Genomic DNA, 205,302 nt, shown 5'->3' on the forward strand with positions numbered 1-205,302 from the left:
GGGGGGGGGGGGGGGGGGAAGTGACGGGTGGGACTAAAGATAGGCTGGATATGGGCGGGTACACGCTGTCACGGGGCCCTCGATTAAGGGCTAATCCAGCTGGATCTTGGTTGGATCCAAATGTATATTAAATAACTTAAAATAATATTAAGACAAAAATTAATTATTAAATTATCTGGTAGGCGACAGTGATGGAGTCGGCGAAGATAAGAGACGAGAGATAGGTTGTTAACAACTTTAATCATATTTGTTAGCTAGTGATGGAAATAGATGTAAGTACTCGAAGGTTAGCGATGCATTAAACTGTACAGCATCGGCAAAAAAAAAAAAAGTGACAGATCCAATTCACGAACTCTTATAAAATTGTGCAACAGCGACTCAGCTGTTCGTTCTACTATAATATTACCCAATGCATTGATTCAATCAATGTATAATATTTCCAAGTATTAAATTGTCATATAGATGGAAACACACCCTTCCTTAAAAAGGTGGATTGATTAATTCCAGGTAATTACCTGTTTCCAAAAGTTCGTTGACTGCCTAACTGCAATATCAGCATAAAATTTTAATTTACAAAATAAAATATTATTAGAGATCCATTCAACTACAGATTGTTAGGATTTTTATAAAGATGATCCAATTAATCATATTCAGATATATATTTATTATAAATAAATGTCAATTCCGATAGAAATAAGACCTTTCGATATAATATATTTTATTCTTTTTTATTTATTTAAATTAAATAAAATCATAATCAGACTTTTATATAAAGAAGTACTCTCATCTTCTCACATGAATTCTGATAACGTTCAAATTACAGTTTGACTTTTCGCTTCTGTATATTAATTAAAAAAATTTTCCCTATGACACTCTATAAGCTATTTTATAATTCTGAATATTGATATATATTTAGGAGTGAGGCTACTATGCTATCGGAAGCACGGAGCCTTCCGTGCTTCCAGCTCGTTTTCGATGTTACGACTTTCGAATCGTCGATCAGCTCCGTTAAACTTGATCTAGAGTATTTGAAGTAGCTAGAAAATAAATTTTATGATTTTACGATATCATTTGCCTAGTGAACGAAGGGCCTCAAAATCAACGGCTGAAAATAAAAATCTTATAAAATGTAACAATATGATATTAAAATTTTAAATCAAAATATTGATCTTGTTTTATATAGTATAAAGAATTTTCTATCAAAATTTCACGTGATTTGGATATTTCTACACCGTTAAACTTGCAAACAGCTAACTACGGCCATTGAAATTTGTTGATTTTGAGCGCATTCGATCACTAGGCAAATGATATCGAAAAATAATAAAATTTATTTTCTAGGTACTCCAAATACTCTGGATCAAGTTTAACGGAGTCGATCGACGATTCGAAAGTTGCAACATCGAAAACAAGCTGGAAGCACGGAAGGCTCCGTGCTTCCGATAGCATAGTAGCCTCACTCTATATTTAGTTCTATTATCTTTACATGTAATATAGATCTAAGACAGAGCCTTAACATCAAAATATCGTTTATGTATTTGCTAATGTATCAAAAGTGCGCAAAGATATTATCATTCGATGGCGCGAAGCATTTCCAGGTGCACTCTTGAGATGCTGAAGATTCTTTAGCTTCTGAGGAGCCTGAACCGATTGGCAGTTACAGCTAAACCCTGTGGGTTCCAGAGGATCCTGTGTTGCTCGTGGCCATGGAGAGTACACACACATATATATCCTTACATCTCTGTCATGTGGACGCCTGAGGAATCCAACTCATGCACATGTACCTCTTTTACGCGCCTCATTGTTTGACCCAAATATCGAAACGTACGTAAAATAATAGCATCCGAGAATTATAAGAAGCGGCATCGATTTGTTGTGCTAATATGCTGTGCTGCTTCACTGAATATAATGCTCGATATTACTGCAGCATCGATCACTTGCTGGTCCCTCCGGTGCCCATCGCTTCGCGGAGAAGCACGTGCGCCTGCTCCCGAGTGGTATTTTGTATCCATCCAATCGCACGTGCTGTCACGAGGGACAAGTAGGTCAAGTGGATTTTGTCTGGGCCCGTTTATTCAGTTTGCTCTGCTCCGTTTCGAACCATACCAAGTGAAGTAGCTTTGCGTGATTTCTCGGTGCATTTACTTGGACGACGCAATTTCAAACGAGACCGTTCAATGGTTTATTGCGAGCGGTGAGTGCTCTTCGATGACGAACATTGCAAACCGCCGATCTATGTATGCCTTTCAGTCGCGAAACTCATTTAGAGGTAATTTCGATCGAACGCAATACGAAACCGCTGTTCAAACATAATCGGACACGCTTCAAGGTTACTGAAAGGAATCCCGAAGTAGGCGCAACGCGAGTTTTCACATCTAACCCAAGAAATGAGACAACATGTTAAAATATGACGCAGAGTAAGGAAAAAAAAAAAAGAAGAAGGAAACTATTGTAAACACTCAGCTACCGTTTGATTCGGGGTTAAGGAAAAACTAGTTATTCCAGGGATAGGATTAAGTTTAGGGTTAAGGTGGGGTTAAAGTATTTTTGTATTTGGTTGGAGGTTAGAGTTAAGTCAGGATAGTGAAAAATAGTGTTTGGTTGGAATAAGTGGGATAAGAAGGATAGTGGGTTATTATGAATAAAAAATAGTATTTGGTTGGAGTTTGGTGGGGTTAGGTGGAGTTAGCTAACCCGAAATATCCCATTTGAGGTGGCCCATTTTTAGAAGTGTTTGGGGATAAAATGGGGGTTAAGGGGTTATTCCACCCCTTAACCCCCAACCAAACGGAGGTATTAGAATAATCATCAAATGGACACACAGTAGCAACAGTGGTCACATTTGAGCCCAACAACAACATGGCCCGTTGAAATTTAGCCCATTGTGATGGAATGGCCAAACCAGGCGTAGACAAGGCCCTACCTCAATCAAAATTAAAGGCGTGATTAACTTTTTTTCTCTTTTTTTTTTTGTTAAGACGTGATTAAGTATCCTAATGTTTGTTCGTAATAATAAATTATAATCATCATTTGACTAACCAAATCAGTGGGCGATGGAAGATTATAGCAAGCGCCCAGTGCACCGCAAAGACGTGCACCGCGCCAATAGTTTCCACTTATCATTCAAGGCCAAATTATGCTTTTTCAATATGGAAGTTTAAAATTTCAGATAGTGGAGATTGCATTACAGCAACAACAAAACAAAGCAAATGAGATTATGGTGCATTGATAAAGCCGTACACCAAGTGCAGGCAATAATTCCTTCCCTGGCGAGATGAACAGGCTTGGGTTAATAAGAGGACCATGGCTGCTCCTCCCAACAAACATGCGCTTCACTCTTCGGAAGCCCACGTTCGAGGCATATTTACAAATCATCTGCATGTTACAATCCACTCATCAAAGTAGAGCTTTAGTTTGCTAAATACCTGGTGCGCCTATGAGCAACTAGATCGACGACGTTGGATTCAGATATCTATGTTGAATATCTGTATCTATGTTTATATCTATACCTCTATACATTATTTCTCTTAAAATTACCATATGATAACTTTTTTTTTTCACTATGAGTGTAGACTCTACCCTGAAGCAGCTCAAGTCCTTTCTCTTCTTTTTCTTTAGGCTGATATTTTTGTTCATCAACAAGATGAATTTCATTTCTTATCATCACTTTTTTTTATCGTTGTTTTTTTTTTTTTAATGTTTTCTCTTTTTTTCAATTATTTATCCGTCGTATCGCACGAATTACTATGCTAATATATATTAAAAATGCCATATTCTACGAGCTTATGTTGGCGGAGTGTAATAATTATTTCATATTATTTTAGATAATATTAAAATAGAAAATTATTAGCTTGAATTCAGTCTCACAAATCTTCAAGCGTTTGTTTTTTCTTCCCATCTAACTAAATTCATATCTTGGTTTTATGTAATTTAATACAAGCAACCTCCAAAGCGACATCGACTCTCAACCAATAATTTTTACTTTCGGCGTTTGAAAATGAGTGCGACATGTACAGGCGTATAAATTATAGGTAGTAGGTACGTTTTGAGCCACCCATACCATTACCTCAGGTGTAAAATAAAGGCAATCGGGGTGCACCCCATCCTTAGTAAACGCACGTGCCTCGTGATCTGGACTTCTTTGGACCTATCTTGGGATCTCACTCGCATCCCATTCCCATTCCCATTCCCATCTTCCTACAAAATATCATTTTGTGCACCAGGTGCATCTATACAAACTGGTGTGCACCATTCATTATTCACTCTAAAACTCAGCTCCAACTCAACTTAGACTCCGCTTTGGGTCGTGCGAAAAACACGTCGTGTAAGTGATAACACATACTATAGATCACAAAGTTCGATTAGATACAATTTTTATGATCGTCATAAACCAGAGAGGCATAACACTGTATATTTGTTTTTTCTCAATATCTCTTGGTGAAATAACATTAACTCACTACCCAAGGAACTCTAACTAATTTTTGGCCAAGCAAAATGTAACGACGCATCGGATGAAATAGATCAAGTATGAGATGTAACGGACTGCTGATAATTTGTGGTACACCGATGTGCCAGTGCACCGGGTGTAGGCAGATTTTCTCCACCAGCTGTCAAGTCGCTGGCCAATCCGTTTCGCACCCCGACTCCCGTCTTTCTTGAACGCAGTCAAGCTTAAGTTGTAGGTAAAATGTGCGGCTGTTCGTATACTATCCCGATGTTGCTTTTTAGTCCATTTTGTTTTTTGTTTTGCGTAAATATTTTAAGTTTCCACATTTTCAATTATGTTACAGTTTAGTCGTTGACAATAAAATAAAAGCATAGTTTTATATAAAATACATATCTTGTTGTTTGACTTAATTATAGGAGGGAGAAGTCACTTATTTAAATAAATATTTAGTTAAATTTATTTAATCATGATTGATGTATTATTTAGTAGCGACGGTATTTAGTAGCAAGAGGTTAAGTGCAATATCATTTTAGATAGGCTTGTAATCATTGATTAAAAAAATTATTTTTTTAAGAGGTAGTAATTTGAAGATGATGGTGGGCGAAGTTGGGTAGGAGAAAGAGTGTTTATAAATAATAGAGCCCAATCCATATTCTCTTCTGCACACCAAACATAAAAATATATATATATATATATATATATATATATATATAGTATTATATTATATATATATATTATATATAAATAATATTTTGCGAAGTAATTAGGGGGGAACTTTTCGGGTCCCATTGCATGACAAGTCGAAAATCAGCAAAAAAGATCATTCCTTAAAAAGAGGGAAGATTAACGGCTCTTAACGCGGCGCTTAACGGGGGGATGGAGTCGCCGTTTGGCGGTCTCCCCTTGTTTCAAATTTATTGCGGAGTCGTCTCTTTTCGCCTCCAAAGACGAAATGGTGTGTCGTCGTTTTGTTTTTCTAATTTTTATTAATATAATAAATTTGCCACACAATTTTCCTCCTCAGTAATTCTCCGTCCCCTCTCTCTCTCTCTCCCCCTCCTCGGAGAGATTTGTTAGAAGCCCTAACCCTACCCCGTGGATTCGCCCAAGCGGAAACCCTAGATCATGAAAGGGACGAAGCCACTGAAGCAGCTGAAGCTCGCGGTGCCCGCGCAGGAGACTCCCGTGGACAAATTCCTGTGAGTAAATCGCCAATCGTGATCTCTATATGTGCCCGTTTTTGGAGATTTTGATTAGTTGTCCCGTGATTCGTCTCGTAGATTGCGCTAGGGTTTCGAGGATTTGGATTCGATTTAGTGAATATTAGGGCTTTTTTGGCTTGTAGGACGGCGAGTGGTACATTCCAGGATGGTGATCTGCGGTTGAATCAGAGAGGATTGCGGTTGATCTCTGAGGAAAAGGAAACTCGTGTAAGTTCATCTCGATGCTTCCGTTATTTACGCATATTCGTGCTTGTTTTAATGCTCTCAGTTACAAATTGAGCTAAAAAATTAAGTTTTTTTTACTTGATCTGATCACTGTTTGTTCATTTCTAACTGTTGTAGTAATACTTCTAAGAATGGCATATTTGGATTTACTAAGCAGTTTACTGATTTCTATGACCGAGATGTTTTTACTACATATATGTATACATGTGTACATTGTGAAACTACCATGTTTTCAGTTGTTATGTAAAATTATTGGCTATATTATGATTGAGATTTCTATGTTTGTCAGGTCAGTGTATATAGCTCTAGAATAGTAATTCCGTTTTATTGTCGGGATTGCTGAATTGAGAAAATTGCTAATAGGCAAAAGCCATTGATCTGTATCTCTCTGCAAAAGCTAAATTTTCATATTTGTTAGAAACAGAATTTTCTTCCTTGTTTTTGATTTCGTAACTTAATATTCGATGCTTTTATCAAGCTTAAATTGCTTTTCATGTGTAGCTTCGCTATTTTCTTATTTCAGCGCGAAGTAAGAGTCTTTTTCAATTGGGATATTCATGTACTAACAACAAGCAGGAATTATTGGTTTTACTAATTGCATGCTTGCAGGATTCTTTAATCTTTAGCACTTCCATTTATATCAGTCTTGTTATTGTTTATTTTATTATTTTCTGCTTTGTCGTCATTACTTAGTCCTTCAGCATATCGCCGTGCAGACACCAGATGCGGAGGAGGTGGATATGCAGTTTGCATTGGAGGACCTCGAGACCATAAAAGTTATTGGAAAAGGAAGTGGTGGTGTTGTCCAACTTGTGCGGCATAAATGGATGGGGACCTTATACGCTTTGAAGGTATGATGCTGATGACCATAATGCCTCCTGAAATATTAGTTATCATGAAGAAACACGTTCCGCAAGGATGAAATTGTTCTTTTTCATTTTTCTCATGTTACTATTTCTTTTTCATTTATATCTCTTACTTTTAAAAAGTATTAAGGCTTTTTGTTTTCTTTAGGTAATATTCCTCTTTTTTTACCTTTTTGGTCATTCTACTGATTATGTTACTAGTTACTGAACTGACTGTAAGACATTTCATATTGCAGGGCATCCAGATGAATATTCAAGAGACAGTTCGTAAACAAATAGTGCAAGAGCTGAAAATAAACCAAGCATCGCTGTGCCCACATATAGTTGTTTGCTACCATTCCTTCTACCACAATGGTGTGATTTCTCTTGTTTTGGAGTACATGGATCGGGGATCTCTCGCAGACATAATTAAGCAAGTTAAAACAATTCTTGAGCCATACCTGGCAGTTCTTTGTAAGCAGGCAAGAAATATTCATGCTTATTTCTAGATGTTTTCATGCTTTTGTGTGAGTTTGTTTTGGTGAATGTTTGACCATTTAGTTCTTTTTTCATTTTTGTCCAGGTTTTGGAGGGTTTAGTGTATCTTCATCATGAAAGGCATGTAATCCACAGGGATATCAAACCGTCAAACTTGTTAGTTAACCACAAAGGTGAAGTGAAAATTACTGATTTTGGAGTGAGTGCTGTACTTGCTAGCTCCATGGGTCAGCGAGATACATTCGTGGGAACTTACAATTATATGTCGGTATGTTGTGCACTCCCTTTTTGGCCTTTCTGCGAAAAAAAGAAAATCCAACCTTTTCACTCTTATACAAATGTGCCACTCTTTTGTATTGTTTTGTTTTTTTTTTGTGGGAAAGTCTAGCCAAATTTTCAACTTTTGTAACAGAACTGTGCCTTCATCGCACTATTGCGATGGGCCATCCTGAATGATCAACATATGATCTAAAACATATGCAACCATACGTTAAAACTGCACACCAATAGTTTAGAACTATGCATCATGGTCTTGTATAGTTGTATTGGAAGGCAGTGTGCTCCGTAAGTTGAAAAGTAGGCTAAAGTTGTAAAAGTAGAAACAGTGTTTTGTTTTAAAAAATTCACTTTGTTATCTGGCAGAGAGGCCTCCTCTTTCTTTTGCAGCCTGAATATTCAGTTATTGCTTTCGAAACCGGATGAGCATTTCCCGTCTTAGAATTATAACAGAAACATTAACTGAATAGTATATTGTGGTTTTTTTTTTATTCTTTAGCCTGAGCGAATAAGCGGAAGCTCTTATGATTACAAGAGTGATATATGGAGTTTGGGCTTGGTAATACTGGAATGTGCTATTGGCCGTTTTCCTTATATACCATCTGAAGAGGAAGAAGGTTGGCTGAGCTTTTATGAACTTTTGGAGGCTATCGTGGATCAGCCAGCACCTTGTGCACCGCCAGATCAATTCTCTCCAGAGTTCTGTTCATTCGTATCAGCTTGGTAAGTCCAACAATGTACATGCTGCTATTACCATTGTGCATCCAAGTTGTTATTTACATTTCCTGATGCTGTTAAGTGTTTTTAGTTCATGCAGTAGGGAAGTTAAAATCAACAATATTACTAAGAAGCAAACTCTAGAGCTCCTTTAGACTGATATTCAACCTTGAGATTCCTTAAGGACATGCTCAAAGGTTGTGTGTAATGAAAGAGCATATTTCATCTTGGATAAGTCCCGTTCAGAACAGATTACCATCTAAACTATCGTGACAATGCATACCCTCTTTTGTAGTTGTAGCTTTCTCTTTTTGAAAGCAATGAATGGCCTAGACTCCACTTAATGAGCGACGAAATGTCTGATTTCTATTTCTCGATTTGACGTTTCTTCTAAAGAATTTGTAAATGGTGAATGTACTAGCCTTCTCTTCCCGAGTGCCAAGTTTATATCTGGAACTATCCATTGGTTAATTTTTTAGCAAATACTTTAAAAAGCATGTAACACTGACACATCAATCAAGTACTAACTAATGTCATACCTGAGATACATTTTTGTTTATTGAGTCAAGGGCCGTTCTCATTTCTTTGACACTAGCCAAAGTTAACCATCTCCCTTAATAAATCTTAAGCCCATTTGTTGGGTTGGCATTGTGGGTCATTGCCTCAAGATGAGTCTCATGTTTGAAAAAGCTAAGCTTTTGAACTTCTTACTTAGTTCTGTTCCTTTTTCTTCCATTACTTTGTGGGAAGAAATACATGCTAAATTCAAAGAGATTATAGAGTAAGAAATACTGATTTGAAATCTCTTTTTTTCCCTCTCTCATGCAGCATTCAAAAGGATCCTCAACAGAGACTGTCCTCTTTGGAACTCCTGGTCGGTATTGATATTTTAACTGCATAGTTAATTTCTCCTCGCAGTTAAGAGGTTCCTATGCTTAAATATTGTTTGCCAATTTCAGAATCACCCCTTTATCAAAAAATTCGAGGACAAGGATATCGATCTGGGAATTCTCGTCAGCAGCTTAGATCCTCCTGTGAATGTAGTAGACTGATGCTTAATATCCTTGTGGTTTGATATGCGTGCAATCTCCCAGATTTTGCTGCGTTGGAGCTCTAGAGCAGGCATTTTTCTCAGCTGCATGATGTGAAAAGACCAAATTGCTGCAACAGTCCTCGTATCCTCCCGCAGGGAGATTATAAATACCATGAAAAGTGTCAAAATTTCAGTGATGGCAAACAAGATGAAAATTGGTCCGAAGTATATTGCAAGTTAGGGCAACTCATCGATATTGATCAAAGATAGTGTTGCAAGTGATGGGGGTAATGTTGTATTGCTAGATTTGAGGTGGAGATATTCATTAAAATTAGCTCCGGATGTTACCTGTTGCCGTGATTCAGCAGATAATAGAGGCAGCAAGGTACCAGTTGAGGAATTGGTATTGATAAATCTTGCTTTTTGCTTAAAATGCAGTTCTTTTATGAATTACTTCTTCCAAGTTTCATAAATGCCAATTTCATATGATCATAGTAACTCAAGTCATAACTCTAAATCAAAACGAACAAAGGAGATGCCCATGATACAACACATAAAATTGCCACAATAAGTAAAGTGGAGTCTATTTGAAATTGGCATACTGGTGACTGTCTCCATGACAACAATATATTTCCATCTCAAATTAGATTGCAAACTTTTCCGCCTTTAAATCGAAAAGAAGCCGGAAACAATTCAAAACAAAAGGGGCTGCCCTTCCTTAGAGACAGGAAGAGTAACAATTTCATATTACATAAAAAGGAGAGCTCGCGTATGAAGGGCGGCGAGCTCAAAACAATGAAAATAAATTAAAAGTTCAATCTGGGTTGGATCCCCTGAAAATTTCTGATGAAAGCACAAACCGGCATTAAATTACCGATTAATGCAAAAATGAATGTTAAAAGGCATATTCATAGATAGCCTTCGCCGCGCCATCTTCATCATTGGTAGCTCCAATGACATTCGCCACAGCCTTAGTCTTCTCTGATCCATTCGCAAGAGCAACCCCTAATGATGCTACTTGGAGCATCTCAACATCATTCTCCCCGTCGCCTATAGCCATTACCTGTGAAGGCCGTGAATAATACACACCATGAGAAGAGAAAGACATTATGTTGGAACGTTAACACGTTATGTTATTTAAGCAAACTGGTAAGTTCAAAATTCCAGTGGTTTGATTTCGAAAAGACAAGACAAATTGCGATTAAATTTTCCACAGTTTATGCTATTATCTTCGATCTAAACAAAAAGACGCTTAGGTAGAAAGCTGTATTTATTAGACAAATGATTCCTAAATGTAACTCATGATAGTCTTAGTAAAAAAACTTGATCCTCGACAAGTTGCATGAAACCGAATCCTACCCCAGTGATCAATTGTTTTAACACTATAACTCATCAGCATCAGTCCCTCCCAGTTAAACACATAGGAAAATGATTTGGGGAGAAGAAATGCACAATTATAAAAAAAAAAAACCTCACATTTGGCAACTTCCAACATATGGATTGTATAGCAAAAGATGGAAGAGAACAGAATAGAAGTCATTATGTACCTCTTTTGGAGAAATGCCAAGGTGATCCAGCAACATTTTTACACCACTTCCTTTTGAAGTTCCAGCTGGCACGATTTCAAGCATATCAGGCACTGCTTGGACCACACCAGCGAGCCCGTCGGTTGCTTCTTCCCAATGTGGCCGCAAAGTAGAGGTAATCCCCTCAGGAGTGTCGACAAACAGTAATTTCTGCAAATTGAGTTTTTCATGCATAAGTCACATCTATCAAATTTGATACCTGGAGGGCCTAAACTAGCAGGAACACCTTCACAAGACAAAAAAAAGAAAAAGAAAAAGAAAAAGAAAACAGAAAACTAATCTACGTCAATATACATGCACTAAGGTAAGCTATAGTTTTGTACCTGTATATCATTGGATGCTAAGAGTTGCTCAACTGAAGACAAAACTTCTGCCTGCAAAAATAGACTCCGCTGTAACTTAATTAAAATATAATAATCACCCAAAGGAAACTTTAGAACGAATTTTCATATATTTGTACCTTTGGCTCGTGATATACAGTATGCAACGAATCGATCAACGGGTGATCAAATAATGTGAAACATCGATCCTGACAAAATGCTACCAGAGGAATCTCATGCTCCACAGAATATGAAAATGCCTGCAAGGAAGCTAACGAAATCTCAAGATTCATGTTGTTGAACCACTGCAACTCTTAGATAGCAGTCATACTAGTCCACAAACCAATAGTTAACAAGGAATAGGAAGTTAGTAGACATATTGGAAGGTACTGTTTAGTCATTTTCTTAATTAAGTAGCAACAGTGTTGCAATAAATAGTACTAGAGCAAATGTCCTGATAGCTTGTTATGACATTTTTCTAAAGGAAAGTAAATCTGGTCTACCGTAATACAAGTCCTAGAATCTTCATTAGTTAAAAAAAAACAATTCATGAAATGAATTTCACAAAGAAAAAGGTAAAATAATAATTAAGAATGTGGAAAACAAAGACAAGCAGATTAACTAATACATCAAAAAGAGTAGCTATTTACCTTCCGGCAAACGCCTTTGTCTAAGTTTCTTCTACAAATCTCCCTTCCTCGTCTTCCGTAAACAAGCAAACCCTGATTTCAAGTTCAACAGAGATTAAAAAGACTGAATTCCACCGTCTCTGCAGGGTAAGACTACCAGAAACTTGAAACTGCAATGCAGAAAAATTTTTCATGCTATTACATACAAGTAGCAATGACTGGTTTAGTGATAAATGCTTTCCCATTACTAAATCCCCAACCTTTCTTTGTAGTCAACTAAATCAGATCTCATAAAGATAAAATGTATGCACTAGTAATTTAATATATGTCATTGACTGACTGATTCCACCCCAGCTGCCCACCCCCACCCCGCCACCACCACCCCCCACCCAGGGGGGCGTATGTTTCTATACATTAAGCTTCAGAAGTCTGCTTAAGAAATGTAGGTGGAAGTACCAATATCATGAGAAAGAGCAAAATGAAATTGATATTCAAAGGACCATGACAAAATCAATTTAATCTTATTAAATCTCAAACTCTGTCATTTATATAAGTTAATGGATATACAGAGATACTTGATAAAAATTCTAAATTAGAAAACTAAGGGTACAAAATAGAAAATGAAAAACAACCTGAAGAAATATGCCAGGTGAAAATTCAGAAACCACACCATTTTTTCCAGCTAATCCAACCATCTTCAAGGCACTAATAACAGCGGGACGTGCCTGTTCAAGTATGAAACAGACTGAAACATCAAAATCAAGCTTCTAATACCATAAATAGAACTAAACAATACTAGGAAATATTCCATGGTTTTTTATCAGTTGATTTAGAATGCACTCGAGACATATAAGGAACAAGACAACATGCCCCTTCCATCGCAAATGAGTAGTGCAATAATTAAATTCACGTTGGTATACCTCATTTTGCAAGTTTTCTTCCTTGATAACTTATATGAAGACCCTGGATAGTTAGAGCAACTTCTCATACCTTTCCAGTAGCAATAACGATATTCACTCCTCTCGATATTGCTTCTCTCAAAGCTTCTGCTGTTGTTCTAGTAATTTGACTTTTACTGTTCAAAAGTGTACCTTGTTGAGACAGAAAAGTCAAGTTCAAGAGCACCTAAGAAATTAATGTTAAATCAAAACATCAAGCCAACATTGACTGGAGCTCACCATCCATATCACAAAAGATATGGCTGAATTTTGGTTTATAGAATCTCAAACTTCCTGCTTTCTTCAAATCATCGCGAGCTTGTCCTGTAAAGATTCTTAAACGAAAAGGGGCTTGCTTATAGTATTTCACATCTCAAAGCTAGTTTTGAAATGGAACTAAAAGAAGTAGGATGAAGATAGACAGGTAGTAGAACAATAAGCATCAAGAGCGACCTACCATCTGAACTTTCTGCGTGAAGTTTGCTATCATTCGCAGCATCATGAGCACTCTTAATTAGTCCTTTCCCTTTCCAACCAAGACTTTTCAATACTAGTTCTTCCTCCTTCTCCATTTCTGCCTCAGCCTCATCATTAATCTCATGATCCAAGCCAAGAAGATGCAACAGACCATGAACCTAGAAGATGACGCGAGCAGTTAGAAACCAATAAATTTAGTTTATTTTTGTTGGACAAAATTAATTTCAGACAGATTGCATAAGAAGATCTGATATGACTTTGAAAATCTGATAAATTGAATACTCTGACTTCATGAAATTTATTAGCAAGAACCAAACCATCTAAATGGCATGACTGCAACAAGAAAACCTTAATCACAAAAGACAAACTGGAATTACAAAATTTTCAGTAAAATATTTTCTATCAATTATTTATATGAAGTGTTTGTGTGTGTGCGTGCTGACGTGCATGTGAGAGGCGTAAAAGCATAAAATAATATCTCCCGCATACATTTACGAATGTTGTGATATCTTCTGACAATTAAGTTAATCAACTAAAAGGTCAAGATATTAAGCACCAACCCACCATGAGGATCCGAACTTCGTCGAGAAGCGTGTGACCTCTCTCCTCTGCTTGTCTAGTGGCAGTCTCAACAGAAATCACTATATCACCTAGCATCAGCTGCACAATAAAAAAGTGCCACAGGTAGCAGATGTATAATGAATCCAACAATGCAGAGAACATTCTAATCAAAATATGTATTCTTAGTACTTACAATGGGAAGATCAAGATCGGGTATGTGTTGAGACATGGAGAGCACATCAGTAGCATGGTCCTCGCCTCTCCAATCTTTATTGAGATTCTGAATGAAATTGTCATTGCAAAGCAACACAGATAACTCGACCTTCTCGTATTTACCAACATCACTAATAGAAGTATCCCTTGTTTTATATTCTGAATCCTTGAGGCCATCAAATGCAATTTTCATTGCCATCGGAACATTCAGCTTTAGCATTTCAGCAATGCCCTACGACGACATAAGCCGGTAAAGGTTCAGCTATACGTTAAAAAAAAAAAAAGGCCAGTGACCAACAAGTTTAACACATCCAAGAACATTATCAACCTATTTAAGTAGAGAAAATCATTAAATTTCATCGGAAACCTCAAAAGAAGCGGTTTGCAAGGTCATGGAAATGTAACTTTACCATCAATTTAGAGATTAGCAACTTTTTGTTCTGGACATGCAAAACAGGGCAACCATATTGGTATTTCAGTGCAACTTCTAGTGACATAGAGCAATTAATAAATAACTAGCTCTAGTACAATAGTGAGGTAGTGAAGTTATTGCGCAAAAGTGGAAATGACATAACCACTTGGAGTAAATTTCGAAGATTTTGATTTTATTATCTAATCTTATAGCACTACCAACATCTTTATCAAAAAAATCCATAATTTAACAAAATATTCTGTTAACTGACAGTATGTTCTATAAAAAATGATTCAAATTTAAGTAGTGGAATCAAAAGTATTAAAATTGAGATCCTAATTTCAAAAATACTATAACAGAATAAAAGATTCACACTTCGAAATAAAGGTTTTTATTTCGAATTACCAAGACTTCGGGATCATCAGGGAGCTCTTCTTCGATGGCGATCTGAACATCGAGCTCGAGCTGCTTCTCCTTCGTCGGCTGCTTCTTCGCCGCGGCTTGCCTCCGCCGCACCTTCCGAAACCCCCTGAGGTTCACGAAGAACCCCGCGAAGGGCCTCAAGGAGTGTGAGTACCGCGCCGACACGTGGAAGGCTCTCGCCGGAGGAGAGGGGGCGAAGGCCGAGAGGGTGAGGAGCGGAGAGCGGGGAGGCGACGCGGCGGGCGTGGCGGCGGTGCACCCCCACANTTTTGCTCCTTTAACTTGTGCATATATATATATATATATATATATATATATAGTGTGTGTGTGTGAGAGAGAGAGAGAGAGAGAGAGAGAGAGAGCGATCGCCGGCGGAGGTAGCGGCGATCGCGAGGCGAGGGGGAGAGCTCTCACCATGATCCTCGCCATGGATGGGCGGAGAGAGAGAGAGAGAGAGAGAGAGAGAGAGAGAGAGAGAGAGGAGTTGTGGGACGGCGACGACGCGGGGGTGAAGGGCAATCGATTATTTTTGTAGGCTTTAGAAGCGTTGGGCACAATTTTTGAACCCAATGGGCCATTATTTGGGCTAGATTTGGGCTCTCTCTTGCTCCATCTGGGCTCGCATCGGTTGGGATCCAAATGACCCGATCCCGATTTACATGATGTGGCTCAAAATTCGATTCAATTTTAACCAACCCGAAACTTTATGTAATAATTTTCCATAAGCACATGTTTGACTTTTTGTAGTGGATGGTCGCTTTATTAGTGTATAGTTGACTCACACAGCACCTAAGTATCGAGAATTGTTAAATCGTATACTGTACGAGAGCTCGTTAACAAAAAAGGAGATCGCTTTCAATTGTCCAAGCTAGAGGGTGATTGATAGTACATAGTCTGATGACTATAAAGTTTAGTCCTTGTGGATTTCAATTCACTCTATTGACTTGTATAATTTTATTAGTCCTTAGTATGGCCCTAAGAGACTCAGACCATAAATGCACCATTACATTGGGTATTAGTCATGTGAAATGATTGAATAATACCATATTCACTTTCAAAAGTGAATTGATTGGTTCCCGGGACTAGACCATAGAACTTGCAGGAGAAAAGAAAGAAAGATTCCAATAGAGCTTCAATTATTCATCCTCAGGAGCTTCAACTATTCTTAGAAAAGGCTATTTCAGGAGCTTCCACTACACTAAAAAGTCGATGATGAAAAGGCCCCACAACACTTTCCCCCACGAAAAGTAATACCGCTGACATGGAATCAATTAACTCCAAATTTTCTGCTCTGCTCAAACATTTCCACCTCTGAAGAATCTCATTAAGATCATAATCCGGTTCCCAAACTGCAGTTAAAAAATATATAACAATAATAATAATCACTAGTACTTGATTAAGAACATGTCAACGAACTAACCACAGCATAGAATTGTTATGAGAAACACTTTGCGCAAGCAAAAGATTCCGGATAAGGAAACCGACAACATATAGGAAAATTTATTTGGAAATATTATTCTTTCAAAGTCAAAACCTGGACAACGCAACAGGACAACGAGATAACAATGGTTGCCCATAAACCTTCTCACGAATCCCTTTCATCCGAGGCCATCAACATGACCAAACATTTTAGACTCTCAAACCTCTTCCCTACAACTTGATACTCCGCAAAACAAAAATAAGTACATGGTCTCTCTTCGACCCTAGCAAGCATGAATCTCCGGAACCCGAGCTGGAACCGGTTGGCAAACCCCGGAAATTTTCAAGGCCCCAAAGAGGAATGATAACCTCCTTATAATCAGCGGCTTTGACCGTGACTGAACTCCGGTTGTTGAGACAACCAAATCTTTACAATCCGTGCCTGGATCATAACCTTCGAGGTCAGCTTCAGTTACTAAAACCTCGTCGCTTCTGGTACTGCAGGGACTAGCCGGAAAGAATGTTGCAATCATGTGGCCTGATGAAGTACTACGACATAAGGCAAGACTAGGATCTTTGCTGGAATGTTCGTTATTGCCGTAGCCTTCTAGATCTGCAGGAGTAATCAACACTTCATCCCCCGTAAGCGAACAACAATTTGGTCTTGGACTTAGGATTGCGGGGTACTCCAACTTGTGCCTGCTGTATTCTTGAACAGCCTAATTAACGAATACAGAGGAAATAAGGTCCACAGCAAACAAAATAGAAAGTGAGAATATGTGTCCCCATTGTTAGCTACAGTGGTTTACACATTTTTCGTGGCAAATGTTACATTTGGGAATGCTAGTTAAATGGGCATGTGCAAATACATTGAAAAAATGTTCAAGGGATTTATTTTTATAATTATCAATACAGAAATTCTACTTTTTGTAATTAAAAAGAAAACCCACGTGGCAAAAGTCCAAATAGGGTCCTTTCAATAAATTGATTTTGTTTCTTTCTCCTTTCACTGTGAGGAGAGGGGTGGCGGCTTGGTTTCTTCATCAAAAGTCTGAGCTCATGTTGACCATTTATGAGCGAGAGAAGAAAAATATAACATTTTGTAGCAAAATGCTAAGACACTGAAGACTACCGCCCATACCCGCCATTGAGATGAAGCCAGAAGGACTCGGGGCCTTCTTGAGCGTACATACTCCAGAGCAGTTTCAGGAGTCATGTTCTTGTATTCAATCTGCAGGTTTAATGCGAATGGAATATATCAAAAAACTCGAACAAGGAGAAACTATTTGAAGTGCTTCACATGTGAACTATGATACACTAGCTATAAAAGGTTTAGGAATAAGCAACTTAATATTTAGAAGTGAGGCTACCAGATAGCATAAAACAATTGTTGTGCTGCGTCCTCTTCCAGCTTTACAGTGGACATAGGTAGTCCTCCCACGAGATACGTTTCCTGCAAAAGAGAAAGGAACATTAATATCCATGTACAGCTTCACACAAAGTAAAAAAGAAGTGCCCATCGCACATAATCTGCATGAAATAAAAATAATTCTCCAGCAAAATGGATAAAAACAGAATGCTGATATAGCTAATTCATGCAGTAGAGCAGGACGATAGATAAAATAAGTATACACGAGAAAATATTTAAACACGTGTGAGAAAATATTGTGAGGGAAAAAAAAACGATCATACTGTAGATGAAATCAACAGCTCGGCATATATCCCCAAGTGATGGTGCAAAGAGGTAGTCTCTTGTGGGGATCACAAGATGATCAATACCATAAGCCTGAAAATAAGAACAATATATATGGTGAGAAAAGCACAACTTCAATAGAATAAACAAGACTCCAAGCATTTTTTTGCAAAATTTCGCTAGTTTACATGTAAAAAATGATTGCCGTGATATTTACAGAAGAATAGCTCCATTTATTTCTCAGACAGTTCTCTGCAAAATTTCTCCCATTTTTGGGAATTTAGTATTTGATACATAAAATGCTTATACCTTCTCAAAGCTTTTGACAAATATCAAAAAGCCATAAATTCGACTCACTTTGGCAACAATTTACTAGTAATGAGGCATTTCATAACAGCCCTGGAATGTATAAGGCAAGACCAAACATTAAACTTCCATGGATTGTCTGCCGAGTGCCGAATCTTATCTCGTCGCTATGAAATAATTGCATTTCACATATCCATATCCTTGATGGTACATAGTATATCTTGAAAGGCACAACAATCATAACAGCATGTCAAGAAATGAAACTATGAAAGGTAGAAATAACCTTGTATAAGGATGATGGAACCAAGGTCTCATATGGCTCATTTAGCGTGACGACTCCCCCAACTCCGAGCCGCTTTAGGCGAGGTACATCAGTGGGAAAGGGAACAGCGCCGAGCAATAGAAACTAACGGAACCAAAAGAGCAAGTAGTTAGATGGCATCATCATAGAAAAGCTTTACCTGAACCCTACAGCACAAATAATTAAAATTACATGCTTCACTCTGTTAGCATGAAATCAAGCACAAAATAGGAGATTCATCCCTTCATAGCCTAATTTCATTGACTTGATTACAATTATAGCCAGCACCAAAGATGGGAAGAATTTTCACAACAGAATGGTAAAAAATACAACAAAAATAAAAAATTTCGACACGCTTTTGGTCATCAACATAGTAATAACACATGATATTGTAACATAAGATGGAAATTTAACTCTCTCCATGAATCATGAAACAAATTTAAGACAATAATCACAAAACATCATAGAAATGGTGTTTTTTTACCGAGTAAAGAAAAAGAACAATATAACCCAGGAATTAAACACAGTTAATAGCGATCGAGGAGCGAGCGATACCTGATCCACCTCATCCCACCACCGAAACTCCGCCTGAATCTTGTTGCGGAAAACGTTGTACATAAGCGTCGGATAGAAGAGAATCCGCGCTCCCGCGCCCACCAGCGCCCTCCTCGCCTTCACGGCAACGATCTCGCGCCCATGCGACTCCTCCGATCCCCCTTCCTCCACCACCTCCGTTATCTTCATCCTCGTCTTCACCAACCTCAATCAAGCCCTAAAACCTCCGATTCACCGCCACCTAACCCCGATCAGGGTTCCGGTGCACAACAACAACAAGAGAAAAGCCCTTTCGAAACCCTAATCGATCGAACCAAATGCGGATATCCGGAACGCTTCGCAAAAACTCCCCGCGACATGAACGAGCTCAAATCTTAACAAAACGGAGAGAAAACCACCTCGATCGAGAGCTCTAAGCGAAGGCTTTTCGATTCCGCGATCTGAATCTTACGATTTTGCGGAGGAAGCGCTCTAAGATCGTCGCCGTTCTCCTCGGAAACCCTCCGAAACCTCGGGGACGGGGCGAAACCAACGAGGGACGATGTCGAGTCAGGGGCACGTGCCAAGTGGAAGGTGCGGGCTATTAGTAGGAAATAAAATACGGACTATGAACGGCTCAGATACGATAGTAGGAAGAAGACAAGAGCCACATCCAACCGTCCAAATAAGGCCATGGGTGTTTTATTTGTGCGGGATTAAATAAAGCGCTATTTACCGTTGGATTATTTCCGTGGCTCCTTTTTCCGTGCATTTCCAGCGTGTTACTTTTTCTCCTTTTTTTTTTTTTATTACTTTCCCGAGAAATTTTCTAATAAATATTATTAATTAAGATACCTCGAGGTGACGTGTACTCCACCAAATTAAATTTAAAAAAAATAAAATAAAAACAATAAATTTAAATTTCTCAATATAATGTACTAAGTAGTACGATACATGTATTGTATAAAAAAAAAACTGGATAAATAATCTGAATTAAAACAAACAAAATTGATCTAATAACCTACTAAACTGTAGGATGGATCAGAGCCGTGAATTTAGAGATCCAAGGGTGACAAAACCAGGGAAATGGTCACGGCGTTGCGTAGATAAAACCGGAGGCACGGACGAGAGAACGGTGGGGGCCACCGCGACGCCACATGGCATCACAGCTGACGTTGGATGGCCCATAACCTTCTAGAGGAGGAATCCTACCGTTCAGCAGTTAAGACCATATTACCATTTATATCTTGTCAATAATTTTTTTAAAAAAATATATAATAAAAATATTTTTAAAAAAATTATAATGAAATTGACGAATTTGAGAAGCAATTTGATTAGTTGGAGATTTATCTATGTGACTGCCGTATTTTAGATTTTTTTCTTACATATGCCGGGGTTCAATGATGTGAAGTGTTTTGATGAGATATTATTATTATTAATAATGGTCCTTTTTTGATTCAACGTTTGGAATATTTTGCTAATTTTATATATTTTTTATTAAAAATATTTAAATTATTATCAAAATAACAGTGCAGTACATGTTGTGTATGGATGCACCGGGTCCAGTAAATAATTTCTCGCTTCAGTAAATGAGTGGTACATTTCTCTCCGAAAAGCTTAAGATACTAAAAAACAAAGTGTGTGGGGCCCACTATAAGCCACCAGTCCATCTCGTGGGCGGTGGGCCACAGAGTGTATGGAAAAAAACTTTAATAAAAAGTGTGAAGTGAAACCCACTATTCTTATCTGTCAATTTCTTTTTATTGAAAATTTATAATATCTCATCTAAAATTTAATATTTTTTAAAAATTAGTGTTAAAAAATATTAATAAATTTTTAGTTGATGGTGAAATTAATATGTAACAGCAGATCGAGTGCTCTCTAATGAAACACCTTTTGAGAGATCTCCACTGAAATTATTTTCAATAGATAAAAAAATTAAATGTTACGAAAATTTGTTCATAAACTTGGCCCCACATAAGATGGTCTACTTTTTGCCTGCTTTTGTTTTTTTCTTCTTTTTTTTTCTGAATAAAATTAGGCAGTGTTGGGTGGGGCCCAGTTTAGATAATATTAACTATCTTTCGAATTGCCATGTAACAAATATTTTCTGGAATGCTGATAAATAAGTCCTCCAACCATTCAAGACTTTAACTAGTTATTGGGAGATTGAATCTTTTTAGAAGGTAGGGTTTGGATGTCCACATCTCCGTTTGGTTGGGGGTTGAGGGGTGGAATCGATGATTCCACCTCTTAACCCCTATTTTATTCCCAAACACTTTTAAAAATGAATGGGGTTAGCTAATCCCAGCTAATCCTACCTCAAATGAGTTATTCCGGATTAGCTAATCCCACCTAACCCCACCAAATCCCAACCAAATACTATTTTTTATTCATAATAACTCACTATCCTTCTTATCCCACCTACTCCAACCAAACACTATTTTTTACTATCCTGGACTAACTCCAACTCCCAACCAAACACAATAATACTCTAACCCCACCTTAACCCTAAACTTAATCCTATCCCTGGAATAACTAGTTTTTTCTTAACCCCGAACCAAACGGTATTAGAGTTTGATCCTTCACTTTTTTAACTAAGATTTTTCTATTCTACACCAAACGTGATAAAATTTAGAACAATTTTACTATGAGTTTTCCAGAGCTTCTAAAATTTATTTTGATTAGTTCATACTTGCAGTTCATCAATAAATATATCACTAATGGTCGAAAAAAAGGACTTTGACTGGTCCACTCTTTCAACTAATTTTTTCTTTTCTAAGCCAAACACAGTAAAATTTAGTATAATAATAGTGCAGGTTCTCCCGAGTGCCATATTTAAAAAGTGTGAATGTGTATTTCATTAGTTCATACATAGAGTTTAAAAAAAAAATTCTATATATTCATCAATTTATCAAGAGTTCATAATTATAGTATTTTGGAAATCAAAAGCATTTCCCAATTTAGAATACCTTTTGGGATTAGAAATTTGAAAGTTTTTTTTTTTTTTTGTGAGAGAAAAATAGCTTGCTATCCGCTTCGTTTATTTCATTTAGAAATAAACTTACCTCGAAATGTGAATCAACTATGATTCAAATTTGGATCTCAAATACCACCCACCAATCCCTTTTGCCACCTGCGCTAGGGACGGTCTAACCGACCACTCAAGGTCTAAAAATTTGAAAGTTGAAACCAACCACTCAAAGACTATGTTGTACCCTAAATAATAAAAGCTGTAATTTAGGGCATTAAAAGGTAGAGAACCTGCATACCAAGAAAAAATATGTTAGAGCTTCTTAAAAGGCTCATTTGTTACCTTGTCATTTAGAAAAATGCTATTTGTACGCCCATACAGGGATATATATTATAAAATTTAAAATTTTAGTATTATAAAAAAAAAAATTATATGACATGTGAGAAGATCCTGACCTTTCAAGATTAAAATATAAGTCTTACATATATAAAAAAGATGTACGCATAGCATTGCTTTGACTTTTTTTTTTTTCATCACGAATTTGATCAGTGACAATGATTTCGACCCTGGAGTGGTTAAATGATGACTACGAAGCATACACCTTTTTCATGTATGTGGAAAAATAATGCAAAAGAATATTTGCGAATTGCTTTTTTTCTTGTGTGTGCGCGCACGCATATGCGTCACCAATTCTCAAGCATCAAAATCTTAATCAATTTTATGGCCAAAAGAGCCTAAACTAAGTTATAGCTAATTAAGTAACAAAGAATTAGTTCTCAAATATTATATTAAACATAAAAACAATTGCTGTAAGCATACTCCGGTGAGTAGGAATTTTTGTGCATGCGGATTTATTCTGCTGCTGTTGAATGGTGAAATAGGCCATGAATGCAAGAATTTTTATGCATAAGGTTGCTGAAAACGGCTCAATATAAAAAGCCTAAATCCAACTTAGCAAACATAAAAATTATTCCTCGATGCACAAATTTGTAAAATAGAAAGGCGACAAGTGCAAAGTCCTTAGCCCTAATTATCCAATACATAAGAAGCAATTTGTTTGAGTGAATATGATCATATTCTAACTTTTTAAAGATAAGATAAAAAACACTATCTTGTCAAATTATAAGCGACACTACTTTTTAAGAACTAAAAGTCAATCTCCTAATTTTCAACCAAGTGAAAAACATATATATATATATATATATATATATAGTCCGATTATGGTGCTTGTAAAAGTACTTAGTATTTGGTGCTTGTAAATTCTTTACCGTTAGATCTATGCCTTTGATCATTTTCACCCGTTAGATTATACTATTCAACCAACCATCCACTTAATCCTAGAGGGCCCACATCATCTTAACCGCACATTCTTCAATTGGACTAGGTGAGGTACATATGCATCAACTGATTTAACTGTTGTTTTTTTAAAGATAGGTAGCACGCTACCCGATTCGTTTATTTCATTTAGAAATAAACTTAGCTGAAAATATGAATCAACTAGGATTCGAACTTAGGTCTCGAGTGCCAACCATCAAGTTTTTTGTCACTTTAGGGACGGCCGGTATCATCTGATTTAAGTGTTGAACACTGGAGATGCTATTCATACGATGGAGGCCAAAATTTGCGTTCACACTGCTAAGATTCTCGAATGCTTGTGGGATTACGACAACTTCGTCGGCTCCACTTTTGTCCGCTTGGGGCATGTCTTCAATCCTGGAGCCAAATCCGCTGTACGGTTTGGCTCCCGCCCTTTGTTTCTCCTTTTTGTCCCAGCATTTTATTTCGAATTATTATTATTATTATTATTATTATTGCTTTATTAATTAAAATCCAAGTCAAAAAATCGTCATGGGCGCTGCGCCAAGTCCAGGTCATGCCCGTGTCGAACAATTGTACCCCAACAAAAGGGGCACCCAAGAGTGCCCACCACACCCGCTTTTTTTTGCTTGTTTTTTTTTTTTGGTTTCTGTTTACTTCTTATGTTTTTTTGTGTTTGCTGTAGGATCTATGCAAGACGACAATAGAGTCTTTCTAATGAACACTCAAAACTCATTATTATTCCGACCTGTGATCTCCTGCATTCAATATCATACCACTGCAGAAAAAGGGAGTCAAAATTTGGTGAACTGACACTGGTCACCAAGAACACCAATCTATGAATTCCTCCCCGGTAAATTGCACTAATTAGTCTCCGTTAACTTATGTTCCAGTTTTAGTCCTTATATTAGCAAACTGTTTAGTTAATAAAATTATCATTCTTTATACATTTACAAGTTTGTATCTCTCATAATACATCCCTCGCTCCGTATTATATTTTTCTTTCTCAATTACCTTTACATTCTATTATTTTACTTCTCTATATCCAATAAAATAATATTTCATACTATTTTATTTATGCTTACTATTATATATTAAAAATTCGACGTACTCCTTTTTTCCGATTGTGATCGCACCATAATTTATACTCTTTTTTCTACTTCAAAACTAGATAGTTGAAATAATAATCTTCAAAATAGATGGAGTCACGGAGGGACTCAAAATTTTTTTAAATTTCGAAGATCAAAATGAAGTATGTCTATAAGTAAATTTGACCATTAATGTGGGAAACACTAAAACACACAACAGTAAATACCCCCTTTTTCCATTTCTTTTCCTGATTTTTTAAAATCTACATTTTACTTTCTTACAATTTTAAAAATATTTTCAAAAAATTATGTATTAATGAAGAGGGCGAAATAACTAAATTATTTTTATTTATTTTATAAAAAGATATGTTTTAAAAATATTTCTATCATTTTTTAGAGTATTTTTTATATAAATTATAAAAATTGGACGGTATAATAATGAAATCCTGACTGGAGAGGAGTAAATACATCAACTTAAAATTTTATAAGAGAGTAAAATATAAATTTTTGAAAGTTAGAAAAAAGAATAAAAAAATAAAAATTTATACAGATCTTTTATATTTTACACTTATAATAATAATTATTATTATTATTATTTATTACCAAATACGTGTAGGAGGTGCTCTATTCCACATTGAAAGCTCCAACCGCGCACCCCACCAGTTGACTGCTTGAAACCGAAAGCACATGAAAAAGAAACAATATTATACCTACAACCAACTTATCGTGACACCTTTTTTTTTTTTCTTTTTCTTTTTTTTTTTCCCACTTTCCTTTTGGTAGCTAACTTGGCCCTACGCGTGCCTCAACCCGAGCATATATAAATGCAATAATAAAATAATAAAATAATAAAATAAACTTTAAATTGCTCCTCTAGATTTGGCGTATCTTTATTTTATCATTTTATGATTTAAAAAGTTAACTTAATTATTCTGTAGTGTTTTTTTTTTTTTCACCCAAGAATCAACTGAAAAATAAGATGGTAAAGTAACATTTTTCGTTATCCACAAAATGGTACAAAATAATGCTTTACCGTCCTATATTCTGTATTTTATTTTCTTGTTGTTTTTACAAAATACAATAGATTTTTCGCAAAAATAAAATTATATGATAGTTAAATACAATTTTTTAAGGCACAAGATGATAAAATAAAAATACGTTAAACCTCGGAAGGAGCAAATTAAAATTAGATAAATTTTTATAAACTTAATATGTTTACCCGTCCTCATTTTTTTTTCTTCATACTAATTTTATATAATTTTATGTATAAATTTAAAAACTTTTTCTTATTGTTACGATAGGTTAGTTTGTGATACATTCCCGCTAAATAATATATAATAATATTTATAAATAACATTACGAAAATTACTTTTTTATTTTGTTGCCAAACCCCCAAAATAAATATCATGGGTGGACGAATTGTTAGCAATTTACCATTTCCTCCAACACATATTTGTATAAAAAATTTATTTAAAAAACTAAAAAAAAAAAGACAACAATACTAAATGAGGCCTTAGTTTCTACTTCAAATTGCATGCTTGAAACATGTGACTGACCAAACTAAATTAACCGACCGTCTCTAGAGCTAGTGGCAAAGGGCTTAGTGGTTGATACCGGAAGTCTCAAGTTCGAATTCTAGTTGATTCATATTTTCAGCTAAATTTATTTCTAAATAAAGTAAACAAAACAGGTAGCGTGCTACCTATCTCTCAAAAAAAAAAAAAAATCTAAATTCCATGCTTGAAATATCATTCACCAATTCTATATTTGTAGTAGGATAGGTTGTGATCTGGATAATTACACATGTTGATGACTAAGCTATGACTCATCACCCTTTTTTCTGTCCCATCTGCATTCAATGTGAGAAGGATGCAGATAAGAAAAAGAAAGAAGTGCTTATAATTGATGAAGACCCTTAACAGGATAAGGCAAATTGAATATTAAAATTAGAGCATTTATAAAATGCCCATCAAAGTAAACACTAACTCCACATCAACAATTGGGACAGCACATAAACTATGCACCACTCACAAAAAGAAGGGAAAAAGGAAAAGGAAAAAAAACAAAACAAAAAAAAAAAAGAAGAGCATAGAGCTCGCCTAGTAACTGGTATTGGTCAACAATGCCTATAAAGTGTTTGTAGAATTGCCCCGAACAAAAGTAATGGTACTTGATTAAATTTTGAAAAGGAAAGAAAACAGAAACAAAAATATGGCACTTTTTTGATTCAACTAATTTTGTACTACTTGTTGCGTTGAATGAAATGAAAGAGAAATAGCAATGTAGTGTGTAGAAAACCTAAGCTGATCGGTACTGAGAGCGTTACCTACGACCCTTTTCTCCTTGTTCGTCGTCTCCTTCAGGAAGGATGGTGATGGGGGTTTGGGAGAGCGGGATCCGAGCTTCGCCATGGACGAGGGGGGAGGTCTCCTCCTCCTCCTCCTCTTCCTTGGCATCTCGAGCGCGGTCGAGGTAGGGTTTGAAGCCCACGCGAAAGGAGAGGTAGGCGAAGGCGATCGCTCCCACCACCACCACTCCCGATCTCATCGCGTTTTGACGCGCTCTCCCAAACTCCCTTCGCTCCATCTCCTCTCTCTCTTTCTCTCTCTCTCTCTCTCTCTCTCTACCCGTACTCTTTTCCTAGGGGCCTGCTACGATGCCGACTCTCTTATGGCTCACTTGCACAGGCGTTTACAAAAGTCGGCAAGCTTTATGTCTCGTCGCCGAATTCGAAGGAATTTGCGTTTCGGCACCGAATTCTATTGCCAAACAAACACATTACCCACATGGTAGACCGTATCTTGCACCGTTAGCTAAAAATTTAATTATCAGTGTTTTTTAACTGAATTTATTTCTAAAAAATAAATCAAGTAGATAATATGCTATCTTTTTCTTTAAAATACCGTACAATATTGACCACGAAGGCTTAATTTAGTTTCAGAAATTTGGCTCGAATTTAATAGTGCACGGCCATATGCACAGCAGTGTACACACTGCTCGAACAAAAAAGCAATCTAATTATGTTTTTTCGATTAACAACTTTGAGCTTTGTTTGCTTTGAGATGATCCCAAATTTATACTACAATCCAAGTAATCAATAAAACAGATACAATAGATCTAAGGAGCAAAAACCATTCTGAAGTTCCATTCTAAACCAATAGCAATTAGTAATGAACGACTTCCTAGAAGAAAATATTCCCAAATTTATACTACAATCCAAGTACTGATGAAACCGATCTAATATAAATAAGGAGCAAACCATTATAAAATTCCACTCTAAACCAATAACAATTAGTCAATGAATGCCTTCTTAGAATAAATATTCCTAAGCATATAAAAAAATAAATAAATGTTCGAACAATTTACAAGGCGAAGTAGTAAAGGTGCTCACTTTACTAGCTCGATGTTAGGGGCTTAATCACAATGTTAAAATGCTAGGTGGCTAGAAACTAAAGCTGTGCAGTTAGAAAGAATTGGAAAAATCATGGTGAGCTCTACATCTTCAAGTGTGATGTCCATCACCTCGAATTCTTTCTTCGATAGTTGAGAACCATATCATCCTGTTTCCTCCATACGAAAGTTCGGACCGTGTCCAGACTCAATTCAAGCGGTAGGACCTGCATCAGATGATAATGTAATAATATAATAGTTATAAGAAGATTGGGCAGGATTGCGCAAAGAGGATCAGGTCAGCTTTAAACTGTTTTTTAAGCTTAAAATCATGTTTTACAGTTTAAACATGACAAAAAAAGAGCCATCATGAATTTGAAGGTACAAGATTGCGGGCACACTAGATGTTTGGCTCATAGTAAAAGCCAATCGTCGTGACGTCGGAATGATTCAATGGTTAGATGCTTACCGTACTTTACTGTATAATTCTTTCCTATACTAACTAACAAAACAAAAAAAAAATCAAGGAGAAGAGGGGACAAAAAAAAAAAAGAAAAAGAAGCCTCCTACTTGCCTGGTTATTGCACAAGATCTCTAGCATAGATGGCTTTAGATGTTGCCACGGCTTTGACCCTGAACGTCGGGAGCCATCGCCATTGCATGAAAGTGGCGACAGACCACTGCTCAGTCCCAAGCAAAATCTCCTGTTATAACTGACAGATTCCAATGGTTTGTCAAGAATGATTTTCTGTATCACATAATTAATCACCTGCAGCGCAAAGTCAAAGAATCTCCAGGGTGAAAAACCAACACCACAAAGTCCGAGAATCCTCAAGGTGAAAAAACCAACACCCAGGAAAGGGTTTAGCAAATTGAAACAAGGCGATATCATTAGTTATAGTAAAGGTTGCAGAGAACAAAATAACTCAGTTAATATTGAGCAGTGAGGTTGGTCAAACAGGACAGACAAATTGGCAAACTTTTAAAATTTAGGAGAATATATAAATATGATGATTTAGAATATGGAGGAGAAAATACTCTTTGGAGATTAGGCACATTTTTTATATACTTAAGCACAAACAAACAGCATCGAGTCCTACAGCAGTTTGTGAACCCAAACAGCCAACCAGATATATTAATACTTACTTTGTTGATCCGCAAAATACGATTGGCATATGATTTTGCTTGTGATATACTTGGCAGATCTGAACCTTCACAAGGGCGCAAATAAAAGCCCAACCTATATATATTGACGAAAGGAGCAGCACAAAGTTAGACGACAATTGCAATATAATCTATAAAGCAACTACCACACTGTATCGTATATAAATGAATAATGTCAGCAAAATACTTTCTATTATCCTTATTATACCTAATGGTGGCAGTCCTTTCTAATATTTAAGACAAACTACAAGATAGGTTCATCCATGTTCATCCATGCTTAGTGTAGTAGTCATATACAGGAGGCTGAATAGGGAATTTTAAATATGATAGACAAATGGTTTCACAGTATTTTGCTTTTCTTTCTTCTTATTCCAATTCTTTTTGCACACCGCAATTTAGCAGGATGATAAATGTGCACGCAACCCCTCAACTCCTTTTCTTTTGATCGACACCCCCTCAATTTAAGTTGTTTTCGTCAATCAAGTTGCTGATTTGTTTTAAATTTGATTCTGATTCTGTTAAATTTAACCATTTGCACATTTTTTCAGTGGATGAAATTGCAGGTTTCGTTAGCTACAAATGACTGATAGCAAACAAAACTGTTGACTTTAATAAATCCAAATTTGATTTGGTAAATTAACTAAAATTAAAGCAACGGACAATTGAGTGGTACCAGTCAAAAGAAGAGTAGTCGAGGGGTCTATTCAAAATGGCACATTTTACCTTAAGCAGGAAAGAACTAAAAAGAAAAACTAATTACTTTATATGATCCCTCGGAGGTAATCGGCCGTTCAACACGCAGTCTATACACCACCAAGGAAGATCCTTTTCATCTTCTGTCCCGTCTAAATCTGTAATTTTCTTTCTCCAAGGGACCCCACAAGAACCCTCTGTAACTATCGACGGGGGTGAAACAGTTGAAAAATCAAATGGAGGGAGCACCGTAGTATCGTCGATATTGTCTCTATCATCGAACTCAACTCTTGAATGGAAAACATTTCTATTAGTTACATCCTTCCCAATTGAACCATCATCCTTTGTAGAGGCTTGCAATTCACATCTCAGCCTTTTGTTGGTCAACCAACAGGCCAGTAAACCACGAAGCGTCTCTTGAGCCAAATTAATCTGCAAAGGTTTTAAAGAAATATTGAGGTAAAAATGTGCAGAGCTTACTCAAACTACAGAGAATTTTAAAAATGGGTACCTGAACTTCCAGAATTGATCTTACTACCTAACCTTACAGTTACTCTGACTTCAGAAAACACCGTCAAAATCTGTTAAAACTTAAACACCGTCAATTCTGTCAACTGACAGAATTGTCTGTTACATCACAGAATATTCCATCACTAAGTTTCGAAAACGCAGCTGAGCTCTGATGTATAGGTACTTAAATGAAAACTACTGTCAGATTAGGTAGTTAAACAAAATTTTTAAGTTCAAGTAACTATTCCTTTACATTTTTAATTATAGATGTACTGTAAAACTTTAGCCAGTAGGGAGGTGAATATAATGAATGCAGCAATCTAAGAACAAAATGACGACAACACCCCACCCTCATATCTTCGTTCTCTTCCGATATATTGAAATCTACGGCATATGTTTCAGCATAGAAGCATTGAGGATAATCCAAATGGACAGACAAACATCCAAGCCGAGTGTCCGTAGTAAACCATGAAGGAAAGCTCACCTTGAAAAATAAAAGCAAGTTCGAAAGAAGTCATGGGCCATGGTAATTTATGAGATATAATAGTACAAATTTAATAAATATGATACCATTTCAAATAACTCTTCTTTCTTTTTGTCAAAAGAAACCTGCAAGACAGAAAAGGTCGACAATTCTGAAGTTAGCACTTTATAGGGCTCTTGGATACGTGCGCACGCGTGCACACACATCTCTCTCTCTCTCTCTCTCTCTCTCTCTCTCACTCTGTGTATAAATTAGTTTTTTGAAAAGAATATATGAAAATCAGATTTTGCAGGGCTATACATATACACATGATTTCGCAGGAGTAAACATGTAAATTTCTCTTCATTATTTATATATTTTAGGTTGCTCACTTATAAAATATTCACAGATGAATAGTATCAACCAAATTGAATACCAATTGGAAATCATATATGTTGAAGTCGTCGAACTAATCTGCTTAGTTACTTTTTCCAGCATCAGAGAAATTCGAGTAAGGTAATCAAATAAAAATAAGAATACAACCTTGCCATAATCCTCAATTACAGCTCCACTGGTGATTTCCCACAGCTTTACTGAACCAGTAGAGTCCTGTTAAAGAGATGTTTTAAGGAATAACATCCATTGTCCAGGTAATAGTCAGTAGAACAAAAGGTTAAAACAGTAAAATGATAGAAAATATCCTAATCACCTTAGTCAGGACACGCCGTCTATTATTCAAGATCTCATGTTGTATAATTACTGGAGATCCTGGAATAGTAAAAGATGATTCTTTATGTACAGGGGCCTGTAATAGAAGATGCAGTCATTGATCAAAGAAAACCAATTTCCACACACAAATTTCTTCAGAGGTTAAGTGCTTAGCAAACCACTATTGCCATAATGAGAATGGTCGCAACCGACAAAATTTTAAATTTAAAAAATCCAACAAAAACTACCCACAGAAGTTTAAATATCGAGTGCAAATATAAATGTATGACTCACAGATGCTGTTCCTTCCAATGAAGCTGAAGCCCTTGTAGAGGACAAATTCCCTGCTACGAATGAGCCAGCTTTTCCAAAATCCTTCTGAAGATTATGCCCGTCAGCTGGCCACCCTTGTACAGAAGAATCTGTAGTCGCAACCCATATAGTCTCATCTTGTAAGACCAATTGTAGAATTGAGTGTTCTTTCGTACAAAGGACGAGACTCTCTCTAGTCGACAAATCAGTGAGGCATAACTGAGATATCCAGAATCATGCAGAGATATATTAGGCAGAAAATTGTTTGATTAGCTCTTACATGATAGTAAAACTTTATTACACTTACTGAAAGGTCCCTTCCACCACTATAAACATGCGTGAAATTTGGAGTGCTCGCAAGTGCCCAAACTGAATCTGTGTGGACAGCATAAGAATGTATGCAACGCTGTTGACCGAGATCCCATAAGCTGCATGAGAATAAATAATAAATGCATGAGCTAAAAGCCACAGAAAAACACTGGTTTCAGTAAAACTAATGATGCAATAAGACTGCTACCTTTATCTCAAAAAAATGATGCAATAGGACACCGGATTTTATTATTCTTTTTCATATTCGCCTTTACATGACATTGTTCAAAGAAGAAGAGAAATCGCTTTTTCGAAATCCCATCTTTTCAATTACATTAAGAGCTCCCAAACTTTGAGTGCAATACCTTAAAAATTTATTCAATACAAGTAAAATGCTCGCATAACCATTACATTCTCAAAGGAAGACATGGTAAGCACAAAGGGTAGAATTTATTACCGTATCATGGAATCGGATGAACCTGATAAACAATACCTGCAAATAGGTGTTTAAAAGCAAGTTAGTCTTGTTCGTTTAATGAGAATGCAATTCCCTGATCATTACTGGCAACTACCAACCTTCCAGTGGAATCAAGGAGCAATGTCCTGATGTTATCAGTGTGCCCTCGTAGTTTCATGTTCTTTGAACCAGTTCGTGGATCCCAAACACGTATGACCTACAGATTACAGATAAAAAAATGAGAAAAAAAGATAATATTAAAGGCAAAAGGATGTACTTTAGAACAACATCAGTTGTAACACTTTAAAAGTCAGTGCACACACCTTCTCAGTGCCACCAGAAACAAGTACAGTTCCACTTTCATTCATAGCTAGAGCATATACTGACTCCTTGTGACCTTCGACAGCAACTGGACTATAACAATAATGTGGTTCGGTGTTATATACAGACACGTTACTGCTAGTACTGCTACAGTGCGAACTTGCCAAAGGTTGCCTGTAATTTTCATTTGAGTAATCATCTTCCATTGGCTCTACAGACTTAGCAACTGGGATAACAGCTGCATCAATGTCCCATATAAAGACCTCCCCGCCAAGACCTCCAGAGGCAATAATATTACTCTGATAGTTAAGAACAAAACGATCAAAGAATAAAACACAATAAAAAATAATTAGAGACTATCTTAAAACATTAGAAAGAAAAGAGCGTCAATATAATATTCAAAAGATTACGTTTTTCACAGCTGTTGCAAGGCAATTCACATAGTCGGAATGTTGACGAAGAGTGCTGGTACAAGCGCCATCAGACAAGCTATTCCACGTCTGGAGAAAAGAAGCCAGTTTGTAGTGTTACAACAGTCCATTTTTTGAAAGTTTTTAAATAGTGTATCAAGAGAAGAACCTTAAGAGTTGTGTCTGAGGAACAAGAAACTAGAGTGCTACCGGTCAGAACTGCATCATTGACCTGCATAACGAGTTCAATAATTTTACAAAGAAAAGAAGCACATTACAAAATTTACTAGCAGATGGCATCCAAATTAAATATAAAGTGTAAATCATTTTATGAAAAGTTTGCACATTCACATATAGGACATTTAGGAGTTTTAATGACCAGTAAATGTATATGTCTAAAACAGTCCTTCAAAAGTATGTATTTGCCTGGCTCAGAAATAGCTTCTTTGGTAGAGAAGCAGAAGCAAGCTGTTTGACATTGTAAACATTACAACAGGCTTCTGTCAGAAGAAGAAACAAGATTCTAGGAGCCAAAACATACCTGAAATATAAACTTCTGATTATGGTCTATATGAGAAATAATACAAATGTTTTGACAACATTCTCAGAATAATTAAAATGTCCCAAAACAATACGTACAAATTTAGTCTTCTATGTACAAGTTTGCATATAAGAGGCACCTACCATACTCCATATTTTTTATGCCATTACGATCCAAACACTACGAAACTAAAGGCACTTAATACCAAATTGGATCCCAGCAGAATAAGCAGACGCTTATTATATTATTGCAGTTAGCATAAAAAACCAATATCATTAAGGCTTGTCATGATAAAGTGGCATGAAACTTCAACATGCCAGGATGCCAATCATAAGCAACAAAAAAGGGTAAAAAGTACAAGCACAATGACAACACATCAACGTATATTTTGAACAAAAAATATAAGTGTAGCATGTATAGGGAAAAAAAGGATATACCCAGTCAAGATGCGAGTCAAATGTTGCTGAGAAGGTTGGCCCCTCATCTGTGAGAGCCCATCTTTTTAAGGTCCCATCTCGGCTTCCGGTGAAAAGGTAATCACAGCAATCAGGAGTCGAACTTTGTAAAAGTGCTAGGCAGTTAACGCCTGCACAGTGCTACAAACATAGACAACACTTAAACAAACCATATTATCCATAATCTAGTATTTAAGCTCAAAATCTTGAAGATCATGCAGAATGAAGGTGGAAGTAACCAACATACCTTTGTGTCATCTGCATCATTAAGCACATAGGATAACCGTTTTTCCTTTCGAGGGCGTGTTGAACCAGATGTGGTACTACCACTCCCAACACGCTGCATTGCAAAGGGTACCTGTACAAACAGCAACAGAACAATAATTTCTCGCTCCCTTAATGAAAGTACCATCAATACAACGACTTACGGGATCAAACCAAAAAAAGCAATATGAATGATATATACTATGATGCACTAATAATATATTTCCCTTCTAAACTAATTACCGAAAGCGAAAGCAGGGCATCTATCCTCATCCGCGGTCATAAATTTAAACAAGAAAACTACAACACGTTAAAATATTTGTGTTCAAACTAGATCTCATTTTAAAATTTTCAATTAAGAAATAGCATGAAGCTATTTTAATGTAACAGGAGAGAAAATGATCAAAATCACATGAAAACTAACAGCACAGTAAAAAATACAGCTATCCTCAAACTAATGTGCTAATTACATTCACATAATAAACGATGTACAAATACGGTTAGTCATAAACTAATCATTAAGAAATAATGAAACGAAAGAGTAGAAGATAATTGAACAATGCAAAACTATATACGCCATAAAGAAGCAGGAGATATAATTAATTACTATCGCCGGACTAGATGAAAAGCTCAGATTGCTTATATGATTTACGAGATTTTCTCCATTATATCTCGTGCATTGTCTAAACAAATTACTTATCAAGTGTTCTCGATCGGATTAAAAAGAGACTGGAACAATCCTACTACATACCAAAGCATCAGATTACTCGAGGAAAAGTAGAATTACTTTTGACAACTTAAAAATCGAAAACGTAGACGACGAAGAACACTGCAATGCAAAATTACGGTAAGTTTAGCAATTTACGTAATGTTGGCTACTTCAGAGTATACGATTCGTGACCTTCACCGTGGAGCAAACAGAGCAAGAAAGCAAAGGAGTACGAAGAAGCGGTGTAGGGAGAACGCAAGTGGGAACGCGAGGGTTAGGGTTTTGATGGAGAGAGAGAAAGGAATCGAGATTGAGGAAGCGACGAGGGAGGAGAGAAGAGGAGAGAGAGAGAGAGTGGGACGGCACGATCGACGGGATGAACAACAGTAGAACGTCCAAGCACAGGGGCGTATTTATTGCATGAACCTTGTGTATGCGACAAACAGTGTCCACCGTCCGTTGACTCTTCAATTCAATCTTATACTTCAAATCCAACCGTTGAAACCTATTAACAAAGCGAGATTGGTACATGGATGTACGAAATAAATCAGGTGTTGGTATAGTAATATCTACGCGGGGCGGGGATTGAACTAACTAGGCCGTTTCGGCCCTATTTGGTGTACTGGGCCGTTGAATGTTCGGTGTTGATAAGGCACAGGGCACAGTTTAATTTGGGCCAAATTTGAGAACAATTCTCTACCCTGTACAGGAACGTGCGAAGCACATGCCCTTAGACTCTGGACGACAAAAAAAAAAAGAGAAAAAAAGAAAGAAAGAAAAAACCTCTCCGACCTTTTTTTTTTTGTCCATTGCGCGCTCCCATTTCCCGCTCGATCCCCTTTTCCGCTCTCTCACTCAAAACCCTAAATCCTCCCCCCAAAATTCGTAGGGAACCCCCGAGGAGAAAATGGCGCTAAAGAAGAAGGGCGACGAGGGCTCGGCGGATCCGAAGAAGCGGAGGCGCGTTGGATTCGCCAGTATTGGTAAAAACCAGTTTAGAGGACATTAATCCTTTTTGATCCCTCTAATCCCTCGTTCTCCTTCCTCCGATCGTTTTCTAGTGTGTTGTTTTGTAATTATCTGTATTTTTTTTCATGCTAGTTCATGATTTTTCCTTTTAAGCCACAAATTGCGAAATTTGGAGTTTTATTGTTGCATTTGGATGGCTTTTTTTCGTTCTATAAGGAAAAGTAGTTGCCTTTAAGTGATGTAGTTCGCCTGATTGTTATTTTATTTACCCCTTGACTTTTGCCTTGCAAAGTTATTTCGCTACGGATTTGCTTTTCTCTCGCTTCCTCGTTGTTATGTGCTTTCTTATAGTTTAATCAAATGATTTTTACTTCAACTTCTTTATTTTCCTTTGATTTGTAGATAGTGGAGTCGAGGCGAGCGAGTGCATCAAAGTTTTCCTTGGTATGAGGTTCTCTCCTTGTTGTTACTTATTCTGCAACAGTTTTTCTAACTCTTAGGATTGTGAAGATGTGAAATTTTGAAATAGTGGCATGATTAAATGCAGTCACTTTCTATTTACTATGCTAATATTATCTTGCTCATGGTTATTCTAATTGATATTTTAGAAAGAGTAGAGAGGCGGCTAGTGAGAAAATCAGTTCTCTTAGCTCATTTTTTGCAAATCTTTTTGCATTGTCTAAGTGCTGAGACCCAGCATTGTATTTAATCTCTATCATTTTTCACCTTATAGCTAGCTAAGATTGTTCAACTAATTTGCATTTTGTATTTGGCTCCACTTCAGTAAAGAATCAAGATGAAGTGGGTGCACCAAGCAGCACTTGTATTGATCCTGTTGACCTTAATCAGTTCTTTGGTGAAGATGGCAAGATATATGGTTATAAGAACCTAAAGGTGAGCACAGTTTTGATATTTTACTATTGGAATTGCTCGTGTAGCTTATTACATCTGTAGCTGGTGCCTCCTTTTCTTACTTAATCCCTTGTTATACCAGCTGAGCTGTTCTATTCTATCTATAGATTGAATGTCTGACTGTTCTATTCTATCTATAGATTGAATGTCTGAACAACTGGGTACTCAGGAAGTGGATTCTTGTGGGTAGTTCTTCTGTTGCAATGAGATCACGGATGATGAACTTAGCCTTTGAAAATTGAAACACACGTGGGTGCAGCTGTAGTTAGCTTTACCTGACTCGTGTTGCTTATATATTTGTCCCTGTTTATATTATGGCTTTCCAACATCATGATTTGACCCAACCAAACCTTGCTCTATGCAATCCTGTTCTAAGTGAGCTAAGTACCAAGACTAGTTTACAGAAATGTGAGTACCTGATCAACCTTCTGGATTTCTCATCACACCTCCTAAGAAGATTTATGAGTATAATATAGTAAAAGGTTTTTGGTCATAACATGGTTGAAGGTTGTTGAAATAGTATTGAATAGCTTGTTATGCCAGAAGATGTAGTGTGTAATAACAGTAATTGAGCAATATTCTCCTAAATTTACTGGATAAATTTGGTAGTTCTTGTTCTTGTCTTGTCCTGGGATAGTGTCCCACTTCGCCCAGTTGAAAGCATTAATCCATTATTTGTTGGAAATTGAGAAAATTGGTGTAAGAGATCTTATTCTCCTTTTGGTTGTTACATTTTGGCATCTAGTTTTTTCTTCTTATTTTTAGTTGCAAACTTGGGACTCATTAGCCTTTTATCTATTTTGCCATGGATGATTTGAGCATGACCGCATAAGTTTGTTTGTTTGGCTGATGTGAGTACTACGCTTTGCTGCGATTCAAGTGTAACTGGTTTATTTTATTTTATTTTATTTTATTTTCATGACTAATATGATCTCTATGCCACTTTACCTAATTGATTGACCTTAGAATTTATGTCCTAATAACTTCTTAAAATCTCCTTTGTCTTTCTGTGTTTGCTTATTGTGCTTTTTTACTTTTAACATTTTTATGTGTGAAGACTGGAGATGGATGTGGACATAAAAGTATGCTTTTGTGTTGTTTTCCTATAATAATATGAAACCCTCTGAACATCATTTCGTGTTTGTAGATTATTGCAAGAAATATAGCAAGATGTATCAAATACTGTCTATTGTCGCAAATGTGTAAAACAAAACAAAAGCCTTTCTCTATTCAGCTGTTTCTCTCTCTCTCTCTCTCTCTCTCTCTCTCTCTCTCTCTCTTCAATGTGTTCTCGTACATTGATCATTTATATTGCTGCCTTTTTGTGTAGATCAATGTGTGGTTGAGTATCATATCATTTCATGCTTATGCTGAGATTTCGTTTGAGAGCACAGGTGATGTAAGTATTGTTGACCATATTGCAAGTGTTTGCAGTACCATTCATAGAATCCATTGATCTTATATGTTAAGTTTGTTTTTCTTCAAGTTCAAGTATCCAAATCTACCTAAATGAGCATGGAAAGCTGCTTTTAGCATTTTAGATGCTGATGCATGCTAATAATAATGTGTATCCTGTAGAAACTGCTACTACCGTATGCTTTGTTTATTTTCTTTTATTGAACACTTTAACTGCTATGAGTTCTTATAGGGTGGAAAAGGTATCACTGATTTGAAACCTGCCCTTCAGGTAATCTATGTTTATCTTTGAAGTTGGTTATTTCAGTTATAATACTCTCTTCTCCTAAGTAAATTCTTGTCTGAACAGAACATTTTTGGGGAATCTCTATTAGAGAAAGAAGAATTTCTTCAAACCTTCTCAAGGGAATGCTATTATCTCAGGTAGTGATTTGTTGAACTGCATGGATTATATTGTTGTTTTTCCTTGTCTCATCAGAATCTTACTTTTTTTTCCTTCTTCTTTATATCTGATTTTACTGGTCTCAGAAATATCACATCAAACGGAACAGTCATTTGCACCGATACCTTCAAGGAGGAAGGTCATGCTTCTGACACACACTTGGATGCCGAAAGTCCTACAGTTGAGGTGTTAATTATTCACAAGCCCTGGAATCTGAATTTAGCTATCTCTGTTTTATATATGAGTATCTTTTCCTCACTCTCAATGTATTAAATAATGCATTATGGTTTATCTTTCACCATGTGCTCTTTTTAACCTCCTTGTATAGAATTTAATTGCTCTCGTAACTTTTCCCTTTTCTTTTATAGATTATTCCATCAAATTCTTATTTGATCAAGTTATTGGACAAGCCATAATATTTTCTTCTATCTGAGTTCTTTTTAGTAGTATCTTTCCTTGCATTGTGATACATAAGTGTTAAATGACACTTTTTGTCTCATGTCTCATCATTCCAGATTGTTCGCATGAAACTGCACAATGAGCCTGCCGGTTTGCTTTACAGTCGTCTGGTGCCCCTTGTACTCCTGCTCGTTGATGGTTTTTACAAATATTCTACTGCCTCTTATGCATTAAAATTTTCATTTCTGTACTCTATCCACAATTATGTCATTTGAAGAACAAAATAACACGGTAGTTTGTATGATTAGGTGGAAGCCCTGTTGATGTCACTGATCCAAAGTGGGAAATATTTTTGGTAGTGAAGAAGATACCAGCTTCATCAACCAACTGCATTTACCAATTGCTAGGGTTTGCAACTGTTTATCGCTTCTATCATTACCCTGATAGTTCCCGATTGCGAATCAGCCAGGTTAGCTCTCCAATATGTTACGCTTATGACACAACTGATATTTTGTTTATTATAGTAGCATTATTTTGCGTTGACTTGAGACGAACTTTTGAATTTATCTTCGTGATCATGAGGTCCATTGATAAATGGACTGTAACAAACTTTTGCTTTGTGGTTATTACTGAAACAAATCTAATAAACTTTTCTTAGTACCTTTTCCTGACTCATAATTAAAATAGGAATTTTTGCATATATACCTCTGCAAATATGACACCCCCACCAGAGATTCCTATGCAAAACTGTTTTCACTTTATATAATATGCCCCTGGCAGGTGGATGAATGCAAAAATTACTGTTTTTAGGGTAATGCATGAAAAGCCAACGTTCGAAAGACTATAAATGCATTTTCACATATTTACAGGCTGGTATATATGCAAAAAAACCCAATGAACACATGAATTGATTCTGCTCGAATATTTTGCTCATGTTTCTTATTCTTTTCTTAGATATTGGTGTTACCGCCTTATCAGAATCAGGGCCATGGTCGGCATCTTCTTGAGGCCGTGAATTCTGTTGCGTCATCCGAGAATGTGTACGACATTACAGTCGAAGAGCCATCTGAATATCTTCAATATCTCCGTATATTCATCGACACTCTCCGCCTTCAGAGTTTTGAACCGACCAAACTGGCCGTAAATACTGTCATCTCCTTTCTGAAAGAAGTAAATTTGTCGAAAAGAGCTCAAAAATCAAAGATGGGCCCACCATCAGGCCTTATTGAGATTGCCCGCCAAAAGCTGAAGATCAACAAGAAGCAGTTCCTTAGAAGCTGGGAGGTCCTTGTTTATCTAAACCTCGACCCTCAGAATCCAAGGTGCATGCAGAATTTTAGGACATGCATTGAGGACCGCATTAAAGGGGAGATACTCGATAAGGGTGCTGAGAGTAACGGGAAACGGCTTATTGAAGTGCCTACTGAGTATGACAATGACATTAGTTTTGTCATGGTGTGGTCACAGGATGGGGTAGAAGGGGACAGCTTGGAGGGTGAGGTGGGGGGCGACCGGAAGGCGCAGGAGCAGCAGCTGAACGAGTTGGTTGAAAAGGAAATGGAGGATATTGCTGAGATTGCTAAAAAGGTTTCTTCATTTTGCAAGAGTGATGAGAAACAGATGGGACAATGCTAGAATCCGAAGATTTGCTAAACAAGAAAAGTGGGTTGCTTTTTTTAAAAAAACTTTCCTGCATCCTAATGGTTGATTCTTGGATTGTAAATTGTAACCGTATGAGTAAAAACTGGAGGATGAGAGAATATGCGGCGAAGACATCATGAGAGGGCAGTGGAGAGTTTCAGGTTTTGAAAGAAAATATATTTGTCGTTGAGAGTTGGAGAGTAACCTTGTCATCTTGGTGATGCTAAGAGGCTCTTACAATATTAGGAAAAACGTTTTGGATACTCTCTTTTTATGAAGTTAGTTAGCTACATGGTCTTGAATTGCTATGCCAACTTCAGAATTTTTTTCTTTTTTTCTTTTCTTTTTTTGGCGCTATCGTGTGTTTCTGGTTCATTCGACCCTTTCATTTTTCTGGCGGTTAGCTTGATGCAGCGATGATTCCTGTTTGGAAGTGTATTTTCCATAGATTAAGTTTGTTTTTTTTTTCAAGTAATAATAAGTTTTTTTTGGGTTAAGATGAGTATCAAATTTGAACTTTCATTTTTGTTGATTAGAAGCTTATCTCTATTTTCTTCTAGTTTAGGCCTTAACCATGTTCCTGAATCAAATGTGCAATTCTGCTGGATTAGAAATACCGCAGTTTGAACTTTGACCTCTTTACGAGAATAAAATATGACCAAATGGTTCAAAACGTGATAGCATTAGCTGATATACCTCGGACTATAGATGCCTATTCATTCCATTACCCCTAAATGCTTAAGCAAACACACACCAAAAAAATAAAAAAAGATCATCTTAATCTTAAATTAAATATTTGAACCTAGTATAAAGTTTCCGCTGAATTGACGTATACACGAAAACATATTCACATCAGAATAATATAAACCTTTCTAATTATTTCAATATTTCCAGAGCAAATATGGAGCCAATTGGATTTTTTAAAAAATTCTTAACAAAAATAAAAACAATTGGTAGAACCTTTACGCACTGATGCGTAGATTGGTGTAAATATAGAAACTCTTGCTATTTAGTTCTATTATACAATTTGTTGGTTCGTTGGCATATGTAATATAAACAATTTTAACTAATTCGCATATACATTTTAAGAATCCGCGGACACTCTTCTAAAGACCGAAAGGTTTTTTTTTTTTTTTTTTTTTTTTTTTTTTTTTTTGAGAGATAGATAGCACGCTACCCCGTTTATTTTATTTAGAAATAAATTTAGCTGAATATGTGAATCAACTAGGATTCGAACTTGGATCTCGGATACCAACCATCAAGTTCTTTGTCACTTGCTCTAGGGACGATCGGTAAGACCCAAAGGTTGAAATATCAAAATTCTAGAGAAATTCCGTGAATTCAAAGGGAGGGTTCGAAGAGCAGTTTAGTCAATAAATCCGGACGTACGCGGCAATTCAAATTATTCAGCCAACCAACTTAGAAACAATTTATTATCTTTCATCTTTTTTAACTTCTAGATGAATACAGTGCCTTGTCAATCCTCCTGCATGTGACTGTGATGCAGGGATTTTTTTTTTTTTTTTTGGGAAAACTTCAAAAAAACTCTATTGTGGTTTCACTTTTTCTCACTTTAATACCCTGTGGTTTAAAGTGTACCAAGTTAGTTTTCTGTGGTCGCACTTTCTCACTTTAGTACTCTGTGGTTTAATATTTTATTCGGAAAAAAAAAATCATATGGTACTAACTTGATACAAAAATAAAACAACATAGTACTAATTTGATATAAAAATAAAACCACAGAGTACTAACTTGATACACTTGAAATCACATGGTACTAAAGTAAGAAAGTGCGAAACCACAAGGTACTAATTTGATACACTTTAAACCACATGGTACTAAAATAAAAAAGTGCGAAACCACAATGGGGTTTTTTGAAGTTTTTCTTTTTTTTTTTAGAGTGATAGGTAGCACGCTACCCGTTTCGTTTATTTTATTTAGAAATAAACTTAGCAAGAAATGTGAATCAACTAGGATTCGAACTTGGATCTCAGGTACCAACCATCAAGCCTTTTGCCACTTGCTTTAGAGACTGTCGGTTGATGTAGGGACTCTCACTTCCTGTAATTAGAATTTCAAGAGAATATGCCTGAAATATATTCTACTTGCAACGTAAGCAAAGCCAATTAAGAGGATGATTGGGCGGTGTGGTTTGGAAATTTTTTATTTTTTATTTTTTAAAAAAAATCTCTCTTCTACATATTCTAGAAGATTTTGGCCTGCGTAATCACGAATAAAAAAAAAAAAAAGAGGGTTAATTGCATCACGGGATTCCTACTTTACTTTATTCGGCTTTTAATTTGGTCTCAATCATTTATTTGGTTTAGTCAGATTTCAAATCTTTATTATTTATGTATTTTAATTAAGTTTCTATCATCGCTGTTAACTCTAAAACGAGCCACCATGCCAGTACCAAAACTTTTGCGGCATGGTAGTTTCTAACGTGTGTAACATTTGTAATAATGGAATTTTAATTAAAGGTAAAAATTGGAGATCAATATTGCAATTAATCTTAATAAAAAAATTAACCCTAATAAAAAATAAAAATTTCAGCGCGGGCCGGGCACAGTGGACGCCCGCTGCGCGCAGGTCCGACCAGCGGCGTACAGAGCGGAGCTATGTGGTGGCTGAGGGGGGCCATGCCCCGCCGCCCACCCCAACTTTTCATAATTTACATAAGTCCTTTACATATAAAAAATTTATATAATATATTTTTATTTAATTTTAAAAGTTTGTTGAGTTTATTTTAAAAAAGTTCTTGGCGCTAATATGGTGCTCTTTTAATTCTGAGTTTATTTTTATTTTTTTATTTAGTATTTTCATAACTTCTAATTATTTTAAATAATTTTTTTATTTAATTAAATTAAAGATTATATTAAAGTTAATAGCTCTGTCAACTAATAGTCATCAATTGTCATAATTATATTTAGTAAAAATTAAGAAATTAAATTATTCACTGAATTACTATTTGATTTAGTAAATTTCAAAATTATTTGAGTGAAATAATATAAATAAAATAATTAAAATTTAAGTAAGTATAAATAAAAAAGGGTAATACTTTTTTACACTAATCATCTAGTTAATATATTTTTCTCTCAAAAATTTGACTAGGTAAATTTTGTCTATTTATTTGATTTGCATATATTTTGACCCCTCTCATAATCGAGTGCTAGCTTCGTTCGTGAGTGGACCCTTTTTTTTTTCTTTTCTTTTATTGGTGCGCAAAGCAAAAATAAAAAAATTACAACATATGCAATTCTTTTTAATTCACTAAAAAAAAGACACGTGAGGGGGCCGTTTCAACCTTTGTCTCCATCACTTTCTTCGGCGAGGAAAAAAAAAACACTAGAAAAAAAAGGGAGAGAGAAAAATTAGTTTATTAAAAATTTAGATTGAATTTGCAAAAAAGACTGCTCAGCTTTACAAACGCTCAAAACTTGTGGATTTTGTATGCAAATTGGCCTTTTACCGGTAGGCTATAAAACCTACCTCTAAGGACCTTTTGAAAATGTTAAAGTTTGGGAGGATCAATTATCGTAAACTTTTTTTAGATACCGCTCATTCAAAAACCGCGGGATCGCCGACCCCTGCTTTTAATTTAATTTCTATATATAAAGTTTTTCTTCGTCCCACTTCCCCCGCGTTCAAACACCTTCGCTCGTACGTCATAAAATTAACAAAAAAACCACTCTACACTAATCACAAAAAAGTCTCCGAAAATTCGCCACCCGTTTTTCCTCTCGTGCCCATTATTACCTCAATTTCTATTAAATATTACCTCGTCTTTCGCCCCCTCCTCCTCCTCCTCCTCCTCCGCATACTAAAACCCTAGAAGGGTTCCTCTCCTTCCTCTCTCCTCGTTCGTCGTTGGATTCCTCGGGAACTTAGATCAAGATGGGGATTGAGGACGAATCGCTTTATAAGATCGTTAGAGGAGACTTTGGGTACGTCCTGGAAGACGTTCCCCACCTCGCCGATTACCTCTCCGATCTCCCTGTGAGTTTGATGCTGTGTTTGTTCGATTTTGGATTTGTTTCTTCTCTTTGCTGGTGATTTTTGTGATTTTTTTTGTCTTTTTTTTTTTTTTTTTTTTTTTTTTTTTTGCTCTCAGTTGATAGTTTAATTGCTGTGCAACACCGGATATTTTTTGTAAGTTATGTGGTATAGAGTTGGTAATTGGGAAGGGGGGGGGGAACTGGAATGCTAAGTTAAGATGATGCACAAAATAGAAAAAAAATGAGGAGCGAAGAGAGGAGAAATCGCTGGGGCGTAACATCAAATTGATGATATTGATCTGTGCATGAATATGCTATAATGCTGTGTTGTCGTGATTAAATATGTATCTTTTGGAGATCAATTGCTTCGGATAATTCTTTGTACTTTTTCTATATAGTGAACCATTCTTCTCAAAGCAATTCTAATTTTATAGCTGATCTCAAGTATTGCTACTTGAATAATCAACATGAGGAAAGCTCTTCTTTATTTTCTGTCACCATTTGTGAAGTCAATTGTCGCAGTTTCGCTTAGCAACATAAATGTTTGTTTAGTAACTATTTAAGTTCATTTCTTCATAGTTGTACTTGAAATGGTTTGGTGATCTTTCTTTGCAGACTTATCGGAATCCGCTCGAAGATAATGCATCTTATGCAGCGGTCAGGTGCGCTTGCTGCTTCTATCTGTGATCTCAAATTTTGTTTATCTATGTTAAGTCAGCACGTAATGATGTTTGTTTTGCAGCATGATTTAAGTGTTAAATGCTGAATGACTAATAATTTTCTTCTGACCAGGCAATACCATATTAACGAAGACGACACAATCACCAAGAAGGTTACTTTTCTCTTTATTATGGCGTTTCTCCAACTAGCGATACCTTTTATTTTACAAGTGTCCTTATTGCTGTATCTTTATTTCACAACTGTTTTTCTGGACAGATTGTTGTTCAGAAGAACAGCCCACGGGGGCCGCACTTCAGGCGTGCTGGCCCCGGAAAGAGGGTAAGTTGCTTTGAAACATGTTCCCGCAACTGCTGTATCTCCGTGCCTAACCTAGACTAATGCAAAGCGTTGCATATTATTCAGGTGTATTTTCAATCAGATGAGGTGCGTGCTTGCATCGTAACTTGTGGAGGGCTTTGCCCAGGGCTCAACACGCTAATTCGGGAATTAGTTTGTGGTTTGTCCCACATGTACGGTGTTGATCAAGTACTTGGAATAGAGGTGAGGGATCTATGACTTTTGGTTTCGAACTTTTTATTTACTGGGTTTCAAATTTAACTTTCTGTGCATTGGTTCACTGCAAGTGTATAAGTATGTGCTCTCTTTACTTGATCATAAGGACAAGCATGCTGCTGTTTGTCGTCTTGACCATGTGACTTTAATGTCTTTGCATTATGATTTACAGAGTTCAATTGAGATACTCTGATTTTACCTTTTTTATTTTGTTTGCAATCTGGTTTTGTACCTTTGAATCCGGCAACAAATTAACTGGCACGGGAGAAAGCATACCAAAATTTTGAAGCGAGACAAGAAAAACAGCTCTCTTTTTTTTTTATTATTAGATCACAACATTTGGTGTTTCCGTAGAAAATACATTTTATGACTCAACTGGCAGACAGATTATGGAGTTCGCTGCATGTGTTTACATTTCATATTGGTCATTGCTTTGACTTTTCTGATCTGTTGTGTATATAGGGTGGATACAGGGGATTCTATGCTCGAAATACTATAACCTTGACACCGAAGAGTGTAAATGACATTCACAAGCGTGGTGGCACCATTCTTGGCACATCGAGGGGTGATCATGACCCTATAAAATTAGTAGACAGTATTCAGGATCGTGGGATTAATCAGGTAAGAAGGCACCAAAAACCAAAAAAAAAAAAACCATAATATCTGATTTTGTCACTTGCATATCATGGCTGGCTCTAGCATTCAAAAAATACCTGAGCGTGTGTATGTGTTCTCACTCCAGGTCTACATAATAGGAGGAAATGGAACTCAAAAAGGTGCCTCTGTCATCTTTCAGGTAATTACAGTTGGGAGATGAAAAGTGCTATGCTCTAAGATCGCAGATTGACATGCATAATCATAGCCCAAGATATGTCTAAATGAATTTCATTAAAGTTCAAGGACCATGAGATTCGTCCTATGTGGCCTTCTGCTTCTATTGTGATCCCTAATAGATAACAATTAATTTAACCTCTCTTTAGAAGGATCGCAAAATGATATGATTAGCTTCTAGCTGCTGATACATAAACTGAACCAGGAGATTCTCAACTATAGATTCCTTCTGCTTGCTTTTGTAGTTCTGTTGATCTCTCGAAAAGCTAGTAAGTTATCTGCTCAAGTTTTGTATAAAGTAACTAACTTGGGCACTTGCACCTGAAGGAAATTCGAAGACGTGGTCTCAAAGTTGCTGTTTGTGGAATTCCCAAGTCGATAGATAATGATGTTGCGGTACTTCCTCCTATTCAGTTCTTCTATTCCTATTTCGATAAGTCATGTGTCTGAAATAGTTTAACTTATGTTCAAATTTCTGGTTTTTTTTCTTCTTCTTTTTTGTCATTGGTTCAGGTAATTGACAAGTCCTTTGGTTTTGATACTGCTGTGGAGGAGGCCCAGCGCGCCATTAATGCAGCACATGTGGAAGCAGAGAGTGTCGAGAATGGCATAGGCGTCGTGAAGCTCATGGGTCGCTTTAGTGGTTAGTTTTCCAAATTTTTTTGGGTTGAGATACCTCAAGTTGAGAAACAAATTGTACTTTAGTCTCTGACATTTGAACCCGGTTTAAGCCTTCATGCAGTTTTTCTTTACAGAAATAAATGTTCTAGTATTGTTAGTTTATTCATCCTTTGATTTTTCTATCATGTTCTTGAATTCAACTAATAACTGCTGTTAGCGACATCTTACCTCACTTTTAACAAGCTACACTGATGCAGGTTTCATAGCAATGTATGCTACTCTTGCTAGCCGAGATGTGGTGAGTGTCGAGTATCCTAATGTTGGCTAAGTTGATTATATATTAGCAATTATGTTTTTCCCGAGTTTTTTTTTTCTTTTCTCTTTTTTTTTTTTGAAAGTTTAGCCAAAAAGCTCATTTTCAAGGTGATAACTATAACGACTCGATCTGCTAGCAATAATAACTCGTTGGGTTCAAATCACCGGCCCAAAATACTTAAGCCCAGTTATTATTACTAATGTGTCCGTTACTTATAAATCCATCTGACTCTTCCACATTATCCAATGTAGGACTATTGGGATGTCACAATAACCGTTTCTGTCCCTTTCTTGTAGGACTGCTGCTTGATTCCAGAATCACCTTTTTATCTGGAAGGGAAAGGTGGGCTTCTTGAATTTATAGAAAAGCGGCTTAAAGAGAATGGACACATGGTTCTTGTGGTTGCTGAAGGTGCAGGACAAAAACTAATTGAAGCATCCATGAAATGCATGGACAACAAAGATGCTTCTGAAAACTTGTTGCTTCCTGATGTTGGGATGTGGCTATCTCAGAAGATAAAGGCAGAACAACAAACTCTCTTATAACATTTTTCTTTTTTATTCAAAAAATAATACTTTTCTTTTTTATTTTCTTTGTACAGGATTACTTCAAAAGCAGAAAGATGCTTCTAAATCTCAAATACATAGGTATGCTACTTGGTTTTGGCTTCTTTTTTCATCCAGTTCTTTGTAAATCACCAACTAAAATTTATGATCATCTAATTGTATCAACACAATTTCTAAATTTTTGTTGGCAGATCCGACATACATGATTCGTGCGATTCCTAGTAATGCTTCTGACAATGTCTTGTGCACGCTTCAGGCTCATTGTGCCATTCATGGCACGATGGCAGGATATACTGGTTTCACTGTTGGGCTAATTAACGGCAGAAATAGTTTTATACCATTTCATGTGAGTATAAACTACTTTTCAGTCTTTAGTGATAAATTTGGAGATTATTTCACAGATATCCTATAGCAACTGTGACTTGTTATTTCATTTTCAACCATTTTTAATTCTATGTAGTAGCATAGTTCTGACATTACACAAAAATGGACTCATTTACATCCGACGAACCATCAAAACAACATATTTTTTTTTTGTAACAATACTAAGTAATTCTCAGATAAGAGAGTTCCTTAGACTTTCAGAAAGCTTGGCTATAATGATGGCAAAAGGACTGATGAACCTATCTTATGTAGTTGGGACATAAGGCACTATTCTTGTTTCACTAACATATTAACAAGCTCAGAAACCATTGACTATGGTTTCTTACATTTTAGGATTTCAATGAATTAGTCACAGTGATAAAACACTTAAGTAATAACGCTAAATTTCTTCCCATACTCCTATTATTTAGCTTGATCTTTTGTCTTATATTTGTCTTGTGACCTCAGAGAGTGACTCAATCACGGAACAAGGTATCAATAACTGACCGGATGTGGGGAAGGTTACTTATGTCAACTAACCAACCAATTTTTCTAAGCCCCAGTGACATAGAGGAGTTAAAGGATCCCGAGGAGACCATAATATCTGGTAATTTGATAGCATCAGAATTCTCACCATGATTATACCATTTGAGTTTAATCCCAACTTTTCAATTGTTACATTTTTGTTTTCTTAACCGTCGATTTTTCGTCGTAATCCTACCTATCACAAGCTGTCATGCTAGGTGACTTTTTGAATTTCTTATATGCCAATTCAGTTGGCATTTTCGTCCAAATTAATCTAGAAGTCTAATAACGCATGAATAATTCAGTTGGCATTTTTTCAAATGAAATTTGTTACCTAACATCTGAAATTTGTGTAACAAATTTCAAATGTTAGGGACCAATTATAACACCTGAAAGGTTGTGGACCCCTGGTGCAGTGTAATCTTTCGGCAGCCAACTTTAAATCATACTCATTTTCTTTCTAAGTTTGCAACATGTTATATTTCTTGTATTTAAATTCCTGTTGCTGTATCTGAACATGTAGATGCAGATCCTTTATTATCACCATCATCTCCTGCACCCCGACACTAAGATCCGTCGAGCCAAGGCGGCGAACGCCTGAAGGAGAAACCTAGGTTGGAAATTACTATTGAGAAATCAGACGTTTCTGCCGCCTCATCACCAGGGCTTCAACCTTATCAACGGCCTGGATCATCGTATTGAGCCCTGGGTCTAGGTAGTCTCTTAATCAATAAGCAGGACAAGGGAGTGGAACCAATACAATCTTGTAGGAAGTAAACTTCTTTTTGTCTTCTCTCTTTTTTTAATCTCGCTGAGAAGTTATGAACTTGTGCACGTATTGTGTGTAAAGAATATCTGTGTCCATTCAGTGTGGTGGTTAAGATTTGCCCTAAATGATAGGAATAATGCTAAAGGATAAAGCGGAATACATTTTCTTATCAGACATTTTAATATCTTCGTGCAGTGAGATTTCTTTTTCATAAAACTTGTGTGTTATAAATTAGCTTTTATTGTTGTTTTGTGTTTCTATACTTTTTGTTACGCTAAAAATTTTATGAGGCTTTCCGGAGATGAACACGGAACATGAAATGCTTAGGACACGGTAGCTTGACTGCTCCAAAAAATTAGGATATGGGCAGATATAGACACCCTACCACTAATAAAACATAATATTATTAATATAAATATATTATTATATATAAAATATTAATTTTATTAAAATATTATTATATTTTTTATACGAATAAAAATTGATTAAATATTTATTGATAGTTTATATATTTTACAAAAATATATTTTCTACTGTACATAATTTATCTATATTACTTAAATAAATTTATATGCATTCATTACAAATAAAAATATTAATCATCTTACCATACATGGATAAACAAAACTAATATGTATATATATATAATATTTAGCTACAGGCTACTACCAAGTTGTTTTCGATAACACAGTTTTCGAATAGACGATCGGCTCCATTAGACACGATATACGTTATTGAAAACCAAGTTTTATATTTTTCAACATTATTTGATTAATGATTAAAAAGTCTTAAAATTGATAATTTTAATGTGCCGATGTGATGCGTTTGTAAATTTAACGATATAAAACAATTCAAATCCGTTGAAATTTTTATAAATTTTTTTTCACTATTTAGAGTAACATCAGTACCTCTGATCTTAAATTTAATTTTTTTATTATCGTTTTTTATGAGATTTTTATTTTAAATTGTTCATTTTTAGATTATTTGTTTGATAGATAAATAATGTTGAAAAATTCTAAATTTGGTTTTTAAATACTTTCAATAGTGTAGATCAAGTTCAACAGAGCCGATCGTTGATTTGGAAGCCGCACTGTCGAAAATAATTTGGTAGCACGGAGGACTTTGTACTACTGATAATATAGTAGTTCTCTCTCTCTCTCTCTGTCTATATATATATATATATATANTGCGCTATAAATCTGAGTGGTATGCTTGCGTAGTTGCGTTGGACACGAGTCCGATACAGATACATGCGCGTCGGATACGAACGTGCGAGAATTACATTAGTTCCTATAATACATAAAGATTTTATTAAATTTGCTGGCTCTGTTAGTTACCTATCATTAAGTGCTCCAGCTTTATTCGCTAAAAATTAATTAAAATAATTAAATTTGATAAAACCACCAGTAAAATTCCAGCAAAGTTGCAATTATTTGAACTAAAAAAAATCAATTTGCACAAAGTTACCCATTGAGGGGGGGGTCTATTTCAAAATTGCCTATATAGTTGAGGTGTTGTCTTTGTAATGGGACACTATAAAAAGGAGTGGGGAAAGCGAAGAGAGGCGAAGAGGAGCAGGGGAGAAAGGATGGGGATCCGGTTCGTCGTGCTGGTGAACAAGCAGGGGCAGACGCGTCTGGCGCAGTACTACTGCGACCACATGACCGTCTCCGAGCGCCGCGCCCTCGAGGCCGAGATCGTCCGCAAGTGCCTCGCCCGCACCGACCACCAGGTCCGCTAACTAAACCCTAATCTCCCTCTTCCCCTCATTTCTAGATCCATTCCCCCAAACAATTCAATTCCCTTCCCTCAGATCTATCGCCCCCTCTCTTTCTCCGCTTAAAATCTCTCTCTCTCTCTCTCTATATATATATCTCCTTGTTTCTCAATTTTTATTCCATTTGGAGCATTCCTTTACCAAAATCATGGTTTCTGATGCGGCGCAGTGCTCCTTCGTTGAGCATCGGAACTACAAGATAGTGTACAGGCGCTACGCGTCGCTGTTTTTCCTGGTCGGAGTTGACAACGACGAGGTATGGAACTCTTTGGCCACGTTCGTCGATTATGCCCTGTATGATCTTTCATTTTGCTAGCGTACAGATCTGGTAAACATTTGCTTGGATGGTAAGCATAGAGCCGTGTAGGTGTGTGCAGGCGATCTGTTTGATTAATGATTTTCGTTTTGGTGCGTTTGCTTGTTTGATTAAAGACCATCCTCTATTCTGAGAATAAACTGAAAATCATGCGCAGAATTTATCGGCGTCACGATTGTGCGGATATCATGTTGGAATCTTCTCATTCTCTTTTGTTAAACAAAAAAAAAAAAGAGAAAAGGCCGCAATCTCTACATTATGCTTTTAAAGATCATCAGTCGAAAGAAGGATAAGATCTTGGCTCTTAGCTGCTAAAGTGTTCTAGTTTTCAACATCATCTAAATGGCACAGATAGGAAGCTAATGAGGCCTTTCTAGGTCAGATCACATAAATCTTCTGGCATTGATGTCCTTTGGCAACCCCCCCTATTGAATATTGGGGGCTCGTCCTTGTGCAATTTGAGAATAAACCAGTAGCATGACCTTCTGAAAGATCAACGGGTTTCAGAATAAGCTGGAAGAGACAGACCTTGATTATCAATTTCATACTATGTAGTTATATCCGAGCCTCAATGATAGTTTTGGAGCTTTATTACTAATCCATTATTTTTACATGTGAATTATGTTTGTGCACATCAATCTTATTGACTATGTTATGTTTGTGGTAAGATCATTAGCGTTTGTTGGCTGAGCCTCATTTATGATTAGACATCCTGATAGGTTTCGAAAGTTTGCTTTTGCCGCATTATTTATGTAATTATTAAGTAGTGAGAGTCTAATTTGAAGTTCAACTCACATAATCGCTGTTATCATTTCCTCCACAGAATGAGCTAGCAATCTTGGAATTCATACATCTCTTGGTAGAAACTTTAGATCGCCATTTCGGAAATGTGGTAAGTTTTCCTTTCTTTGTCCTTGTTGTAGAGATGATTAATCCTTTCTTCTTCTTCTTCTTCTTCTTCTTTTTTTCTTTCCTGCCCCTTCTAACTTCTTCATCCTCGAATCATGCTAGTGTGAACTTGATATCATGTTACATCTTGAGAAGGCGCACTTCATCTTGGAAGAGATGGTCATGAACGGCTGCATCGTTGAAACGAATAAATCAAGTATTTTGGCACCAATCCAGCTGATGGACAAAGCTTCTTAGCTCTCTTAGGGATTTTCTCCTGCTGTTCTTTCACATTACATCAGTTTTTGCTTCATGCATGTGTTTCCCTTTCCCTTTCTCTTTCTCCTTTGCGGTTACTTGCGTTGCACTGTGATTGATCTTTGTGGTCATCATTGTTAGTTTCCAGTAGTTATCTGTTATAGATATTGCTGTAAAAATATTGGATTTTTTTTTATATTATTTTGTGAACCTGGCCATAGGCCCCATACTGGAAGGAACCAATAGATTCACCAATGCAAGAAGTAGAAGTACGAGGCCCAAATTTAAGGAAATGTGTGGGGCCTGTGAAAAAAATATTATAAGGGACCCTCCGTAACAGTCTAACCGAATAAACCAAATGTGTGCATTGTATGTGATAAACCAGCGGATTAGGCCTTCTGACCTTGTCTTTGTGTGGAGGCTCCCCATGTAACTTAATTTCTGCTGGGTACTCGAACCCAACCACATATGCGTGTGAGAGACTGTGGGTCAAAAGATGCCACATTCCGTATCAAATGCAGAAACACGTCGTTTGTTCTATCATTAAAGCCATGTTCCATGTAAAGATCAGGAAAAGATTTGTACAAAAACCGCATGGATGATCACGAGACAACAGCAAACATCTGTTGAAACTGCTAATAGAAGGGTTTTAACATTTTATGAAGAAACGTTCAATAGCCATTACACCAACAAAAGATTGACATGAGATCTCAGGAGTCATACACATAACAGAACGAATATTGATAGGTTGAACGAGAAAATGAAAAAACTGCGTTATACGTATAACATACAGAATCAATATAAGCAGCCAGGAATAAAGTGTTGAACGGTGAATAAAGAATAAAAATGAAGATAAACCATCAATAAATCTCATTTGAAATTTCCAAACTGCTGTTTGCCGAGGGTCGACAATTTCTCACTCCCACCAGTCACCGTTGAAGATGAAATGCCAGACATGCCCCATCCGGTTCCCGTGCCCATGGCTCTCCCCATGAATGCAGAAGCAGGAAGCCCTTTTTCCTTCTCATCTGATCCATCACTTAGCCCTCCTACTATCCCTATATCTGTGAGGTCTACCTTCTTGGCTGCATCTCAAAATAAAAGACAAAAAAGGAACCCGACAAAATTAATCAATTCAATCATAAATCGTATCCTAAAACTAAAACCAGGAAAGAAGAATAAGCCTTCGAGTATAAAGAACTTATGATAGTACTGAGCGACTAGAGACTCACGAGCAGTTATATTCAGATCAATCAGCCCACGACTCAAAGAGTCAGCCCATATCCCAGACTTGACCTGGAAAGTATCCTTCTTTGCAGTTGATTTAGATGCTGCTGACGAAGTCTGATCCAACTTGCTACTTGCTGTTTCAGTGCTTGAAGTAAAGGGATCAAAAGTGGATGGTGCTAAAGGTGTTTGGTTCAAATCGCTGAGACTTGGTGCGGAACTATGTAAAGGCTCTGTGGTAGTTGATACTGTTGAGGAAGCGAAGGCACCAAATGGGTCAGATCCCTCAAAACTGTTCAATGGGATTGCCGCAAAGGGATCAAAAGTTTCGGTATTTGCGGGTTCAGAAATGGAAGTCTTTGTCTCAAAGGATAAGTTTGAGTTCGGTGCAGCGCTGAATTCTGTCTTTGAAGGAAATGCAGCGGGAAAGGAAGGCTGACCAGCAAAGAGATCAACATGGCTCTGCAATGTCATTTTGGTAGAGATACGCAATGTTAGCAAAAACAATTAGGGGAACTTATTACAGTTCTATAGAAACACTGACATTAAACAGCAAAAAAAAAATGTTGAAGAAAATTTATTTGGTTGTTTCACTTTTCACATCCAATTTATTCATTTTTCAGTATCACCATAGTATAGGTATGAAACATATTTGGTTCTTAGTTTTCTCACTCCTCTCATGGACTTGGTTTAGTTTTCCGGTCATGCAAGAATATCAATTGGATTTACATGTGATCTCTGAACTTTTGATGAATCACGATTTAGTCCCCAATTTTTTTTTCTTTTTTTTCCCTGAAACTTATGATAGTTCTAGCCTTACCTGAGCATTAGAATCTGCAGATGCTTCTGTATGTGCTGCAGCTGATTGGAAGGTTGCATCAGCAAATAGATCAGCCTCAGGTGCAGAAGCAGAACTGTTTATTTCCGTTGCAGTGGAAATAGGTACATCAATGAAGTCATCCATCAAGCTTGGTCCAAAGAGATCCACCTGATTAGAGCTTGTATTAGCTGATCCTATGTAGATAAGATACTGATCAGAAGCTTATCACAAAATCAGTCAAACTCGTAATACAAATGTGACACCCCAATAATCCCACATCGAATAGTTATGACTAGATGTGGTGGTATATAAGTTTGATTAGGCTAAACATGATAACTGGGTTAAGCATTTTGGACTAGTGGTTTGGGTCCAACGGATTATTATTGCTAGCGGGTCGGGTCGTTACAACAAATAAAGATACAGTTTACTATAGGTTGGTAAAATATCATTACAGTTTTTTCTAGCAAGTAATAGAATATCATTAAATTATGCATATGAAAGTTTAAGACAATGAGTTGATCCTGATTTTCCCAGTAGTGAAATTAAAGGAATAATGCACCAAAATAATACCTTAGGATGACTAATTTAAACAAAAAATGAGCTCCTTGTAGCTGAGCAACTTATAGGTAAAGGAAAGGCAGTTTAGAGAAACAGATAGTGATATACCAAATATAATGATGCAAGTTTTGATTATATACCATAACAAGCCTGTTCTTCTTAAGATTTGTAAGCTGCTAAATGTTTACCGTCAGTAAGATCTCAAGTTATTTAGTTAAAAATATCACAACCAATTTATTGTATGGATGTTAGGTCCCAGAAAGATCACATTCCATCTAAGCATTAAACAGTATTGTTATGCCACTTCACTAATGCAAACGAACCGAAAACAGGTAATTCACACTCTTTTTTTAACCTATCTTCTTTTTTGTTGGTTTTACACAGATACATGGCAAGTTGTTTAACTTGAAATTGTAATAATGTCCAGCATATTACTTGACCGACCAAGCACCAGTTCATAACTGAAAAGCGCTCACCAGCTGTAGATGATCCGCGCGGATCAAAGTCATCAAAATCATCTTCATCAGAAGCAGGCTTGGCACTTGGGATTTTAGGCGGACCAAGACCTGGCTTATTCAACGGCTTTGAGGAATTGGATGGTAAAGGAACTTCATCACTATCATTTAGAGACGCACAAAAATAGCATTAGTATCATAAAGAAAATTAACTTTATTTCGTTTAAAGCACAAAAGATGCAAATAAAGTTACTCAGGCATTGTTTCAACATTTCAACATCATGGCAGGAATAACTAATAATCCAGGTCTAAGATCCACATCAACATTTTGAGACTTATGCAGAGAAGAACCTTTTTCATCTGACATCAATCATACTGTCATTCCACCAAGTTGGCATGCTTATCTCAGAGGTGGCAAAGTTTCCCACTTATTTTTGGCTGACATAATTTCATCTCAAAGAAATTCTAAAATGTAGTCATGGACATAAAAACGATTTATAGTTTACCCTAATCTTTTCTTAATTTCTCAAAAAGATGTCTTTACCACACAGTAACATGGTAGCCATACAAATCAAGGTTACCTGCCGCGGAGTGTCACTCCCTTCTTTATCTTAGTACCTCCAGTTTCATTAGAGATACTTTCATTTGACTTCTGACTGTCTTTACTTCTACGAGTTGACTTGGTTTCCTTAGCACCCTGCTCTACGGTTGTGTAATTGTCTTTGAAGGAGTCAGCTTCTCTTGACCCACTTAAGCTTCCATAACGGTCGCTAGAACTATAGCTGCTGCTGCTGCTTCCATATGAGGCTGAACTTGATTTATATGTGATTCCGGTTGAGGATAGTCCAAAGAACCTGAGTGCAGTGTAATTACAACGTTAAAGAATTGGTATCACTTTTCATTCAGAAATACAACAAAACAGAAAGGATTTTTAACAAAAAAGGAGACAGCCATCATAAAGAATTATAACAAAAGGGTCTTACTTGTCACGGGTTGCAGCAGCTTTCTCTCTGGCTGCTTTAATTTTTTCCTTGTCATTCACAATATTCATAATTGTTTCAACCTTCTTCCTTACATTAATTCCGACATCTTTTCCATTAGGTTCAACATACTCAAATTTTGAGAGTACCTTAACATACACACACACAAAAAAAAAGAAGAATGTTTATCAGCACACAAATCTCATCTGATAAGATAAAAGAAAATTTTTCATATAAGACAAAAGAAAGCATACTGAAATTTCAGAACCATGCTCAAGAATGTCATCAACTGCACGCTCAGATCCATTTGCTATCAAATACTCAACGACAGTCAACGCCTGGGGAAAAATGAATTATCATAAAGATGACAAATGTTGAGCCTTGAAAGGTCTGAAGTTTGGACAGAACGATTAGAAAAGCAGCATAAAAAACAGCTCGTTTATCACCTTGTAGACATGACGCCAATTTGGACCAGTATCAGTTAGTCTTGTCCAGAGGACATTCATTACCATTTGGCACTCAGTGCTGCATTCAAATAAAGTAAAGACAGTTAAAGGGCATTAATTATAGCATATCATTTGCCACAGACAAGCTTGTAACATATAGAGGTTAAGCTTACAATTTTTTGGTGGCCTGAGCAAGCTCTGATAAAGCAGATCCATGGGGACCCCAAGGCTCATCATTTGTCGCATCGAGAACCTGAATTCCATATTGTTGATTAGTATAAGGCGAGCAATTAAATAATCACCAGAAAAAAAAAAAAGAGTGCAAAACTTCATACACGTATCAAGTGATTCAAATTTATCATCCAGTTGTTCGTATTGTAACACTTAACCATCCCCAAATTCATGTTCCAATTTCCCATTAAGAGTTGTTGCCTTGTAGCTAAATTTTGCTAAAGTTGAGCACGAGACAGCCAATGGCTCATAGAAACAGTTTAGATAAAGATTTGATTGCTTAACATCATGGATCCTCCTTAATTACAGTAATTTCATGACCCAATAGATTGTCATGTACTCAATTTTAACTATATTTAAATGGCAACTCGTAATGAGATGACAGGAAAATCAACCTCGGAGTGACCAAGTGTCAATTAGAAACAAAGAATATTAAGTGAAATCAGGATTATCTCATAAGAGTCTAAAATTAAATCAAACATAAACCTGTGAGGATTAAGCAAAACTTTATCTAGCAATGACTCCATTAAGGCAGCTGAAAATGAGTAATCAATATGCTACAACATCATACTTACATGTTACACCTAGTTAGTAGTTACATGTTACAACTAGTTTTACAATAAAACACGGTTTACATACAACTAGAAAAATACATATGTTTTTAATTGCACTCAATTTCTGCTGGGCATCGTGGGGAATGTTCTTCCTACACAAAAAGCATCTAGATGAGAAAGCGGATCTCACAGTTCAAATGTACCGATAGATCAATTTGAACCCCCCCTACCACAGCTAATTAGCCAAATCTGAAGCCACTATTTCCACAACATTTTATGCCATAATAAACAATGTTTTTTCGTTTCTCGCATCGAATCAAATTAAATGATCAAACTCATGAATCGAAAGTTCTCAGCAAATTTGCTCTTCATAGCCACCATGATGGGATCTGATGCTCCAGATCTTCCAAAAACAGATTAAAAATGAGAAATATGAACAACAATAACAATAATAACAACACAACACAAAAAGTAAGATCTAGTTATGAAAAAGTAAGAACACTAACCTTCTGTTCGATCTCCGGGACCTTGAGCACTCTAAGATTGACCTCTCTCTTTCTGAAAACAAAAACGATCACGGATCTCATAGATCTGAGTCGATCGAGAGCGAAATGTAGTCACATCGAAATCAAAATACTCACATATCACGAACAGCTTCGTTGAAAACCTTCATGAAATCCATTGATGGAGCGATCGGGGATGAGATCTCGCCCCTCGGCTCTTCGAATCGGAAGCGACGCGGATGCGAACTACTACTCCCCTAGAGATCGGAATATCCCGTAGAATTTGGGAACGAGAGAGGATAACTAGGGTTAGATCCGAAGAAGCTCACACTGTAATCGTCGCAACAGAGATGAATCAATAGTGATGATGATTGGAGATTAAACTCTGGAAGGCTACGAGACTCTGTCGGGGGTGGTGAGATCAGGTCGTTTCTCTTCGGGGTTAAAAAAATAAATAAATAAAGCATGGAAGACCCTGAACTATATGCAATTTTGAAATGGGGCCTTTGTTTTTTTTTTCGTTTGTCCCTTTTTTTTTTCTTTTTTTTTTTCTCAATTATCCCTTTTTCTTATTTGAATTATTTCACTCTCTGCATTTTAAACTTGACTGAATTAAATATGAATCTGTTGAAGTTTAAAGTTGAATTCAGATTGATTAGAATTGGCTTTGATACAAGTTGAGTTCATTAGTACTAGTTGTTTTATAACAAACTTTATGTCATTTCTTTCCCATTGAAGGCAATCAAAACAAAAAAGACAAATAAAAGCAAAAAAAAATCATAGAAAAATTACTAATTCTACTCCTCACTAAAAATCAAGTCCTTAAGAGCTGTAAAATTCAGTCCATTTTCTGCTCACGTTCCAGATTCGTCTAATAATCAAAAAGGGTCAGATGATTGGTTCCTATAAATTATGTCATTTTTTTCCATTAGATCATTCATTTGCGACCCTAATTAGATCCTTTATTGTTGCCCCTTAGCGGTGATCCCCATCAGAAGTTTCCAGACACCTGTGACCTCTATCTCATGCCCTGAGATATGCCTATCTTGTAAGATGTTGAACATTAAAAATCTACTGAATATTCATCAGACAAGCATATGATCAACAGTCTTTACATCGTTGCCGCACATCACACACTGTTGATTTCCGAACCAACCTCTTTTGTCATTTATGTCATTTTTGGATACTAATATTAGTTTGTTTAGAGTGGGTTTGATTATGGGGCTATATAGGTAATGATTTCAACAACAACACCAGCAACAGCAGCCACAAAAAAAAAAGGGCCAGGCAGGAGCTGGATTTGACACGGCCCGGCCCGGCCCGAAATCCTGGCTAATACCAGGCTCACGATAGAAGTTGGGCTTTTTTGGGCCTAAACCGTCTCGTTTATTTTACAATGTCCAAAGATTATACTGCCTCTCACAATGCAGTTTACATGACCAGTTTTTTTGGCCCTTCTTTATGAAACTAAAATTAGAATTGTTTTCGATCCGAACTGAAATATTCTTTTTTCATAATTATCAACTCAATCAAAACTAAACTGGTTTGAAGAAAAAAAAAACGAATCATCCAGTTCGATTTCAAATTGGGTTAGTACAGTTTTTGTTTTTGTTTTTGTTTTTGTTTTTTTGTTTTTTTGAGGTTAGATGAATTAGATAAACCTTGTCTCATTATATTATTCCCAAAAAATGATTTAAGTTTTACCCACCCAGTTCTCGCAATCCAGACCCTTTCAAACTGACCTCAAATGTCATATCACTAGTACTGATATTGCCGTATTTAATATGCCATTTCAAATTTCTGTAAGATATTATTATATGAAAACTATGCTTAACTGAAAAATCGCATGGATTTGCCTCTAGTATGTTGTATTTGTGCTAAACCCGGATGTGAGCGCATAGTTTCTTTCCTTAATCCAGTTAGGAGTGTAAATTAAATTTCATAATTTCATCTCTCGCATTTGTTTAAGGAGAAAGTTTCTTATGTGACAGTCACACCATATTATTTATAAAAAATCAATCATATCTCTTCTTTTAAAATAAAAATACAAAAATTTTTAAAAATCACGATGAAATGGATAAATTTCATAAATACATTGTGATTGACTAAAAACATTAATTATATCGGTAAATGATAGAACATGTTTTTTTTTTTGTATATGGCTGTTCCTTTCTTAATTTAACCGTACCAATTTTTAAATGATAGTACATGCTTTCTTGAATATAGGTTTAGTTCCGGTCGAGTACGAAAGAAGAATTTTGATGGATTTTTGGGATACCTCAGCCGCATTTCATGATGGGCTATAACGCGTCTAATCCTTGTTCCATCATTGACTTAGGAGTCTTTAATGCATCACCCATCCACTTGGCTACTTGCATGTATGATATATGAATTATCTTATTCTTGTGTGCCTAATCATTTGAGCTTTAGCTATACTAGCTATCACTGTTTTTTTTTAAAAAAAAATTCTATGTAGATCCTTAATTACTTAGTAAGGCTGTAGCTTATACTGCATCCGCCGTGTGATTCTAAAATAAAAAGTGATTAATCAAGAGTACTTTAGTTAGGTCCCAACCCTCTAAGTTTTTTATAATGTATTTCAACTAGATGCAGATTTTGTGCATTGATAGATTTTGTGCATCGATAGTGTGCAGAAAATTTTGCACACTGATGATATTATCGTCCATCTAAAAGATAAAGCTAAAGCAGGACTTACATTTGAGATCAATCTTACATATTTGATAAACAACGATATTGCGCACTTACAAGAGTTTTCTATATATCAATCTTTGCAATAATCTGAATCAACCAGACTAAACCTTCACATGATAGTAATTAATTAGTATTTCAGCTTTTCAGACTCGGATTATATGGTGCATCTACAGCTAGCGTCACTCCAATCCTAATCTAGTCCCGATATCTCTTGTTTTGAAAAACATATAAATCAGAAGTTGTGCGCCTAACTTTGGCCCCATTATTCCTGAAATTTAGTGTAGACTTGTAGCCAGTTGTTTCAATCTTTTCGCCTTAATTCAAGTTTGTTCCTATGTACCAATTGTACTCTATATCAAACATCCTTAACTCTTCACTAGAAACAGATTAGATTGTAAAATACTTCTAAGTAAGTCGAAGTGTACTAACTATATGTAATCCTTTGGATCTTATACGATTTACATATAGTATATATAAGTTTCAAATTAATTTAATCCGTGGGAGTGTTGATTGTCCTTTATAATTAAGGACAAAAAAGTATGTCCCTTCCATCCCGAATTCTTAATCTTCTACTCTTCCCTGGCATTCTCTATCTCATAGTTTGAACCAATCATGTAAGTTGGTTGATACATGGACAATCTTGCACAATATTAGTGAGCATTTATTTATATATATTTTATTTTTAGACGTGATGATTAAAAGAAACGTCGAATTTACAAATCTCACTTATTCACTGTATTTCATTTTATGCGCTAATAGTTTTCGTAGCATGATCACTTAGTAACGACACTGATTAACAGCTAAGATAGTTTTCTTTTTCTATAGTAATTAGCGGGTCAACAAGCGATCTTGTGGAATTAAAAAGTCATAGAACCTCGATAAGATGTACCAAAAGTCAGAGTCAACTCTTACTCCCCATGTGATGATATCTCCCTACACCCGTTGACCGAATTATTTAACTCAGAGACCGAGCTGGCACTATTCCACCTCCTAAGAAGCGCCTCTCCCCAACACAACAGTAAACACCGGCCCCTGGAAGATTATCCACGTGTCGATCTCCAATTGGCCAGCATGGCGAAATGCCGTTCGCGGGAGTACGATTGGTTGGTGACGCCGACGTGGCATCCTCGGTGCATGGTGATGGAGGTGATGACGTAAGCGGGAATGAGAGGTGGATTAGTGAAGCCGCATATATAATTTGCGATGTAGCGTGAGTATTATATATTATCATGAGTTGTCATCGTAGCTATTCTCAGAGTGAGGAGAACGTTAAGAGGGATTGAATGTTTATATTAACTTGTCTGATTGAAGGAACACTTTGTCACTTCGACACCGATGGCGGTGTTCTTGTGGTGTTTTGTTTTCCTGAGCTTTTCGAGCTTCACAGTTCGCGTTCGAGGCCAGTTTGATTCTCTAGGTATTTGGCTTTATGTATACAATGCTCAGATTCTTACTCTCTCGTTTTCATTTTAAAGTTTTCATATGCATTTTTTAAGTTAACTAGATCATAATAATGTGGTGTATTAGATACATTTCTGTTTTTGCACAAATTGCTATACTTTATTGTGGTTGTCGAAGTAAGTTAAGTGAGCTTAATCGCTGATTGATCAAGAGTTTCGGAGGTCATTACTGCATTTTTTAGGATATTTGGCTAGTTGAGTCCATAGTGAGTTTTCTTGTGCTTTTTTGATAGTAATACACATATTCTAATACGAAAAATATGAGTCTATCTAATTAGACATGGATGGTAGTTTTATTTTTTTATTTGTATTTTTATTTTTTTTAGAAACAAGCATGGAATAATTGCTTACAACGAAAAACTATATTTTTATGTTAAACTTGAAGCAGCTAGCGAAGATGTTGCTGGATTTAGGGGTCTTAAACTCAAACACTCTCATTTTGAAGAAATATATGCAAAAATCTCGTAACAACTTATCAGGGCTTATATCTTTTTAACAATTTATGCAATGAGAAGTGCAAATGCAGAGGATTTAAAAAGCTTGCAGTTGCATGTGGCTTAATGCGTAATTTAACTTAACCATTTTTAAATTTTAAAAAACCTCACAAAGTGTTGATTTGCAGGTTTCATCAGTATCGATTGCGGTGTTCCCGAAAACTCTAGCTATGCAGACTCCACCACCACAATACCATATACCTCCGACTTCGGATTCACTGACACTGGAGTGAACCACAACATATCCGCAGAATACCTTACGCCCGGGCTCTCCCGACGTTATTGGAACTTACGAAGTTACCCGACAGGAACCCGAAATTGCTACACCTTGAGATCACTAGTAGTCGGATTGAAGTATCTAATCAGGGCAGGGTTCATGTACGGGAACTACGATGGGCTGAATAAGCTCCCGATATTCGACCTCTATCTCGGGGTTAATTTTTGGAAAACAGTGAATATCTCCGATCCGGGTTCGGGGACGTTGATTGAAGTGATCACGGTCGCGCCGGACGAGTTTATGCAGGTGTGTTTGGTGAATACCGGGGGTGGGATTCCTTTTATATCCGTGCTCGATCTCAGGCCTCTTAAGAACATTCTTTATCCGGCCGTTAATGCTACACAATCTCTGGTTTTGTTCCGGCGACTCAACGTGGGGCCAACGAATGATGTGGCGTTCAGGTTGGTAGGGCATTTCATGCTTTTACATGAACTGAAGCTTGCTTTAATTAATTTGCAAGCAGTTATGAAATTAGAAATTGTGAGTTTTGATTTCTGAAAAACTCCTTCAAACTTATTAGAACTTTAAATCGTAATTGAGTAAGCTAGATTGCATTCTCACATGAACTAAAACTTGCAAAATTTGAATTCGGCATGCTGAATTGGTGGAAAAATGAAAAAAAATCCTTAAACTTTTCACTTTGGATCATTTTCTCATGTATTTTAACTGAAATTGTTTTTATTTGAGTGAAAACATATATATACTTTTCAAGGAGTAGAGGCTAGTTTACCCACTATGGTCTAGCACGGGCAAGCTTATTTTTGCGTGTTTGGTCACATGTTTGGCGCGTTAATTTGTTCGGATACTGTAGTTGTGACTTGTGAGTGTGATTTCGCGTCCATCTATAAGAATTTGAGAATCCACAAACGAGCAGTGCAAGCAAATTTGCTCTGGTCTGCTCAATCCAATCTGTTTGATGTGGTCAGTTTGGACTAGACTTGCACCTGAAACGAATTTACAAAATTTTCGAGCTAAATCACAGATCAAGTAAAGTTACAAATATCTGCTTATATTAAAAAAAAAGAATAAATGCGAACTGGGAGCAGGTACCCGGACGACGCGCACGACCGGATATGGATCCCGTGGAGCAACGCGCCGTTCTGGACGGAGCTGTCGACGAACTCGACGGTGCAGAACATCGCGGACGACCACTTCGAGGCGCCCTCGGCCGTGCTGCAGACGGCCGCCGTGCCCGTCAACTCCTCCGCCCTGGAGCTCTACTGGGACTCCGCCGACGCCGGCGCCACCTCCCCCAACGCCGCCGCCGCCGCCCCCCCGCAGTTCTTCGCCGTCCTGCACTTCTCCGAGCTGCAGCTCCTGCCCGCCAACGCCGCCCGGCAGTTCAACATCTTCCTCAACGGCAAGCTCTGGTACGGCCTGCCCTTCACCCCCGAGTACCTCTACTCCGACGCCGTCTACGGCACCAACCCCACCGCCGGCTACCGCCGGTACAACGTCTCCATCAACGCCACCGCCAATTCCACCCTCCCCCCGCTCCTCAACGCCCTCGAGGTCTTCTACGCCATGCGCGTCGCCGACCTCGCCACCGACGCCGCCGACGGTAATGCAGTATACTCAATTTATCAACTATGAAAATACTGTTATCTCACCAGTGCAGCGAAAGCAAAAGTAAGCAGAAGCGCAAAGAAGTTACTGAAAATATACTAATATGCATTCCTTTTGGGTCGTAGACTTAGCATTTCTCTCTTTCTAATAACACTACTCGGACAACACTGTATCGTACAGTTTAAAGCCAAATAGGCCCTTAGCGAATTGTCGAAGTTTGGAAAGAACAACTGATGTAGGGTTGATTAGATAATATATATACATTCTAGTAAGGTAGAGAGGGAAACAAGAGCTGGTAGGACTTGGGGAAGAAAGCATTTGAGTAGAATCTAAAACATAATTTTTTTTTTTTTTTCCATAATCTTTCATCAGTTGCTGCTATCACGGCGGTCAAGCAAATGTATCAAGTTAAGAGAAACTGGATGGGCGATCCGTGTGCTCCAAAATCTTTTGCATGGGATGGGTTGAATTGTAGTTACGCCATCTCCAGTCCTCCACGGATAACAACTCTGTAAGTTTCCTCAATAGAAAATCGCAAATTATCTGATAAAACCATGTTTTCATAAAATTGACAATACAACACTGTTCTTGACACCCTTAACTGAACTTCTCTTTTTTTCTTTGTTTCTTGGAAGTAATCTAGAATCCAGCGGATTGAATGGAGAAATAGCAACTTCTTTGGCCAGTCTTAAAGCACTTCAGTACCTGTAAGTTTTGCTATCTTTGTTACTCCAATTATTTCTTACTGCAAAAAAAATTTGTCGCAGAACAATTTGACATGAACTTGTAGAGTCTTTATTATTAGTTGATTGACAATTCCCGTTATTACAGGGATTTGTCGCACAACAATTTGACAGGGTCCATACCTGATGCTTTATCGGAGTTACCGTCACTTGTATTCCTGTAAGCATTCTTGTTTTTTTTTGGTGATTTAGAAAGCCTGTAACATATGTTTGTAGATTTAATTTTTCCTGGCTTCTTGCAGAGATTTGACATATAACCAACTAAACGGATCAATTCCCGCAGGCCTACTTAAAAAATCACAAGATGGGTCACTTACGTTAAGGTTTGAATTTTCTTTAGTTTTACTGCTCCTTTTAAATTGCGTTTCGTCAAACTGTGTTTCTTTTTTCTATCTATCGAAGATGTTTCCTTTTTTTTATAGATTTCTCGCTCTTCTCCTTCATCTTTTCAAACTTAGACTAACTGCGCTCGACTAACTCTATGGTCTTTTCAATGCTAGAGTTGGAAATAATTTAAATCTTTGTAACAACGGTGATTCATGTGTGCTCACAAAATCAAAGAAGAGTACACCGACGGCTGTTATCGTGATTGTTCCAATAGTCGTGGTAGTGCTACTGGTGGCAGTGATACTAGTAATGTGCAGAATAAGGAAACAAAGAGGTAACTTTTATTGATGTAAAATCCTTTCTTGTGCATTCTCCTAAACATTGGTATTTGAGTGATCTTAGAAACTGTAGTACATCCATTATTGATCATCTTACGTGTTGATATGCTTTTCTCGAAGGCTTAGCAACAGGCACCTCTGTGAAGCCGCAGAATGAAGAAAATTACTCCAGAAGGGAAAACAATAATGACGACCACTCGTTGCAATTTGAGAACAGGCAGTTCATGTACAAGGAGTTAGAGATAATAACGAATTACTTTGAGCGAGAAATAGGCAGAGGAGGATTCGGGAAGGTCTATGATGGCTTCTTGGAGAATGGTACTCAAGTTGCGGTGAAGATGCGCTCTCAGTCATCTCATCAGGGAGTAAAAGAATTTCTTTGTGAGGTAATCAATTTCAATCAACTTAGCTCAGGTTTTTGGTTCAAAAAAGGATCAAACTGAACTGAATATGTCATGAAACCAAAACAATGGCAAACGAAACCTAATTGAACCAAGATGAAAAATATTGGTATGGTTACACAGGTTGGAGTTCAGCTGTCTTATCGGGCCTTGGTTTAGGTTTACTATGGTTTTCCTCATCGATTTCCTATCTAATGACTGCGATGTTTATAATCTGCAACCATTTAGGTTGCTTCTACATCTTATTATTGTTAATTTATTCCAGAAAAGTTATATTTTGGTTTAGTATGGAGCATATTAACCGTCATCTCTTCTGCTCTGCGTAACTTAGTTGAAGAATTTTGAGATTTCTTTATTTATTGTGTTGGCGCTCTTTATTTATTGTGTTGGCGCAAGATTACTGTTGGTATACACTCTCCTCAAACTCAGATGCTTCTTAATACACACCTGACAGCATTCTGAATTCTATTACAGGCCCAGCACTTAACAAGGGTTCATCACAAGAACCTGGTTTCGCTGATTGGCTACTGTAAGGATGGAGACTACCTGGGACTTGTTTATGAGTACATGGCTGAAGGGACCCTCCAAGAACATCTGAGAGGTTTGTGAATTTTAAATTTGTTAAATATTTTGTGGTTGCGATAAAGCTGATTCAACGAGCTATTGTTGATCATCTTTGACAGGTAGAACTTCTGGAGCTAGACCTTTGACATGGGGACAGCGGCTCCGAATTGCACTTGAATCTGCTCAAGGTTTTGTAGTAACATATAGTCTTTCTTTTATTTTGAAGAGTAGATAAAAAATGTATGGACAACTATAGGGCGTTTCCTGGCAGTTGAAAAGTGAGCATAGCAGTTGAATATAGTAGAATAGCCGTTAAGTTTAATGGAGTCTCCAATTCACCTGGCAGACATATATCAAAGATGAGTGAAAGTTGAACTGTTGAAGGGGTGTCAATAAATAAATTTTTTTAAAAAAGGTTATGGTGGCTATTTCAAAACGGCCTATTATTAAGTTGACGGGTCCTCCATACATTTTTACCTAAGTTTCGTGTCACAGTCTTGTCTCATTATTTACATATATTGGTCTGCAGGGCTGGAGTATTTGCACAAGGGATGCAAGCCTCCACTAATTCACAGAGATGTCAAGACCAATAACATACTCTTAACCGCAAATCTAGAGGCTAAGATAGCTGATTTTGGGCTGTCCCGGGCATTCAACAATGATACAAGCACATCAGAATCCACGCCCACAGCAGTGGTCGGCACCCCAGGATACATAGATCCTGAGTATGTCCCTTACATCCCTCATTTGTTCTTTTTCCTGCTTTTACTTAGATTTGTAGCTTTTTTTTTTTTTTTTTTCTGAAGAAATACTTAGATTGGTAGCATGTATGTCAAATTCTGGATTGATTACAAATGTAACCTCCGTAGTTTGACTTGATTTCAATTTTTGTCCTCCGATTCTAAATTGTAAACAGAAGCACTTCAGTCACTGAAATTTGTTGTGTGTTAAAATTGGGAAGTCTAGGATGAAGCTGAAATAGGAATCAAACATGAAGGACTAAATTTTCAAACTGAAACTCTGAGGACAACATCGATATCAAGTTAAAATTTTGGGGCTTAGTTGTTATAACTGTAAATCCAAGGACGAAATTGAAATCTGGTTCAACATCAAGGACTAGATAGTGCGGCTACTGTATTCAACTTTTCTGTAAGAGTTTTCTATTATCCACATTTTACTTCTGTATGAAGATCAAAAGCATCCTATTATATGTATCTTCAGGTATCATAACACATTCCATCCAAGTGAGAAGACCGATGTATACAGCTTCGGCGTGGTTCTCCTGGAGGTCATAACGGGCCAATCCCCCATTCTGCCCGGATCCGATGGTGTCCACATAGTCCAATGGGTTCGCCAAAGGCTTGCTAGAGGGAACATAGAGGGTGTTGTAGATTCAAGAATGCGAGGAGAATATGATATAAACTCGGTCTGGAAGGTTGCAGACGTGGCATTGAAGTGCACCGCGCAATCCTCGAGCCAGAGGCCGCTGATGCCGGAAGTCGTGATGCAGCTAAAAGAAAGCTTGGAATTGGAAGAAGCTAGCGGCAGGAGCCATAACTTCTACTCAGGAAGCATTAATCCATATTCGAGGAGCGAAAACATCTATACAGAAGTTAGCGATGTTAGCCAGAACAGTGCTTTCGAAGTGGAAAATGTGGTGGAAGTATCAGCAAGTGGTCCGGCGGCACGATGAGATCAATTCACCCTTTTTGTCCTTCCCACTATTCTTCCTTCTGTGTGTAGTTTTTCGTAAGTAAGGTATTCAAAAACGAGAATAACATGTTTGAACTTGATTTCCTGTTGAGCATGCTTAGAGTATAGGTATGGTATGTTATTTTCCGAATTGTAAACATGTCCTGTTTCCTGTATACTCATGATCCCGAGCTATCATGTTTTAAGTGGTCTTTTTCTTTTTACAACTTAATCTTTAACTTACCTTGCTGCATAGGGTCATTCTCTAATGTATCTCTCCTCAGATAAGTGTATTTATGTTACTAAATCACACACTAACTGTGGTTTATGTAAAACTAAAAACAATTTGATCGTCAATAATTTAAATCTCGATTATAAACTCTAAATCGACTTGCAACTAATGTCAAATGACAATTTAAACGTAGTCCCTGAGTTTTCGAATTATGCCCTTAGCATATTGTCCGTTAAGTAAAATAGGCATCACTAATCTTAAATTCTTACCATTCAAATTAAAAATTGAGATAACAAGTGAAGTGGTCTTCTTCAATTACCTCACCTCGCTTGGAACTTGTCGATTAGATTATGTAATACAAATTCGGAAAAGATGTGACAAATAATGCGACCCCAATCCAACCCAAACGGCAAAGCAAGCTTTTCCCTGACATTTTTTTTAAAAAAAAAGGAAAAATCGGTTTCAAATCGCGTGCACGAACTAAACTGCATTCGCTAACCAAAGCCCAAAGGGATAAGATGAACAGGTCGGAGACTCGGAAACTAATGGGAAACTTCAATTTTCTATACAAGCAGGGTTGACCCTGACCCCGGTGTGGGTTGACCATGACCCTAGTCTCCGCACCGCGTTGCGTTTTTGGTTAAGTTCGTAACCAGTCAGATAAACCTCAATTACCCACTCCGTGGTGTTTACGTTATAATTTTATTTTTTTAAAATTTTACTATAAGAATTAATTATCATAACAAAATATTATATTTTATATTTCATTATTTGTAAAACATATTCTAAATTGTAGGATAAACAACTGTAAATATATATAAGCTAAATAACAAAAGAGTGAATGCTCAAAATTTTGTCCAAAAGGTGAGTGGGTGTTAGTATAACTTTCACCTCTTCTTGTAACTTAACACAAACGCCAAGTGCTTTCACACAGAAATTTTTTTTTTTTTAAAAAAAAGGAAAAAAGAAAAAGAAAAGCTGGGAGACTTAGTACTGAACACGGCATTGGCCTTAACATCATCTCTCTATCTCCAAGTCTCCTCCTAATAATTGTAGAGAGCCCAAGGGATATAAGTTGTGGTGATTCTATCTCTTAACACATTCTGGGATCACCTCTTTCCTTTTTTATCTTTTCCCCCTAAAAAAGAATACTTTGGTTATTCTACAGAGATTGTTGGGGCACTAATAATGTGGAGAATTTTTCGAAGGCGTGGAGGTATTTTTTTTTCCTTTTTTTTTTTTTGGCTCATTGATCAACTATTGAATATGCTAGCTATTGTTTTTTAGCCTCAAACATATACTACTACTACATGTATTTTAGGCGTTTGTGGCCAACAAGGAGATAATGAAGGCCTTTTGGTGCAAACTAAGGTTCGGCAGTTCACTTACTCACAGTTGAAAATTATGACCGGCAAATTCAAACATGTAATTGGTGGAGGAGGATTTGGGTCTGTGTATTGTGGTCGGTTAGAAGATCGTAGTCGGGTCGCGGTGAAAATGCGGTCGCAACGATCTTCGCAAGGGCTCAAGCACTTTCTTGCCGAGGTATCCTGTTTGGATCTTCCACAAGTTGCATACAAACTGTTTACAACGCCGTTTTCTAGCAATTTAAGCTTTTAAACAAGGCGAAAATATGCAAAACTCGCATGAACTATGAACTGCGCCATTTATTTTTACTGGTTTAGTTAGTGTACTTTCTATAATTCTCGCAACTATAAATTTATTGAAGTAAGAAACTAGCTTAAATTTCGAAGTCAGAGTGTTGTTGCCTGATTCAAATCACATCAATTAAAATGTTGCCTGATTCATTTCCTAAATGAATGAAGCGGTAGCACGCTATCTTTTCTCAAAAAAAAAAAGAAAAGAAAAGAAAAAAAGTTGGTTTAGTAAAATTTAGATTTTGAAAGGTCGGATAGTAGATTTAAAATGATCCGTAGCTCAAGGAAGCTCAGTTGCTCATATGGTATCAGATCAGAAGGCTTTCGTGTTGTGCGAGTTGTGAATATTACAAGTCTTGTGAATGTTACAATTAGAGCCAAATTCCGACAGTGTATCTATATTTTGGTCCTGTGTGGATCTTTCTAAAATGCTGCACATCGTAGGATTGAAAGAGTACTCTTGTAATGACTAATGTAGCTTTTAGCAGTCCTTGGCGATGACACTCCACTGAAACATTGTGCTGCACTGTTATGGATGCATGTTGCGATGCAGGTTAACATTTTATCGAAAGTGTATCATAGGAACCTCGTGTCGCTAGTCGGTTATTGCATGGATAGAGATTGCCTTGCGCTCGTCTATGAGTACATGGCCCAAGGAAGCCTTCAAGATCGTCTAAGAGGTCGGTGACTCAGTAATAGTGCATTAGTTGATCAACTACATCTACTTCACTGTCATGTAGATGTATGCTATTTGAATTGCTCCTACTTATACTCGTTCATATCGATGTTTCTTTTGGAAAGCAATTCTTTACTTGTTTTTTTTTTTTGTTTATCCCCCTTACTCTTACAGGTGAAAGGGGCATTGTCAACGTATTGACTTGGAGAGTGCGGCTTCAAATTGCACTTGAAGTTGCAAAAGGTTGGTCGACCGTGTAATTTAATCCACCTGCATATCTATGTATCTGTTTCTTTTTATTGGCTTATCTTTCCCTGAGATTTGACATGATGAAGGACTGGAATATCTGCATGCTGGATGCAAGCTTCCGATAGTCCACAGAGGGGTCACAAGCAGCAACATTCTTCTAGATGAAAATCTAGAGGCTAAGTTATCTGATTTTGGCCTGGCCAGAGAGTTCGCAGCTAGTTCAGAGATGCAATCGTCGGTGACGGGCGTTGCTGGTACCATAGGCTACCTTGATCCGGAGTACATCTCTCTTTCTCTTTTTTCTCCTTTTAGTTAATTTCATGTTATGTTTTATTATCTTTGGTTCCTTAATCGCAATTGGTAAATTGGCAAAACCCTGGAGGGTTCTTCCTGTAAAAGGAAGAGTAGTTGTTAACTAGAAAAGCAAAAATATGTCAAACTTTATTAAGTATATTATGTAAACATTTCGCGTGTTTCAGCCAACCACTTCACTCGAATTTCCTTCTGTTTTTTAGTCAGATTAAATGCCAAACGATTCTAGCGCTCCTAAACTCATCAAGGCATTGAAAAGAAGGGGGGGGGTTTAATGGTAGTTACTAAACATTGGCCTAAAGAGAGCTGCTGCTTGAAAATAAGAGGAATGATGATCATTAACCACTGTTAGAGATAAGAGTCCTGCTGGAGCTCAATTCCTGCAGCCGACTAACGTTGTTCTCTTCCTATAACGTTTTAGGTACATGTTTACTGGCGTATTTAGTGATAAGAGTGATGTGTATAGCTTTGGCGTGGTTCTATTGGAGATAATTACGAGTCAACGCCCATATACACCAGGAGAAGATGCTCCGGGAGGTCACATAGTTCGGCTAGTGTCCGAGATGCTCGCTAGGGGCGGTTTTCATGATGTTGTTGATGCCAGGCTGCAAGGGAATTATAACATTGAGTCTGTTTCTAAGGTCATAGATCTTGCGATGCGGTGCACAGAAGAAGCCTCGTCTCGACGACCAACGATGGAACAAGTGGTGGCGCAGCTGAAGGAGAGCTTGGAACTGGAGATATTACCTGGAGAGGGGAGCGACTACCTGTTCAGTGAAGACAACTACGCCAGTCAAAATAGTGACTTTGAACAAACACCAATTATTGCGAGATAAAGAGTTCTCTTCTCTCCACAATCTAAAGTGCGGCTTGAGCAATATACATCCAAATATCCAGATTGAGGTTGGAACATAACAGGGCATATATGTAGCCTTCAATGTACTGTGTAATATGAGATCTCCATATCTACATATGTAGTAAGTATATCCTCCCCTTCTTGTATTACTTCTTGGGTGTCGGTGTATTCTTGTCAGACAACTGCGACAGCATAGAGTTCAGTTTATATATGTTTATTCATTCTGTATGTCTTTATTTGTGCGTGTATGTATATGTGCATCAGTGTTGGACCTGCAGATCTAGAAGTTGAGCTGTTAGATTCTACGTGCCTGATCATTTGTAGCTTTGCTAATCTATGGAGCTGATACATACAACTGTTGAATCAATATATTCGAGTCTTTTCCGTGTGACACTTTCAATTCAAAGTCGTCTCTCTTCTGTGTTAAGATTAGCATTTTTTTTTTTATTGTAAATTATTATTGTGATTCTATGAAGTGCACGGAATAGCAACTGTAGCAGTTGGTTTCTGTATTCTCTTTAAGCTGTTTTCTCTATGTTCATTACAATTTTGGACAGGTCAGTAACACATTTTGTTCTATTAAAGCCCAAGGCTTAAAGTTGAATATTTTGCTGCTTGTTTCACGTTGTGCTCTCACATTCACCGGCGGACTCAACCCTCTTGGCGAATCCACACTGCTGAATTCGCCAGTCTTATTCACATAACTATGTAACAAGGTGATCATGCTACAAAATATGTTGAAGAGAATAATTCTTTACCATTCACAAGTCTTTTTTTTTTTTGTTGAGAAATTGAAAGCATGGTACCGCTTCATCATTTAGATAGTGAACTGGCTAGAAAGTGAGGCAATTAGGCCTCTAGAAAAGATAGAAAAAGGAAGAAAGAGAGGCTTACAAATCCTTCAGAAAGAGAAAAGAGTAGAAGATAGTTACAATATTAAATACCCGGAGGACCCCCGGGTTATGTTGCACAGTATTTATCCGAGAGGTCTCTAGAAGTATGGATTTCTGCTAACATCTGTCTCTGCGAGAGTTTCTCTTCTGAAAACTTTGCCTATTTTGATCGAGCCAGATAACCCATCAGGTAATGGCGATTGTCACCAGCTCCCCCAGCCTTAACGTACCTCTCTTAAGTCGACTCATCTTCCAAAGTGTAAATGTTGAATCACAAGTGTGAATTTCCTTCCTATTAGGCATTAGACACTCCAGCAAAAGTCTGGTAACTTCACAATTAGCAAATAGATGGTCAATTTCACCCTTGTGAAAGCAAAGTGCACATTCTTGCTCTCCAAGCCAATCCCTTTTTCGTAAAGTGTCAACCGTAAGCATCTTTTGTTTTAAAAATAACCGAGCAAAATTTTTGACTTTCAGTTGGGTGCAGATTTTTCATAACGGTGCAAAGCTCCTAACCTTGACTCCATTATGTAGGAAATTATAAAGCGATTTGATGAAAAACTTTTTAGAATGGGCGCATCTCCATTTGACTTCATCCCTTCTGTTATTCAATGTTATGTTAGAGAGCGTCTCTTTTAGTTTCAGTATCAACTCTCTATCAAATGGCGCTATTGGGGTGAAATCAGCCAGTATCACGTCCTACCTCCACCTATTCCCTTCGAAGCAGTCACTCACCCAGCAATTTTGCCATACTGCGTTCCTAAAGATGTGTGGATATAAGGAGCACATTGGAGCCTCTCCAAACCAAAGATCCTTCCAAAAGCTCAGACTTCTACCATCCTCAACTAAATAGGTAATCCCGCATTTGCAGGTATCTTTAGTTCCTAAAATGCTTCTCCATCACTGTGAATGTGGTCTCAAGGACCCTCTTTCTCTTAGCGCTCTCCTCCGGGAGTAATATAGGGCTTTAAAAAGGATAGCCTATTGTTGGCTCGTATTCGAAAAGAGCCTCCATCACTATTTCGACATTAGGGCCACATTCAAGCTTTCCAAATCCTTAATTCCTAGAACACCCTGCTCCGGCAAACTAATTTCACTGCATCAGACATTGTCCTCCCGCAAAAGTTCCTTCTTTCCAGAAAAAGGGTTGCTGGAGGGCCTCTATGCGTTGTAGAACCCATTTAGGCGCTCCAAACACAGAGAAGAAGTACAACGGCAGGTTTGAGAGTACAGAGTTCACCAAAATCAGTCTACCTCGTTGGGATAAGAGTTTAGCTTGCCACCCTTCAATCCTTTTTTCAAGCTTACCTATAACGGACCACCAGTCCTCATTACAAAGGTGTTTGTTCATAAGGAGCAGCCGAAGATAGTGGACCACAAATGTCCCTAATTTACATCCAAGGTCACCAGCCAACCTCTCGTCATTATCGTCTTTCTTACCCATGTAGAATAGCTCTGACTTATTCTTATTTATCTTTAGACCGGAAGCCTATTAAAAAATTTGACATAAAACAAAAGGTTTCTCACCTGCGTTTGCTTTGCCTTACAAAAAAAGATAGTATCATCTGCATACTAGATAATTGCAATCTTACTTCTCTTATTTGGTCCCATTCTTTTTAGAAGGTTGTTTTTGATGACTCTTTTCTTCATTCTCAATAATCCTTTTGCTACCAGCAGAAAAAGGTACTGAGATAGTGGGTTACCTTGTCACAAATTTAGTCCTGATCCACTTAGAGGGTAGTCCATTAACTAGAATCGCCATTTTTGCGTTGGAAATACATTGGTCAATCCACTCGCACTATTTGTAATTCGCTCCAAGCCACCTCATGACCTTCCGAAGGTACTCCAATTCACTCAGTCATAAGCCTTTTCAAAATCAGCTTTAACACCAATACTTCGCACTCCTAATTTCAACAGGCAATATACTAACTTACTGGCTGTCACAAAAGAGTTCGAGATTAAGCGACCTTTAAGAAAGCTGATTGGGATGGAGAAATAATCTCTTGCAAAACAACTTGTAGTCTATTGGCGAGAACCTTAGAGATGATCTTCTTCACTCTATTGATGAGACTAATGGATCTGAAATCATTGGCCAACCTAGCCCCCTCTTTCTTAAGTGCCAAGCACATACAAGTAATCTGTAGGCCCTTTATTCACGATACCGTCATAGAGATCCCAAAAAATCTTGAATAAGTTGTCCTTCGCCACCTTCCAGAATGTTTGATAGAACTTCATATTAAATTCATTTGGACCTGAAGCTTTTTTGCCGCCTAGCTAGAAGGTTGTTATTTTGATCTCCTCTAAGGAAACAGGCGCGGTGAGCTGCTCAAGGTTCAGGATAGCTCTTTTCCCAAAAAGACTGCTCCAGACCCCAATCGACGGACAACTTAGGTCGACTGGTGCAAAAATCTTTTGGAATTTGTTAAAAAAATATTCCTTTTTATCTTTCTCTCTAATTTTTTTTTAACCTTCATCCTCTATCACATCAATCAAGTTTTCACGCCTTCTCCCGTTAGCAATCGCATGAAAAAGTTTTGTATTCCCATCTCTCTTCTTTAACTATTGCTGTCCGGCACGAGCCTTCCACAGTAGCTCTTCATCCCCAATAATAATAGCCAGTTGCTCCTTAAGGTGCTTCCTTTCCTCATGTTGCCGTAGAGACAAGCAGCTTTGTTGTTCTTCTATAGGAGATCCAAATTTAGCATTTTCTCTTCAATGCTCTTTTTTAGCTTTCATGATGCTACTAGAAGTCCGTTGTACACTATTTATTAATCCTCTTATGACAATATCTAATTTTAGCCACAACAGTTTTTTTTTTTTTTTTTTTTTTTTTTTTTGTGAGAGATAGGCAGCACGCTACCCGCTTCGTTTATTTCATTTAGAAATAAACTTAGCTGGAAATGTGAATCAACTAGAATTCGAACTTAGAACCTCGGGTACCAACCACCAAGCCCTTTGCCACTTGCTTTAGTGATGGTCGGTAATTTTAGCCACAGAAGTTAGGATACTAGAACTATTACTAGGTATCTCATTCCACCAAACCGGATCTAAATCTCCGAAGTCTTCGCGCGTCAACCGACGCCCTCAAATCTACACATTCAACTAAAATTCTTACAATATGTTGATAGCAGTATCGGCGAAGGATCCGACATAATTCTCGGCAAGGCTAATTTTTTAGAAAAAGGAAACATTTGGTCCCACTCAGTAGAAATTAGAAAAACGGTCTAGCCTAGCCAACGTTGGGCAACTTTGCATGTTTGACTAAGAAAAAATTGGTTATCTATTGACAAGTTAATAATCTCAAGTTTATTAATGAGATTAGTGAACATGGCCGTTGCCTTAGAACTCCAATTTTTTTCTTTCCTCTCAAACTAATTCTTAGTAAAAATTGGGATCTCCACATATCACCCACCCACCCCTACAAGCTCCGCTGAGCGCGGCCAGCTCCCTATAGAAATCCTTTTTCCCATCCCACGTCGGGGATCCGTAGATGTTTGTTAAATAAAAAGATGTGCCACTCGCAATGTGTTTCACCTTGATCGTTATTGAGTAAATTCTAGCCAAAACTTTGCTATAAGAGAAGGCTCCAGAGTTCCAATAGCTGATCATGCCCCCTAACACACCCACCGACGAAAGAAAATAGCATTTATCAAAGTAAGACCCAGCAAACGAGCGAAGAAAAGAGCGAGAGCAATCATTCACTTTAGTTTCTTGCAAACATAGGAAGCACTTCTTAAATTTGGAGACAATATACTTTACTAAACATATTTTGCTAGGATCATTCAGTCCACTAACATTCCAACTACATATCGGAAACATAGAAAAACAAATAGCGACTACCAGGTACAGCAAGCTATCGGAGCACCACCAGGTACAACAAACGCAAACTAAACAGAAGGTAACAAGAATTCCTTGAAGCTGAATGCGTCTTCAACACTTAGCGTAACCCCACACAGCGCATTATTTTTCTGGATCTTCCTGGTTGCAGGATTCCGCACCACATGCTTCACCTTTTGATTGTCACCTTCCGAGATAGTCTTCTTCCGAGCTTCCACCTTAGCCGAGATAAATAATTCTGATCGGGATGCAAGGCGAGGGCTCGCCCTCCTGGATGGTTGGGTGAAAGAGGACACCTTAGTCCCGACAGAGCCCTTCCGAGCTCTGTCGGGACCCAAGTAACTTTCCTACTAGAGAATCACTAATCATCCACATGCTAAAAGGATTTGGCCTGAGAGCCTCCCCAGTCGCAACTTTTTGCAACCCCGAAAACACAACCCACTTAAAATCGGTGTAGAACACAGTGGCCCAACCCTTAGCCCCATCCTCCTCTAGAAAGCCTCTTGAGGGTTAGCTCCCCTCCTATATGCTTGCACTCTGGGGCCTATAAGGCCCACGTCCAACCCCATGCTATAGGCCCAACGCGGGGTAGCCCATGTTTCATTAATCATAGGATAGGCCACTTCTTCACAGGACTCCAAACGTGTGAGCCGATTATCTTTCTCATCCAATGCTCCCAGGTTGACTGGTGCAATTTCTAATGTCTTCTTGTTTTCCAATGCAAGCGTCAACAACCCGTCATCCGGAGAAGTGGGGAGGGCTTGCACCACAGAATAATCTTCTCCAAAAGTCTTTCGTATTGAGACAGGTCTTTTGAAAACAACTTCATTTGGAGAAACAGCTGTCTCCGAAGCAGGTAATTCTCTCTCCTTCCTAAGTAATTAGTACTAATTAAGAACCGGTCTTGCATAACATAAGCCTGCAGTTTTGATGGTTTGTTCCCGAGCTCAAAGAAGATGACTGCATGGAAGTTTGCGATCACGGCCGTCGCCGTCGCCTTCTCCTTCGTTGCAATTGTTCAAGTTCGCGGCCAACCTAGTACTGAAGGTTCATTATTTAGCTTTTTTAGCCTTAATTGAAGATTGTGATGAGTAGATCGTTCAGAATTTGTTCTTCTTATTATGATTTTTCAGTGAAAATTTAAAAAGGAGCTCCTGGAAGGATACTACTTTTTATGCAGTATTACTTACAGATATTTCACAACAAGTCATCGGATGCATGTCGTATCGCAAGATATAATTTTAATCCAAATCATACAATTAATGAATTAAATAAAAGACATATTTTTGAATTTAAAAAAGATGTAAACATCTAGACTGAAGATGCTTGTTCTCCTTATATGACTGAAGAACAAAATTAAACTGTGTCATGCAAAGAAAGACAAATTGTGATAACCAGTATTTACTTGCTAAGCACAGAACAATTTGCTTTGCAATTAATTTATCTTCTTGCAGGTTTCATAAGCATTGATTGTGGCACTCCTGATGGTTACAATCACACCGACAATACGAACATACAATATGTCTCCGATGATCAATACATAGATTCAGGGGTAAACAAGAGAATTGCACAAAATTACATAAATTCTTCTATACCGATTCAAGACGTAACTGCAAGAAGTTTCCCTAGCGGGTCTCGGAACTGCTACACCTTAAAGCCCGTAACGGCGGATCAAAAATATCTCTTGAGAGCAACTTTCATGTATGGAAACTATGATGGGCAACAAAGTGAGAACCCTAACACTTCCATACAATTCGACCTATATATCGGAGTTGATCTTTGGAAAACAGTGAACATCTCTGATGCATCTGCTGAATACCGAGTTGAGGCTATCACTTTAGCCTTAGCCGATTTCATATCGGTTTGTCTGATAAATACGGGCTCTGGTACTCCATTCATATCTGCATTAGAATTGAGGCCAATTAAACCTGCAATGTACCCTGAAGCTGTGGCGAACCAAAGTATTGTTTTGTATCTTCGGCGCACATATAAGCCATCATCAAATCAGATATTTAGGTGAGTTCCATGACTCTAGCTTACAATTTTCCGGTTCTTGTTGCATATTATATCATCAAAGCTTGTTTGGTATTTAAGATTAGATTAGATTGAATAAAATGAGATAGTGACACTGAGAACAAGAAAAAAAAATAATTATAAGGAATAAGAATTAGTGGCTCGTAGGTGTTGGGATCCTAAAAAGTTGGGATGGAATTATCAGATTTCGTCTAAGAGGCCGTGAGTGTAGATTATTAATTTTTTTTTAAAAATGAGTAAAGCTGTACTTACGAACAACTAACATACATGATGATTTTTAATTGGTGGAGAAGTGAAAATCATGAGGAAGTAAGCATGATTCATAATTTTAAAGCTGAAATTCATCCATTGAGTTGTATAATTTGTAAAACACTGTAAAATTTATTTGTAAGCAAAATATTTTTCTTAAAAATATCTCGTTGCATTCCATCAGATCCACCGCAATCTATTATGACTTGCAATGCATCTGAGTCACTAAATAACCCAGCTTCCCCAGTATTGGTCTCACATTGTATCCTACCTATTGAGCCCTAACTTTGTTGTCTGGCGCCTTCACTCTGTATGGTGCTGAAGAAAAATATTTTATTAAAAGAAAGTAGAAAAAAAAAAATTCTAATGCGGTTTCTTAAGATCTTGTTCAATCAAATTTGAGAGACCAATTGTCATGAAAAGTTTAGGCGTACATGCAGCCGAGAGAACCTGCTTTTGGCGGGCGCAAAATTTATATTTATTTTAAAGCTGACACCGGTTCAAAAGTAAACGGGCCTGGCAGGGCTGGGCCGGGCCGGGCCGGTCAAGCCCCAATATTAAAAATTTCACTTGGTTAATATTTTCTAATAGGGACTCGGCGAGAACAACTGTGATGGTAAAATTTACAAATTTACTTGATATTTTGCTAATGCTATCTTGTGGCAAAAAGTTTTCCGTCTCTTTCTTTCAGATTTAATTGTTGTTATTTTGCGACTGCTTATTATTATTATTATTATTATTATTATTATGACTCATTATATGTTGTTGGCTTGCTATTTTGTTTAATACATATATATTGCGTTCCCCCTCGATAAGAAACCTGTATTCATCCCTGAGTTTTTTTCCGGGCAAGTTTTAGACTTTGATTCACCAAGCATATGCAGAAGCTCACTATTTCCCGTTCCTACTTTTGTTTTGTGAATGTAAAATGATATTAGGGTTTGATCTGGTTCACTGTATCCGGTATAGCTCCAGTCACTGAATACTGCTAAGTTTAACGGATTTCTCTGTCGATGCTAAAATCAGCTCACCACAGTTCAGAAATAGATGAATTGATATATAAGATGATCTTATGTTAGTGCATGTTTGTTTATAATTTGTTGTTGATTGTATGGAACTGGTAGATTTCCCGACGATCCATACGATCGTATATGGGCGTCATACACCGAAATCCCCTCCGACTGGACGACGATCTCTACCAACGCCACGATCCAGGACAACCAGAACGACCGCTTCAACGCCCCGTCTACCGTCCTGCAGACAGCCGTCACCCCTATCAGATCACCCACCATGACTTTCCTGCAGCTGGACAGAGAGAGCGGCCCCACCGCCCCCCAGTACTACGTGGTCTTCTACTTCACTGAGCTCCAGTCACTCAACACTAATGCTGTGAGGGAGTTCAGCATCTATTTCGATGGTTCCTACCAGTGGCACGCCCCCTACAGGCCGGCCTACCTCATTTCCGACTACATATACAGTATATCTCCGTGGTATGGATATGCGCATTATATCTTCTCGCTTAACGCCACTGCAAACTCCACCCTTCCTCCTTTCATCAATGCGTTTGAGGTCTATACGCCCATGTTCCTCTCCAATGCCGTAACCGATGTCAGCGATGGTGCGTTGCGTATCTGGCTATCTGCTGTTTCAGAAACCATGATTGCCGTGATTCTTGCACTCAATCTGTTTGGATTTCCAAAGTTCAGAAAACAGTTGTTCACTTGTTTGGAATTGCTTTTCTAGAATATTTTCATTTGGGGAGAAGTATGTTGCTTCTTAATCTAGAATTCAATCACTGTGTATGCTATATAGGATGCCTTGCAGATAAGAATTTAATATGTTTATGCTCAAGAGTCCTCTCTTTTCTTATTTCTAAAACTCTTGTTTGTTAGATTTGTACGCTAACCCTGCTTCTTCCAGCTGATGCCATTATGGCTGTGAAGGCGCAGTATCAAGTTAAGAGAAATTGGATGGGCGATCCTTGTAATCCAACCGAGTATGCTTGGGATGGTTTGAATTGTAGCTATACTGCAAGCCCTTCGAGGATAACATCTGTGTGAGTATATCCATAAATAGAATCTGTGAACCATCTTTTGTCGAAATTAGCCGAAGGAAAAAAATCATAATTGTGTCAATAATTTTCACAGAAACCTATCCTCGAGTAGATTGGCGGGTCGGATATCTGATTCTTTTTCAATGCTTCAAGCAATGGAGTCCATGTAAGTATAATAATTTATGCTGAATTTAGATTTTTTTTTTTTTTCTCATCTTGCTAAATAACGCGATGGTTTGGTTAAATATTTCGATTTGCTCTTAGGTAGGCCATATTCATATTTCTCAAAATTTCATGCAAATAGTTAATTGTATAGAAAGCAATAGTAGAATTGATAAGTTACAATTTGTTCCCTTCAAATAGTTGCTTTTATCATTGTTGAGTTACCACATATCAGAAGTAATAACTGGTATGAAGTGCGCATTACGGTAAGCAAGTTTGATTCGGACCAAGGACCGAGATATATCTCCAAAGTTGAGTAACAACTCATATAGAGATTTAAATTATGATATGATTTTGAATTTTCTTTTCAGCGATCTATCCAACAACAACTTAACTGGAGGGATACCATATTCTCTAGCAAATATATCGTCCCTCCAGGTCTTGTAAGTATTCGGTACATGCTTATTGTTTAAATTGTTAGCTGAGAAGACTTGATGTTTTAAATCTAGGAGTTTTGTGCAGAAATTTGACAAATAACAATCTCAGTGGACCAGTCCCTGATGCCCTCCTTAAAAAGGCAGATGCCGGATTGCTTATTTTAAGGTTTGTGTCCCTATTTAATTCTTTCTGTATGTTTTAGCTGCCTCTACATCAGTAACTATAATATTCCAATCAATGAAGATGTTCGAGAGCACTTAAATGGAAGTTCCAAGTATTTGGACGGTTGTTCTTGAAAATGGTCACAGTGTATACTCTATTTCTGGAACTATATCTAGGAAGTAAGAAATACTTCAAAAATCTTCTTGTTATAATCCAATTTCGCTATTATATTGTGACCCAAAAGGTACACTTTGTGGTGTTACTGTTCTGCTTTCTCTCAGTACCTACCACTAAAATGTCTTAAAAGTGAGCACGGACAATCTAGTGATCCATTTCAAACACTGTTAATAAGATTTAATTCTTTTTTTTGACACTTCTCATTACAGAAAAATCACATCAGTAACCACAAGATAGTAAAGTTTCAGATTTCTAACTGTGTGGCGGCAATTGGAGTTGCGCTATTCCACAGGGGGTTTATCTGAAGTTCTCTCATATATCTATAGATTCTTCGAACTACTTTTGATGACTTAGCACTGAGTGCTTTTCTAGATAGATAATTAAGAGTCTTTTATGAAACCTTAGTTTCTAACTTCTATAGTAATCAGCTATAAAAGAATCTAAAACAAACTTCTGCTGTGTTTCCGAATTTCATTAAAATTTTGGAAGTTCACCTTTTGTGAGATGGCAGTTAAGATGATAGATTTTCATAAGCAAGACGTGAAAAAAAAATTGCGGTAAAATCTGCTTCACACTAACATAAGGTAAATTAAATTCTTAGCTAACATAAAATCCTAACTTGTGTTTTTTTCTGCACGCTGAAAGATAAATTTCTAAGCAGTATGTTGAGGTTTTTAATACCTTTTGTTGTTTTTGTGACATGAAGAGCTTTGACAAATGTATTCCTAGAGTCCCTTTTCTTTTCAGTCTTTTTGATCTCAGATAATTGCTAATATTACACCACTTCTCCCGGATGCTAGAGTTGACGACTATCTACTCCTCTGCAATGCTTCCACATGTCCATGCAATGGTTCGTCATGTCAGAATACTATTAGTACAGTAAAGAAGATACCAAAACCTGTCATTGTGATTCTTGCCGTCATTCCTGCAATTCTACTGGCTGTTCTGGTACTCACACTCGCAATCACACGTGGGACAATGTGTGGAAAGCTGCCGGGTAATTATTCTTGTCAGCTATCATGGGCCACTAATGTCATTTTATTTTACCATGAGTACTATTACTCGATGGACTAAACATTTGATTCTCCCAATTATCTCTGGCATATCATGATACTACATTTTGTATTAAGATTCGCACCATGATAGCTTTGTGCCGCCATATGTTGAAAATCCTTCTGAAACACCAGGGGAGCCTGAAGAACCTTGGATACCCCGCACTAAACGACGATTCACATACATGGAGTTAAACAATGTAACTAACAATTTTAGTCGAGTAATTGGCAGCGGAGGATTCGGAGTGGTTTACCATGGCTACCTAGAAAATGAAACAGAGAAAAATGTTACTGAGGTCACAGTGAAAGTTTGTCACGAGATTTCATCTCAAGGGACCAAGCAGCTTCATGCTGAGGTAAGTGATTGAGATCTGTTAAGTGTCTTTCTTCTTAATATTAACTGGCTGTTTGTAAAGGGTAGAAAAAAAGGTTAGATGGTGTTTTACTAATGTGAGAGGCAATTAATTTTATGCCATTCAAGTGTGAAAATTGTAGAACTTGCAAATAACGAGTATATGTAGATGACAATGTTATGAAGTCAGAAAACCAATGTTTGAACTCTTAACTTGCTGAGCTTCTTGCAAAAATACTAAAAAGAATATGCTACTTAAATGATTATTAAACATACGAGACAAATTTGCCCTCGTCATGTCTTCTTTGATGTCTTTGCAATCCTTGGTGAGGTCCAATTTTTGCAGATGACTTTGAAAAGCACATATCTATCACTACATTCTAGTTCCTCACCCATCTTTCTTAAACCCGCTTACTGGTGTCACTATGCATTTTTAATCTGATAATGTTTGGAAATTTGCCTGCCAGGCCGAGAGTTTAACGCATGTTTTCCACAAGAATCTGGTTTCTCTGGTTGGTTACTGCATGGATGGAGATAAACTTGGGCTTGTCTATGAGTACATGCCTCAAGGAAGTCTTCACGATCATCTCAGAGGTTAGTCAATAAAAAGAAAAGGTTTAACTTGATCTATATATTATTTTGAACTATATATTATACATACTATATCAAGTCCAGAACTTTGCTCAATTTGGTTTTTACCAAGTGGTTAAATAGCTTGTAATTCAGCTTTCCAGGTCAATTCGTGTTTCACTTTAAAAGATTGTTATTTCTTGTTTCTTAATTCAATTGAGTTTCCCTCTGTTGGGTGGAGCAAATCTTTGTTAGTTCCTTGGGCATTCATGTCAATTATTGGGCTGTGTAGACAGCCCATTGATTGGAGAACTAGAGAATAAGCATCCCCTATTTATCCTTACCTTTTGGCTGCCTATATATAATTTCAAACCTAATTAGATTTTACTGTAAATATCATTGGCATCTTTCAAGCCTTTCCACCTATGTTATTGCATCGAGTACACCTCAAAAGTTGGTAGCACTTCCAAAAGAATTGGCAAAATTTTCCATCCAATGGCTACCTTATCTCATTATAGTAGAAAATGGTCCCAACTTAATCAAAGGAAAGAATGGCTACGACTCGGGCTTACCATAAGAACCATTCCCATGTTCATATTTTGCAAATTGGGAATTCTTTTATAACATAAAAACGGCCGGGTAGTTTCTCAACTAAAACTGACTTGCATTAATTTTTTTTTCTCTTATAGGTACAAGTGGAGTTTTTAGAGCCTTGAATTGGGGGGAGCGACTACGTATTGCGCTTGAAGCTGCTCAAGGTTGGATAATGTTCCTTTTTCTGTCTTTTTGCTAAGCGCTAAGCAATATGATTGCTTCTTTTTTTTTTTTTTTGCCCCTCATTGTCTCAATCTTAGGTCTTGATATGATGTAGGCTTGGACTATATGCACACGGGTTGCCAAATAGTTCACAGAGATGTGAAGACGAGCAACATTCTGTTAGGCCAAAATTTAGAGGCCAAGATAGCCGATTTTGGGTTGGCTAAGATGATTGGCGGTAATGAACATGTTTCACTTATGTCTGTTTGTGGGACCCCTGGCTACATCGATCCAGAGTACCTCTCTCCCTCTCTCTCCTTTGTCCTTCATGCAATAAAAGGTAGTGGTATAGGATATCTTTTCATTAGAAGGAATTGATGTTGGGAAATGAAGAGGTAAAATAATGCAAGTCATGCAAACGGCTTGAGTAGTTCTAAAATGAATTTCTTTCTTCGAGGAGATAAGCGTGCTAACTAGTGAGCTATATATTGCAGGGGGGAAAGAGATTATTCTGTCTATTACTTTGACCTCTCCTCGGCCAATGACTAACCTTTTTTCCTCATGTTTTTCTAGGTCTTTGAGAACACTGCGGCTAACTGAGAAGAGTGATGTATACAGTTTTGGAGTGGTTCTGTTGGAAATAATCACTGGTGAACTTCCCATCTTACAAGGCCAAGGCGAAGAAATTATCCACTTAGTCAAACATGTGTCTCAATTTATCGCTAGAGGGGATATCAAAGAGATTGTGGATTCAGCACTGCGAGGAGAGTACGACCTCAATTCTGTGTGGAAGGTCATGGATATGGCGATGAGGTGCACAGCAGAAGCAGCCGTTGAAAGACCAACAATGACTGAAGTGGTGATGCAGCTAAAGGACAGTTTGATTACCGAGACTACTCATGCAAAAAGCAAAAGCTCTTATGGTGATAGTTCCGAGACGAGCCAGATTAGCATCTCCGGCACCACAACGATGTCAATTGGTCCGTCCTCATGATAAAGCTATCCTCATCTTCATCTCTTTGAGCGTGAATTTTTCTTTTGGATAGATTGCATCACAGGTCCTCAACATTCTGATACGTTTAATTCTGGTCCTCAATGCTCTACTTTTTACAGTTGGTTTCTGACTTTTACATTCCGCTGCAGACTTAATCCTTTCATTAAATTCTACCATGAAAATTGACGAAAACTCTATATAGTATTGATATTATGATATATCTAGGAGTCCGAAGCTATGTGACGACGACGTGCTTGCGTGCTATTTGTATTTCTTTAAACTATGAATCCACACTAGAGCATGTTTAAATCTTGTTAACTATGACTGTGTTCTGCAGTTTGTAATGCTTTGTACCGATGATTGTGTGAGTAAACAAATGAAACTCTTCTTTGGACCGTAGAGTTGTAAAAGAGTGGAATTGATAATTGATTTTCTTTTCTTTTTTTTGGGGGGGTTGGGGGGTTGAAGGGCGAAGGTGAGCTTATATGCAGTTAAATATTAACTGCAGAATGGGAATTTAGATTTGATTTGTAATCAATTAATCTATCTTGAATAAATTGGAGTTCAATTGAATTCAACTCTATTCTATTTTTCGGAAAGAGATAACAGAACATTTTGATGCCTATTTTTCTCATAACATTTAAGAGCAAGGGAGGGTTTTTTTCCTTTTCATTTTTTGTCCGATGATTTGTTGTCTTACTTTTGTTATGAATAAAACTGATAATATGCTATTTTTAAAAAATATAAAAAAATAATATTACAACCGACATGTTGCAGACTTGCAGTAATTGCATAGTTGCATTAGAATCATGCGCAGCTGCAGGACACCGTCAAAGAGCCATGTTGGAAATGTTCCTCAGTTTAGTTAATTTGACTTTTATTAAAATAAGAAAATGACGAGGATGATAAGGATCTTTGCTCATTCAAATTCATGCAACCTTGTGAATATTTTTATTTTCCTTTTCTTTTACATATTTAAGAGGCTTGTTGCACTAAACTAAAATTCTACAGGGAGATTCTGAGTGGAAGATATCTAAAGAACGGGTTTGCGAGCTAGTATTTAATCCTCTGCACTTTATTAAATCATATGTGAGCTAATAAGTTACTTTTAAAAAAGATTGTTTTGATGGTTGGACTTAAAATTTTTGTTGAGTGATTCACATTCGACCATTATTTATAATATCCTCCTCATAATATTTTCTAATCATTTCAATATAATTTTTCTAACTATTGTCCTTATTTACTGCTGGTGTATAAATTTACATACCTAAAAACTTAATCATACGTCATGTAACATGGTCAACTCATCAAAAATCTTAAACCCCAAAGTATTTTCCCTAAAATAGATACTAGTCGATTTCTAGTTATAAATCATTAAAGCCTATTGCAATCGTTACTTGTGTTGTACGGAACAGTACCTACTCTTCTAATAAGTCTTTTCTGTTTCAGTGGCATTTTTTTATTCTCAGTTCTCACTTGTTTAATCCATAATTGAATGTCAATGGTGGACTTAGGTCTGATATTGTAATGATATTATTAATTATGAATTAATGTAATAAAGCATATAAAATGATGTCAACTGATACAAAATTGTCAGGATAGTAGTTAAAAGGAAAAGAAAAAAGAAAAACATCAATTACCTTCCCATGATTAGCATATTTGCACTTGACTATTGTTTGGTTTCTTTCGTTATTCTTAACTATCTAATGGTTATTGCTTCAGTGCATCGTATTAGTGTACTGGCGAAAGAGTGGACCGACTTTTGTAGACGTGAGTGAGGCCGCTTTTTAGCTTTTTTTATATATTTTTAGAGTTTCACTTTCTTTAGTTTTGTCACTCCTTGAGATCCTAACTGTCTCATCCTTTGTAGCCAAATTCATTTACCTAATGAATGAAGTAAATAGCATGCTATCTTTCTCTCAAAAAAAAACTCAGAAATAACGTGCTGAACTTATGACTTTGCCAGTAAATGAAAGATCGTTACTACTTATAACAAGATAGAACTCATGGCACACTTATTGTTAAGTACAACAAATGATGCCATAGTGAAGCGCTTTTATTTCTTATTTTTGAATTTGCCTTACGTAACCCTCCACGAACTAATATATTATATATAATTCAATAATATTCTTTAGAAAAGCAAAAAAATAAAGAGAGTTCTCCTACATTAGCTCCCTAGTGAAGTTCAAATACTCTTAACCCGTAGAGCAGGTATTCCAGTTTCTTTTCAGAAAATAATAATAGTAATAATAACATGATGATGCTGATGAAAGAGACTATGGATGAGGAGACAGATTCAAATGCCATTTATCATGTAAGTCAGCCCAAAATCATGAAAACTACGAGGCTGAGGCTTTGGTTTCTGGAGATTTCTCTCATCTTCGTAAAGATGAAGATACAGAGATCTCTTCTCTTAGGCTTCGTCTTCTTCTCCTTCTTCTTCTTCGCAATGGTTCGAGTTCGTGGCCAAACGACTAATCCAGGTACGCTTACTCTTTTAACTATGATCACGTTGTTCTTAAAATATGATGTTTGCAACTTCTTGTGCAAACATCTATTGGTGTACTTGAATTGTTATTAGAATATGACAAGAAAAAGAGAGAAAAGTTATTCATAGCTCCTTGAATTTTCCTGTACTAAAACACAGAGAAATATAGTTTGCTTCACAAAAGCTACTGCAGCTTCTTATGGTTTTTTCCCCCTTCCTCTTCTTACAGGTTTCATAAGCATAGATTGCGGCATTCCCGACGGTCATAACTACACTGACAACACGAATATATTTTACGTTTCCGATAGCCAATACATCGATACAGGGATAAACAATGGAATCGCATCAAACTATATAAATAACACAATACCGATTCCAGATTTGACTGCAAGAAGCTTTCCTGTCGGCGGTCGAAATTGTTACACCTTAAAGCCGGTAGTGACGAATCGGAAGTATCTTTTGCGAGCAACATTCATGTACGGAAACTACGACTGACTACAAAGTGCGAAGGCTAATGCTTTTATAGCATTCGATCTGTACATAGGTGTCGATCTATGGAAAACAGTGAATATCTCTGATGCAGCTACTGAATATCAAGTTGAGGCTATAACTGTGGCCTCAGCTGATTTCATATCGGTTTGTCTTATAAATTCTAATTCTGGTACTCCATTCATATCTGCGTTGGAACTGCGGCCAATCAAAAGAGCAATGTATCCGGCCGCTGCGGAATCACAATCTATTGTTCTTTTTCTTCGACTAAACTATGGACCGAGAACAAACCAAAAGATCAGGTGAGTTCATCTACCTACCTTTCAGAGGCAGAATAATTTTGCAAGGTTCAGTAGATGAGTTTCAAGACTAAATCTGGTTAAATGGAAAAACGAAAGATCAAATTTTGTTATGTCGAAAGATCAGGGCACATATTCTATCAATAAAAGGGTATTCACATATTTCCCTGTTGTAAGTTTTAAATCTGTTCACATGTGTTCATCCTAATTCCAAAGTATCATGCATCAATTCTCTCCTAACTTCTTTGAAATTTATAAATCTATTCTTCGAATTTGACTTACAGCAGTAAATGACCTGTAGTTGAGAAATCTCTATATAATATAATTTCACTCATAAAATTTTCATATTGCTACGGAGTACAGATCGCACATAGCACGATTGAATAAAACTTATGGTTGCTATCGCGATCTCAAGTTCGAAACGTAATATTTTGCTATCTTCCTCTATTACAAAAAGAAAATAGCTATTTGTACACTCCAATAGAGATATATGATGTACAACCATTTATCTAGGATGAGATAATTCACACTAGTTATATTGATGTGACTGGTAAAATAATTTTCATTTTAAAATGGATGAAATATACATCATACATCTTTCCTGGCGTGTATGTATAGTGGTTTACGACAGAATATTTCATTTTATTATTCTATTTAATAATCTTTTTTTAAATAAATTTTAAAATAGTTAAATAAGTACAACTTTAGGACCCGATTAAAAGTGGATCCAACGGTGGGCAGGTTACCCGGACGATCCGTACGACCGCATCTGGGCGCCGTACACGGCCGCAGCCCCCGCGGCGGAGCAATGGGCGGTGATCTCGACGACGCTGCCGATCAAAAACTACGCCAACGACTCCTTCGAGGCGCCCTCCGCCGTGCTCCAAACGGCCGTCACCCCGGCCGCCGGTAACTCCACCGCCATCACCTTCCTCCGATGGGCCCCCGACAGCGCCGCCGACGAGCACTTCCTCGTGTTCCACTTCTCCGAACTGCAGCTCCCGACGGGGAACGCCTCGCGCCAGTTCGGGATCTACGTCGCCGGCTCCGTCTTCTGGTCCGGGCGCCCCTACACGCCCCCGACGCTCTTGTCCGGGTACGTCTACGACCCCCCCGACGGGCCCACCTACGGTTACCCCTACTACGCCTTCTCGCTCAACGCCACGTGTAACTCCACGCTCCCCCCGCTCGTCAACGCCGCCGAGGTCTACACCCGTTTGCCGCTCACCGCCACCGCCACCGATCTCAGGGACGGTAAATCACTTGCAAGTTTCAACTCAAGCGAGATGTTTCGTCGTCAATCATCTGTTTCTAATGTTTTCAAGCTATTTCGATACGGTTTAGATAAGTAGTAATTTTAGTTAGATCATGTTTTAAATGGAAAAAGACGACCAAGTCAGGTACAGGTGAAATGATAGGAGTTGTGCCAAGACAAATACAGATTCACTCAGACTGGAACTCCATTTCTTGCCTTTTCTTATATCCATGACATGCGCTATGGAGCGTAAGCGGTGGGACGCATTCAAGATGTTCGATCAATTGTTTTTGTGTGTGTATGCGCGTGCAAGTGCGTGCATGCGTCTTCATGAGTTCCTGGCACGCATGTGCGTGTTCATGTCTACATTCCGCACATGACCTTGAATTCATGCGAAGTGAAATCGGACGACAGAAAAGGATGTGTCTTTTTTGAATTTTGACAGAAAAAATATACGAATGAAAACATGTGTTTGATAGAAAGATAAGTTTTAATTCTTTTGGCATCATTTAGCTGTTCCCCTCTCTCCTTTTCTGCCTCAGAGACATTTTCTGCACACCCAATTTAAAATCACCAAACAAATTACATTTTATAGAAAACACGGTTTGGGATTGTGTACTATACTACTATAAGATCTTTGAATGCAAAGTCAAATTGCAAATAACAATGTAAGATTGTATACTCAAAATTCCACTCTGTTCCAATTGTACACTTTTGTTATCAAATTATTATGAATGATTGCATGATTTCTGCAAGCATTTCATTGTTATGGTGAGAACATTTTCTTCAAGTAGATTCTTTTTGTGATTAAGGTCTCTTGAAAATGTGTTTCTGTTTTTTATCTTATTTCCTTTTTGGGTTTCAGTTGATGCCATTATGGCTATCAAGGCACAATATCATGTGAAGAAAAATTGGATGGGCGATCCTTGTAATCCAACTAAGTATGTTTGGGATGGTTTGAGTTGTATCTACACCGCGGATTCTTCGAGGATTACATTCGTGTAAGTCTCCAAAAAGCATAACTTATGCATTATCTTTAGTCGAAATTACAAAAGGAGAAAGCTTGATGGAGTAAAACATTTTGCAGAAACCTATCCTCTAGCGGATTAACTGGTCGCATATACGATAGCTTTTCAACGCTCCAAGCAATTAAGTACCTGTAAGTATGACCGGTAACAAAATATTTTAATTTTCTTTCTTCTTGCTGAATTATGCCGCTTGCTGGGCCCTGATGGTGGAATAATCCTGGACATGTTGATGCAAAACATTGCGATACATTACTGCCTACTAATTGTTGCCACAATTGAACTTTTAATGGTCGCAGAAAAAAAAAAAAAATCTACCGGTAGGAATATTTCACCTCAATGTGTAGTTTGATCATACTGCAGCTGCATTCCTGTCTTTCTTCACGGAGTGTGCTGGAGGAAGTTTTTCTTCTTATGTCAGCGGAAACAACATAATGTAGGCAGAGATAACTAGGTTTAAGTATATCATGTCTTTATTTCTAGTGAGAACCTTCTGTCAAGGAATAATCTTACATTGACTCTACTACAAATAATCACGCCTTCGTTTGTAGAGCATATTCTAACAATTGAGCCCTTATTTTTAACTTGTTTGTAAATATTCCAAAAATTTGCTTGTCAGTCATCTTTATACTGCAAAATCAATTTCCGTGTTAGTACTTAGTAGTGGATTCTTCTAGACTCAACTCTTGTTCTGACAACTGTAACTTCTTTTGCCGTAAGTTTTACTCTTCTAATCATTATTAAATGGCTTCTATCGCAGGGATTTATCTTACAACAACTTAACTGGAGAGATTCCTGATTTCCTGGCAAATTTGTCATCTCTCCAGGTCCTGTAAGTGTTACGTCAAGCTTATCTATTATGCATAAAGAAGAAATGTAGGTCTAAATACTCCTGTGGATTTGTGCAGAAATTTGACAGGAAACAATTTCACCGGACCAGTCCCAGATGCCCTTGTTAAAAAAGCAGATGCCGGGTTGCTTGTTTTAAGGTTTTTTTTTTCCCTCAAGTTAATCAATCTGTTTTCAAAGGAACAACTTTAAAAAGTAGAAATCTCTAATTATTTAGACTTAGGTTCTCTGGTTCTTTTTTGGTTTTCAAGTAATGCAGATACTGTATGCCTGCCAATACATCTGCAGATTTTTACGACTACTGTTATGATCCAAAAACTTTAGGCTTGTCTCAAGAAGTTCAGTAAACGAGATAATCCAGAAAGGTCTAGTTCTAAAATAATAAGCTCTAGCTGGTCTGAAATAAAGTTCAGTTATCTACCATCAGATACCATCTCAAATGATAGTTCTGCACACAGTTTGCCCTGTTCATGTAAGTCTTGCCTGAAGATCAACTTGAGAGTACTAAGCTATACTTGACTCCAAAAGACAGTGTTTCTTGGACAAATTGGTAATATGAAATGCATAGCTGAAGGCTTAATAAGTTTGCATAAAGTCTCTAAGTAAGCTTGCATAAGTATATGATATTGATTTACCTTGGAAGATGACCATGCAGTTTGAGATTGACAAATATTGATTTTGTAAATTGAACAATAGGAAATGCATTTTAGAATAGGAGTGTGAGATTATTATTCTTAAAACAGATGGGTTACAATAGGGATATTACAGATACAAAATAAATTACTATGAGAATAGTTGATCAGAAGCTGTATCTTGCAGAAGTAAGTTGAACTCAGATTCTCACGTAAAAATCATCAATGTTATTTATTGATGATGTCTTTTACATGTGTCACTGATACATTTTGATTAGCAATATCATGAATTTCCTTTTCCTTTTGTCGGAAATCAATGAACTTGAGCAACAATAAGTGTGAGACTTTTATTCCTGTTGAATTCATAACGTATTAGCCCTTTTGAGGCCTTTATGTGGTCGCTAACATTTCACAAATGCCTAATGTTAGAGTGGACAACAAAACAGCCCCGTGCAGTGGTATCTCATGTGGAAATAACAATACAGCCCCATGTGGCGGCATCTCATGCAGAAAAACAAAGATCATCATTGTTGTTCTGTAATTCCTGTGGCCCTACTGGCTGTTGTAGTATTTACTCTGTGGATAATGTGTCGGAAGAAGCAAGGTAACTATGCAAGACATTACTCTGCGGTTTATTTTACTCAAATACTAACCACTTTTAATCATGATATCCCATTCATTATTGAAGGTTTGAATGTGTCTGCGACACAACATGTTGAAGCAGTTCGTCAACAGAAAGTTGATAGCGAAGACCGTCGTGTACACATTAACATCGAGCGTCGGCAATTCACATACTTGCAGTTGGAGAATATGACCAATAAATTTGCACGAGTCATTGGTAGAGGAGGATTTGGAGTTGTCTACCATGGTTATTTAGATGATGGTACTGAGGTTGCAGTAAAGATATGCTCCCTTGTGTCATCGCAAGGGACAAATCAGTTTCTTGCTGAGGTAAAATTACTTTAGATGTTAGATAGCTTTTTCACGAGCATCATATATGTTTAAGCATAGGGTATGATGATGTTTGATGGTCTTGCGCCAGTGTTAGAGTTACTTAGACTATTTATGTGCTATATAAAGATGGCATGTTGTAGATCTAAACTTGCGAGTGGAAAGTATATGAAGATAAAAGTGTTATGATTGTAAAAAGTAATGAGAATTCCAAAACTATCTAGGTGTACTTCACTGTGTAAGATACTTCCAAAATACTAAAGAAAATTGTTCTTCTTCGGACTAACTCATACAATAACTTAACACTTTAATGACTTGTAACTCTTGCCATCCTGCAATAGGGTTCAATATTTGGAATTCTTTCCACTTGATACTGGGTTTTATGCTGTAGGCTAAGAGTTTAACACATGTTTATCACAAGAACCTGGTTTCTCTGGTCGGCTACTGCCAGGATGGAGATAAGCTTGCTCTCATCTATGAGTACTTGCCTCTAGGAAGTCTTCATGATCATCTTAGAGGTTAGTGGAAAACAAACTTTGCTGTTTAGCTAACACCAATAAGAGTGCCGTTTCTCCAATAAATAGGTGCTCAATCTAGTTTTTCAAGCTGCTGATTAGCTGTTATTTAACTTTCCATTTTATCTTGATGTTTTCTTTCACATTGGACTTTTCTTTCCTAAGTGAGTATCGCTTGAAGCCTTTGCGTTTGTTTATTGTTAAATTTCTCATATTATAGAAAATGTAGCACCATGGTATTCTTTTTTGCTATGCTCTTATAGGTAAAGCTGGGGTTGCTAAAGCCTTAAATTGGGAAGTACGACTTCGTATTGCACTCGAAGCTGCACAAGGTTTGGGAAGACTATATAACTTTTGTCACCACTTTTGTCCTTTTGATGCGTGTTCAGCTAATTTCATTCGCTCGTTCCTATCTTTGGCATGATGTAGGCTTGGATTACCTGCACACCGGCTGCAAAATAGTTCATAGAGATGTGAAGAGCAGCAACATTCTTTTAAGTGAAAATCTAGAGGCCAAGATATCTGACTTTGGGCTGTCAAAGGTTTTCGGCGGGAATGGCAACACTTCATTGATGTCGGTTTGTGGAACCCCGGGCTACATGGATCCGGAGTACAGCCTCTCTCTCTCTCTCATCCACTTTCAAGTTTATCCTGTAGGATTACCAAATAAGTGGTTTGGGACATCTGTCATAAAGAGGGAAAATAGTTTTTACGTCCTAGGAAAAATTGGTTCTCGAAGGGACTGCTTTTGACCAAGTACCTAAGTCCTGCTTGTGTAGGTGGAAAAGGGAAAATCGATTCTGTTGAGTCTCTTCTCAGCTTCCTAACCTGCATGTTTCTTATATTTACCTAGGTCATCGAAATCGTTGATGCTAAATGAGAAGAGCGACGTATACAGCTTTGGAGTGGTTCTGTTGGAGATAATCACGGGTGAGCACCCCATTTTACAAGGCCAAGGCAAAGAGAATGTCCACATAGTTAAACGTGTGTCAAAAAGTCTCTCCAAAGGGAATATCAATGAGATTGTTGATGCAAGGCTGCGAGGAGAGTACAGTGCGAACTCTATGTGGAAGGTCGTGGATCTTGCAATGAGGTGCACCACAGAAGCCTCTATTGAGCGACCTACGATGGCGGAAGTGGTGGTGCAGCTGAACGAGAGCTTGGCAATGGAGACGGCTCGTGCGAGGAGCAAGAATGTGCATGGCGAAATTCTCGACGTGAGCCAGGATAGTGCTTTCGGCTTTTCGTCATGCTCTGTTGGGCCATCTGCGAGATAAAGCTAGCCTCATCTCCAAGTTCTCTTCTTTCCTTTCTATAACTTTTAGTATGATTGTGATTGTGTGTGTAACCATACTTGATTTTCCACTCTTAGAAGTCTTGAGTATATCTGGACTATGTTGCCTTGAGAGTGGCTTATGGTTATATAAACTGCTAGGTTCAGGCGTGATTGCGGGAGTAAGACCTGTGTTTTGGAATAAGGCTTCCGTTAGGAATTGCAAGGACTGGGGAGTATGTATTGCGCGGTGTGAAAATTCAGTTTGGAATATATTTTGTTTGTTTCGGTAGAGAACAACACATTGCACAGATCACACTGGTTGAAGTATGTCTCTATATGTTTTCGCCCTAACTCCGGCTAAACAGGTGTGCCGGTTGCACCTAATGCAGTTGATTAAGAGCTTGATGATTTTTATCCAAAATCTCATGTTTGAAGTCTAATTGCTTTAGCCGAGCCGGCCAACATTAATTAGGCCAGAAATTCGATAAGCCATCCCAGAACGCAATTAACTAAATGGGCCAAATTATCATGGACTCTAATTTTGGGCCTGAGTATATTTGGGCCATCTATTTTGGACCTTCCAACATTTTGGGCCTTGATAGGACCCAAATTAGGCCCATGTTTCTCACTCCACAACATTACTAAAACTCTCTTTTTATTCGACTGGGGAGAAAACGATGGTGGGAGAGAATGGAGAGTAGCCATTTAACGGCGGGATAAGCGACACCAAGGTGGCCCCTCTTTTTTTTTCGTTCCTTATCTATCTATTTGTTGTTTTTTTTTTCCAACACATTGCTTTACTCTTTCTTATGCGCTGAGGATCAATCCATTATGGGCTTATTAGTGTTTTTTTTTTTTTTTACCCTTCTTCTTCTCAGTATTTAAAATCGCGTTTCGTATTTTGTATGTAGCGTGCGATTCGACGAATTAACCTAAATTTTGTGAACTGTGTAGGTTTATAAGCTAGTTTGGGTATTAGAACAAGTTCTTTGATGATAATTCATGCAGTAAAAGAATCTTATCGCAACAATACAGGAGTTTGATTTTAACATTACTGATTTTCAGGCTAATACTTTTTCCACTTACAATATGATTTGTCTTATTTGGAGAAAAATAATAGACATCTTCTTGTACTCCTCATTTGGGGCATGAGACTCTGTACCTTCATTTTGGAAAAAAAAAAAAAAAAAAAAAAAAAAAGAGGAGGAAAATTGATTACTAACTGATGGTCCAGGTGACTTTCTCAATATTCGCCAAAATTTCATGTCAAAATCACAATATTCCGGTAGATTTCGGATCTCCCTGTTAAATAATAAAAAAGCAATTGTTTATCTCCAAAAGCAAAAGCACAAACTGTCGGATAACTGTTTTTACATTATATATTCAACACTCCGAATTTTGTGTACTTTTTAATGCAAGTTAAATCTTATGTCATTTCAATGCGAGTTAAGTCGCAATAGCATAGTTTTCTTTAGTTTCTAATGGAGTACTCTTCCATCAATTAGTGTAGTTCAAAATTTGCAAAATTGGTCCATTCTTGTGGCTGTTCAAAATTTCAGTGGTATTGATTATTTAGTGGTACAACCTGTGCCTTGTTTGCTTTGAATAGTTCCTTCTCTTTTTTCTTCTGGGAGTGTTGTTAATTTATTGCTTAAAGTACATTTTAGGTATCAATAGAAGAAATAATATTCTTCTTATTTCTCTTTTTTGGTAGCATGCATAATCGTTCTCGTGTAGCAGGTGTTCTTTACCTTATGAATCTCAGATTGTACTTGCCTACTATCAGAATTCGATGAGTGTTTGTATTGAATACTAGTCTTTTAGTCGATTTGTTGTTATTGACTTTTTCTACGCTCTGGGCCCGATGCTGTGGTTGAGAATCATTGATAATGATGCATAATCAAAAGGAGACAAAGTTTATGGTCTGATATAATACCTATGCTACAGGAAACTGTGGGCGAGGGACGTAATATTGCATGTCCTTATCAATCGTAACAACCCCCTAAAATATTGCCAAATTGTCAATACATAACCATTATTGTGGGGCTGTTAAGGTTTGGCCTTTCTAAGCTCATGCATTGAAAGCTTGAGCTGTGTTCACAGTTATGTATTGTTCATGATAAACTTTCAGATATTATCAAATCTTCTGCGCACTTCAAAAAGCTAAAAACTACACCGCTAGAGTAATGTATAAGCCAAAAAAAACTCGTTCTCATTGTCTTCGTTTTCATCCATAAAGTTGACGCATACAAAGTATTTGAGAGAATTGTCTCTAGATAATATTTGATTTTGGAAAAAGAAGGTAAGATTTTTCGACTTCTTACATCGATGGCATAGGCGTTACCAGACAAATGTGACCCCCTTGTTTTCTGCATGTAAGGGAATAAGAACAGGTGGCTTGTCGTTTTACCATATCTTGAACTTGTCTTGCATTTCAGCTGCTGTGCTTTCTATATAAAAAGGTTTTAAAAAACGAAAAGAAAACTTATGACAGAGGTTTTCATTTACCGAGAATCCTTTGAAATTAAACAAGCAATACTGAAACTAGCACTAAATTTTTTTATTATTAGCAACTTTTCAAAATTTTTCTTGGCTATGTGGGTTGAAGGTAGCGATAGTATAGAGAACGCTTTATATGCCAACTGGTTAAGCTGTTGGTTATGATCAAATGTGTCTTCTCTAATCTTCTATTATTAATTGTGATTTTGACCTCTTTTTGGTCAATCATCTTTATCAGATTGATCTGGATGCTTGACCATATATCGTGTTGCCCTTTTGTTTAGTGCAGGCATGTGCATGTGATATGAGACTTTTACCTAACAAGAGTTCGAAATAATTACAAGTTTGATACTTTTAATTTGTTTTGTGAGTTTTGCTTCAGTAAATTTTAGCATGGGCTGTTGGATTATGATCAAGGGAATAGTAGATAGGTGGTTGGGTCGCTGCAATGAGGATATTGTCACCTTCCTGTTGCCGTAGATGCTGGGGCACTGGATTGGGCAAATGGAGTGGTTAGATGAGGCCCACTGTACTGAAACATTTACTCTCTTTATTGAAAGGTACTGCTACGTTCTACAAAATTTCTTTATGTTTATTTCTATACCTATTCTATTACAAAACATAGTGCTATAATACCTCTCCATGTTGCGGTCCCGGTGCCCATCATGATGACTATTTAACAGATAACTACTTGCTTCTCTTCATTATTTGTATCAGTAATGATTTATAAGCATTACAGCGTAATTATTTTCATTGCAACTACATGCATCACACAGCACGGAAGCACTTCTCGTAGCTAAAATAATACCTGATGTAGAATAGCTGCTCGTAATTGGAGCACATTATGCTTCTTCAAACCATCTCCAATGTGTGCTTGTATTCTGTTTGCTAGAAAAATCACTATTTATTTTTTCCCTCTCCTTAGGAGAGATTCAGGCAAATAAAAAGAAACATATTTTAGTAATCCTCGAATATGGAAGTAGAGTAAATAGTGTTTAAAATGCCCTAGAACTTCTTCTAGTTATCTTTAAAGGCTGGTTTGTAGAACCATCAAGAGGTTTACTTCAGATGTTACTTTCGAAAGCCCCATATACATAAACTGACCACAGAACTGATAAGTAAATATATTCTACATACTCTTCTTGCTAATTAAAGCTAATTAGCTTACAACCACATAATTGTTTCTCTTTGGTTTCTTGCTTTCCAGGTTTCCAACAGGTGGTGGACCCTTAATTAGGCCTTAACACACAAGTGGAGGAGGTAAAATTAATCCTGTGGCCCACCACTTGGAGCGAAATTAATGTGCCTCTAACCTCGGAGCCGATCCGTTTAAACACACGGAAATCAAAACTGTGGTCGCCGGAGAAAAGGGGAGCATCATCGTACTCGCAATGTCGCTTTCTCTCGCGCTTTAATTATTGTTGCTTCCACTGGAAATAAAGAAAGGTTCAAAGCACCCGTGGTTTCAGGTTAAAAGCGATTTATACTTCGATACTTTGCTCCTTTTGTTGGCCGCTTGTTCGACACAGCTAATGTCGTGGTAGTTTGTCGTGCATAACACTGCTTGTTAATGGTTTGTGTGATACTTTTTTTAAAAAACTTAATGATGGGTAATCATCTTTTTATCGATTCGGATCTCGTGACTGTGGCATTCATCTTCAATTTTCGTTAGTTTTTCTTGCTTTTTTATATTTTTCTGTTCTTACTTTCTCCCTCTAGTGGCAGTTGGTATAACCAGAATCATCCTGTATTGAAAGAAGAAAACAATGAAAAGCAGTCGAAGACACCAAATAGCACAAAAGTTGAATCGGAATTCATTTCCTTATTTTTGTAATACTTCAAATTCTACTTTTCATTTTACAATGAAGAACAAGCAGAGATGTTTGGCCCACATTAAAGTAAGAACACTCCTTACTTTAAATCGAGGAAATTCGAGGGAAGGAATCATATCACTGTTCACATGCCTCTACTGTATATATATTATGTTGAGATTGTGCTTTGTAATTGAGCACCATTTGCTATAGTTCTTACTTTTCTTACCCCCCCATTGATGCCTATTCAAAATATTCTTAAACATGTAATGGTGGTAAACACTTTTAAACTATATGTTAAATTTAGTTTGCTGACACTGTTTCTACTTTTCGCAAACTGAAAAATAGAGTTGTTTTTTGTGTAGAAATTTATTTGCTTCCTAGTATAGTTGGTTAGTTGGTTAAGAACTTGATGGTTAGAATCGAGTTGCTTCAAAGACTGTGTATAGGTTTCTTTTAACTGCATTAAGTAATACTTGTCAACAGTTTACAGGATTTGGAGCTTCCATAAATATTCCTTTTTAAGCAACAAAGTGGAAAGCATGAAATTTTTGAAAACCTGAAAATATTTACATTTTTCATTAAATGAACTTATGAAAAAACAATAATTTTTTGACTAAGACTGGTTCTTATGTAAAGATGCTCCAAATTAAGGATCCCACTAACCCTTCCCACGAAAAAACTTGTTATAACACTTGCTATCCGTCCATAGAGAAAGTGGCAAAGTACTTGGTGGTTGGTACCCGAGATCCTAAGTTCAAATCCTAATTGATGCATATTTCTAGCTAAGTTTATTTCTAAATGAAATAAACGGTAGCGTGCTACCTATCTCTCAAAGAAAAAAAAAAAAAAAAAAAAGCGCACTTGCTATTAAATTGCAAATGACTACTTAAACAAAGTGCCAACCCAGGAGACACTTGTTAATTAATTGCAAATCACGACTAAGAAAGTGATTAATTAGTTCCCAGTTTTGTTTCTCCCGCCGCAATGCTTTTCACATGTTTGATTCCCTCCTCGTTCTCTTCTATAAAAAAAAAAAAATGCCGCGAACAATCGATGCGCCGTATCTTCTTTCTTTTTGCTTTTTGGTATTTTAATCTTAAACGCAAGATTAGTGCCCATTAATTAATTAATCAACCCGGGGAAAAGAATTGTTTCATGCGCACCCACAGGTTTCTATAATCTTCTATCACATAATTATTCATTTATTTATTTAGGATCTCTTTGGGGAAAAAAAACCAAGAAATATGAAGAAAATAAAATAAAAGCTTATAGAGCGACAATTAATTAAGACAGAAAAAAATAATAATAATAACACTTAGGAACTTCACCTTCGAATTTAACACTGAAAATATTTACATAGCAAGAACTTGAAACAGTTCGAATCAACAACCAGACGAAATTATTAAGCAATGCTACGAATTTTCACCAAAGTACGTAACTGCACATCTTATTTACAGTGACGATACTCCTACTTTATATAGATCTATCAACATATCTCTCCCCCCAAAAAAACCAAATTATTAAAAAAAAAAAAAAAAAAACCGAAGAAGCAAGCAGCTTCCATCTTCTGATCACTTCTGTAAATTAATCCCAGCATCCATCTTTTTTTTTTCTTTTTTTTTGTCTCTATATATAATTCTGATCATGCACGATCACGAGTAATCAATCACATAACCAAGCAACTTTTCGATCCTAGTATTTTTATTACTTGAGCAGATCGGACACCCAATCGAAATTCGGCGCCGACATCTCCGCCGCCGCCGCCGACTCCTCCTCAACCGAATCCTCAGCGCACCAGCTGTACTGCTGCTCGGGAGCCATTACTATTGTCGACGGCACGCTGCTGCTGCTGCTGCTGCTGCTGCTGCTGCTGGTGTTGGTGCTGGTGCTTTCGAACCCCGCAGCATTACACCGATACTTCCACGAGGAAGGCATCGACTTGCACAGCCTCAGCTCCGCCATCGCCGCCTCCACCCGCGGCGAAGACGAGAAGATTCTCTTCTCCTTCATCGATCTCCGACGGCTTTTGCTGGCGGGGCAGCAGGCGGTGTGNTGCTGATGCTGCTGCTGTTGCTGCTGCTGCTGGGGTAGGAGGCGGAGCTGCTCCGGCGTGTGGGCGAAGAAGCAGACGGGGCGGCGGCAGGCGGTGCCGTCCTTGCAGGGCTGGGTGCGGTAGCGGGCGGGGTGCAGCCAGCACTCGAAGACGCCGTGCGCGAGATCGCAGGCGTCGCCGCGCTCGCAGGCCCCGCGCCGGCGGAACTCCGGGCAGGGCTCGCCCGAGTAAGTGAACCGCCGGGGGTCCCGCCGGGCCGCCTTCTCGCCCGGGTGCGCGAACGGGCACTCCGTCCAGTTGTGCGACCGCCGCCGCCGGCACGCCCGCACCTTGAACTCGTACATCCGGAAACCGTCCGTCGACGCGTACACCTCCCACGAGTCCTCCTCCCACTCCTCCTCCTCCTCCTCCTCCCCCCCCTCCGACGACGACAACGACGACGAGGAGTCGTACGATTCGTCGACGTAGTGCCGCCGCGGACGGACGAGCGAGCGGCGGAGCGCGGCGAGCGCGGCCTCGCCGAGGACGAACGGGGACACGGCGCCGGTGTTGCCGCGGCACGTCACGCCGCTCACCGGGACGCAGTGGCCCATCAGGGCCGTCCGATCCTCTAGCACGTGCCACGGCGGAGTGTGCACCGTCGGATTCCCGTAGTTTACGTCGCTGATCACCATTATTATTGATCTGTATCTCGGCTATAGTTTGGAGTGTATGGTATGGGTTTCGGGATTATGGGGTGGGGGTGGTGAAATGGTATATAAAGGGGAGCCAACCGGAGGTTAAGCTGACTGGAGGTAAACTAACCGGGGTTAAATGAATAAAAGTAAATATTAGATTATAGATAAATATTAAAAAAATAGATATATTATTATATTAGTAAAGTTGGGGGACGCCGCTTGGTTTGTGTGTGAGCCCGCGGGAGCGCGAGGGGTGGTATTTTGGCTTGGATTTTAGCATATTTGGCCTTTTCTACTACTTCTCCTTTACTTTTTCTTTTTCTTTTTTCTTTTTTTTTTCCTCCTTTTCTTTTATTGGTTTGTTACTTGTACTATTCCAATTAATTATGCAAGATGGTTCCTACGCTATTTATTATGTAAATTTAACAACCTCTAAAAAAATAAATATTTTTTAAATAATATTATTATTATTATTATCTCTGAAGTGAATATAAATTTTACACTCAAATCATCCAAAATTATATATTATATATTATTATGCATTATTATTCAGAACTCAAATTAAATTTTTATAGGGTTGAGATTGATATTTTATAATTTATTCTTGAATTTTTAGATATACAGATGGTATCTTTTTTTATTTTTTTAATCTAATATAAAATAAATAAAAGCTAAAAGCTAAAATATATATTTCAAAATGAGAAGTGTATAAAACCCAAACTCTAATATACATGGAGATGCATGGAGATAATAATACAATACATGCAGGGACCTTTTTCTTTTAATTTTGGGGCTTTATTAGTGTGTGTGTGTGTGTGTGTGTGTGTAATCGTATCTTCTGGTTGATTAGGGAGGTGACGAGATCTTTTTGGTGGTTCGTTGACGAGTGGGGTACGTGGGAGCGAAAGAGGATCGTAATGCATGAGAAGCGCCACGTGGGTCGAGGGGTTCGTTCGAGCTGTGCTCCTGCAATATGCCCTTTTTGGACCGTAGCTACTGCTCCAAAGCACAAGCAAACGGGAGAACGTCGCCACGTACGGACACTGCGCCGCGATCGAGGCACCTCGAAGCCTCGTCAGTGCCTCCTCACCGCTTCGAATTAAATGTTTTTCTATCAGCTTAATTTATTTTATTTGAAAATAAATAATTAGAATTCGAACTTGGATCTCGAGTATCAATTATCAAATTTTTTGTCACTTGCTCTAGAAACAGTCTGTTTCACAATATCTTTTTTGTTTTATTAAGTGAGAGGTCTATGATGTACTTAATCAGAATTGTATAAAAAATATCTAATAAAATAATTATAAGAATGATAAATTTTATATTTTAATATATAGGTTGCTTATGATTCATCGAAGGATGCAGAGTTTTTTATTTTTTCCATCTCATTAAATTTTTTAGTACTCGACACGAATATCAAGCATAATTGGCTGAAAAATTTTAATGATTGATATTCACAATTTTAAATTTAAAATCTAACTATTTTATATTTTTAGTTAAATTTATTGAAAAGGTAAAATAAATATCTTGCTATCATTCTTTAAGAAAAAGAGAGAAAAGAAAAAAAAAACTAGGGTGGGATGATGCAAGTTCGGACAAAAGTTTGCAATAAAAAAAAAAAAAGCTTGATTTTTGGTGTAATATCTAATAACTCCTATTAATTACTCTCAAAGTACACTATATAATCGACCCATCGAACAGCAGAGATTATATGCTAAAATTACTAACTGAGTATAAAATGAGCAATTTGATTGCACTGTGTCAAAAATAATAAGATAGAAAAAAAAAAATTTATTTGTACACTTAAAAATTAGTGTGTATCCTATTTCTCACCGATTTAAGAATAAAAATTATTTATTAGTCACATAATATGATTAGTAAAAAAAATTTATCCTTAAATGAGATACATATAAATTTTATTAATTTTTTTTAGATGTATTCCTAGTATATATATATATTGCTCAATAATAAGATAAGATAAAGATGCTCGGAAAGGGCGTTAGGATTAGATATAGCTGCGGAGGTGGCGGCGTGTAATTCTACGCGTCAAAGGAGGGGATAACGGTCCCTATAATTGAAAACTACGCTGTCCCAAATCCGGATCGTACGGCTAAAGAACGGCGACGCATCCAGTTTCCGCTAACCACCTGTCCGTACTATGTGCTAACACCTCCCACTGATTCATCGTAGCCACCTACATTACATTTATTTATTTATTTATTTATTTATTTATTTATTTATTTGTAACCACCACTAATTTTATTGAAGAAAATTTAGTATTAAATATGCAGAAAGAGTATTTTAAGTTTTGGGCAAACTTACGTAAGATTTAGGATCCATTTACTTCTAATTATTTTTGGAGGCTAAATTCGTAAGCGTAAGTATTTAGTTCGACATGGGATCGAACTGCAAATTATTCGAACTTTCACTCATGATTGTATAAAGATCAGCATTTTGATTTCGGTACAATGAAGGGTAAAGTAAAATTTTGAAAAGCACGCACAAATTTCTTATTTTCTAACCCTTTTGCTTTCATTTAAATAGCCTCTTACTGTCTATTTTTTAATGTGCATGTAGTATTTCTCAATTTCTTTTTCTTAGGAATTTATTTTTTTTTTGAGCTAAATATCAGCAACTGCCTTCCTCGAATCAAGGGATTAATGCCCTAATTAAGTTGTAGCCCTTTTATAATTATAAATTAATGGATTGGATCAGACCAACGAATTTGTAGTGTGGATATATGTACGAAGCACCAACCTGAAGCAACAGGGTAATGAACTAATGATTGAATTAAAAATTCTTAAAAAGTTTAGAACCTCGAATCCTGAATTTTAAAGTTTACTGGTAGTTACCGACCGTCCCTAGAGCAAGTGGCAAAAGACTTAGTGGTTGGTACCCGAGACCCAAGCTCGAATCTTAGCTGATACATATTTCCAGCTAAGTTTATTTCTAAATGAAATAAACGAAGCGGGTAGTGTGCTATCTATCTCTAAAAAAAAAAAAAAAAAAAAAAAAAAAAGGTTTACTGGTAGTTTGGCAGTGCTCAACCATACAAATGTAAAGAAATGCCGAAGTCCTCTCTCTATAAAATATATTCCACATAAGACTGAGCATGTCATTTTTGAAAGAAATTTTATAGCATTTTGAGTTTCATAGAATCTGAATTTCAAATCTAATGTTGTTAAATTAAATCTAAAAGGAGCACGTCACAGCTACTAATGGGCTAATGGACGGGCCCAAACAAAAGGAGACCATTACTGTTACAAATGGACTGGGCCAGATTGAGGGTGATAATAGAAAGACTAATGGGCCGGGCTTGACATGTTGGCCCATCAATAACTCTGAATCAATTTATAGAGAGCAAAACATTTCCGAAACCAAAATGTGCGTGAATATATACTAAAGAAACAGCTCTTATTGCCTCGATAATAAGAAACAGTAATTAGCATCAAAGGCACCAGAACATAGCCAGGTAGTATTAGTAAAGGCCGACATAGAACTGCAACAAAGAAGAGAACAGCATAAATAGACATGCCGCGGTAGCCGCAGACGAAGACCCGTAGCTAGCTTTATTTCGAGCCATCTTAGTATAAGGGAAGAGAGCAACTTCGATTAATGGCGGCACTGCATTCACCATCTCAGTTTAGGAGGGAAATACTGCATCACAAAAGTAATTTCATAGATTAAAAAAAAAAAGCCATTAATTTGTATGTAGAGATTGATGTACAATTAACAAAGAGAGTGCAAAGGGACTCTCACCTTGTCAATGAGGGATTGGTAATAAGGCTTCACCTCCTCCACATTGATCCTCACTTTGCTCTTGCTATAGAGGTCATATTTGCTGCTCATTGTCATTACAGCAACAATTTCTTAGTGTTGTTGAAACTAATCTTGTACACGTGCGCCGGCACAGAGAGGGAGAGAGGGGACTTACTTGAAGATCCTAAGCCACTTGAGCATCTCCTTGTCCTCATCATTCATGAGATAGGTGTAAGCTCCGGAATGGTGCAAGGCGTAGAAGGAATGGAACCGCACGATAAAGGACGCTACAGGTGGTAGCGTTGTGCCATTCTCCTTCATCACCTGCTTATCCCAAATTAACGCTGTTAAGGAGCTTAGACGATCAATATTTTTATTTCTAATCAAATATGATTTCAATATTATTGTTAGACATAGATATCGACATACTAGAACACGACATCGCGGGAACTACCGACTACGCGAATGCATGGGGAGAGAGTAGGAATACCAATACGTGACGCTAGGTTATAATTATTATTGTTATTTGATAATTGAGAAGAGTACTAACCAGGTACATGTACTCGTCGTGGCCCCACGACATGGTCACCTTGTCGAGGCCACAGTTCTCAGTATAAATCCCCAACCTTGTACCGTAGACGGGATCGTTGTAATCTGGGTTGCCCTTAAAATACTGTAATCATCAAACGGAAAACGAAACAACTAAATACATACTATTTATTCGGGAATAATACCGTTCCATCATATATCGAAGGGGCAGAGTCGCAAATTGTGAGCGTAAATAATGGCATTTTGATAAGGGGATGAATCATAGGTGAGTCAGATATTGTACCTGATCGTGCACGATGGATTGGTCAAAGGCACAGCCCAAAGGAAACGTATCACCTGCATGTTAAATAGGTTTTCAGAAAATGTCCAAGAAAAGGACAAAGTTACAGCTCCACAAGGATCCAAAATGTCCTTGTAATGTAACTCACCAACGACGCACCACTGCGGCTCACCACCAAAAGAAGGGTGCAGTAACACTTTCCCAAGGTCTGAAAAAGCAAAAATTATTTGTGTCAGATTTAGTTATTTTTTATTACATAAAACATTATAAATTTTATTTGGCCCAGCACAAAAATTTTAGAGCTTTTGCCTGAAAAAAAACTAAAATAAGATTACGCCCTAAGAAATGCAACTTCAGCATGAAGTTTCTGCTTTCGCTGTATATAGTTTAGAGACTTTCAATGTAATATTTCTTAATAGTATTTTACAAAACAACACTACATCCTATTACAAGAGATCTGACAAGTTACGGTAAAGAAGAACTAATTAACTTCAAAAAAAAAAAAAAAAAGTAAAATGGAAGGGGGGAAAAAGGAAAAAAGCTATTACCATGGATAAGAGCAGTGAGGTGGAGCCATTCTTGGCCAGGGTAGTCGCGGCGGATGGCCTCAGCCGATTGAAGAAGATGCTCAATTTGGGGCTCATCCAAATCCGGATCACTCTCGTCAACAAACTCATTGAGAAGCTCAACGCACTCCCATATGCTCATCGCGCCCTTCTGCAGCTTCCCATGCTCTTCCTTCTTCTCTTTAGCCTGTTTAATTATATTGATCAATTAGATTTCAGATCATAAATGTTTGGGTCAAGAATTATTTGTACTATACCAATATGTGGCCATATGTAGATGATAATAACACAAGATAAGATTTTCCTTTAATTCCGTGTATAAAAAAAAATTCCTACGCCATGGACCATCCCATCACACATCCGAGATGACATGCATCTCAAGTATCAGAGTGATGCTCTCGCACAGAATTTTTCTGTGTAGAGAATTAATTGTATCTATATGCTATGTGCACCTCTAAAACATGTCAACAACATGCGCCAATGATACAAAGCCAGAACTTGGGACCCACTCGGAAAAAAATGACGGACCACAAAAAAGAAAAAAAAAAATGAATAAAACCGTGACTTAATAAGCGTTATTATTGTAACCAACATTTACTTTCACAGGGGAGAAGAGGTACAACATGTAACACTCAGACACGTTTCATACACACTGTTAAAGAGGAGGTGATGTTCAGTGTAATGCTACCTCAATTAATTTTGGCTCACTAACTGTTTAATCAAATTTAATATTATCAACCCTTTGTATATAAGATTTCTTATCACACCCGTATGGAATTTGTACTCCTATATACGAATATTGTTTTGTTTGTTGTTTAAGATTATTAAATTTCTCCATCTAATCGTGGCAGCGGACATCCAATTGTAGTTGTGACAGCTAAAATTAAGACTTACAAAAGCATAAGTTTGGTTAATGTGATTGATTCGATAAAATTCCTCCACCCCAGCTCTTCTTTCGCTTTCCTTATTATAGTCCCTGTAACGTAACAATCGGAACAAAACCTTAAGATAGGATTTGTGAAGTGAACAAGTCAATATATATTTGATGGATACAGCGCTACCAATTTTAAAAATTATCATCTTATTTTAGAAATATTAAGCATGATGAATTACTATTAATAATTCATATTAATTTGATCTCATCACAGTTCATAAGTGCTAAACAGCTGTTCCGTACTACACGTGTGACACCCTTCGGATAACAAAAAGTTAAAAACAAAAAATAAAATTCTGCGGTCCCGCAAGGATCCCAGCGATCTCGGAGTTTAGCATAAGCAATTCATTTACTCGGATTTGGAATTTCGCGGGAGTTTACAAAATTTTATTTTATGTTTTAAAAAAATAACTTGGCTATTGAATTTAAAATTTCAAAACATGATTCGATCTGATCTCTCCACGACGAAGAAAAAGAAGATGAAGGAAAAAATAATAATAAATCACCTGAATGAGTGCCCGAACGCATTGCTATCGGGGACGACGAAACCCCCATCGAGATCGAGCGATCCACCACCGATCGATCGCTCCTCCTCCACGTTTTCGCCGTGAACGTTCCTCTCCTCGAGCAGCGGCTCTGTTCCCCAATCAATCACCACCGATCACCACAAAAACGCACCAAAAACTCCCCCAAAACACGTAGATCGAAAGGGAGAACGAGGAGAGGAGTGTAGTATTTTACCCGGTACGATTACCGTCATGGCGACGAGAGCACTCGAGCTCCAAAATTATCAAGGAGAACGAAGGAGGAGGAGGAGGAGGAGGGGTCTACAGCATGCGAAAAAGATGGAGTTTGAGAGAGAGAGAGATGCGGCGATGAGGAGCGAATGGACCGTCCCCACAATTTATATTGCTCTAAAATGTAATTATGGATCGCCACCCGGACGTGGATTCCCGAAAATACCCCTATGGTCCTTTCCTTATTACGAAGCTACCTAGCATGGGTGAACTTTTTTAAATGTTTGAGAAAGTCATCCAGTGGCAGATCCGTAAATAAAACGCTGACGATGGGCGGTTGCGTATGATTAAGGACAACGAACGGAAGGGATTAGGAGGGGAAAGTAATTAATTAAAGAGGCCATGTAGATTACACGTAAGCAAATGATAATAATGCTTCTTTAAAAGAAACGCCCAAAAAAAAAAAAGCTGACGTGGCCGGGCGGGAAAAGAAAAAAAAAAGAAAAAAAAAAGAGAGGTCGGTAACGTGCGGCTCCGAGAGCAAATGTGGCCGGGAAAATCGAACACTTGCGTTTTGGCTCTTTGCTTTGCGCAGGCAAACGGTCAACGCGGGGGTAGGTATTAGTGGTTTGTCACGCAGAAAACGCCTGATACGGACCGCTGCTAACGCAAGTGATAAAAAATTTAATAATTAATATTTTAAATTTTAAATTTAATTAATTTTTAGTTTTAATTAAATTTAATTTTTTAAAACGTAAATAAAAAGGATAGTCTATTGTATTTTTTTCTTTCAAAAAACAATAAATGATTGACCGTTTCTATAGCAAATGGCAAAGGGTTTGGTGGTTGGTATTCGAGACCCAAATTTGAATTCTAGTTGATTTACATTTCTAGCTAAGTTATTTCTTAATAAAATAAACGAAACGGGTAGCGTGCTATTTATCTCTCTCTCAAAAAAAAAAAGAAAAAAGTAAATGGTATTCCTGCATTTAGGGAACGACAATAAATTAAAATTAGAATTTGGTCTCATCTATTAACAAAATAGAAGGGGAGATGAATTTTTTTCAAAAAATCTGTAAAAAATTCGCTCCCCCTCCAACGCTCCGACTCGAATGATATGTAAGAGTAAAAAAATAATAATAATAAGATTAAACTATTTCGAATCAGTTGTGACTCACCAAAAAAAAGGACGGAAGATTGGGGATCCTCTCACTGTAGGATCCGGCCCGTTTGCATTTCTATATATACCTTAAAAGTATATGTAAATTTTATACTTATAGTCTAAGATAAATTCATTTATTTTATTTTTTTAAACTAAAATTTTAAGAAATGTATCAATTTTGGGATCCAATGGTATAAGACACACCTATAAAGAGTGTACATGTAATATTTTTTATTTCCTTTATTACTTTTCTTTGTAGTGTTTGTATTTGGATTTGCGGAAAGGATGTGTTGTGGATGATACGTGCAGTGCTAAAATATAGTCATTTGTTTGTATTGAATATTATACAATTTTTTAAAAATGTCTAGTAAAAGAATATTTATTTTTTATATATTGATTGGTGTTTAATTAGTGTAAAAGAAAAGTGATTTTAAAGACACAACTTTGTTTTGATTTATAAGAAAATAAATTTAAGAAAAAAAGAGAAATGAGGTACTTTCACTTTGTTCAATTAATATTTTAAATTAATATTTATATTTGATTTGTTGAGAAAAAAGATATATATATTTTTTATGGAAGAGCATAACTTGGAACCGATGATTGTACTATTTTGTCACAAAAGATAAACAATATTTAGTAAGGAGATGGTTAGTCAAAGTGCCAAACAGCTAAGTTCGTAAACATTTTTAAATTTTTTCTCTTTCTCTTTTTTTGAGAAAGAAAAGTACGTAAACACAATGATTTATGATTCACAAATGACATAAAATAAGCCATCCTACCTGCACATTTATTTATGAGATATAAAGCTTACAATACATATTATTTATTCAAAAGTAACTTTCCTTGTATTACTTTGATCAATTTTTTTTTGTTTCCAATGCAAAACGCTTAATCCACGTATATATGAGTATATAGATTGTATTTTTTACATAAAATTGCATATTTCCTTATTATATTATACTTATATTAGTTTTGGAATATGGCCTAAAAAATCAAAATAAATATGATAACTTACATACATCTATTTTAAACATATAAATGTGCTCCGTTCACTAACACATCAAATATGTATATACGTAGCACCGCGTTTTTTTTTCTTTTCAAATACATCCATACTTAAACACTTATATATATCAACCAAAGCCGAAACACGCGCTCTGATTTCAAGTTCTTATAGAAACTCAAATCCCTGGCCTTTTTAAATTAACATTTACAATAAACAATTAAAGTATGATTATTCTTCTCATAATGATTATCACTTTAGTGTGAAGCTTTCATGCCCACCGCAGCAGGCCAATACATCCCAACCCACTAAAGAACAGCCCAATAGATACAGAGGCCCAAAAGAGCCCAAGGACAACAAAGAAAAGAAAAAAAAAAAAAGAAAAAAAAGAAAAAAGGAATTGTTGCTGCCCAGGATCGAACTGGAGACCTTCAGTGTGTAAGACTGACGTGATAACCACTACACCACAGCAACATCTTGTGAAGATGACAAGTTCTTTATTTTCTTATGTATTAACTAATTATTAGTTGTACAGTAAATCTGGTAAGACATGTAGGAAATAATAATCATAGGATGAGTGAGGTATAAGATTATTACTGCTCATTTGACACATTAATGAGATCCAAGAGAAAAACTGAGCCAAAACTCTTTGCTTGGCTAGCTATAGAGGACGGGTCACATGTATGTACTAATAATTCCATCATTAAAGCTAAGGAAAAAAAAAAACACTGAAATTTCTAATTCTGCTGCAGTATGGTACATTTTTGAGAAGCTACATGATTATCTAAAATTATATACATTTGTAGGCAAAGTATTGCGAATTATTATTGCAGGAGATTTAAGAAAAATGTTAGTGATGCTTTTAAAATAGCTCGACTTAAACAACATCAAAGCCAAGCATATTTTAGCCCAGATTTAGCTTTAAAAGGAAAATTTATTGCTTCTTCGATGACTCTGTAGATATTTTAGGTTTTTTACACTATACTAGATTCGGCTAATAATACTATTCGATAGCTTATCATACATATTGCATTCTGACTTAAGTTCTCAATGGATCCAACTCGAACCCGACCTGTAATCACATCTATGCCGAATAAATAATAACAATAACAATAATGGGTACATTCCAAAATTGAATAAACAAGGATATCCAGAAGCCAAATAGGCAGAGAGAATGATGGATTGACCTTTTGTGGCAAAGGATTGTTCTTCTAAATCCTTTGTTGGGGCAGCACACATGTGGATGAGGAATTTTTTACCTGCCACAAACAAATAAAGGAGATGATCATTTTGACACCTCATTTTGATAGCTGCCTCTTATTCAGTGGGGGTACAAAGTGGTTCATATGTCACTTTCCTTTAAAAGTTCCCCTTGCAGTGTCCCTCTCATACAGTGGGTGCCTACTGTTCCTTAGGACTTGGGTATTGATTGTGAAATAGCCCATGCCTTAATACCTAAGATAATGTCTCCCATTTCTTTTAATATGATCTCACACTAATAATTTTTCAACATTGATAAGTAATATTAAGCAAATTATCGAACTTTATTCTTTACATCCATTTCAATGTTGCGCGTTACAATTACATACTAATATGACACTATTTTACACGTCAGAGAGTCTATCAAATTTAACCTATTTTAAATTGTCCGGTTCGCTACCTATCAGATCGATCTAATTTTCTACTGTATTAGCTTTTTTTTTTCTGAGTAAATTTGAGAAAGAGGTTGAAGTTATTTGTGTCTAATTTCTAAATGCTAGAGTCAGTAAGTAACTGGAAGAGTGTAGAGTTCACCTGAGAAAATTTCGGGGACTAGATTGAGAGGTAAAACACCAAAATTTTCAATTTTACATGGAAAAATAAAGACAATATAAGAAGTGAACAAGGGGACAAGCAATAAATAGGCCTTTCCATTGAAATGTCAATAATGAGAGTGGTCCAAAGATAAAGCAATCACAAGGAATCCAAGTTAAGTAATAGTCTCCTTACAAGTAATAATATCATTTTGTTTGCTTTTGTTTCTATCTTTGTGTCTTATCTTCTCTGAGTGTGGTGGGAATTAAAGCTTCTTTACCATGAAACGTCGATCGATGTGATGCTTGATCTTTCTATTCCTTTTCTTTTCTTTTCTTTTTCTGAATAAAGCTGTTAGGGAGATGAGTTCATTTATATTTGGATCTTCTTTCATTTAGAGCCGGATCAATCTTGTGTTATGAGAACTTGATTTGATAGCAAGCAATTCAGTGGTAAATTGAACAGCTGCAGAGAAACACCAATCAATTCATCTTTATGTGAGGAATATATTTTCAGAATAGCATGAAAGCAGAAGGGCAGTGCAGGATAAAGCATCAAATAGTTTGCTGCAGAATGTAGGAGTCTGACATTTTTTTCTTTTGGCCCCTTCATTCTCATCAGACAAATAATTGGAGAATGAATGATACATCTTACATTGATTCCTTCTGAAAAAGGGGACCAAAAAAAAAAAAAAAACCATGAAAGAACCTCAAATGGGCACCTCCTCAGATTACATTTATTAATGAACTTAATTAATTAGATATTACAGATCTACCTAACTAATCACACAAAGGGGGAAGGGTGGGGGCCATCTAACATAAAACCAAACACTATATTTTGCTTGTCATCTTCTGCCAGTTTTGCTTAACTGAGATCAGCTATCCTTTATTTATTTACACATAATTATTAAAAAATAATAAGAAAAAAAAAAGAAGAGATCTCTCTTTTATGGCATCATGATTAAAGAAAAGGTTCCATAAGATTGATGAAGGATCATGAACAGTACTGTTATTTTTCAGTTAATCCGAATTACTTAACGAGAAACGAAAACCTTAATGTTTTCAGACATAAGATCTCACACAAAATGTGGGAAAAGAAAGAGGAAAAAAAAGAAAAAAAACTAACAAAAATTGAATATGACATGTGAAGTTCCCTCTTTAAATTTGTGCCTTCATTTGATCCTGGAGAAAACTAATCCATCTAGTTAGCTGATTATAGTAGTTCTCAGAGAGCGAAATCCGTGGCGAGATATTTCGAATTCGACGGCCTCGATGAGGAAATGCTGAGCTCCAAATCTATACAAGATTTCTCCTCAGATAGAAATGGCTTTGTGAATTGGCTATGGCACGCAGAATTGAGGTCGATTCCGATATTCGCTGATGCTTCGGTATCCACTGTCTTTAGAGAGAGTGTAGGAGCATGCAATTCATTGGAGAGAGAAAGGTCCTTCAAGCTCGGAAACTCATAGGGATGAGCTGCAACTTCACAACTTGATACCTGAATCAAAATTTGCGACAAAATAAGCGATTGCTCGATACGGCGAGCGGAGATTATGTAGCGAATATTCATATATAACATATGTCAAATATATATATATATGTTTTACCATGTCGAAGAGGCTCGATCGGCGCTTCTTGTTGTTGAGGCTGTTCTGTCTGAGAAAGAATTTCTGGGCATGGCTAGCAACCTGGGTAGGAGTCCTCGTGGTGACGAAATTACGGGATATTCCCCTCCAATCTCCCTTTCCAAGTTTCTCCAGACCAGCTAGGAATAGCCTGTGCTCTTCTTCACTCCATGGAATTCCTAAGAAACATAAGAAACAACACTACCTACAATCAGAGAGGGGAAAAGAAAAAGAACAAAAAAATGCATGTGCCAAGGAGAAAGTTAGAAGCAGCTGAGAATTCGGCGTAATTGAGAGGTGAATATATTGCTTATTGTCTGATCTGTGATGTGCAAAATTCAAATGAAAGCATAAATAAACATTGAGATTGGTGAAAGAAATAGATGGCATATCAAGGAAAAGGTTTGAAAAGAGAAAGGAAAGACACAAAGAAATGAGCCAAAACAGAGCCTACTGGAGCAGGGAACAAAGTGATGGCTTAAAAATGATGCTCTGCAGGGAGAATTCAGTAAGAATTTTTTGCTGCACAATGTTCTGAGATTTACTACTGTTTTGGAAAAAGAAAAGAAAAGAAAAGAAATGCTTTTTGTCACCTTTTCTCCTGTCCTGTGCTCTTCCAAGGAGGCCATCAGATAGATACCCATAAGAGATCTTCTCAGTGGCTCCCTCAGTAGAAACAAGAGATGATGAGGAAGATGATGAAGGTGAAGCAGAAGATGAAGCAAGATAACAAGAGTTTAAGCACTCAGTGCTGAAGCTCTTCTTTAAAGCAGAAGCTGCATAAACTTGCACCCCAAACAGCTTCAGCCCACCACCACCACCACCACCAAAAGCACTCCTGTGGCTACTGCAAGTCCTCAAGTTGTGGCCATAGTTCCCACAATGGGAGCACTTCCTCCCCATCTTTAACCTCCCCAAACCAAACCCAATAAAAGAAAACACACACCTCTGCTCACTTGCAGAGGATTGATAGTACTAGTGCTGGTCTTTTCATGTTGGATGTGGAATTATATATAAAAACCAACACCCACCCAAGAGGTTTCAATGAAGTTGGATGTGAGGCAGAGGTTTTTCATTTGTGGATGCACTCTTAACTTCCACTGGTGGTGTCACCATATATATAAGACAAATTGATGTACCTGGAAGAGGATGAGTGCTTTTTTTTTTTGTTTGTTTGTTGTATATAATATGTGGGTGGTGTATACATGCAAACTAGCAATATATCCAATGTGAAACACAGCCCATGCAATTATTTTATTTATTGTTTAGCAATATGTTAAGATAGATAAAAAGCTAAGCTATCAAATGGAATTGGTACCCCTTTTTTTTGGGTTTTAAAAGGATAGCACATTATTTGTTTCGTTTTTTTTCAGAAATAAATTTAACTAAAAATATAAAGCAGTCAGGCTTTGAATTTAGAATCTCGAATATTAATCACCGGACTTTTGGTCACTTGAGCTAAGAACGGTCTGTTCATGTGTATAAATATTGAAATTATCTTTTATTAACTCTATTCATGAAGCATGAGATAAGTACCATTTTGTTTCTGAGGATAGCAGATGTATAATCCACTGGAGCATTCAGAGCTCTCTCAAGAGTGGATAGTAGCTTTTTTTTTTATTTTTTTATTTTTTTTATTTTTTTTGGGTGCACGTGGTGTGTACTTGTGCCTACGTTTGGAGGGATAATAGCATTTGTGAAACCAAAATTAATATGGAAAATACCACTTTCTATAGGATCCAAGGCTTTTTATTTTTATTTTTATTTTTTTTAAAAAAATATTGACTATTGGATGCAAGCCATCAATTGTGAACTATTTCTGAAACCAAATTCACAAGCACAGAGAGGTCACAAATATACTGTAGAGATAACTTATCCATCTAAACTAAAATTGTTTGATAAATAATATATTTTTTTTTTGAGAGAGATAGGTAGCACGCTGCCCGCTTCGTCTATTTCATTTAGAAATAAACTTAACTGGAAATATGAATCAACTAGAATTCGAACTTGGGACCCCCGGATACAAACCACCAATTCTTTACCACTTACTCAAGGGACGGTCGGTGTTTGACAAATAATATTTGACTTGTCCTCTTACAATTTTATAGAGCAGTTATTGTAGTACGGTTCAATCTTGTTCATAACTTCATATTCCTATTTTTGTAGCATTGAAGAACAAATAACATCATCAACTCTTTGTTCCTTATTTTCTCAATGCAGATTCAACGAGGAATAACTTAGGGGATCCTACATTCAATTTTTCCCCCTTCGTTTTGAAGTTTATATTGCACTAGCCATTTTTAAATAATTTCTTGACCCACCAGATTCTTGTTATTGCTAAATCATGTGAATGAAATAAAAAGAAGGATTATAAAAAATAAAAAAAATAAAAAAAAGCACCCTTCTACCAAACGCAAGAAGATAAACATTTTAAAGCTCTCATAGGACATGTGGGATAAATTTTTGTCCTTGCTTTGTCTGGGCCTTAATTATTATATATATTAAGGTAAATATATTCATAAGTCAGATTATTTATTAACCAATATGGGCTTTGGTTAATACCTCCCTGGGTTACCATGTATTGCTAAGTAGAGTACTCTTTGGTTAAAATTTTAAAATTTTCTATTTCAAATTTCAAAATTTTTAAAACTTAAATTTTAAAATTTCAAGTTTTAATTCAATTTTTTTATTTAAATTTTAAATTTTAAATATTATAAAATCACTTTAAAAAATTTGCCTTACAATTTTACCAAATCCCAACAGAAAAATTACTTTTCTGCCGAACTGCAATTCTCTGAAAAGTGTGGATTTTTTTTTTCAAGAAAATAGTTTTCTTTGAAATACCTTTTTTTTGGTTTTCTATTCGTTTGATTTTAAGAAAAATAAGGTTTTATGAAAAACTTTTTTTTTTCATATTTTATGGAAAGCTAGTGTTTTTATTTTTCTAAAAAAATCCAAAACAAGGACCATGCTAGTTTTCAATAAAATATGAAAAAAGGTTTCAAAAAATACATGTTTTCCTTTAAACCAAACAGCCTAAAACTTAGAAAAGGAGTTTTTCATTAAAAACAAATTCTTGAAATTTTCTTGCACTTTTTTTTTTGTGAGGAAATTAATTTATTTCGCTGGAAAGTATTTCTCCAAGTGTTAGGTCAAGCAGATCCATAGTACTTTTTAGAGGACTTCGATTGAGCTAATTTTGCTCAAGATATTGTACAAAAATAGCCAACAGGAACTAATTTGAAACTGAGGATTAGCATAACAAAATAAGATATGCTTATGTTCACTAAAATCAATAAATCCATAGTACTTTTTAGAGGACTATGATTGAGCTAATTTTGTTCAAAATATTGTACAGAAGTGGCCAACATGAACTAATTTGAAACTTCGGATTAGCATAACGAAATAAGATATGCTTATGTTCACTAAAATCAATAAATCCATAGTAGTTTTCAGAGGACTCCGATTGTGCTAATTTTGCTCCAGATATTGTACGAAAGTGGTCAACATGAACTAATTTGAAACTTTAGATTAGCATAATAAAATAAGATATGCTTATGTTCACTAAAATCAATAAATCCATAGTAGTTTTTAGAGGACTCCGATTGAGCTAACTTTGCTCAAGATATTCTACAAAAGTGGCCAACATGAACTAATTTGAATCTTCGGATTAGCATAACTAAATAAGATATGCTTATGTTCACTAAAATCAATAAATCCATAGTACTTTTTAGAGGACTTTGATCGAGCTAATTTTGTTCAAGATATTGAACAGAAGTGGCCAACATGAACTAATTTGAAATTTCGGATTAGCATGACGAAATAAGATATGCTTATGTTCACTAAAATCAATAAATCCATAGTAGTTTTTAGAGGACTCCAATCGAGCTAATTTTGTTCAAGGTATTGTAGAGAAGTGGCTAACATGAACTAATTTGAAACTTCGGATTAGCATAACGATATAAGATATGCTTATGTTCACTAAAATCAATAAACAAGAAATTCAATGCCAACTCTGCGTACAAATAAAGTGGTTAGCCTATTAAAAAACACGGCGCATAATCAATCCAAGCAATTGGTCCTTGTCAATCGGTACAGTTGCCGACGAGAGTTACACTCACATCAAGATGCATAAGGATTAAGCGAGCTTATAAATAAGAGTACAGTTTCTAAAGATGGTTAGTTTAAGAAATCAAGCATTGATTAGCTTATCAACCAAAGATATTGATGCTTGCTTCGTAGGTGTTTAAGAGCACTACTTTATGTCACATCTAATTGTTTAGTACATCATGTACTCCCCACTGTAGCTTATTCTCATTAGGCTTCATCTAAACGTTTAAGAGTGGAAGCAAACGCCGTAGGATACAGCTCATTTTTCTCCCCCTCATTGGCCCTGTTTCTTAGTGAAAGGAGAAACACACGTGATACCCACAGTTAGAGCATTCATTGCAAGCAAAATACATCATATAATGGTGAAAAACTTTCATTAGTATGATGTAAAAATTGTATAACTTTTCAGAGTTGAGCTGGAATGCTATCAGTAGCAAACGGACTTCGTTGCCACCCACTTATTTTCGATGATGGAGCCCTCAAATCGACGATCGGCACCGTTGAACATAATCTATATTATTTAAAGTATCTAGAAATTAAATTTCAAATATTTTCGATATCATTGACCTAATGATCAAAGGGTTTCAAAATTTGTAATTTTAATAGTCGATGTGAGGTGTTTTCTCGTTTAACAGTGTAGAGCTATCCAAATCATTTGAATTTTGGTTAGAAAATTCTTTAAACTATTTAGAACAAGATCTACACTCTCGATCTTGATTATAAAATTCCTATCATCACTTTTTAGAGGATATTCATTTTATTTTTACGCCCACTTGATGAACGAGAGAACAATATCGAAAAAACATGAAATTTGATTTCTACATACTTCAAGTGGTATAGATCATTTTCAACAATACCAATTGTCGATTTGGAGGCTCCATCATCGAAAACAAATGGATGGCAACGGAGCCCGTTTGCTACCGATAGTATTCCAGCTCAACTCTACTATCCAGCTCAACTCTAACTTTCCCATGATATGTTAATATGAAGAACTATTATTGCATAGCCGGTACTGTTCACACAACAAAAAAAAAAATGAAGTATGCAAAGAATTCCAATAAAGAAAGTAAACGCAACACATGGTCTTAATATCTGTAAACAAATAGACTACATGCAAATTTTTTAATCACTTAGTCCCAAGTAGCATTGGAAGGGCGCAGATAAGAGTCGAGAAAATTTTTTAGTTGAAACAACAAATGGAAGTGATAGAATAATTGGTAACATCTAGAGCAAGCAAACAGTGATTGAATATTCTATGCTTAGTTGCTTACCCCACACACATAAAAGTACAGGATGATATCATCTCTTGATTTTATCTGCAAAGGTCAGAGATCATGAGAGGATTCAGCACTTACAAGCCTGTTTGGACCAGCAGGAGATTATACAAAATTGATATTTGAACAGAGATATCAAAAAAAGCTTTAACAACTTTTTCTATCAAAAATTCTCTAGCAATTTCTTATTGCAGCTAAATAAAATAGAACAACATCCTACTCCCAGTTCAATAAAACTCTAGATTTTTTGTTTGCCAACTTATCTAATTATATTTAGAAAGGACAAAAACTATTCCTAAAGCTACTAGGCCAGAAGCCACATAGTCGAACATATAATCTACAAGTCACTGTTTTCTTATCTTTCAATAGTTATTATTGGTTTTTCTTTTTTCTCTCCTCCTCTTTTTCCCCCAGGTACGTACCACTAAGATCCGCATATCTCCAAAGGAGCTCAAATTAGAGGAGTCTCAGAAAAGAAGTTACCCTATTAACTGCCTAGAAGTTAAAGGATGCCTGGTGCAAAATAAATATCTCAACTGTCCCAGAGTTAAAGAATTCCGAGTATCAAGATGTCATATTTCCTAACTTACAGCTTAAGATAATAAAAAGCATAACACGACCAAAAAAGGAATGCTTTTGATATAAAGATTTGCAAACATCAATGTTGTATTAGGACCTTGATAACATGAGTAGGGAAAAGAAGAGGTGGGCCACAGAAGATACAAAAATACCATAATTGAAGTTTCCGAGGTTACACATCCAACAACCTATACCACCTATAATTGGAAAAAAAGAAAAGAAAAAGAGGAACAAAAAAAGAAAAAAGTGCTGTTAAAATACATACAAGAGTATTCTGGTGAAAGCAGGAGCCACTAAATCCATAGATTATAAAGCACATACCTTATTCCTAGTATCTCATGTTTCATTATTGTGCACAAAAGTCTACAAGAATTAAATAATATCTGGGCTGCCATAAAGAATTTCAAAGGTTGCTACAGTACTTGGTAACATCCAACCTTATTCTATTATCACCTTAGTAAATGCCATAATACTAAGATTTTTCAAAGATAATAAAGTGTGTCCTAGGATGGTGATTTGGGATTCACAAACCTTGCTAGCATAGTACCACCTAGGGATTCTTAATGACTGTTTAAAATTCAGCATTAATGCAAGGATCAGATCAAATCTCCCACGCTCTGCCCAAATTCAAGCTACGTAAGTAGTACAGCATGAAGTATTTCTAAGCAGCAAGGACTTGAAACCATTGGTAAAGGGGTTTACAATTAAATTATGACAGGAAAAAGGTAACTCATTTAGAAGAGTGGTACGAATAAGTAGATGTGCCATTGCTTTAAGTTATTAAATGCCAAAATAATTAAATTTTATAAAAAACCAAGAGATACAGATCATGAACTCTCATATTGCTACTAGATTATAGATTTCATTTGAATGAAAGTAAAAGATAATTGGTATTATGAGCTCTTCGATTTAAGCTGGCAGTACAGATGCTACGGAAAACTCAGGCATGAAGAGTTCGAGCTAAAAACAATTCAAGAAATATTGAGCAGGTTAAGCTAAAAAGTAACGGTAAATGACTACATATTATGAAACATAAAAGTGGAAACTCCAATAAGCTGATAGATATTGGCAATTTTCACTAATATGAATGAAAAACCGTTATTTTTCTAGATCTCTAACATACGTTCTAGAACAAGCGTGATGTATTTCTGAAAGAAAAAGAAAAAAAAAAAAAAACATTCAACAGCTGGTTGCAGAAGGAACCGAAAACAGACCAAATTTGAATCTCCCACAGCAACATCTAGCTCATACTGCAGAGTCCTGATAAATGTTTTAAGCCCCCCCAAAAAAAAAACATATTAGGAATTCTTAAATTCTAATGAAGCAAAAAACAAAATACAACAATTAAGATGTGTTATTAACTAGAATAAAATTCTACAAAGAACTTTACTGTTATGCAGTGGATGAAGTACAAGATAGGAAACAAGCCACAGCTCACCAGATTGTGGAAAGTCTCGTACAAAGAGTGGAAAAAAAGAAATAGCTGAATTTGCGGGAAAGAAATTAAAGTACAGGTATCATTTGCTATGATGCCAAATTAGTTAATCAACTCTTAAGAATAATAATGCTTTCAAAAAAACACCTTTTTTCCTCTTTAATTGCTTAAAAGGAAAATAAATATAATCTCAAACAATATTAGATTTACAGGTCCTGAGAGCCGGAATATAGAACACAACCAACAGTTAAGATAAACACACTCTTCAAGCTACAAATCTCTACCATTTATTATATATGTTGCCTTAATACTTTGAACAGACCTTATAAACCCCTATGTCCATATTTCATGTACTTAAAGACTTCTTCAATACACGAGGGTACAAGTGCCGCTATCCCCACCGTTCCCTACCTTGAAGCAATTGTTATTTCCAACCAACTTCCTATCTACAAGCTTTCAAATCTATAGTGAATAATCAGCAAAACTAAAATGGGTCGTACTCAACAGTCCATACCGAGGGCTCTGCAAGTGAAAGTAAATACCATCTACAGCAGAATTATTCGTTTAGATAGCAAATGTTATTTTAGTACAATCACCATAAGAAAGCGAGTTGAGGGTCTTTGTTATGTACTTGTGTCAGTGTTTCTTTCCAATTTGCTATTCCAGTATAGCTGTCAAAGTTTTATCAAGTCTAATGCAGAGGGATCATCTAACAAGGAATGAAACGTAGTAATTATAACCCGTCTGCTAAATGCAAAACATGTCATGATATGCTGATGAGTTCTCGGTGCTCTATGACAACATCTCAAATGCAATAAAACATGTGAAACTGATAGCCAAAAAGTATATTCAACTACTACTATCTCATCTGGTAAATTTCAACACACAACAGAGTGCACAAACACACATTATCTAAAGAAAAAGGAAGAATAAAGCAATTTATGTGCGTCGCTGAAGGGAAAAGATTAGAACATTACACATAAAAGGAAGCATAAAGTTTCTCAAAGAAAAGTTTAAATGAAAATAGTTTTCTTGACCAAAAAACAGTGGCAAACTAGACCGCAATAAAAAAGTGGGACCACTAACCGCCTAGCGCAAGGGGTAAAGGACTTGATGATTAATACTCAAAGTCAAAGTTCAAAGCCTCGTTATTTCATATTTTAACAAAACAGATAGCATGCTACCATTCCCTCAAAATAATAATAATAATAATAATAAATAAAAAAGTGGGATCGAATGAAGGATCACAGGAAGTGCAAACCATATAGACAGAATTTAATGAAATTGGATAAACAAAAAGTTCGTTCATATAGATGAGAAGGGCTGTCGATGTGAACAAATTTCATATGGATTTCCCAAATTTATTCTAATTAACATTAATTTTTGTGACTATAGTCCAATGCAATCACAAAATCAGAAACACGACTATGAAATGCTTTCAAGAGGACTGGCAGATTTAGCTGACAAGCAATTAATGTGTTGGATATCAATAAACAAATGATAAGAATACGAAAAGGTAAGGTTCAATTTGTGCATGATACATCAGCTCAGGATTTTTCTCCACAGTACTGCAACAGTTACAAATATCTCCACAGTACTGCAACAGTTGCAAATAGGTATGTTGCTTCCCTTAGAAATAAAATGAATAATTCCCACTGATGTCACACAAGGAACTCACAGGTAGATCTTATGAGCCACACCAATTTCTGAACTTGCAAATTCCACGACGATCTTGTTCAAATGAGCCACGGATAGATTGCAACATAGATAATACAGCAGGACATTCAGCTAATTCTTTGTCCTGTTCCTGCCAAGCTAGGCCAAGTTTAATCGACGACATATATGCTTAACGACTTGATAGGAAGGTCAGAAAAATGTGTTTACCACTTCAGCAAGTCGGTCATCAAATTGACCCATGTTTGTATTAATGGGCATAAAAATCTTTCGATAAGCTCTCCTCATTTTCATAACCTGGATTTTATTAAAGAAGCAGCAGCTCAAAAAAAGGATATAACATACAAGAAAATGCAATAAACCACAACTAACAGATCTACCTTAACCAGAAAAAAAACAAACATGAATTACATTCATATACTAACACTGCAAGCAAATGAAATTCAGTGTTCCCTCAATGAGATAAAATTTCAGCTCTAGCTCAATAAAATATGGGATGTTCACATCCTATGGTCCAACTTGATTCATCCTCTCACGACAAACAAGATTTTTGACTGAGAATGGTCCCAACGCAGCTTGAACTATTCCTGTCTTATAATCCACCACCAAACAGGACAGTAAATTAAACTAACCATTATGACCTAATAGCTTGGTGAAAAATGTCACAAGCACCAAACTATTTGCAAGTGGCGCTATAGACTTCCTTATGCAAGAAGAAGATACTATTTCAGGTTGTACATAAATCCATAATTGCATTTAAAAGGTATTCATTCCAAAGTCATAGTGTATGCGATGGGCCTGTATACTTCTCTAAAATTTTCTAGTTCCGTTTTAATTTTTTTAAAAAAAATTTGAAGCCTAAAGAATACAACTTGTCTAAAAATTGGTCTTGGTCTATGCTATGCACTATACTATATACTGCTACAGTATAGAAGTATACTTGTTTTAATTTAGGTAATCAATAGAGAATGATGATCCATCACACAGCTAGAGTAATAATTCATCATTGCGTATTCTTTAGGCTTCATTTCACTTGAAAATATGGTAGTAGGAGGCAAGAATAAGCAACAGTGTATGTAAACTAAGCAATTGTCATCGATCTTACTTTCTTTGATTATAGGGAGCTTGGTAGCACAACAGAATTCATGATCAAAAGAAAATCATGAGCTGAATGTTCCTTCCTTATCTTTCCCTTTTTCCTATTTTGATTATCTAAATAAGAGGTATAGCTGCACACTTCTCAGGGTTGGTTTAAACAAAGATTGGCATCTTCTGCAAAACACTGACCTCAACACTAGAGAAACCATTACGTTGAAGGCCCACGAGATTCAAACCACGTAGCTCAGCTCTATCACCTGATACCATCATGTACTTTGGTACATCTTGTGAAATCTGTTTCAGTTGATCGGCACCAATGGAAAATTGGATTATGCAAATAAACTTTATTTTCCAAATAGAAGTGCTAAAATAGATTTCAAATATAGGTAGCTACATGAGAAGGCTTGTATTGATGTTATGTGATAATTAAACTGATCCAACCGGACATTGTAGACGTACATTGGTTAATCTGATTCTTATGAGGCATAAAGACTTTACTGATGTACATCTAACACTTTCATGCATATTCCACTTGGATTAGAAGAATATTGCTTGATTGATAGGGTTCTACTCTTAAAATTGTGTTGTCACAACAACCTACTCGTAATTATAAATCTAGCACCTGAACCAAATGCTTACTTTATCAAACCATCTACTTGAGTAAGATGTGTCTATACATGTTCATTTGGGGATAATCTACATATTCAACATAGTGAATAAAAGTTTGAGAAATTTTATTTTATCACCAGAAGCTGGTCTCACTAGTCAAATATAGCAAGCCATCTTTAAGGGAGAACAAGTTACTCAAAGTTAAAAAAGAAAAAGAAAATGTATCCAGGTGTCCTTAGTCTAAATATTGACAGGGTCTCATATCTAGCCATGTTGATGTATGCTAACCATTTGGCATATACAGAATGAATATCAAGCAAAACCTTGAGTTCTGCAAGCAAAAGTTAACAGCATGAAACTCCCTACTCCTTTAGGTTATGATATAATTGACAACTAAACAATATCAAACTAAAGATATTTCTTCAACACCATCCGAAAAATTTATAAGAAATAACTAACAGAAAAGAGCCACAAGTCAAGAGCTTCTACATACTGCAGAACCACCACTAAGAAAAGAGTACGATCCAATCCGACAAAATTGATGAACAACAACAGCCCCTCCAGTATGAGCGTAGTCCTGACGGCAAAAACAGTCACTAATTATATAGAACAGATTAGGCTAAATTACATAAAACTCCTCCGTCAAAACCCGATTTTTCACTTTCCCCCCCTGTCATTTAAAAACCTACACTTTGCCCCCTTGTAAAATGAAAATGTTCACAGGAGGGGTACAGTGTGTACTGTGATGATAAAATAACCATTTTGCCCCTCACCATTTTCATGTCCTCCCTCATCTTCCTCAACAGCAGCCTTGGTCGGCCGCAGTTTACGCCTCAATCGGCTGCGGTTTCTCTCTATTTTTTTTCTCCACTTACTCCCCTCTCCTCCTGTACCCTCACCGCCCCTCGATTTTGGCAACAGTAGAGTGAAAATCGAGGTGGGGGTGGATGGAGAGGTGGGTAACGGCAAAGAGGGCGAAGGCGAGGCAACGGAGGAGGGCGAAGGGGTGTTTGTGGGCGCGGACGGGGATGCGGGCGAGGACGAGGCAGTGGAGGAGGGCGAGGCAGTGAGGCGGCGAAGTAACAGGGAAGAGGGCGGAGGGGTATTTTTTGTATAAAAAAATATTTTATAACGGAATCCTAACGGATCATTAACGGTAGGGGGCAAAGTGCACATTTTTCATTTTACAATGGGTCAAAGTGTAGGTTTTTAAATGACAGAGGGGAAAAGTGAAAAATCACGTTTTGACATGGGGTTTTCTGTAATTTAGCCAACAGATTAATATCAACAAATACTATGAATAAGTAAAACAATGACTCACTTCAACTACAACATGTCCAGCTAACAGTGTGTTGTTTGCGAAAATATTGTTGTTGCCAATTTTGCAGTCATGGGCAATATGACAAGACCCCATAATAAGGTTGTTGTCACCAACAACCTATCAATAAATACAATTTAGCAGGCAAAAAAGGGTTCGCTAAATAATTTGAAGCTTGAGGAAACCAATTACCGTCTTGTCACTTGATGTAGAAGATCGATGAATGGAGCTATACTCTCGAATATCATTGTTGTGACCAATATGTAGAAAGCACTTATCACCTGCCTACATTAAAGAAAGAACTTGCATATAGTTGCTGATTGTTGTTTGTTTCATAGAATAGCCACTAAACAGTAAAGCAAAGCCGGCTGGTATCTATCACATATATGTACATATATGTGCTGTTGTATGTGTGGGGACATGAATTATGTAAGCTGGTAAGCACAATATAAGAACTTTTGCACAGTTTAGAACTCGAGGGTCAATAAGTACCATTGTATTGTATCCAACTAATTAACATGTCCTTAACAAAACAAATATTTAAAAAATACAGGATAGTTATAGTATAATTAGAATAGAGGGAAAAAAAATCCTAAAGCACAGTACTTTAGAATTTAGAAATTCAAGTTACCTAAACATATTGAATATTCTCAAATTTCAAACGAATTAGGAATTGAGCATCCCTTACTCAAAAAGAACCTGCTGCCTCCAATGTGGCAGGGGTAATTTGACTTTCTTACAACTACTTGACAGGCCTGATAGTGTTATATTTTGCCAAACTAATAATGAGTGCTTGTGTAATAGTGCTTTGTTGGAAAAGACAATTAGAGGGGAGAGACAGGTCTCCTAAAAGAAAGTAACAAAACCTTTATATATAACTAAAACTGTTTATACTTTACATATATAGAAAAATGTAACTTCTTCCATTGGCAAACACTAAATAGCATTAGAAGACAAACTAGAACACTAGAAGAGGTGATTTTTGGTGGCATACTACATTATACAGCTAGATACAAAATACTCTTTGAATTATTTACATGATTAAAGAATGGAAAGAGAAATATATAAAGATGCATGAAAACCTATTGAACAACGGACTAAAATTATCACTGAACTACAAAAAAAAAAAAGAATACATAAACCATAGTTCATTATAAGGCACTATAACAGTGAAACACTATATAGATTCCTAATGATCAAGGATGGCTGACCTCATATTTCAAATCTTGGCATCTCACTCCAACCACAGAATGGTGTCCAATAACGTTATTGCTTCCAATAATTGTCTGACCAGGTAGGTCTGCACCAACAATAGCACCACTGCCTGACAGTTTCAAATTCTACTGTAGAAACAATAAGCACAGTGACGATGTAAAAAAAATTTCTTTCAAACAGAACAAAAAAGGAATTTAGGAACCTCCTAAATCCTCTGTTCTTTTCATACTATAGAAAAAAATTTAGCCGATAGATACTTTTTCATCTACTCACTTTTTTTTTCTTTCCATTTTTCTTTTGTTTTCCAATATGGTATTAGTCAGGCTAAAAATATCATGCTTTGCTATGAATGAAACCAATTTAAATGAGAAATATTAAAAGCAAAGGACAAGAATTTACGTGAGAACAATACAATGATCCCCTAATTCAGTATCCCCCATGATATGGCTCCCTGCATGCAACTGACAAGCATTGCCTATCCGGACAGAAGACCCAATTGTACAAAAGGGACCTATCATAACACCCTGCAAACTCCAACGTATGAAAATAGTTATCTTCCTATATTATCAAAACTAAATGGCTACTATATAATGAATATAGAGAAAATTAAGGAATGCCTAAGCTTTTATTCTAGTATAAATCCCACCACTTAAGCAAACACTCAGTTTCAAGAGCACCACTGTAAAATTTTGAGACTATTTCTTCAGGATTCAAACAATTAAGGCATCAAATTGACCATTTCTAACATTGAGGACAATGCAATTCACCACTTTGTGACCTAAATCTAGACGAATGCCACTAAACTCTACAAACTAGATCGAGAACATTCAATGGTATTGCTAACAACAAAAGCACGAGTTGATCTACTCGATTAACACAGAGATGCTACAAAAATCCAACAAATTACCTGCCCAATCATTGCATCGGCATGAACAACTGCGGTGGGGTGGACGGAACCGGGACCTCCTCTTCTCCCTTCTTCTAAAACACCTGAGTGATTCATCGAACCAAAGTGGTCTTAACATAAATTTAAGCAAGAGATGGAGGGAATAGGGAAGCGTCACCTTGGTGGAGGAGGCGCAAAGCGAACCCTCGAAGGAGGGGGAGAGGAGAGAGAGCTCGGGAGATGGAGAGGGCGCGGAGGGATCGGAGAGAGGACGAGGCCGCGGCCATGGCCATGGGCGCGCCCCACGCTCGAGGGTTTGAAAAAACGAAAACGGGGGCGGAGGAGGAAGCGGAGAGTGTCGTCCACGGAGAGGAAATATAGAGTGGACGACGAGATGGAGCGCGGTTCTACCGGAGCACGTGCCGTGCACGCGACAAGTACGAGGTGAGACGCGGTTTGGATTTGGGTTGGAGCCGGAAGTGGTTCAGGTTATTAGTGCCTATTTGGCTCAATTTCTCAAAACAATTGCGAAAGTAATTTATAATTTGAAAAATAAATATGTAATTCTTATGTAAAATATTTTGCTAATTAAAAATATATTTTATATATTTTAGAGAAAATAGTGATTTTTATTTTAAATTTTTTTATGAAAAATATAAATTAAAAGTTTAAGTATAAAGCTTTGATATTGAATTTTATTGTCTAATGATAAATTAAGTGATTCTGTTATCGACAACTGTGATTTTAGTTTAAATGAAAAATGTTGCAATTATTAGAGAATAGTATTTCTTTGGACTTTTTAAGCCAGAAAAGAAAAATCAAAGTTATATGAACTCTACTTGTGATTGTAATTTGTCATCTTAAGTTAACAAAAGTTAAATTTATGCTCCAACAAAATGATTATTACAATAACTTTCTATGTGGCTGTCAACATATGACTACAGTACAATAAGAAAAATATCTATTCCAAGTTCTCTAAGAAGCCATTTTATTGATTTTAATTATAAATAAATGCAATATATTAATTAAAATTATATATATATATTATAGTAAAAAATGTTACAATTATAAATAATTTACTTTATCGTATATTATTGAAAAGTGCTTTTATAAAATTTTGTCCCTTTATATATATATATGAGATGATTAGATTGTTTCATATGTAGGAAAAAAAATATTAATGTTTCATAGTTGGAACTACAATTGATTTGATTGTAATTTTAGTTGATTCAATTGAGAAGCAATAAAGAGGATGGAAAGGAATGGCTGAGGAAAGGTAGAGGGAGGGTTGGGGAAGTGGCAAAGAATAGAATAATTTTTTAAAGAGGTTTAATTAGTTTTTTAATTTTATTCCAAAATTATTCAGTAAAATTTATATTATAAAATATTTTATTTAATTTTATTGGACCTTTAAACAAACCAATTATAAATAGTTTTTTTTAAAAAAACATAAAGTAATATGGTCATTAGGAGGTTTGCCAATCAGGCCCCTAATATAATTTAGGGATGGATAATCTCAACCGTCCAATCTCCACTTCACGGTTGTAGATTCGGCCCCGACACCCTCTACAGATATCGAGGCCCCGAAAATTTGCATGACCAAAATGCCCTCCTCCATCCACGCGCCAATGTATAGAACATTTCACCCAAGCCAGCGATGGCTCTACGTAAATTACTCCTACAGTGAACAACAGTTTCGTAATTTCACGTATAATAGAAATTAAAAAAAAAAATTATCATACGTCGAGGAAGTGATTAGGTCTTCGTTGGATTGACTCGCCCACGAGTGCGGCTAGGGTTTTTCCGCTCATCTCCTCCTCCCTCTTTCTTCTCCCCGCCGCTTCAAAACCCTAGCTTTTTCCCCTCCGCATCACTCCATTTCGCCCCCGATTCCCCGCTCCCATGGCGATCGAACCGCGGAGGAAGCTCTTCTAGTGGTATCCTAACCCTACGCGCCGCACGAAGCTCGCAGAGCTAGGGCCTCTCCGCGGAGATGGCGACCGCGAACCCCTTCGACATCCTCGGCGACGACGACAACGACGACCCGTCGCAGCTCATCGCCGCGCAGCAGCAGAAGATCGCATCGCAGCAGCAGAAGGGCGCCGCGAAGAAGCCCGCGGCGGCGGCGGCGGCGGCGGCGCCCGCTGCGGCGAAGCTCCCCTCCAAGCCTCTCCCTCCGGCTCAAGCTGGTGAGTTGGTTTCGATTAGTTTTGATTCGTTTCGTTGCTCTTCTATTACAATGAATCTATTCTATTGTTCCGTCCAATTTGGAGTTTTGTGCGTATACGATCTAATTTTATATTCTATATGGAATCATCTATCTTAGGATATAATTTGGCCCATGAGAGTAGCCTTTTTAAAATGGTAATAGAACTATATTTCTTTGGGATTTGTTTATTTGTGTAATCGGTAGTGAGAGAAGCTCGGAGTAACACCGGGCCGGCACGAGGCGGGGCCGGTCGAGGACGCGGCCGAGGTGGCGGCCGGGGTTTTGGAGTCGGCCAAAGCCGAGATTTTGGGAATGGAAATGCCAATGGCTTTTCTGGAGGATATGATGCTGCTGCAGCAGGAGGCGGAGAAGGTGGCGATGGCAATAAAGAAGACCGCGGGCCGCGTCAGCCTTTCCGCGGTGCCCGCCGTGGTGGGTATCGGAACGGCGAAGCCGGAGAGTTCTCTGACAGGCCGCCGCGCAGGACGTATGAGCGCCACAGCGGCACTGCGCATGGATATGAGATGAAGCGCGAGGGCGCAGGCCGCGGCAACTGGGGAACTTTTACTGACGAGACCATTGCTCAGTTAATATCAATCCCACTCTGTCGTAAATTTGATATTTTTATTTACTAAGTGAATTAATATTAACAGGCGATAAACTGGATGTGTTTGAATGGTTAGGGAAACTGAGGAAACTGTGCACGCTGACGAAAAGAGTGTTGTGCCTGAGAAGAAGACCGAGCAGGGCGATGTGCCGTCTGGAGAGGCTGATAAGGATAACAAAGAAGGTGCAGCAAACGAGACAGAAGAAAAGGAGCAGGAGGATAAGGTGCCATATCTTTCTATTCGGTCGGTTGCTTTTATCTGGTGCTTTGGATGCGTATGGGTATATCTTGTTAATTGAAATGTTAATAGACCCCGTTTTGTCCCCAATTTATTCACTTGTTATAGCAAGGTACTTAAACTTTTCATCGCGTAGTAATCGGACCATTTGATAGGTCAAGTTCCTTCGTCAAATTGACCGCACGTATTCACGTAATCATTATGTAACAGTTGTGGAAGTGACTTTAATGAGAGGGTAAGATTGCAACTAAAAAAAAGGGGCGCAGCTGTGGCAGTCGAAACTGAATCCATATCTTGATTAAATGGCACAGGAGATGACTTTGGAGGAATATGAGAAAATAAGGGAGGAGAAGCGGAAAGCCCTACTTGCACTGAAGACTGAAGAGAGAAAGGTTGAAATCGACAAAGACCTGCAGACTATGCAGCAGCTCTCGACGAAAAAGAGCAATGCTGATGTCTTCATTAAGTTGGTAAGTTTGCTTTGTCATCTATTTTCGATTTTTAATCTCAGTTTTGCGATAATTCTTGTTCTCCATTCCAAAGATGATTCATCTTGTTCTCGCTTCTTATTAGGGTTCTGATAAGGACCTGAAAAAGAAAGAAAATGCTGAGCGGGATGAACGCGCCAAGAAGGTGATAGTCCTTTAATAATTTCCCCCCAGTCTTGTGTTGTGATCATTTGCTTTGTAACAAGGAAAATCTATATGCTGTTCCATGACTATCCAAATAATTTCTAAAGTGTCCTGAACTTTTCATTTTCTCACGTGAATCTCTTAACCCTGATATTTCTTTTATAAAGTTCCATAGTAAACATCTCCCAGCGACGATATCTTGCAAAACTTGAATACTTGTCCTTTTGTATTTTTATGCCTGCAGACTTCATATGCTTTCCGCTTTACTATCTTGCAAAACTTGAATGCTGTCACTCGAAGCTATGTGAACTTCGCAATTATGTGAAAGTTTGTACAAGTTAAACCTGTACTGAAGGGACAATGTGTTTAAAAACTTTAAGAATGGTGCTGATCATAGACTTTACGAAAGAAAAACTTATAGCTAGGGATTTGTATGAAATGATGTAAAGTTAGCGACTTGAAATTGTGTGAAGAGTCAGGGACAGGTATACAAATTTCTCAAGTAAGCAAAATTCAAACTATTTCTGATGGAAGGCTTTTTTTTTTTTGTTAGTCTCTGAGCATCAATGAGTTCTTAAAGCCAGTTGAAGGCGACCGCTACTACAGTCCCGGCGGCCGTGGGCGCGGGAGGGGGCGCGGCCCATTCAGAGGCGGGTTTGGTCGGACCACTGGCCCTTCTGCTGCCCCGTCAATTGAAGATCAATCGCAATTTCCATCGCTCGGTGGGAAGTGAAAAAAAAAAAAAAAGCAAGCAGGTGTTATCGAAACTTGTTCGTCATCAAAACTTGCTCATCGTTTACTGCCATTTTTAGTTTTGTCTGTCAATGAGGAATTAAATCGGTACAATAATGACTCTGTGCTGTCGCCCGTTTTATATTTATTTTTATTATTGTCGTGTGTCTTCAACTATGTATATCAGAGCTACGTGTTATTGTGGATGCTAGTGTGTCTGATTGTTGTTTGGAGTATTAACTAGTTATGCATTATTCTCGTTTCGATATTTTTTGGCCATTTCTACATCTTACCACCATTCTTACGGTAGTAACAATTGTTGTCGTCACCTCCGTAAGAGAGGTTGGACCGGAAATACTCCATGTGTGCTGTGCGGAACTGAAGAGGAAACTGTCGACCATTTATTCGTACGGTGTGTTTTTTCGAGATTTCTAATGGTGACGAGCATGGAGACCGCCCAGCTTGGAGATAGAGGGGACGATGTGACCTCGATTTGGGATAGATGGATGACGAGGAAGGGACGGCAGAAGTCGTGTTCTACGATATCCGGTTTGGTAGTCTGTTGGTGGATTGTTTCGGAGGCTAGAAATGGAGTGATTTTTAGAAAGATCCAACCGGACTCCATCCTTGCAGTCCTCAAGATATTAAGCAGTACGAATTCTTAGAACTTAGCTTTGTCTGCCCGTTCGTAGTTTTTTTTCTTTTTTTCTTTTTTTCTTTTTCTCGCTCTCACTGAAGCCGCTGTTGTCTCACCTATGTAGCATAATTCATCATTTCAATGAATAAAACGTGTAGCGCGCTATTTTTTTTCTCAAAAAAAAAAATAAAAAATTGTCGTCGTCGTACGTTGAATCACGAGTCAAGCGTATTGCAGATCGACTTGAAGCGATTGGTGATGGCATTATTAGGGGATGATTTTGAAGAACATCCTCTTGTTTGGAATGCTTCAGGGGTGTTTGGTTCCCCCTATCAATTCAGGAAAACTATTTTGTAAAAAAAAAAAAAAGAAAAATATTAATTTTTCCAAGCTTCTCTTTTTGGATAAAAAATTTAGATTACGGAAATACTAGTTTTTCATAAAATCTTAGAAAAAAGTGTTTCAGAAAAGCTCTTTGGCTTTGACAACTAAACAGATTGACAAGTTTTGCAGTCAAAAAATTATTTTTAGTATATTTTTCGGGCAACCAGGAAATGCTAGGAAGCATTGATTGAGGTGGGAACTTAATTGTTGCATTTTGGTAGAAATATGATTGTCCTGTTTCCATTGGGAAAACTCTGTTAATTGGTAATCTTACGATGGTGGGATACTTTTTCTTTTTCTTTTTTTTTGGGGGTGGGGGAAAGAAAAAGGCAAACTCGTTTCTTACGATATGCAAGTCCTGTTGTTCTTTCGCCTATCAGCTTGGAAGAGTTATCATCAAATGCAAGTCAATTACAAGCCACAAAAGAGATTAAGTGATCAGGTCAAAGTTATAGCTAAGTTGAGTCAGAGTGAGCCGAAACCCACGAAAGAAAAGATCATAGTTCTAGTTCTTAAATTAAAAAAGAAAAAAAAAAAAGAGCAGAGAGCGTGGAGAATGTTAACTTAATTCAATAATAATAATGCATGCCATCGCTAACTAAGTTCAGTGCACTAATACAATGGGAGGAATATTGGCAAAGTTCTCGCCAAATAAAGAAGAGAATATATTACTACAGGTTCAACCAAACCAATTAACCAAACCGAGCTCGATGATTTGAGTCCTCACGAACTGAGCTGCGACAAAGCAAAGATGCAGTTGATTAAGCATCATTCCCGGTGTTGGTTGCTTAAAACCTGCACACCAATCAATCAATATACATTAGCTTACAATTTGTAGCAATGGAGGGACTATCATTGTTAGCATTTGTTAGCATTGAGAAACAGATGAAAAACAAACACAGTTTCTTTAGCCTTCAGCAACAAAAAGAAAAGTTGGGATTATACGTAACTCAAGGTAAGATCCGGTTGAGAAAGAGAATTTATATCAAATATTCTCCAATAGAACCCCCTCAATTCTCTTCCTCTTCTCATCATAGCCCTTGAATCAAAAGCCATTCTTTTCTTTCCTCTCCACGATCCTTACTAGGAAAGATCGTCAAAAGAACAATACAAAAGTGGAGATTTTGATGCGGATTACTCGGGCCTCGCCCAATTCCTAACCCACCCGACGCTACTGATTTTGGCATTCACACTGCGGATCAGTTCTCCCAACAAAACAGGCCACATTGTATGCATTGATCAACGATGAAACCCAGTAAAATTCACCACAGGGGCTCCAGCCAAAAAAAAAAAAAAAAAAAAAAAAAAACAGAGGAGAGGCACGCACCTACGGAATCGGGAGATGTTACGTCCGAGGGGGCGGGGCGTCGGGGTCGATGAAGCACACGAGCTCGACGCGCGTCCCCTCCGCTCCCTCGGCACGTGCGGCGGCGGCGGCGGCGGCTGCTCGGAGATTGAGGGCGTTGCCGACGAGGTTGGTCGGCGCCGCCCGTGGCCGGAGGCGGCGGGGCGAGCAAGCCGCGGCCATGGCCCTCGCAAGCATCTGGAGACGGGAGGCGGAGGCGTCGAACAGGTTTGGCGTTTTGGGGGTGGGCTCCGTGGCAAGCCCAATTGGGTGGGGGTGAAAAAGGCAAACAAGATGTGCCGTGGACTCACGGCCCAAAAGAATTGTGCTTGCATAGCCCAAGTGCGGGTTTGATGCAGGTCCTTTTTGTTGCATGATATAGTACTACTGAAAAAAGTGTTATATATATGAACTAGGCTACTATACTATCGATAGCACGGAGCGCTCCGTGCTACCAAGTTGTTTTCAATGATGCAGCTTCCAAATCGACGATCGGCTCCGTTAAACTTGATCTACACTATTGAAAGTATTTAGAAACTAAATTTCATAATTTTTCGATATCATTTACCTATCAAACAAGTAGTCTAAAATTGAACGGCTGAAAATAAAAATCTCATGAAAAATGATGATAAAAGATTTAAATTCAAGATCAGATATACTGATCTTACTCTAAATAGTGAAAAGAATTTTCTATAAAATTTTCATCGCATTTGGATTGTTTTACACCGTTAAACTCACAAACACACCACATCGGCCATTAAAATTGTCAATTTTGAGATCTTTTGATCACTAGTCAAATGATGTCAAAAAAATCTGAAATTTAGTTTCCAAATACTTTCAATAATGTAGATCAAGTCTAACGGAGCCGATCGTCGATTTGGAAGCCGCATCATCGAAAACAACTTGGTAGCACGGAGCGCTCCGTGCTACCGATAGCATAGTAGCCGGACTCTATATATATTTAAGTTTACAAAAGCTTCTTTACATAAACGAAGCAAAAGCTCTGAAGTATAGCGAATTCATTCATTCTCCAACTACTTACTCTTCTTGTATGATTCAAAGAGTGGAACCATCGATCTTAATCACCTTCTTGGGGAGTTTCAATGTTCACGTCGCATGCGAGGACACGTAAAAGTGAGTAAATACAGATAAAGCCGGATAAGCCAGTTGTTTTGCCACCGACTGTAAATAAGGTTGAAACTTGAAAGTCGGCAAAGCAGATGATACAGCACCGACTTTAAAACAAGTTGAAATCTGCAAAAACTAGTGTTTCGTCACTGTCCTGGTGTCTGATCACCGATTTCTATATCAAAATTATGGCATATTAAATTCCGTTTCAAATACTCCGAAGTATATATAAAACGAGTTGGATAGTTTCTTCCTATGAAAACTTTTGGAATTCGATTACTTTTTTCCTTGTAAATTAATCTTTTAAAATTTAGGTTTCTTTGCTTGCGGGGATCAATGAAAACTAATGTTTTAAAAATTTCATTTTGTTACTCAAAAAAATTATTTATAGATGCATGATAAATGCAATTTCTTTATTTTATTACAAATATCAAGAAGAAACAGAAGGGAAAAAGCAACAGTGTACTTCACTATTTCCTTTTTTATTTTTGAGTAGATCATCATAATAATAAGACGAATCATGATTCAACCAGATATTTACAACGTTTTTCTTCGTTGTTTTTGTAACTATTTTCGAAACAATTAATGCGAAAGCTTTGAACGGTCCCTTTCTTTCAATTCAAAAGACCTCTCCCGAATGGTCAAGCAAAATACGACTTGGACTTATATTGCTTATGAAACGCACTCTCTTGACCACTAAAATTCTAGGAACTAAAACGACAAAGATCTAACATTTAGAGGACCAGGCGCATGAAAGATAAATTTCATGATATATTAGTTTCTTCATATATTAAATAACATGTTTAATGTTCTGTTGCGTATGAGATCGATTTCTTAGGTAATATTATGAGCTGTTAACCATTGAAATTCGTGACTTTAGAAAAGTCCACATTGGATTATGGTCATATCTCAAGAGTTTGATGGCACGATCCAAATGACCGGACATAGAATTTTTAGTAGTTAATTTATGTAATTTTTATATTCATCATCGCATGAAGAGAGAGGTATTAAAGGAAACATCATACTGAGTAAACAATAAAGAAAAAAAAAACAAAATAAAATGGAGTCTTTTATTCAAGTCGTAGCACACGAAAGGGAGAGATCAACTTATGGTTGACCTGGTATTTTTGTTACGTTAATTAAGTCAATCCATGATATACACTTAATTAAGTCAATCCATGATATTCACTCTCATGCGTATGTTTAATTATAGTAATGGAAGTACATATTACTTATTGTTGGGGTTAGTTGAATGCATCACCGCATTCATATTGAATACATAATAGATCGATGTTTTGCTTTCTAGGAAAAGGAAAGCATTAGCTGAAAATACCACAATTTAAACCGTTTTTAAAAAATTAACGTTTGGATATATAGAGAATTAGATATGCTTATTTAATTGGGTAAACTTCAAATACCATTTCTGTGGTTTGGCACTTTCTCACTTTAATACTATGTGGTTTAAATTGTATCAAGTTAGTGTCCTGTGGTTTTATTTTTATCTTTTCGTCAGCTTCTCCGTTAATATTACCCCACTTAGATTTATCAAATATTCATTTTAGTACTTAATTTTTAGTTTTAACTTTGTTACTGATTTAACGAAAAAAATTAGTGGAATCGTTAATAAAAAGATAAAAATGAAACCACATGTCACTAAATTGATACAGTTTAAACCACGGGATATTAAAGTGAGAAAGTGTGTAACTGCAGGGCTGGTATTTGAAGTTTTTCCTATTTAATTTGACAGTGTTGGAGGAGGCATTCAGTGCTAATAGCACTTGCTATTAGAAGAAACATGATGCATGTTAAGGAAGCATTAATTTTAGCTAACACTGTTTTTATTTGAAGCCGAGTCCTCTTAAATTAAAGCTTTTGCTTTTAAGATCCCAAATTTTATAATTGTTTCGCATTGCAACAGGAATTAATTTTAGATTTTGTTTACTATATTATATACTCACTTAGCACTTATTTATTCTTACTATATAAACTCTCTTAATTTTTTTTTATCAATATGATCATAACAAGAATTAGGAGATATATACTGGGAAATTAATATTCTTATTGTGAATTTTTTGCAGCAGTGTTTTCAGACTCTATTTGACGTTTGGAGGGAAAGTGTACTCTTAATTGATTATTCTACCGAATACAAAGAAAATTATGGATGATTTATCGAAAAATAATCCTTTTTACTCTATTCGAAGTAATTAAACTGAAATAAATAAATCATAGTATAGTTAAAAGATAACTTAGTCATTCTATATAACAAAATTCACTCTTTTTTTTTAAAAAAAAAATCTTATGCCGAAACTAACTTACAATATCGAAATAATCCCTACACATTTTAGTATTTTACACTTCTACGTGCACAAATATTTTGATCCGATTTTAATTTTTGAATACATTGATTATTTAATTGATAAGTTTTTGCTGTTCTCTGATTCCAACATTTTTTATATGCGATGTTACGATTGCAGCATAGACATAGTTTTCTTCTTCAGCTAGAATAGCTTCCCGGCAAACTCTTCACCACCACCATTTCCTTCCTCCTCTTCCCCCCGCGGCGGCGGTGGCGATGACGACGACAACAATGATGACGAAGATGTCTCTTTGGCCGTCCTCACATGCGCCGCGAACTCCTTGAGCTCCGTGGGGCTCCGTCCGAGCCGCAGCGCCATCTGCGTCTCGAACAGCTCCCCGTTGTCCCTCCGCGCAGCGTCCCGCTCTGCCAGGTTCGCCTCGATCGCCTCTTCCAGCTGCCGGTAGTACCCCGCCAGGTTGCGGAACAGCTCGAACAGCATCCCCACCTGCCCCCCGTGCTCTGCGGCGTTCGTCACCGCCGCGAGCGCGCCCCCGACCGCCGCGACAAGCCCCGGCCACGGCCCGAGGGCCGCAAGTGCTCGGCTCACGCCTAACGCCAATTTTCCGACCGTAATGTATTGCTCTTCGTCTTTTTTCCTGAGCACTTGGAGCACTCCCTTCATCTCTTCTTCGAGCTCTTTGCTCCACCCGTTGGCGCCTGCAGCTTCTCCGGTCGCAGTTTCAAGTTGCTTTTCACGGCGGCGGTTGATGCGCGGCCACCATGTCGTCGGCTCGACCTTTTTCGGGAACTTGTCGAGCATTCCGGGCATCAGCGAGAGTGGATACGCCCTGTTGTTATCGTATGACGAAATGTTAAAACACCGTACTCTGGTAGCATAAATGTTTTTGAAAAAAGATATATAGTATCCCGCGGTTCTAATATCATGTTATCTAAAAGTTCGATCTGACTTAAAATATATGTAACAGTTTCTGCACCTGTCGAGGGCTAAAACTCTCGCGATCGCCTCCTTCACGTCGTCCTCCTCCGGCGGATCACCGACGGCCAACTCCGTATAAACCGACCTCTCGAGCTGGCGGAACAGCCGCACGGCGCTCCGCTGCTCCTCCGCCAGCTGCGACGGCTGGACCGTGTTGACGGCCGCCATCATCGCAGCGGCGGCGGCGTACAGAAGCGCGGCGGAGACCTTGAACGCCAAGAACTGCTCAGGCCGTGCGGCGCAGACACCGGCCATGACCACCGCCGAGAGGTTCATGGAGTTGATGGAGCTGAGGAGGAGGTGGTTCCAGTTGTCGCGCTGCTGGCCGATGATTGCATGCATCTCCGCGCGGTCGGCGGCCGCCTCGGCGGCGGCGTAGAGGTGACGGACGTAGGCGCCGGAGCCATCCACTACGTTACTGCTCATTTTTTGTGCAATTGTAGCAGTGTTAGGAATTGATACATGACCTGCTTTTGGAATATTACTGGGGAAATTAAGATTAGCCCTAGTGCTTTTGATCACAACTGGCTTTAGGAAGAGATTTTGGCTTTGCAAAGAAGCCATTTTTTCCCCTTCTTTTTATGGTTTTGGCGTTTTGAATTGAGGTGCACACAAATGTACATACATATATATATATATATATATATATACACATGTTTTACGTATTGTTTTAGAGGCTGTTGGAATCTTTGGGGTAGGTGGGGTGGGATAGTGTTGACCAAAAGTACTTTTCGTCAAAATGAGTAAAATCCACTCATTTTATTTCAATTTTTTAACTTTATTTTAGTTATTTTAACATTTGTGTAACGGGTTTTGATGCGCATGCAATTAATTATTGGGTCAGGTTTATAACCAACACATGGCTTTACCATCCATGATCCATGTGAGCTCGAGTTTAGAATAAGTAATGATTGATGTTAATATTAAAGCCCAATAAGCCAACAACCTGATCCAAAAAGACAAAAACCCATTAGAAAGTTTGTGTTCGTTTCTGAAAATGAGTTAGACTTTGTATCTTATAGGGTTTGGATTTGCATTCGCTTTCGATCTAATACGTTTATTTGTGTACAATTTGTAAAGATTTATATCCCGTGAGAGAGTTTGTTAAGTGAAAAATATATTTTCTACGACATAGAGTATATTTTTCTTAAAAAAAAAATGTCAATACATCAATAACCACTCATCCGACTCATTAATAACCCCCAGAAAGGACAAAAATTCTATGGGCACCGGCCCCAAATCACTTAGTTTGGGGCCGGTCCCCGATGGGCGCCGCATGGCACAGGCGCCACGCGGCGCCCGTCTACCACTGCTCTCCCAATTGGGGAGAGCAGTACAACTTTTGGGTGCACCTGGTGCATCTATACCAGGTACACCATAAACTTAATTTTTAATTTTTATTTTTTAAATTACAATTTTATGTAATAATTTATTTATTTTTTTAGGAGTTATCACGTAGAAATTAAAATTTTAAACTCTATTTGGTTTCGAAAAAAAANTTCCTTCAATTTTTAGTTAACTAAATGTTTAATATTCTTTTGCTTTATTGGTATTTTTCTTTTTACGTCATCTGCTAGAGGTAAAAAAAATGACTATTTGCACCAAATAAAACAGTTATTTAAAACAATTTTAAATCCATATTTCAAATTTAAAAAATTAAAAAAATTATAATTATGGTGCACTTGGTATAGATGCACCAGATGCACCCAGAAATTCCCGTGCTCCCCCATATTGGGAGAGCAGTGGTGGATGGGGCGCCGCGTGGCGCCGGTGCCATGCAGCGCCCATCCACCACCGGCCCCAAACTAAGTATTTGGGGCCGGTGCCCATAGAATTTTTGTCCTCCAAAAAGTATCTCAAAAACACTATCAACAAGGGTAGTGATCAATTGGTTTCTATGTATGGCTTCCACAAAAAAAAAAAAAAAAGTAAAAAACAAAAAAAGAGAGAGTGAGTGAGAGAGAGAGAGAGAGAGAGAGAGTCAAACGAAGGGCATATTGTAGCGTTGACTCAACAGTAATTTTTTCTTTTGTTTTTTATTTTTTTCTATATTTTTGTGCGCGTAGCGCCGTAGACCGGTCAAAAGAACATTTCACAAATGTGCATAAAAATATAAAATTCGCACGTGAACACATGAAAAGCACGTACGTATAGATTATATAAGCCATCGGAGCACTGAGCAATTTGATTAACTTGAAGGGGCCCAAAATAGTTGATGAAGAAAATTTTGGACTTTCGAATTCGCCAAAAAAGAAAAAAAAAGGGAACTTCTTCAAAAGTTGACCGCAGATGGAGTCATGCGTTCACATGATTTTTTCGTGTCCATTGTTTTTTACTAGTTTTAAACTCATATTTTTTGTAATTAAATTGTACTAGTTTTTATACTTCCCCGTGGAATTACAATGAAGTGCTTAATTTGGAGTATTTCTCATGTATAGTATACGTTGGTTTCATTTTATTTCACTTCTGAGATATACTATATTACAGTAATTAATATCACTATTACTATTAATAGATAGTGCTTTTTCTACTCTTTTTTTTTTGTATTTTCCTTCAATTTTTAGTTAACTAAATGTTTAATATTCTTTTGCTTTATTGGTATTTTTCTTTTTACGTCATCTGCTAGAGGTAAAAAAAATGACTATTTGCACCAAATAAAACAGTTATTTAAAACAATTTTAAATCCATATTTCAAATTTAAAAAATTAAAATTCAACATCATGTATGGTGGCTCAAAAGAGCATAACAAATAACTACCAATCATTTAAATAAAACATGTCATTACAACTTAAAAAGCAAAACTAGCAAGAGAGGATCACATTAATGGTGGCCATTATGGTACCCAAATGAAATAGGTATATGAAAAATATGAACTTAAAATCAGATACCTGTACAACAAAGGCTGAAACAAAAAAGAAGCAACTAAAAATAAATAAATAAATACTAGATTGAAGTTCCAAGAGGATGATGATGCTGCAGAAAATGTATCTCCTCATCTACTTGTAGCCGCGCGCGGTCAATAGAAGTTTCCCTTCCTCTTGTTAGCAGGATTAAGAGAAAAAAAAAAACGATTTTTGATCTCATTTTTGTCGCAAATCAATCCGCTTACGACTGAAACCGTGCGGAAGATCTAGCATCTGCCACAGCGACTCCGTTTTCCGCGTCACTCAAGCTCGCATTCTCTCGGACGGAGTCGACCTCCATACTGTTCATGTGAGTTCTCCGGCTTCTCCGATCCTTCATGCAAGGATGAGATCATATGTCAGAGTAGAAGAGTTTTGTCAAAATAATCAACTTTTTCTCAGTACAGGTTAGTTATGCAAAATGAAATAGTATGCGTCCATTTTAAAAGGTCATTTCAATCAAATAGCAATTAATAATAGAAGGAAAAAAGAGTTTTTGGATAAGAGGGCGCGACCTCGCGGAAGGGGACTTCCTCTGCTTCGAGCATGCGAACAACCTGGCCCATCTTAGGCCTTTTATCGGAATCGGGGTCCACACATCTCAGTGCAACCAGAAGTGCGCGCTTGAGGGCCCGCGTTGCTGGTTTAACTTCCAAGTTTGGGTCAACTACCTCCTCAGCTCTCCTATTAGCGACCATTACTTTAAGCCACTCGACAAGATGGACCTGGAGATCGATACTATACAAGTATAAATAGAGGGAGCTAACTAAAGAAACCCTCGCATGCGAGTAGATAACGATGTATATGCTGCAGCAATGAAAGGAAAGTTAAAGGTTCGAAATGTTCATCAAACACTAGGAAAGGAACAAGCGAAAGGTAAAAGCATTTACACTTCTTTTAGCATATTATAAGTGCGTGCATTTGTAAACAATCTATCTTAAAATTGGTTGTTGCAACTTAGAAGAAGAACTTATGTATTGAAAACATCACCGTTAAATTCCTGCATCGTATATTAAGTTAGCAAACTATACCTCATTAGCTGGGCGAGCGTAGTCTACAGGATCTCGACCTGTCACAGCTTCCAACAAAAGCACTCCAAAACTGTATACATCGCTCTTCTCATTCAGCAACCCAGTATTGGCGTATTCAGGTGCCACGTACCTAAACGACAGCAAAGAATCAGATTACGCGTTTAGCATCTTTCAATATATTTAGTTATGTACTGCCGTAAGATTGTCCGTGTACATTATTGCCTGCAAAATCTGAACTTTCGTATATGGTATCCAAAAATTTAGCTTCTTACAAATGGTCCTTGCAATTTCACATATGCCCTTCTTTAGAAAGGGAAAAAAGAAAAATATGGGTAATTGAACAAGAAATTGCACTGTAAAAGGGTGTATATGAAATTTCAGATTTCACAAGGGCATATATATAAGTAAATGATTTTGCAGGGAATAAATGGCGGTTCTTTATGACACAAATCAAAATAAGTGGTAAGTAGCAAGCGAGGAGTCTAAAAGAAAGAGAAAAAGGTAGTCGTACCCAAATGTTCCCATTACTCTGGTCGTAATATGGCTTTTGCCCGCACCGAGAAGTTTCGCCAATCCAAAATCAGAGAGTTTGCCGTTAAATTCATCATCTATTAAGATATTGCTTGATTTAATATCTCGGTGCACAACTTTCGGCTCTATTGCTTCATGCAAATAAGCAAGGCTGGAACATCGGAGGGGCACAAATTAGCAAGCTTTCAATAGTTGCCGAAGTATTACATCAGTGCTCACAAAATTGAAATAAGGTAAATGATAGTAAAAGTAATGATTAATAGCTGAGAAGTTTTACGCTTTTGCAGTGCCCAGGATAATCTTCATGCGTGCTTCCCAGGTAAGAATGCCATGCTGGCGCATAGCACCGTGAAGCCACTGCTCTAAGTTCCCGTTGTTCACATACTCATACACGAGCATCCTATAATATGGTGAGCATGGTGAAGTAGCACAAAACTTGATCATTAAATTAGATATTACAAGACACTTTAGCAAATAACAGGGACTAGTTAAGGCAAAAAAACTGATTAACAATAACTACAGAAAAATGGATCCAAAGAAGAGGAAAGGCCTGTTGCTTGTTTGCAACAGATAACTTTGGGAAGATTTTCAGCAGTTTTATGTTCTAAAGAGGACGAGTTTGGCGTTCGATTATGATCATATTAGAAAGATAGTGATATTTAGAGTTTGAGTAAAAATGACCAAAAAGGTCGGTGGTTAACAAAGAAGGGAATAAGCATTTTCCATAATGCTTCTAAGTAAAGACGAGAATAAGTAGCTCGATATGTTTCAATTCTTACGTACGATCTATTGAAATGTTAAAGAGTCTATATCGCCTCTAGAAAAACAGCTAAGTACTTCGTACTTACTTGAACTTTTCGGTTTACTTATCAAGCGATCCAAGTAATGATTTTCTACTTCAAGTCTTCAAATCCTTAGAGCATAATATATGCTGGAGCGTACGTTTATGACGCCAATATTTTGTCCTGTGCTTTTATTTTGCTCGCAGTTACAAGAATAACAGATTTGGAGGATGCAGGACAGTTGGGTTAAATAATTAAAAGGCGATATTCATTGGTCAATTAAGACAGAAAATACGGAGTCAATCGAGGAGCAACAATTCAGTTACAGCATTATAATGTCTGAATACCGGTGAAAAATAGACCATAGTTGGAACGTGTTTCATCTTTGATGAGAGTCCTGATTGGAGTCAATGGAGAAACAGGTCAATTTCATGTGTTGTAATCCGAGTAAATTATACAAGAATCTGTCATGTCATTCGTACAACAATTGAAATAAAATCATGTTTACGATCCTTTACCAAGATTTCTTTTTTCGCAGCTTCTAATTTTTCTCTTACTCACATGATCAATTGCTCTAAATCAAAGGCCCTAACACTAGATTGCTAGTAGAATAAGGCTAATACAAGCGAGTCTATCACATGATAGAAGGGCAACTATAAGATAGTAATTCTAATATAAAATAGCTCACTCTTTCCGTTAGCTGCATTCTGATATCTTTGCCTTTGTCATAATGATATTTTTGGGCAGATATATATATACCAACCACATTCATCTCTGATATAATTGGAACCTAGATTGGAATTGCAAAACTGAAATGTTATTAATATAGCTTTATGGTAGTTGGTAGGCTATTAATTTCTAGGTAAAACATATTAGTGATATTAGGTAAAACATATTGGCGATAGTAGCTAGATATACCTGCTCAAACACTAGATGCAGGAAGTAGGAAACAACCATCATCGCTTCGTAAGCGTTTTTCTTGTTGTTACGATCATTTAAACAGTTACAAGAATCGTCAGTTTGTAGCCTCATCGTCACCCTCGTGTGGCATTGTGAAATTGTGATATTAGGATACTTAAATGATACTAGTTAAAAGTTTGTTACCAGTTAAAGAGCCTTGGACAGCAAACTTCATGGATCCATGTAATAATAAACTTGTATTTAGTTGTAGCTAGTAAGTTGTGGCAACTACTGCATTAGGGGGATGTAAACTACTAGTTGTGAGTCATCATGATGCGAACAAATTAAATAATAAAAAGGCAAAAAAAAAAAAAAAAAAAAAAGTAGCAGGCCAAAGTTAATCGGAACAAGACTTAACCTATGTATCCCTTCTACGCAATAACCCAAAAGCCGCACCAGATTCTTATGTCTGACATGGCCGATTGCTTCAACCTCCACTCTAAATTCCTTTTCTGCCTGGCCCCTGCAGTACGAATAAACAGCATGGTTTCCAGTATGCAATCGATATCAGATGCGTAAGCAAAAATATTTAAGGTAAAATGCATGGGTAGCTCCTGTACTATCCCGATATTGCGAACTTAAACACTTGAATCTTTAAATGTTCTCACATACTGCAACCCCATCCCTGGACGAATAAGAAAAACTAACAAAATGTAACCTTTTCTTAGAAAATAACCTTTTAGCCCTCTTTCAAGCACACCGAATCAAGGCAATCACTTCGCAGAAGGGTTAAAATTGCCATTTTATAGGTTTTAAAAAAAGGCACAGTTTTCTTGTGAGGGATGGAACTGAAATATGTGAGAGAGATCAAGGTATACAGTGTTTTACATGAATGAGGTTAGGGGATTAAGTCACGATATCAGATACTGCAGGGATTATACATACATTTTAAGAGGCATTTCTAAAAGAATTGAATTATTTATCGAAATTTGACGAGCATTAGATAGAACAATGCTTACAGATTGTTAAGAAGCTTCTTCACTGCAACCTCTGTTCCATTTATCAACTTGCCCCGATAAACAACTCCATATCCGCCCTCTCCAATAACATTCTCCTTCGAAAACCGATTAGTGGCGTTCTCCAGATCTCTTAAAGTGAACCAATGTCCCCATCCCAAATGCGAGAATTCGGGTAGACCTACTAGAGGAGATGCTGACACAATTGGGTGCGATCTCGCAGGCCCTGATCCTCCCTCATCCCCCGAATGCGAACTCCCGGCCTGGTCGATGTGGTAGACCGAGCTGCATTGGCTCAAATTATCTGCATCACTCGATTTACTCCTCGCCAAGTGCGCCAACATTTTACCCGAATGCTTATCACTGTATTTGTCCTGTAAGGTGAGGAAATGGCCTTGGTTTTCGTGGACGTTGCGGTTAAGACCGTTGGAACCGACCCGATCCACCGCAATTTCCTTGGAGACATCTGGGATTTGAGAGATAGGAAAGGTGTCGTAGGCCCTTGTTTTTTTCTTTCTGAATGTTGCCCAAATGCAAAGGAAACAAAGGATGAATACGATTAGCATGCACACGCTAATGCCGATCACGACCCACAGTCTCAGGCCAAAAGGTGGCATCTTGGTCGATAGTTCCGCATGAAGAGATTCACCGGACGACATTTTTTCTCTTTTCTTCTTCTGGGATTGAGAAATAGAGCAGAATCATCATCACAGGCGACGAGAATGACGAGTTGAACATTGCGACATCAATTCGCATGTAGAAAACATGATTTGAATAGATCAAAGAGAAAATTTTAGAGCTCAAATTGGTTTAAGAATAAATGAGACATAAATGAATAAGAACATGCCATTTCCATCATAAATACATGCTCTTCATAAGGCATAAGAGACAGAAGTTTCTTGTGTGAGGTATTTAATGGGCAAAAGGGAAGCAACAATTGATACATACTCTTCACTAAATGCAAATGACAAGAAGATCAAAAGGGCACCGCAAAACAACAAATTAATTCATAATTATCCCACAATAATGAGAGACCACACTAATAAAGCGCCCAAATTGAAAAGAGGAAAATCAACCCACTTTCATCTCTTCTCCGTATAACCCCACATTAATTACAAACTCAGAGGCCTATCTCTCTCTATATATATGTATATAAAATGAAAAGAAAAAGTGCTCACCTTTTGGGGTTTAAGTGACCTGTTGGATCTTCCACTCTAGGAAGAAAGGAACCAGGAGCAGTACTGAATGGGTTCCTCCAAAAATCAATCTTTTAAGCCATTTAAGCCTCAAACTGACCAATATCTGCAGAATGGAGAGAACCCAGATGAGCAAAATCACAGCAAGAGTGGATTTTTAATGAGGGATTTAGCCCAAATGCGGGGCCAAAACAATGAGAACCAATATTGAAAGGGGAACAAAACCAGAGAGGGAGCAGCTCATAGATGGATATCCAGAGAAAGAAAACTACTTGAGAACAAATTAAGAAAAAGATGGATCACTTCCATCTACCTCTGAGAGAGTTGGGAGTGGGAGGGGAAAGAGATGGTTTGGTGGAAAATGGTTGGTGTGTAACTTCTCCTATCTATGTTGGTGTGTATGTTTGTGTGTGTGTGTGGGTGTGTGTGTGTAATAGAGATACTTCTTAATAAGAGAGCTAGGTATTTTTGAAAGAAATTACTAAATATTGTGTGTGTGTGTGTAATAGAGAGAGAGAGAGAGAGAGAGAGAGAGAGAGAGAGAGAGAGGAGTGTGTGAACATGAAAGCATCCAGAGAAAAGGAGAAGCTTTGTTTGCAATGTAGCTATGGAAGCTTTTTTTAGAGAGAGAGAGAGAGAGAGAGAGAGAGGGGAGATGGGAAGGGAATAGTAAAGGGAAAGCAAGAGAAAGTGGCAGGGTTTGCATTAAAGTTTGGTAAGATAAAAATAAGGAAAATTATTGAAATTGAAATAACATAATATTATAATATATTATTATTATAGTGTAAATGTGTAATAGAGAAAAAAAATACAGGAGGGAGAAAACTCAGAAAAAAAAAAGTTATTGCATGCACCTGATGCACCATACACTGCATCATATATTAGTAATAATATATAACATTCAAAATGTCCATGAATATTAAAAAATATATATATATATTCTTAAGTTTTACACACTTACTTTCGTGCACTAATTAGACCATCATGGAAACTATCAGTGTTCAACATCTATAATATTATTTATTCAATGGATTTAAATTTTTATTTTAGATTTTTTTTTAAAAAAATATGGTGTACAGTGCACCGGGAACACACAATAATTTATCTGAAACAGGATTGCACCCAATAATTTCGCCAAATCTAGCTTGCCTGCTGGCCAGTGCAAGTTTATTTACCGTTTTACCCTTCGCTTTGGGCCACAGGGAGGAGGTGACACTTTTTTTGGTTTTTGAAAAGACTATTTTGCCCCTCCAACGGCTATTTTAGCAAATTCACAGTGGTGGGCCACTAAATAGCTATTTAAGGAGCTATGCTGAGATCATTAGCTGCAAAAATTAGATGGGCATTGAATATAATGTGAAGTTAAAATCAACCAAAATAAACTAACATGTTACATAATAAATACATAACTAAAGTTTGCTTCTTTAATTTAAGAAAAAAAGGCCCAATGTTGTTTTGACCTAGTAAAGTATATTTTCTCTATTACAATGTATTCTTTTATTTTTCTCGAGTTTACAATCTTGCACTTTATTGTACATAAATTTATGACAACCGCCTATAACATTCTTCATTAAAACTATATATTATATATTTGATTTAAGTGCTCATTACATTTGTAGTATTATATATTTAAATGATAGAAAATATATCATCTTATAAAAAGAGTACTGATGATACTAATCGTTAAATTTATTTAGTAAATAATAATTAAAATTAACATGTATTTTTTCGGCCAATGGTAAAACTTGCTATTTCAATGGCATCACCCACCTTATAGAAAATAATAACCTTTTCAAATTTCACCCTCCTTATCATCTTATTAAAGTAATCTCATCTATGCAAGTGTCATAATGATGTTACTCGAGCTTCAAATTTGGGATTTGAAAACAAAATGTCAGAGGCATAGGTCTAGATGTTGACTATTCTGACCCTGTCATGTTGTTACTACAGCAATAGGCAATAGTTACGATTTGGATTAGAAATATTACCATTGATTAATCTATCAGTAATTGCAGTGTTTATGTTATCTTAATCCTAAAATGGTAGGACCAAGTTGCATTAATTTAAACAAATGATCCTGATACTTGTACTTCCCTGCTCTCTTTCAAGGCTCTTTTACACTGGACCCCATTATATTTTTGTACACGGGACAATTTCGCTGCTTATAAGTGACGAAATTTTCTACTCGTTATTAATACCAACTAAATATTGTTATCTTAGCAGAAGTATAAAATTGTTAACTTTAGATTATTATATTGCTCTTAATTAGACGTTCTGAGGTGAGGGCCGGGCCTCATCATGTCCGAACGCATTCGGTCCCCCGTTATGGATGTATTATCCGATGCGCCAGGTGTTTGAATTTATCTCATATATTACACCATCGGAAATTCATAATACATGTGTGTTTTATAACATTCAAAATGCCTACACATGAGAAATGATACATTTTGAATATCTATTTCTTCCCTGTTCATCATTGAGAATTTCATAATGTCTTGGTAATAAATTTGCAAATCTTATAACCACTTTATCCATGCGTTCTTTAGATGGTATATATTTATCATATTGAATTTTAACTTTAGAAATACTGATCATCAAAAATTATCTACGGTGCATGAGGCATACAGTTGCACCAGGTGCGGGCAAAAGTTTCTCCTCATTATGTGGACCCAAATCAGGCCCCAACCCGCCTCATTGCGGGTCGGTCTTTGGGCCTAACGGGCCGTGGGCTTGGGCCGTGGCTCACGGCCAATTCCTTAGGCCGTGCCCAGGCAGTAAACACCGGGTGCACCCAAGAAGGTCCCGGGGACAACATACACGGTCGCGATTGGGTGCGCCACTCTCCCACCCCCACCGCATCACCTGCCACTCAGCTGCCACGTGTCCGATTCCAATGTCTCAGGTAAAACACCACTCCACAGTTCACAAGTCACAACGCGCTCATTATTATTTTCTCTTCCCCGTGTTATCCTAATTGTATCATAGGATTATTTGCTTACTATTTTATGACGAATACTTCGGTTTATTGTTATCTTTTTTTTTTTTTTGGTTTTACACAATGCACATAATACTGTTTATCTTTTTTCCGAGAGAAAGATAGTATTCTATTCGCTTCGTTTATTTTTTAGAAATAAGCTTAACTATAAATATGAATCAACTAGAATTCAAATTTGAAACTTCGGGTACCAACAATCAAACCTTTTGCTATTTGCGTTAGAGACATTGGTAATACTGTTCATCTTATATTCACTCTACATGTAGCACAAATGCTGAGATTATTCTTTAACTCATTTTCTATTAGGTCGTTTCTATTAGGTCCATCTCTTCGTCGATTCTTTACTATGCATGTATGAGTAACTACATTCTCCTGATGCTGCAAGTAACTAACAACGACATGGAAAATCACTCCATCTTGCCCAACAAATCAACAAACCCCATATGAACGAAGACAGTGCATCAAAAAGTGACCAAACACACCCTGCACGTGATCTGTGGCGTACTGGTTCGAGAGTCCCACGCTTTTCATAGATTGTTTGTGGTGAAGCTGTGCTTGGACTGCTGTTTACGATTCAAGATGTTATACAGAGCGCTGTTCGCACGTGGGTTGCACGGTGTATAGCAAAACATTAATAAGTCTTCTCTACATAATAGCTTTTCTACATATAACTGAAATTCTGAATCACAAAATAAGGAACTACATTCCAATCTTGTTTACCTGCCTCAATCCACATTTTTCTTTTTTCTCACCAAAAAGCTCTTAACATGTGAAAAAAAGCTCGAACATCATCTTTTCCTTTTTCCTATTGTTATCAGGATCGAAGCCTCCGGGGTTCGAACCCCGCCGGCATTCTCTTCGTCGCCGGAATGACATTAGTTGGTATTGGAATACTATACTTGGGACTGCAGAATCCATAGCTGAAGAGCAGGTTCAAGTTAGAAAGCTGGGTTTCAATGTTCCAACACAAGGTGGAAACCCGTGTGTGTAAAAGAATGCATTTCGAGGCATAAATTACCTCCAACCGCCAGAGATCTGATCCCGGCGAATGATCGATCAAAGAGATGGGCAAGCTTGAATTGCTCCCACGTATTTACGAAGAACTGTAAAAGACTAGTTCTCTAGTTCATTGTTCAATTGAGATAAATGTTTGATCTCTTCGGTATTACCGTGATTGACGGTAATCAGAACAAATGTTACTATTATTACCAAACTTGATAGCAAGTCACATTCACAGTTAGGCGAATCAAAACACTCCCCAGTTATTACTATAATCAGCTAAATTGCCAGAATATTGTGATGAAATACTTCAACTTAATACCAAACGCCAACAGCAGAGAAAATGATTTGAAGTACTTCAAAATTTCTAGAATAAGCAACATTTTGCAACATAATCAAAATTTTCCATCACTTAGAATTTGAAAAGATTAAAAACCCAAACGAAATACGACAAAAAAGACTACATCGATGTGCTCAACGAAAGGATTTAACCTAAACACTCTGTAGAACGATCTGAATCCCAAAAAGACGCGCTCAATGCTCAATCGAACAAGCTGAATCCCATATCCTGCATTCACAAAATATCAGATTATAGTCAATATTATTATTATTATTATTATTATCATCTCTTTCCTTTTACTAAGATATAGTGAATCGATCTCGTCTCACCTCATCCGACTCCTCCTTCTCCTCGACCTTCTCCTCCTTCTTGGGCTCCGCCGCGGCTGGCGCGGCAGCGGTGGCGCCGCCTCCCCCTCCGGCGGCGACGGCGACGGCGGCGACGCCCCCTCCCGACGGGACGGAGGCGAACTTCTCCCTCCCGGAGGCGATGAGCTCGGTGATGTCCTTCCCCTTCACCTCGCTCAGAAGCAGCTCGATCCTCTCCTCCTCCACCTCCGCACCCACTACGCATCACCGAATCCGATTAATCAGATGGATCTAAGAGAGGGATCAAGGAAGAGGTCGGAGAACGGAGGTAGGAGACGAACCTGATTCGAGGATGGATCGGAGATCCTCCGCGGAGGGGGCGGAGTTGCCCGCGAGAACGGCGAGGAGGTACGACGCCACCACCTTCATCTTCGCGATCGCGAGAACCTCGGCGGCGTAGAGAACAGAGACAAGAAGAGAGAGGTAAACGAAAGCGACGCAAAACCCTAACGCTGGGTTGGGTAGCGACTCTTATCGGGCTCGCACTCGCTCTATTCGGGTCGGATTAGGTTCGAACCAACCCGTGAAATGTTATCAACCCGCTCCGGTCCATTACAACAGCTACACACTAATGTTTGTTGGTATTAGCCCACACGAGTATTGCCTAAGCCCGCCGATGCCGAGTCTATTGAATTTTTTATTGCAACGAGTTATGATTCCACCGCACCAAACACATCCGACGCGTGATCTATACTCGTCGGAGATCCGTATGCTTTTGCAGGTTGCGCCAAATGCTTTGTCGAATCACGACTCACGCGAATATCATTGGTTTTTAGCGGTTAAAAACAATGCCAAATAAATTCTTATATTATTAATAGCAATTTTCTGCCATTAAACATAAATTTAATTACTGTAGATAAAGGGTGACAAATTTTAAGTGAACTATAACTTGACAGACTGAGCAATTTTGCAAGCTCAGTTAAGAGTAGAATTATTATACTCTTATGCGTATAGATTTTTTATACTTATAAATTTTTAATCGTTGGATAAAAAAATACACGATTAAAATAATAGTGGTCTTCCAGAATTGAATGGATGGTTGGTTAAATTGTATGATCTAACAGGAATAAATAATTAAAAAAATAAATTTAATGGATGAAAATTTTTTAGTATAAAAGAAACTATACTCATAAAGAGTATAATAGCCGGGCTCTTCAATTAATACAACTCTCTAGTATTGAGAATTGAGAATCTAAATTACTTTACTATGTACATAAAATTTTTAAGAAAATCCAGCGTTAAATAAAAAAGTATAGGGACTAAATCGCAGAAACAATATAACTCAGGGACCATTTTCTTATTACCGGAAAATGAAGTACGCGAAAAGCGCACAAAGGGGGCCGATAAGCTTTGTGCGGGTTTGCACGAACTCTCCGAGCTTCAAATATTTCCTCATGCCCCAAACAAAAAGAAAAAAAGAAAAAAAAAGAAAAAAAAAAAGAAAAAAAAAAAAAAAAAAAAAGAAGTGCGATGAAGAGCTCGATCGAGCTCAACATGGCGAGAAGCTTCTCGATTCCACGATAGGGCATTAGCTCCCTATATATATCTATCTCTCTCGCTTCCCGCTCCTCTTCTTCGTAGCTCCAATCCCTCCTCCCATGGCAGCGGGGGCGATCTCCCTCGTCATCGTCCATGGCCTCGCCTCCTCCGCACCCTGTCCTCGCCTCCCGGTCGCTTGCGCTCGGCGCTCTCTCCCTGTCATTTGCAGGACGCGGCATCGAAATCTCAGGTTTCTCTATTCGGTTCCTTCTCCGTTCCGCTCATCTTCGTGATCGTCCCCTTGTTCGCCCTTGATGATTCTTAATTGTACTGTAATTACTTGTCCTGTGGGAGTTATATGTGTTTCTTGTTGCTCCAAGTGCTTAGGATGAATGACTGTGTTGTGTGATGCTTGTTGTTGTTTTCTAGATTGGAATATTGGATTGGTGTTCTCGATCAAACTACTTTCAATCGAGTAGTAATCGATCAAACTACTTGGACTATTCAAAATCATTGTATCAGATTTAAATGTATCAACATTTGAAATTAACTAGTAAATGCTGTAATATGGGGGTCCTGTTGTTTACCTGTGCTTGACTACTACTGTGGTATTATCTGCAGTTCAGAGCACAGAAAACGGCAAGCTAAAAGAATTTCTCCAAAGCAGTCGCCATTAAATATGGCCTTTCAGCCTCCCGGCGAAGAAAAGAATGAAGCTCCGGACTCCACTAGCGACTCTACCCTGCATAATCGACAGAATACTTTGTCAGGCACTATTCTTGAAACTGATGTTACTAGCAAGACAGGTCAGATAGGAGCGAACAATTATGAGGTATTATTCTGCATCATGTTTGTCATGTTCAGCATCTGTTCTGTTAGTTATTACTGTTGCATAATTTGTAAAATTTGTTCAATTAATTACATTTACTGATAGATTGAGGAAGCTGGAGGTGGAGAGGAGCTACCAAATGTTCGGCCGGAAGATTTGATAGGAATGATAAAAAATGCCCAAAAGAGTAGGCAATTCTTGGCATCTAAAGTTTGTTATTGCAGGCGTTTATTATATGTAACGTTTGCATGTTACCTAATTTATTACTGGTTTTGCATCAGATATTTTGCTTCTCAATCAAGCCCGTGTCCGTGCCCTTGAAGATGCTGACAAATTACTTGCTGAAAAGGAGTCTTTGCAAGCAGAAATAAATGTTTTAGAGATGAAGTTGGCGGAAACTGATGCCCAACTCAAAGTTGCTGCTCAAGAGAAGGTAAACGTGGAACTTCTTGAAGATCAAATTGAAAGGCTGAAAAGAAGAATGGTTTTAAGAGATACTCGTGAGGGAGGGACTGATGTTAATACTAGTGAATCTCCTCTTGGTGCTGAACTCAATGCTCTAAGGGAAGAGAATATGGTATTGAAGGATGACATACAAACTCTCAAGTCCAAACTTACTGCCGTCAGGGAAACAGAGGAACGCGTGGGAATACTGGAGAAAGAGCGATCCACGTTGGAGGTTTCCTTCAGAGAGCTGGAGTCTAAATTTGCAATTTCACAGGATGATGTTATGAAACTTGTTCCCCTTCAATCTGAATGCAAAGCCTTGTGGGAGAAGGTTGGGAATTTACAAACCTTTCTAGATAATTTAACAAAACAAGCAGAGCAGGCTGCTTCAGTTCTACAGCAAAACCATGAGTTGCAAAAGAAGGTTGAAAAGTTAGAAGCCTCTCTTGAAGCTATAAATGAATCCAAGCTCCAATTAGAGAAGTCTGAGTATATTGATGAGCTTTTGCAGCAGAAAGTGAAAACCTTAGAGGAGCATCTTCAAATATCTGACCAAGAAATGCATTCTCTAATTGAACTATATCAAGAATCAGTTAAAGAATTTCAGGATGCCCTAAATAAACTAAAAGAGGAAAGCGAAAGGAGATCACTTGAACTAGACAGCAATGATATGCCTGGGGAATTCTGGAGCCAATTACTTCTTACTGTTGATGGTTGGTTTCTTGAGAAGAAAATATCATCCAACGATGCCAAGTTGCTGAGAGAAATGGTATGGAAGAGGGATAGTCAGATTCGTGATGCATATTTGGCATGCAAAGGAATGGGTGAGAGAGAAATTGTGGCGAAATTCCTAAAATTGACTTTACATGGGACAAGGTACTGCTTCTTTCCTTTTGATAGGTTTTTGGTATTAGAGAATCCTCTAAGATAAGCTTTTTTGGTCATTGCAGTCCAGGCTTGCACATTGTCCACATAGCAGCAGAGATGGCTCCTGTTGCAAAGGTAATGCGGTATACCACCTTTTTTTCTTCTTTTTCCCCCCTTCCTTCACTCAAGTATAACAAGATTGCAAGATCGTTTGTTCTCTTGTCTAGTCTTTTTTGCTTATAAAGATGGAATATAGAGTTATCTGGATCCACACGAAAGAGGAAAAGAAAAAAGATAAAACATAGGTTTATAAGCTGTGAATAGTTAACTAACCATCTATGTTAAGCTACACTTGTTTTGAGCTTCTAATTTAGCACTTCATATGTTGTGATTGTGTACACTGTTATGTCAGAACTGCTGCAGTTGTCCACTCTGGCAGAAATATCTCCGCTTATCCCTTCTGCGTTTCTCATGAAATAATGGGTCCATTCATGAGTACCTGAAAACAATGAAAATTACTATCTGGTTGTAATGTACCATGCTTACCTATTCAAGCAGTCGTTAGATATCATTTTGAAATGAGTACCTTGGGCTCCCATAATTATGATTATTTGACTGTGTATCTGCCTGATATTTCTGCCGGAAATGTAGATATTCTGACCAGGGAAAATGTATCCACTCCTCCAGTCGGTGCTAAATGGCTTTGACATTTTGCTTCTTTAGGTCGGTGGTCTGGGGGATGTTGTGTCTGGTCTGTGTAAAGCACTTCAGAGGAAAGGCCACCTAGTGGAAATTGTAGTTCCCAAATATGACTGCATGAACTGTGAACTCATCACTGATCTTAAGGTATGTAATTCAGAAATTGCTCATGCTATTCAATGGCTACCTGAAAATTTCCTTCGGTACATGGACTTCGAAAATGACAAATGTCGTTGCTTGCAGGTGTTAGATGTTGTGGTACAGTCGTATTTTGATGGACAGCAATTCAACAATAAAATTTGGGTTGGGACTGTTGAAGGTTCAAAATGTTCTTTTAAGCTTTTTACCACCCGTTAAAATACCTAAAAAAACATGGCTAACTAAAATGTCATATGCAGGTCTTCCAGTCTATTTTATAGAGCCTCATCATCCGGCAAGGTTCTTCTTGAGGGGACAGTACTACGGAGAGCATGACGATTTTAAACGATTTTCATTCTTTAGCCGTGCTGCCCTAGAATTAGTTTATCAAGCTGGGAAAAAACCTGACATAATCCACTGTCATGATTGGCAAACAGCATTTGTTGTAGGTGCCAAAAATAGTCAACTCAATTTGTTTTGATTCTCCTATTTGATTGAGTTTCAGACCTCTAATTAAAATACTTATCTTCCTTTTTCTGATATAAAGAGTTTGTATTTCCAGGCACCTCTCTATTGGGATATATATGCTACCCGGGGTTTTGATTCTGCTAGAATTTGCTTTACATGTCACAATTTCGAATATCAAGGAACAGCACCTGCTTCTGAGTTGGCATCTTGTGGCCTTGATGTTGATCACCTAAACAGACCTGATAGGATGCAGGATCGTTCAGCACATGATAGAATTAATACTGTTAAGGTAATGACATCACAAACATTAGGCTGCATATTGGTTAGCAATTTTGTGAGTGTGTGAATTTATCTATTTAATAATTGAAATCTCAGGGCGCGATTGTGTATTCTAACATTGTTACAACTGTATCACCAACGTATGCTCAAGAAGTGCGCTCTGCAGAGGTATAACTTTCTGGCATCTTGATGTATCACGAGCATTGCCAAATCAATCTATTTTACTTTCTTTTCTAAATTGTTGGGATTGAGAGTGACCTCCTTCCCGTTCTCATTGAGTACGTGTGAATAAAAAGTTGCTATTGGGACATCTTTGCATATTCCTTTCTCGTGATAATTTTATGTATTAGTATGTAAAATAGCTGCAAAATAGCTATTAGGACAACAACACCATTTTTTTTCTTTTCTCTTTTCCACTGGTAGTTGTTGTTTTGTGTTTGGCAATTTTATATTCCATATTATTTCAGTAGAAGATTTGAGAATTTCCCAAAAGTTGAGTGCTAAAAGTGCTGCTTCTGGTTCACAGGGTGGTCGTGGCCTAAATGATACACTGAAATTCCATGCAAGGAAATTTGTTGGAATTCTTAATGGAATTGATACAGATACATGGAATCCTTCTAGTGATAGTTTTATCAGAGTTCAATATAATGCTGACGATCTTCAGGGCAAAGCAGCAAATAAAGATGCAGTTAGAAAGCATATGAACTTGTCCACCAAAGATGCCTCTCAACCACTGGTAAGAACCTGATTTTACTCTGTATGTGACAATTGATAATTAGTTCACGTAGTCAGCTATCTTTAATCATGCTGATTGGCGCAAAAATAGGTTGGATTAAAATATTGACTATGTTTTTCTGTACCCTATTGGTTCTTTTTTTCATGTAATTTCTTTCCCCAACGAAACACTTGGACCTTGTCTTGTATCTACCTCCTTTCCTTTTTCAGTTTTTGTAAAACATGATTCAATTTCCTTTTCATATTTGAATGGCATACTGCTTGTCAACTATTCTATAATATTCTGTTTTGGTGAATGTAATGAATGATTTCAATGCACTTTGATAGCAGCATTCTACCTGCATAGACCCAAAAAAAAAAAAAACCGTGAGATATTCATACCTAGATATGCTGGAATCAAACTTTTCTGAGTTATTGACAACGTTGTCATGGTTGCAGTAACCTTGACCTGAAACTTGAACGTCCATACCATTTCAATGGTGTCACATTCGCTGTTTCATATTAGTACTGTATCCACTGTTTATCTTACCTTTCAAGCTCATTTGTTCATCCTTTGTCCTTTAAGGATAGTCAAATCACTGAAGCTTTATGAACCAGGTCGGTTGTATCACAAGACTAGTACCACAAAAGGGCGTGCATCTCATCAGGCACGCAATATACAAAACATTGGAATTAGGTGGACAGTTTGTGCTTCTAGGTTCAAGTCCAGTTCCATACATTCAAGTATGTCTCTTGTTTTTGACAATTGAATTTCACGTTATATACCTCCTCTTCCTCTTAGCAAGGTCTCTCTTACGTGCACTTTATTTTTCATAGAAGCATGATTGGACAGTCTCATCCATTTTGATTAGAATTGACTTGTTTATATCGCAGAGAGAATTTGAGGGCATAGCAAACCATTTCCAGAGTAACCCTCATGTTAGGTTGCTACTGAAGTATGATGATGCCCTTTCACATTTGATTTATGCGGCATCTGACTTGTTTGTAATTCCATCAATATTTGAGCCCTGTGGCCTCACTCAGGTACTCTTTCATATTCATATATTGCATTTACCATCTGCAAAGATGAAGTCTCTTCCCGTAACAATATAATGCTACCGTCTTCTGACTTTTTTCTACTGATGATTTCATGCATTAAAATTTTACTGTCCTCTCTTGTCTATAGATGATAGCAATGAGATACGGTTCCGTGCCAATTGTGAGAAAAACTGGTGGACTGAATGATAGGTAAGGTTGCAGCCTGTGCACTTCAAGTGTTGTGAGATAGATACTTCTAAGACATTGGTTAATTGTCCTTCACGGTTTTGTGCAGCGTTTTTGACATTGATGACAAAACAATACCAGTGCAGTTTCGAAATGGTTTCACATTTGTAAAGCCTGATGAGCAGGTGGGATATCTTCTCTGTCTTATTTCCTTGAAGTGCTTGGATGAGACCTTTTTTTTTTTTTTCTGAAGGAGCTTTCTTTGGCAATTATTCATTTGTAGTCATTCTTGTGGTAGATTTCTTGATGGTTTTTTTAAATAGGGATATTTGCACATACATAGCCTTGTGTACTTCTCTATAAATGTATATACCTTTTTAAAAAATGAATATTCAAATATGCTCTTTCAAAGACACAAGAAATGCTCATCCATTTGTTGGATGACTCCCTAATAGACCGTAAGATTTCTTCTGTAATAAACTACATTTTTAACAGGTAATATATAAAAACTCAGAGTCTAATGGTTATGTGTGTAAATATATGATTTTGCAGAGTTATCTATGTAAAATCTCCTTTGGGATTAATGTTTCACACTTCTATTGGTGGTTTCATGTTCAGGCTTTAAGCAGTGCAATGGAACGGGCATTCAAGTATTACAACCAAAATCCAGAAATATGGCAACAACTTGTTCAGAAGGTCATGAGAATGGACTTCAGTTGGGATTCTTCAGCTGCACAATACGAAGAGCTTTATGAAATGTCCGTGGCTAGGGCAAGGGCTTCAGCTCGTGCATAGATGATTCTTCAACTGACCTAATATTCTGGCCTCTCACTCAGTCCGTACTTAAACCTGCTCTAGTTTTCGTATAATCGGCCTTGCTGTTTTAAGTACTCCTTGAGATGCATCGCAGGCTTCATTGCATCTTTTGGCTTTGACCGGAGGGGGGGTTTTCTGATTAAATCGGGAAGAAGATAACAATGAAGTTGAATATGGTCTCATTACAACATGGGCGGTTGCTGGGCATTCGGTTGTTTCAAAAGTTTCTACTCAAGGGAGAGGTATCTCTACATCGCAATGATGCCATATTTTTTGTTCCTTTTCTACTATACTCCATAGGCTAATACAACATGAGTAATGTTACGTAAGTACGATAGATATATAACACCTCTATTATTGTTGAATTGTAACTCGTACTGTAAAACAAATGTCAATATGTTTAGGCTAGTGAAAATGCATAGTGTGACACTAGTAATGACAATTTGTTTGATAGAAATTGCTCAAAATGTCACTTAATAGCAGGAAAAGAAACAAATGTCTGACTTTAAGTCCTTGAATTATACGTGGCATATTGAAGAAGAAATTTGATGTATTGTTAAACAATTTTTCAGGAACTATTTTCTGCAAAAAAAAAAATTCCGCAATATTTTTAGTTTTTTTGCTGTAGTTTGTGTGCGCGTCTGTGGATATAAGCTACTGTAAAATAGTGAAGGAAGGGGGACAAAGTTCAGTTTAGTGCTTTTGCTTTTGATTCTCTCACGAGACAAATAAAAGAGCCATTGAACTCTGCAGTCCCCTGAGAGTCCCGTGGGTCGACCCGTATTCGAGATGTCGACAAATTTTAGAACTAGTACCAATCACTGCACCTAAAAGTAGTATATAAATTTTAGGGTAAACTTTAAATATCACTCCTTGTGGTTTTACATTTTTTCACTTTAATACCCTGTGGTTTAAAGTGTATTAATTTAGTACCATGTGATTTTATTTTTCTCTTTTTGTCAACTCCTCCGTTAATATTTTGTTAAATTATATACAAAAAATTTTAAATATCCTATCTAGATTTATCAAATATTCACTTTAGTTACTTTTAGTTTTAAATCGTTACTGATTTAATGAAAAAAATTAGCGGAAGGGATAATAAAAAGAGAAAAATGAAATCACGGAGTACTAAATTGATTCACTTTAAACCACACGGTATTAAAATGAGAAAGTGCGAAACTACAGGGGTGGTATTTAAAGTTTTTTCTAAATTTTATATCACGCTTTCCGAAATTTTAACTCAGTTTTTAAAATTTTAAGAAGTTAATAAGACTAGTGTGAAGAATTGGTCTTTGAATTGATAAAATGTAAGATTTATGCTTTTACAATTTGGGTGTGTTGGTAGCGTATGATAAATTGATGATCTAGAAGATCATGGAATAAAGTTCCAGAGGACCAGCCGCACCCATTGAACTCTCGTGATTCCTTTAGTGGTGTACCATAATCAGCCTCTAAACTTCTTTTGGGAAACAACTGGTTCTCATAAATAAGAGTACTTTGCTCAGACATCTCTCTTTAATTATTAGTAGATGGACATGTGTTTGGTAATCTCTATTTGTACTGTATGTATGTGATGACTCTAATTAAGATGTTTGCTGTGTGAGAAAAAAAAAAAGTTGCTATGTACTAAATTAATTATTAGTTTTTTGTCAGATTATGTGATGGCTAATTTTTCAGCATTCTCTGGAAATCTAGTGCAGGTTTAGTTAAATCTTATAACACTGATTATTTAGATGATTAAATCAAAATTAAAATTTCAAATTATACTGGAAACTTGCAAGTGAACCATATGTTCAAATAGGTCCGAAACTTTTTTTTTTCGTTCGTTTTGGAGAAAAATGTAGCAAGTCAGTTGCTTTCTTTATTTAAAAAAAAAAATAAATTGAGCTAGAAATATAAAATAATTAGACTTCAAATTTGAGATATCAGATATTATTAATTATTATTAAATTTTTAACTAATTGTACTAGGTATGAGGAGTCTAAAACTGGTTTCTCAATGTCATAATGCAAGGAAGTTGGTTCCAGATGAACAAAATAAGTGGGTCTATTTTCACACTTCAATTTTTCGTGTTGTCACGGGGCGCGTCATTTTTGTAAAGAGGATACATATGAATAATAGAATAATACAACTTGTTTACGGCAATATTAATATCTTTATCAACAATTTTACTCTAATTAATTGCGAGGTGGCAATGTGGCATTTTGCCGCATAAGTAGTTCCTTCAACGGCGACATCACTTGCTTATATCAAGCTCCACCGTTTAAATTAAAAAAACCTACGAGCAAATTTAAAAAAAAAAGAAAAAGAAATGTTGAGATCACTTCAACGCTCATGACTAGGATTATATGAGACAAGCTCTTGCATGAGTTGCAAGGTGAAGGCTTTAAATAATAATAATAATAATAATAATAATAATAGAGTCCGGCTACTATACTATTATGAGTATGATCGTCGTACTCATAACTTATTTTCGATGATAGGGTTTCTGAATCGACGATCCACACCGTTAAACATTATCTAAAGCATTTGAAACATCTAGAAATCAAATTTTATAATTTTTCGACATCATTTACCTTACGATCAAAAGCTCACAAAATTGACAATTTTTAACGGCCGGTATGAAATACTTGCTAGTTTAACGGTGCAAAAGAATCCGAATAGATTGAATTTTTGATAGAAAATTCTATTCACTACCTAGATAAAGATCAATAACTCTGATCTTAAATTGAAGGATTCGATCATCCATTTTTAAAATATCGTTCGATTTTGATCGTTCATTTTATACCCGCTTGATGGACTTTATTATAATTTCGAAAAATCGCGAAATTTATTTTCTAGAAGTTTCAAATACTTTAGATCATATTTAACGGAGTGAATCGTCGATTTAGAAGCTCTATCATTGAAAACAACTTATAAGTACGAAAGGCTCAATACTCATAATAGTATAATAGCCCTACTCATAATAATAATAATATTTTCAACGAAGTTTTTTTAAAAAATATTTATGCATAAATTTATCAAATGTAATTATTATATTGAGTATATTTTAACTTAATAAATTTAAGCTGTCTTTATTAAATATAATTTTATGAGTATCACATTTTTAAGTCTATTTTGGATGCTTTTAAAAGTACATAAATTTAAGGGTTAATTTCATAGGTGCCCTCACACCAACCCCTAATTACATTGANGTATCACATTTTTAAGTCTATTTTGGATGCTTTTAAAAGTACATAAATTTAAGGGTTAATTTCATAGGTGCCCTCACACCAACCCCTAATTACATTGATACCCTTCAAAAATTATTAATATCAAAAATACCCTTCAAATTTGGTAAAATTATCAAAACTACCCTTATTACCTATATTTTAAAAAAAATATGGCTAAAATACCCATTTTACCCCTCCCACTCTTACAACAATTATAATATATATTTTATTACCAAGATAATATACTTTTACTATAAGTATTTTTCTAGTTTAATTTAATTAATTTAATTTGTCTTCATTTTAACTAGTTTAATGTCTATATTTTATTTCATTTAACTAGTATATATTCATTTTATTTGTTTAATTACAAATGGAATAATTAGATACTTTTTGTTAGATTTATTTTAAGATTTTTATATTGTTTTAGATGTAGTTTGAAAATTCTTTATTGTAGCTTTAATTTATATTACTATGAGTTTTTTTTCATATTTGTCTTTTTATAGTTTACTTTGATTATTTTTTAAATCTTTATATTATGTTATATATAGTTTGATAGTTTTCTATTTTATCTTTGAAAATTTTTTTTGATAGTTTTCTATTTTAAATGAAAAAATAATTAAAATAATCAAAGTAAACTATAAAAAGACAAATATGAAAAAAAACTCATAGTCATAATTTTTTTGAAAAAATAATCAAATTAAACTGTAAATAAAAAACAAATTAAATTAAACTAAAAAATACTTATAAAAAAATATGTATTATAATTGTTGTAAGAGTGAGAGGGGTAAAACTGGTATTTTGGCCATATTTTTTCTGAAATTCAAGTAACATGGGTAGTTTTGATAATTTTACTAAATTTGGAGGGTAATTTTGATATTAATAATTTTTGAAGGGTATCCATGTAATTAGGGGTTGGTGAGAGGGTACCTATGAAATTAACCCTAAATTTAATATCTACAATCAACTTTTTTCGATATTAGATTTATAATAGTACCATTGCCAAATAGAAAACCCTATTTTTATGTTTTTAAAAGCCTTAAGAGCCCCACTTCACAATTCTTAATCCTCATGGTACAAAAAGACAAGGAAAAAAAAAGAAATACTAAACTTTGAATTAAACAAAAACCGAAACTTTTTTTGTTATGAGAGAAATATAACAAACTATCCGCTTAGTCCACTTTTTCGAAATAAACTCAACTAAAATGCGAAACAAGTAAATTTTAAATTTTAAATTTTATATATGAATCATCGGGAGAAAATTTACTGTATCACACTTATATCATATCATTAATAACAAGTCAATCACATCTCTCTATTTGAGAAAAAAGAACGACAAAAATATTTTTCTATTAATCATAATGGAACGTATCAATCTATAAAGGATAATTTCATTATTCGAATACGTCACTTCAGCAATATATCCGGTACATTCTAGATTTTTTCAAACATGAGACCCTAATAAAAGAGTCATTAGGCTGCTTCTAGTAGGTTTACACATGCATCAGGTCTCTAGAAGCCATGGAGAACAACAAATTTCAATTTCAATTTCAATTTCAATTGAGGGTTCAACAATGGTAGGTGGTAGAAGGGCTTCATTATTACAAAAGGGAAAACTTCAAAAAACCCCCCGTGGTTTCATTGTTTCTTACTTTAATACTCTGTGGTTTAAAGTGTACCAATTTGTCCCCCTGTGGTTTTGTTTTTATCTTTTCGGTAGCTTTTTCGTTAATATTTCATTAAATTATATACAAAAAACTTCAGATACCCATCTAGATTTATCAAATATTTACTTTAGTACTTTTTAATTTTAACTTTATCACTGATTTAAGAAAAAAAATAATAAAATTGATAAGAAAAAGAGAAAAAAGAAACACAGGGGGGCAAATTGATATATTTTAAACCACAGGGAAGCAAAGTGAAAACTATGAAACTAAAGGGGGTTTTTTGAAGTTTTCCCTTACAATAATATATGTGTTGCGTATTTTCTTTCTATTTTGGTCACGGGAGATTCCCCCCCGCACCGAATATTCCCTTTCCTCCCATTTGGGCGGATTCCCACGCGCGCGAATTTAGGGCCACAGAAAAAAATTAAAAAAAATACAAATATACGAAAAACCCCCCTCAACTGCAGGTTATTTGCGTCCATCTACTTTCTCAACACTTATTTTTTTTAAAAAAAATTAAGTAAAATTTTGTTAATTAAGATAGTCATTAAGTAAAATTTCACCAGCTTACGACTAATAGTCGATAAAATTTATTGTTTAATAAAATAATTGTAAAGATAGTGTGAATTAAAAAAATAAAATAAAACAGAGAGGCCTATTTTACTACGGTAGTTTTACTAAATTTTAATTAAAGTAATTAAAAAACTAAACTAAAAATATTTTTATACAAAATTAAATTAAATTAAATTAAATTTAGGTCCTTTACTAAAAATAATTAAAAACTCACTAGTGCGAGAGTTATGCGTTCATCAGCAACTCCCTCAAAATAAAAAAAAAAAAGAAAAAAGAAAAAAGAGAGAGAGAGAATATCCCTCCACTTATTTTTATTCTTGGACTTTTTTATACAATAATTTTTTAAAATTTTATTATTTGCGAAATAATTTTACCAAAATTATATTTAAAAAACTAATCTCTTAAAAACGGTGAATGGTTCACCGCCTTTACCTTCTAAAAAAAGCGGTGAATTATTCATCACCTCTCACTTGTTTATTATTTTATTTCTATAAAATCCTAACAACCACATAAATATTTCAACAAATTACATATAATTTTAATAATCTAAAAATTTTAATAATTTATCCATACAATCCTAACAATCGATCCTAATAATCTATTCATACAATCGTAATAATCAAATATCACATATAATTTTAACAATTTAAAAATTCTAATAATATATCAATATAATCCTAATAATTAATAAATTTTTAATAATCTATCCATACAATTCTAATAATTAAACAAAAATTCTAATATTTCACACACAATCCTAACAACCTCACTTTTTTTATTTTCCGTATAATCTACGTACAATTTTAACAACTTTATTTTTTTCTCTTTTTCAAAAAATTATGAAAAATTCACCGTCTTTAAAAGACGGTGAATGATTCACCGTCTTTAAAAGACCTTAAAAGAATTTTAGAATGCGGTGAATGATTCACCGTTTTTCGAGAGTTAATTTGTCAAATATAAATTTAAAAGGGTTAGTTCATAAATTATAAAATTTTGGATCGTTGTTTTGTAAAAAAAGTGCCTTATTCTTATTCCTCACCCCCACGGAACATTCGCGGAATAACCACCACTTACTCCTTTTCACGGTTTTATCCCAATAATAGTGGTATTAATAACTAAAAAGCAAGAGATTAATGCTAATCAAATAAATAATCGTCCCCAACAACCCCATCGTAATATTCCCTCCAAATCCATTGTAATATTCCTTTTTGCAACTTCGTCCTCCCCTGGCTATAAATACCCTTCACGACCATTCCCACCTCAAAACTCACCACGAATTTAAGCTCCGATCCCGCTCCTCAAACCCTAACCCTCCTCCTCGTCTTCGTCTGCTACATTCGAGCCCGACAATGGCGGATAAGATCGTGGTGGTGTTAGACTTCGACAAGACGATCATCGACTGCGACAGCGACAACTGGGTCGTCGATGGCTTGGGCGCCACCGAGCTCTTCGAGCGCCTCCTCCCCACAATGCCGTGGAACTCTCTCATGGTGCGTGCGCTTTTTGCATCTAATTGTAGGTTAAGTTTTTTTTTTTTTTTTTTTTTCTACTGTTTATGAGCTGTTGATTTGACGAATTGTAGATGGATTTGGTGAAATCCTAAAGCTTCTCAAAGAATTAATTCACTGGATAGATTAATTAACTATTATATGTATATATATATATGTTTGTGTTGTTACAGGATAGGATGATGAGGGAGTTGCATTCACAGGGGAAGTCCATTGAGGACATTGCTGAGTGCTTAAAAAAGGCTCCTTTGGATCCCCACGTCATTGATGGCATTAGATCAGCTTATGCTATGGGGTAAGCGTTTTTTTTTTTTTTTTGAATGATTTTTTGCTGATTTTAACAATTAGGTATTTGATTTTGGGCTTAATTCTTGTTGTTGTCTATTTATTTATTTATTTATTTATTTTTGTGTAGGTGTGATCTGAGGGTGGTGAGTGATGCAAACCTCTTCTTCATTGAGACAATACTCAAACACCATGGGATCCTCGAGTGCTTCTCTGAGATCAACACTAACCCTAGCTATGTGGATGAGGATGGGAGGCTTAGGATTTTCCCCTACCATGATTTCAACACTTCTCCCCATGGATGTAGCCTCTGCCCTCCTAACATGTGCAAGGTACTTTGATTAATCATTTAATATTTATATATTTCTGTGTTTCTATCCTATAGGAAATTTAATTTGTTTATATATATATATATATAATGTTAGTGTTGATTCTCTTCTATAGAACAGAGAAGTAGAGTAGTGGTCATTTTGATGTATCCAATTTAAGGGGAATATAATAGAGAACAAAGTTGTAGTTTAATGTCAATACTCACCAATCCCAATATGTTGCACATTGATTTTATTGGACCTATCAACTTATGTTGAATTCAACCAAGTTTTAGGACTCAGATAAAAGAATTTCATAAAAGATTTTACTCTACAACTTTGAAGTAATAGTAGTAGTATCTTGGAAAGTTGCTATGGTAGGAATCTTCTACTGGTGACTTCAATTGCTAACTACGGACACCGTGAACACAGGGTAAGATCATTGAACGTATCCGCGCATCGGTTACGGCCGAGGGGAAGAAGCACTTTATCTACCTAGGTGACGGAAAGGGAGACTACTGTCCTTCTCTTAAGCTAAGTGAATCAGACTACGTGATGCCGCGGAAGCACTTCCCTCTATGGGACCTCATCAGAAGCAATCCTCAGCTTCTCAAAGCAGAGATTCATGAGTGGAGTACCGGCGAGGAGCAAGCGAGGATTCTCAAGCAGCTGATCAATAAGGCAATTGTTGCAGATTTGATGTCGGTCGAGTTCAAGTTTGACTCGATCCCTTTGTCGCCAAAGGAAACCAGGCCCGTGGCTCTACGGGTTCCTCACTAACCAAATTGACTCTGATTTGAGTATAACTGATGAGAAATTAGGCTATGTTATGTAGTTTTTATTTTTAATTTTAATTTTTTAGGCATTGCATATGTGTTGATATGCAATTGAGGGGAGAAACAAACAGGAAAGTATTGTCTTCGGTGGCTATTAAATGACGAATGGAAGTAACTTGGCATTTACGTTTGAAACAAACATGCTATTTGCATTCAAATTTACTTCACACATGATTATGATGCTATACAAAACTTAGAATTCAAATGTAGATCACTTTCTATTTTATATCATCGCGATATCCATGTCTGACCTTTTCTTTTGCATAAGAAACAACGATATTTCACCGAATGAGAACTATGAGTTGGTGATTGGATGCTCATTGATTCAGATGACATGTTGTTTTTTTTTGAAAAGGCAATCGAGATTTTCCTATGCTTTGTTGAATCTGAATTTTATTTTTAAAATTTTTTTGAGATAATGATACGAAGCTGTTATAGTAGAGTTGCTGACCAACTAAGATGCAATTAGAATAGAATTTCCCCAACCAAGACACCATAAAAAAGAGGCTATGACTGCATCGAGACCCAAACCAAACCTGATGCTAACCTAAGTGCACAAAGGGAAAGGGTAGAGGCTGAAAAGGATGAAGTTATATACTAATCAAAATAATGGGCTGGGCTGAAATTATCGATCTCGTTTGAAGAGGCCCAACATTCGCGCAGGGCGCAAGTGCCTTTTTGGTTCTGGTTTTATTTTCACTGATAGCAATAGCAGAAGTCTGAAATAAGATTTTGATTGAGTCTTAAAAGACTTTGAAGAGACAGCTTTCTTTATTTCTCTTGCTCTTTATTGTTCAGGAAAGACTAATTATTCATATGTTTACGTGAATTATTCCGTTTCTATCACAAGAAGACTTATTATGAACTGGAACTGTGACTCCAGGATATTTAGCTTCGATTTCTGTGTGAACAACAAAGTAATATAACACACAGAATAAAACCAGGGTACCCACCAAAAATAGAGAAAAGGATAACACTAGTATAAGAATAATGTTCATGTTTCCTACCTGGCCTAAGCATAAACAATTCCAGCTTCAGATGTATTCCATACTCTACTATTGAAGCCCCACAACAAGGGTCAAAATTGCAGGGAGCCAACAAATCCCTGTCATATTATTATTCTACACATCTCAATTACAATCATCTGAGAGGCCATTTTAAGGAAGCACAAATTGGCTCTTCACAGATAAGATCAGTAGTGAGTGAGGATTCCACAATTGTGCCAGTGAAGCAAAGAATCTCACACAAATCATGATGAGAATATAATTTTTATGACAAAGAAAGAAACCACAGCCACCCACATACCCAAAAATAATTAGCTATACATTCCTTTGGGAAGTTGAAAGGCATAATAAAGTACATGGTGGCTTGGATGCTTGTCATGGATGTAAAGCCAAAAAGTAGAATGCTTAATAATTTATGATAGCATCCACGTCTTAATGTTAATCATCATTATTTTTATTGGGTCTCACTAAATAATGAGGATTTACAAGGCTAGATAGTAACAGATGAATGGAATAGAATGCTCTTTGCTCTTTACAATCCTCTTTACTCTTCCTAAATCTGTTTCTTTTCTTTTACCTTTTTTGTTTCCCCACAGAAGCGTTGTCGCCGATGCCTGTGCCAAATCAAGATCAAACTTGCAGCGAGGCCCTCGTCTTTATGGGTTTTAACTTGATGCCCATGCTCTCAGGTGATAGAAGTTCAGGACTGATGCGCGGGGGGCTGAGCGGGCTGCGGGGGCTGCCGCTGAGTTGGCTTGGCCGGTACAGTCCGTATCCCATGAAAAAGTACTCCATGGGTATCAGCATCGCATGCGGTTGCTCCTCTGTAACAAGCGATCCGCATGCCTGGACCTGCATTGAGTTTCAAAAGGTTCATATCAAAGGATGTAGAACCGATATGTCCTGCACCACCTAACGCCCATTTGGCCTTTTGCTTCTGCGTAAGTTTTAAGCCACAACCGCCACTAGCAGAGCGTTTTCCAAACTGAAAAGTTTGGAGTTTCTGCCACGATGGAAAGCAAAGTAAAAGAAGCATTAGCCACATATCCGTAAAGCATGTACTGGGTATCGTATCCAATACAGCATCTGTTATGGATGCGCCAAATATTAGCAAGTTGGCCTTCATGATTTTGGAATCATGAGTTTAACATCTTGTTTATAAAGTGCCAAATACTACTAGGCTTCTTCTGCTCTGTAACAAACATAGAAGATGAATAGTTTCAGGATAAACCTCAACCAAGGCACTGTATCTTCTGTCCAACTTGGAAGCCATGTGGAGGGCATCAGAATAGTACAGAGAGCTGTCGCCCACAAATATTAATGTCCGGCACCTTAATCTCCTTAATCCTTCCGAAATGTCGTATCTCCTGATAATCATTAGAAAATCGCAACATCAGATGTTTGCATGCAACAATATTTGCTCACACACATTGCAAATAACAAGGTCTGTATAGCGCGCTACCCATTAATCGATTGAAGAAACCGCCAAATATTCGTGCTTTGCCTCTCTACGAGCAACTGTAGAGGCAAAGATATTAGGCACCAAAGCAAAGTTAAAAGCAAGCTATTAACCGTGCATTTGTTAAAAAAAAAAAAACTGAATGATAAACATAAGCACTCACACTCCTACAGGCTCGTACGATATCTGATTCAGTAACATCTGTGCCGCCGCGAACTTCCTATTATCAAATTCACGGATAAAACCATCAAACCATCGTGAAAATTTCATTTACATAATTAAGAAAGGAAACTAAAGGCTCAAACCTTACTAAAGTAGCGCTGCAGCAACGAGTCCTCGATCAAACCACACATCCCATAAAAATAGAGCAAATTGGACACTACCTGAAGAAAAGAAGAATAAATGTCATTCAATATAAGTTCTCAACAAGAATTACAAAGCGGAAACATGTAGAAATCTAGTGCCGAACCTTGCTATAAAACCATTCTGTCCAAGATGGAGCTCTGCAAATAGGAGAAACCAATATCAATCCTAGAACACGGGAGCTATGTCTGATCTGGAGACAATTACCAAATTACATTCAACATAACTGCGGAAAAGCAATAGCAGAAGCAATATATTGCATGTATGCATACAGAAAAAATACGACACAGAGAGAAAGAGAGAGAAAGAAAGATACAGAAAAAAGTGTGAGAATATAAGCACCGGCCATAACCCCCAGGCACATTACCGACCCCAACCTACGTATAACAAAACAAAGATAAAATGAATCTAATTCCATGCCACCAAGACTAAGTGTAGATAGAGAAAAGTTTTAAATTTTACCCAAAATAGTCGAGAACATCTGCGACTTGATCCGCTAAATCATTAACGGAAGGGACGGGAACTTCCGGGGGAATCGAAGCTGCCCCTAACTGCAAGAGCACTTGAGGAGGATTACAAAGGAAAAATTTATGTGAACACCTGTTCACCACAAAAAAAAATTGCATAGATCACGAGCGTAAGTTCCGAAAGGAGTTGAAATTTGCGACGGAAAGGACACGGACCTCGTGTCCCGGAGGACTGATATGGTATATGCAGAAGTTGTGGAGCAGCAACGACGCCGTTTCGGGGCACAAAAACAATCCTTGGAAGCACGAAGCATCTGAAATTTCCGATCAAATCATTAGCATTACAGTTCTTAAATATATTCTTGGCCCAGTTCTTATCAGGTCGATCTTTTGAATTACAATAATTCATGTAAAAAAGATTAAATTTGAAGCAGTGATAGAAATCCGCATACAATTTAGAGCTACATCCGGGTAGGTTACGAGTGCGGGCTTCTCCGGGTCACCAAAAACCGCGACGGCGACGGCGCCGCGGCTCAATTTAACGATATGTTCCTGGTGCCAGAGTATTGGAAGATCAACACAAATGATTAAATGATAAAAATGGATAAAGCAACTACAATTGGAATGTTGCAACGCAATAAATGCCACGGAAAAATTGTTCTACCCATAAATTAAACCTCTCTCTTCGCAAAATGTAAGCTTGTTAGCCAAAAAAAATATATATTAAAAAAGGAGAAAAATGTAAGATTACTATTGTGTGTATAGCATTAATCAGATCTCATAGCTTTCTCTAGAACATAGGAATAAAATTCAAAATTAAGCTGGAGTATGAACCCACAGAAAAAAAAAAAAAGAAAAAAAAGAGAAAGAAAGTAAAGATGATGGGTCAAAATGCAACAAGCGTGCTAAAAACTGTTCTAGGATTGAGAAATGAAAAAATCTATTGTCGGAAACGGAATGGGATTAAACAACAAACAATTTTTTTTTAAAAAAAAAAAGAGAGAAAAGGGAAAAAAAAACGTATACACAGCGAAGAACCCTAACCTTTCCGGCGAAGGAGAACGCGTCGACCGAAACCGACCCGCTCGATTCCCCCATCGACCCGCGGGCGTTTCCCACCCCGGCGAGAGGAAACCCGTTTCCCCCCTACCCACCACCCCCCTCTCTCTCGCTCGCGCATGTTTGTACATATATAGAGTTATGTAGCTCACATTCCGGTTCGATTCTGGAGTTTCTCGAACCCGGTTCGGTCCACCGACGCTACACGGGTTTACGAAAAAAATTACTTTACATGCTGGTTTAAAACAAGCCAATCATTTTACATGCTAGCTTAAAATAAGCCAATCATTTAATGGACTAATTTTACATTGTATATATAACAAAGTAATTTAGTGTCTAGATTTACGAAAAGAATTATAATTTAGTGGACTAATTTTACATGCTAGTTTAAAACAACCCAATCATTCTACTCTCTTGTGGTTTGAACTGTGTGTTCCTCGTAATTTTGTGATTTAGAAAATTATACTCGATCTCTGGCACGTGTTAATCTATTAACGAAGGCTTCGAACGAGTTACAATGATCTGTCTTTAGCTTTCTGCATCTTACTTTTCTTCTTTTTCTACTTCCTCCCTCCTCCCCTATTTTCTTTTTTTCACTTCTTCTTACTATTTTTTTTATTTGTTTTCGGGGGTCGAGGCTGCTTCCACTTTGCATGTCTAATTTATTTTACTTAATGAATGAAGCAGGTATCTCGCTATCTATTTCTCAAAAAAAAAGAAAATTGCACTCTGACGTGTCGCAAACGAATCATGTACGGCATGAGAACGTAATCCAAATTACTTTCTATAACACTTATTTTTTAGGTAGGAGCTGATTGAACGTTGTTCATCCATAAGTAAAGATCTAATATAAGTGAAAGCGATGTTGTAACCATCTTTTACTTTTTCTTTCACGCGGGTGAATTTTATAGTTTTGATGAGGTGGGTTTTTTTTTGTACCAGTTACACCACATCAATTTATGTTTTAGACTACTCATTTTTTTTTATTTTGAGATAAAAGTATAATAAAAATATTTTTAAAAAATTTATAATAAGCTGGATAAACTTCAAACAAATAATTTAATTAATTAGAAATGTAGAAAAAAATGGGCCAATTTGTATAAAAAATTTATTTATTTTGGGCTTTTACAAAACTGGGCCATCTTTTTTGTTTTTACAGATTCGGTCCGTATTTTCAGCAAACTGACCAAAATACCCTTATTCTTTTTTCTCTTTCCTCTTTCTCTCGCCTCTTCGTTTCTCTCGTTCTTTTTTTTTTCTCGCCAAAAAAAAGTAACGAAGGCAGAGGCGGAGGCGGAATCGCCGCTCACCCTCATGCTCTCGCCCTCGCCCTTGCCCTCGCCCACGCACCCCCCACCTTCCTCGCCTCCGACCTCGCCAAGGCCGCGCCGCGACTTTCTTTTTTTTATTTTTTTCTTTTCTTTTCTTCCCCGATTCTCCTCCACCGTCTCCGACCACGACGCCTCTCTCGCTCTTCCCCGCTCTTCCCCGCCCTTCTCGCCTCTCCCTCTCCCTTCTTCTTTGTCGCCTTCGATAACGATACATTTTCGCCGGCGTCGACGTCGACACCGTGGAGGTCACTGCGGCGCTGCAGTCTCGGAGCGGAGGGTCCTTATCGGTGTCGTCGCCAGCGCTGTGGCTGTTGGCAGAGAGGGTGACAAAAAAAAATTATAGAAAAAACAGAAAAAAATAAAGATAAAAAATTATATAAAAAGAAGGATGAACATGAAATTGCATCGTTAACTGCAAAAAAAATTATAAGTTGCACTACTTAAGATGTAAACTGCAGTTTTAAGATGAAAATTACACTCTTTAAACGAAAATTACACTCTTTGAGAGATATTTACACTGTTTCTCTTCTTATTACACTCTTTTAGATGTAAACTGCATCCATTAAGATGAAAGTTACACTCTTTAAACGAAAGTTGCACTTTTTCTCCTCTTGTTGCACCATTTCTCCTCTTATTACACTATATTTTATCTTAAACTGCATCCCTTTAGGAGATATTTATACTGTTTCTTCTCTTGTTGCACTATTTTTCCTCTTGTTGCACCATTTTTCTTCCTGTTATACTATTTTTTATCTTAAACTGCACCCATTTAAGATAAAAATAGTATAACAGGAAGAAAAATGGTGCAACAAGAGGAAAAACAGTATAAATATCTCTTAAAGGGGTGCAGTTTAAGATAAAAAATAGTGTAACAAGAGGAAAAATAGTGCAACAAGAGAAGAAACAGTACAACTTTCGTTTAAAGAGTGTAACTTTCATCTTAATGGATGCAGTTTACATCTGAAAGAGTGCAATAAGAGAAAAAACAGTGTAAATATCTCCCAAAGAGTGTAATTTTCGTTTAAAGAGTGTAATTTTCATCTTAAAGCTGTAGTTTACATCTTAAGTAGTGCAACTTATAATTTTTTTTGCAGTTAACGATGCAATTTCATGTTCATCATTCTTTTTATATAATTTTTTATCTTTATTTTTTTTCTTGCTTCTTTTATTATTTTTTTGGTCATCCCTCTCTGCCAACGGTCACAGCGCCGGCGACGACGCCACTAAAGACCCCTGCTCCGAGGCTGCAACGCCGCAGTGACCTCTACGGTGTCGGCGAAGATGTATCGTCGTCGGAGGCGGCAGAAGAGGAGGGAGAGGGAGAGGACGAGAAGAGCGGAGAAGGGCAAGAGAGGCATCGTTGTCGGAGACAGTGTAAGAGAGTCGGAGAGGCAAAAAAAAAAAAGAGTCGTGGCGCGGTCTCGGCGGGATTGGAGGCGAGGAAGATAGGAGTGTGCGAGTGAGAGTAAGGATGCGCCGGACAAAATCGAAGAGGAGAGAGAAAGAGGAAAGAGAAAAAAGTATAAGGGTATTTTGGTCAGTTTGCTGAAAAAGCGCGCCGAATCTGCAAAAATGAAAAAGGTGGTTCGATTTTGCAAAAGTCCAAAATAAATATATTTTTTATACAAATTAGCCAAAAAAATGATACACTCTCATATTTTTATTTTTTATTTTTTTTCATTTTGACAAGTAGAGGAGTGTAGCCGTGTAGGCGTAGCACGTTGTGAGTTTCTGATCCGTAGACAAGTGAAGCGACACAGAATTTTGACGGTTGTGAACCGTCCAATGAGCGGAGGAGACCCAGCAGTGATTTCTGGTGGTGGTGGTCCACCGTACACCGTACACCGTGACTATGCCAGCTGTACGAATATTCTTTCTTCCTTTGCTTTTCAAAGGGTGCTAACGCCTAACGGTAATTTACTTGTCTGGTGGTCTACGAGTCTCTGGATTTTGTGCGCCTCGACCGTTACTTCCCGCCTTTTTTCACCAAACGAACAAAAACGACAAATACTTTGTGAGGGCATGAACAAAAAGAGTATCGACAGATCCGTACGTATAATCGTTCGTACGTTAATGTGTGTGTATATATATATTGGTTACAAAAATTTTATACCATAGATACAGGATAGTTGGATTGTTTCGTACACAATTTTTTTTTTTTTTTTTTCTAAGCATGAAGAGCTATCTGTATACGTAAACAAGTCAATAACCTAGAAAACCAAAGGTCAACAAAAATGATTGCTTCATCATGGGTAGGAGTGGTTACAAATAATAATAATAATAATAATAATAATAGAAATAATAACGCTCGTTATTTGGCGATAGCTCGACCAAATATGAAAGGCACATTCGTCAGCTATTCAGAATCCCAGAGTGCGCAGATAACACTTTCAAATAGATAATAACAAACAAAATAGTTAGGACATCAAGCCTAAAAAACAACAAAAAATCAGCCCCTCCGAGCACTTCTAAAGATCGACTCCTTAGATAGCTTCGTTTTTACCGTCGTAATAAAGGTACAATTACATAATTTAGATCCTTGAACAACATTGCAACCGCCCCCACAAAGAAACCAGAATCAAGCCGCACCTCCCGGGAACAAAAGACGAAGCACTTCCTCAGGGAGAGAGACGGCTTTTTCTGGCCATGACAAGGAGAGGCACGTGAGTGGTCTTCACTTCGCACGATAGCAGAATGAACGCGAGACGTGTTTTTCAGGGAAGTACTTCCCCAGATTTAACTTTAAGCTTGTGATTACCTTCTTTTTCACTTTGTTTTTACGCATAGTAGATGTACAAGCTGTTTGCAGCAGCACAGGCGATTGAGTTTTCGGTTGGATGCCAAGCCAAATGCAGCAACTTCGAAGTGGAGTCAAATGAGTTCCCATTGGCATCGACACCCGAGGTTTCCGCTCCTGTTGAAATTTCCCTAAACCAGATGATTTCTGATCTTTGATTTGACTTGCTATTATATAAGGAAGGAGAGCAATTGCAGGTAAAATAAACTGTTAAAGCTGCCTATGTTATAATATATGTAAAGCTAACCTCGCCGAACAGCACGTGTTGCACTGCTTGAAGGTCTTGGAGGCCTTGCAACATTTTGAGTTGGCCTCCTGAATGGTAAAGAATGAAAAAGGAACAAAATTTAGGGTGGGGTGTGTGGGGAGGAAGGAAGGAGGGATAGAGAGAGCTGAAACAAATTAAGGTCTATATCTAGATGATGTTATTATGCAAGACTCCTTTCAGTTCAATTTGTATGTTCGAATGATAAGCTATTTACCCTTGATTTACCTTAACTGACATAAGTTTCTCTTATTGCCATTTTGGTTTATGAAGAACTGCATGAATCATACCTCATTGGATTTTTACTTGCTTCTAAAGTTGTAGCCTCCTCGCTTCCCGGAACACAACCGAATACACGGAAAAGGTTACTGAGACCATGCAAATTACAGTACAATTATTTTGATAGCAAGGGAGACAAAACCTAAAATAGTAATGGTATAATATTGAGCATAAAGGATACCTGTAAGAACCAGTGGCTACTCGTAATCCATCACCACTTAGACAACACTCAAATTTGTCAAAGATTGAGTCATTTTCATATAAATCACAAAGCTACACAAAGAACAGAACACAAATAAATAACCTTAGTATACATTCTCCCACAGACAACAATATGCAGTCTCAATTTAGCGGAAAAGACAAGAAAAAAATCACCTTAGGTCTTAAATATTCATGAACCTGAAACGTAGCAACAGGACCGGAGTTCACATTTATATCCCATAGCTGCAACAACCAAAAAAAAAAAAAAATCGAATGGGAAAACCTTGAATTAGAAGAATAAAGGGGGGAAAAACAAAAAGATAAATGTGTAGATGCTTTACAAGAATTTGCGCAGGTGTCTGCTTTTCCAAAACAACAAATTACGCAGCTGAAAAAAATCAGGTGATTATTTAATTTAATTTATGATATATATAACTAGCAACAATCTTCTTACTTTCACAACCACAGAAATGGCAAGAAAGCAAAATTAAATGACAAGTACATTTATATCAAAACCGTTGTACTACATAGGATGGCTTGCCACATTCTTGCTTAGATTGATGTGGGATGGGCTTCAATACAATTCCATGGGTTTAGGATTAGGATTCCAAAAATTGTCATAACTACATTTATCAACCTCTATACTCACCGAACTGACTTTTCAACTTCTGTATTATCTATGGTTGCGTCAATCTTATAGTCACTACGTACAGAATACAAGTTACAACATTTAGCAACTCTAAGAAATGCACCAAAAGCAAGTTTATGTATTACCACACTATACGTTATTGTGAATATTGTCATATTTTAAAGAAGAGTAGCTGTAACCTGTGACTGATGCATTACTCACTGAGAAAAAATAAATGCAGAGGCAAAGTAGCTGCCTCTGTTCACAGAAACATCTCAAAAACTTCTCAGTCGTTGCATAAAATCAGCCAACTTCAGTATCTAATATGATTGTGCCCATGATGGAAAGATTAATATTGCTTAGTGATAATACCCAATAATCAAAGAAATACAGAGTTTGAGGGGAAAAAAAAGTAGAACCTTAAGAGTCATATAATCACGACTCAAAATATGCCTTCCGTCTTTCGAGAATTTTATATCTGAAATTGAAGCAATAATTTCAGTGAAGAAAGACCTTGATGTCTCATGCTCCTCAAACCTGTTAGGAAGAAACAACATAAATGAATGTAATCTTTATGACAGTGAGTAGGTGGGTGGGTTGTTGTTAGTGTATTTGCATGTGTGCGTGTGTGTATGTGTGCATACGTGTGCGTGCATGGAGAGAGAGAGAGAGAGAGAGAGAGAGAGAGAGAGAGAGAGTCTTACAACTGGGAATGGTTATCGCATAAAGCTGATTGCCTCAAATCGATAAGTCGAATTGAGCCCTTCGAGCTACTGTATGCCAATATATTACAGTGACTGGGGTGGAACTCAGCAGATGTTATCACCTCTGCATATGTTGTGAAAATAAACAAAATTTGGTATTTTCTTCACACAATTGGAGCAATGAAAGTAATCCTTCAACAGTGACAGAAATAAGCATCCAATTTCATGGGGCGCCCCAGAGCACAAAGCTCCACTAGTATGCCAATGAAGAATGTATGCCAGAATAGGGAGGTTATGAATAGGTCCTCAACAAAGATGTACCGAAAAACATTGTTTCTGAGGTTCGTTTATGTTGTGTCTGATTCAAATTACTAACATTATCATAGGCAAAACTATACATAAGGTGGTACAATACAATTCAAGAAAAAGCAGAGAAGCGAAAGACTTCATGCTGACACTGTCTTAGCTTTTTTTAAAAAAAGTTTTTTTTCCCTTTTTGCATTAGATAAGAGCAGGGAATGTTTTTACAATGGAGGATGATCTGATTATAAATAATTGTCAACTTTTGCTCGATCAATGTTTCATGAATGGTTTCAACTTTCCTAAAATTTTCTTTTCAATTTTGAAATTAATTTTCTTTACTTTTAATGTCCAACTGCTTTGACCTTTATACCACCCTCTCAGGCATCAGTTTAATGCAAGAGAACTAGTAAACACTTGTCCGCCTTTCCACATTGAGGGTCTTCTAAACTCTAAGTTGGTTGCCAGACCAATTACCATAAAAGACAACATTGAGAATATTAATCATGAATTAAAATAACTCATACAGAAAAAGAACTATGAGATAAAATCAAATTTATTTATTGCCATCCATCATTGATCCTACTTAATTTGGTAAGATCAGGGAACTATTTCTAAGAGAAAATTTATGCAACCTAATTGCAATAAATTTTAAATTTAACGACTGCCTGCCATGCTATAAATAATCTATTCGAAAGAAGGAAAAAAAAAATGCAGGAACCAAATTGCAACTGTCATGTCAAACGAATTGTAGTAGTTGCAAAACATTAGATCAAATACCAGTAAGATCCTCCATATTTGCAGGCTTCATATCAACAATATTAAAACTCTGGTTACTAATTTCTAAGTTCCAAAGATTTATCCGCAAATCATCTGCTGATATGAAAGTCTCGCCATCGCTGAAAGACAAATAAAAAGATTTATAAGCTACATCACAGAAAATATCTCAGATGTAAATATTTTGAGAAAATGAACAAATAGGATAAGATAATTATACAATCCCACCGTGCAATATACAAGGCCAGTTAGAATAAAAATTGTTGCAAGCACAATGATAGGTGAAATATGTATAAACCTGTTATTCGAGATGGAATTGATGTGATAATCATGTGCATGAGTATATACTCTTCGACATCTAGCAACAAGGCTGGTTTCTTGGCTACTGACCTGTTTACACAGAAAAAATGTAAGTGGCAATACTAAGGAATCAGAGAAGATAAACGGAACTATAGTTAAGCAACATAGAAGAACCTAAAATAACTATGATAATGTGAACAAGTTAAATATATACTCTAATAACCAAAATGACAGTGAACAGAGGCATTTGCAGTGAATTATTCTCTGAAGCATAAATGGTGAGTCCAGGGTGAGTACAACTACCACAGGTAATTGTAGTGATGGAATTCCGCCTGGATGAAATGATAAATCATTTCTTGCATGGGTGTAGGGGCTTTCTGAACATCCACCATTGGGGAGAAATACACTGGGACTAGCTGAACTACCATTGGCTTGTGCATGCAAAGGATCCAAGTTCATTTTTGAAACTTTTTTCACCTTCTTTTCTTGCACCTGCAATTATGCAAAGATAATTCACACAGGAAGGAAGTTACAGAAAAAAAAAATGTAAAGATGGCCATGACAAAACTTGTTATATTAGTGCATCTACTAAGATTTTGATAATTTATCTACATTGAGTTTAAAGATGGCTATGCAAGTAATCAACAAGTCCTTAGTCTATAAGTCACATATATATTGATTCAGAAACATCAAGCTAATATGCAAATATAACAAGAGGAACAAATAAAAATAGCTGATTCTCAAATAAACTACACGCTACCTTCCACAACTTAATTGTTTTGTCATTCGTGGAGAGGAGAGACAAGGCACCATTAGCGGTTTGACACCATCTAATCTTGTTGATCTTCTCTTCTATTTCCAAACTTTTAAGATAATCAAACTGATTGCATAAAAGTAATGCATCTTTAAATTAGAGACGGTTAAAAAGAGAATCAGTTGCAAGTACGAAAACTTCAAAGAGATGGCACCTCTGGTTCATGACTTTGAAACTCAGTTTTGTAGCGGAATTCAGGATGCCTGCTGATTGGACAATCTGCTCTCTCTAGATCCCTTCGATGGATGTTCTGCAGAACAGATAAAGAAAAGCATACTGGAACATCGTACAACTGAATAATTAAAAGGCACAACAACATATTAATATGTAAAATAATGTGACGCCTAACATACATTCTTGAGGTCTGTCCTCTCAAATAAAACAACACGCCCTCCTCTATCCCCAGTAGCAAGATAATTCCCAGATTTATCAAACTCTATTGCTGATATAATGTCAACTGTGATAGAAATAGGTTATGAAAAGCATCAGCATAACTGAGCAGCCACACAATGAAGTGAAGATAAAGAATCTACAAATAACATCTATAAACATCATAGAACACAATGTCAATAAGGAAGGAAACATTTCATTAAGCTAACAGAAGGCAGCAATTGATGAAAGCATATTAATGGGAAAACAAAGTCCTAAAATATTTGGAATCAAAAGATGGAAGTTTTAAGTGCATCCTACAATGAAAGTTACCCCAAGGAAAGCAGCTACGCATGCATATCAAATCAGCATTGAAGTTCATTTGGAATGTTACCATAAGTAAATTGAAGTCAATAAAAAATTTAGAGGGCACTTTGATAAAACATGACAATGAGTGCAACCACAAATCCCAGATTGTCGCCAAGATAACCCTTTACACTGTTGTCAAGCTGCTTGCATGCATGCTCCTAGGCCCTACAAGCGTGTCTTGGTACAAATAGAATGACTTTTTTGATAGATGTACTTTATGAGTTTCTCAACATACTTTTATGCTAGCACGGGCGCTCTATTTATATAGTTGTTCCTTATTTAAAAGATTTGAAAGAATTGTTCATTATTCGTCGGTAATTTGATCAGCCTCTTAAAGTTATTTGAGTCTAATTAAAGCAGGTGTTACAAATTGGCTAAATAAACATTCCTAAAAGTAGTGATTCAACCGTTCATATGCACCAAGAATAAACAGGAATGGAAGTAATTAGAAGCAAATTATAGTTAAAAGAATGTGAAAAGGTGCATTTTAGACATAGCATTGCCTAAAAGGATTTATTGGTCCGATACTGTGTACCGAGCCAACATGAGTTGACCGACATGAGTGGGATGAAATTCATTTGCCAGACGAAGCAGTCACATTTCCAATAAACTTTCTGCATTCCTACTCCCGTAATTAGTGACACGGTATTACTGTAATGAATATCAACTGAAAAACAAGCATAAGAATCAACTAAGTCAATTTATGAAGTTCTTGACCAATAGTTTCTCATATAGACTGTCTAAAGAGATTTGAACTTTGCATCCAGTTTGCCAGTTTACTAAAGCACGAAGACAGCACTAAGCACCAGGAGCCCAAAATATTTGCAACGTTTAGTAACGTCTTAGTCCTATCCTATCTGGCAAATGATTATCACCATTTCATAGCTCGTCGGTAAAGAGCTACAAGCAAACTTCCCCTTGCTTTCCATGTAGCATTGTTCCTGTAGTTTCCGAGAGCGCAATATGCAATAAATGTTCAATTAACCTGCAATGGAATAAACTCAGGATAATGTCACAAGCACAGTGTCCAACTACTCTTGCCAATAATCATCGCAAAACATCAATTGCTCACCAATCACAATCGCAATGCAACAAAATTCTGAAAAAAAAAAAAAAAAAAAAAAAAAAAAAAAAAAAAACTGTCTACTGAGGAATCTTCATAAAAAAGCATGAGATTACACGCATAACTTACTAATCCACGATCAAAACCTTAAACCTAAACAAAAGCAGTAAGAATTACCGCCCTAATAGAGCATTTAGAGCTGATCAATCAGAAGCGCATGAATCCCTAGCTATCCAACGGATCTAACACCAAGTTATGCTGCGTAAAAGAAAAAAGGGACAAGAGATATCGCACCTTCATGCACCTCCTCTCCCGCGGCCCGCTCGCCGAACACCTGCGAGAATTTCCACTCCAGCGGCGGTGGCGGCGGCGCTGCCGCCGCCGCGCTCCCCCCGTCCCCGTTCGCGCTCATCTAAGATCAGGATCGCGGCGAGATCCGCGGGGGCATCAACGATCGGGGCGAGGATCGGAGCTCGCGAGAGCGCGAGCGAAGCGCCGAAGCGATCACCTGCGACGATTCGCCTCCGCCATGGGACGACGAGGAGGAGGAGGAGTAGGAGAGGGTTTCCACAGGATGAGCGAGGGGTATAAATGGAGTGAGTGGTGGTGGTGGTAATGGGGATCGACGACGACGACGACGTCGACGACCGAGAAGAAGAGGAAGAAGAAGAAGAAGAAGAAGAAGAAGAGAATAGAAGAGAAAAGAGAGAAATGGTGTTTTCGCCCCCAAACGAGTCAGGCTACGACGCTTTTGCTGTTTATCTTTTGGCTTTTGCTTTGATTCCTCATTTAGCGTTAATCGCTGTATCAGTTCGCCGAATTGGAATTGATTTTGTTTTTGTTTTTGTTTTACATTTATTATTATCTTCGTAATTAGGAAGTAAAATCAAGTTTCGGGCTCCTAATCAATTACTATTACTATGTTTTAATGACGATGATGATGATGATGATGTTTGTTCACAAAAGAAGTAACGAGTAAATAAGGCTTAAATACGCTTACTTATAATTGGAAATATTTCTAGATTAAGAAATGGTGTAATTTAAGCATTTTTTTATAGCTTGTGTTGGATTACTCTTGTGCTTCTAGTTACAATATTTTAAATAAATTACTTAATAAATGAAATTTATGTAGTTTTTTAGCTAAAAGAAACTAAAAATTACAACATCGATCGCTTAACTTATTGCAAAAATTTCATCTACATATTGAAATTTAATTTATCATAATAAATGACTATCCAAGCTCTAGCTTTGGTTTCAATTGGATTACTTGGCAAAACTCAATATTATTAATCTAGTATCCTAATGATGTTTTTAGCTGATTTAGTTACAATTTTCACCCTTTAATACTTCTTTAATTTACTGACTATTCTTAATTCACGTGGCAAGAGGTTTGATGGTTGATATTTGAAATTTCAAGTCTAAATTGTAATTGATTTACATTTCCAGCTAAATTTATTTATAAAAAAATAAAACAAAGAGAATAACATACTATTTTTTTTTAAAAAAATACTTATTTAATTTTGTATTGGGACTAAAAAATTTTAATGTACATTATAATCAGTATTATTTATGTTATAGTATCATCTCGAACAGAACAAACGAAACATTCTTTTCTTGTATTAATCTTACAGACATAGTGTTTGTAAGATAAAAATATATAAAATTTATCTGAATTTTAATCTATTTTGATTCACCTATCCAATCTTTAAGATTTTAAATTTAATATCAAATCTTTTAATTTATTTAATTTAAATAATTGGATGATTTTTCGAATGCAAAATTTGAACTAATTGTCTACTTTAATAAATTATAGTTATATTATTAACAAATTATAGTTATATAAATTATAGAAAAATATAATAAATAGATTTATAAAAATAAATAATGTATTTAAATTTTAAAGTTAAAAAGTCACTAATTAATTTAAATTAAATAAATTAAAATACTAAATAGTAATAAAATATAAAATTTTAAATATTAGATAAAGATAAATAAAAAAAGGGTGATTGTGGAGATAAAATTTGCATATTTTTTATATTTTCGTAATTCCAGAGGAACCATGAAACTGACATGTGGGCCCGCCAAGCTTAACTCGCTGTATAACCGCGATATATAGCCGTGACACCGAAGAGCGAGCCCACCATCGTCTTCGCCTCCCCTCGACGCCCTTCTTCGACCTCTCTCTTTCTCTCTCTCTTTCTCTTCCACCTTCCCCGTGCTTCGCGCCGCAAAGAAGAGGTAATCCCCAATCCCTTCGATCTCCTCCCCAAATCCTAGGGTTTGTCTCTCTCCCTACCTCCCCATAGGTTTTCTCCGCGATAAATCTCGTAATTTCTTGCCCTAGATCCGTCGATCTTTCCCAATTTCCTCTTCATAGCGCCTTTAATCGTTCGAACCTGTTGTGGAATTTGTTTGTAGTGAGTAGATGGCCTCGAAGCTGAACCAGCTTCGGGCAAAAGCCGCTCAGGCTTCGCAACTCGTGACGAAGCACGGTTGCGCGTACTATAAGGAGCTTTTGGAGAGCAACAAGAAGTACATTGTGGATCCGCCCACGGTAGAGACGTGCCAGGAGTTGTCAAAGAAGCTCTTTTACACGCGCCTCGCAAGGTAATCCCCTCGATTCTGTAAAAAACTGCTAATTTTGGGGTGGCTATATGTTGTAATGTGAAGTTACTTGGTTACTATCTTAAAATGGCGAGACATGAGTGGAAATCATAGTTGTTTTTTAGTTTGCGTATGGTATCTAAAGACCATTCTTTAGGTGCATATTTTAAAGTCTATCGTAGATAGAACAGATAATTACTTTGCTTATATAAATCTTGTGAGTTAACATCATTATTCCCGAAGGATGCGCTCTGTATTTTTGTTTCCAGTTGTTAACTCATTCAATAATATAGTATAAGATACTGTTCATTTTCTAGGTGTATAAGTTGAATTAGCTCAAATTTTCTGTGTGCATTTAGCTGTCTACAGATGCTTTTTTTGGCGTTGTAGTTTGAGTTCTCCTACCTGTGAAGCTATTTTTATCTTTTTATTCTCATGGGTGGCCTTCCTTTTATGTTTTTGTACCTTTTTTTTTTAGTGTTTTGAATTCAATATTATGATTTGGGAAGGTTAAGTGTGATTAACTGTGCTTAATGAAAGCGTCAAGTGTGTGGCATTTTTTTGAGTTTTATGTTGGCTTGGAGATGTTATAACAAAGTTTCATGTAGGTGATTCAATGCATATATGAACCTACTCTGATTTGTGGTCCATGTAATATGATAAATGGCATTCTTCAATTATGAAACAAGTCGTGTCTACTTAAGTCATGCTTTTCTGCTTTTGTTCCGGCTTAATTATGTAAACTCCTATCCTTATATGCTGATTTGAATATGGTGTGTTTTATTTTGTTGGTGTCTTTATTGTGAGTCTCGACTGATATGGATGTCTTGAAAACAATATACAAGACCAGATACTAGTGGAAAGTTATTTAATGTCCATTTCAAGGTTTAGGAGTTCTATTCTAAAAACCTTAATGAATAATTAATCTGCGAGATTGATGAGTCAAAAGGGTGGTGATTTTCTATTTCGGGTGATGTAATGTTCCTTCTATTTTTTTTTTCTTTTTTCTGTTTTTGCATCGACGGTCAACCCTTGTGCTGTAATGTTCGGGTGATGTAATGTTCCGGGTGATGTAATGTTGCGGAAGATTACGAGAATTTTCTTGTCTTGCAATTGGGCGGTCTGCTTTCACCTTTGCAGTTGTGAAATCTACATTAGTATAAAATTCATAGCAGTGTAACTAGAAAGAAATTTTTCTACTGCATGGGTTGCTAGAATAGTAGTTTATGTGTAACCCCTGTTAATTCCTGTATGAACTGCATCCATAGGGTTCGTGTTTCAGGGCTCAACAAATGAACTGAAGCTATTGAACAACAATTATCTAATCTCTGTTCATTGCGGTGAGCAAGAATATATAAATTTCTGTGTATTCCTTAGGCTCAACAAGACCTTTGATTTGCAAATTGATTGTTCTTATATGCCTTTTTAATCTATACGCATCTAATCACCCACATGTACCATGAGTCTTGGAGCAAAAGGGATGGTTCCTCATGATATGGAAATGAAAAATGAAACAGACTCCCAAAATGGTAGCTAAGAATTTGGACTTGTAGTTCCAGCCCTGTCAGGGTAAAAGCTGTTCGCATAAGCACTATAAATTTTTTCTGTTAAAATAGAAAAAAAACCTCTGCAACAGCTCGCTCTTTAGAATAGAAACTTCAAGTCAGAAGCTTTTGCTTTTTGGGTGCATAAGCTCTTTTCATGCCTTAAAAGTATGCCGTATTACCATACTGAATTCTTCTTTATATTTTTTTTCTTCAGCATTCCTGGTCGCTATGAAGCATTTTGGAAGGAGCTTGATGGCGTAAAGCACATATGGAAGAACCGCAAGGATCTCAAGGTTGAGGATGCCGGCATTGCTGCCTTGTTTGGGCTCGAGTTGTATGCATGGTTCTGTGTCGGTGAGATCGTAGGAAGAGGGTTCACTTTTACTGGCTATTATGTTTGAACAAAGCCCAGTTAAAGCCTGTTTACAATTGAGATCTTCTTTTTAGTAATCACTTGTTTAATAATTAGGTTCGCAACCTCATTTTTACCATGCGGAGTTTTGTTTTCCTAAGAAATTTTGGTGCTGGTGATCAGCCATAAGCATTTCATTGCGGCAATAAATTTTACCAGCTTGTTAATCTTTCTCTTGTTGTGTCTTTTGTTTTGGCTTCTCATGTGTTATTCATACAAACTTGCTCGTGTGTAATGGTCTCCGCAAATCCACAACGGTGTCATCACTTCGTCGATTCTTGTGCTAAAAGCTTTTGGCCTCTGTGTTGGTTTTGTTGCTGTTAACTATAGTGCTTTATGAATAATGCAGTCAGAGAAAGCTTCAACAATTTTTTCTTTAATATTTCTTCCATTAGCTTTTTCCTGCAGCAGAAGTAATTGGAGCTTTCAGAAAAGTGCTACAGCAGAGATGTTCGAAGAATCACTCATTTTAGCTCTTCAATTGTGCGAGAGCTCTCTCGATGACTGGTGCATTCCACTAATGTGTTAATAAGATAAAAAGGGAGATTTTACATTAGAATCCATCAAAATGCGAATCTTTATATGTCACTATCATGTTTATATGTCTATCAAAAAATAATGTTGCATTTACTTCACTTGACATGAATATCACAATAGTCGCCATCTATCTGCCATGCAGCGACTTTTGCACTTGTTATGATGTCGGCATTCTATTCGACGAAAAGTGCAAGATTACAAAAGAGAGAACCCACTGGTAACAAGTAACAACTACAAGATTGGGGACTCATGGTGATATTTAACCGTTTCGCTAGCATGAGCAATTTTATAAGCATTCTGAGAGTATATAATTTCTGATTTTGAATCCTTTGCTGCATCACAGAGGGGGACTGACATCTGAGCTTGCTCGGATACCTGCACAAAAGAATCGCGGAAACCCGAAGGAAAACTCCGCGAGTGCAGTGCATGACTGATTATGATCATGAAACACGCAGAAGATTAGCAGATTACAGCATCTAATATGAGTTCAAAACTAATTGAATTGTATAAATAAAGGTGGCATAAGCTGCGCTTTATAAGAACATATGCATGTCGTAATGTATGAATGATACGTGCAGATATATGCGCATCGTCACTCATTATTATTATTTTTCTCTCCGTTAACCTCGTTTGGCGCCACGAGCAATATCTTTTATCTGAATTCTAAGTGTGCGCAAAAAATCTCAAACCTGAAGGAGTTGAAAGTACTGTATAGGAATTGAAGCCACCACCAAATAGACTCTCTCCATTTGTCTCTTCAATAAAGATATGATCACATTAAGTGGAGGTTCTACATAGCATTATTTGAGAATCACATTGCAAGTTAAGCCTATATTTGGAGCTAGAAATTTGCATATATACACTCTTCAGGCTCGCACTAGCAGATTAATAAGGAAAACACAAATTGCCTAAGAAACTTACCACGGTTCTAAAAACTGCAAAATATATACAATTTCGATGTCATCAACCATTCGCTCAAAATCGCATGTGAACAACTTCTATCTATCATCCACGGCAAAATTTGCACTACGTAAGAGTGCTTAGAGTTTCAGTAATAATAACTTGTGCTTGGAATGTGGAGCTACAAAGTAACAGTAGTTTTACCACACTTGTTACCGTGGTTGCTATGTTTTTTATTTTTTTATTTTTTTGAGAGATAGGTAGCACGCTACCCGCTTCGTTTAATTCATTTAGAAATAAATTTAGCTGGAAATGTGAATCAACAAGGATTCGAACTTGGGTCTCGGGTACCAACCACTAAGTTCTTTGCCACTTGCTCTAGGGACGGTCGGTACAGTGGTTGTTATGTTAATCTTGCTTATTGTCCGAAACTCAGGAGTTCACCGTGGTATACAGAACGATGGTAACACACACACACACACAAAAAATAATGTAAACGAAGTTAGCTCGTATTCTTGTACAACTACGAAAAAAAATGTTAGTGATCAACTGAAAATAGCATAATCTAAAAGAGGAACTACAACCACTACCACTCTTTTTTATTTTTATTAAGAGAATTAGGAGCTTGACGTCCTACAATCCTGCTCAGAGTCGCCTATTTATAGGACGCGGAACCACTGGATTTCTCATTATTAGAATACCAATAATTTGTCCAAAAATAAGAAATAGTAAGGAAAATAACACCTCTAGTTCCCAAATATTTTGTGGAGTTTTACTTTAAGTAATCAAACTTTTTAGTTTAATATTCGATCGATAACCTAAATTTCTAAAAATATTTTGTATTATTATATCTATATAGAGCATCTGCGCAATCATACATTTTATATCTTTTTATTTGTAAATGATCTGTGCAATCACACATTTTTTGTTCCTCTAGGACGGTTAAAATTTAAAATATGAAATAGCTATAGGATCCATGAAATATTGCTTTTTTTCCCCTCTAAGAAACAAACTATTTTTTTTTTTTTTGGTTAAAACTAAGGTATAAGCTAAAATAATTTTAAAAAAGTAAATTATTTACTTCTGCATCATTTTCAGCTAAAGGGCATTCGAATAGACAATCAATACTTGTTTACAAATCCAGTAAATTTAAATTTATTTTTATATTAATCATTAGAAACTACTTAAATATTAGAAAAATAATATAAAAAATAATAAAACTTTGATTTTAAAATAAAATATATAATAATGCAACAAAGGATTCAAAAGTGAGAAGCAAAAGTAATTCGTAACTAGGTAAAAGGTGACACGTTTGAGTGAAATTAAACAAGGTAATAAAAGTGACACTTTTGAGTGAAATGAAACAGGGTAATTGAAAAGGCGAGCCCTTTGATTCACAAACGTTGTGGTGGGGGTCGTCGAAAATTAATTGGGGCTCAGCTCTCTTACAGGTGCCCAATCACGAATCGTCCCACGAAACCCACCTCTCTCTCTCTCTCTCTCTCCCTCTCTCTCTCTTCGTCGTGTTAATTTGGATCCTCTCTCCATTGGAGGAGCTCGAGCTCGATCTCGAGCTCGAGAGGGAGAGGAAGAAGAGGAATAGGAGGAACAGGGGAGGAGGAGCTCGTTTAATTTTGGTTGCGTTTTGGTTTTGAGGGGATTGGGGATTGGGGATCGGGGGAATGGAGTTGGATAGCGTGGAGTGCGTGTCGACGATCGACGAGGGGGAGGCCACCACCCTCCTCCTCCACCACCACCACCACCACCACCCCCACGGCCCCTTCTCCAAGCCCAACGGCGCCGGAGGAGGAGGCGGAGCTCCGCCGCAGGGGATCTCCCGCTCCACCAGCGTGCACGAGTTGCTCGAGTGCCCCGTTTGTACCAATTCCATGTACCCTCCCATCCACCAGGTTCGATCCCCCTTTTGGGTTTTTTTTGTCCCCTCCCCCCTCTACTTAATTTATTGATTGATTTTGAATTGGTCGTTTCGACTCTTATTTTGATTTTTTTTTTTTTAAGGTTTTGTTAATTTTGAGTCAAAATTTAAACTTTGGTGGCGTACGGATCTGAGTTTTTATTTGAAATGAAAGTTGATTGATGCAGATCGACCAAGTAGATTCCTTTGTGGATTTTTTTTTTAATATTTTTTAACCGCGGAGTTTTGGTGCTTCTGAGTCAAAATTTAAACGCCGGTGTTCTAAGGATCTGACTTTTTAATAAAAATTGAAGCTTTTTGCAATTGAGATGGATGAATGACATGTGTGAAAGTCCCGTTCTTTTTTTAAAAAATTTTGGAGGGTTTTGGTTTCTGTGTTATGATTTGTTGTTTGTTGATGTCACCCCTGAATGGTGGTTTGAATTGAATTAAAAGTTCATCAAAGAGGTGGTATTTTGATGCATAACTACGCGATAATTTAGTCCTAGGAAGATTTGAAACGATCCATCGTTTGATATTATTTGATTATTTGGTTGCAAGGTCATTTTACCTTTTTTATTCGTCTGATTCACATTTTTCAAAGGGAAATTTTTAATATGTTTTTTTAGCTGTATTAAACTTACAAATTTTGGTTCTAAATTTGCTCTTTTTGCTAATGGAATTCGGATAGATTAATTAACAAGAATGTAGATGAAATTTCTATTTGACATTTTACACCTCATTTCCTTTTTTCCTTTTAAATTTTTTTTTTTAAAAAAAATCTGTTTACTTCTACATTTTTCAAGCACAGGAGCTCATCATTCCAATGATTAGATGTTTATTAAATCCTTGTTCTAGATGGTTACATTAGTAATTAGTTTGTCGCGGATTTTATTCTCGCGATCTTATATATCAGATTTGTAATATGCATTTTGTATGTCACCGCATGCTTTGTTCACGCAGAGAATTTATAGAACACGGTGAGCTCGTACTATTCTCTTAATTTATAAAGTCATTTTGCCTCCAATTGATGATCTAACAACTCAAAAAATGGGTATGATTTGCTCATGTTTGAGCAAATCACATCGTGGCTAATCATATATCATTTGATAATCCAGGAAAATGATGAGAATTACATTTTCTTTTCCTCCCTTTAACTTACTACTAATTCGCTGATGAGGCACGGCTTGTGTGCATGAAGTCTCTCGAATTTTGATCACGCGGTTGGTCGTAGAGAAAAGAGTTAAAGGGACAATGTTGGCGCCTTTACGAGAGCTTAGGGACTAAGTTACGAACACCACCGCATCACCATTACCTCACAAGTGAATGATATTTGCAGTGCCAAAATGGACACACACTATGCTCGACATGTAAATTGCGGGTGCACAACCGCTGCCCTACGTGCAGGCAAGAGCTTGGAGATATCCGATGCCTAGCGTTGGAAAAGGTGGCGGAATCGCTCGAACTCCCATGCAAGTACTACTCCTTGGGTTGCCCCGAAATTTTCCCGTACTACAGCAAGCTCAAACACGAGGCCCAGTGCAACTTCAGGCCGTACAACTGCCCTTACGCCGGATCCGAATGCTCTGTTGTCGGGGATATCCCTTTCTTGGTCGCGCACTTGAGGGACGATCACAAAGTGGACATGCACTCGGGTTGCACCTTCAACCATCGGTACGTGAAATCAAACCCGCGGGAGGTCGAGAATGCTACTTGGATGCTCACTGTAAGTTTGCTTACCTCTTCAGTTGAGGCTCCTATTGTGTGAGTTTTCGTGTGTTGTTCTCACTTGAAACGTACATACAGACTACAGAGGAAGATGTTACAGAAACTTGAACTATGCGATATATATATATATATATATATATATATATATATATATATATATATAAAGAGAGAGAGAGAGAGAGAGAGAGAGAGAGAGAGAGAGAGAATTATATATGTCCATGCAAAACTATCTATTTGCCTATATAATAATGAAGTTTCTGAATCGCATATTTGAAAATGTAGAATTTGCAGCGATTTATATGTAAAACAATTTATTTCGCAGTGGTATGTTGTAAATATATTTGATAGAATGTTAATAGTTATTTTAAGAGTCGCTAAATCTCTTATCTTCTGCTGAGACCTGCAAATTCTTCTCAATTCCATCATATGGTTGTCGAAATTTATGATCTCAATTCTTCTGTCTGTCTGTCTGTAGGTCTTCAACTGCTTCGGCCAATACTTCTGCCTGCACTTCGAGGCGTTCCAGCTAGGCATGGCTCCGGTGTACATGGCGTTCCTGCGCTTCATGGGCGACGACAACGACGCGAGGAACTTCACCTACAGCCTCGAGGTGGGGGGGAACGGCCGGAAGCTGATATGGGAAGGCACTCCGCGCAGCATCCGCGACAGCCACCGGAAAGTCCGCGACAGCCACGACGGCCTCATAATCCAAAGAAACATGGCGCTCTTCTTCTCGGGGGGCGACAGGAAGGAGCTGAAGCTGCGCGTGACGGGCCGGATATGGAAGGAGCCGCTGAACCTCGACGGCGGAGTTTGCATACCAAATCTTTGTACCTGAAAAATTGGCCCTTAAATGTCTCTATCTCTCTCTCTCTCTCTCTCTCTCTCTGGGGAATATATATAGTGTTGATTCTGGTGTTACTAAGTCGCTCTTCGCTGCTTCTTGTATCAATAGATCACTGACTATGGAATGAGGGAGAAGTGCTGGAAATCTCGGTAGATTTAATAAGTCATGTATCATAGTCTTTTAAAGACTACCTATGATGCTGGTTAAGTTTTTAATTTATCCCAGTTCAGTTTCTGGAGATCTTATTATATCAGTTTAAAAGCGGATGGAAAATAAAGTGCATGAGACCAAAACTTCAAAGAGAAACGTTTAGAATAGGTAATAGATTGGCTACGAGTAGTTTGTGAACATGGCCTTGCACACTAGGCACCAAATTTGAAATGCGATTTAGCCAAAATTATGACCCCACAGGCTGGGACCTTAACAATTTATTTACATCAATCTTGTCGCATGTGTAAGGATATGGTAAAACATACATCACTTTAGAGTAACGCATTAGTAAGGAGGCCAAAATTCGGTGACAAACGTTTGCACGATTATCAAAGGAGAACGGAAAAAATTAAGATGCAACTTCCCCACATTCTACCTTTTTAAGCTGAGATAAAAATAGAATTAGAGGTGAAAGTCTTCAGCAAGTAGAATAGATTCAAAACTCATACCTGTAGATCATGCGGCAAATTCTGGAGCAGTATATGCTCCCCGTAGAGCCAGTCGCATAGTAACAGCTGAAAACCACTCGATAGTCAAGATCATGATGATGATTTACATGAATGCAGATGCACATCACGGTAAGCATATTCAATAGCAAAGCAACAAAAAGCTTGTGTAAATTCATAACAGTTGATAATACGTACAAGAAACCACTTGTGTGCACGTTTCAATCACAGTTACGCCGGTCCTGCCTCAACAATTACTGAGCCACATGATTCCAAACGGCCGGTAGACCAACACAAAACACTACTCTCCACACCTCCTCTGATAATCGGTTACATATTTATAGCTGAGTTGTTTAAGAAATTGATGAAGGATAGAACGGAGCATTCTAAGGTTGTATATGTACAGAATTAGAAGAAAATAGATAGGGAAGAAAAATGGTTCACTAGAACTATTAATGTCCATGAAGAGGAGCTATAATGCTTCCTTTTGCTGAGCAGCAGCTTCAGCATACTGCTCGGCAAGCCTTTTCACCTTGTCACCCTCCTTGATGAGGAAATTTGCATTTTTGTCCTTCTGATGGTACCTCATAACCTTTTCAGTTGTTTTTCCGACTGCCCATCGATATTGTTCGACAGTAATTACACCGCTTTTGCACAGCGGCCTGATGTGTTCTTTGACGTGTGCTTCCAGCTGTGACCAATCAAAACCAGATTATGGCTTGAAAAAAGAATAAAATGCACAGCAAAATAATCAAACTTGTAGTATACCTTCTTCAATATGGAATCAGTGGAATTAGCCGACTTGTTACTGCTGGACGTGGACTTGGCCTCCCTTGCTTCGTTCTTACTCCTCAGAGAATTTGTTTCATTCTCTCCTCCGGATGATTTGCAATTAGAAGGTGGCTCATCATCGGCAACATTATTTTCAGCACAGTTCTTGCTCCCCAACTCCGACACAGTAGCACCATCCATTGGCCTATTCATCCCACTTTCACAAGGATTCAAGTTGTTGGCCGCTTCTTCCATATTAGTGGTGTTGCTTAAATGTTCAATAGTTTCATCAGATATCTTATTTACCAAAGGATCCTTCTCTGACACATTCGCTTCATCAGATGTCCTATTTACCAAAAGATCCTTCTCTGGCCCATTCGGCTCTTCACTTTCCTTGTCCCTACCTGTATCTACTTCAGAGGGTTTTAGCATCGAGGGAGAATTTGCTATAGTATCTGTTTTCACAATGTCACTAATCACCTCTTGATTCACAATCAAGCCTTCTTCAATGTTAGAAGTTGCTGTTTCTTCTGGGTTCTGAGTGTTCTCAACGCCTTCTCTAACAGTTAATGAAGGATATCCTTCAAAGCCTTCTTCAATATTAGAAGTTGCTGCTTTTTCTGCATTCTGAGGGTTCTCGAGGCATTCTTCTCTAACGTTTACTAAAGGATCTCCTTCAACAACAATTGGCACTTTTCTTTCCGGGCTATCTGGAGGGGAATCAGAAGAAAGGCCTGCCCTTCGTAATGCCTCTTCCACATCATCGCTGCATGGAGTGTCTTCATGCGTGAATGATGTTTCTTTTGTCAACTCATCAATACTACACTCAGTGGTTGCTGCTGAAGATGAAGCAGCTGATCCAGCTTCTGGCTTAGGATGTTGGCGGAGGACCTGTGAGCAAAGGTTAATGTAAACCAACTTGCTGTTGGACCTTTCTACAATCTCCTTTTCTATATTAACCGCATCGGCAACAGCCAACTCAGTATCTGCTGTTCTACGAATGACTGTTGAATTTGTTCTTCTTAAGTAATGTTCAGTGATACGGTAAAGTTGCGCCTGGTACAAATGAAGCTCTATTAATACTTTATCATGATAAAAAAAAATCAATCAAAGAATGAACTTTAAGAACACCTGCAAGAACATGTTGCTGTTGGAGTGAGAAGATATTCTTATAATACATTTTGCAAAATTTCCCCAGTTAAAGGTTTAGCTCAATCAAGAAAACCAACCAAAGTAATCTCAACATATTTTCACTTAAAGAGTAAGGAATACTACTGCTTGAAGAGGAGAGAAAAAAAAAAGAAGCAAAATTCCAAATATGACTGGGAATGTCAATAGATATTTGGAAATGTCAATAGCTTATCATGACCGTTAAACATGCTTACCCGCCTAACTGTTACAGGAACTTTATTATGGCGGCTACTTGCTAGCTTTGGTCTCATATCAATTGGAAGTTGCGCCTACACGTACAAAAACAAGAGAGAGAGAGAGAGAGAGAGAGAGAGAGAGAGAGAATCAGTAACAGCCTAAAATCTGTGTAGAAAGACAGTAGAAATTGTTATAGCTTTGAAGATAATTTATATCATAAACATACCATGAAAGGATACTTCTCCTTAAGCTCACTTCCTTCTTCAGGTTTGTCCTTATTTGCATTTGAACTTGAGGAAGCATTCTTTCTGGCAAGAACCTCAAGCGCCCATTGCCTTTTGTCACGCTTATTGCAATCAGGTTGATTAGCTTCCTTTTGTGAATTTGAACTTGACTTTTTACCTGTGTTACCAGATGAAGAAACTTTAACATTGGATGTTCCCCTAGAAACTACTTTTGGAGTTTTTTCTGATAGACAATCAGATTTGTTTGTGGTATTCTGGTTATTTGTCTCCACTGATGAGCACCCATTAAGAGCAGAGAGAGGCTTTATATCATCCTTTCTTGGGAAAACTGATGCATCAGCTAGATACACTCTGGATAAGATGGAATTTTCAGTTCCCCCCTTTGGCTCTTGATTGATTTCAAAGTTCTCTGCAGATGAATTTGAAAACTTTTTAAGAAGTTCAAGAACTGACTGTAGCGTCTCAATCTTTTCAGGCTTTGCACTTGAGCATCGGTACTTCCAGAACTCGACTTCCCATTCACGGGCCCATGTATGCTTTCTCCTTCCCGTTGAAGTTCCATATATTTTCTTTGTCAAATTTTCACGTACTTTTCCTTTTTTCAGCAAAGATTTCCTTGCCCTTAGAAGTGAAGGATCGAGCTTTGTTTCCACAACTTCAGGTTTTCCTATAGCTGCTCTAAACGCAGTAAGAAGCTTTCCGTCAAATGGCTCATCCTTTGAGCTCTTCAACGCTGTATCTCCAACAACCTCTCTAATCTCTTTTCGCAGTTTTTGAACCAAGATGGATGATTCATTTTCTTTTTCTGCTCTTCGCATGATCTTTTTCACTCTAGGCCCAGATTTATCTCCTTCATTTCTATTCAAAAACTTCTCCCCATCTCTATGATGGTGCAATCTGTGCTGTGTTCCTTGAACTATACTCATTATATCACTAGGAACCGATCCCTCTTCTGGGACATAATCTGATTGATCGTCTTCACCAATTGCTGTATCTCTGGAAGAAGTATGGCATTTCAATGCTGAAGGGGTAGAATGGCTTTCCAAGGACAAGTTTTGAGATTTTACATCTAATTTTGCTTTCTTTACAGGATAGTCGGCTTCTATTCTAGTCTGGGAGTCTCCTTTTCTGCTGTGGCTGTTCACTATATCAGCATCACTAAAAGAGAAAAGCAAAAAAAGATTCAACCAAGATGATATGTGAACAGAAAGCAAAAAACTACAAAGCTCATAGTAACAAAGATATTGCAAGATGGTCTCTCCATGAAGTGGATTAATTTAAAGAGGAGATCAGTGATGGTAGGTCATGTATATGCATAAGCTCACAGATCCACGAACAAAGTTAATATAACAAAAGCAAGTCATCTTAAACAGCAATAAGTTGCCAAGTTGACTACATGGCAAGGTTAAAAAGTTGCTCTAGTAAGATGCATGACATATGCGCGTCATCATGACATTCATAGTTCTCTCTTTTATGATTTACCAAAACGTATATGGGATTCACAATTGTATCCAGTATCATATTCTACTGGAGCCGTAATTAGTTCATCAATACAATTCAGATCCTGACAACACAGGTAGCACCGACTATTTGATCATATTCGAACTATGACTAATTTTGAAACTCACGTATTTAAAAAAGGTATATGTCAATTAAACAACCCGCTAAGCACCACTACTCAATCTATATTTAATTTTATTAAGATCCTCTTGTTATGAACAATCCATCGCTCAGTAAGAAGAAGGACAGCTGGATGTTATTTCTAATAAACATTACGCTAAAGGTCCTTACAAGTGAGCATTCACTGAAGTTTCCATCAAATCTTCAACTTTAGTATCTTCTTGGTGCATACCATCACCCATATTCTTATTGGTGATGCCTACCTTCTGGTCACCTGCAGTGATACCAACACCAATAGATAAAGCAAGCCAATCTAGTGTTGGACGGAACAAATTTTTGAGTAACATTAAAAAGCCAATAACCATGCACAACAGCCAAAATATATGATGCACAGGGTATTTAGTTACCTGACAAGGTGCCGACAGATGCTCTGATCGGAGAATTGATGCTAGGGCTGTATTTAGAAAATTCATTGTCTACAACATCATTTTTGGTTTCCAAACCACCAGCTATTGCTGAGAAGGAAGAGAATGCTACACTGTCTGGTAATCTCAGTGAGGCATTAAGTGCATCAGTTTCCGGTTCAGAAGTAGACGCCTCTAGGGCAGACTCCCTTATAGGTGAGAATTCTAATGGTTTCTCCATCAGTACATCTGATTGGGTTTCACCCATTTCCGATGACTTATAAAAGAGTTCCCCATTACCGGTATTTGAGTCATAAGACGAACTTTCAATTCCTTTCCCTGTACTTAAATCTAATGGACTCTCCCATGGAAATTTTTTACTGGTTTCTGTATTCTGTTGTGCTCCAACCATTGAGACAACGACAGCTGTCTCACCATCATCAGCAATAGATACTGATACCTTCCCAGCAAAGGATGAATCAATTGTCACAATGGAATTTCCATCAGGGTTCTGTTTTAAGAAAGAATCTAAATTTTGTTGGCCTTCAGCAGGTATACACCTATGAGAAGAAAAGGGGAAGAAAAAGAAAAACTAATAATTACAGTACAGGAGAAAAAACTATATATTATACATAAAGTAATATAGATAGAAATTCAAGCGGAAGAATTGTATTCAAGGAGATAAAGAACTAGTTATAAAATATTAATCTTACCTAGGGCACAACCATGATTTTTTCTGTACAGATTCAGAATTGAATCCAACACATGTAGCATGATACCTATCTTCAGCAGAAAGAATATGTGAATAAAATTAGCCAACCAATACAAGAGAACATTGCAAAATGAAAAGGATAGAAATGGAAAGCGACAGTGAACATTGAACTAATAACATAAGTGGTAATAAAAATCAAACAAAATGACTGTTGTTTTAAAAGATGTTCATACTAATATCTAGACAAATAAATGAAAACATCAGCCACTGGTTATCAACTTTTTTCAATGTAGTACCATATATCGCATGAATCACAAGCAATTGATGTATCAAAAGCCACATCATCCTCAGCTGTTAAAAGTCCAGTTCGAATTTTGCATCCACCACCATCCAAACATATGACTGCCTGTTGAAAGAAGCTTCATAAATATCAATGCATTTAATGAAGAAAAGATAAATACATGCAAAATATCATTACATCTTCATCAATGTAGTATGAAGGGAAGGAAAGTGTGTTGCTCTCCCCTTGGACATACCAATCATTGACATCTCTGCAGGAGGACCCAAAAAAAAAAAAAGAAGAAAGAATGAAGAAGATCAATCCATTATCTTATTCCATGCACACCATCACTATGTTACTTTACTTGAGAAAATGATACAGATAATTAAAGGCAACAAGAAAATGTGATACGGTAATAACAACTTTCTACTAGAAGAACATCCCTAGAGGAATAGACATGGCTTAAAAGATAACAATATCATCAAGATTAATACCATGAATTGTAAAGCAGATTGTCCATGATGTACTGGAAAACAATATAATAAATCAGTGTCTTACCTCGAAAGAGAATACTCCTCTGCTTTGATGCTTCCAGTGGTCTCATACACCTTCATTCAGCAAAAAACTATGAAGCTGCAGCTACGGGATAGGGAAAAACTATTGTTCCCAATGGAGTGAAAGCCAAGCAAGATTACATCAAATGCTTTAACAAAAGGACTAAAAATTGCATGAATAGTCGTGGGGTGTCAGCCTTTGCAAATAGGTTCAGAAACTAAAGTGACTGATTGAACTAGCTTCTTAGACAGTTTGAAGCTTCTGCTGTGGCCGGCACTATGGGCTCCACAAGCTTAAGCTACAGTTAGAGTTTCTGCTTCTGCTGCAACAAGAAGTTATTGAAGTGATTTTGGCCATTACCACTTCTCTGAACAGCTCTAGTGACATAGAATTTCCACAGAAACTCCACTCAAGCCAAATAAGCCCTCAATCACCCAAGACAAAGAGATCAGCTAAATGAATTACTTTTTCGCAATTCAACCTTATTTGAGAAATGTTGACACTGATATACAGTATTGATTATGTTGGTTAGAATCATTACTCGCAATAATACCAATATGCCTCTTGGACAAGTCCAAGGGAAGAACTAAATTAAGGCTAGGCATAGACAATTATTTCTTCATGACAATGCAATGTACTTACTGGAAGGCAAGTAATAGACTGAAATTCACTCTTGCAAAGTGGGCAGCGGTTTGTAATGGCAGCCCAGTTGTCAATGCATGTAAAGCAAAACCTAAGACAAGCATTGGCAGATAAATTTAGAAACTTATAATACTGAATGTGTGTGTAGGCGCAAATTGACATGCACACATATAAATGAATATAAGATCTACCAGTGTTCACAACAGTCTATAACTCCTCTTTCAACAACAATGTCTGTACATATTCCACATGTATCGTTATCAAAAGCAGAATCATCCTGCAAAAACAAGCAATATCCATATTTGTCAAGAAAGTAGTAGAAAATACATTATACAACAAAGTAAGGACTTAAATATTATATAAAGTGAAATGTGCATAGGATAATTTTCGTAAAGTTAGAAATCAATGATGCAAGGACAAATTCTCCATGCTCTCTATATTATCAGTTGTCTCGAATAGCATAGTGTATTTGCCAATTTCTCCATGGAACCTTGTAAATTTTGATTTGTTTTCACAGGCTACCCGTATTGACGCAATCCATTCTCTAGTAAAATCTGGGCTTAAGAATTCAAGCTGCATACATTCAAAAACTTAGAAAAAGCAGAATTACCAGAATCTATCAACAAACAGTTGTAATTGAACAGGTGCCGATTCATTTATGCAATGGAACTTTTGTGTAAATATTCCTCAAATAGATAAATTAGAGTATCGCGTCACTTTTATATGGACATTCTCTGCAACAACAGCGCGACTTTCTAAAACCAAGTTAGGTTAATTTTCATGGACCAAACTTTTCAAAATGGCCTGGGCTAACACCTAGCAACCTTGTCACATTAGTACACCGTATAATGTATAAACTCTATTGCCTAAAAAAAAAAACATAAATTCCAGTAAAACTATTATAACACGAATAATTTTCGCCAATCAAGCCGCACAAATAGAGAGGAAAGAGTAATTATGCGCAACATAATACATGATTGAACAACATAGAGAGAGGTAAAAACAGTCGAATTGGGAAATTAGGCTACCAAATAATCCTCTTCTTCAACAGCTTCATCTTCCGATTCATCAATGCCATGTTCTTGTGCGTTCATCGCTGCTCCAAAGGTTCAACAACACTCTTAACCTAAAATGAAAAACATGACGACAATTCAACTCACAGAAGCTCAATAGGAACGCAGCAACACCATTTCTTCTCCAATTCTCCCAAAATCACACGGAAAGTACTTAAAAATTTACTTCAAAAAAGGAAAATTCCAATCGAATCTGCTTCGAGTGGAAACGAAGGAGAGAGATCGCAGGTGAACAAGAAGGGGAGAGAGCTTCCTACCTGAACGACTTAGGAAACTACGCAGTAATTGAGAAAGAGAGAGAGAGAGAGAGAGAGAGAGAGAGCCCATTAACTTTTCCGCTCGGGAAACTAAGTGTTTGCAACACCACCCCCAGCAGCTTTTAATTAACCCCGAGTCGAGACAATGTCCACGGGTTAGTGCTTAGCGGGGTGCTTTGGGG

At 37.0% G+C, this 205,302-nt stretch overlaps 28 protein-coding genes, 2 long non-coding RNA genes, 1 other non-coding gene and 1 pseudogene across 62 annotated transcripts; 14 read left to right on the plus strand and 18 right to left on the minus strand.

Moving 5' to 3' along the window:
- LOC109717358 (mitogen-activated protein kinase kinase 1) lies at positions 5,276 to 9,714 on the plus strand. 2 transcript variants are annotated; one of them, XM_020243104.1, is made up of 9 exons: positions 5,276 to 5,399; positions 5,469 to 5,643; positions 5,790 to 5,874; positions 6,609 to 6,743; positions 6,995 to 7,219; positions 7,321 to 7,503; positions 8,011 to 8,234; positions 9,057 to 9,102; positions 9,188 to 9,714. In XM_020243104.1, the coding sequence occupies exons 2-9, from the start codon at positions 5,570 to 5,572 to the stop codon at positions 9,278 to 9,280; spliced, it is 1,065 nt and encodes a 354-aa protein (XP_020098693.1). In that variant the 5' UTR covers positions 5,276 to 5,399; positions 5,469 to 5,569; the 3' UTR covers positions 9,281 to 9,714. The 2 variants fall into 2 exon arrangements, with proteins under 2 accessions (XP_020098693.1, XP_020098692.1); XM_020243103.1 differs by having other exon boundaries at positions 5,276 to 5,643.
- LOC109717191 lies at positions 9,821 to 15,111 on the minus strand (the record flags this gene model as incomplete). The annotated part of the gene is made up of 12 exons (XM_020242863.1): positions 9,821 to 10,324; positions 10,809 to 10,997; positions 11,171 to 11,221; positions 11,308 to 11,427; positions 11,818 to 11,889; positions 12,429 to 12,521; positions 12,787 to 12,887; positions 12,975 to 13,058; positions 13,192 to 13,369; positions 13,776 to 13,871; positions 13,966 to 14,217; positions 14,803 to 15,111. Coding segments are annotated over 12 exons (1,713 nt in total), but the record flags the coding sequence as incomplete, so codon positions are not given.
- On the minus strand, positions 16,293 to 19,648 carry LOC109717369 (putative dual specificity protein phosphatase DSP8). Its single transcript, XM_020243121.1, has 6 exons — positions 19,095 to 19,648; positions 18,522 to 18,644; positions 17,932 to 18,025; positions 17,610 to 17,692; positions 17,381 to 17,470; positions 16,293 to 16,958 (listed from the first exon to the last, which is right to left on the minus strand). Exons 1-6 carry the CDS (start codon positions 19,281 to 19,283, stop codon positions 16,524 to 16,526), a joined length of 1,014 nt encoding a protein of 337 aa, XP_020098710.1. The 5' UTR covers positions 19,284 to 19,648; the 3' UTR covers positions 16,293 to 16,523.
- On the minus strand, positions 19,856 to 27,332 carry LOC109717370. Of its 4 annotated transcripts, none has more exons than XM_020243123.1 (2): positions 26,779 to 27,332; positions 19,856 to 20,281 (listed from the first exon to the last, which is right to left on the minus strand). In XM_020243123.1, exons 1-2 carry the CDS (start codon positions 27,036 to 27,038, stop codon positions 20,164 to 20,166), a joined length of 378 nt encoding a protein of 125 aa, XP_020098712.1. In that variant the 5' UTR covers positions 27,039 to 27,332; the 3' UTR covers positions 19,856 to 20,163. The 4 variants fall into 4 exon arrangements, with proteins under 4 accessions (XP_020098712.1, XP_020098715.1, XP_020098713.1 ...); XM_020243126.1 differs by lacking the exon at positions 19,856 to 20,281 and adding an exon at positions 21,568 to 22,337 and having other exon boundaries at positions 26,779 to 27,310; XM_020243124.1 differs by lacking the exon at positions 19,856 to 20,281 and adding an exon at positions 25,006 to 25,119 and having other exon boundaries at positions 26,779 to 27,311.
- LOC109717371 (WD repeat-containing protein 48-like) lies at positions 27,677 to 35,513 on the minus strand. The gene is made up of 18 exons (XM_020243127.1): positions 35,315 to 35,513; positions 34,433 to 34,543; positions 34,168 to 34,326; positions 33,359 to 33,421; positions 33,190 to 33,279; positions 32,782 to 33,078; positions 32,578 to 32,675; positions 32,459 to 32,494; positions 32,000 to 32,120; positions 31,675 to 31,911; positions 31,382 to 31,477; positions 31,216 to 31,281; positions 30,780 to 30,818; positions 30,559 to 30,693; positions 29,767 to 30,131; positions 28,989 to 29,082; positions 28,417 to 28,611; positions 27,677 to 28,069 (listed from the first exon to the last, which is right to left on the minus strand). Exons 2-18 carry the CDS (start codon positions 34,529 to 34,531, stop codon positions 27,971 to 27,973), a joined length of 2,289 nt encoding a protein of 762 aa, XP_020098716.1. The 5' UTR covers positions 34,532 to 34,543; positions 35,315 to 35,513; the 3' UTR covers positions 27,677 to 27,970.
- Positions 35,941 to 41,434, plus strand: LOC109717634 (probable histone acetyltransferase type B catalytic subunit). Of its 2 annotated transcripts, XM_020243497.1 has the most exons (10): positions 35,941 to 36,141; positions 36,530 to 36,571; positions 36,912 to 37,021; positions 38,370 to 38,438; positions 38,688 to 38,726; positions 38,805 to 38,878; positions 38,984 to 39,083; positions 39,413 to 39,494; positions 39,605 to 39,765; positions 40,251 to 41,434. In XM_020243497.1, exons 1-10 carry the CDS (start codon positions 36,066 to 36,068, stop codon positions 40,929 to 40,931), a joined length of 1,434 nt encoding a protein of 477 aa, XP_020099086.1. In that variant the 5' UTR covers positions 35,941 to 36,065; the 3' UTR covers positions 40,932 to 41,434. The 2 variants fall into 2 exon arrangements, with proteins under 2 accessions (XP_020099086.1, XP_020099087.1); XM_020243498.1 differs by lacking the exon at positions 38,370 to 38,438.
- On the plus strand, positions 44,583 to 50,328 carry LOC109717512 (ATP-dependent 6-phosphofructokinase 3-like). Its single transcript, XM_020243350.1, has 15 exons — positions 44,583 to 44,933; positions 45,548 to 45,594; positions 45,725 to 45,764; positions 45,869 to 45,931; positions 46,016 to 46,153; positions 46,628 to 46,786; positions 46,908 to 46,961; positions 47,324 to 47,392; positions 47,510 to 47,639; positions 47,875 to 47,915; positions 48,230 to 48,454; positions 48,535 to 48,580; positions 48,691 to 48,845; positions 49,331 to 49,469; positions 49,911 to 50,328. Exons 1-15 carry the CDS (start codon positions 44,832 to 44,834, stop codon positions 49,955 to 49,957), a joined length of 1,455 nt encoding a protein of 484 aa, XP_020098939.1. The 5' UTR covers positions 44,583 to 44,831; the 3' UTR covers positions 49,958 to 50,328.
- On the plus strand, positions 51,684 to 53,634 carry LOC109717308 (AP-4 complex subunit sigma). The gene is made up of 4 exons (XM_020243032.1): positions 51,684 to 51,888; positions 52,103 to 52,189; positions 53,073 to 53,141; positions 53,261 to 53,634. Exons 1-4 carry the CDS (start codon positions 51,745 to 51,747, stop codon positions 53,393 to 53,395), a joined length of 435 nt encoding a protein of 144 aa, XP_020098621.1. The 5' UTR covers positions 51,684 to 51,744; the 3' UTR covers positions 53,396 to 53,634.
- On the minus strand, positions 54,022 to 59,612 carry LOC109717307 (clathrin interactor EPSIN 1). 2 transcript variants are annotated; one of them, XM_020243031.1, is made up of 11 exons: positions 59,308 to 59,612; positions 59,173 to 59,224; positions 58,055 to 58,134; positions 57,882 to 57,960; positions 57,690 to 57,773; positions 57,439 to 57,584; positions 57,037 to 57,309; positions 56,477 to 56,616; positions 55,443 to 55,630; positions 54,628 to 55,084; positions 54,022 to 54,480 (listed from the first exon to the last, which is right to left on the minus strand). In XM_020243031.1, exons 1-11 carry the CDS (start codon positions 59,346 to 59,348, stop codon positions 54,266 to 54,268), a joined length of 1,755 nt encoding a protein of 584 aa, XP_020098620.1. In that variant the 5' UTR covers positions 59,349 to 59,612; the 3' UTR covers positions 54,022 to 54,265. The 2 variants fall into 2 exon arrangements, with proteins under 2 accessions (XP_020098620.1, XP_020098619.1); XM_020243030.1 differs by having other exon boundaries at positions 55,443 to 55,636; positions 59,308 to 59,611.
- Positions 63,202 to 69,975, plus strand: LOC109717487 (putative leucine-rich repeat receptor-like serine/threonine-protein kinase At2g19230). 2 transcript variants are annotated; one of them, XM_020243303.1, is made up of 13 exons: positions 63,202 to 63,298; positions 63,964 to 64,513; positions 65,159 to 65,673; positions 66,051 to 66,189; positions 66,314 to 66,385; positions 66,510 to 66,581; positions 66,664 to 66,744; positions 66,922 to 67,082; positions 67,207 to 67,472; positions 67,962 to 68,088; positions 68,171 to 68,239; positions 68,581 to 68,776; positions 69,273 to 69,975. In XM_020243303.1, exons 1-13 carry the CDS (start codon positions 63,217 to 63,219, stop codon positions 69,742 to 69,744), a joined length of 2,802 nt encoding a protein of 933 aa, XP_020098892.1. In that variant the 5' UTR covers positions 63,202 to 63,216; the 3' UTR covers positions 69,745 to 69,975. The 2 variants fall into 2 exon arrangements, with proteins under 2 accessions (XP_020098892.1, XP_020098893.1); XM_020243304.1 differs by lacking the exons at positions 63,202 to 63,298; positions 63,964 to 64,513 and adding an exon at positions 65,014 to 65,033.
- LOC109717489 (receptor-like protein kinase At3g21340) lies at positions 70,970 to 74,126 on the plus strand. Its single transcript, XM_020243305.1, has 6 exons — positions 70,970 to 71,191; positions 71,297 to 71,520; positions 72,187 to 72,313; positions 72,484 to 72,552; positions 72,645 to 72,837; positions 73,292 to 74,126. The coding sequence occupies exons 1-6, from the start codon at positions 71,164 to 71,166 to the stop codon at positions 73,704 to 73,706; spliced, it is 1,056 nt and encodes a 351-aa protein (XP_020098894.1). The 5' UTR covers positions 70,970 to 71,163; the 3' UTR covers positions 73,707 to 74,126.
- LOC109717288 (probable LRR receptor-like serine/threonine-protein kinase At1g05700) lies at positions 75,348 to 87,884 on the plus strand. Of its 6 annotated transcripts, none has more exons than XM_020242969.1 (14): positions 75,348 to 75,472; positions 79,182 to 79,503; positions 79,911 to 80,472; positions 81,864 to 82,357; positions 82,660 to 82,795; positions 82,887 to 82,958; positions 83,326 to 83,397; positions 83,477 to 83,557; positions 84,532 to 84,728; positions 84,862 to 85,139; positions 85,603 to 85,729; positions 86,395 to 86,463; positions 86,577 to 86,757; positions 87,035 to 87,884. In XM_020242969.1, exons 2-14 carry the CDS (start codon positions 79,413 to 79,415, stop codon positions 87,453 to 87,455), a joined length of 2,781 nt encoding a protein of 926 aa, XP_020098558.1. In that variant the 5' UTR covers positions 75,348 to 75,472; positions 79,182 to 79,412; the 3' UTR covers positions 87,456 to 87,884. The 6 variants fall into 6 exon arrangements, with proteins under 6 accessions (XP_020098558.1, XP_020098560.1, XP_020098556.1 ...); XM_020242968.1 differs by lacking the exon at positions 75,348 to 75,472 and having other exon boundaries at positions 79,107 to 79,312; positions 79,382 to 79,503; XM_020242971.1 differs by lacking the exon at positions 75,348 to 75,472 and having other exon boundaries at positions 78,632 to 79,503; positions 86,577 to 86,699; positions 87,035 to 87,177.
- LOC109717192 lies at positions 89,844 to 97,528 on the plus strand (annotated as a pseudogene).
- LOC109717649 lies at positions 97,922 to 101,362 on the plus strand. Its single transcript, XR_002218236.1, has 3 exons — positions 97,922 to 97,965; positions 100,116 to 100,293; positions 100,941 to 101,362. It is a non-coding gene; the product is annotated as an uncharacterized LOC109717649 (long non-coding RNA).
- LOC109717193 (zinc finger CCCH domain-containing protein 23-like) lies at positions 103,252 to 104,355 on the minus strand. The gene has a single exon (XM_020242864.1). It carries the CDS (start codon positions 104,272 to 104,274, stop codon positions 103,252 to 103,254), a length of 1,023 nt encoding a protein of 340 aa, XP_020098453.1. The 5' UTR covers positions 104,275 to 104,355.
- Positions 107,646 to 111,256, minus strand: LOC109716937 (probable inositol oxygenase). The gene is made up of 10 exons (XM_020242562.1): positions 111,107 to 111,256; positions 110,872 to 111,001; positions 110,326 to 110,407; positions 109,414 to 109,618; positions 109,014 to 109,073; positions 108,869 to 108,921; positions 108,587 to 108,709; positions 108,212 to 108,360; positions 108,037 to 108,118; positions 107,646 to 107,934 (listed from the first exon to the last, which is right to left on the minus strand). The coding sequence occupies exons 1-10, from the start codon at positions 111,123 to 111,125 to the stop codon at positions 107,908 to 107,910; spliced, it is 930 nt and encodes a 309-aa protein (XP_020098151.1). The 5' UTR covers positions 111,126 to 111,256; the 3' UTR covers positions 107,646 to 107,907.
- On the minus strand, positions 113,669 to 113,741 carry TRNAV-UAC. The gene has a single exon. It is a non-coding gene; the product is annotated as a tRNA-Val (tRNA).
- LOC109716962 (transcription factor MYB1R1-like) lies at positions 116,016 to 117,814 on the minus strand. The gene is made up of 3 exons (XM_020242589.1): positions 117,279 to 117,814; positions 116,668 to 116,864; positions 116,016 to 116,558 (listed from the first exon to the last, which is right to left on the minus strand). Exons 1-3 carry the CDS (start codon positions 117,586 to 117,588, stop codon positions 116,286 to 116,288), a joined length of 780 nt encoding a protein of 259 aa, XP_020098178.1. The 5' UTR covers positions 117,589 to 117,814; the 3' UTR covers positions 116,016 to 116,285.
- On the minus strand, positions 120,702 to 124,485 carry LOC109717731. Of its 2 annotated transcripts, XR_002218286.1 has the most exons (4): positions 123,863 to 124,485; positions 122,746 to 122,845; positions 122,067 to 122,111; positions 120,702 to 121,078 (listed from the first exon to the last, which is right to left on the minus strand). It is a non-coding gene; the product is annotated as an uncharacterized LOC109717731 (long non-coding RNA). The 2 variants fall into 2 exon arrangements; XR_002218285.1 differs by lacking the exon at positions 123,863 to 124,485 and having other exon boundaries at positions 122,746 to 123,855.
- Positions 125,510 to 131,272, minus strand: LOC109717732 (probable acyl-[acyl-carrier-protein]--UDP-N-acetylglucosamine O-acyltransferase, mitochondrial). 4 transcript variants are annotated; one of them, XM_020243621.1, is made up of 10 exons: positions 131,062 to 131,272; positions 130,905 to 130,987; positions 130,397 to 130,521; positions 129,994 to 130,102; positions 128,975 to 129,067; positions 128,786 to 128,902; positions 127,958 to 128,041; positions 127,045 to 127,149; positions 125,968 to 126,054; positions 125,510 to 125,898 (listed from the first exon to the last, which is right to left on the minus strand). In XM_020243621.1, the coding sequence occupies exons 1-10, from the start codon at positions 131,174 to 131,176 to the stop codon at positions 125,872 to 125,874; spliced, it is 945 nt and encodes a 314-aa protein (XP_020099210.1). In that variant the 5' UTR covers positions 131,177 to 131,272; the 3' UTR covers positions 125,510 to 125,871. The 4 variants fall into 4 exon arrangements, with proteins under 4 accessions (XP_020099210.1, XP_020099209.1, XP_020099208.1 ...); XM_020243620.1 differs by having other exon boundaries at positions 125,510 to 125,884; positions 131,062 to 131,270; XM_020243619.1 differs by having other exon boundaries at positions 125,510 to 125,890; positions 131,062 to 131,266.
- Positions 132,646 to 135,569, plus strand: LOC109717443 (RGG repeats nuclear RNA binding protein A-like). The gene is made up of 6 exons (XM_020243240.1): positions 132,646 to 133,072; positions 133,297 to 133,678; positions 133,776 to 133,923; positions 134,249 to 134,407; positions 134,511 to 134,570; positions 135,123 to 135,569. Exons 1-6 carry the CDS (start codon positions 132,877 to 132,879, stop codon positions 135,300 to 135,302), a joined length of 1,125 nt encoding a protein of 374 aa, XP_020098829.1. The 5' UTR covers positions 132,646 to 132,876; the 3' UTR covers positions 135,303 to 135,569.
- Positions 136,873 to 138,740, minus strand: LOC109717194. Its single transcript, XM_020242866.1, has 3 exons — positions 138,710 to 138,740; positions 137,650 to 137,973; positions 136,873 to 137,117 (listed from the first exon to the last, which is right to left on the minus strand). Exons 1-3 carry the CDS (start codon positions 138,738 to 138,740, stop codon positions 137,002 to 137,004), a joined length of 471 nt encoding a protein of 156 aa, XP_020098455.1. The 3' UTR covers positions 136,873 to 137,001.
- LOC109717765 (probable F-box protein At4g22030) lies at positions 141,131 to 142,678 on the minus strand. The gene is made up of 2 exons (XM_020243663.1): positions 142,090 to 142,678; positions 141,131 to 141,942 (listed from the first exon to the last, which is right to left on the minus strand). The coding sequence occupies exons 1-2, from the start codon at positions 142,653 to 142,655 to the stop codon at positions 141,294 to 141,296; spliced, it is 1,215 nt and encodes a 404-aa protein (XP_020099252.1). The 5' UTR covers positions 142,656 to 142,678; the 3' UTR covers positions 141,131 to 141,293.
- On the minus strand, positions 144,815 to 150,884 carry LOC109717686 (probable receptor-like protein kinase At2g42960). Of its 3 annotated transcripts, none has more exons than XM_020243553.1 (9): positions 150,764 to 150,884; positions 150,433 to 150,556; positions 149,258 to 149,931; positions 148,657 to 148,761; positions 146,834 to 146,956; positions 146,537 to 146,707; positions 146,026 to 146,155; positions 145,510 to 145,719; positions 144,815 to 145,328 (listed from the first exon to the last, which is right to left on the minus strand). In XM_020243553.1, the coding sequence occupies exons 3-9, from the start codon at positions 149,911 to 149,913 to the stop codon at positions 145,197 to 145,199; spliced, it is 1,527 nt and encodes a 508-aa protein (XP_020099142.1). In that variant the 5' UTR covers positions 149,914 to 149,931; positions 150,433 to 150,556; positions 150,764 to 150,884; the 3' UTR covers positions 144,815 to 145,196. The 3 variants fall into 3 exon arrangements, with proteins under 3 accessions (XP_020099142.1, XP_020099145.1, XP_020099143.1); XM_020243556.1 differs by having other exon boundaries at positions 150,676 to 150,764; XM_020243554.1 differs by lacking the exon at positions 150,764 to 150,884 and having other exon boundaries at positions 150,433 to 150,669.
- On the minus strand, positions 154,687 to 155,604 carry LOC109716980 (60S acidic ribosomal protein P2A-like). Its single transcript, XM_020242614.1, has 3 exons — positions 155,434 to 155,604; positions 155,114 to 155,349; positions 154,687 to 155,012 (listed from the first exon to the last, which is right to left on the minus strand). The coding sequence occupies exons 1-3, from the start codon at positions 155,519 to 155,521 to the stop codon at positions 154,986 to 154,988; spliced, it is 351 nt and encodes a 116-aa protein (XP_020098203.1). The 5' UTR covers positions 155,522 to 155,604; the 3' UTR covers positions 154,687 to 154,985.
- Positions 156,513 to 163,656, plus strand: LOC109717278 (probable starch synthase 4, chloroplastic/amyloplastic). Of its 2 annotated transcripts, XM_020242955.1 has the most exons (17): positions 156,513 to 156,881; positions 157,253 to 157,463; positions 157,566 to 157,647; positions 157,742 to 158,783; positions 158,858 to 158,909; positions 159,498 to 159,620; positions 159,717 to 159,792; positions 159,872 to 160,056; positions 160,174 to 160,368; positions 160,455 to 160,526; positions 160,885 to 161,094; positions 161,691 to 161,816; positions 161,967 to 162,116; positions 162,259 to 162,320; positions 162,406 to 162,481; positions 162,915 to 163,131; positions 163,207 to 163,656. In XM_020242955.1, the coding sequence occupies exons 1-16, from the start codon at positions 156,751 to 156,753 to the stop codon at positions 163,089 to 163,091; spliced, it is 2,970 nt and encodes a 989-aa protein (XP_020098544.1). In that variant the 5' UTR covers positions 156,513 to 156,750; the 3' UTR covers positions 163,092 to 163,131; positions 163,207 to 163,656. The 2 variants fall into 2 exon arrangements, with proteins under 2 accessions (XP_020098544.1, XP_020098543.1); XM_020242954.1 differs by having other exon boundaries at positions 162,915 to 163,656.
- On the plus strand, positions 169,806 to 171,656 carry LOC109716996 (thiamine phosphate phosphatase-like protein). Its single transcript, XM_020242634.1, has 4 exons — positions 169,806 to 170,051; positions 170,243 to 170,364; positions 170,485 to 170,686; positions 171,095 to 171,656. The coding sequence occupies exons 1-4, from the start codon at positions 169,911 to 169,913 to the stop codon at positions 171,440 to 171,442; spliced, it is 813 nt and encodes a 270-aa protein (XP_020098223.1). The 5' UTR covers positions 169,806 to 169,910; the 3' UTR covers positions 171,443 to 171,656.
- Positions 172,588 to 175,945, minus strand: LOC109717651 (pollen-specific protein SF21-like). Of its 3 annotated transcripts, none has more exons than XM_020243521.1 (11): positions 175,836 to 175,945; positions 175,244 to 175,343; positions 175,008 to 175,105; positions 174,787 to 174,875; positions 174,641 to 174,701; positions 174,431 to 174,517; positions 174,267 to 174,344; positions 174,125 to 174,181; positions 173,965 to 174,020; positions 173,734 to 173,869; positions 172,588 to 173,354 (listed from the first exon to the last, which is right to left on the minus strand). In XM_020243521.1, exons 1-11 carry the CDS (start codon positions 175,887 to 175,889, stop codon positions 173,133 to 173,135), a joined length of 1,038 nt encoding a protein of 345 aa, XP_020099110.1. In that variant the 5' UTR covers positions 175,890 to 175,945; the 3' UTR covers positions 172,588 to 173,132. The 3 variants fall into 3 exon arrangements, with proteins under 3 accessions (XP_020099110.1, XP_020099111.1, XP_020099112.1); XM_020243522.1 differs by having other exon boundaries at positions 174,787 to 174,924; positions 175,836 to 175,868; XM_020243523.1 differs by lacking the exon at positions 174,641 to 174,701 and having other exon boundaries at positions 174,431 to 174,464.
- On the minus strand, positions 179,444 to 186,843 carry LOC109717446 (serine/threonine protein phosphatase 2A 55 kDa regulatory subunit B beta isoform-like). 5 transcript variants are annotated; one of them, XM_020243243.1, is made up of 15 exons: positions 186,342 to 186,843; positions 184,600 to 184,703; positions 184,401 to 184,496; positions 184,193 to 184,312; positions 183,736 to 183,924; positions 183,431 to 183,522; positions 183,136 to 183,254; positions 182,056 to 182,179; positions 181,771 to 181,888; positions 180,898 to 180,966; positions 180,704 to 180,795; positions 180,534 to 180,611; positions 180,226 to 180,293; positions 179,940 to 180,109; positions 179,444 to 179,821 (listed from the first exon to the last, which is right to left on the minus strand). In XM_020243243.1, exons 1-15 carry the CDS (start codon positions 186,457 to 186,459, stop codon positions 179,681 to 179,683), a joined length of 1,698 nt encoding a protein of 565 aa, XP_020098832.1. In that variant the 5' UTR covers positions 186,460 to 186,843; the 3' UTR covers positions 179,444 to 179,680. The 5 variants fall into 5 exon arrangements, with proteins under 5 accessions (XP_020098832.1, XP_020098831.1, XP_020098835.1 ...); XM_020243242.1 differs by having other exon boundaries at positions 183,733 to 183,924; positions 186,342 to 186,842; XM_020243246.1 differs by lacking the exon at positions 184,600 to 184,703 and having other exon boundaries at positions 183,733 to 183,924; positions 186,342 to 186,474.
- Positions 188,169 to 190,783, plus strand: LOC109716936. 2 transcript variants are annotated; one of them, XM_020242560.1, is made up of 3 exons: positions 188,169 to 188,285; positions 188,466 to 188,654; positions 190,413 to 190,783. In XM_020242560.1, the coding sequence occupies exons 2-3, from the start codon at positions 188,473 to 188,475 to the stop codon at positions 190,597 to 190,599; spliced, it is 369 nt and encodes a 122-aa protein (XP_020098149.1). In that variant the 5' UTR covers positions 188,169 to 188,285; positions 188,466 to 188,472; the 3' UTR covers positions 190,600 to 190,783. The 2 variants fall into 2 exon arrangements, with proteins under 2 accessions (XP_020098149.1, XP_020098150.1); XM_020242561.1 differs by having other exon boundaries at positions 188,218 to 188,325.
- LOC109717042 (E3 ubiquitin-protein ligase SINAT5-like) lies at positions 193,448 to 196,775 on the plus strand. The gene is made up of 3 exons (XM_020242694.1): positions 193,448 to 193,957; positions 195,302 to 195,688; positions 196,166 to 196,775. The coding sequence occupies exons 1-3, from the start codon at positions 193,730 to 193,732 to the stop codon at positions 196,526 to 196,528; spliced, it is 978 nt and encodes a 325-aa protein (XP_020098283.1). The 5' UTR covers positions 193,448 to 193,729; the 3' UTR covers positions 196,529 to 196,775.
- LOC109717041 (uncharacterized protein At4g10930-like) lies at positions 197,335 to 205,187 on the minus strand. Of its 6 annotated transcripts, none has more exons than XM_020242687.1 (14): positions 205,121 to 205,187; positions 204,819 to 204,916; positions 203,982 to 204,067; positions 203,791 to 203,881; positions 203,152 to 203,201; positions 202,792 to 202,864; positions 202,610 to 202,719; positions 202,315 to 202,380; positions 201,605 to 202,161; positions 201,369 to 201,471; positions 199,559 to 200,735; positions 199,350 to 199,424; positions 197,962 to 199,020; positions 197,335 to 197,884 (listed from the first exon to the last, which is right to left on the minus strand). In XM_020242687.1, the coding sequence occupies exons 2-14, from the start codon at positions 204,882 to 204,884 to the stop codon at positions 197,666 to 197,668; spliced, it is 3,732 nt and encodes a 1,243-aa protein (XP_020098276.1). In that variant the 5' UTR covers positions 204,885 to 204,916; positions 205,121 to 205,187; the 3' UTR covers positions 197,335 to 197,665. The 6 variants fall into 6 exon arrangements, with proteins under 6 accessions (XP_020098276.1, XP_020098277.1, XP_020098278.1 ...); XM_020242688.1 differs by lacking the exon at positions 205,121 to 205,187 and adding an exon at positions 205,030 to 205,104; XM_020242689.1 differs by lacking the exons at positions 203,982 to 204,067; positions 204,819 to 204,916; positions 205,121 to 205,187 and having other exon boundaries at positions 203,152 to 203,232.

The sequence above is a fragment of the Ananas comosus genome, linkage group 11 (assembly GCF_001540865.1).
Source record: "Ananas comosus cultivar F153 linkage group 11, ASM154086v1, whole genome shotgun sequence".
NCBI classification, from domain to species: Eukaryota; Viridiplantae; Streptophyta; class Magnoliopsida; order Poales; family Bromeliaceae; genus Ananas; species Ananas comosus.

What these genes read in the sequence shown, in the direction of transcription:
- LOC109717651 (XM_020243521.1), bottom strand. Translation starts at nt 175,889, where the DNA reads ATGGGGGAATCGAGCGGGTCGGTTTCGGTCGACGCGTTCTCCTTCGCC. An exon ending in ATATTCTCACACTTTTTTCT is followed by an intron (nt 174,518 to 174,640) that starts GTATCTTTCTTT and finishes AATTGTCTCCAG; the next exon opens with ATCAGACATAGCTCCCGTGT. An exon ending in GATACAGTGCCTTGGTTGAG is followed by an intron (nt 173,355 to 173,733) that starts GTTTATCCTGAA and finishes AACTCAATGCAG; the next exon opens with GTCCAGGCATGCGGATCGCT.
- LOC109717370 (XM_020243123.1), bottom strand. Translation starts at nt 27,038, where the DNA reads ATGGAGCGAAGGGAGTTTGGGAGAGCGCGTCAAAACGCGATGAGATCG. An exon ending in CAAGGAGAAAAGGGTCGTAG is followed by an intron (nt 20,282 to 26,778) that starts GTAACGCTCTCA and finishes GCTGAACGGTAG; the next exon opens with GATTCCTCCTCTAGAAGGTT.
- LOC109717369 (XM_020243121.1), bottom strand. Translation starts at nt 19,283, where the DNA reads ATGAAGATAACGGAGGTGGTGGAGGAAGGGGGATCGGAGGAGTCGCAT. An exon ending in TTCCATCATCCTTATACAAG is followed by an intron (nt 18,026 to 18,521) that starts GTTATTTCTACC and finishes TCTTATTTTCAG; the next exon opens with GCTTATGGTATTGATCATCT. An exon ending in TGGCTTCATCTCAATGGCGG is followed by an intron (nt 16,959 to 17,380) that starts GTATGGGCGGTA and finishes TTCGTTAATTAG; the next exon opens with GCTGTTCAAGAATACAGCAG.
- LOC109716937 (XM_020242562.1), bottom strand. An exon ending in AAGTGGCTTAGGATCTTCAA is followed by an intron (nt 108,119 to 108,211) that starts GTAAGTCCCCTC and finishes GACAATGAGCAG; the next exon opens with CAAATATGACCTCTATAGCA. An exon ending in ACCAATCCCTCATTGACAAG is followed by an intron (nt 107,935 to 108,036) that starts GTGAGAGTCCCT and finishes TTTGTGATGCAG; the next exon opens with TATTTCCCTCCTAAACTGAG.
- LOC109717278 (XM_020242954.1), top strand. Translation starts at nt 156,751, where the DNA reads ATGGCAGCGGGGGCGATCTCCCTCGTCATCGTCCATGGCCTCGCCTCC. An exon ending in ACGCGGCATCGAAATCTCAG is followed by an intron (nt 156,882 to 157,252) that starts GTTTCTCTATTC and finishes TATTATCTGCAG; the next exon opens with TTCAGAGCACAGAAAACGGC. An exon ending in AGCCCTGTGGCCTCACTCAG is followed by an intron (nt 162,117 to 162,258) that starts GTACTCTTTCAT and finishes TCTTGTCTATAG; the next exon opens with ATGATAGCAATGAGATACGG.
- LOC109717371 (XM_020243127.1), bottom strand. Translation starts at nt 34,531, where the DNA reads ATGCAGCGTGTTGGGAGTGGTAGTACCACATCTGGTTCAACACGCCCT. An exon ending in ATGATGCAGATGACACAAAG is followed by an intron (nt 34,327 to 34,432) that starts GTATGTTGGTTA and finishes CTATGTTTGTAG; the next exon opens with CACTGTGCAGGCGTTAACTG. An exon ending in GTATTTTGCGGATCAACAAA is followed by an intron (nt 28,612 to 28,988) that starts GTAAGTATTAAT and finishes TTTGCGCTGCAG; the next exon opens with GTGATTAATTATGTGATACA.
- LOC109716996 (XM_020242634.1), top strand. Translation starts at nt 169,911, where the DNA reads ATGGCGGATAAGATCGTGGTGGTGTTAGACTTCGACAAGACGATCATC. An exon ending in AGATCAGCTTATGCTATGGG is followed by an intron (nt 170,365 to 170,484) that starts GTAAGCGTTTTT and finishes ATTTTTGTGTAG; the next exon opens with GTGTGATCTGAGGGTGGTGA. An exon ending in GCCCTCCTAACATGTGCAAG is followed by an intron (nt 170,687 to 171,094) that starts GTACTTTGATTA and finishes CCGTGAACACAG; the next exon opens with GGTAAGATCATTGAACGTAT.
- LOC109717194 (XM_020242866.1), bottom strand. Translation starts at nt 138,740, where the DNA reads ATGGTTCCACTCTTTGAATCATACAAGAAGA. An exon ending in CTTTGAATCATACAAGAAGA is followed by an intron (nt 137,974 to 138,709) that starts GTAAGTAGTTGG and finishes TTGGGCCGTGAG; the next exon opens with TCCACGGCACATCTTGTTTG. An exon ending in AACATCTCCCGATTCCGTAG is followed by an intron (nt 137,118 to 137,649) that starts GTGCGTGCCTCT and finishes ATTGGTGTGCAG; the next exon opens with GTTTTAAGCAACCAACACCG.
- LOC109717487 (XM_020243303.1), top strand. Translation starts at nt 63,217, where the DNA reads ATGGCGGTGTTCTTGTGGTGTTTTGTTTTCCTGAGCTTTTCGAGCTTC. An exon ending in AGGCCAGTTTGATTCTCTAG is followed by an intron (nt 63,299 to 63,963) that starts GTATTTGGCTTT and finishes GTTGATTTGCAG; the next exon opens with GTTTCATCAGTATCGATTGC. An exon ending in TAAAAGAATTTCTTTGTGAG is followed by an intron (nt 67,473 to 67,961) that starts GTAATCAATTTC and finishes ATTCTATTACAG; the next exon opens with GCCCAGCACTTAACAAGGGT.
- LOC109717634 (XM_020243497.1), top strand. Translation starts at nt 36,066, where the DNA reads ATGGCGCTAAAGAAGAAGGGCGACGAGGGCTCGGCGGATCCGAAGAAG. An exon ending in ATGGTTATAAGAACCTAAAG is followed by an intron (nt 37,022 to 38,369) that starts GTGAGCACAGTT and finishes CTTTTTGTGTAG; the next exon opens with ATCAATGTGTGGTTGAGTAT. An exon ending in ATTTGAAACCTGCCCTTCAG is followed by an intron (nt 38,727 to 38,804) that starts GTAATCTATGTT and finishes TTGTCTGAACAG; the next exon opens with AACATTTTTGGGGAATCTCT.
- LOC109717489 (XM_020243305.1), top strand. Translation starts at nt 71,164, where the DNA reads ATGTGGAGAATTTTTCGAAGGCGTGGAG. An exon ending in TCAAGCACTTTCTTGCCGAG is followed by an intron (nt 71,521 to 72,186) that starts GTATCCTGTTTG and finishes GTTGCGATGCAG; the next exon opens with GTTAACATTTTATCGAAAGT. An exon ending in TGCACTTGAAGTTGCAAAAG is followed by an intron (nt 72,553 to 72,644) that starts GTTGGTCGACCG and finishes GACATGATGAAG; the next exon opens with GACTGGAATATCTGCATGCT.
- LOC109717686 (XM_020243553.1), bottom strand. Translation starts at nt 149,913, where the DNA reads ATGTCGTCCGGTGAATCTCTTCATGCGGAACTATCGACCAAGATGCCA. An exon ending in AAGAAGCTTCTTAACAATCT is followed by an intron (nt 148,762 to 149,257) that starts GTAAGCATTGTT and finishes TTCGTACTGCAG; the next exon opens with GGGCCAGGCAGAAAAGGAAT. An exon ending in TGCGTAGAAGGGATACATAG is followed by an intron (nt 146,957 to 148,656) that starts GTTAAGTCTTGT and finishes ACCATATTATAG; the next exon opens with GATGCTCGTGTATGAGTATG.
- LOC109716980 (XM_020242614.1), bottom strand. Translation starts at nt 155,521, where the DNA reads ATGAAGGTGGTGGCGTCGTACCTCCTCGCCGTTCTCGCGGGCAACTCC. An exon ending in CCGATCCATCCTCGAATCAG is followed by an intron (nt 155,350 to 155,433) that starts GTTCGTCTCCTA and finishes GGTGATGCGTAG; the next exon opens with TGGGTGCGGAGGTGGAGGAG. An exon ending in AGAAGGAGGAGTCGGATGAG is followed by an intron (nt 155,013 to 155,113) that starts GTGAGACGAGAT and finishes TTGTGAATGCAG; the next exon opens with GATATGGGATTCAGCTTGTT.
- LOC109716936 (XM_020242560.1), top strand. Translation starts at nt 188,473, where the DNA reads ATGGCCTCGAAGCTGAACCAGCTTCGGGCAAAAGCCGCTCAGGCTTCG. An exon ending in TTTTACACGCGCCTCGCAAG is followed by an intron (nt 188,655 to 190,412) that starts GTAATCCCCTCG and finishes TTTTTTCTTCAG; the next exon opens with CATTCCTGGTCGCTATGAAG.
- LOC109717041 (XM_020242687.1), bottom strand. Translation starts at nt 204,884, where the DNA reads ATGAACGCACAAGAACATGGCATTGATGAATCGGAAGATGAAGCTGTT. An exon ending in TTCCTGTAACAGTTAGGCGG is followed by an intron (nt 199,021 to 199,349) that starts GTAAGCATGTTT and finishes CATTTGTACCAG; the next exon opens with GCGCAACTTTACCGTATCAC. An exon ending in CTGATTCCATATTGAAGAAG is followed by an intron (nt 197,885 to 197,961) that starts GTATACTACAAG and finishes GATTGGTCACAG; the next exon opens with CTGGAAGCACACGTCAAAGA.
- LOC109717308 (XM_020243032.1), top strand. Translation starts at nt 51,745, where the DNA reads ATGGGGATCCGGTTCGTCGTGCTGGTGAACAAGCAGGGGCAGACGCGT. An exon ending in TCGGAGTTGACAACGACGAG is followed by an intron (nt 52,190 to 53,072) that starts GTATGGAACTCT and finishes TTTCCTCCACAG; the next exon opens with AATGAGCTAGCAATCTTGGA. An exon ending in ATCGCCATTTCGGAAATGTG is followed by an intron (nt 53,142 to 53,260) that starts GTAAGTTTTCCT and finishes GAATCATGCTAG; the next exon opens with TGTGAACTTGATATCATGTT.
- LOC109717765 (XM_020243663.1), bottom strand. Translation starts at nt 142,655, where the DNA reads ATGGCTTCTTTGCAAAGCCAAAATCTCTTCCTAAAGCCAGTTGTGATC. An exon ending in AGAGTTTTAGCCCTCGACAG is followed by an intron (nt 141,943 to 142,089) that starts GTGCAGAAACTG and finishes CGATAACAACAG; the next exon opens with GGCGTATCCACTCTCGCTGA.
- LOC109717358 (XM_020243103.1), top strand. Translation starts at nt 5,570, where the DNA reads ATGAAAGGGACGAAGCCACTGAAGCAGCTGAAGCTCGCGGTGCCCGCG. An exon ending in CTGAGGAAAAGGAAACTCGT is followed by an intron (nt 5,875 to 6,608) that starts GTAAGTTCATCT and finishes ATCGCCGTGCAG; the next exon opens with ACACCAGATGCGGAGGAGGT. An exon ending in TGGCAGTTCTTTGTAAGCAG is followed by an intron (nt 7,220 to 7,320) that starts GCAAGAAATATT and finishes ATTTTTGTCCAG; the next exon opens with GTTTTGGAGGGTTTAGTGTA.
- LOC109717446 (XM_020243242.1), bottom strand. Translation starts at nt 186,459, where the DNA reads ATGAGCGCGAACGGGGACGGGGGGAGCGCGGCGGCGGCAGCGCCGCCG. An exon ending in AATTCCATCTCGAATAACAG is followed by an intron (nt 183,255 to 183,430) that starts GTTTATACATAT and finishes TTTGTCTTTCAG; the next exon opens with CGATGGCGAGACTTTCATAT. An exon ending in ATGAATATTTAAGACCTAAG is followed by an intron (nt 180,796 to 180,897) that starts GTGATTTTTTTC and finishes TTCTTTGTGTAG; the next exon opens with CTTTGTGATTTATATGAAAA.
- LOC109717732 (XM_020243619.1), bottom strand. Translation starts at nt 131,176, where the DNA reads ATGGCCATGGCCGCGGCCTCGTCCTCTCTCCGATCCCTCCGCGCCCTC. An exon ending in GATCATTGTATTGTTCTCAC is followed by an intron (nt 130,103 to 130,396) that starts GTAAATTCTTGT and finishes ACTGTCAGGCAG; the next exon opens with TGGTGCTATTGTTGGTGCAG. An exon ending in ATGACCGACTTGCTGAAGTG is followed by an intron (nt 125,891 to 125,967) that starts GTAAACACATTT and finishes CTAGCTTGGCAG; the next exon opens with GAACAGGACAAAGAATTAGC.
- LOC109717288 (XM_020242969.1), top strand. Translation starts at nt 79,413, where the DNA reads ATGACTGCATGGAAGTTTGCGATCACGGCCGTCGCCGTCGCCTTCTCC. An exon ending in CGTAACCGATGTCAGCGATG is followed by an intron (nt 82,358 to 82,659) that starts GTGCGTTGCGTA and finishes TGCTTCTTCCAG; the next exon opens with CTGATGCCATTATGGCTGTG. An exon ending in GCCGGATTGCTTATTTTAAG is followed by an intron (nt 83,558 to 84,531) that starts GTTTGTGTCCCT and finishes CCCGGATGCTAG; the next exon opens with AGTTGACGACTATCTACTCC.
- LOC109717307 (XM_020243030.1), bottom strand. Translation starts at nt 59,348, where the DNA reads ATGGATTTCATGAAGGTTTTCAACGAAGCTGTTCGTGATAT. An exon ending in AACGAAGCTGTTCGTGATAT is followed by an intron (nt 59,225 to 59,307) that starts GTGAGTATTTTG and finishes TTTTGTTTTCAG; the next exon opens with AAAGAGAGAGGTCAATCTTA. An exon ending in AGCATGGTTCTGAAATTTCA is followed by an intron (nt 57,585 to 57,689) that starts GTATGCTTTCTT and finishes GTGTATGTTAAG; the next exon opens with GTACTCTCAAAATTTGAGTA.
- LOC109717042 (XM_020242694.1), top strand. Translation starts at nt 193,730, where the DNA reads ATGGAGTTGGATAGCGTGGAGTGCGTGTCGACGATCGACGAGGGGGAG. An exon ending in TGTACCCTCCCATCCACCAG is followed by an intron (nt 193,958 to 195,301) that starts GTTCGATCCCCC and finishes TGATATTTGCAG; the next exon opens with TGCCAAAATGGACACACACT. An exon ending in ATGCTACTTGGATGCTCACT is followed by an intron (nt 195,689 to 196,165) that starts GTAAGTTTGCTT and finishes GTCTGTCTGTAG; the next exon opens with GTCTTCAACTGCTTCGGCCA.
- LOC109717443 (XM_020243240.1), top strand. Translation starts at nt 132,877, where the DNA reads ATGGCGACCGCGAACCCCTTCGACATCCTCGGCGACGACGACAACGAC. An exon ending in CTGATGTCTTCATTAAGTTG is followed by an intron (nt 134,408 to 134,510) that starts GTAAGTTTGCTT and finishes GCTTCTTATTAG; the next exon opens with GGTTCTGATAAGGACCTGAA. An exon ending in GGGATGAACGCGCCAAGAAG is followed by an intron (nt 134,571 to 135,122) that starts GTGATAGTCCTT and finishes TTTTTTTGTTAG; the next exon opens with TCTCTGAGCATCAATGAGTT.
- LOC109717512 (XM_020243350.1), top strand. Translation starts at nt 44,832, where the DNA reads ATGGGGATTGAGGACGAATCGCTTTATAAGATCGTTAGAGGAGACTTT. An exon ending in ATCAAGTACTTGGAATAGAG is followed by an intron (nt 46,154 to 46,627) that starts GTGAGGGATCTA and finishes TTGTGTATATAG; the next exon opens with GGTGGATACAGGGGATTCTA. An exon ending in CTCTTGCTAGCCGAGATGTG is followed by an intron (nt 47,916 to 48,229) that starts GTGAGTGTCGAG and finishes CCTTTCTTGTAG; the next exon opens with GACTGCTGCTTGATTCCAGA.
- LOC109716962 (XM_020242589.1), bottom strand. Translation starts at nt 117,588, where the DNA reads ATGGGGAGGAAGTGCTCCCATTGTGGGAACTATGGCCACAACTTGAGG. An exon ending in AGCACAGGACAGGAGAAAAG is followed by an intron (nt 116,865 to 117,278) that starts GTGACAAAAAGC and finishes TATGTTTCTTAG; the next exon opens with GAATTCCATGGAGTGAAGAA. An exon ending in GATCGAGCCTCTTCGACATG is followed by an intron (nt 116,559 to 116,667) that starts GTAAAACATATA and finishes ATTTTGATTCAG; the next exon opens with GTATCAAGTTGTGAAGTTGC.